Source organism: Astatotilapia calliptera, chromosome 19 (genome assembly GCF_900246225.1).
Source record: "Astatotilapia calliptera chromosome 19, fAstCal1.2, whole genome shotgun sequence".
In the NCBI taxonomy this organism is placed as follows: Eukaryota; Metazoa; Chordata; class Actinopteri; order Cichliformes; family Cichlidae; genus Astatotilapia; species Astatotilapia calliptera.
In genome coordinates, this window is record NC_039320.1 from 16,132,661 (window position 1) to 16,368,422 (window position 235,762).

The 235,762-nt window shown below is 40.2% G+C and overlaps 17 protein-coding genes, 1 long non-coding RNA gene and 1 other non-coding gene across 36 annotated transcripts; 8 read left to right on the forward strand and 11 right to left on the reverse strand.

The window, feature by feature from the left end:
* Positions 1 to 34,347: 34,347 nt before the first annotated feature.
* On the forward strand, positions 34,348 to 68,099 carry frmd6 (FERM domain containing 6). 2 transcript variants are annotated; one of them, XM_026151512.1, is made up of 14 exons: positions 34,348 to 34,366; positions 50,905 to 51,180; positions 52,624 to 52,714; positions 55,143 to 55,222; positions 57,161 to 57,237; positions 57,386 to 57,572; positions 58,722 to 58,877; positions 59,047 to 59,112; positions 59,805 to 59,873; positions 63,666 to 63,840; positions 64,052 to 64,360; positions 64,679 to 64,810; positions 64,935 to 65,026; positions 65,243 to 68,099. In XM_026151512.1, exons 2-14 carry the CDS (start codon positions 51,082 to 51,084, stop codon positions 65,543 to 65,545), a joined length of 1,836 nt encoding a protein of 611 aa, XP_026007297.1. In that variant the 5' UTR covers positions 34,348 to 34,366; positions 50,905 to 51,081; the 3' UTR covers positions 65,546 to 68,099. The 2 variants fall into 2 exon arrangements, with proteins under 2 accessions (XP_026007297.1, XP_026007296.1); XM_026151511.1 differs by lacking the exon at positions 34,348 to 34,366 and adding an exon at positions 35,387 to 35,913.
* Positions 68,100 to 79,189: 11,090 nt separating this feature from the next.
* On the forward strand, positions 79,190 to 97,069 carry gng2 (guanine nucleotide binding protein (G protein), gamma 2). Of its 2 annotated transcripts, none has more exons than XM_026151540.1 (5): positions 79,190 to 79,289; positions 79,413 to 79,506; positions 89,231 to 89,307; positions 94,174 to 94,296; positions 95,997 to 97,069. In XM_026151540.1, the coding sequence occupies exons 4-5, from the start codon at positions 94,210 to 94,212 to the stop codon at positions 96,123 to 96,125; spliced, it is 216 nt and encodes a 71-aa protein (XP_026007325.1). In that variant the 5' UTR covers positions 79,190 to 79,289; positions 79,413 to 79,506; positions 89,231 to 89,307; positions 94,174 to 94,209; the 3' UTR covers positions 96,126 to 97,069. The 2 variants fall into 2 exon arrangements, with proteins under 2 accessions (XP_026007325.1, XP_026007324.1); XM_026151539.1 differs by lacking the exon at positions 79,190 to 79,289 and adding an exon at positions 93,127 to 93,283 and having other exon boundaries at positions 79,296 to 79,506.
* A 475-nt stretch (positions 97,070 to 97,544) lies between these two features.
* On the forward strand, positions 97,545 to 99,849 carry dusp23b (dual specificity phosphatase 23b). Of its 4 annotated transcripts, none has more exons than XM_026151536.1 (3): positions 97,545 to 98,039; positions 99,019 to 99,298; positions 99,650 to 99,849. In XM_026151536.1, the coding sequence occupies exons 2-3, from the start codon at positions 99,029 to 99,031 to the stop codon at positions 99,833 to 99,835; spliced, it is 456 nt and encodes a 151-aa protein (XP_026007321.1). In that variant the 5' UTR covers positions 97,545 to 98,039; positions 99,019 to 99,028; the 3' UTR covers positions 99,836 to 99,849. The 4 variants fall into 4 exon arrangements, with proteins under 4 accessions (XP_026007321.1, XP_026007319.1, XP_026007320.1 ...); XM_026151534.1 differs by lacking the exon at positions 97,545 to 98,039 and adding an exon at positions 98,050 to 98,349; XM_026151535.1 differs by lacking the exon at positions 97,545 to 98,039 and adding an exon at positions 98,050 to 98,232.
* Positions 97,779 to 97,861, reverse strand: trnal-cag (transfer RNA leucine (anticodon CAG)). The gene has a single exon. It is a non-coding gene; the product is annotated as a tRNA-Leu (tRNA).
* A 64-nt stretch (positions 99,850 to 99,913) lies between the features above and the next one.
* afdnb (afadin, adherens junction formation factor b) lies at positions 99,914 to 114,117 on the reverse strand. 4 transcript variants are annotated; one of them, XM_026151485.1, is made up of 24 exons: positions 113,831 to 114,117; positions 110,940 to 111,132; positions 110,605 to 110,711; positions 110,393 to 110,517; positions 110,181 to 110,284; positions 110,043 to 110,084; positions 109,739 to 109,944; positions 109,407 to 109,552; positions 108,905 to 109,005; positions 108,526 to 108,797; positions 108,176 to 108,319; positions 105,799 to 105,997; positions 105,613 to 105,704; positions 105,434 to 105,520; positions 105,270 to 105,335; positions 105,089 to 105,162; positions 104,222 to 104,340; positions 103,970 to 104,128; positions 103,743 to 103,834; positions 103,473 to 103,616; positions 102,469 to 103,368; positions 100,868 to 100,955; positions 100,687 to 100,738; positions 99,914 to 100,188 (listed from the first exon to the last, which is right to left on the reverse strand). In XM_026151485.1, the coding sequence occupies exons 1-24, from the start codon at positions 113,924 to 113,926 to the stop codon at positions 100,095 to 100,097; spliced, it is 3,702 nt and encodes a 1,233-aa protein (XP_026007270.1). In that variant the 5' UTR covers positions 113,927 to 114,117; the 3' UTR covers positions 99,914 to 100,094. The 4 variants fall into 4 exon arrangements, with proteins under 4 accessions (XP_026007270.1, XP_026007269.1, XP_026007271.1 ...); XM_026151484.1 differs by having other exon boundaries at positions 110,605 to 110,714; XM_026151486.1 differs by having other exon boundaries at positions 108,911 to 109,005; positions 113,831 to 114,116.
* Positions 114,118 to 117,556: 3,439 nt separating this feature from the next.
* On the reverse strand, positions 117,557 to 121,546 carry LOC113012692 (solute carrier family 22 member 3). Its single transcript, XM_075410364.1, is given in 10 exon segments — positions 117,557 to 118,010; positions 118,232 to 118,343; positions 118,345 to 118,384; positions 118,546 to 118,591; positions 118,669 to 118,785; positions 118,874 to 118,957; positions 118,959 to 119,243; positions 119,700 to 119,876; positions 120,258 to 120,555; positions 120,557 to 121,546. Coding segments are annotated over 10 exon segments (1,494 nt in total). The 5' UTR covers positions 120,628 to 121,546; the 3' UTR covers positions 117,557 to 117,746.
* Positions 121,547 to 122,543: 997 nt separating this feature from the next.
* On the reverse strand, positions 122,544 to 125,503 carry LOC113012129 (uncharacterized). Of its 2 annotated transcripts, XM_026152137.1 has the most exons (9): positions 125,214 to 125,502; positions 124,961 to 125,054; positions 124,783 to 124,836; positions 124,543 to 124,588; positions 124,328 to 124,455; positions 124,071 to 124,185; positions 123,073 to 123,195; positions 122,858 to 122,995; positions 122,544 to 122,705 (listed from the first exon to the last, which is right to left on the reverse strand). In XM_026152137.1, the coding sequence occupies exons 1-9, from the start codon at positions 125,320 to 125,322 to the stop codon at positions 122,598 to 122,600; spliced, it is 915 nt and encodes a 304-aa protein (XP_026007922.1). In that variant the 5' UTR covers positions 125,323 to 125,502; the 3' UTR covers positions 122,544 to 122,597. The 2 variants fall into 2 exon arrangements, with proteins under 2 accessions (XP_026007922.1, XP_026007923.1); XM_026152138.1 differs by lacking the exon at positions 124,543 to 124,588 and having other exon boundaries at positions 124,328 to 124,474; positions 125,214 to 125,503.
* Positions 125,504 to 127,199: 1,696 nt separating this feature from the next.
* Positions 127,200 to 132,928, reverse strand: txlnbb (taxilin beta b). Its single transcript, XM_026151587.1, has 10 exons — positions 132,820 to 132,928; positions 130,556 to 130,826; positions 130,101 to 130,192; positions 129,800 to 129,970; positions 128,985 to 129,179; positions 128,585 to 128,704; positions 128,421 to 128,495; positions 128,239 to 128,331; positions 127,897 to 127,992; positions 127,200 to 127,756 (listed from the first exon to the last, which is right to left on the reverse strand). Exons 2-10 carry the CDS (start codon positions 130,788 to 130,790, stop codon positions 127,274 to 127,276), a joined length of 1,560 nt encoding a protein of 519 aa, XP_026007372.1. The 5' UTR covers positions 130,791 to 130,826; positions 132,820 to 132,928; the 3' UTR covers positions 127,200 to 127,273.
* Positions 132,929 to 133,667: 739 nt separating this feature from the next.
* On the reverse strand, positions 133,668 to 147,114 carry hivep2b (HIVEP zinc finger 2b). 2 transcript variants are annotated; one of them, XM_026151585.1, is made up of 7 exons: positions 146,144 to 147,114; positions 139,782 to 143,679; positions 139,024 to 139,181; positions 138,678 to 138,853; positions 138,423 to 138,521; positions 137,547 to 138,334; positions 133,668 to 136,222 (listed from the first exon to the last, which is right to left on the reverse strand). In XM_026151585.1, the coding sequence occupies exons 2-7, from the start codon at positions 143,577 to 143,579 to the stop codon at positions 135,803 to 135,805; spliced, it is 5,439 nt and encodes a 1,812-aa protein (XP_026007370.1). In that variant the 5' UTR covers positions 143,580 to 143,679; positions 146,144 to 147,114; the 3' UTR covers positions 133,668 to 135,802. The 2 variants fall into 2 exon arrangements, with proteins under 2 accessions (XP_026007370.1, XP_026007371.1); XM_026151586.1 differs by having other exon boundaries at positions 139,782 to 147,114.
* Positions 147,115 to 151,373: 4,259 nt separating this feature from the next.
* Positions 151,374 to 154,476, reverse strand: fuca2 (alpha-L-fucosidase 2). The gene is made up of 7 exons (XM_026152733.1): positions 154,135 to 154,476; positions 153,689 to 153,876; positions 153,190 to 153,529; positions 152,896 to 153,106; positions 151,983 to 152,173; positions 151,755 to 151,860; positions 151,374 to 151,612 (listed from the first exon to the last, which is right to left on the reverse strand). The coding sequence occupies exons 1-7, from the start codon at positions 154,323 to 154,325 to the stop codon at positions 151,475 to 151,477; spliced, it is 1,365 nt and encodes a 454-aa protein (XP_026008518.1). The 5' UTR covers positions 154,326 to 154,476; the 3' UTR covers positions 151,374 to 151,474.
* Positions 154,477 to 154,576: 100 nt separating this feature from the next.
* Positions 154,577 to 158,637, forward strand: LOC113012488 (putative deoxyribonuclease TATDN3). 2 transcript variants are annotated; one of them, XM_026152734.1, is made up of 10 exons: positions 154,577 to 154,699; positions 154,783 to 154,815; positions 154,902 to 154,975; positions 155,057 to 155,141; positions 156,738 to 156,800; positions 156,883 to 156,992; positions 157,541 to 157,596; positions 157,693 to 157,805; positions 158,011 to 158,091; positions 158,347 to 158,637. In XM_026152734.1, exons 1-10 carry the CDS (start codon positions 154,646 to 154,648, stop codon positions 158,488 to 158,490), a joined length of 813 nt encoding a protein of 270 aa, XP_026008519.1. In that variant the 5' UTR covers positions 154,577 to 154,645; the 3' UTR covers positions 158,491 to 158,637. The 2 variants fall into 2 exon arrangements, with proteins under 2 accessions (XP_026008519.1, XP_026008520.1); XM_026152735.1 differs by having other exon boundaries at positions 154,578 to 154,699; positions 158,014 to 158,091.
* Positions 158,638 to 160,882: 2,245 nt separating this feature from the next.
* On the forward strand, positions 160,883 to 174,694 carry coq8ab (coenzyme Q8A, genome duplicate b). The gene is made up of 15 exons (XM_026152360.1): positions 160,883 to 161,159; positions 161,460 to 161,612; positions 163,126 to 163,416; positions 163,531 to 163,597; positions 164,702 to 164,773; positions 165,784 to 165,909; positions 167,492 to 167,577; positions 167,659 to 167,799; positions 167,896 to 167,977; positions 168,087 to 168,180; positions 171,213 to 171,354; positions 171,554 to 171,661; positions 171,757 to 171,822; positions 172,982 to 173,068; positions 173,935 to 174,694. Exons 2-15 carry the CDS (start codon positions 161,478 to 161,480, stop codon positions 174,226 to 174,228), a joined length of 1,791 nt encoding a protein of 596 aa, XP_026008145.1. The 5' UTR covers positions 160,883 to 161,159; positions 161,460 to 161,477; the 3' UTR covers positions 174,229 to 174,694.
* A 2,358-nt stretch (positions 174,695 to 177,052) lies between these two features.
* On the reverse strand, positions 177,053 to 181,253 carry LOC113012312 (zinc transporter 2-like). The gene is made up of 8 exons (XM_026152419.1): positions 181,189 to 181,253; positions 180,869 to 181,071; positions 180,540 to 180,686; positions 179,764 to 179,917; positions 179,468 to 179,666; positions 179,230 to 179,335; positions 179,023 to 179,157; positions 177,053 to 177,295 (listed from the first exon to the last, which is right to left on the reverse strand). The coding sequence occupies exons 1-8, from the start codon at positions 181,251 to 181,253 to the stop codon at positions 177,168 to 177,170; spliced, it is 1,137 nt and encodes a 378-aa protein (XP_026008204.1). The 3' UTR covers positions 177,053 to 177,167.
* A 934-nt stretch (positions 181,254 to 182,187) lies between these two features.
* On the reverse strand, positions 182,188 to 189,487 carry dnajc5gb (DnaJ (Hsp40) homolog, subfamily C, member 5 gamma b). 2 transcript variants are annotated; one of them, XM_026152511.1, is made up of 7 exons: positions 189,285 to 189,487; positions 188,136 to 188,265; positions 187,484 to 187,697; positions 187,168 to 187,321; positions 185,429 to 185,485; positions 184,361 to 184,417; positions 182,188 to 183,568 (listed from the first exon to the last, which is right to left on the reverse strand). In XM_026152511.1, the coding sequence occupies exons 2-7, from the start codon at positions 188,246 to 188,248 to the stop codon at positions 183,504 to 183,506; spliced, it is 660 nt and encodes a 219-aa protein (XP_026008296.1). In that variant the 5' UTR covers positions 188,249 to 188,265; positions 189,285 to 189,487; the 3' UTR covers positions 182,188 to 183,503. The 2 variants fall into 2 exon arrangements, with proteins under 2 accessions (XP_026008296.1, XP_026008297.1); XM_026152512.1 differs by lacking the exon at positions 185,429 to 185,485.
* A 1,073-nt stretch (positions 189,488 to 190,560) lies between these two features.
* tp53i3 (tumor protein p53 inducible protein 3) lies at positions 190,561 to 194,577 on the reverse strand. Of its 2 annotated transcripts, none has more exons than XM_026152101.1 (7): positions 194,464 to 194,577; positions 193,384 to 193,462; positions 193,082 to 193,255; positions 192,657 to 192,924; positions 192,260 to 192,472; positions 191,085 to 191,281; positions 190,561 to 190,889 (listed from the first exon to the last, which is right to left on the reverse strand). In XM_026152101.1, exons 2-7 carry the CDS (start codon positions 193,435 to 193,437, stop codon positions 190,692 to 190,694), a joined length of 1,104 nt encoding a protein of 367 aa, XP_026007886.1. In that variant the 5' UTR covers positions 193,438 to 193,462; positions 194,464 to 194,577; the 3' UTR covers positions 190,561 to 190,691. The 2 variants fall into 2 exon arrangements, with proteins under 2 accessions (XP_026007886.1, XP_026007888.1); XM_026152103.1 differs by lacking the exon at positions 194,464 to 194,577 and adding an exon at positions 194,332 to 194,432.
* On the forward strand, positions 194,550 to 196,918 carry LOC113012114 (uncharacterized). The gene is made up of 3 exons (XR_003270647.1): positions 194,550 to 194,605; positions 195,847 to 195,913; positions 195,985 to 196,918. It is a non-coding gene; the product is annotated as an uncharacterized LOC113012114 (long non-coding RNA).
* Positions 196,919 to 197,115: 197 nt separating this feature from the next.
* cenpo (centromere protein O) lies at positions 197,116 to 200,405 on the reverse strand. 4 transcript variants are annotated; one of them, XM_026152104.1, is made up of 7 exons: positions 200,215 to 200,405; positions 199,819 to 199,950; positions 199,488 to 199,639; positions 198,857 to 199,007; positions 198,430 to 198,701; positions 197,813 to 197,972; positions 197,116 to 197,402 (listed from the first exon to the last, which is right to left on the reverse strand). In XM_026152104.1, the coding sequence occupies exons 1-7, from the start codon at positions 200,309 to 200,311 to the stop codon at positions 197,293 to 197,295; spliced, it is 1,074 nt and encodes a 357-aa protein (XP_026007889.1). In that variant the 5' UTR covers positions 200,312 to 200,405; the 3' UTR covers positions 197,116 to 197,292. The 4 variants fall into 4 exon arrangements, with proteins under 4 accessions (XP_026007889.1, XP_026007890.1, XP_026007892.1 ...); XM_026152105.1 differs by having other exon boundaries at positions 199,819 to 199,953; positions 200,269 to 200,404; XM_026152107.1 differs by lacking the exon at positions 200,215 to 200,405 and adding an exon at positions 200,141 to 200,207.
* slc5a6b (solute carrier family 5 member 6) lies at positions 199,960 to 210,762 on the forward strand. 2 transcript variants are annotated; one of them, XM_026152099.1, is made up of 17 exons: positions 199,960 to 200,022; positions 200,187 to 200,243; positions 201,588 to 202,047; positions 202,132 to 202,197; positions 203,123 to 203,174; positions 203,289 to 203,356; positions 203,634 to 203,788; positions 204,257 to 204,397; positions 204,736 to 204,865; positions 205,234 to 205,322; positions 206,677 to 206,789; positions 206,892 to 206,962; positions 207,041 to 207,127; positions 207,208 to 207,359; positions 207,434 to 207,540; positions 207,626 to 207,747; positions 209,764 to 210,762. In XM_026152099.1, the coding sequence occupies exons 3-17, from the start codon at positions 201,700 to 201,702 to the stop codon at positions 209,899 to 209,901; spliced, it is 1,839 nt and encodes a 612-aa protein (XP_026007884.1). In that variant the 5' UTR covers positions 199,960 to 200,022; positions 200,187 to 200,243; positions 201,588 to 201,699; the 3' UTR covers positions 209,902 to 210,762. The 2 variants fall into 2 exon arrangements, with proteins under 2 accessions (XP_026007884.1, XP_026007885.1); XM_026152100.1 differs by having other exon boundaries at positions 207,434 to 207,544; positions 209,764 to 209,826.
* Positions 210,763 to 215,026: 4,264 nt separating this feature from the next.
* On the forward strand, positions 215,027 to 225,193 carry LOC113012733 (adhesion G-protein coupled receptor F1-like). Its single transcript, XM_026153038.1, has 17 exons — positions 215,027 to 215,108; positions 215,722 to 215,770; positions 215,862 to 215,991; positions 216,091 to 216,243; positions 216,357 to 216,466; positions 216,570 to 216,628; positions 216,714 to 216,838; positions 217,810 to 218,034; positions 218,394 to 218,651; positions 218,787 to 218,927; positions 221,410 to 221,518; positions 221,740 to 221,815; positions 222,030 to 222,209; positions 222,751 to 224,067; positions 224,159 to 224,200; positions 224,476 to 224,511; positions 224,592 to 225,193. The coding sequence occupies exons 1-17, from the start codon at positions 215,080 to 215,082 to the stop codon at positions 224,649 to 224,651; spliced, it is 3,099 nt and encodes a 1,032-aa protein (XP_026008823.1). The 5' UTR covers positions 215,027 to 215,079; the 3' UTR covers positions 224,652 to 225,193.
* The last annotated feature ends 10,569 nt before the right edge of the window (positions 225,194 to 235,762 follow it).

A 235,762-nucleotide genomic window follows, 5' to 3' on the forward strand; every position in this document is an offset into this window, starting at 1 on the left:
TCTTAAACGTCTTATCATAGAATAAATGAAAAGTCACTTATCCAGCATGCGGAAAGAGGCATAAGAATTTTTTTGGTTTGAACATAAATAAATAAATCCTAGTGGACAGAAGAGGTTTTGGCTCAGACCACAAAAATCCATGAGAAAAGCAGGACAGTGTTATATGATCTTGCCGGTCCCTCTGGTCTACTGGATGCCAGCGAGGTAAGAGTGTGAGTGTCCAACAAGGCAGCGCTTGTTCTGTGAGCTTTGTCCCCTCAGTACCCTCCATGTGGTTGGACCATTACCACACATAAGGAAGATAAAAAGACTGAGATCTCTTTGTTATAATAGGAAAAATTTAAGATCATCCGAGTATTGGGTCACTGAGATTGGACATGTTTTTGTTTCTTTAGACTTCAAAACCCTCAAAAAGCAGTTTAAGATGAGGATAATTTTCTTCACAGTGGTGCTGAAAACCCACAAAATTTATCAGATCATTCAAAGAAAGAAAATTAGAATATGCTTGTGTGGCTACTGAGAAAATCTGTGAATCTAGCTGAAAATTAAGTATGTGTATGTGCTCATGTTTCTGTTTTATTTGTTTTTTTAATGCATTATTATTATTGTTTGCATTTCTTTGTCTTACCCTGCTTCACCATCATTTGTCTCACCTGTGTTTCATTCCCACCTGAGCCTGATCACAAATTCACCTGCAGCCCTGCCATTTGATGGCTTTGGACTTTGCATTCATTGCTTTTTTTTTTTTGGCATTGCCACCCAAATCCTTTTTTTTTTTTTTTTTTAACTTGGTTTGTCTGATCAGTCATAACATGAAACTATGGGAGAGATTTGTTGAAGCCAGACTAACTGATGTGAAGGTATAGAGGAGCACAGAAGGAGCTACAATGTGACTTTGTGGCTCTAGAGAAAGCAGAAACAGATATTGTGGTATTGCATGAACGTTAGGAGCGGCAGAGAAGTATGTGAGGGTGGTGTAGGACATGTATGAGGACAGTGAGACCTGCGGTAGGAGTGACAGATGGGTTTAAGGTGTGGCTGGGATTACATCAGGGATCGGCTCTGAGCCCCTTCTTGTTTGCTGGAGATGTAAGGAGCAGAGGTTGTGAAGGTTGTGAGTTTATTTCACTGGGAATGAGCAGGACGGACAAACCTAGAAATGAGCACATTAGCTTGAGCAGTTTGGTGACAACGTTAAAGAGTCGAGGCTGAGATGGTTTGAATATGTGCAGAGGGGGCATAGTGCACGTACTAGATAAAGGATGTTGAATATGGAGCTGCCAGGCAGGAGGAAAAGAGGAAGATCGCAGAGGAGCTTTATAGATGTGATGAAGGAGGACATGCAGAGGGTTGGTGTGACACAGGAGGACAGGGGGAGATGGAGGCAGATGATCCCATGTAAAGGGAGAAAGACGCGTCACCGGAACATTTGGGCAGACACGATTGAATTTTGTGAGTGTAAATCAGTGGAAAATGAGGATATCAACACACAGTAATGGTTTTGGACATGTTTGTGGTCCTGACTGACTAATCTCAACTACCACCATGTAATAGGTGGTAAATTGGAAAAAATGTCAGGATGGAAAAAACCTTTAAACATGTTAGCAGTGCTGTACCTAAACTGTTAGCACCTCTTCAAGACACCTTTTTTTTAATCTTAAATTATCATTTAATAACCATTTACTTTACATTTCTTTACTTTTTAGGGGGCGAATTAAGGATAAAAAGCTACTTTCCATGTTTCTGAGTTTTCTCGGAAGGTTTTAGGCTGGCGCGTGCTCACGATATTACTACTTGTAGCAGTAGCAGGGTCTTTGTCCAGCTCAGACTCAATATGTTCATTGTGTCGTTACACATTCATGACAAAGTCTGTCTGTTTAGTGGCTAATTGCGTCTCCACTGTAATTACAGTTGACCAAAATCTTTTCTTTCCTTCCACAAACACCCTCCTCTGTATCCACCCATATTTACATCTAGGAGCTCTGTCACTTCCCTCCAGACCAGATAATTACACGGAGGCTAAAACAAAAATAAAAATGAAACACAATGGTTTGTTGTTGTGTCTCCCATTCAGTCTACAGCAGGTACATTTTCAGGAAACCAATGCGGTTATGCCAGAGAGAAAACCCTGCCACGTTTCTTTGCCTGAATGCAAGGGCACTAAAATAGCAACATGGTATAAAGTATAAACACAGGATACACTGAGTGGATTTTCAGGGGTGAGGGGAGAGGGGGCGGAGAAGGAAAAAAAACACCACACGGTCCATTTAAAGAAATAATAAATGCTCACAGCCTGAGTAAAACAAGAAGGAAACTCCACAAAACTGCTACTTTTAAAGGGATTTTCCTCTAACCAGTAGAGTTAAATTTAAAAATACCACAAGAACAAAAGTATAAAGGTATAAAAGACTGTCACAGCTTTCTTTAACTTATAATGACAGAGACTTCTCAAAGGTTGCATATAGCGAACCTGTAAACACTACACTGACATACTGGCTCTTAATACTAGGGGTGTGGTTGTTGTCACTTTGCTTGCACCTGAGAGAAATATCTGGCTCTTCTCTGTCAGAGAGAAAATTGCTCAAAAAGAACATTATGTGCATGTTGACGCTCATAATGTGGTAAAATATAGTCTTGGACTGCAAAACCATGAGATGTGACTCTCTAAATCTCTAAATCAAGTCATTAGTTTCAATGTGACATCGTTTTACACAGCTGTTTAATCACGATCTAATGTTATAAGCATTTTCTCGTATCCATCCATTCGCGTCCGCTTATCCTGTTCAGGGTCGCGGGGGGCGCTGGAGCCTATCCCAGCTGTCATAGGGCGAAAGGCGGGGTACAATGCCAATGCATTTTCTCGTATGTCTTGCAAAATAATCTTGTGCAAATGTTTATCTCAGGGGTGCTGTTGATGCACTGCTTCATGAGTCTTTTAGTTTGCGCTGATGTTAAGACGCATATTTTCTAGTCAGAAGGAAGTCGATGTTTACTCCAGTCCCAAAGTTTTAAACCAAACTCAGCGAGCAGTGCGGCTGTTCCCATGGATATGATAGTTTGTTTTGGAGCACCTCAACCCATGTGAAACACACATCTGGTCCTCTTGAATTGTTTAAGTCCCCGAGCTGACACGTGAAAACACCCTCCAGTACAGTTTAAACATTATCACGGGTCAAAAGAACGAGTGAAATCTGGTCTTAGGTTTGGGCGTGGGAGAGTGTTTAGAATCCGCATTCCTTTGTGTGAAGAGAAAAAAAGAGAGCGAGTTTTCTTTGACATCTTAAATCTCTTAACAGCGGGGGAACAATGGCAAAAGGGCTCAAAAGTGACAGATTTTTGAGTCTTTTCTATTGACTATCCCTCTCCCAGTGCACAAGGTTTTTGTGTGTGTGTGTGTGTGTGTGTGTGTGTGTGTGTGTGCATTCTCCACCATCGTTTGTCTGCCAGAAAGGTCGAGGAGAAAAATTAAAAAGTGAAGAATGACGAGAAAACCCCTCTTTAATTAATTGGTGCAATTATTTCTGTGTAGTAGGTTTATACGACCAAGGTTTCCTTTGCACGCTTAAGACTCGCAATGCATCGTGAGATAATTAATGTCACGGGAAGAAGAAGAAAAATACTTCTGTTTCACTTTTCTTTTTCTTTTTTTTAATTCTCTTGGTGAAATACTGTTTAATTACACCTACAAATGGGTTTTTAAATGGAGCCAGACAAGAAGTTTAAAGGATAAGCTCTGCTTTGTCTGGCCTTGTGCAATGCCTAAAAATTTCTAGACATTTGAAATCCCCTAATTAGATACTTGAGTCACAAGTCAAATAGTTAGGAATTTCTAATGTCGAGCATTATATAATATTCCCGTATCTTGTTAAATCGGCATCTGAAAAATCGCTAATAGTTGGTATTAACTAAAAACTGTTCTCATAATGCATCTCAGTGCATTTAGGCATGTAGGCATGTAGGCATGGTCAAGGTGACCTGCTGAAGTTCAAACTGAGCATCAGAATGGTGAAGAAAGTTGATTGAAATGTCATTATGGAGCAAAATTCCTGAGGAGTGTTTTCAGCAGCTTGTTGAATCTATGCCACAAAGAATGATGGCAGCTCTGAAGGAAAAAGAGAGTCCAACCTACTACTAGTATTAACAATTTAGGGTTTTAATATTTGAGCTCTGTGTGGACAAACAGCAACACACATCACCAGTGAAGTTTTATTTCCATACCTCTCCAGCAGCTCCCTGAGGTCATGTAATCAGGGCCTGCTGGCTGTGAAGCGTACACAGAGCTTTTGCACCACTGGGCCCCAGACTCTGGGTCTCTCTCCACTGAGCCTGAGATTTCCTTTCAAGATAAATATCGCAACAAAATAATAAAAACATGAAAAAAACTACAAGTCCGCAGCTGGCACTATATCACTAAACTTTTGCTTTATTTACTTTACTAGTATTAATAAAGTGACCAGTGAGTGTATAGTGAAGTAAAAGTATACAGTAAAACCAAAAAACACTAAAGTACATGTAAATGAACCACTACTGTAGTTTAAATGCAGTAATCATAGTGTGAGGACACTATGCCACAATTTTCTCCATAATAACAGGACTCATTATGAAGAAGAGAGCATTACGATTGTTTTATATCTCTGAAATAAATATTAGTGCAATGATATAATTTGGTTGTAAAATATTAATTCAAGATTTTTTGTTTTAATTGTGGGATATAAAATACAGTATTTTCCATTTTTTATAGGTTCAAGTTCAAGTTAAAGTAGGTTAGAAGAATGCACATAAGTGAAAGGGATTGGTTATCTTTATTTGCTGGTGGTCCTCTCAGATCTCTGGTTGTTCTACACTCTGATTTAGAGGCTGACATCGCTCGGTTTGAAGTTGAGTGCTTCAACAGAAGCTGCTCATCTGGCTTATAAAAGCTCATATCTGAGGCTGTTGAAGAAAAGCAGCTCACAAAAAAGAGCCAGATAAGAGCCGGGTCAGAGCCGGGAGCAATAAACCTGGCATGTCTCTGTCAAGGTTAAGTCTCTGCTGTAGGTCAGGGTTAATATATTTCTCCTTGGATGAAGCTTGTCTGTTTAAGGCTGTGTGAGGCAGGCAACAGTATGGAAATCACAACAAACTGAGTTTCACTGCAGAAACGAAATGTCAGAATATGGATATGTGTTATTTGTTATGAGCACCAGTGAGAGAGCGTATCCTGACTCGGGCAGCATACTCACTTTACAATGCGGTTACATAACCAGGGAGCTGTTGATGCTTGGTGCTATGGCAGCACTGTTAGATGTGGGCTCACAGCAACACAATCCTGTAGCTTGAGAACTTACTTCACCTTTAACAAGGAAACCATTTACACATGTATTAAAGTGATCGTTTTTAACAAAAGGCCCTTGTGATGGCTACAGTTGGATGAGACCTGAATACATTTGCAACATGTTAGCTGCAAACCAACAAAAAAGCACATCCAAACATTGTGGGGGATATGAACTGTATTAGATTACTAAGACATCTAAAGCCAGATCGCACATGTTGAGACAAAACAGATATGCATCTGACAATTACATTAATGTAGAAAATGTCTGACTTAAAGCAAACCATCATTTCTTTTAAAATATTACAAACTTCTGATGAGGAGCAGGTGAACACTAGGTAACAAAATAGCTAGAAACGCACATGTACATGAATACCAATCTAAATGGAACGTACTGAATTCGTTTACAGAGGCCCTGTAGATTTATCACACAGATGCATTAGTTCATTGACTGCAACAGCTTACATACAGAGTTTGAAGCAAGGAGTGCGTGCACATGCGTCATCTTAGGCTGCAAAAACAAAAACATGCCCATCAGAGAGTTAACTACATAAGAGTTATGAGTGGACAAATCAACAGTTGGGCATTTTCTGAAGAAAAAACAGGGAGCAATCTGTTAAACACAACATAGGAAGCATAATTCATCAGACCATGTATGGTTTCTGATGGCAGTGGAATTTAGGGTGTGGCTGAGTACAGACTAAAACAGCAGCATGAATTTTTCCTCAGTGGTCGAGTCAATCACCTGATCTCAAGCTCAGTTAATCATGCATTTCCCTTGCTGAAGATAAAACTAAAAGACCAACAAACAATACAAACTAATGACAGCCTGGCACAAATGGGGGAAACTTCATTGTCTGGTGATGTCTATAACCATGAATTCCAGGTTTTGGAGTCATTGCTTGCAGGATTCTCACAGTGTTAGTATGCAAAATTTATTTATGGTTATGTTTATTTTTATTCACAGTTCTCTATTCTGTGCACTTTTATCTATTTTAAGTCCGCTAGAATCCCCAGTTAAGCTAACATATGTGTCTATGTGTGTCTATGACCACTGTGCTGTGCAATTACATGGTGACGAGGAAGAGTACAGGACAACTTTGTTACGCGGTGCGAGCAAAACCATCTACAGCTTCATTTGGCAAAGACTAAGCAACCGTTTGTGGACACGAGAAGGACAGCAACAACAGTGACTCCTGTTCCCATCCACGGGGTCTGTGTGGTATCAGAGGATTATAAATACCTTAGTGTGCATACTGACAATAAACTGGACTGTAATAAAAACACAGGAACCTGACTGAGGTCCTTCAACATCTGGTGGATGATGCTCGGGGTGTTTTATGAGTGTGTGGTGCTCAGGACCATCCTCGATGCTATGGTGTGCTGGGGCAGAAAACTGACAGTATCAGATAACAACAGACTCAATAAACTTCGACCATGTTACAGCACCGAATACCACAGGAGGCCATTCCTGCCTGTGGCCATCAAACTTTATAACTCTCCTTTAAGACACTTGGACTATTTTCACGTGTAATTTCTTGTCTATACTGTACATAGTCTTCATTTTCATTTCATGTGGATCACATATTTATAGTTTAAGTGAGCATCTGTAACAAAAGAGTTCCTCCCTGGGATTAATGAAGTATTCTATTCTGATTCTGATGACACCGCTTAGGGGACTGTGTATAAAAATGTCTCCGATTCCTCAGTTATTAATTCAGTATTTTTCCTCAACCCTTTAAATGAAAGCTAAAACATGCACTTCAAAATTGCATGTTGATTGTGTCATTAAATCTTTCCCAGAAGCATACAAAGCCAAAGCCATTTTTGTTACTGCTGAACAATTTGATGGCCTTAAAAAGAAGTGCAGAGCCTCAAAGCACAACAATGACTGTTGTTTCTCTGCAGGGCCGCAACAGTGGGGAGGAGAGATGGACTATTTCTGTACCATCCTAAAAGCCGGTCAGAGAGAAGATGCCTTGATCACCAAGAAGTAATTACATAGCTTATTTTACAGAGGAACAATTGCTGAACATTGTGTGCAGCAGTCACGTTGTCAAAGAGGCATAGGCCTTTAAATTGCAGGGCTCTGGTGTTTGTCAACATGTATTTTAAGAGGAAGGCTCAGGAATAATAGAAGGGCTCACGTGAGTCTATACAATATTTGAGAACCATATCATGTTGCACTGGAAAACAGCTCACTCTATTCAAAAAAGATTGTCGTTTCCATCTGTAATAATAAATATGTTCAGGGCCATCACTGCCCCTCATCACTCATGTGGAAATCGCTGGAAAGGCTGTTGAAGCACACCTCCCCACTGTGCAATGTGGCATGGAGAGCAGCAACAAGAGTCTAAACAGACAAAACATCAGTGGCAAAAGATTTTGATAAATGCAGCATTAAAATAGGAGCCAGGGTAAAGATGGGTTGCAAAGCAGCCTGCAGGTGTGAGGCTTAAACGGACAGCAGGATGTGAGAAGGTGAATCAGCCGAAGACTGACCTCATTTACCTCAACAAATTACCTTGCTGACATTTTTAAGGTGCATTTAGAGGAGCTGGACTCTGTCATATAAATCAATAACAGGACCTAATTGAAACTGACTGAGCTGGCACTGAGATCAACTTCACTTTATGGCCTGTCTGAACTAACGTTATGCTCAGGTTTGTTTCTTCTTCCATCCCTAGTGTCTTCACTGTGATTATTTACAATAGCACTGTCAGCAGATCTCAGGTCAGATAATTAACAGAAGGAGGTTTTCCCTTCTGGTCAGCTAATTTTATTTAAAGACCAAAACCAGCAGTTTCGTTCTCTTGCACTGCCTGTGCTCCTCCGCACCAAGCTCATTTACTTGAATGGGCACAAATATGTAAAAAGAGGTAATAAATACACAAAGTCCCAAAGCCATTTGAGCAGGGGGGAATTAGAAATACTCACTTCTCCAACTGCTGCTGCACAAAGTCTGTGTTTATTACCGTCCACTCATCATATGGCCATTTTAAGTCTTTTTTACTTGTCATCCAGTATGCTAGAACATGTAGGAGATTCACAGGAGATACAGAGCCAATAGCAGCAATAGTGGGTTACAATGTAACACAATACTGGAAATTGTAGGTAAGTCTCTGTGCAGCCATATGATTAATTTTAACACTACAGGGTGCTATACACAGTGAGCTGAGAAATGTCCCTGCAGCATAGATAGACAAACGCATGATAGATAATGACTCCTTCTAATAATATGTGAAGGTACATGTGAAAGAATAACAAGATTTGGGGATCTGAACAGCAGGCCACCTGAACAACTCCTTAGGGAGGGATTATGAGCTAACATGGAGGAGGGGGATGGGGTAAATTTAATCTCTTTCCTGGACTTTGATCATTTCAGATCCTTCCCAGAGGACCTGGGGAAAGCAGTTAAGGAGTGGGACACCTGGGGTACTTTGCTTAGCCTGCTACTTTGGATACTTCGACTTCAATGATCACATACAAAGCTCGTCACTGGATGTGGATGTAGTGACACGTACCTCACTTTTATATAAATGATACCTAGATGGCAATGACTCACACCCTAGTATCATTTTTAAATGTTACATATAAACAACTCCAGGGTTGTGTGCATGTGAACTCAACCAATTTTTAACTTTACATATTTAGTGGTTTAATGTGTTTTTTTGTGCTCTGATCGCGCTGCGGTACAACAAAAGTCAGCTAGCTGGAGCAATTTTCATGTACGTATCATCAAATAGTGCATTTCTTTCTTTCTTGTTATGTTGTGTGCATTTTGATATTCCATAATAACCCACGCTGTGAGCCAGGCCACCATTTCTTTTTTTTTTCTTTTTTTTTCTTTTTTTTTTGCCTGTCCCATTTGGTTCTTTAGCCATCAGAATTGTTGTCTGAAGACCAACAAGGATACCCAATGGATTTACTTTGCCAAATGGATCATCGTGGCATTGCCGTATTGGTCCATTTGGTTGATCTTTGTTTTTATTATTTATTATATTTTATTTTCAGATGTTACAGACGGGACAGACATGAGTGAGGGATAGGAAAGGGAGAAAGAAAGAGGAAGGAAAGGAAAAACAGAAGGGGAGAGGGACAGTGAGAAAGGGGGGGAGAAAAAAAAAATCTCCTGGATCACCTGTTGAGAGAAGAATAGAAAACAAGCAAAAAAAAAAACAAAGCAACATACTAAACACAACACCATCGCATTAATCTAGCTAAGTGTAAACAGCAGTAAATACTAAATATTCAATGTTGTTGTGCAGCACGCAGGACAGATGTGCTTCGAAGTAGCAGCCAAGAAAGGTGTAATTTGGGTCTACGAGCAGTGAACACCCGTGTGCATACCTGTGTGGATCAGCGCGCTTGTATTCCAAAGGTTTCTCCATGTAACGATCTGCTAGGGAGTATGGGGGGGCCACAGCCCCGGGTGTGAAGCGGGTATGGAGGAGATCAAAACTCCAGACATCCAGAGGCCCCCAGAACACAAGAGACCATGGAAGACCAACAGAGGGGCAGCCACGCCACTGTTCCAGTAAGAGCTGAGGAGAGTCCCAGATGAGGGCTCACTCAGCAGCCGCGGAGCAGAAGCCAGGGGGAGTTGCAGTGACGCGCCCATGAGCTCCGCCGGCCCCCAGCTGTGCCTGAGTGACCGAGCCCCAGGCCGAGAGGCCGGGGGCACCCCACCTCCGAAGGGGCCCAAGCGAGCCCCAGGCTCCAGGCCCCGATAAGCGGCCGCCAAGGAGTGAGCCGGTGTGTACCTGGACGCCCACCCCCAGACACAAAGAACCACCAACGCACCGACACCTGAGGGAGTCCGCCACTGGCAGGGGAAGTGGTGGTGGGTGGAGATAGGCCTCCAAACCTTGGAGGGCCTGAGGTGTCCCCAGAGAGGTGGCGTCTGATACCCAACCTGACATATAGACACAAACATCCATTCCCACCCTCATGCTCTCATATGCACTCACTCCACACTCAACCAACGTGGAGACAGACATAAAGAGACGCTGTACACACGATCACACTCCCCAAGCGTACTCTACAAACCGGGTCTAGGTACCCTTGCCCCTGGAGGGGGGAACTGCACCCAGACCCAGGTGGTGTTACCCTTTTCCCTGCGGTGGGGAGAGGCAGACCACCCCGACTCCGTAGCAGCAGGGAGGCCCCACACCCCAGACCGCAGTCGGACGGCCAACTCCTCCTAGCCCTCCCGCTCCAGCAGGCCGCAGAGAACGGGGGTGAGAGAAGACTCCAAACCTCCCTCCACCCGCTCATTGTAATGTTGATGCATGTGTGTTCTAAGGTGCAATTAAAACCAAGGAGGGCATGGAGCTACCTGCCAAGGAGCAGCAGGTAAGCGCATAGTCCCTCCTGCTAGCCCTCAATGTCTACGTGTATTTAAAATTGAGAGGTGGGCAACGACGCCAGGGGTGAGGTGTACACCCTGATGGTAATTTGGACTCCGTGATTGTGCCCACCCCCAAGATCCTATATGTATGTGTAATGAGAGTGTGAATAATGTGAATGTCTAAGTTGTGGGATAAAATTGAGGCAGAGGCAGCTAGAAGGGGACGGGGGGGGGGGGGGGGGGGGGGGGGTAGCCTCCTCTGCACCCTGGTGACATACCCCTACTCCAAGGCCCTGCATGTGTGGGTGGTTGTGGTGGAGCGGGAAGAGGGAGGCAGCTGGAGATGGGGAGGGAAGGAAGGGAGGGGCAGGCCACCATTTCAAACTTATTTAAACAGAAACATTTTCTCATTATAACTATAGGCAAGCGTGGCACTAAGTTACTACTCTGTAAGAAAATAAATCAAATTACACATTCTTGTTGTTTTTATGACTTACTGCAGGTTTGGTGTTGCCAGAGTTCAACTTGAGATAATCAGTGAAGTGTGTTTGAAACAGATTCTTCAGACTCTTTCTCCGTCTGAGTCGCCATTGATGAAATGCAGCCACACTGCTCCAAACATCGTGCCTGCAAAGATTATGAAATATGACGCCAGCACATTGTTTGGGCTACAGGCACCGCTCACACTGATCCGACTGTGTAGCACATCAAAAGGGTCCATTTCTGTCATCCTGTGATGTCCGCAGCCTTTAAAATCCAGCCAGTTTTCTGGAGAATGGAAAGAATGATTTATAAAGAAAGCTTCCAACTTTCCTCCTGCCATACACCTTCAAAAATTTACACTCAGAGACACTTTCTTTTGAAATCGGGAGACATGTGGTTTTTGGTTTTCTGTTTGTTCTTCAGGGTCGAGAAATTAACAACCACTGACCGCTGATCTTTTCCTGAGTTGCAATCAGATGTACTTTTTCCACTCTGCTCTATTTGACATCTCTGCAGACACACTCATGGAGGATCAATGCCCTCTCTGAAAAGAGTAAAGGGAATTTCACAGGTGCCTGAATTCCTGAGCTCCTGCTGGAAAACTCCAGATAGTCTGCACTATGGCATTCCTACTGCAGCATATGGCTGATTCATTTCCCCTGACTAAAGGTGTTCGCCTCAAGCCGTCAGATACCACCATCAGATTCACAGCAGCAAGCAAGGGTGAGCAGGTGAGAGGTCGAGCCTCAAGCAGCTGAGGTCGGGAAGGTTCACACCACAATGACTGCAGGTCGTCTCCACAATGAATTTCCCTCGTCTGAATTAAAGAGCCAATTGTCAGTTCATACAATGTTATTTAAAATGTCTCAGTGTGAAATCATTTCAAATTGTAGTACTGGATTTATTTGCTTGATTTATTTATTTTAAATAATTGACACAGACTTTTGAAGTAGATGTTTTCTCTTGTAATGCAACAGGCCATTAAAAGAGAGGCAAGGAGTAGACACCCTCACCCAGGTATCCCAGGGTGAGGGTGTCTGATGCTGAGAGACGCAAAACACAGCAGAAGTCATTTCAGTCTAGATCCAGCTTCTTGAATTCAGGACAGGTCGTAACCTGTTCACAGCTTTCCTGACATCCTGATCCCTCCCTCATAGCAATAGTAACACAATCATTCTCCTATGTGTGTGTGTGTGTGTGTGTGTGTGTGTGTGTGTGTGTGTGTGTGTGTGTGTGTGTAGGTTTTTTCTTTTTTTTGCTGGTCACACTGAACTTGCTTTGTTTCACACAGAAATTAAATGCAAATTCGAGTTCAAAGCTTTAATCGGTTACTTTAATCCTGACTTCCTCATAATTTCTTCCTTTCTTTTTCTTTCTACCGTAAAGAATCAAGTGGAAAAACTAAATTGTTTCCAAGAGCTTCACTTAGGTAAATCCCAAACGCAGCTTACAAAGTGGAGGGACACCCCACACAAATAAATCCTGCTTGTGGGCTCAACAGGGTGTCTGTGTTTCAGTCCTTCAGTAAAAGTCACCTGCACGTACGGACATGTTGAGCTAACATTGAAGGTAAACATTTTGAAGCTAAATTTGACAATGGAGGGGTGGATTGGTGATAAATAAATGTCACAATGTTTCTGTGCCTGTCTTGGTCTTTATTTGAACTTCACATGTCTTTGCAAAGGCATGTCTGCACATTGCCCTCCAAAAATAGCAGGTGGAGATAAGCAGGAGGGGAAGGTGTGAAGCAGAGGTTGGGGGGAGTATGGAGCACAACGCTGGAATCATGGAATTAATATATATTTGGCGCTTCCTATAACTACATTATTGACTTGCTTCTTCCATTTGAATTTTCTATTCAATTCAGTTCAGTTCAATTTATATATATATAGCACCACATCACAATAGTTGCCTCAAGGCACTTTATATTATAAGGTAAAGACCCCCAAATAATAAACAAAACAGAGAAAACCCCCAACAGTCATATGGAAAGTGCTTTGGTGTCATTGTAAAGGAAAAACCCCCTTTTAACAGGAAGAAACCTCCAGCAGACAGGTGGTATGTTTAATTATTATCTATGTTCCAAGAACAACAAAAACAAAAACTTTACAAGAAAACGTTTTCATGTAAACTTGGCCTTGGATCCAAAATGTTAATTTAATGATCTTCTAGGTACTTAATTATAAATTTCACTTTGATGTGCAGTGCTGGAAAATTCATCCTGGTTTTGTTTGGTCAGTCCTCAAAACTTTGGTCCGTCCCTTTGACCTTAAACGCATCCTTTCTTTTGATTTTTGTATTTTTTGTGTGTGTGTCTATCACAACATATTTGATGTAAATGTAGTTTCTAAGTTAATTAATTTGTATTAAAAATTTAAGTATTATATATTAAGAAGTATATATATTAAGAAATAGCTATTATTTCTTTGTATAGCAAACAATTCATATGCTAAAGACACAAATGTAAGGAGTCCCATTTTTAAAGGTAAAATCAAAATTAAAATGTCAGTTAACTGGTCAAAAATATTCATTAGTCTAATTAATAGTCATAAAAAATGAGGGGTTTTTTTGTATGTTTTTGTTTTCTTTAGTTGTTTTTGTTCCCATATGTTTATGTTCGGTTTCCTTAACATTCCCACAGTAAAGTGGGAAGTTCCCACTTATGCATCTCCCTAAAAGAGAGCAAAACACACCATCTACTTTAACAGCCAGCTATTTTGAGAAAAGGAATCTGGCTCTCTGTGTGGGCGATGCAGAAACTATCAAAGCCTCAGCATGCAAGACAGATGCATGATATGTTTGGGTGCCAAATGACTCTTGTTATTTGTGTTGCTCTGTGGTTCGTGCCAGTGCTGTGGAATGACAATGAGGATTGTTTGAAGATGCCAGCCAGTTTGGACATTTTGGCTGAATTCTGAGCTTTATCCATGTGCGTTTCATTTGTAGACAACAAATTTGGCTTGGCATTTGCATTTTGGCTATTTGACTTACAGTTCATGGGTATTTTGGCTATGGTTGGGAACTTTTGACCTCTTTTAGATGTGGGTTGATTCACAGAGTCAGGCCTGCAAACCTCCCAGCCACAGCATTATAAATTTACTTAAGCATTACTGTTGCTGGTTCTATCTCTAACCATGAGCAGAAAACACGATGAGGACAAATAGAGGACATGGTGAAAACTGAAGCTTTTCTTCTTTTTCTGTTCTTTCTATTTGACACAAGATACACCATCAAAAGCTCATTCCCCACAGTAACTACAACCAGACATTTTCCATCTATTTGACTTCTTTGGTGTCAAACTTCTGACAAATTTCACACTTCCTGTGAAGTTTTAAAGCTAGTAAACTGTCATATGTCACCCAGACAGTAAGTTCCACATAGACTTGCTGTAGATAATACAAAAAACCAGTGATGTCAGGTTAACACCCGATGGTTTGTGGGTCATTCCATTAAAGTAGACAATTTAAATGTTGGAATAAATAACACGGATAAATAAGTAACTCTAACTCTGAAAGATTACACATTATTACGGCATAATGTTGCATAGTTTCATTAAATATGCTTAAAAAAAATACTGCACTGGAGACCAAGTGAGACCTTTTCTCAGATTTAACTGATTTATATTTACTAACCTGTAAATGTGTTTAGTAAAGGCCTGATAGCTGTAAACATTATTACTGTGCAAAGTGAAACAAAAATACTTGAAGATAGCATAAATGACAATAAACTAATTAATGTGATCATAAATATATTTACGAATGGATGACTTATTGAGAGCAACATTGTACAAGTATTTGCTTTCTGTTTGAAAGCATTTCATGGTAATAATGTTACAAAGAGTAAAATTACTTGTGTTATTTTATTAATTAATTAATGGAAAATAAAAATCTTCAAAAGGGCTGTAATGATAGCAGCTTTGCATCTAATGTGTTTGTTTGCATTTGAATGTTATGTTTCATACACGAATAATTTTATTATGCACAGTCATGAGGAACAGAAAGTACACACATTTACTACAAAATACTATGCTGTGTTTGGTTTTGACCAAATGTGGTGCTAACCACACATCTCCACTTTGGTCTCGTCTATCCGAAGGACATTGTTCCAGAAGAGTTCAAGTTTGTTCAGATGCAATTTTGCAATCCTAGGCGGTACTGCCATGTTCTTTTTAGAGAAGAGGCTTTCTCTCAGCAGCCCTTCTAAACAAGCCTAGTGTATTTCTTTTTACCACCACTGCGAATGTGATGGTAAAAAGTGTATTTACCATAATGAAACCTGGTAACTTTAAACAACATAGTTCTGAGTAATCTGATGATGTTGGCCCTCTCTTCTATTTATAACATCACATCACTGTAGAATATACACAAAGTACACACTATGTATGTAATTTCCTGTTTTGTTTAAAACAGTTATGTATGTATAAGTGTATGTGTAAGTGCTGCCAGTAATATATGTGTCACAAGTTTTGGTCTTTACAGAGAACTTTGTCTTCTACTGTACCATGATGAAGCAAAAGGTTTTTTGTTTTTTTTTACTGTAACACAAATGGAATTTGTACCACAAGCACAAATGAACAGCTTCACTTTGAGTCTAATAGATAGTTAGTGGGTTTGGAGGCTGAGGTCTGACCCTCGGAAAGTGCTGCGTATGGAGTTAACATCATGTGAGAGGGCCTTCATCCAACCCAATGGTTGTGTAACAGCAGGTTTGGAGCCTTGGCAAGTCTCAATTTGGTGGGAATGGAAGTGGTTTCCTCCCAAAGAATGAGGGTGGATCCAGTCAAGTCCCTACAAATTGGATGCTCACTTTACTTCAAAACTTCACCCTGGGAACAGAAAAAACAAGCTAGATTCCACCCAGGAGGACATTTTTTTTGCATCATCTAATAATATGAGCTTGAAACCATAATGCATGTCAGATGAAGAAATGATGATGCAGAATGTGAAAATCTGTTGTTTTCCGTGAAAATATACATGGGCCAGGGAGACTATCCCACAAAGTTGTTGCCTCTCCAAACTTCCTTTGCCAAAGTTTTGAGTTACAACGAAAGCACGTTTCTCTGGCCAAATCAGCCATCATGGCTTTCAACTCAAAATTTATGAACTGTCATTAGTTCCTTGAAATATTAAGGGTTGTGTTTACTTCCCACACTGTATTCCTCCTGTAATATTAATTAAAATTATATGAAACCTGCTGGTTTTCTTGTTGCCTGTTATACATTTTAAGCCCAAAGAAGTTAAAAAAATGAAGGCAACCGATTCCCTTATGTTTTTTTTAAGTTGATGAACTTAAAAGTTGAAGCTTATCAGAGCTCCAATATTTTGATTACAATTGAAATGTACTGTCTGGCTAAAAAAACATTTAATATTTAAATTAGAAGTCTTTAGTAACTAGAACTTAAAGTTTTCATTAATGTCTCCTATGTGAATAAGTTGACATAACTTAAAAGGAATGAGTTGCTTTTATAGTTTAGCAAAACTCTATATTTACTGTTCATTTTTGTAATCATTTTTAGTTAAATAAAAGTCAAAGATCTCGATGTTAAAAGTTCAAAAACATGTCTCACAAAAAGTTTTAAAAAATTAAGGTATTTCAATTGCATTGAGTACTGCTAAATTTAAAAGCTTAAGTTCAACAATTTTTTCTTGGCCTCCACCAATAACACACTGAACTGTTAATATTAGAGAAATACAAAAATAAATCATCAGTTTTAAACAGTTGAAAAATTTAGCAGTCAACTTTGAGTTTATTCTATGTGTAATTGGTGTCAGCTGTGTCTCCCAGCTGTTTCTTCTTTGCCCTGTTCACCTCTTGTATTTAGTGTCTGCGTCTTCCCCTGCTCGTCGTTGCAGCGTTAACATACACTATGTCTTTGTGCTGTGTCTTCTGTGTCTCTTGCCAACTTGCTGTGTCCCTTCGTGTCCCGAGTATTTCCTAGCGTGAGTTTCTTAGTTTCTAAGTTCCTGTTCCCAGTTTAGGTTTTAGTTCTGCGTTTGAGGTTTTGGTTTGTTTTTGTAATGGTTATTTCTATGAAGAGTTTTCCAGCAATAAAGCTGCGCCCTAAATTTAACTCTCTGTTTCTGAGTCCTGCATTTGGGTCCTCCCTCCTGCCTGCCACACAGCAGACACCATGACAAACTGTTAGCTAATGGTACCACTGCTTTGTTTACATTTCACTAAAATGGCTTGGGGGAAAAAGAGAAAACTAAGGAAAATTAGAATACTTGCTGTGATGCAAACAATGCTGGTAACAGTCAACGGTGACTAATACAGAGCCACCACCTTTCTGGTTTTTCGAAGAGTCTTCAATCCTGCCCACTCACATTTCAAAATCTGCAGACAAGTGGGCAGACCTCCAAATTTGACAGGATATGACCTCACTACCTTTAGCTAAAAAACTTTTATGGAGACAAGGACATTTTACTTTTATTCCATTGTGAGCTGTTATATCAGACTAAAGACTAATATCTTTCAGGTTTGGGGTCACATTGACCCCAGGAGTCAAAACCTTCCAAAGATACCATATACAGCAATTTAAAGAAATTAGTAAAGTTATATTTTTAAGTAGCAAGTACTTTATTTGCAAAAAAGTAAAGTTGTTAAAAATAATAAGTTGAACTAACTCAAATGAAAGAAAATGTTAGATAAATTTAAGCTATTTGAGTTATTTTGTCAATTTTGTCCCCTTTTCATCAGTCTCTCTTTTCCATACAAACACTCGTAACGTGCCATCCCGATAACCCAGAAATCTGACAAGGATTATCATAGGATTATAGTATTACTAAAGGGTCATTTTTAACCCTTATCCAAACCGGGTAGTTTCTTCTTGTCATGCAGGAGTTGAACCCTAATCTCCTTGATCGAAGTCTCCCAACTTATCTGATTTTATGTGTCTTTAAACCTTGGCTCAAAACAAAATGAAGGATTTTATGGCAATATAATTTACAGAAAATTGGATTTGATTGTCACTTTAGCATTTAGTTTTAAAATTATGCTGTGCTTTTAGGCATGTGCATATCTGTAAACTTATTTTTTCAAATGGGATTTCACTCTGGACGTAGGTTGTAATCTGAGTTTGTTTCCCCCAAAATATGCAACGCCTAGTCCAAAAAATGCAAGAGGCCCCAGTTCGGGCCATATCGAGTCCAAAGAAAGCCTGATCCAACCTTTCTACTTTAGTAACAGCCCTCATAGTCAACATGTCACTTCACTGACATCGATTCAGTTGATTATGCAAGCTAATATTCCCATAATTAAATGTATACATTGCTGAATAAAGGGTCTCAGAACAGGAATAGTTACTCCGGTGAGGCACAGGAAGAGGGCTGTTTTGCTAAGGCCTAAAGCTGGAGCTGGTTTGCTCCAGTGACGCTTGGGATCAGCCCAACCCAGAGTGGGATCACAGCGCTCTCTGGTTCATAGCTGCAGGAACATCTGGTTCTGTTTAGGCACAGTGTTTATTCCATGCGCCGTTCCAGGGACTGTTTGTAATGCGTTCCTCTGTCGGTGCAGTCAATGAGGTCCCAAAGATGGGAATTCTGCTATGTGATAAAAAAAGGTTGATGCTCCCCCCTCTTCTTAAGACCTGTCCCTGATCCTTGGTTGAAATGAGTTTAATCTTCCTTATCCTTAACCTTCGGATAAGATCGTGTCCTCTGCAATCTGCAGGAGTTTTCATTATTATCTTGTGGCTTTGTAAAGACAGGTGGTTTAGTTCTGTATTCAGTCAGAAAGTTTCCTCATAAAGCAACTGTTTAAAAGAAGGCTTTTGTTTCAGCAGAAGAAAATTGCACAGTTAAGAACCTGGAATAGAAAAGTGGAGGCCATGACACATGTTCATTTCCTTGGCCCATTTTGCACTGCTCACAAAAAATACTATTCAAAAACTCAGAGCTGTAAATTTTATTTTAAGTCAAGTGTTATGACTGAAAATTGGATACAGAAAAACCAGAATCATTTCCACTGCTGGTCCCATTCCCACTGCCATGCCATTATGATTTCCAGCGATACCTCTAGCTCTAGCCATATTGCTGCTTCGCTTTGCCTCCAGTTCCCTTCAACACTCCCACTCAACCAGTTTCCTGGTCCAGTTTATCACAGCTAGCACACTGATCTCCCTCACAATCACGAGGAAGTAAATGACATCAGCAGCCTTCAGATCACGCCTTTTGACCTGCAGGATCAGCAGGGACACAATGAATGCTTTTTGCCGTAAACATATCAGCAGGCGAGGATTGTTTACAGAACTCAGCGGCCTGCAGATTTGCCGGATTGGCTGATGATTTTGAACAATGCTTGAGTACACACTGAGCTGTGGTGATGGAAATATACCATTACTGGCAACATGTTCTGGCCACAAACTGGTATTGACATGTTATTGCTTTAAACTTGATAAGAGAAACGTGAATACTCTAATTAATTTAATGTTGGAAACGCTTCGTGTTGTTAGAGCAACATTAACCAAATTTTTACAGGAAATTGTTTGAGCTTAGGAGCCCTATATCTCTCTCTTTCTCACTCTTCCTCTTTCTATCAGGAGTGTGAAGCAGGTGCCGTGGGATTTCAGGTTTGTGAGTCCAGCCAACACACCTGTTCCTAATCAATTCATCACCTCTTTGGGATTTTAGAAGCAACCCTAACCTCCATTCTCCACCAAACTGCGGTTTGTCCCAAGGTTGCAATTTGGCTCAGTAAACATTTACTTGCTTTCCTTAAAATCTGTCTGATTCTGGTTGCGGTCCCATTCTCTCGTCCTTCTTTTGCTCGTTTTGGCTCGACCTTCTTGAAGATTCAAGCTTGCGATCCCCGCCTACTAACCCAGAAACCACCCACTCGCCTGCCTGCCCACTCTCCTCCACTTTTTGACCTTGCACATTCCTGGACTGTAAAACCCCATTTTTGCAGTGTGAAGATAACCCCAAGTAGGGAATCCTCTCTGCAAATTAAATCTCCTCATCATAGGTGTTCCTGCACCTGCAGAGAAACAAGCCTCCCCCCATGACCCAGAAAAAGATACAGTGTAAAAATTTATTACAGGTCTATTAAGTAAATAATTATTTATCTGTTGCACATTTTGGAAATAAGCAATAAGCATCGAACTGCACACCCTCTGCTACTTTCTGTAATGCAGTAACTGGGGTAAAATATGAAACACGGATGCAGATTTTCAAAAAGAAACAAACATCATTACCGTTGTAGTAAGAGCTTTACACTTATAGTATATTTTTCCAGATATCAAACGTTTTCATTAATACACAGACTACAAATATTTTTTTCTTAAACAAGTGTATCAGTTTGTTTGTGTGGGGAGCGAGGAGCTGGTTTCCAGGTGCTTTGAAGCTGTACTTGCTGACAGTGGAGGGAGTTCAGGGTTTGATCATTGAAGTATTAAATTGGTGGAGGGGGTGGATAAGCTACTCTGAAGGCACAGTTGGGGATCACACGGTGAAAGTAGGAGGCAACATCATGATTTCCCTCTGAGTTTACAGAAGAGAAACAACAACACAGGATTTACTGAATATTTAAACTGCACAGTATCTTCCTATTGACACCATATTTTTGTGAGTTTCCTCCAGTTTTAAGATATGCTTTGTACTTTTTTTGCAAACATAAACGTAAGTGTAGCAAAAAAAAATGGCTAAGACGTTTTTCTCTATTTTTAAAAGGGGCAAAAGAAAAAGATGCAAACATAACACATCCCTAAGTGCACGTCATAATCAATAATATCTCCAATAAGTGGTGAAAAAGTGAATTTAAACACAACGAACATGTTTAGTGACAAACTTGCTGCAGCTGCCGCTTGTTAACAATTAACCTGTTCCCAGTAAGACGGCCTTTTTTCTTCTGACTTATAAGGAAACAAGACTCTTTGAAAATCACAGTTTGTTTCACACCATTAACATGGGGGAGGGAAAAAGCCTTCTTTAAACCAGACATCCTGATTTAGAGAACAGGTATGTTTCACAGCGAGGCGCACGCAAGGTGGGTGGTGGTGCTCCCACGGGTTACTGTTCTCCATAATTAGCCCATTACTGGATGACAGAGAAACAGACCGACCTGCAGGAGACTAATAGCCCACAAAATCCCCTTTGTTAATTTCTGTATCCCACCAGCAACCATCCTGCCAGATACTGTAAAGCACATTTACGATGGAGGGAAAAACTGTTTAAAAAAAAAAACCCTCAAAAAACAACACAGTTAAAAACAAATAAACCGTTACCATGTTGTAATTACGTGCTGTCACACATTTATACAGCAGTCTGTACTACACCACTGAAGTGTGACTATCAGCTGGCAAGCACAAACACCTCCCAAGCAGGTAAACATCCTTATGTAGGTGAACTTCATCATACTGCTTAATCATAACTTCCAGAACAATCCGGATATTACACAGAAATGACTGAAGCAAGAAAGGGTTGTTCATCGTGTCTTGTCCTGTCGATGTAAGTCAGAGTAAGGACATTCAATGCTGCGTAATGGAGGTAAAAAATATATGAGGAACCAATCAAAAGTCAGGATACCCAGCTTGATAATAAACACCTGACGAGCCTACGGGTCTGACTCAGCTCCAGGATGCTGTTTAATCACGTACGAGGAATGTACCCTCAGGTGTGTTTTTCTATTTTGAAACAGGAACTTTCCTGCTGCGATTTGCTTCATCATAACTCAGTCTTTACTCTTGATTTGTTTTTAATGGTAACATTGAGGAGCTATAGTTTGAAAAATCTCAAAGGTTCTCTGTAGCTGAGCAAAATTTGGTGTGGTCTTCTTAGGTGAAGGGTTCTGGATTCTTCCAAATGTAGAGAGAGATCTCTAACTTCTGCTGCATATCCAGTCATTCGTTACTGGACGCAGGCCTTGAATAGGGTAGAAACTGCTCAGTTTACAAAAGAGATACAAAGGTAACCCCTAGTAGGCGTCAAAGTGGGAAAGAGTCAATATCTAGCCTTCATTTCAAAGTGAATACATAAACTAAAAAGTACAAACAGTTTGGGGATGGAGGATGTGGAACATTGAAGCTAATCTGCAGGATGATGCTACGTCGTGATAGATTTAAAACCATAAGCCAGCTGAGGTTGAGATCCAGTGTATTATGGATGTTGTTTAGACAGAGAGACAAGCAACTGCTGTGTTGGCTGATCCTCCAGCTCAGCAGGAGTCACACAGCACTCATTTCATTCACTTTGAGACTCATAATTCTTCACTTCGCTCATTGCATCAGACTAGCAGCCAGGAAACTTCCACTCATGAGTTTTTTTAATCACACTCTGCTGCCACTTATCTCGTCTTCAAAAGCCTGTCGTTCATTTGCATGAATCACCAAACGTCTTAGATCAAGTCGATCAGTGTAAAGGTCATTCAGATGAGACGCTAACGTTCTTTCAAAACAGGCCTTTTGGGAAATTTACAAACACGAGGTGAAATGAGGGTAAGATCCCGAGCAATAGCATGGAGAATGAAGTCCAGTCAAAGCCGGATTGATTTCCGAGGCTCTTTAAACAAACATCAAAAAGTGTTTGACAAAGAACAAAGGCAGTGCGTGAAGATCAAAACCGGTGATAAAACCACAAGACAGGGCAGGCACATCACGAAGTCTCAAGCATGAAGAGCCAGACTGTGTGTGTGTGTGTGTGTGTGAGTGTGTCTAAATGAATAAAAAGCCAATCGTTTCCAATCATTAGCTTCAGTTTTCTAACAACAGAGGCACCCAGTGAAGGAAATGAAGATTAAACAGGGAGTTCTATTTGTGGGGGTAATGACAGGTGAAATTACCGATGCCAACACGATCCTATGATTAAACCATCTGGACCAAAGTAAAGTGAACTCTCTGTGTGTATGTAGCGTTTGTGTCCCCCTCCTATTTTATTTTTCCAAAGGCTAAAGAGGCTCCTCCATGCTGACCATGAATAATTAAAAAAGCCTAATTTTATCAGTAGGTGGCATTTACTGAACACAATTATCTGCATACCTTGAACCGTATGAAATGAATTAAACTAAACAGCAAGATAGATGGTTTCATTTAATAGCTTCTGAAAAACATCATCGTCAGCAGCATGATTGTGTAAGAAAAGTGCAACTCTCAAATCTCTCAAACTAAGCTGTCGAAGCAGTCTAAAATAACTTCTAATCTTATAGTAAGTGCAGTGACTGGCTGCTGTGGACAGTTGTCAATAGATGTGTGTATTTGCGGTTGTCATAATAGTAGAAAAGTCTCTAGTATCTCTAATAGAAACACTGATTATCCTCAAGTCGCACACATAAATCCTTCACATTTCCAGCCAAGAACTCATTTATGGGCACAGACCTAAAAGTGTAGAGTGTGCCACATGCCTAATGAATAATTCTGATTAAAGACTTAAAAATCAACACAGTGTAGCTGCCTCTTAGCAGTTGGGTCCAAAATATAGCTGTTTATTTTATTTCCTAAATCTGGAGGTTATAGTTTTTAGGACACATTACTCAAGCAGAACCCCTTTTTTCCCCTCAGAACTGCTGTATTTCTTCATGACATAAAGTCAACCGGTTGTTGAAAATATTCTTTGGCGATTCTTGTCCACATTGACATGATAGTATCACATAATTTCTGCATGTTTGAAAATTACAGACCCTTGATGAAAATTCCCCTTTTCGCAACATGGTGTGCTGTCCTGCTGGAAGTAGCCATCAGAAGATGGAAAACTGTAGTTATAAAGGGATAGCCATGGTCAGCAACAACACTGTGGCATTAAAATGATGCTCAGCTGCTACTAAAGTGCCTGATGTCTACCAAGAAAATCCTCCACAAATTTACAGCACCACCAGCCAACCTGAGCCTGATACAAATGAGGATGGATTCATGCTTTCATGTTGTTCACATCAAATTTTGATCCTATCATACGACTGTCCCAGGAGAAACTGAGACTTTTCGAGGATTTTTCAGGCCTCTGTTATCCAGTTTATCTCCAACCTGCACTTCACTGACAGCAGGGCCAACCAGTGAGGTCTTCTGCTCCAGATGTGATGTGTTGTGCATTCAGAGACGCTATTCTGCATACCTTGGTTTAAATTAGTGGCTCCTTGACTTCATATCAGCTCCAATAGTCTGGTCATTCTCCTCTGACCTCTGACATAAACAAGCAATTTTCACCCAGAGAGTGGCTGCTCAGGTATCCTTTGTCCAATAATTCTTCGTGAACCCTAGGTATGTTTGTGCAGGAAAACTCCAGCAGATCAGTGATTTCGGAAATACTTAGACCAGCCCATGTGATACAAACAACAATGGCACATTGACTTTAACCACTTTTCTTCCCCATTCATTCAGTTTGACTGAATGCATTGAATTGGCATTATGTGTTATATTAGATTGTGTTAATGAAGAATTAAAGCCCTGATAAAGGTACCCCTAATAAACTGGCAGGTGAGTTTATCACATTTGGTGCACTAGTGACTGCAGTAGAATTACAATGTCTACAGTAAATATGTCACCCATCGTAATATTGAGGCTGATTTATATGTCTTTAGCAAGATGGAGAAAGTCTAAAGATAGAAATGTTATTATGTCATTTGGCTGCTCTGTCACTTCTGGTGACACACATTCAATCCTGTATCTCACATTCCCGTGAGCAGTAGCAATCTCCCTGACACAAGTCAATATGCTGTTTTAATTGTAGTTATGACTCACTTAATTTTACCTTATCTAACTGATGTGTAAGCTCACTGCTAGCAAAATCTAATTATCTTGCTTTTCCATTTGGTGCAGGGTTATTGCTGCCACATAATGGATTTGATTAATACACGGTATCTCATTAAGCGAGAACAGGAAAGCAGAAATAAATCACTTGTCACAACAACACCACAAATCGAGGCATTCTAAACTAAAGTGTTCCTTTAGATATCAGGGAGGTCAGAACCAGTCGACTGCCATCACGCAGGGAGCAAGTCAATTCAACAGACCGCTGTGGCAGCCTGAATCCTCCCAGTTCTATTTGAACCAGTCAAGCCAACTAATGAGCAGAGTGAGAGTTTACACACATGATTGTATGGTTAGGCGCAAAAGTGTGGAGTGTTGTCCAGTCGCATGAGGTCAGAAACACTGAAACAATACTGATTTAGTACCAACAAAATGGGATTGTTTGGATCCTGAGATCCCCGTCCCATTACAAAATGAAACAACCATTTGGAGAACAGCCTCAGGTTACCTGCTTGCCAAAGGTTGGCACACCCTTCTAGTCCTAACATTCCTATCTGGCTTACATAAAGATAAACTATTTTTATTGCAGAATTGTTTTGTAGTATATAGTTAATTTAGTTTTAACGTAACACAAAATCTTCCTTCACAATGAAAAACGTTTGGGGGGCTCAGAAGACCTGCACATCCCAACTGCACAACAAACATTATTTGAGCTCGAATAACAGCCCACTTGAGCAAGTGAAACTCTACCTGAAGGGTAAAACAGGCTTAAAATGATGTGAAACACATGATCAAAGCTGAGCTACTTTGGCCACACTTGTCTTTTATTGTCTGAGTCAATCTTAAGATTACTGTCTGCTTTGAAGGCGGGGCAGGCAGCCACAGGGCAGGAGCTGTTAACTCTGACTCTCTCTGCAGTTTGCCTGAAATATAACAGGCAGACTGGCAAATTTCAAGGGACACAGAGACAAAAACAGAAGAAGACGCAGAGGGATGGCAGCTCATAGTGAGGTCTTTGGTCTGTCACAATAGCTCCACAGATCACATTTTACCTCCCAGCATCTTGAGCTTGGGTATGGCCACTACAGAGAGCCAATCAAAAGCCACGGGGATGCTGGGACGTCTCACTCATCCCAGTGGGAGATGATGTCATCAGATGGTGATGTAATTGATGGGCAGCATGTAAATGTTTACAGCCACACCACTCTCTGATGTCACATATGACCCTGTGCTCTCTCAGTTTCAGACCTCCCTACAATTACTGACAGTAACAAACCACCAACCTCACTCAGTGTCGAGTAGATGCACATTACTATCATCTTACCAGTGGTTATTGTGTCCCTTACATCAGACAGGAGAAGAAAAAAAGCACAGACCTTTAAACCTTTAACAGTGAACGCACAGCAGGACCAATGTTCCTCTCTCACACAGCCCCCCAGAGCTTTAAAACTTTTCATCCTGGCTTCTATTTTTAGTCTCTCCCTTGTCAGTGCCAAGCTTTTTTAGAAGGATGCATAAGATGCAAACATTGAGCCTTTGTACGGGTTCATGCTGCTCTTCTCTCTGGAAAACAGGACAGTACAGTCACGCACTATGTCGTCAACGTCTCAGCTTTAAATCAATGTCGATAGAGCACATGCACACAATGTTTCCCTTACACGTGAACTGAAAGAAAAAGAAGTCAGCTTGACACAGTCATCGCAAACATCACATTTGTTATGTTTCTCATAAAAAGGTTCTGACGTGATATATCTGTTAAGTTCAGATTTGCATTGTCTGACCTCACAACAACCGACTAATCGCTGGGTGAAAACATTAGCAAAGATTTAGATCTTATTTGTTCAGTAAGAGAGAACTGAAGTACATGTCTCAGTATATTAAGACCCAGTGTTGAAGATAAATGCTGTCAGTCAGTAAGCTTTTTGACTTACAGTCTGGGAGGCATGGGGCTTTGATCATTATCATTGTTGCCTCACATCAAAGCAGGTCCAGGGTTAGAATCCCCAGGGTGGGTCGCGGTCCTTCTATGTGCAGTTTGCATGCCCAGGTACTTTTGACTTCTTCTCATTGATGATCCTAAAAAAAGCAGTCTGTCTCTTTGTGTCGGCCCTGTTATCAACTGCAGACTTGACCAGTGTGTATCCACTCAGACCCTGAAGTGGATTGATGTGGAAGTGCTTAAGAAATTGGATGGATGGAATTATAGCTATTGGTTACTCGTGTTTGTAAAAAAATCCAAAACCAACAACTTCACACATAGTCAGGTAACAAATGCCAAAGCTCACAAACTATAACCATTTAAAAACTGCAGCAGTCCCTCATTTTACTATTGCAGAATAAGTTACCGTACCGTATTTCAGTTATGACTGAGGTACAGGTCTCTAGTTTAATGAGGCTAATAGAGATTAATATGAGATTGTTGATTATTCACTGACCAAATATAAAAACACTATAGCCTCAAATATATTAGACATGTTGTTTTTAAAGATCAGGGGATTTCTCCTGTCAACCCTTCAAAGTAAGCCATTCTAGATCAGTCTTTTTTTGTCTTTTTAAATTGTGCCGTCTTTACAAGTTTAAAAAAAACTTGCTATGTGAGGCCTATTGAGTCCAGGGTGTAGCTCTTGGGTTTTTTGGTCCAACCATGGTCCAAAAAAAAAAAAAAAAAAAGGTTCTTTTTGGAGGTGGTCACACTTGCTGACAATTTGATTAGCAGTACCTGGCTACTACTTACCACTTTAAATCCCACGGAAGCAATGAATGTGTACTTAAGTTTTCACAGGACTGCATCAAGTCCCGTGAACACATGACATGACCCGCAGCCAGTGCTAGCTCTGGATGTAGTTAGAGATCACAGCAAATAACAATGATTTATCTTTTACAATAAGGGAAACTGTTTTATCTTCTTTGCTAATGAGGGTTAATGAGATACTAAAATAAACCAGTGTAAATGAAATAATATGCCAGTGATTCATTCAGCAGGAAGACTATCCCAGATTTAAATCTTGTTAGGAAATGTGAAAAGTTCAAACTTAGAATAGGACACAATAGTCTCATTAAAGACATGCCAAGATTAAATAATTTCTCTTTTAGTAAAGACTTTAACGTGTTGGTACTATATAATATTAAAATGTGAAGTATGAATCTAGTATCTCTAGGATAGATGCTTAAAAGCATAAATATTTCTGTTTTAGGTGTCGTATAAGCACGTATGGTGGTATTAACATTAGGACTTAAGAGTTTTCTCTTATCAGTTCTGCTGATTCATTGTTAATCCCTCAAAACATCACACACCCACCACCTTCCAGTAAATTTAATCCGATGTCCTCCTCGTTCCCCTCCAGTCTCTGGCACGGCAGCTATCTCTGCTTGCAGAGACACAACACGCAGAGCGACAAACACGCGGGAGGACATTGAGTTCCATACTGTATGTTTCTGACAAGGGAATGGTGGGGAAGGTTTCTCAGCCTTGAGAACATGCGTCAACAAGATTTAGACTCCTTCGTGCCGACACTCAGAATATCATATCTTCCATTTATTCCGGCAACAAAAATGATAGCGTGTAGGAATTCACAGTCAAACAACACCTGTGGTTTTGAACCTCCGCTGTGTTTGAACTCATGGGTTTTGCCTGCTTTAGTTTTGACTGGCAAGCAGAGTTCAGAGAAGTAAAAGTCCAATTTTAGATTCTAGACTTTGGACTGGTTGAGGTGGCCGAAACCCAAACATGCTTCGAGCAAGGGCAAATATTTGCTCTCACCCCTTCTCGTTTCTCTGCACAACTCAGTAATTACTTTATGTCGCCTTTGTCCTCTATTTTATCCTGTTTTGTCTTGTATCAGATGTGTTTTAGTTTACAGGAAACAGCATCTGACTCAGATTTAGACTCAGCACAGATAATAAATGCAGTGTCGCTCAAGGATATCGTACCCTTTGTATCTCATTATCTCCTGTCTTTGTGACCCTTCTGTCTCGGTTCAGGCACAAATGAGTTATGATACGAAGGGAACATGAAAGGATTTTGTGCTTCTCATAACAGAACAGACATAAGCAAAGATTTAAACGGGAACTTAATGTGTCATATCTGATCTGATGGTTGATGTTTGATGTGAACAGAAAAACATGCAGTTTGCTCTTTATTTCTTAATCTCTGATCTGACCATATCCACACTTGATTCAGACGACTTAACTCTATTCTTTAACCAGTGAAAGATGAAGGAAGCTCTTTTAAAAAACAAAAAAAGGGTGAAAAACAACATCCGATAAAGAGGCAAATTTTAAATTCAGGATTTGAGATGAAGTGCCATTAGTTGCCAACCATCCTTTTGAGAATGTTTTTGTTGCAGTGAAAGGGAAGTGAGCTGCAGATACAGAGTTCAACATATGCTCACTGCTGTTCACAGCCTTAACTTGCATATGCTGATATTTACTCTGTGAGATGATAGATTAACAGTCGGGTGCAGATAGCAAAGTTAACTGTGGAGATGAGAGATAACAAACAGACACATTCCATGCAGTGGAGGTGGGGACGGGAGGTGTTGTTTAGTTGCTCCCAAGCCTCCGGCCTCTCGTGGCCTCTTCCGTGACCCTTGCGGCTGGGAAGTACCAGTGATTGCAATCAGTACTAATCCCAACAACAGATATTCTCATCCCTGCTGTGAAAATCCAGCGTAAAACTGGTTCGAGATGTTGGACAAGGTTAGCCCAGGTGATTTATGACTCAGGAACTACCAGTGACCTGTGGTGGGACAGACAATAACCCACTGATTGAGAGCTGCTGTTGAGTTTTCACCAAAAGGTAAACATCTTAATTCATGTTAATGGACTGCGGATGTGTTTCTCGGTTTAGGAAGTAACAATAAACCTAGGCTTTCAGGGTTGGGTAATGATGGCTATTCACCTGGGGGAAGAAGTGTTCTCAAGGTGTCCTGTGTGTGTGCAGACAACATCAGTCACAAGGCAACTGCTAGCTCAGGAGCTTTTCACTGACACATTTTAACCTTGACTTCCAGACAACACACTATATTAAAATACTGGAGTTATTAATAGCATAGACGGTGAACTCTCACACTTCAGCTGGGTGCTATTCATGATAAAATGTTCAGCACATATTTACAGTAAATGCTGGAAGCAGATTCTCACTGAAATCTAACTATTTATGGTAAAACTGATTATAAATTTGGCCCATTCTTCTCTCCAACCTTGCTCAAAGGCACAAATACCAGCTGTGACTGGCCAGAATCAAGTTAAAGTGAAGCCATGATCTTTGGTAAACCATCACTGCCAGAAAGAGAAAATCAATAATTCTTTATTACTGTTATAAAAAGCCATTAGCCATTTTCTTAATAGTCTCTTATGTAAGCATCTGTTGTGATCTGTTATTGGTCAGAAAGGCTATGCATGGTCAAAGCACAGATAGATTTTGCATCATCCAAAAGCATCCAATACTTTTAATGAATAATGCAAAACATGTCAACATCAGTAGTCTTTATGGTGGTAAGTGCTAAATGTGGTTCCAGTCAGTGTTTGATTGTGCTACAGAGGGATATTCACCATGTAAAGTGACACCTGCGGTGACTGAATTACAAGGACAAAGCAAATGGTTCAAAGGTCGCCAATTCCTGTCGCATTCCTGTCTGATATAAGACTCTAGCTGCCCTGAAAAAGACATTATCTGGACAAGAGCATATGTTGCTCTTATATCTTTCAGCACTGATGCCTTTACAGATGTGCAAGGTGCCAATTCCATAGATACTAATGCACCCATATACCACCAGAGATGCAGGTTTATGAACTGAGCACTGATAAGAAGATCATTGGAAGCGATTTCCATGCTTTCTAAAATGAAATTACATTCCTGTTTTAAACAGTTTTCCACTTTGACCCAGAAAGGACAGCAGCATTACTGGATCATGTTCACATATAACTTATTCTTTGCGCAACAGAACTTTAACCTGTATTTGTGGATGATACAGTGAACTGTAGTCAGAGACAATTAATTATAGGAGGGTTCCTGAGTTCACACAGTAATTTCCATGGCAGAATTATGCCTGTTTCTAATGCAGTGACGCCTGCATGCCACACAAGCATCCAATATTGACTTTCAGCCTTGTTTGCGCACAGAGATTTCTGTAGATTCAATCTTTTGATAATATAATGTACTTTAGATGAAGAGTATTTAAAGTATTTTTATGCTGAGGAACATTATTGAGTGCAGTTTTTTAAAATCTTGGTGAACCGCTGCTCTTTTTTACTTCTGTGAAACTCTGCCTAAGATGTTCTTTTTATACCCAAGGCAAATGCTTGTTTTCATCCATGGAAAAATATTACAGACATTCCTCTATGGCAGTAAAGGCACCTCCAGAAATGATGCTCCTTAAATGAAATGTGGTGCCTGTAATACTCATAATAATAGTTCTGAACAGACAAGTAATGCAGCAGAGCTGATAAAGCGCCAGCTGGCTGTGTGAATGGGGACATGGCCAGGTATGACAGCTGGTGCTCAGATCTGGCCCGTACTGATCGCACTAGCGTGACCCCATGTTGCTACATTAGCCACGTGGATGCCATACCAAAACAAAACAACAACCCACTGTGACGACACACACAGACACATACTGTATACTGTGGCTCATGTTTCCACAGAGCATCCCTGCACATTCATATGATCCTCAGTGAGAAAAATACATTAAATTTTATAAAAGTAACAATAATAAACTGTTGCTGAAAATCATGCTCAGTTCAATTTAAAACTTCAGTTTATGAATTTAAAGCAAAAAGCGCAACAATTCTGCCCTCAGAGGTTTTTGTAACAATATATTGTCTGTTTTGTCCTGTTAAATTCTGCTGTCTAATACAAATATAGACAAGATGTCAGCTCCTGATATGGGCGGCGTCATGTTCGAGCATTTCAGAAAGAGAAATGAAAAAAAAAAAAAAAACAACAACAACAAAAAAACAGCTCACTGCTCATGGACAAGAGGCTAGTCAGAGAGCTGTGTGTTTTATTTTATTACCAGTTACCAATGCCATACATTTATCTCCAGCCTTTTCTCCTTCCCAGACTTATTTTACATGTTACAAATTGGATCAATACAAACATTGTTTGTGTGTTATCACTGATAAAACTCTCTATAACATAAGGCTTCTTAGACTGGTGCTTTATTCATTCCTGTTCCACTAATGCCAACATTATGTTATAGTCGGCATGTGCATTGCATATAGTATTGCAGTTTGGGATTACAAGAGCACACTGAAAGAAAGCAGTGTTGTGTTACCATTGTGCATTCTTTTCACTGTACCATCTGGTGACCTCACTCTTCCACCCCCATCTACAGCTCTCTTTCTCTCACTTTGTTTCTTTGTTTATATGTTTTCCTCTGTCACTTTCTCTCCTGCTCTCTGAGCCGCAGCATTCAACGTCCAGTGAAAAGTGCATTGTGAGACGAGCCAGTGACTGTGAGCAATGTGAGAGTGACTTGAACCTTTTTTAGCGGGACATGCTTGTTGCTTTTGTTTCAACAATACAGCGGCGATTGTCTTGCTCGATGCTGGAGAATCACATTTTGAGAACAAACAGAGACAAGTCTTGGATGATTAGTGAGATTTGCTATCAAAACCTGCACCACGAGACAGCATAATAAACTTTTTATTTCAGCTTGCAGTGCCACTACTGATGCCACAGGGTTCTCAGACAGTATCTGAAGACGACCTTGGCACAATAATTCAGATCAATGACCTCTATTTTCTATGTGGCTGCAGGAAACTCAGCATGTTTCTTCAGAATTGCTCTTGGACTAACTTTATACTGCACCAGGGCTTTGGGATTACCACCCATCTTTTCTTCCAGTTTTGCAGGATGAGGAAGTTCGTTCTTAAAACTTTCAGTAATCTGTTTCATTATTGCACTTCGGTAAAATTACAGCACACCAGAGCATCTCGAAGCCTTCCTCTCCCCATAACACTTAAGTTATCTTCCATGCAGATACCCCACCCTATTTCCCTGAGATTTCCCCGGGGAGTGAGAATATTGAGTCCATAGCATCGTGTAACTGACCAGCCATCTGCCTTACTGCCTGAGAATGCATTCAAAGGACACTACAAAAGAGCAGCAATACTTGAAACAGAGATGTTTGTACTCCTCTTCTTTCCTCTTCTGATGCTGCTTAATACATTTGGTATGCACCCTTGCATAACAGATGAGCAAATGACCACAATTAGAGAACATCTGCTGAGCTCTGAATGCATGCTCAGCTTCTTAGAGTCCAGGCTGTTGTATTTAACAGAACAAGTACAAGCATTCTTTTGAAGGCAGAGACGGGGAAAAGATAACAAAAAGCCAATAGAGTTCAGCTCAAACGTAAATATCTGCTCAGCGAGAAGGCAAAATAAGGTTTCTGTTAAATGTTGGTAATGGATGGTTGGCAACATCAAAGCACTACTCAAATAAATGACAGATTATGATTTCTGACGATAAATTCCCCAACCTGTTTCTCATAATAACTGCACTGACAATGGTAACTTACCAAACATGTGTGTGAAATCCCCTATTTGCTTGTTTTCATCTATTTACATTGATATCTCAGGCAACAGTGCCCTCCCACCTTTGATTCTACAGGCTGTTTGTCCCTGTCCTGTTTCACTATAGCATCATTTCTGAGTGCAAAGCTGCACCCAGAAGAATAGCTTTGCAGAGCGCAGACTTACAGTGCATGCTGCAGAACTACTTTAGGTCCCCAGGGCACATTTCACAAAATGTGCAGCAAACAAGTTGCAACTTGTAACTTGTGACATGTCATTGTTTACTCTCGGGGTAATTTTGACACTATTATCTTATAAAAAGAACCATGCTGCTCTCCACAAGTATAAGATGGAAGTTAAATAAAGTGATCCCAGGTGTATTGTTTTTTTCTACATGACTCTCTGGTCCAAAATATTTTAAGAAAGTAAAAGCAATAAGAGCAGAGGATGGTATAACATATTAATGTCCTTAAGAAATAAAATTCATGCAGTCCAGTAATGACTGCATGCTCAAGTCATTTAGTTTTAGCTATCTAGACGGTGAAACCAGTCTGTGCATGCTCATCCGTAAGCTCTTTTGGAAAGTATGGAACATTTATAAGCTGATGATCCAGAGCATTCTTGCAGGGGTTATTTTTGTGTCCCTTCTTGTGCACCAAATAAATTCCAAATCACCACTGCAGATTATCACTCCACAGGAGAATATTATAATGTCTTTCTTTTTACCTTGCTTTGAGTATACAGAGTGGCTATGTGCGTCATATTAAGCCAAAGGAAGAGCTGATGGCAAGGACTCTCCACTGAGACTAAAGTCTGGTGGGGGAGCTGTTCATCTTCCCCTGGGGAGATAGAAAAGCAGAAAGAGTTATGTCAATTAGCCAGATACTGCCTCAACAAAAAGCTCCCCCTCCTTTGCACCTCCAGTCTGGCCAGACCCAGCTAATCAAATCAAGACAGGGAGACAAAGGCTGGAAGCACTCTGCGGTTTAAGAAGGAGGCAGACGGGGTGGAAATAAGCTGTGGAATATGTCAGGTATGTCACATTTGGAGTGGCATTTGTTCCACTGGTTTTGCATTTAGTGGGAAAATGGGAGAGGGCTGTGCAAAGTACTTGCACAACAAGAATTAATGATGTTGCAGAGGTGTCACCACCAACTTCTGAACTTATCTTCAAACACGACAGTAACCTGATCAGCGTTTCATCCTGGATTTGGGATTTGTGGCTTTTCCTCCTTTTCTTTTTTGAAGATAATGGCCTGTGGGTCGCTTTGTTGTTCACAGGTCCCTTTCTGATGTCACTTCAAAGCTAAGCTCTGCGCAGTCTGGACTAGATGGGGGTTTTAGCCTGGCTTGACCAGGCACACTTCCAAGCCCCTTTTCATGTTTGACACTCGTCTTTTTTCTCCCCTGACAAGCAATTGCAGCAGAGTGGGAGCCCCCACACACTAATTACAGGTCAGCATGTCACCTAAAAGGGGCTCTCCCTAATTTTTTGTTGTCTTTTAAGCAACCACTGCCTGACATCACAAAGGTGGAGCTGGGTTCCCCAAGCACACCCTTTGGTGAGGATGCAGTACACAAGTAACTGGAATGAATAAACATGAATATGAAGCATATGTACAGTTATTAAGTTATTACAATCATTCTTAGGGCTGGCTAACCTTTACTCTCATTATATGCATTTTGCCCAGGTTTAAAAATCAGTAAAATTAGCGTATATTATTCTTTATTTATTCTAAGCAATTTATGCTGTGCAATTTGTTTTCTTAACTGATAAAACTGACTTGCTATGTGCTAACATCCACATTTACAGTTCAAAATTAAGTGCGTTGAGCTCAAAGTCACCTTATGATAATTTTATGACCTATAATATCACATGATTGGACGTTTTATAAAATAGGTTTTTGTATCCTTCCTTTATCCGTGTGGAAAATACTGCCCGTTACTGCATGTTCAATAACAGTGCAAGAGGAGAAGAAGACCAAAACAGCTGGTGATCCTGAAATAAAACAAAGTGCCCTACATCTCAAACTTTTTGAGCTAGGCTTTTAATACATACGAACGACGCCGTTACTATTTTATCGCGATCTCCCTGCTGCGACTTCCAAATTTAATGCGGCAGAGTTGAGTCTTACACTGGGAGGAATGGAATGAGAGGCGGCCGTGGAAGATACCAAATCAGACCTCTATTAGGGGGGATGCACTATAAGCTCCACGGCAATTCTCCATATTAACAGGCATAAACTGTCCCCGGGCACATTACTGAGTATACTTTTGGGATATTGACATATGTTGCCAATAGTCGTTTGGCTTTATTTTGTTGGGTCATGTAAACAGAAAACCCACATCTGCATCCCGGTTCCCTCCTCTCACTCGTCCCTTCACCGCACATGTATTCCTATGTGGAGCTCCAGCGCGGACAGTGTGGCTCCAGCCGAAGGCGGCCGAACGACTACTCTTCCTAAAAACTTACTGAAGTCTTTCTAAACTGTGGATTTCTTTTTCTTTTTTTCTTTTCGGAAAAAAAACTCCTTTTGGATTAACCACTTCAAAGGGGAATAACTTGTTTTGTCATTAAAGGTGAGTTTTACATCGCCGGCCAAATGCTTTGAATACCTTTAGCCGTTTTTATGACTTAACGCGGGGGGATTACTAACGGTTAGGACTTTAGCTAGCGGGGCTGTGGCGTCTTTTCTCCGGGTCAAGATGTTCAAATTCGTTGCCGCAAAGTCTGGGCAGATTAGTTGCGTTGCTTCATCAACTGGGATGCTGCCAGGATATTTGACTGGGAATGTTGCCCTGAAATATGAGTATCGTGGACTTAGTCGCTGCTATTTACCTTTACTTACACGACGTGAAGACAGCTTGTTCAGGGTACATAACGAGTTATTTTATTTGCACGTCTTCACCCATCTTCTGTCATCATTACCAGAAACCTGGTCCCATCATTAAGAAGCGGATATCTCGTTTTGGGGGTTGTGTTTTTATCCAGTCCAGTTTAACAGTAAAATGACTAACATCCAGGATTTATTATTGTTGTATAAATACCGCACACGTGTGGCTGTGGGGACGTAAATGGCAAAAAGTATGCGTGTCCTATTGCAGTCCTATCCCGGTTGTTTGTTGCTTCAAATCCCCCTTTTGTTTTCTTTTAAGCAAATTGCAAAGTTGTTGTCTTAGCGCACAGGAATGCCAGCAATTTCCCCCTCTGTTTAATATTAGACCAAAGGGCAATCAAGACACAAAGGAGAATGGGAATCTATGGATTCTGTTTATGGAAAGGTGTTGCTTATTTAAAGCTAAAAATGTTGCATGGGTCCTTGGTTTATTGTCCATTTTCTGATTTAAATGACCTCATTTCAGAAGAAGCCAAAGCAGAAACGACGCTTTCTCAGCTGGACTGATGTTAACTAATTTGTCATTCGTTTTCTTTGCCAAGCTCTAATAGGGACATTAATGCAATGTAATAAACATTCTTGCACAATGCATAAACATTGCACAGTGATGATTACTGCACTTGTCACGCTGGCTGCCTCTGAAGACACCAGCATAGTCAGGCAAGGGGGATCCCCCTGATAACGTTAGGAAATCTCTCCACTACATATGGCAGCTTATTCAGATACTTTGCTTGGACCATTCCCCAAATACAACCTGCTATCCAGGTCTCTGGTCCAGCTGTAAGGGAGAACGGAAGAAAAACAAGCCATGTTTTTTGATATGGTGACACTATCTTGGCTCAGTGGTGTATAGTGTATATAGAGCAAAGTGAATGGGAGAGGGGGATAGTGCAGGTGCTGTCTGCACGGGAAGAGCAGTGCTGGTGTTAGAAACAAAAAGGAAATGACTGAACAAAGGTGGTTGGTTGGTGTGTGTGGGTGACTCATTCATGCAAGTCTGTAGGAATGTGTGACGGGATGGTCAATAATTTCACAAGGCAATCCCCCCTCTCTAACTGCACTAAAACTTTGTGAGTGTAATGTTTTCTGTTATGTTTTTTGAGCTCCTTCTAAAACTTTTACCCTTAGCTTTACCTTTCTGTTAAAAAACCATAAACAGCACTTGACATTACTTCACTGAATGTTTTACTGATTGTTTTTCTGAAGCTTTCAATGATCTCTGCAGTTTTACACTAAGCATCAGAAGCTCAACTGAATCCTTAGCCTTGGGGCTGGCTTTCTTTGATACTAAATCTCTGCAGTGAGTACAAAATGCCTACATATAGTAACAAAGCTGAAGAGGAAAACTCCTGTGGTGTTCTTTGTAGGTAACTGAAGATAACCAGTTACCTGTATTTTACATAACTCTCAACTTGCAATGCAAATTCTCCTAAAGAAGCATGACATAATGCAATGTGGGGATTATCATACCATTTAGGAAGCGTGTTTTAAAAAGGCTCTTCTCTTTATCTGCCCTTGGTTTTGTTGCTAGAAGATAAGGTGAAACTGTGTTTGAGTTTCAGGACCACATACACAAGAAAGAGTGAAATTACTGTTATTGCCATGAAGTATGAGAAACTTTATCTCTTGCCATCTTGCATGTATTATCTGCACAGTGTCTACAGTGTGAGGGTGTATACACCCTCAAATCTATTTTTCTGTTAGTTATACAGGTGCCCTCGGCTCTCTGCTGCCATCACTATCTAGCCCAGATAGCTGCTCCAGGTAGCTTGTATCTCAGGAAAGGCCAGTTTTAAACTAACCTAATTACCAGAGAAGCTGTTTATGTATCTTTGTAATTCTCACAATTGACAGGTTTTATTGCCTCAAGAGTCATGAACACACTTTGGCTCTGACAGGACAAAAACAGCAAAAATGTTAAGCAAAAACATCAGGGTGGTATACTTTTACCTCAGCTGAAAGGCTTAAGTGTGCTAAGGAGATAGAAGGGGAAAAAATGGGTCAGCTCTTCCTGCATTTGTCTTCCCATGTCCTTCTTCCTTGGATTGTGTTTTTCCTCTGCTAGCTGGGCTCTTTAGTGAAGCTCATGTCTTTTTGAGGAAGTGGACCTGAGAGATTTAACCTGCCGGCATCCCCTGAGGATATTATCGGCTTATTTCTCAATGCAGCTCTTGGTGTTTCCTGAAGGCTGGTTTGTTGGTTTTTGGTAGGACTGATTGTGAGATGAGTTACAGAGACATGGGACCACTGGTGGGTCAGTAACACCGGATAGTGAGAAACTAAAGAAAACCGTTAGGAAAAAGTGTATTTATTTCTCAGCATGCTATGATGTAATTCCAGCTGTAAGTGTTGTATGGGTTTGATGATGGCTGAACACACTGGCCCAATTATCTCTACTTTGTCTTTCCGTTGAGGTCATTTTCATGCTCCAGAGCCCTTCGTAGCTGGCATGCAACCAGGTAATCAGGTTAGAGCTCTTGTTTTCCTTTCTTTTTAAAAAAATTAAAATAAAAAATGGTGTCCAGGAGGTCTGTACAGTTCAAGCATTTTTCCAGAGAAAAAAACAAAACAAAAAAAAAGTGTGTTGTGGTTCTCCCCTAGTGTGACAGTGTAAGGAACTGGAAGACAATCCTTGTAGTTGCACACAGGAAACAGATTAGATCACCTGTGCAAACATTTTCATGCAGTTATAATGGGGCACTTTGCTTGAAACAAAACAACCGGTTCTGGTTGGGGTTTTGTTATAATTGCAGCTCATTTTTTAACCCTCTCCTTTAAGGCTATTTGTGCTATTTCAAGCATATGTAATGGTCGGGTTGATGTCTCTGTGGTGAATTGCACTGCGATTGCTAGGTTTGTGAGGTTACTCATGCAGAGTCCAAGATTAAATGCTGGGCGGGGAGGGAAGGGAGCGACTGCTGACTCTGTCTTAACATGTCTGGCAATGCCGGCAGTGTAAGATATGTGTGTGAGCTCTCAGTCCTTCCTCTGAGCCACATGGATGCCAGATGCTATGACTGTTAAAGCAGTTTTTCCATAAAAGTAGCCGAGCTTAAGGTGTTCACTGAGAACTCCCTGAATCTTTTCTCTTGGAGCTTTCTGTTACTACTTTTTGTTGTAGAGAAAGAAAGAAAAGTGGCATATTCAAACGGTGAGGGATGTGATCATTCTGAATCAATTTACAGATTACAAAAATATATTTAGTTTAAGCTAGGGGAAAAAGGCAAAACACAAGGAAACCTGGACATTCTTTTAACTTTAAGCATATTAATTTCCTTTATAAGATGAAAGAGAAGGTTTTGTATTGTGTGCTTTCACATGTTGCCACTTTGCAAACCTAGCCAACTCTAATCCAGTATATTTAAATTCAAAGGACCTGAAAATATATCGCATACTGGTATTGATGCAGAAAGATTTAACCTTGGCAACAACAATAGAATGATGACACAGGACTTATGAATTATAAATCCAGAGTCAGCAACGAGAGGTGATGGGTATCTTTGTGATTATTAAATTTTGTAAGCTAAAAATATAAATTAAATAGTTAATGTTATTAAATATTAACTGTTAACTGTTTTATTATATGAAATATGTTGTTTTTACTGCTGGTTTGTAGGATGCAATGTGCTACAACTTCCAAAGGTGGCAGTTATGCAACTTTTAACAGAGCTGAAGTAAAAGAAGATACTACATACCAGGTGTTGGACCAGTAAAGTGTGTGTGCGTGTGACACTTTGAAATGAGATGCCATTGAATAAACAGGAGAAACATGCAGAGCCAAAGGCAACAAACAGCCTATTGTGGAACTGCTTGGAAAAAATAAAACAGAAATGTGCTAACCCGTGCCAGGTTAAGCAATTACATCCTAAGTCTGACATAAATATGCACAGGCATTTGAGAGCAGTTTGAGAAGGGGTGCGTACTCCAGCCTAAATTTTAGATGCAAAATGATTTTAAAATTAAAATCCTAAAAATATATGTATATATATCACCATTGAAAATTCACCACCCCAGTGAATTCAAGTAATGGCTCCTATATACTGAAACTGCATTTTACTGGTTGAGTGGTAGTTTACCCTGAGGGCACCTATTCCTTGACTTTTCTCTGTGAATTATGTAACAGCAATACAGTGCTGTCCTGTATTCAGGTCTGACATTCAGCAATTACTGAACATGAGAATAGTCGAAGAGGACACCTAAAAATTTAGAGGTCACGTGATCATATCTTTTTTTTATTTTTTATGATCCATCTACTGGCATGGAGGGACAAAATATTTTCTAGAGCTGGGGCTGGATTTGTCTGCATTGTGAATACTTGCCTCGATTTTCATCAGACATTTCATCAACCTTTAATAAATCACCAAAATTAGGTTTTGGTTCTCAGAGCTAGTTTTGCTCAGAGCCAAAAGGTAGTTTATACTCTGCAAGCTGGGTGGTAGGAGACAAGGAATTCTGACAGTCTACACACAATATCTGCTAGATGTTTTTGTGGGCAAGGGCTCAAGAGAAAATAGTGCACTGCAGCATTTCAGCCAGTGCATTGTAGGTCTGACTGGCTCACTAGCCCTAGCATTGGAAAACTGTCTGTGTGTGTCTCTCATAGACAGGTGGGTGTAGCCACCGTCATGTTTCCCCATTGGTTTGTTAAGTCCTGCTCCCATTGGTTTGTTAAGTCCTGTTGTTACCCTACCAGGTGGGCAGGCAAGATGGACAACCAAATTTGTGAATGCAAAAACTCGAGGATGAAGCGACGTAGGAGTTTCAAAACGATACCATAGGTGTATCTACTAAAATTCAAGTTCACATCTCAGGTCAAGCTTTCTGAAAATCTCGTGAATGCAATAACTCAAGAAGGAAGTCATCTCATCTGAAATTGATAGCATAGATTTATCTACAAAAATTCTCAGAAGAGCGTGAATCTCAGTGATGTTGACCTTAAGGTTAGAGGTCAGAGATAATTTTTTCTGAAAGTTTTATGAATGCGATAACTTGAGAACAAGTTGACATAGGATTTTGAAATTCATACCATGGACAGTGAGTGGTACCACTGGCCACCACCAGCGTTTTTTTAATTTTTATTTTATTTTATTCTTCTTCTCATTTAGTCCATCAGCAAGTTAAACAGAAGAGATGGGAAGTCTTAGTCGGCAGGTTAATGCCATCCTGTGACTAATATGATTTAGAGTTACTTGTCAGCTCAGCAACATTTCCTATTAGCTGCATAAACTGATCTTTTGGCAGGGAACTGTGAGGGGAAAAAGGATCAGCTCCTACTCGAATTAAGTCATTGGAGCCATTTATAAAAATTGTGCCCTTTAAATATTTCAGCCAGGGCACCATCTGAAGCCCATGAAACATGTCTGTATAATATAAGGATTTGTCTTGTGTTTTTGTTCCTCACACATACCCCATTGTGGAGAATTTTTTGCTCTGACTAAAGTTCAATCCCAAGAAAAGAAATGTCGAGGATAGCATATTATGACCTTATGGTGCTTCAGTTTCTTAAAATTGAGGATTTTAGTTAATATTTGTGAAGTTCTTCTGAGTTATTGCAGTTTAAACGTTTTATGGTTCTTTTACAAATAAATAAATTACCTGTCAAAGGTGTCATTCGTAGATGTTTTGTTTTGTTTCACAACAGTCTGAAACCCAGGGATGCTTAGTTCACTGTCATATTGGACAAAGAATAGCACCTCATTTGTATTTGTTATATTTTCTGGGAATCTCTCTTAAAAGTAGCACCAAAAAGTTTTCACAGTAACTAGAAAGTAGGGCTGCACGATTAATCGTTAGAAAATCTCGATCTCGATTCATACTTATGTGCGATCTCATTTCCAAATGACAACGATAAAAAAAAAAATTAAAAAAAAGACGACAACGATTGTACCGCATTTTGATCCGGGACGTAACCTGCATGAAAACAAGCGCTCACTCTTCCTGCTCAACAAATGACAAGGGCGGAGCCTTATACCACGTGATACAGAAGCTGTGCCGTGTGATGCTAAAATTGGCAGGGAAAAAACAACGGAGAACACGTCAGGGATGACGAGAAAGTGACTGGAGAAAATCCGTCCCGGTCAACCACCCAAGCATCAATAATGGGAACCTTATACAGCGCTTCCCTATACACGTCGAACTCCCGCAGGCACAAAGAAATTACGGAGGCTATTACTTATCACCTGACCAAAGATATGGCTCCCATCAACACTGTGCAAAACGAGGGATTTAGGAAAATGATCAACACCCTAGACAAACGCTACACAGTGCCGTCCCGCAACTATTTTTCTAGTGTTGCACTGCAGTGTTGAGCAACGGTGGAGACGGAATTTCAAGCAGTACAACATTTTGCGGCAACCACAAAACGTGAGACATTTGTTGTTTTTATGTTTATTTATTGTTTTTATGTTCAGTCTCAACTGTTACGAAGTTGATGTGCAGTTAATAAGTGCAATAAATATTTATACTGGAAAAGAAAATCGTGAGAGAATCGTGATCTCAATTCTAAGCCAAAAAATCGTGATTCTCATTTTATGCAAAATCGTGCAGCCCTACTAGAAAGTATGAAAATCTTAGTTCACTTGGCTTGACAGTTTTTTTTTTGGTTAGCTCCACATGAGGGATTACAGTGCACGTGTGCCACTCCAGGTTTTCAGATGCTGTCAGAGGATTGTGGCGGTGCTGCTCGTTGTGTGCATCGGGAATCAAAGGCCACCATTGTTGGAATGAGAAGCAGATGTTCGTGAGGAATTCTCCTGACTACAGCAGTTTTTTTTCTTTTTTTCATGCCAAAGCTCTGAGCGCTGCCTTGTTCCAGCTCCCTCCCGCCTGCTCTCTCGTTCTTTGTTGTGTATATATATCCACTCTTCTTCTCTCCGTTTTCTTTAACTTTGACATATGCTGTACCTGAAGCTACACTTAAATCAGCACAGCACAGCCGCCTTCAGTGAGTGTGTTCTTCCTTTTCCAAGTAGAGGAAGTTTTCTTCTTCTTGTGTTCCTGGAGCTTTGTAAGACTTGGAAGTGTCCACTCCTCTAATGTCAATGGAGGGAAAGAATGAGAAAGTAAGAGCTGCATTCTTGACAGAAGGACTTGCTCTGTATCTCAGTGTGGGATTCGGTGTCATGCCTGGTCCTGCCACGTTGACAGGATCCCTGTTTTAGACTTAAAGGCAGGAGGAAGCGCAGTTGGCCGCTTTGTGTGCGGGTGTTGGCTTAGTTGGACTTGCAATCACACTTTGCAATCCAGTAGAAGGGGATTGAAAGCAGCATCCGATTCATTATCCAGCACTCTCTTTCCAGTAGGCCCCTACACACACACACACACACACACACACACACACACACACACACACACACACACACACACACACACACACACACACACACACTTATCCATTAATGTGACGCCATCTGAATGGTTTATGTCTAATGCAGCACCCTGATCACATTTCCATAAAACTTAGCATGGCGCTCTTACAAGACGTGATGTATCCCCTTGAACACACCACAGAGCTTAATCTACCTCAGCTTAGATTCAGTAAGTACTGTGCACGTATGGAGAAAAAAAAATAGCTGTCTTCATGACTGTTTAGGGGTGGGGGAAAAAAATCGATACTGTGTAGTAGTATCGTGATATTTTGTTTGCTAATAATGTATCGATACAGGGACAGCAGAAATCGATATTTTGTTACAAAAATGGTTTTTGTGCTCAGAGCATGTTGATCCTTTTTCTGAGCAAGAATCCTGACATTCCTTCACTGTCCAAATGTGTTTAACTTGTTTTTGGCAGCTGGCAGCAATAAATATGACAGTTTACTTATTTTAATTTAAGACATGTTTTATTTTAATTAAGTTTAAAACTTTTTTATTTAATGCAAAATTATGTTTTGTTTTGATTTACTTTCAAATTCTTCAGTTGCTGAATGGGCTGCATAGTTTTTATAAATTGCATAGTTCAGAATAGCTATAATTGTACCAGATGGTTGCATTCATTAAGTTGGACTAGACTGTGATACAAACCGTTCAGTTTGTCAACAATAAAGCTGACTGAAATGAGAGACTGAGTGTGAGACTTTGATATTAGATAAAATGAATATTGATAAAGTTTACCTTTATGTACAGAATCTGAATATCGCAAAATATTTTTAAAAATTGCAATAATATTGTATCGTGCGTTAAGTATTGTGATAATATCGTATCGTGGGATGTATGGTGATTCCCACCTCTATGACTGTTGTGTGGTTATATATGATTAAAGCCTTGAGGAACAATTTAGCAAATTGATAAATCCAGTAAATTTATGTATTGCATATATGAAAAGGACCAGTGCGTTGTCATGGTGGACAAGTCTGCAGTTATGTGTCACATGTACACCAGACATGACACAATAGCCCCAATCCCATCAGTAATGGCAAAATGCAGTCATGTCTGCATTACCGCTGTCTTTGATATTAGAGGCATTTGCTTTCACCATTCAAAAATGTAAAAGTGTAATGAATGGGTAGTATGAAAGATGTGACATTTGTTTTTTTCCTACCCCTGCTTTCCATCATCACTCACTGCACAACATGTCATATGGAGCCACCCTGAGGAGCTGCTTGATTTTTGCACCTTAACCAAAACATTTAAATACAAGACAGAGCTATGCTGAGTGCAGCTGCCATATGGATACTGCAAGACCTGTGGTTGGTCAACCAGTGAAGCTTGTTCTGTTACTAACCTTTCAATATCACTGATAATTAATATGTAATTCCTCTGCAAACCTTCTGGTCTCAGCAGCTGTTTATTTTCTGTGTCACAAACTGAATGATTATGTGCCATTTGACTTATTACTTTAAACTTCCCACTAGGGGTGGGCGATATAAACGATATACAATATAAACGATATAAATTTGGCCAACGATAGAGATTTTGACTATACCGCTCTACCGCGATAGCGCATGATGATGATGTCATCAAGAGATGAAGCACTTTTCAAATATAATAAAGTAATACTTTGACAATCCACCAAGCAGTGTGGCTTACCAAAGTTGTACTAAAACATTTTTTAACAGATTTCTGCACGCCAAAATCGGTTCAAGGTCAGTAAGCACAACCAGAATTCATACATAAGGCACACTCTCAATTTTTGAGAAAATTAAAGGATTTTAAGTGTGCCTTACAGTGTTGGTCAAGTTACTTGAAAAAGGTAATCAGTAACTATTACTGATTACTTCCCCCAAAAAGTAATCCCATTACTTTACTGATTACTTATTTTCAAAAGTAATTAATTACTTAGTTACTTTTTAAAAACCCTATTTACAACCTGAATAGGTGATAAAGTGATAGATCTTTCAGCCCAATTCTTTTTCTGCATAATCCACCATACAAAATGTAATCAAATGGAAAAGTCTTTTTTTAAACTTGTTTTATCAGTTTTAATCTTTTAACTTAATGCATCAAGCAAAAATTAAATTATATGCACCATTCTCTGACTGGAAGAAATTAGTTTAACATTTAAACCTATTTTCTGCACATCCCAGCGCATAAAATAACATATTTTTTGTGTTTACACTCAGTCTTTCAAATAGATGCAAGTAAAACACAGCAGAAAATAAATAAAATAAGAGTGGGTATAAAAGAGTATAAAATAGGAGTGGGGTAGGCGGAGGTTTTCCCTGGTGCAGGTGTGCTGCAAGTCAGTTGAAGAATCCGCGAGTCTCTGTGAATTTCCCATTACGTCGTTGCGCACTCGGTGCTTGTTTAGGGGTTTTTTTCGCTGTAAAAAGAAGTTTTCTTCCCATGCACAACAGACGCAAATGTTTTTGTCACTTTTTATGGAATCAAACTCAAAATAAGGTCAGTACTTCCATGCTTTAAACGCTGCACGCTCATACTCTTCTCCTGCACTCGATATATTATCCATTGTTGATCTGCACACAGCTGTTGTCACAAATATCGCACTCGCTTACGTCATTGTCATGAGACATTCTCGCTAAAAAAAAAAAAAAAAAAATCACGGTTTTAGTAACGCAGTGTTCCTACGGGAAAGTAACGGTAATCTAATTACCGTTTTTGCAATAGTAATCCCTTTACTCGTTACTTGAAAAAAGTAATCTGGTGCCTTATAGTGTGGAAAAGAATATATCGCGATATATATCGTTACTGCATGTGCTTCAAATTATACCGTGATATGGATTTTAGGCCATATCGCCCTGCCCTACTTCCCACATAACTTATATTTGCCGCTTACTGTATAAAGCCTTTGAGACATACAGCACAAGTGTGTTTTCATTGGCGTTTGTCTGTCTCCAGCAACATAAGGTGAAAATCAACCAGTCTTATCTCATGAAACTAAGTGGAGAGGTGAGGCACGGAGAGAGGAAGGAGTCATTCAGATTTTATGTGGATCTCAATTACTTTCTTTATTATGAAATGGAACATTGGTGTGAATGAGGGACTATGCTTTTCAAATGTTTTTGTAGTTAAGCATGCTTCTAGTATTACAGTACTGCTATGATTGGGAGAATTCTGAAGCTAACCTGTAATGTAAATTAAAACCTCCTGTATTTTTTATGTATGTACACATGCCTTGGCTTTATTTTCCATGCACTGCCATTCTGGCTAAGCACGGTATTGTCTGTAAACATTGTGTCTGTCCTGGGTCACTTGCATGACTCGTGCTCCAACGAGGAAACAATGATAGAGAGTAGTAATCCAGTTAGATTGGTCTAATGTCTAATTAACCCTGCTGCCTTCCCACTGCTCAGCTGCCCTGTAGTAACACCTGACATATGGTCATTGCAAGAGTCCAGGAACATACCCAGTGTGAGTGTGTGTCCTTATGAATGTTCTTACTGTAAATTTTGTCTCTAATTCTGTCTGCCCGTACACACACGTGTGTGCAGTGCAGTTGCAGGTTTAGTCAAGGTCAGCAGCAACGCAGGGACCTGCCCCAGTCATGGCTCATCAGCTGACTTTGCTGAGTGGCTGGTTGCCTGCTACACTACACACCCAATGACCAGCTTTAATGAGAACTGATGCTATATGTCAACAGTATGTGTATTTATGGGCGATTTACCCACAATGCCCCTTGTCTATGCAGGAACAAAGCAGTGTTATATGTCGACAGCAGGCGTACAAATGGTCGGTGACTTTGCTGCAGAAGTGCAGTCCTACAGTTAAGGATGTTGTTTATTGGTATGAGTTCAATAATTTCAGGGTTGTTTTCAGTAGTGCTTGCTTTGTTAAAGTTGGAATTTACAGATTTAAGACTGATTTTTTTTCCCCACTTAGTTTTTATAAGTGGTACTAAAATGCTGTATGGGGAGCTCATACTGCAGTGTTTATGGCATGCAGGTAGGGCTGCCACGATTTGTCGACTAGTCACGATTACGTCGACTATCAAAATCGTCGACGACTGATTTAATAGTCGACGTGTCGTTTGAAGCTTTGGAAGATCGCAAAAGACGCAGGAATAATTGCAGGATTTAAGAGTGTAATAACGGACTGAAACAGAAGATGGCAGCACTGCATGTACAAGGATTCCAGCTGCCGTTAAACCCCGAAGAAGAAGAAGTAGCTGTGTCCCAGAATTCATAGCGCGGCCCAGCTTAGTTTCCAACAATGGCGGTAGCTAGTTAGTTTTAATATTACTCTTATTATTCTTTCTGGGTCACAAAATAAACGTTTAACATATTTTCAGGCGAGAATGTAGCTGTGTAAACCTCAAATATCGGCTCAGTTTTCGGAGACGTCTGTTACCCACTAGCTCGATAGCTAGCCGGGGGCTAGGTCACCATCGCCGTGAGAACACCGGACTCCCAGCAAATTGTTTTCAAACCCACCGCCGTCTTTCGCGACTCAGGTTAAATATATATGAGTCACTTAGATAAATTAAAAATGTTGTTGTTTGGCCTTTTTTTTTTTTTTATTTTTTTTTTTTATTTAGTATTTTATTTGTTCCTGAGTAAATCGGTTTGGCTGAGATTAAAGTTATAGTTTTTACACAGCTGAATAAACGTCAAGCAGACAGCTGATTATCAGAAGTGTGAGATGCTGGAGAATATACCCCGGTGTCCTGTTATATTTTAGATAGCAAAGAGTTTATTAAACTTTACCGAAACAATCTGCAAATTTCATTAAAATTGAATAAACTATCATCTTGTCTTTATTTTTAGTTAGCACCTTAAAAGCTTAAAGCTGTAAGCTAATGATAGTTATATAAGCTGTAGTTTTACGTCCAGTGGATGATGATCTGATTAGTCGACTAATCGCAAAAATAATTGGTGACTAGTCGACTATCAAAATAATCGTTTGTGGCAGCCCTACATGCAGGTACTGCTTACTGAATCTTTAAGCTGAACTACCTGTCAGTGAATCTTGTATTATTTAACTGCATCCTTTTAAATGCTAATAGTTTCTCACATGGTAATGTGATCCTCTCTGTTACCCATCCTGCCTGTTTTTAATGACAACATGCCTTCAAGGTGAGTGACTTTAAACAGGAAGAAGTGATAATCTTTACTGATTGTTCTTAAACTTTCTTTGGTCTGGTCTGAGACTTTTCATACCCTCTGAAGGTCTCACACATCCTTAGGTGTAATTCAAGCTGTGAGCAGCTAGTAGCTCACAGCTTGAAGCTGTTAAAGCTGTTGGTGTGCCTATTGTGTGAGAGACTGCTATTTATAGTACTTAGTAAGAAACTAGGGAACACACTGCTGTTCAAAAAGATAAGATAAGATAAGATAACCTTTATTAGTCCCACACGTGGGAAATTTGTTTTGTCACAGCAGGAAGTGGACAGTGCAAAAGTTATGAGGCAAAAATTAGAATACAATAAGAATAAATACAGTACACAACTGTACAGAATAGAATAAAATAAAATACTATATACAGTAGAATAAAATAAAATAAATATACAATAAGATAAAAATAGAATACAAATACTATATACAACTGAGTAAAAATACAACGATGACAGAAAGGATTATTGCACTTAGTATTATTGCATATGTATGGATGTGTGTGCTTGATCAGTTAAAGTCTTTATTATGGAGTCTGACAGCAGTGGGGAGGAAAGACCTGCGAAATCTCTCCGTCCCACACCGTGGGTGCCGCAGTCTCCCACTGAAGGAGCTGCTCAGTGCTGTCACAGTCTGCTGCATGGGGTGGGAGATGTTGTCCATCAGGGATGACAGCTTAGCCGCCATTCTCCTGTCACTCACCACCTCCACTGGGTCCAGAGGGCATCCTAGAACAGAGCTGGCCCTGCGGATCACCCTGTTCAGTCTCTTCCTGTCCCCAGCAGAGATGCTGCCGCCCCAGCAGACCACACCATAAAAGATAGCAGAAGCCACCACAGAGTCATAGAAGGTCTTCAGGAGTGGGCCCTCCACTCCAAACGACCTGAGTCTCCGCAGCAGGTACAGCCTGCTCTGCCCTTTCCTGTAGAGGGCGTCTGAGTTATGAGTCCAGTCCAGTCTAGTGTTCAGATGAACACCAAGGTACCTGTAGCTGTCCACAGCCTCAATGTCCATACCTTGGATGTTCAGTGGTTGCAGTGGAGAATGCTTGTGCCTGCGGAAGTCTACCACCAGTTCCTTGGTTTTACTGGCGTTGATCTGGAGGTAGTTCAGCTGGCACCAGTCCACAAAGTCTTGGGTCAGACCTCTGTACTCCTTGTCGTCCCCATCAGTGATGAGGCCGACTATTGCAGAGTCATCAGAGAACTTCTGCAGGAAGCACTGGGTGGAATTGTGGGAGAAGTCTGCAGTGTAGATGGTGAAGAGGAACGGAGCCAGAACCGTTCCCTGTGGGGCGTATCAGAACTGTTTTCATATGACCTGACTTCAGGTTCATACACAGAATAAAGTTACAGTTGGCCTTTCATATGAAAATACTGCTGAAAATTAAAATGAGAGGGTTCAGGAATATTTTTATTTCCTGTTCAGCATCTTCAGACTTTAATTCTAGGAAACTGAGTAAGAAGGCATGGAGCAGACACTGCCACAGTCTGACTCTTGCATTTGGATTCCAGCAGACGGTGAAAAATTCAAGAAAGTCAGACAGCCAAAAGCTTTTAACAGAACTGAATGAGTTGACAAAAGTAATGCCAGGAGGGAAATGTGGAGCTGGTTGGCTCACAATCAGACACCCAGTCAGCATCCAGTGCCCTGTGTAGGTTTTTATAGACAGCTGTTCAAGCTGCAGTTTGTTACATTTGTCAAAGATGAGAATAGCAGCTAGATTGAGTTGTTGTTTTTTTTTTTTTTTAAAGAAAGGTGGTGACATAAACTGAAATTGGATAGGAGTGCGAGTGGCTTAGTCAGTATCTCCTTAACCCAGCATTACATGTCATCAGTTCCTCTCCAGACCCACCTCCACAGCTTCCATTTATCATTTATCGTCATTTATAGTCTTCTGAAATGGTGTCACATATACATGGAAATGAACAGGAGTGCTTCCCCTCCTTATTTGTCTTATATTTCTCATTCCTGTCAGACTTTATTAGTACAGTTTTGCTCTTTTTAAATAATAATTTAGATCTTCAGACAAATTTAGATTTATTTATTTATTTTAAATGTCAGCCATGCCTCCTCCGCACATTGCAGAGCACATCTTTATAGTTCATACATTTGCATAAATCAGACTGTACTAACATCAAGTGCTTTGTTCTCTATCATGTGTCTTCACAGTGGCTGACTGCAGCTCGGGTCCCCATGCCCTGTCTTGTGAGCACTGCTTGGCCCGCTGAGCCCATAGGTGCGTCTATACCGGGCTACAGCTGAAGCAGGTCTGGTCGGTGGTGGAGGTGGGTCCTCGGAGGGCCTGATAGCAGGCGAAGAGGCCTGTCCCGTTTCAGCCACACGAAGATGAACAAACTGAACTTCCACAACAACAAAACCATGCAGGACCGCCGCTGTGTCTGTGTCTTTTTGCCCAATGATGACACACTGAATGTCATAGTTAATGTGAGTAGATGCATAAAAACTTTTTAAGGTAAAGAAATACTTATGATTGAAATAATGTAGTGTACTTCAAATGCTTTAATTGACAAACAGGCAGCTTTATTTTCTAGATTAGATTTAGAAACATAAACAAAGATGATGCACATCTTTTATATACAGTCTGTGGGCGAGACTGTAGAAAGAAAGTCAATGACCAAGCTGCTCGGCTTTGTCTGAAGGTTCAACTATTTAGCGCTTTACCTCTCAGAGTACTATAGGTCATTGATTGTGCCAGGTGTTTTTTAGGTGAGCTACCTTTTGTTTTCTTATCTCGGAAAACAGGTGTTTGTTTTGTAGGTTCCTGATTGAAAGCTGCCTGGTTCGTTTTTCAGAGGTAGACATAACCGCATCTAAATGAAAAGCTTTAAAGCCCTTTAGGAGCAGGCATGAAGTCAAAATCATCTCTACTGTTACACATCATGTTGAGTTTACAATAAGTTTTAAAGAGCTGTTTGCTGATTGAGTTATACATTTACACTCAATGAGGAGCTATCAGCCAAGCAGCTGATTGATCTCAGTGCTTTCCATGCTATCTAAGCAAGGAAAAACAAGGTAGTTCTCTCCAAAAACAATAACTGTTACAGGATCTTTTTTTTTTTTTCCTTCAAAGAAATGTCTCTGGCCTGGTCAGTAGATCTTTCCGCGATCCAATGTGTTCTTTTGCAGACTGGATAATAATAAATAATAATGGATTGCATTTATATAGCGCTTTTCTAGAGCGTTTTACAATTCCACTATTCATTCACTCTCACATTCACACACTGGTGGAGGCAAACCACAGTTGTAGCCACAGCTGCCGTGGGGCAGACTGACAGAAACGAGGCTGCCATATCGTGCCATCGGCCCCTCTGGCCAACACCAGATAGCTAGATAGAATAGCTCTGTTTACATTCTTATTTCACCACTGGTGAAACTGCCTTATGAAAATGACAATAAATCAAGTTATACAAGCTCGGAGAGCATGTTAAGTCTGCTTGGTAGTACAGGCTTAGTAAAAACCAGTTGGTGCTACTGGCCACTGGCTTAAGGTTGGGATTAGGTTTAACTGTAAGTGTCAAAGTAAATAAGGTTTTTGAACTAAACCTAAAAGCACACAGGCTGAGAAGTTTTGATTTCATTGCAAATTCTAGTCAATATTTCAGAAAGTTCATGAATCTCTTCAAGTTAAAAGATCCAGAATTTAATTTCAATCTACAATCACCCATCTGCTTATAGTTTCCTGTGTTTGGTGGCTAACACCATGGTACCACAACATGTTTAAGCTTGCACAAGATGTCATAGGATGATAAACATGCATGCAGAGTGCTGCTCATGCATGCCCCAGGTCTTTGTAGTGGTTCATAACAGTGCAGAATAAATACAACACATTGCCGATCACTAATAATTGTCCTGACATCTCCTCCCCAGGTGAAGAGTTTGTGCCAGGAACTGTTGGTCCAGGTGTGTGACCTCCTCAGGCTGAAGGACTGTCATCTGTTTGGGCTCAGTGTTATTCAGAGTAAGACTACTTTTCATTTAGGGGTATGGGTAGAGCTGGGCGATATGAGATTTTTTCATATCAGGCGATAACGATATCTATCACGATATAAGCCAAATAACTATATTTGTAAGATTTAAATGTGCCGTTGCTCACAAGTAAAATGTGAAATAATCAGCAGCTTGTTTTTATTTTATATATTTATTTCCCATAATAAGTTCAACAGGGTAGATGTACTTAAGGAACATGAGACTTTTTCAGATAAATAAAGACAAATATTGCAAACTACACAAAAGGCAGCCGCTAAAGCGTTTAAGTTTCAAAATAGAACAAACAAAACAGACTACTAAATTGTCAGTTCCACTTAGAAACAAAATATTAATTCTAAAAATGAATCTTAGTTTGTTTTACAGAAGAACAGACAAAATTGACTAACTTTTGTCAATATCAAATAAACTGAGAACTAAAAGGAAATTCTCAATCTCTCCTTGTTGTATAGCTTAGCTTTTCAAACAGTTTTAACAGTTACTTTAGTCTGACAAAAGCCGAATGACGAATTAGCGCTTCCAGTCAGAGATTGAGCATGCACCGGTTTATTGTATTTCCAGACTTGCTTTCGGCACAATTTATAGTGCGCGCTACTCTGTTTTTTGTCAGACTTGAAATAGCCAAAATACCTTCACACTACGGAACTTCTATGGCTCTTCCGTTTGACAATCTCTTCGACATTGGAACCATCATCTGTTTTCTCTTTGGTCACGCTCGGTTGATTTTTCTCTAGTCGGCGCACTCATTTCCTCCATTACCCGGGCGGTACGGTGGCTGGCTGCTTCCCAAACAAATACACATGTGCGGCTTGGCACTTTAGTACTAAAAGTAGCATCTCTCACATATCTGTCATGGCGGTTGCCCAGGAACCAGGGCCTCCTGATCCTGACTGCCTCCCATTGTGTGGCAAAGTTAAAGTTGTTTTTACAGTGATGGGGCTCAGCGAGGGTCGTCCTATTGGAATGAGTCACTGTGTCTGTTTTATGGTGTGGCAGACAGCAGATGACAGTTGTAGGCAGCTGCATAGGGAAAGTAAATTGCAAAAGGCGGTGTTTTCAGACAGCTGCCCGCCAGATGAGCCAATGGCGGCACAGCAGGTCAGTTGAGCTGGAGCCAAAGGGTCTGATTGTAGGACATTCCTGAAGTGCTTGTCTGAACAGCGTGAAATGCCCAAGGCAAACAGAGGCCACCCACTCCCTGTGTGTCACCCACTGTCCCCCTGACAAGACGATCTTCACCAGACTCAGTTTTAGATAATATCTGTGGTTTAAAATAATAAAATTTGTGAATGTTTTCAGCAATAGGGAAAAGATTTCTGTGGTTCTAGCATCTGAAATGTTAGTTCCTAATTATGAGTTTTCAGAAAATATTTAGGCCATCCAGATATTTTTACTGTATGTTTGTAAATGTGCCAAACTGTAATTTAAGTATTCACACGGTGTGCCAGAAATGGCATCCTTCTCTATTTATATTGCCGTTATAGGCCACAAAATTACGTTTTACAGGTCAGTTCACACACACACACACACACACACACACACACACACACACACACACACACACACACACACACACACACACACACACACACACACATATTTTAAAAAAACAGTTTCCCACTAACCCCTGCTTCATTTCCACTTCTACTAATGTGCAACCACAAAAATACATCTGCAGATTATCCTTGGTAATAGGAATATTGTTTCTGGAAACAGATATTGCCTTTGGGTATTTCAGATATATTTTTTGGATTCTTCAAGTGCCACAAACCAAACATAAATTGGCTCAATAGCAATAGAATGGCGGCAGAAGTCTTAGCTGTGGAGATCTCAAATTGTCACCAAGTAAAACCAGCATTTTCTTGGAAAATGTTTGAAATCTAACAGTGTGGAAATAAAGAATTTTAATGGATCTTTGTATTCTGGTGATTATAATAAGGTGCTGCTGCTTAATGTGCTGACTTTATAAGTGCAAGTCATGTAAACGAACACTCAAGTTCCAGGTATATTTATAATGTTGATAAAAATAGGTGCTGGCATCCTGTCATAGAGGCTCTGCTCCTGCTCTTTATGTGGCTTTTAGCTTTTCAGCTGGTTTTAATTGTATAGAAGCCCAGAGTTGTCAGATCAGCAGGCTGCAGCTTATGAAGGGTGTCACTTTAGGAAAAGATTAAGACATGACAGCGTGATTTAAAGAGAATGAGAGGGAGGCTCAGAGTACAAAGGGAAGCTCAGAGGCTGTCTAATGTGACTGCTCTGAGGCAGTCTTTGAACTGGGCTCATTCAGTGGTGATTTTTCTGAGCAACACACACAAAGGCATATATGTATGTATCCAGGTGTGCACACACTGATGACACAGACAGTGAGTTCCTGGGCTAAAGCAGTTTCTCTCCCATTGCAGATAATGAGCACATCTATATGGAGCTGGATCAGAAATTGTCCAAGTACTGTCCCAAAGAATGGAAGAGAGAAGCAAGCAAGGTAAGAAAAGTTTTGCTGGGCTCCCAAATTTTAGTAGAAATTGGAAGAAGACAGTAAGATGTAAATCAAAAAGGATTTACCAAGAGTATTCTACCTGGACTTACATGATTTATACAATTAAAATTCCTTGTCAGATGGGTATAATTTACCATCTACTTGCTTACCTTCTAAAAACCGTGGTCATATTTGCATACAGTTCTGCTCAAAGCCCTGACCTTTTTTGGATCCAGAGGAGCTATATGCCTAACATACAAGTTCAAATCTGTAGGTATGGACATTAGGCTATGTTCACACTGCTGGTCTTGATGCTCAATTCCGATTTTTTGATCAAATCCGATTTTTTTGTCTGCTTGTTCACACTACAAATAAAATGCGACAGCAAACGCGCTCTAGTGTGAACCCTCAAAGCGGCCTGCATGCGCAAAAGAAGACGTCACACACAACGCGCTCTGTTTAGACCCAGAGCAACAGTATTGTTTGACTGATGGCCCTTAATATAAAGACTTCGGACTTTACTTTTCCCAATTTTTGCTTTAAGTCATTTTGTTATTTTTACATAATAATGTAAATAACCCAATAATTATCCTTATTGCTGTTTTAGAGGAGCAGTGCTTCAAAGGATAGCTGCAGATTTCTGTCAGCATCTGCAGATTATACAGTACAAATAAAATGTTCTCGTTTCTCCAACGTTGTCTTCCCAACAGTTTCACTGACATCTACACTGGATGGCCAGGAAGCGTTCGCGATGTCTTCTCGGGCGCTGATAATTGGCGTCTGTCTTGTGTCAGTGGCGTAAAAGACGGATTTAATGCGACATGACCGTTCAAGCAGCAGTCGCTTTCAAAAACATCGGATATGTATCGGATTCAGGACCACATACGAAAGTGACCCAGGTCGGATTTGTAAATATCGGATTTGTGCCGTTCACACTGTCATAGCATGATCAGATATGGGTCGCATAGGGTAAAAAAATAAATAAATAAATAAATCTGATTTGATGCGCTTTCGCCTGCAGTGTGAACAGAGCCTTAGATTGACTTTATCTTGTAATTGTCTGACCAAGCCTGTGAATAGAGAGGTTAACAGGGTAGATGCCTGGAAAATTCACAGGTGGGGAAATCCTTAACCAAAATCAAATGGATTATTTTCAGTAGATACAAAGCATCTGATGCAAAGAGTTTCCTTTTATCTCCTCCATATGTGAAAGAGCAACTCTGCACGGTATCAGGATTATATCCCAATTCCCCTTACATTATCTAGAGCTCATGTGTAAAATTGGCTCACCAAAGTCCTTCTCTGGATTTAGACAGTATTAATGTCTTTGCCCTGTTCATTGCAGAGTAACTGTGATGTTAAGTTCAGGGCTGTTGGGATCAGTCTGCTGTAAGACTCCTTGTTCGAGGCTGAAGATAGAGGAGTTCTTTATCAGTCTACTGGCTTTTCTTGACAGTTGTCATATTTCAGAATGAATTTGGATCACATGCCTGTCGGTGGTATTGCTCTAAACATATAAAGTGCTTAAAACATTTGCACAGTACTGCATGCACCTGGAGATTTGTGCAGAATCTCTGGCTGTAACACCAGATGCAGCTGTGTGCACTGGCAATAGTGTCTGTACATCCAAGATGGTACCACACCTGGAAACCTCAGTCTAACGATTAGACTTCAGGGAGTTGCTGTGTTAGGTTGTCAAACTAGCCAGGCTAGCTGTTTAATGCCAGTGTTAATGCCAAGTTGGTCAACATCTGGGCATGAGACGTGGTAATGAGCTTCCCTTCTCACTTCCAAGTATTACAAAAACTTAGTAATTACTTAAGTAATTACCTGTTGCTCCTTTACTATAGAGTTGATCCAGTTCATTTTTGTAGATTGATTATAATCGGTCAGTGATGCTGGTTGTAGTATATAAACACATTTTTCCACATGTGGCTTTTGCAGGGCATTGATCAGTTTGGGCCTCCAATGATCATTCACTTCAGAGCTCAGTATTATGTTGAGAATGGACGATTGATCAGGTCAGTAAAGCCTCTTGCTTGTTTATTTGCATGCTGAGTCAAGTAATATGTGTGAATAATGAGGATATTTGTATAGACTCACAAAGATCATTCCGTTTAGCCCCAGTTATCCTTAAAGCTGGCTGAATCTGCTCTTTCTGCCCTGCAGCGATCGGGTGGCCAGGTACTACTACTACTGGCACCTTAGGAAACAGGTGCTTCTCTCTCAGTGTATCCAAAGGGAGGAGGCCTACTTCCTCTTGGCAGCCTTCGCCCTGCAGGCTGACCTCGGCAATTTCAAACGAAACAAGCACTTTGGGAAATACTTTGAACCTGAAGCGTACTTCCCCCCATGGGTGAGTCTGTCTAACATGTACTGCATTTGGAACGTACTGTATGTCAAACCTAAGTTATGATTTAAGATAAATGACTATTATCCTGCACACTCACAGGCTGTTCTGAATTTATCACTGATAGTTAGTTGCCTTAGTATCACATACAGAAGTTGAAGTATAGTCTCTCTTACTTAAATGGATATCATTTGATTATTTTAAAATATTACTTTCATTACATATGAATGTTTTAGCTTTTGTTTGACTTCTGTGGTTCTAAGACCATATTTCTTATGCATTAGGTGATACTATGTTATGTGAGGAGTTATGTGTTTTGACTGGCAACATCCTAATTTAATTGCCATCTGGTGGAAAGCTTTGGCATATGCATAAAAATCTTAGAAGTGATGTTAGAAGTTGGAAACAAGCTGTCAGATGTGGATAGCCTGCCGGAAATAAGACTGAAAGAAGAACACAAACTGCTGTATCACTAGCTGAGAAGCTACAGGTACAGTGGGCATTATGTTAAAATGAGATTTTAGGCTGTCAAGCAGTGTTCCTGGCCTGCAGGGTGTAGAATATGTTTTAGCACCTTTCATTAGTCATGCTGACCAAACACTTAGCAACAGCTCCATAGCCTAGCATGGAAAATAATGAGAACTGGAACACTTCGGTTTATTTTTGTGCCAGAAAGTAGCACACGCACTTTTTTAAAAAACAAAATCTTTCGAAGCACGTAAGACGTGTCTATTCTGGCATCACTGCCTCCCCAACCACTACTACCATCCCTCTGAATATGGCAGCCACACCCATCTGATTGCCCCCACTTCCCGTCATTAGCCTCCTACCTCCTTATCACTACTCGGAGCCAGCAGTGACAGGAAATTGTTGGAAATGAACAGCGTACGCTCCCCTCTGTAAATCTTGCCCAGATTTAGGTGCTTAGAAAGCTTACTAAATCTTCAAAAAGGGGCTCACAAAGCTTAGCGCGTGTGTTTCCGGTTGCTGCCTCTGGCTCTCTCTCAGTCTCTTTAGGTTGACATCTGTTTGCCCTGCGGCAGGCAGCTTCATCACCCTCATCAACCTAAGCCGCCAGTCGGTTGTAATAACTCAGCACAACTTCAGGGCAGCCAAGCCTGACGACTATCCCCCTCTCTCCCTCTCCTTACTCAGGTGATAGCCAAGCGTGGCCGTGAGTACATTCTGAGGCATATCCCAAACATGCACAAAGACCAGTTTGCTCTCACGGCTTCAGAGGCACACCTCAAGTATATCAAGGAGTGCGCCCAGCTTGATGATGTCACAGTCCACTACTACAGACTCTATAAGGTGAAAAATGCCTCTAATCAATCTAGTTTCTGACCAAGATAGTGATATGTTGTATGTTATATTGCTATGTCATGGCTAGGCAAAGATTATATGCATGGACTGCTGGTTTGATTTCAGCCTTTTCTCCTTAATTTCCCCCTCTTATCGTGTAACTTAATATTTTCAACAGGACAAGAAAGAAGTCGAAGCATCTCTTACATTGGGCCTGACTTTACGTGGTATTCAAATATTCCAGGTATTGTTCCTTAATTAGAAATCAACATAGCTACTTTTTTTGTATTCTTGTATACATACAGTTAGGCTTTAACACAAAATAACATAACCAGACAAAATCATATCCAGAAATAATAAATATTTTTTTATTTTGTTTAATTTATGAAACCAAGTAATCCAAAAATATTGAACTTTATTAGTGTAATTTCTTTTCAGATTTCAGGTGGTTTTGCCTTCAGTGCCTTTCATAAGGTTTCATGCTTTACATTAACTTAATATGACTCATGTATGCTATCATCATGAATCGCACCTGGAAACCACTTGGTGACCATCTGGCAACCAGAGGCAGCAAGGAAAAAAGGTTTATTCCCTGACTGGTTGACAAGTGGTTGCTGGAAGTTGCTTGCCCTGCACCAATCACCTCTGTGTGATTGCTTTGGTTGCAAACAGATTGCTGTGGTTGAAAGAATCTTGCATTGAAGATGCAAACTTTGCTTTGAAGACTCTTATATCAGTTAAAGTGGCAGTGAAATTATGCAATCGTTAGTGACCAAAGCAAACATTTTTTGGTGCAGCACCCTGTTTACAACCAGTTTTACCTGGCAATAGCCAGCAGCCACTCACCAAATGGTCAGTGAATATACAATATACATTCTTTGTTTACTTTGATTTGTAATAAGTCGACATCCATGCATTTGTGTTTCTGTGTTGCAGAATGTCGGGTCTGTGAGGCAGCTGTTGTACGACTTCCCTTGGACCAATGTGGGAAAACTGGTATTTGTGGTGAGTCAGATATCTCATCAAAACACGTAGCCCAGAGAAATGTTCTTCACAGGTCCTGCAATTTACCTTTTTGGATTTAAAAAGAAAAATCATTTCAGTGATGATGAAACGCAAACATTCCCTTGCTTATGGCGATGTACGTGAAAGCCCAGCTCCTGCTTAGGGTCACAGAAATTTTTACGTGAAGATTTTTTCCTCTTTGCGGCTTTTTTTATCTTAGTCCTCTGGAACTAATCAGGGATTTAAAGAGACTTTCCTTGCACACGTACACATGCAGAGCCACATACTGTAAACTACAGGCCTTTTTTCATCTAATGAGCAGCAGGATTTTCTGTTTCATGATATACATGCCCCTCGATTCATCCATTTTGATCAGTTATCACTGTGGTCCCTGTGCTCTGTAAAGGAAATCCTGTTAAATCTCCTCATCTCTGCTCTGACTCAGCTTGCTGTTAAGCTGAGCGCTGCAGCAATTTACTTCCATAGGGTTTCTGTTATCACAGGAGAGCAGAGAAGCTTACTGTTTATCTGTTTCACTCTTGACAGCTTCATGTTTTCTGCCAGCCTGTTATTAATCACAATCCCAAGAGGTCTTTATTGCTCATCACAGCTGTTACACAAAAATGGGCTCCTTGTGACTCTAAATTTGGCTGTTTTGTTGTGTTGAGGCAGACTTTACAGGCTGTAAGGTCTCTGAGAAATGTGGTTTCTTTGTCCCAGAAAGTTGAAGGTCTTGGTCTCAGACTGGGTTTTAGTTTGGTCTAATTTCGGAGTAAGCAGCCGTCGTATCTGCTGCACAGTTCACGGTGGAGACTTCCTGTTTTCCACAGTCTTGTTTTTTTGGGTGGTTTTCTTGCGTCTGCCATCTACACCGTCGTGACAGTGAACAAGCCATGGCGTGGCTGTGGTTTGACTGAGACCCAAAAGGCCTCTGTAGGCCCTGTCCCACCCTTTTTCTGAATAACAGGCTTTCTCCTCTACCCCACCCGCAAGTCACGGCATCCTGCATTGCTGCCATCACCCGCTGCAGCTACAGGCAAGCCAGAGAAGGATGCAAGCAAAGGGGCGCATGGGTCAATAAGCACCAGATGTTGTGAGGATTTTAGGGGGATTTCCGATTCAGTATTTGGCTTTTGGAATTGCTAAAACTCCCCCTTTTTTGTATAAAAGTTTAACGCAGGAAGGGTAGAGTATGCTCTTGGTTCACTAATGCAACAGGGTGGAATTCTGGGTTTTTCTGAGGGAATAAGTTGCATTTAGATTTTTCTTGAGCCAGTGAGCATTTCATCTCCTCCCCTTGAAAGCTGAAATTAAGTAATTGCCTTTATGTCCTGTGCTCTTGGATCTCAGGCCAGCTTTTGCTTCGCTACTGCTCTGGTTGATGCTGGTCTGTATGAGGAGTTGTTGGTGTTGCTGGGAGATTTCGATGTGTGTGGCCTGCTCGGGAGGTCTTTTTTCATGTAACGATTCAGAAAGTTGTCCAGCAGCTTTAGATGACCCGATCATGTACAGTGCACAGATCAGGAAAAGCTGTGGCTTCTGAAAACCTCTTAACAGCCTGCCACTCGACACCAGTCTGCTCTTTGCTGTGTGTGTTTGTTCTTGAATAGAGTTACCGTCACACAAGCTGTTCATCCACTATACCTGCTGCTGGGTGTTGGATTATTTTTGCCTACTTAAAACCTGACTGAGATATTATTCTACTAAAGAAAAAAAAAGAAAGAAGAAGCACCCCTCACAGAGTCATAAATACTGATGCCATAATCAAAACCAAACATATCCCACACATCCCTCTTCATATTAATCATCCATAGACCTGCTGCACAGAGTTCAACTTAAAGATAAATGCCTGTTGAACAAACGATGCAGCATCAACACTCAAAGCATGTTTGAAGAGCGTGTCTCCCATCTCCTCTTTTCTTTTTACTAATTATCATTTTTCAGCTGTCAGTACTGATACTGGCCGATATATTCGCAGGGTGTTTGTATAGATGTCTATGGGAATACAAACCTGCTCTTTTGCCTCAATAAACTCTTTTCTGATGAGCTAATGGTCTCAATCTCTAGTTTTAAGTCTTATTATAAAGGGTGATGTTACTTTTCTAAAATATGGCTTCATTAGAATGAAAAAGGAAGAAAGAATTAGTGTGTGGTTTAGGGTTGGCCTACCGTGTGACATTACTACCCTAATAGCCATTTTCCATTAATACCTACTCGGGTTGGCTTGGAACAGCTCGAGATGATTTTTAGAGTTTTCCATTAGGCGATTGTACCTGGTACCAGGTAAATTTTTAGTACCTACTCGACTGGGGTTCCAAGCAATCCAAGTAACATCAACAGACTTCATGCCACCAAATGACTAGTCAGTGACGTTGTTCGATAAGTCACCTTCACGAAAATCAAAACAGCTATTTTTGAAACCCAGCAACAAAGGAAATGGTTACACAGAAACAATGCCATAGTCCCGGAGTCTGACCAAAGGCCACAGACCGAGCTGCAGGTATACCATCGCCTCGACGTCCACCTTTGTTGTAGTGTTCGAAACGCTTGGCTGCATTGCTATAATGACCCTTCGCACATTTAGGTGGTACTCGATTGCAATGGAAAATGAGTCAAGCCGAAGTGTCATCAAGCTGATCCGGTTATGTAGTAATGGAAAACGGGCTCAAGAGCGTGTACTCTTCATTGTCACATACGGACAGCTAAAATACTCCATTCAAGACTTCACACCTGAACCTCGCAAAACCAACAGCTGATGTGACAGCCACATAAAATCTTTTGTACGCAGTATGCGGTTGTTATCCATTATTCTCCCCTCTGCCTATAAATAAAAGGAGCTCGAACCAAACAAAACAGTGGATGGTTCAAAGGTTTAAGATAAAAGCATTGCCTGGGAAGAACAATTAAGAGTTCACAGAGAAGAGATTTAATGCTCAGCATCAGCTGCCTCCTCCTTGGACTCACCGAGTTCGCCTCGTTCACACCTGGCTGCTGCCCAGTACGACTTCACTGTTTTAGTGGTGGTTTCTTGGATCTGCAGAGTAGCATTTTGAGGTTAAAGATAAATACTCAGTTTGAAGGATGGCAGCAAATTTCTCTCGCACTTTCCCACCCAGACTTTCTCTCCTCTCCCACAGATTTAAAGAGGAAATCTTATTCACAGAAATCTTTTGTAGGAAAGCCACCGGTAAAGAACTCAGTTTATTTTATATGAGCTTATTTCTCGAAAGACAATAACCACTAAACATACTTCAGTTCAGCAGCTTTCTCTAAAAGTATTTGTCTAAATAAAGTAATGCTCTGTCCCGTAGTCCGAAAGCATAGCTATTTGCATTTTCTCGAGGTCAGAGGCTAAACACTTGCAGAAATGTTTATAGGTCTGTGTTGAAAACAACCCTGCTGACACTAAAGACAGCTGTTGTTGTGTCGAGCCTCTGCCAAAAGGCGCAGGAGAAAGCACAAACCCACCATTTTAGTTTTTCCGAGCATCCAGCTAATATGTCCTCTGACTGGAAAAACAACCAAACTGCTGAGAAATGCACAGTTTCAGTTTCTGGTTTGGGAAATGAAGAACAGATTCATGAAGTGATTGCAGCTTTGTGTTCAGCTACAAAATAGTTTTCAGGAACAGACTTTGTTCTTTGGCTAATGCTCGCCTTCAGGCCTCCCTGGCACTTAATCACAATTTCACATTCCAATTTCATAATCGTGTTTTGTTAACTGCTGTAAATCACCGAGTCCTGTAATCAACATTCATGTGTTTTCTTTTTCCCCCTCGCTCCTCACTCTCAGGGGAAGAAGTTTGAAATCCTTCCTGACGGTCTACCCTCGGCTCGTAAACTCATCTACTACACAGGATGTCCTATGCGGTCTCGCCACCTCCTGCAGCTGCTTAGCAACAGCCACCGGCTCTACATGAACCTGCAGCCGGTTCTCAAACAAGTCCGTCGACTGGAGGAGAACGAAGGTATTTGGCGCCACTTATTCTGTCAACATTAAACACCCTTTGATCACTTCTTCAGAAATATAAACAAAAGAGAGCTGATGCTTCCTGTTTTTTGGTTGCCTGCAGTACGTAAATCTGTGTTTTGAGATGGATACAGCATTTTGAACAGAAGTCTGTTTGGTTTAGATATTAAAAACTACCTGTTTTTTCTTTCTTTCTTTCCCCACTTCAGAGAAGAAGCAGTACCGGGAGTCATACATTAGCGATGCTCTTGAGCTAGACATGGATCATCTGGACAAGCGTTCCCGCGCTAGTGGCAGCAGCGCAGGCAGCACGTCTCATCACAAGCGTCTGTCTCGCCACTCCACTACCAGCCACGGCAGCTCGCACACCTCTGGCATTGAGGCGGACAGCTTCAGGGCCCCCGGCCAAGCTCCGCACAGACCCCTGCGCACCTGCAGCTCGTCCACAACCAGTCACGGGAGCTCGCACACCTCTGGCATCGAGAGCAGCGGCAAGGAACGCAACCTAGATGATGAAGGTATGAGTATTTACATTTATTTTTTTGTGCGTTTAGAGTCCAGGTAAGATTTCCCTTCAACAATTTAGGGGTAGATTCATTTCATAAAGTTTTTGCTTTTTTATATAAGAAACCACAGGAAAAGATTTCTCTTCAGTTTTCAAAATAAAATGCTGTAAGACCTGCCTGATCAGAGGTAACATGCTGATGGCTTGCTAGATTTCTGGGACTTGATATTACAAAAAAAAAGCAATGGTCATACTCCAGTAGTGCTGCTCCAGAGAAAGTGAGAAGACTTGTTTATCTCAGATAATAATTCAGAAACATTTTACTCTGCAGAAATTGAGATGCTGGTGGATGACCCCAAAGACTATGAGGAGCTTCATGAAATGGCCCTGGATCAGGAGATGTGCATTCACATTACCGAGGACATGCTGACGATGTCACCTGATCAGACCAATGGATATTCAGGTACAGTTTCTCTGCAGTCAGGGGAATTAGCCCCAAAGTGGAATGAGTTAATTCAATGAATGCCACCTGTCTGTTTTTAAGGAGGCGGTAGCAAAATGCATCTCAAAAGTTTGTGTTTTTGCAGGATTGATTGTAAAAGATGTTAGCTCCTCCACATCCAGCTCCTCTGAGACTGTCGTCAAAATGAGAGGACAGAGCATCGAGTCTTTGCCGCAGGTAGTTAAAGCCTTTTCTATCTGTGGATGTCCTGAGAGGCTGTTTTTTTGTTTTTATTTCTTATTTTTTCTAGAAAACCACTGCACATACAAGTCATAAGGAAGTAAAGCAGAGGGTTTAGAGTGACTATAAAGAAACACCTGGACAAACTTCATAACTTATCTGTGTTTGATTTTCTACGTTTTTATTCATAAATTTGACTTGTTTTCCATGCAGACGTCTGCCTGCAGGAAGCCTCAGTCTTCGACTGACCGCCACAGCCAATCACTAGACGACATCCGCCTCTATCAGAAGGACTGCCTGCAGTGGGCGGAGCTCTGCCAGGACACCGCCCACAGCTACACATTCGGTTGCGCTCAAGAGCTGAGTGACAGCAGCGGCGGAGGCGGCGGCTATCAAGGCCTTGCCGATCAGCGTGCCGGCATGCTTGGCGAGCAGCACCCGTTTCCCATCAAGAGAACCAACAAGTACTTCTCTCTGGACCTGACCAGCGAAGAGGTTCCCGAGTTTGTCGTGTGACAGAAGCACAAAGTAGGCAACCGCAGGGTGCCCTTTTCGCTCCTCCACGTCAGACGTGGAGATGTTTCAGGCCTCAGGGAACGAGATGAGAGGAGCGCTGCAGAGCTGGTTTCTATTCTTGGCAGCAAATAGTAGCGATGAGTAAACTGGCAACAAGTAAGCTGCCCCTTTTAAGCACCACTCGAGACGTTTCACATAACACATAATAAATCAATAGACATTGAGGTTTCTGTCAGAAAATCAGACTTTAAGAACAAACACTGGGCTCAAAAGAACTAAAAAACTGCACCCCCAGGTCAAAAGAAACAAAAGGGATTGTGTCATCTTTAAAAAAAAAAAAAAAAAAAAAAAAGATTTTATTTAATTCAGTCTTCTCCAAACTGATCCGCTTCTTTACAAAGTCATCAAAAGACTTGTGCATGTAGGTCTACAGCAGACAGATTAATGCACCTGACAAGCTTTTCAAAGATCTTCAGTGGAGGACACAAAGGACAGAAATCATGCTGAGCTACAAACCAAAGACAAGATGGAAATAAACTGAAACCACATCTGTCTCTACATCCAGTATGGTGGAACATTATATTTCAGTCATGCAGGGAGGGAACATGGACCTACGATCCTCTGTGTGAGAGCGGCCATGCCTCCTTCCTCCTCTCTTCTTCTTCTTCTTCTCCACCACTTCATTTTACCTCAACTGGAAGTGGAGTGTGCCAACACCCCCCCTCCTCACAGACTGGACTTTTTAATCATTTGAACACAAACCCGACGTGCCTTTATCACACTATGCAGGTGTCAGTCTCGCGCCTTGACAATCACACACCTTCACCCTTAGATCCAAGCCATCAGAACTCAAGCTCTGCTTTACTTTTTAAAAATTGCGCACGCACACACATAAACATAGAGCTAGTTTTTTGGCAATTAAATGTTAAAAATATCACGATTTCACAATGTTTTGTGTCCTGTCAAATTCAGCCGAGTTTCCCAGGAGGAATGAGGTCGAGCGAGTTCCTACGTGTTCTGACTCGCTCTGCGATTGCGGCCACAAAAGTTTCCCTGTAATCTAGCCTCAAAATGGAGCCGGGCTGGCTGTCAGCCAAAACAAACCACACTTTGACGCATACATATACATTCTCCTTTGACTCTTCTAATCCTTTTGTTTCAGCTATTGTTTTAAACTGGAATTTGTTACATTTTTCTCTTAAAAATCAATTTATATGTTGTATTTTTTATGAACTGTATATGTTACACACTTAATCTGTGTAAGGTTAAAGTCATTCAGTATTACAAGCCAGTGTAGGTGACAGTATTAAGGACATGTGGCTCTGAACAAGAAAGACAGGTTTTATTGTCGGTTTGATTCAAGAGATGTGACCGTTACTCAAGATTTCAATACTCTAGAAGTGGCACAGTTTCCACTGCGGTTTGTAAGGCAGTTGGTTGTGGAGATGACATCTTTTCACCAGAAATGGAGACTCTTTCCCTGAACCGATGTTTCCAAACTATTTTATTGGGTTAATTTTTCAGTTTTTCTTTGCCCCACTGAGCAGCATGAATAAGAGCAGGAGGAGGTCAGTTATTGGTTTTGATCAACAGCCTTCTTTTTTTTTTTAATCATGAGATTAGGAGAAATGGTGGAAATGTTCAGTTTTAGATATTGAGGCTCATGAATTTTAAAAAACACTGCTTTATAAGGATGTAGGATCATTTTGCTATAAAGCTACAGCTTAGCTTATCTAAAAGACACAAAGAACAACTATCCTGGCAGTCCATCCACCTGCCAGCTCACATTCATTCAGCATGAGGGTGTAGGAAGTGTTCATTACCATTTTAAGATTTAAAGTTGTAGGGTTGGCTAAATCAAACCCCTCAGTTTAACCCCACCTGCCCTCTTTCTTCTTTTTGTTGTTGTTGTTGTTGTTGCAGTCAGCAAACAAAAGCGAGGTGTTAATGTGGTGATACTCCAGCGACTTTTTGTGCCAACCTGTGACACGTGCAGTGTAAGAACCGTTAGCTGAGAGTTTAAAACTTATTTATCATGGTTTTAAGTGTCCTGCGCTTAAAAACGCTATTTTAACACAGTCTATCAGACAGCATCAATGAGAATTTTTATGCAATACATAACAAATACATGGATTTAATAAAGCTGTGTAATTAAATCAACTTCTATATTTCATACTTTGTTTTCTTTAACTGTTTATATAATTACTCATTAACTGAAAATGTCTATTTTGATGGACAGCAATGTTTCTTATATTAAAACAGCATGTGTTAAGGTACATAGCCATACATTCATAACCCATGTCCTTAAAGTCTTCCTGTCTTACTTCTTTGGCTCTGCTATATGGTCATACTTACACTTTGTAAGAGTCTGTATGTCTGTGCCCATAATCCTTTCTGTGAAAGGATCGCCCTGCAGGTAAAAATGTTTTTTGTCACCTTGTTGTTCAAAAAAAAAGAAGAAAAAAAAAGATTTGTTATAATGAAGTCTGGTCCGTGCCTTCTTGGTACTAATGCCCTCAATAGCCAATAAATAGGTACATTTATCTACCAATTATATGTTGTCAAGTCATTTCATTTTTTTGAGTATTGCCAGCTGGAAGCTAAAATCTCTAAAAACTCTTTAAGTATAAAACTTTACATGTGGAAGGTGGTGTACAAAATGTTCCCTTAGTTCATGCTGCCCTCTGGTGGTTTACACTCACTGGAATGCAAATCTCACTTTGGCCTGAGGGTGGCAGTATTTCATGATAAGTAAACAGCTCTGTTCCTTTTGTCCTCTGGCCTCACGCCTATTTTTTTTTGTATAACCATACATAAGCGTTATTTTAAAGTGTGCTATCTGAACATAAAAGGACACTATAACAACTTAATATTAACAAAACCATTAACATCAGAGCTTCAGCTGACCTTAGTTACCTGTCATCCTTACTTGTACCTCATAAATCTAGGTGACATAGTGATTGACTACATCAGGCGGAGTGATGTCCATTTTCTTAATCTGTCTGAATTTCAGTTTCTTTTCCCAGAGTTGGCAAGCCCAGAAATCTGATTTGATACCGTTCGTATTTTTATCTTACATGTTTTATTAAAAATACATTTCATTTCACAGAAAATGGTTATCCCAATAATTTATACTATGAATTGCAGTCAGTATTAATAGCAACGAAATAAGCAGATCAGCTGACAATCAGCGTTTAATTCTAAGCTACCCTTCTGTAAATATCTATCAGACAATCACAGAAACTGCTGATCTATTGGGATTTTCCCACACAACCATCTCTCCAGTTCACAGAGAAAGAAAAAATCCAGCGAGCAGAAGCTCTCTGGGTGAAAATACTTTGATGCCTGAGGTCACAGGAGAATGGCTAGACTTGCCCTGGGCTAATCGAATGGAGTAACCTCAATTAACAACTTGTCATCATCAAGGTATGTAGAAGAGCATCTCTGAATACACAACATCTCAAAGTGTGGAACAGATGGGCTACAAGAGCACACTGGATGCTACTCCTGTCACTAAACTGATGCTACAGGTCACAGATTAAACAAAATTGGACAACAGAATTGTAATTCTCCATTTCAGCTGCGATATTCATATGTTTACACTGCTTCCATCACAAGACTCACATCATCTCAAACTGGTTACTCAAACATGACGGTGATTTCACTGTACTCAACGGCCTCACAGTCACCAGATCTCATAATCAATATCAGCAGAAGCCCCCAAGAAGCAAGCAAGGCTACAAGACGTGAAATCTTTGAAGTAGGAGGAACTGTAACTGTGTTTTCTTTTGCGTTAAAATATGCAACATTGGGCTGAAAACACAAATCACCACAAAATCATTGATGCACAAATTAAGGGGAAACATGGAAGCCTTCCTCAGCGAGCTCCACCTCTTTCCCGCACTCTCCCCTCCGAGCTACACAGCTGTACAGGAAATCATTCATCCACCATCCACTGCCGTCACCATGGCAACACAGAGGGGGAAATCCATTCTCAGTCGCTTGTCAACCCCCCTCTCTCTCCTTCCTTTTGTCTTGTTGAATTAGGTGGAGCTCTTTTCTGACCACGTTGATGCATCATTTTTAAATTTTAAAACAGAGCAAAGGCTTCGTTCACTGATCCTAATAATGCTTGCAGAGCCTCATTTGTATCCTCTCTAATATTTCCATACATCTGTTCTCCCCATCAGTAAGCATGCATGTGTAGGTGATCATTGCTGCTGATTGTCTGAGAGTATTAGGTGGCAGTGTCTCTCCAGCAGCAGTGGTGACCTCTCCATAAATCCCGTGGGGCATTGGGAAAGGACAGGCGGGGCGGTTATGCTTGGATCGGGCCAGCAGCTGCCTGGAGGAGGCAGATGGTCGCAAATCAGAGATGAAATCCAGGCCCCTCCCCTGCCTGCATGATAACCTACCCCTCTCACGCACACAAAAATAGAACAGTTCAAACTATCGTCTTACTACACAAATTTTGGGCGAGTGGGGTGAATGAATGCTGATGACCAAAAGATTAAGAAAAATATAACCCATTCAAACAAAGGCAGGCCAATCAGTATCAAAGGTGGTGCTTTCCAATTCCTGAAAAACCAGCTGAATTTAAGCTCTGCCCTGATGCACGAACATCACTATTAATTGCAGCAGAAAAGTCTTTAGTCACCACATCTGTCCGTGTCCTCTTGGAAATGGATTAACAGCACTTAATAAAGCAGCCTATTAACCTAAACAGCTGCACTGACACCAAAAGGAGATGATCCCCAGAGCCGATAATAATGAAAAACAGTAATCTGATTACAAATAAACAAATCTCTGGAGTTATCTCTTCTCCAGTGGTGGAGGGAGGTGCCTGACACATTTAGCTTGAAACCAGTCGGTGGTATATGATATACAGCGCATCTGAAGTTGCTACTAGATAAGTGGAAAATTTAACCATCTCAGAAAAATAATTCTTACAAAGTTCTATAAAAGGGAAAAGAGGAGATATATTAAATATGTGGTTTTGACAGTCAATTGTCCAGAATATTCATTATATTAGGTAATATATATGTATGTGAACAATATGTGAAAAACTAAGTACACCCTGCTTCCACAGGACTTAACAGGGTACTTAGCAACCAGGTGCTGCAAATCAATTGCTTGTGATAAACTGATCATCAGTAACTATGAAAACCTCTATAAAAACAGGAATTTTGTACATCCAAGAGTGGGAATACCAGCAAATTGCCCACAAGGTCAGAAAATGGTCCGAAAAATTCCAAAAAGCTAAATCTATAAGCCTCTGGAAGTGGCTCGTTCATTGCAGATTGCTTTGATGCTGAGATCTGGTTGCTTGTGGACATTCAAGGCTCTGGGTGCTAAGGTCACCCTCTAACATATTTAATACCAACTCATAAGTCAATCAAGTTTATTCTTCTCTTTTACTTTTACTTCAGTTGCAAATGAGAAAGAGGAGAAAAAGTTTATTTCGGGTCCTGGCCGCTTCCTTTTCTTCACCATGGCACTGTGAATCACTTCCAGTGTTTGTAGCTTCAGTTCAGCTATGTTAAATCTGCTCACAGTGCAATTAGAAAAAGACTGATGCTGCAGGACCCGAGCACCTTGTGCAGCATCTGACGTTGTGTTTACCCAAAATTAATAATCTAGTATGGACAAGATGAATTCTCCATTACTCCTGATATGTAAAACCTAACTGAAAGAGGATGTGTTCTCTCTTTTTACCACACCGTTTCAAACACACGATTAAAATACCCAGGCGTCTGATCCATATTCCAAGCATCCATAGTTAAAACTGCTCTTATCTTAGACACAGAGTGAAACTTCTGATAAGAGTACACACTGCACTAATGTCTACTGAATGTGTTTTATATTATTGGAGACAGAAATCAAACATCTGACTTCCTACAAATGCAGTGAGACAGAGGGCATGCAGCGTTTATCTAATTAATGGCAAAAAGAGTCAAACAACAGCCATTATGAGTCTTAATGAGGGAGTACTGTTTCAAAGAGGGCAGAATAAGATGCACACACTGTTCATACTATGAATCTAATTATCTTAGTGTAATGAAACAGTCTCATCAATACTTTTATTCCAAACATCAATGACTGTACAATGTGCGGTGCATTAAAAGTGCCAAATTTTCACAAGTTATACTCGTGGCTCACTATTTAAACTATAGAACAGAATATTATTTTTATTTTAAAACGCTGTTTGTCTTAAAAGAAGGTAAGCGAAAGCACATATGATGGTAGCGTGGTCAGACAACGAGGACATGACCAGTTTCCTGCTTTTCAATATTGTGTCAGACTCACACCTCTATTTTTAGAGGACATAATCACACATATTGTTGTTACATTTTCAGCCACTGGTTGCTTGAAACCTTTCACACCTCATCTCATAAACCAGAGTGTCTATGATTGTTAAAACACTGTGGGTGGCTGCTGCTTCACTATCCCATGACACAACACAGAACTGCTTTCAGCATACAGTTTATTCATTTTGGGCTTTGCCTAATTCTAATAACAAAAAAAAAGGTTTCTAGCATCAATTAAAGCTTAATATGAATATAGACATGAATAATAGTACCAGGGGAGTAGCACAGAACTCTGGGCCCTATAATAAACAGTGTCTGTGGCCCCCTTCCTTTGGTGATGCACATCTCTGAAGAGTCTTTTGATCGGTCTGAAAAACTATTAACACTATTTTCAAGGCTTTGGGGTCAAGATATAGAGGTCAAGGCACACCATAATAACTGTAACTATTGTAATTATCTTGATAATCTTGTGCAGTAAAAATGCATTACATTAAATTAAGTTTATGATCTCAAACACAAAAATTAGACAGATAAAGTAACACGTGTATCTTAGTGTGCTGCCCGTGGGTGTTTAGAACTAGCAAAAGCTAAAAAAAAAAAAAAATCTATCCCCATTTAAATTAAGCAGCAGTGTCGTTGCGTTATTCTGAAGTACCATTTCATCAGCCTGAAACACATCGACTTCCTCAGAACAGCTTATTTATCTCACGGCACAATGCTTGAAAACCACCGGGCCCACAATAAATAAAGCTCAACAGTACAGCAGATGACTTAAGATGATGGTGGGGCTACACAGTGATGCAATGGTTAGCAGTGGTGCCTCACGGCATGGAGGTTCTGTGTTTGAATGCAATCTGGGGCCTTTCTGTGGGGACTTTGCATGTTTACTGGATACTCAAGCTTCCTCCCACAGTCCATAGACATGCAGACGGTTAGGTTTATTAGTAATTCCAAACTGAGCAAGAGTGCTAGTCTGTGTGTTGGCTCTGTGATAAATTTCCAAACCTGTCCAGGATGTACCCTTCCTCTTAACCCGTGACAGCTGGGACAGACTCCATCCTCCTCCCACAGCCCAGAATTTGATAAGTGGAGAAAGACGCATGGATGAATTGTAGTTCCTTATGTTTTTGTTATTTCAATCTTTCAGTTCTGGGCTTCTGTTGCGGAGGTACTTAGGTTAATACAGCTAAAACTGCGAGAGGGTTGTTAGATTATTTACACAAGTTAGCCAATAGAACCTGCTCAGCGCTATGTTTGAAACTGTCCAAAGATATACTCGCTAGGTTAACGGATAATTCTAAAGTGCCTGCTGGTGTGATGGTAAATGGTTTTATTTATATATATATATATCTTAGTCTTTTAATAATAACAATAATAATATTAAAAATTAATTATAGAGTATGCAAGCATGAGAAAGCTGAGCCAAGGGTAAAGGAGACTTCATGCATTGAATACATAAACTTCACTGACTTGAAATAAAGAAGAAGTTTTTAATTTATGAGAGGAAAAAACTCTACGAGAAGGATCCAGCGGTTGAATTTCTGCAGTAAAACGCTTGTTTCCCGAGATGGAAAATGATGGCCTAGTTGGAAAACTGTGAAAATTCCAGTTGCTAAGAGGGACAAACATTAAAATTTTGGCGCTTGGATCCACTTCATCTTTAAAAGCTTATTTGAGTTGTTTACTTCACTATAATGCTGGATCATGGTGTTTCATTAGAACTAGCAAAAGCAGCATAAGTGCCGTAAGCGTCCACCTATTTTTATTTTAATTAATAAGACGTGTCATTGTGGTATTTTAATGTCCGTTTCATCAGTCTGAAACAGCACATTAAAGCTTACTGCTAAAGTTTCACCTGTTTCTCACTGTCTCTACCAACTCATGTCAACTTTGGGGAGTGCTCTGCTTACCTTTTTCTTTTCCTCAGTTTTCCTCCTTCTCTCCTTCTTTCCTTTCGTTAATGGGTGGGCTAAACCATTCGGCTTCATTTGTAAGGGGTGGAGTGGCGTCAGAGAGGCTCCGTTAGTTTTTGGAATCAAGCTCAGTCACCAGAGTTATTCGAAAAAGTTAATTATGACACTAATTACTTAGGAATACAAAAATTGCAAATAAATATACAGCTTTTATTCGACGCTGTCCAGGATCCATGCCACCACTGGGGCCCTAAGTTGTCTGCTTGTGACCCCAAAAGCTAGGCTAGGTTAAGTGCCAAGACATCAAAGGTGATAATGCGCATGTGCAGCTAGCAAGAAAGGCACTTGTGGATGTGTACAGAATATTGAATCATGATTTTCAGTCAGGTAAAGACCTTCTTTGTACCTGACAAAGGGCTTAAGAGATAAATACTTAAATCAATAAAACAGTTTTTATAAAAATCACAGATGCCCTTCAAAAACGTCAAGTTAAAATCGCGTAATTGTTTGTGTTTGTTTGTTTTGTTTTAATAATTAGCTCAAATGCAATTCAGTGCAAAAGTCTCTTATTTCTCTAGGAAAAGGGGAAGTAGATACTACCGTAGATGGAAATAGAGTATATAAGGCAAATATTTGATGTGCTGCATTGTTTTTTTATTAGAACTTCAGTAAAAACCTTTATTCTTCAACCCATCCTGAGCTCTCTTAGACAGTTGTCTAGTAATTTCTTGAAGTAGTCTTCAGGAATAGTTCTGCAGGCTTCCTAAAGCACATTCAAAGCTCTTCCATTGTGTGTTTTTCTATCTAGGTATGCTTTGAATGCATTGCCAGTGTGCTTGGGATAATTGTAATAGTGAAATGAAGCTGCTGTCAATCAGATGCTTTCCAGATGGTACTGCACAGTGTTCACACTATTCTGTGTTTATAATTAAATCTTGACCCGATCTCCAACACCACTGGCTGAAATGCAGACCCAAACCGTGACAGCACCTCCACCGTGTTTTACAGATGACTATAGACACTCACTGTTGTACCTCTCACCTCTGACGTCCTCTGATTTCAAAATTATTTGTAAAACTGAATACCGTTCAGTCCTGTTTGTTAATGTGTACTGAGCATAGCCGTTTGCTATACACTTCCAGCTGGAATTCTTGCATTTACTGAACTGGATGTGGAGACGTTAACAATGTAATCATCAGCAATTAAACTGCATGACAACATTTTTCAAAGATTTTATAGTAAAACAAAACAAATCTAGATGTTTATAATATCAGGACAGACGGTGATATCAGTGATTCTTGAGTTCAGAAACAAAAGGACTCTGGAGGATATGTGGGGGGGAAAAAAGAGATGTGTGGAAACCATTAATTTACTGGACCCACGAAGGGCTATCCCAGATCATGGTGGTATCCTGGCGACAGAGGCTTCCTACAGTCGCCTTCGCAGGAACCATGACTCACTGATTCTACATCTTCCTCTCCGCCCTCTCTCTGTCTCTCTCTATGGACATGAGCTGCTACTGTAAGTCACAGAAAATAACATCTGCATGAATGGAGCCAGGGAAAATGTGACTCACAGAAAACGTGACGCTCAGACAGTAGGAGGAACACAAATACCGTTTGCTGAGTTTACCTGGAGGCGAAAAACTTGATATGCATGAGAGCAGATGTACAGTATTCTCATAGAGGCATCGTCTGAATGAGCTCAGAATTAGAAGCCAGACAGCTCTTAAATGCTGCCTTAATAATTTATATGAATCACAGGATCAGCACAGTTTTTTGTTGTTGTGGCAGGATGTAATGTCCTCCTGGGGGAAGCATCTGCCATCAGGGAGAGTGGCTTTGGCAGTCTCAGTCGATTTGTTTTTACAAACTACATCTGCCTGCTGTTATAGATGTACAGAAGAAACACTCCACTACAGCTGTTTGATATAGGACTTTTAAGACTGATACCAATACCGATATTTGTGGTTTACAAATCCAAAATTCTGATATATCGTCTAATTTTTTTTAGGAAAACTAACTAACTACTTTTTTACACTCTGCTAGGGCCCAGTTGATGTACCAGGGGAGCCGATATATATCGGTTGAAATGAGCTATTTGCTCATATACAGTGGGGCAAAAAAGTATTTAGTCAGCCACCGATTGTGCAAGTTCCCCCACCTAAAATGATGACAGAGGTCAGTAATTTGCACCAGAGGTACACTTCAACTGTGAGAGACAGAATGTGAAAAAAAAAATCCATGAATCCACATGGTAGGATTGGTAAAGAATTTATTCGTAAATTAGGGTGGAAAATAAGTATTTGGTCAATAACAAAAATACAACTCAATACTTTGTAACATAACCTTTGTTGGCAATAACAGAGGTCAAACGTTTACTATAGGTCTTTACCAGGTTTGCACACACAGTAGCTGGTATTTTGGCCCATTCCTCCATGCAGATCTTCTCGAGAGCAGTGATGTTTTGGGGCTGTCGCCGAGCAACACGGACTTTCAACTCCCGCCACAGATTTTCTATGGGGTTGAGGTCTGGAGACTGGCTAGGCCACTCCAGGACTTTCAAATGCTTCTTATGGAGCCACTCCTTTGTTGCCCGGGCGGTGTGTTTTGGATCATTGTCATGTTGGAAGACCCAGCCTCGTTTCATCTTCAAAGTTCTCACTGATGGAAGGAGGTTTTGGCTCAAAATCTCACGATACATGGCCCCATTCATTCTGTCCTTAACACGGATCAGTCGTCCTGTCCCCTTGGCAGAAAAACAGCCCCATAGCATGATGTTTCCACCCCCATGCTTCACAGTAGGTATGGTGTTCTTGGGATGCAACTCAGTATTCTTCTTCCTCCAAACACGACGAGTTGAGTTTATACCAAAAAGTTCTACTTTGGTTTCATCTGACCACATGACATTCTCCCAATCCTCTGCTGTATCATCCATGTGCTCTCTGGCAAACTTCAGACGGGCCTGGACATGCACTGGCTTCAGCAGCGGAACACGTCTGGCACTGCGGGATTTGATTCCCTGCCGTTGTAGTGTGTTACTGATGGTGACCTTTGTTACTTTGGTCCCAGCTCTCTGCAGGTCATTCACCAGGTCCCCCCGTGTGGTTCTGGGATCTTTGCTCACCGTTCTCATGATCATTTTGACCCCACGGGATGAGATCTTGCGTGGAGCCCCAGATCGAGGGAGATTATCAGTGGTCTTGTATGTCTTCCATTTTCTGATGATTGCTCCCACAGTTGATTTTTTCACACCAAGCTGCTTGCCTATTGTAGATTCACTCTTCCCAGTCTGGTGCAGGTCTACAATACTTTTCCTGGTGTCCTTCGAAAGCTCTTTGGTCTTGGCCATGGCGGAGTTTGGAGTCTGACTGTTTGAGGCTGTGGACAGGTGTCTTTTATACAGATGATGAGTTCAAACAGGTGCCATTCATACAGGTAACGAGTGGGGGACAGAAAAGCTTCTTACAGAAGACGTTACAGGTCTGTGAGAGCCAGAGATTTTCCTTGTTTGAGGTGACCAAATACTTATTTTCCACCCTAATTTACGAATAAATTCTTTACAAATCCTACCATGTGAATTCATGGATTTTTTTTTTCCACATTCTGTCTCTCACAGTTGAAGTGTACCTCTGGTGCAAATTACTGACCTCTGTCATCATTTTAGGTGGGGGAACTTGCACAATCGGTGGCTGACTAAATACTTTTTTGCCCCACTGTATCAGTATCAGCATTTATAACAGCAGAGAAATGAAAATTTAAAGAGTAAAGAAGAGATGGGAGAAACACTTTTAATCATGCTATGAATGTTGATCTTGTATACTTTGCCCAGCTGAGGGGACTTTGCAACTTCCCTGTCAGCAACACATGCTTGGAGCCAGTTGAGTAATCCACGAGTTACTGTGGCAATAAAACAAGGTTATTTTTAAGCTGCATTACATTGTCCTCCCCACCCAAGTACACACAAATACATTTTAGGGAAGCTGTTTATGTTTCTTCCATCTGAAAGAAAAAAAAAACCAAACTACTGGTCAGTTTGATTTTTAAAATCATAAAATGTTAGTGTTGTTATCAGCCTTAAAAATCTTGTATTGGTCGCGGACTCGGCTCGGATGGCCAGTTTTTATGTTTTTAAGACTGGCAAACAGATGTTGCCAACATGGTGCCTCTGCTCAAAACTCATATCATGATTAAAGGGTTTTTTCCTGTCTCTTCTTTACTCTGTAAATTTTGATTTATCAGCTGTTGAAAGATGTTTTTGTTGTTGTTGGGGTTTATTTGTTTGTTTGTTGGAATAAGTGGTTCAATATATATGAAAAGAGATACCGAGTGTTGCAACTGGCACCAAAACAAGCCAGATCAATTAATGGCTCAACAGAACAGAGGAAACTGGCCTAAATTTAAATTTTTGGATGAGTAAAGATTGTAATCACCTTAATTCCCTGTTGTCTCTGAATGCACTGAAGTAATTACATGGCACAAAAACTTAATGTATTATATTTACTAGTTAAAAAGCCAGACATTCCCTTTGTTGTTTTTCAGAAACTTAGGATGGGTTGTTATGCTGTTAAATGCAGGATTGGCAAAGAAAGGCATAAAAATAACAACACTAACCAATTACAAGGAAAAACAAGCTTAAACGAAATCAGATAAATGCAAGCGTATAGTAATCGAAAGATTAATGCCGATTTTAACATGCTTGTTTATTGCCGGTTGCGTAGTTGAGTTAAGAATCTGGCTTTCGCATCAGGCAGTTGTTTGCTAAGTGCCTTTGCAGCACAAATAGCAGAAAAGAAAAGAGAAAAAAGTCCCAATCCCACAATAATATGGAACATGGCGCCATCAAGATAATGTGACAAGATATGGTGCAAAGTGCAGCATATTTAAACCAGTTGTTGGGGCCTGTTGCGTTTGCAAGATAACATCAGTTAGGTTTGCCAGTATTAAGGGTAAGAACCAGTTTTTGACTTTTTTTCTTCTAGTACACTCGCCCAAATTGAGTGTATCCAGCACATGCAGAAAACCTCTGTACTCCCAAATGTACCGCACACTTTTTGTGTTTTTTGCTCCACATCTGGTGTATGTTTTTTTTTATAATCTTTTGATCTTTGGCTTTGCTGTGATATGCAAGTAGACTGATGATTAAACATTTCCGCTGTGGCAAGAAGGCGTGTGTCGTGCATGCAATACAGGATGTGATGTTGTTAGATTTTGTTGTTGTTGTTGTTGTTTTTTTTTTTTATTTATGTAGCCCTCATCAGTAAGGATGTTTTTTTTAAAAGTGCCACTAAAATTTCTCAAGATTTAAATCCAGACTGTCGGCTGTCCTGGTATGCATCTGTTTATTGCAGCTGTTTAGAGAGACACTCGAGGCTTTTCCTGTGGACCTCTGAGAGGCGGAGGAAGTGTGTCCTAATAGCAGAAAAGAAAAGACACAAAGAGGGAGGGAGGATGAAGAGGAGGGTAGATTCTTGGAGCCCGAGCGTTTCGCTGAAGGGTGGAGACTCGGAGCAGCAGTGAGGAGGTAGGATCTCAGCGGGAGTAGACACACAGAGAGAGAGGGAGAGAGCGAAAGCCATACAGATAGAGGAGTGTATGTTGTGAGCGTGGATGTAATCGGCTGCCTCTGTGTGTGTGTGTGTGACAGAAAGAGATCAGCAGAAGGCAGAACGCGTGGATACTACTCCACATGACTGGCTGCATTTGGATTCACAGAAGGAGAGCACACAACCACAGTAAAGGTTGGTTGAATTTTTATTTACATTTTTGCTTCTTGACATTTAGTTATTTTTTGTAATTTGGTGGCATGTGGGTTAATCGCATCTGAAACAGGGTGTGTTCCAGAGGAGGGGGGGGGGGGGGGGGTTACATATCCATGATGTCTTTTTTGTCAGCGCTCGAGGGGTGAGATTGATGCTGCTGGCTGGTTTACGTCATGGAATCCCCTCCTCCCTCTAAAATCACTAAAAAGCTCCTTCCTCAGAGGTGAGCCGCTGTTTAATACCCCCCTCCCCGTCCATTATCTCCTCCTATATATGTGTGTGAAAAGAAAACAGGAGAGTGGGCTTTCTTCCTTGCTTTTCTTATTCCTCACTCCTCCTTCTTGCCTCAGGATTGGGCAGATCTTATGATGTGGGGCCAGAGGAATTAAGGGCATCTGTTTCAGGGGATATTTGCCTGAGCAGAAGGGATGGAAAAGGCAAAGAAAGAGGTGGATGAAAAGCAGGGTGGGGGTGGTTGGCAGGAAGAGATGCAAAAGACGGAAGCAGCCGAAAGTTATCCAGAAGCTTTTCGTGAGGCTTCCTAGCCCTCCATTGAGGAAAGGAAAAAGCAGTTGACAACACACAAGCTGGATGTAGTGGTTGTATCAGGCAGATGGCTGAGGGAGAAGGAGGGAGGGAGGAGGTGGAGAGGGGGGTGGTGGATGTTTTTTTTTTATGGAGCTTAAAGACTATATAGATGCTGACAGCGGCACACATTCAAAAGAAATGCAAGAAAACAAACACAGATGCGCTGTTTTTCCCCGGTCTTAGCCCGTCACACAAAGGCATCGTCATGCACAGCTCACGTTAAATCACCCAATCATGTGCATGCAATTGTGTTACATATCCAGGCCTATTACAAATGCGAGCTGGAATTACGCAAGAGCTCGCGTCCAGGCAGGTCGTACTGTATCTCAAAGAGGAACTGCTCCGAGGCCACATCAGCTGCATCGATGTTGAGACTAAAAGAGCGGCTCACAATGCCTCACAAAACCTTGAGTGTTTTCCAGAACCCCAGTGCCGAGTCTGTAAATAGAAAGCAAAGGCAGTAAGGGAGGAACGACTGAAAAAGAGTAAGGGGAACCGAGCGGTGCACGACTTGCTGAGCATGGTGACCTCTCCCTGCTCCTTTCAGAACCTCCGCCCAAAAATGATTCTGTTTCAGGGTAAAGTGAGAAACTACAGTTAGCCTTGTCATCTGTGTGTCAGTTTCCTTATTTAAGATGTGAGCAGAAGTGACTTCATAGGAAAAGCAAACATGAGGTGGGAATTATGTTGAATTAAAGGCTTTGACCTTTGTACTCAAAGCGCTTGTTTGCTTCTAACAGTGTTGATTTTGGTTTTTAAGCTCATTCGACTGTGCTGTGTTCTCAGCTGTCGTTTAGGTAAAGAGGAAATCAAGTCATGAGTCTTCGAAACAAAGCTCAAGCCAAGTCACTAGACTTTAAATGTTTTTTTACAGTCTAAACTCAAGACCTAATTTTTACAATCTGCATATAAAGAGAAATGTCCACCATGCGTAGCTGTGCAGCGGGCACCCGGTTGATACGGTCGACTAACTGCCTGAAAACAGAGTAGTTTGAGTTGTTATGTCTTCATTGTCCACTGGCGTGTGGCTGTGACGATATAACTTTAACCCTCTTAAAGTACGCATCTAGACAATAAGTTGTGGGGAAAGTATTCGGAGTCAAGTCACATAGCTGTCACACACTTTTGTGGCATTGTTGTACCGCTGCTGCCATTGGGGAGCGCTATTTCTATAGATTTGTGGTTGGGTGGGTGGTAGATGTCACATATCCACCCTAGCGCAGGATACGGCTTGAGTTTTCCCAGCAGACCACTGATTCCAATGAAAAAAACATTGTTATTTACATTTTTATTTTTGTGAATTAAGTGTGAGCCGGATCTACCAGATGCAAGTCTTATCCAATCCAACTCAAATCCTCGAGTTTCAAGTTCGCAGGAGCAGTTTTTAGGTCTCCTGGAGCAAATCCAGCAAAGGCTAAAGCCACGGCAGAGGTCACTGCAGGAGGAAAAGTCTCAGGCCTGTCACCTCTCATAGCTGTCATATAAGTTTAAAGTCTCTCTTAACTGATTAATCTCACAGAGATGTGTTTAAATAAAATTTACAGCAAGTCTGACTCGAGTCCAAATCAATCAGAAGTGTTTAGTTTCCAGGCTTTTAGTTTGTAAAAGCTGATCAGAAAGACCAGAAGCCCAGTGAGCGTCTGTGATGGTCCCTCAGCAGAATCCACACAAGCCCGGATGTTTGTGATATTGTTAACAGCCCAGGAATCTGGCTGTGTTATTCTCTTGCATGCTGATTAATTTCAGAGGAAAAATGTGTTTGTGCTGCCATGAGCGAGGACAAAACTCCTTCAGATTCCCGTCAATGAAATCACGGAGAACAGAAACTGACGTACACAAAAGATGCGACCACACTGTCTCATTCCAAGTATCATTTAGAGTGGGTAAAAGACGTGATTACCCCCCGAAAACCTTCACAAAAATCAGCAGCATTATTTGGCTGATGACCCCCCAAAGAAAAAAGAATTGGGTTTTTTTCTTTGTGTTTGCTCCTGAAGCTCAGAGGCTGTTCCCGTGAGCGCCAGTGCATTGTTTCTATCCCACTAACTGCACTGCTGTTATGTAACACGCAAATCAAAGGTTTAAAATGCTTTACGTTTGAGGAAAAGCCAAACCACTTGGTCACTGTTTCAATCTGACAATGCAAAAACACACAGGACCTTGGCTGTTTGATTTAATAAACATAAAAGACCATATTTGCACTCCCTGGAGCAAAAGAAGCCTCCTCCCTGCTGCCTCCTTGACTCCCAGCGGATGCGTCATTTCCTGGGCCACTGCTTTCTCCCCTCCCCCCTCAGGGACCTAGATTACCCCCACTACACATGTATACAGTATATGTACACACACAGCCTCTGAGATGGTAAGATGGGCAGGGCGTCCTGGGGGTGGCACAGATGTCCAGGCTCATTGAATGATCGTGGGTGGTGGTGGTGGTCTGACTGGGAGGAAGTGGCACGAGGAGGGAGCACGAAGCAGCTAATACGTGCCAAAATTAAAACAATGCTGGGGGAAAAATTAGCCTGATGATCATCATCATCATCGTCATCATGAATATTTATTTCACTTGACACAGATTCTAAAAACGTTTTTTGTGACTGAATCAATAAAACAGATTTACAGCTGCGTGCTTGCTAGCCCTTTAAATGGTTCAATGATTAAATTAGCAGCTAAAATGTTTTAATCTTACATGTTTTTGTTTTTTAAATGATGGAGATTTGAAAGAAACATTTAGATCCTTTTCTATTTCTTAGTGAATTCGCTTTACAGTGCTATATTAAAAAGCAATGGCTTTAGAGATATTGAATGGGGATTGTGTATTTTTCATAAATCATGAATGAAACGCAACCACAAGCCTCCCTCCCACACACAATATAGATCCACAGCACTGAGGCGCTCTTTTAGTGCTAAATACGCAACTCTGGTGGCTGACATGAGATTTTCCCGCGATGTTTTCACACGTTTTTCAGTCAGTGCATGTTCAGTTAGCTAGTACAGATATTAACTTGCACTATGTTTTCATTTCTTTGTGTTTTCAGGCTTATCAGTGAGGGATAGGCCTCTTGAATGGGCCGGTTTGTGATCAAACCTCCAAATGTTCTTTATTTCTTCTACTAATATGATGCCGCTCAGAGCCCAGTATAACTGAAGACTGTGATGGAGAAGGGCATTCAGCTGTCGCACTCAGCATCATCTCCACAGACAGTTATGACCTGACAGTTCAGCTCTCTGTGTCTCATCGCTTCGTCTTTGCGTGCAGAGGGAGGGGCGTCCTTTCTCCTGTTCAAGGGCAGGGATCCGTGCTAAATTACAGTCAACAGTCAATATCTTCCTGATTGTGTTCATTAATAACTCCGGAGGTCAGTTTTATGTTTCTGTACTTCTCCTTGCTGCGGTCAAAGCCACTCTGGAAGAAGGTATTGCTACCACATCCTCTCTTTCATTTTTCCAACAAACTTTATTTCCAGCTTTTATTTGCTTTTCTCTCTCTTTCTTGGTGTCCTCTAGTATCCGTTTACACTTTTGCAAATCTTTCTTTAGCTGAGTGTGCCCTTTGCTGTCTTTAGTTCCCCAGTGACATCGCAGCTCAGTGTCCTATGACGCATTGAGGATGGTACAGTTACTCTGTCATACTATGAGAGTCAGATGACTGAAGTTTTTGCACACTTTTTCTTCTGCACACTCACACAAGGCTACAGAAATAAATGGAAAAACTACATTGTTAAAAAATCCGCAGCCAGGTTTAGGATTGGTTTTGTTTGGTAGGAAAGCATGAAATACTGACTCAATGGGAAGGATTGCAAATACTTCTCTCAGGATGCTATAAGCTCAGCTTGATTAATATGAAAAGAAATAACATTTTATTGCATACCGTCATTAGTAGCGAGGTATACAGATAGTTTTTTGTAGGATGCAATATGCCAGGGAGGATAGGGTGGATTTCAGCCCTCTAGCTGGCACATAGTTATCCAGGACTGCACAGAAAACCCTGTGTGACTTCTGGGTTGCTAGTTGCCATCGAAGTTTGTATGGATGACACCAACTTGTCTGCAAACACTAGCAAAATACAGTGTTTACAGACAAGTCTGATCTTTCATGCAGACAAGTGCGGCAATCTGCTAATGACCAGAGCAATCAGAAGGAGGTTTTTAATGCAGAACCCTCTTTTCACTTGGCAACAGCCAACAAAGTCCAGCAATCACTCATGAACTCGTTGGGGAATCTACATTTTTCACCCCAAATCTGTCAGTTTGAAAAAGGCAAAATTAAATGCCAATTTGTCTACTAGGGAAGAGAAACTTTTACTTTTTTTAAAAGAAAAACTACAAAAAAATAACTTTTCTTTGGAAATAACCAAGAATTTGTAGTAAATCTGCTGGGTTTATGAGTGTAACTTAAATGTAACAGCAACAATAAGTAAGGGGGCTTTGAGGAAGGTGTGCTGTTTGCATTCTTGTAAAGACAGGCCTTAAGAGACCTTCAAATGAGCTCTGAGCAGGGGTTACTTCCTGCCTTCTTGCTGTCCCTGCAGACCCTTGCAGGTTAATCACTGACTCTCCAGGGTCCAGATGGCTGAGCCAGGGACACATTTTTAATTACCACGCTCTGATTTCACACCCTAGGCATCACAGAGGACAGAACACTCCCTGCGTCGCTGCTTCAATTTCTCTTTGGATGGTGTAGGGAATAAAAGACAGGATAAATAAGGTGTGCACTACAGAAGTGAAAGGAGTTGGAAAAAGGGAAGGAGAACTGAGCCGAGAGCCAGCCTGCGTGGGAGTACGTAAGAGATCGTCACTCTCGACAGGCCAGGAATTATATTTTCCTCACCAGGATGTTTCCTGTGGTGCTTAATCACCCTTTAAGTCAGCGACACCCAGAGTCGAGCAGCAGCTATAATCACATCTATGGAGGGCCTCGCCACAAACACAGACCCCCCGAAAGCCTGTAGGAAGAGGTTCAAAAAAGCTCCAAATGTCAGGGGAAGGATGGCAGAAGGGGTTAGATTGATTCTGTGGTGTTAGAAGCAGGACAGAGCATGCTGGGGGTGGTTCTGTCATATCGGTGAACACCTGTCTGCCATACAGGGAGGGACGGGAAGCAGAAGGCTGGAACAAAGGAGAGAAATGGATCACCACTCACATGTTGCATTTGTTTTTTCCCGCTCACCACAGTTTAGCTAGAAATTCTTTACTGGTCTAAAAGTAAGGAACGATATTTCCAAGTATTTAGATAAAAAAACGAATTCCTTGGACTTAAGTATTTTAACACCCTTTGTCTTTCATCCACTGATCTCGCTGCTGCTTTGCAACATTAATATGACGACATAATCTGTTCACCAGGAAATCAAATTCAGCAACTTTTTTCTTTTCTTTTTTAAGAATGGCTGGCTTTCCTGACTTTCCCACAGCATAAAGTGAATTAAAATAAGCAGGAAATTACCAAAGTTAGTGCAGCCATTACTATAAAAAAGACACTTTGTCTCTTTTCTATAGTAAATGAGATGAGTGTTTATTTTCACACTCACAAGAAGTGTTTGTTTCCCCACAGAATGTGTTTTATTTCCTGATGTCCGACCTGGGTGGGATCAAACTAGCTACCTTTCAGTTACCATGCAACATTGGAGGCACTTGATTAAAATGGCAACATTATATGGCTGGAAAAGTTGTCTAAAATACACGGTAATGTTGTTTGAAGCGTAATTTATGTCCCACACTTTTAAAAGTTTATCGTCACCTCCAGGCCCGACAGGTGAAGTACATTCAGAAGTGCCTCATTCTCTTAATGGGCAACAGGGGGCGACTCTTCTGGCTGCAATAATAAGTCTTATTGTAGAGAAGATCACACACAAATACAGCTATGTTTTAAAAACTGTTATAATTGGCCTAGTTGGGAAAAAAACATTGGTCTGGGGTTTTTTTTTAACGTTAATCACAAACTTTGTTTGGAGGGTAGCAGACTGCTAAACTAGCTGTTTAATTTCTTGCAAATTCAGTGTTTATAAAACTTTACTTTCATATTGCTCTCGATCCCAGCAGCAGCCGACAGAAGATGATTGCTGGAAAGTTCCCGGATGTAAAAGCAATTCTTTTGATTGACAAGCCGGATGTTTCTGTGAGCAAACATGTGTTCTATATAAATAAAACTTATGATGACACAGTCGCATGTTACTAGTCATGTGACTCTGCCACTGTGTAATGTCAATAACAGTTATTAGTTAGAATAACTGGGTGATACACACAGCAAATAAACTCACAGGCCAGTTCATTGGGTACACCTGTTCAACTGCTCCATAATGCAAACATCTAATCAGCCAATCACATGGCAGCAACTTAATGCATTGAGGCGTGTAGACATGGTCGAGATGATGAAGTTTAAGCTGAGCATCAGAACGAGGAAGAAAGATGATTTTTGTACCTTTGAACATGAGCTGGTCTGAGTGTTTTAGAAACTGCTGCTCTACTGGGATTTTCCCACACAACCATCTCTGAGTTCACACAAAGTGATCCAAAAAAAGAAAAGATTCTGTGAGCAGAAGTTAACTGGGCAAAAATGCCTTGTTGGTCTCAGAGGTCAGAGGAGAATGGCCAGACTACTTTGAGCTTATATCAAGGCAACAGGTCCTGTTTGCATCTCTGAATGCAAAACACATGAACGTTGAAGCAGATGTACTACAGCAGAGCACACTAAGTGCCGCTCCTGTCAGCTAAGAATAGAAAAATAAGGCTACAGTTTGCACAGGCTCACTAAAATTGGATGATGGACGACTGGAAAATATCGCCTGGTCTGAAGAGTCTTCATTTCTGCTACGATATTCAGATGGCAGAATTTGGCATAAACAAGATGAAAACATGGATTCATTCTGCTTTATATCAGCGGCTGAGGCTGTTGGTAATGGCCCCGGGAGCCTGAAACATGGGGAACATTTTCTTGGCACACTTTGGACCTCTTCGTACCAACTGAGCATCATTTAAATGCTGCCGCCTGCCGCTGACCAGGCCGTTTATCCCCATCTTCTGGTGGCTTCTTTCAGCAAAATAATACACTGTCACAAAGCTCAAATCAAACTGGCTTCTTAAACATCACTGTTCTTCGACTGCTGCTCTGAAAGTGCAGCAGCATTTGACTTTTTTAGTGGAGTATCAAAAAAACTTTTTCTTTGCCATCAAGAACTAAATAAAATTTCCCGTTAAGAGATTTTACAAGACCATCCCGTTACACACTTCACACCTGCTACAGCTCTCCTGCTGCTAGTTTAAGAATCACTGCGCAGATGAGATTATTATAGACGCTTGCATAACACAGTGTAACAATGTAGATTAATGGCACCACCAGTGAATCTGGAGGGGCTACAGTGAACTCCAAGACTGCAAGAGTCCTCTTTCTTTTTGCTTGTTATTTAAACTCCAAGCAGCTTCAGCATTGCTAAAATACTTTGGCTCAGGGGTCCTGCAGCTGTTGGCAAGGTTTTGTTAATGGATTCCTCATTGTAACGTTGCTTTAATGTTGCGCGCTGTGTGCTACCATGATTTATGATGGCAGGAATTCCCATCCTCTGCAGATCTGCTCATGCGGGATAATTGGCCCATTTATCAGAACTGAGATGCAGAGTCACAGATGCATTAAAGAATGAATCTGAATGGCCAGAAGAAGAAAGGACAGGCTGATAGAGAGAAAGTTAGGGTCAGCACCCACTGAAGACTTAAAGGAAGAGTTGGACATTTTTACAAGTGTCACTATTTGTGGTTTTGCTGAGAGTTAGATGGGAGGACCGCTAGCACTGTTGCTTTGTTTAGTGTAAAGACTGCAAATGAGGACAAATAACTAGGCTACTTCTGTTCTACCAGCACATCTAAATCTCACTACACAGCACTTTATATTCCATATGTCTTCCTGAAAGCCTGTAAAACCTCTTTATGCTAAGCTAGGGTAAACAGCTGATCTCTGTTGTACATATTTATTGCATAGACAGAAGAACGATCAGCCTTCTTATCGTGATGAAAACATTTTAAGTTTAGTCTGAGGATTAGTATGTTTGCAACAGAGGTAGCTGTTTCCAAGTTAAGGGACCAGCATAGTTCATGGAACAACTGGTCTGGGGAAAAGCAAAGTTATAACATACAAAAGGCTAAAGTGAAACCAAGTGTTTAAAACAATAAAAACTGTCCACTGTAGCTATTTTCTTTTCTTCTTTAAGGTTTTTTTCCACCCTGCTCCCTCTGTGTTGTGGACTCCACTGCAATTCCTTTCCTGTTCTGGGCAACTTTACAAAATCCGCACTTGAGTTACGCACAGCGTCATCTCAGTCAGGCTACCCAGTGTTGGTTTTTATGGAGGACCACATGCAAGCATGTCATGCATAGGTTGTGTACCCATAAACCTTCACTCTGCAGAGCAAATCACCTATGCAAATGACACAAATGCAATATCACAAATTCCAAATTATCCACATTATACTATGGAATACCTTGAAGGAATTTCTTCAGCTTTGGCACACACTGTCATCGTTTGAATCCATCAGACATTAGTGTGAAAGGGCGACATATTTTTGAGTAAATTCACCTTAAATCAATGACAAAGTCCCATATCTCTCAGGACATTGGTGACATCCTTCGTGGCATGCATTTTTATGAGCCTGGACAGACTCGTAAAAGTTTGACTTGTGCTTATAATTAAGGATCTGGCTACAAAATAGTCACACATTTAACCCCTTCAACACTAAACTTTGTATGGCATCAACAAATGGGATCAAACATTAACTGATGAGTTTTGGTGGTGCTACAGGCAGATTATGTTACCTTGTCCCTGCCCTATCTTTGAGATAGCCTAACTAGCTGTTGAAAAATCATCCTCTCATCTTTCTCTCAAGCATATTTCCTTTAAAAGTATAAATGACTTTGCCTTGTCACTTGTGCTGTGGTGCGCTGTTTCTCCATCAGTTATTTGTCTTTAGCTCAGTTTGTAGGAGCTATCTGTGACATTCTGACACACACTGATCAGAGGACAGAGGCTGCACAGACATGCCTTGGCGTAATTTATCTGGAATGTGGGATTGAAAGCATGCAGAGCTCTGATTCCGATTCTCACTCCCCTTCTCTTTCCTTCTCCTTGTTTGCAGAGAGTGTGGCAGACACAAACTGCTGACTGAACTGCAGACGCGCACCAGGGCAGAGCGCGGAGGAGTAAGTAGACAAGGTACGTCCAGGCAAGAGGAAGAAGGTTGACGAGAAAAGACGCATGGCGACATCTTTCTCAATCTTGTGGCATGAGGGCTGTGAGGGACCAAGCAGCCAAAGCAAAGAGGACACAGGCAAAAAAGTATCTTCAAAAAGGGTTTTCTTTATTTTAACCCTCAAAAAGTCCAAAATTAACAAAATTCAAAAGCATACTTAGCAGGCCCATAAAAGAGGTCAGCTAAATATAAACATCCACCGCCCAAACCCAGGTAACTCAAAGAAAGAGAAACATAATTAATATAACAAAACATTTTAGAAAAACCAAACAATGCTACTATGTGCGCGCCTCATCATATCAGTGTTAGGTTTAACCAAATGATTAATAAATTATATTAATGAAGAAAACTGCAAAGCAAACGAATAAAGTGAAAAAATGGACTGATTTACCCCTGTGTGGCTGATGCCATCACAAGGGCACGGTGATGACACAGCCCTCTTGCTGCTGCTGCAAAGAGTTTGTGAACTAATCGTGACAGCTGCCATAAAGTTGTCGACAGCTTACACGGTTAAGGCCTCTGTCCATCTGAATGCATTATTTATCAGTGTCACACTTATCGGGATGATGACACCAGACGCAACATCTCAGAATGGTATTTTAAGCAGCTAGCAGAAAGGAAAGGAAATTAGGTTGGAAGGAAGGAAGGAAAAGTGTGCATCTGCTACATGTCACCATCACCCCGCCCTCCTTTAGCAGATATGAAAATGTCAGGGTGGCATTTTTGCACGCTCCAACAGTAATGAACAGGAAAGTGACCTTGCAGCCTCAGTGAAAGCTCTGCCCAGTTGCTTCTTACTTTTTTGTTTTTCTCTTTATTCTCTTTTTTCCACATTCATGCTTTAACTTTAGTGTCATTTGGAGACGTTTTTGCCATTTTTAACCAAGCGAGCAATGTAGCTTTTTTGTTTCATCCCTTAGCAATGTGTTAAATTAACTTTGATGAGATGAAATATAGCCCTTTGATTAATTAACTACACCCTTACTGCTTCCATATGAATAAAGAGCACTTACTTATTAACTAATTCAATCTTTTTGATAGTTTGCTAGTCTTGAGCATTTAGGTGCATGTTAATATGATACTACAATCTTCCCAGGAGTCAACATTCCTGCAAAGGTCAGGCTGTGCAATCCTCGGAAAAACTCAGACTCTACAGGCCTCAGTTAACATGTTAAATGTTGAAGTTCATGCAAGTGCAATTAGAAAAAGACAAGTATGTCTATAAAAAGACAACAACCAAGGTGCTTGCAGTGGACCAGTCAAAGCTCAGACCACAAGCCAGTTGAAATGCTGAGAGCTGTGCATCAGCGAGTGCCCACAAACCTCAAAGGACTGAAGCAATACTGTGAAGAAGAGTGAGCCAAATATTAAAAGACTTTTAAGAAGATGTTTACTTCCCGCTAAAGGCGAGTTTACAAGCTTAGTTTCTCACATGACTATATAAAATGTAGTAAAGAATTATTTTCCACATGACTGTATACTTTATTTAGCTCTAAAGCGGGGAAATTCCTGCCTTACATCTGCCAAAACTGTAAATAACCAGAGTGGCAGTTAATTTACGTGTGGCCTCCATTTCTTTTATTATCATAGAGCTTAGTGGGTAAAATAAAAAGTGAAACTTTTTACATTTCTCAGATTTCTGCCTCTGTCCTCCTCCCTGTGACCTGGAAATTAAACTCGGAGTGCCATTTAAAGGATGTCCCAGCTATTAAAATGTATCTGGAGGACAAGAGAAGGCCACCTCTGCACTAGTGTTTTTAGCCTGTATTTATAAAGTAAGCGTGGCACACAGATGGAATACACAAAATACAGAGGGACTCCGGGGACTCTAGGTACGATATCTCGTCACAATGCGGCATGTGGTGAATTTAATTAAACGCAGACCTAATTATAAAAGCTGGCGTGAACACTGTTACGCTCATCAGTAGTTGGGCTGTAACGAAACAATTTATGATGTATCTGTGCCAAACATCATATTTAGTTGACACGAAGCGCTGAAGCCTCATCGTGTTAAACGCCTGATACCTGCAGTCCTCTCGCCTCGCGTCTCTCCCTCATCTTCTCACATCTCTTCACGTGAACTAAGACACAAGGGGAGGATGCAAGGACAGGAGGAAGATGTAAAAACTGAGAAATTACAAAAGGGGACTTGACTTTGATCATTTAGCTTCTTCCATATTTAATACAGCGTTTATTCAAAACATCAACTCTCCTTGACAATTTTCTTAAAATAGGCTATTGTGCCTCTTTTTTTTTTTTTTTGGGCATGTGTTAAAATGGAAGACCTACTTTTCTTCACGTATCCCAGAAACCTTACAGAGTGACATTTATCCCTATCAATAGTCTGATGATACGGTGGCCTGTTTTGACGTCTCCCAGGGGTGTTGAAACAATATTGTGGCCTTGATATAAACGACACTAAAGACTAATTTCTGTTCAGCGATCATAACTCTCTGTCCTATTTTTATTTTGGTGAGGGACGAAAACGAAGTTTGCTTTAAGGGCTTTTAAAACGCTAACAGAGTTGATTAGCAACCTCATAATGGATGTTGGGCGTTTTTTGGCACACCATGACCCTACAAGGTGACGTTCTCCTCAAACTAAGAACATCCAGGATCCCTCAGCTGCAGTGGCTATAAACCATCGTGTTTATGTTCCACTCCTCGCGCTTTGAGCCTGCTGCGGGCTGTTCTCATGGATCCTCTACACGTTGTCATTTGGTTTGCGCTGACATCGTGCAGAGATGTTCCAGCTTAGGTTAGAGGAGGGGGAAAATGGAAAATGAAAAAATACTCTTCCTGTCCTCAAAATGTTTAACCTTTGTGTTGATAATTAATCTTCTACTTTGTATTGGTTTCAATTTTATTGTTTCAGCTTATGCAAAAATTACAAAAACAAGCCAGTTGGAGCTTCTTGTGCATGATGCTTTACAGTTTTTATCCCATTTATTTTAGGGTTACTCCAAAGATTAAATAGATTAAATGGAGCACTGTAACGAAAAATAATTTCCCCTAGGGATTAATAAAGTATTCTGATTCTGAGATCACTGTAGTACTTTTTAATCATGGTATTTCTTTTTATCTGTAAACCATTTAAGAACGCTTTAAAGTTAAATTCTCTGCTTCATTTGAGTACAATCGATCTTTAAAGCATTGCAAATATAACATGGAATCAACCCGTGAACCTGTGCTGAGGCGCAGATGTGCCACCGCAGAGCGTTAATGTTTATGCTTTGCTCCAGCACCCCACTGAGATGAGTGCTGAACCCACGCTGAGTCGTACCACAGCGTGCACAGACGAATAACGAAGGGGGGCTCCAGCGATGATTGATCGCACACCGAGGATGAAGCCGTTTTGGAGGGCTTGATCCATTTAATCAAAGCAGCTGGAGAACTCAGGGGAGGCCCTCAGGACACGGTGACAAATGTAAAGAATAAATAGTTGGAGAAACGTAATGAAGACGCTGAACAGTTTCATCGCATGTAAAGACCTGTGAGCACGTTGGGAAGTATTTTCCACCAATATTTAATCACCTAGAGTGGCAAGAAATGTGCACCTTCAAAGGCGTTCCAGAGAGAACTTGAGGAGCATTGAAGCTTCTCCAAGGAGGCAGTTGTTATTTGTTTGATCTGCAAGAAGCCCATTAAGCATTTGAACAGTTTTAATAACTCAATACAGTGGCTACAGTTGAGAGAAAAAATATGTGTATTAAAAATTGCTATCTTCTTAAAGATATTTGAATAAGTAGATATTTTATGAGCCTCTGTCCATCCATTCTTTAGGTATACCTGCTTTACCCTTCAGTACACCTGGTCTACTGGCTGCCATAGGGCTGTCAAAGGAGGAAAAAAAACCACCACTCACACTTGTAGCCAATTTAGAATCGCCAGCCAACTTTCTATGCACTGTGAGAGTAAGCAAGACTACCTGCAGATAGAGGTAATATACTCAAACAAAGGGCATGTAAAAAAGTTTGCATTTAATTTAACATCTTGCAACTTTTATATGGAGGAAAAGTCCAGTTTCAGCAAGCGTATGTCTGCTTAAACGGGGCAATAATAGCTTCTGAGGCCAGGTTGCTTCCTTTTTCACAGAATAAATATCCTGTTATGTTGAAAACAATCAAAACCTCAAATGAAATGTAGTTAATTTTCATGGCTGCACACCATGTTTTTCATGAATTGTCCTACATATAAGGCAGAGACAGACGCTGTGCTCTTGTGTGACACTGTGACTGAGTATCACCACATATGTTTAAAAAAAACAAAAGATATTGTGCATAATGAGAGCTTTTCCTTTCTGAAACCTCTAATGTTTCTTATCCGTTTATCTTTTTTGAAATTTAGTACCGGACAAAGCGCCACCCCCACACTCCCCTCCCACCTCCCCCGCCTCCCTCTCTTACTGTCAGGGGCTGCCTAGCAACTGACACCATAAATAATATGCTTGTGTCTGTGGTTTGTGTGTCTGTAGGCATGTGATAATAAACAGGGTATCTGTTACTAGCACTCCTCTCTGCATGCCTGTTACACTATATCCGGGGTAGGCAACTCCAGGCCTCGAGTGCCGGTGTCCTGCAGGTTTTAGCTCTTACCCTGGGTCAACACAACTGGATCAAATGATTAGTTCGTTACCAGTCCTCTGGAGAACTTCAAGACATGTTGAGGAGGTAATTTAGCTATTTGAATCAGCTGTGTTGGATCAAGAACACTTTTAAAACCTGCAGGACACCGGCACTCGCGGCCTGGAGTCGCCTACTCCTGCACTATATTATAGTGCTCGTCTCTGAGCTGAAATGGTTGGGATGTTTAAATCTCTTTCTGCTACAGGCAGACAGAGCACGCGAGGCCTGACTGATAGCGCCCATGGCGAGCAATAACACAGCCAGCATCGCACAAGCCAGGAAGCTGGTGGAACAGCTGAAGATGGAAGCCAACATCGACAGGATAAAGGTGCGCTGGCACCTCGTGGTTTATGTTTTTAATTAGGTTTCCGTCCGTTAACTTACATTTATTTGTTTACAATTGGGCTTAAAAGTTTACAGAGCTAATGGAGGTAAACAATAGCAATGAATACTTCATTTACTTTTAATTTTTGCTAATGTATCCAAGTAAAAATGGTAAATGGTAAATGGCCTACATTTGTATAGTGCTTTACTCAGTCCCTAAGGACTCCAAAGCGCTTTACACTACATTCAGTCATTCACCCATTCACACACACACATTCACACACTGGCAATGGCAAGCCTATTAAGAACAAACTGTACTTACAAAGAGAGCAGCAATCACTGTTACGGTCATAAAAACAGACAAACGCAGCTGTCGCACATGACTTTATTATTACTTTTCTGATTTACAGTACTGTGCAAAAGTCTTCAGTCAACTCCCATGTCTTTATATTTTGGTGAATGAGCTGGACTTTCACCAACAAGGTGATCCCCAAACAGCTATTAGCTGAAAACGTGGCGTTTCTCAGCATGGTGTGCAGTGTGTCCTTAAAAATGTGAGAAAACGGGATAAGTGGAGGACAAAAAAAGAGGTGGCCTAAAAAACTAGCTACAGCAAATGAGGAGTATATGAAAGTCATGTCCCTAAGAAATAGAGGAAAAAATCACCAAAGTTCTGGAACAGGACCTGAGAGATGTATGAGGAGCTTCCATTTAATAGTCCCTGAAGCCTCATTGGAAATGGCCTCAATTGGAAGGGTGGAATCAAGAAGCCCCAAACACACTGTCAGTAAAAGCATACCTGGATAGAAGAACACACAGTGGAACACTATGAGTCATGGGCAGACCTCCCCACAGCCCAGACCTAGAGCTAGATGTGAGATCATCTTGACAGACAATGGAACAAAAAGCCAGCCAACATCCAAAGAAGAGCTTTGAGTGTCCTTCAAGAAACCTGGAGACTATTCCTGAACACCTTAAAGACTAGAAAGCTCACCTAAGAGAGTTCAGGCTGTACTGTAGCATAAAGGTGGTCGGATCAAATAGTGACAGGTTTTGGATTTATATACTCTACATATACTGTTTCCCATTTTTATTTGAAAACATGAAGAAGTGGGGGGCCAGCTTGAAACTTTTGCACAGTACTATATGTACAGATGTGTATGGAAGCCTGTTTCTGCCACTTAAAAAAAGTATCGTTCTTGACATTTTGACTTATTAACTCGAAATTACGAGTTATTTTCTCAAAATTTGGAGTTAATAAGTCCAAATTTCGAGAAAATAAGTCCAAATTTCAAGAACGAGTTATGGATACTTTTTTTTTTTTTTTGTAGTGGCAGAAACGGGCTTCCATAGATGTGTAAGATCAGACTGATTAGATGATTTATTTGGTTAACTTAACGAAATTTAACATTAGGCATTGCCAGAGCAAGTCACATGATGAGGGTGGTAGTTTGTGAGAATTATTGATGAAATATTGTGAGTTTTAAAGTAGTGCTAAGAGGTGAGACTTACTTCTAGGGGTACTTTGGTAAAGCTAAGCTAACCAGGATCTAGCTCCTGCATGCTGCTATGCGTTTGAAATCCAGATAAAAGACAAGCATCCGCCTTCTGATTTAACTCTTTGAATTAAATTGGACTGGTGTTTTTCCACACTGTGCACGCCAACTTGAACTGATACACTTGTGTGTGTGTTTGTAACTGCAGGTGTCTAAAGCTGCAGCAGACTTGATGTCATACTGCGAAGCTCATGCCAAAGAGGACCCTTTATTGTCGCCGGTGCCAGCGTCGGAGAACCCGTTCAGGGAGAAGAAGTTCTTCTGTGCCATCTTGTAAACTCGGCACGTCCCTGCAGCAGTCTGCTAAGTGTGGGGACTTTGAACATGGACGTTCAAAACACATAGAAATCTTCTAGTAGGAGGGCACGTCGATCATTGCCCCCTTTTCTCGAACGGCACCTAAAGAGTGCAAAAATTAAAGTGTAACCATTAAAGCGGTGCAATTGTTTTTGAGGGGCTGTGCGGCATATTGAAGGGTTCTGCGCTTTTAGATGACACAAAAGGGATGATGACGACGATGAGGAGGAGGAGTGTGATGATAACCACCTAGAGACATGATGGACAAGCAGTCAACCTACCATGTCGTCGGGTTGTGATGTGTAACAACAAAAAATAGATAAAATGAGAAAAATATGGATGTGGTTCTTTTGGGACTTCCAGATGTTTTGTTCAGTGGTTTAAGGGTTGGTTGAGCTCTGTAGGAAAGCAAAAAAAAACAAAAAAACTACGCCTACCACTAGACGCCACCTGTATATTGGAATGTTTTTTTTAAGTTGTTTATTTTGTGTTTATTCCAATTTTACCTAAATATCTTTCTATAACTATGTGATTACTGAAGTCTTTTTTTTTCTTTTTCTTTTTTAACACCAACAGGTTAGTGAAAACTTTTTTTAATGGGATGTCTGACACATTCAACTCTGTGACTATTTACACCTTTACCTTTCTGAAAATCAGTCTCTGTGTATCAACATCTAGCCTGTCTGGCACATGTGATGCAGTTTGTCTCCTTCAGATACAAACCCTCTTTCTACTATTTGTATGAAATGACTAGCAAGTAAACTGTGCCGTGCTGTGAGTTCTGAATGTTTGTGTTTGTATCATTAACTATTGCATGAAACAGTCAAATGATCTTCTCACTTTCCTTTCATGTGGAGGTTGTATAAAATAGGCACTCTCATTCTGGAGGTGACAAAAGTAAATATTAAAACAAGAATGATTCAATGCAGACTCAACGAGCACATCTCTCGATTATACATGATACTGCTAAAAGCAGTAGGCAGCGGATCTGTGAGATTATTTTTTCCACATTGCTTGTAATCATATATATAAACTAAGAACCTCTGGAAACATCATCACATCTGCAAGCTGACACCGGTTTCATAAGAGAACATTTACTCTCATGAAAAAACGACTTTAGAAATATTTCTTTGTAATATTTGGCATCCCAAACTTTGACATCTCCACCACAGTTTAAAATAAAGTTTGAGAAGTGCAACACAAGTTCATTAAAATGGCTCCAGCAGTGTGTTTGGCAACTTTAAAGGACATTTACTTTTTAAAAATGGTAACAGTGTAGCTATTTTGCTGCCCTCTGCAGGTACTGAAAATGCAACTGCACGAATTACATTTAGGTTTTCCTAATTTTCATTTTAAATCATTATTATTTGCATTTAAAATGTAAAATAAAAAGTTGTAGACTAGCTAGATTTAACATAAAAAATCCATGTCTCTTAACACTACATAACAGTCATTAAGGTCACTGAATCAAAACCAGAACTTTAGCTTGTCAGTGTGGGTTGATTCTATGGGCCACAAACAAGGAGTCAGTCAGCATTAATGACTGAGAACCTTCACAGTCAGTCAGCATTAATCATAAACAAAACGGTGAAATAAAACCAGATTCTTGTATCAAAAAATGTAAAAAGGTTATTGTCAGAAGTGGGATTCGAACCCACGCCTCCAGGGGAGACTGCGACCTGAACGCAGCGCCTTAGACCGCTCGGCCATCCTGACTTTCAAACAGAAACGGCTAGACCATCTTTTAAAGTCGATCATAGCAATCTGCACACTTATAATTGTGTTATTGTATATTGTGCTACTAAAACAACAATTCATCCCACTGTGAAGGCGCTGAACTGAAATCAGAAATCCTCTCTGTCATTAGCAGGCAGCTAAATATCCATTACAACAAGTAAGATGATTTTCATTGAAGAACTTGACAGCCGCTTCCCTCACCGATTGATTGATTGCCTGGCGCGTCATACCTAGCATTGCAACAGACACAATCTAGCCTTGGTTAGATACGTGTCTTTCCAGTTTTACTCTTGTAGAATCGTAGTAGTTATCAGCGAAATTGTGAAGTAGCTGCTATTAAGTTGTCTACGGTACGTGCTAACGGCGAACGTAGTAACTAGCTTGACAGACAGGGTGAGGCGGTTTGAACAAGTCCCTAGAGTGCATTCATCAGTAAACCGTGAGTAATTCTCAGGACTTTTTGACAGGTAATAGACATTCATTGTCTATAGGGAAGCTAATTGCTATAGGGTGAATTCCTCGCCCGAGTTGTCTTTACAAATCTGCGAGGTGCTTAGTTTCATCATACCATTGCTAAAGTTTAGCTAGGGGTTACCTTTTGTCACTTGCTTTTCTAATCTCTGAAAACAAACAGGTAAAGTCTGGTAAGGCCTGAAGTGTATTTCCGTACCAGACCTGTGCCGTATAATGCTACATTTGTAACCCTATTAAACTAATCCCTCAATGAGTCACTGGACTGTCTAGCCTAGTCAATAGCATTATGCTAACGTAAAGTAGACAGCTGCACAGTGTCACTCTTGGCATCTTATTTTAGCGCTCTTTCCCGACTGTTTACTGATATATTTAAGATGTAAAAGTCGTTGTTGCTTTGTCTGTATCTATGTGAAGTTTACATGTTATCCTCAGAAAGATCAAATCAGTTTTTAGTGTCCCGATTGAGACACTTTGAGGCGGGTTGTGACACGATAAAAAAAAAATACATAAATTAAAAACACTTTCCTGGAAGTGAGGGTTCGAATCCCACTTGTGACATCAACAGTTTCAGACTAAGATTATGGTTTTATTTTACTGTTTCGTATATTGTTAATATAGACTGAATGTTTATAAAGTAAACCTATGCTCTGCCCTCTCCTCAGTTGAATAGTTATGGCCTCCTTTGCTCCACACAACTTCTCCTGGGTGGAGCCAGGCAAACTGGCTGGACTGGCGATGCCCAGGATGCCATGTGAATACCGGTATATGGTGGACAATGGCATCAAGCACCTGGTTTGCCTCTGTGAGAGGAAACCACCCAACCATGACTCATGCCCAGAGTTACAGCTTCACCACATCAAGATAGTTGACTTTACTCCTCCTTCACCCAATCAGATTGATAGATTCCTCTCTATTGTGGAAGAGGGCAACTCCAAGGGTGAGGTAAGATCTCAGATGCTGACAGGCTGTGCATGATGGATGGTTATGCATTTAACAGTTGTATGCTACCTCAGTACTGTAACTTAAAACATTTGACATTAAGTTTCATTCCTGTAAACAAACGTCTTCTTTTGCAGGTTTTCCCCTAACATAGCTAAGTGCTACACTCTGCCAAGAGCCCAAAGGGGGGGGGGGGATAATAGATTATTTTTAAAATGTATTACATAGCATTAGTAATATAATTTATCCATTCTGGGAACAGCAAGCCTAGAAGAAATACTCCATAACCCCCAAAATATTCAGGGATACTTTATAGATAACTGACTCAAATAGTGATTGTATTGTTTTCTACAGGGTGTGGCAGTTCACTGCATGCATGGTCATGGGAGAACAGGGACAATGCTGGCCTGCTACCTGGTGAAGACCAGGAAGATTTCTGGGATTGACGCGATCAACGAGATCCGTAGACTGCGGCAAGGTTCAATTGAAACTCACGAACAAGAGAAGGCAGTGGTGCAGTTTTATCAGCGCATTAAGTAACATTGATTAACTGCTTCCACTAAAAGAAGCAGCAAATAGTTACTGTTAATAAGAAAATGATGTAAGAAGTGCCTTAACTACTCCTAAATGAACATTTTATTACCTATTAAGAAAATACAAGAAGGAACAACAGTGCTGAACAATATTATGTTAAAATTACCCATTTTTTGCCCTTGGGACATTTGATTAATAGATGCTGTCATGATGCTAGGAAAAAACTTTTTTTAATTTAAACATTTTTGTCTTCTGAGCTTTCTGTTTATGAACTGGACGCCAAGGAAAAAAGACGCTGGCGCTCCTTGAATGTTAGCTTCTCAGGAGCCGACGCTCTCTTTATTTTCTCCTCCTGGTTTCTGCAAATACAACCATCACATGAGAGATACCTGAATTATATCACATACGGGTGAAACAAACATCCTGTGCTGTTTTAGAATGTATTTATAAAGGGGACTTTACTTTATAGATTTATTTTACTCAGGGATATTATTCCGTTCTATTTTGCACCACTGTGTGCAGATGTATCATTAAGTCTTCTTGAGAAGAAATGTGGCATTAGTAGCTGCCTGTTAAATTAGATCAGGGATGGGGAATTCCAGGCCTCAAGGGCCAGTATCCAGCAGGTTTTAGATATCACCTGGGTCAACACACCTGAATCAAATGATTAGTTCATTACCAGGCCTCTGGAGAACTTCATGACATGTTGAGGAGGTAATTTAGCCATTTAAATCAGCTGTGTTGGATCAAGGACATACCTTAAACCTGCAGGAAACCGGCCCTTGAGGCCTGGAGTTCCCCCACCCCGGAATTAGATTAATGTTCCGCTTTGTGTGCCAAAAAAAGTGTAAACTCACTCTTTTGATGCTGCTTGATGAACATCATGAGCTAATCCACTTAATCGCTGAGCTGCCAAAAACATGGACATTTTCCCAGTTAGAATCAAATGACATAGCTGATATGCACACATACTTTTCTGAATAAACAAAACTGACACAACAACATTCACTTTTCTTTAATGTGTGAATTAAGGATCACCTCTCTTTTCTTCATCTTCCTTTTTGGAGAGGTGAGTTCCCGTCTGCTTTTCCGTTTTGTCCTTCCCACTAGAGCTTCTTGTGTTGTTCTGAACCAGGAAATAAAAGACAATAATGCAAATTATTGGGTGTTTTTTAGTTGTATCCACAAATAAATTTGTCATTACAGAAGTATGCATGTACAGCTATGGTTAGATATGTTAGTTATGGTTAGATTCATTATGGACATGAACTTCTTGGTAATTTTGACCTTTTAATGTTTTCTTTAATAATTTCCTTTTCTTTGGAATGTTCTTTTTCCAAGGGTAGAATGATTGTACAGCAAACGTCTTTATTGACTTAAAACATCAAGAATTGGGTGCATAAGATTGAATTTGAATTGAAATTTCCAGTAGCAAGTTGCACCTTGACCATACACATTCAGTCAATACGTTTCTGGCATGAATCTGGCTGCATATCTGACCTCTCTTCTTGGCAGAATAGGTAGAGTTCATTGAAACTGGCTGGCTTCCTGGCATAAACCTGGCTTTTACGCCTAATCCACAGATTTTCAATGGGGTTGAGGTCAAGGAATGGGAAGGCCATTGCAGAAGCTTAATGTTAGCCTGAGTTATCCTTTCCAAAACCATTTTTATGTGTATATGGGATCATTGTCCTGTTGGAGCACCCAGTTTTGTTCAAACTTCAAACATCTAGCTGTTGATTTGAGGTGAAATTTACATCCATAGGGATGTAAAATTGGCTTCACTGTGGACAGTGACGCTGGTGTTCCAGCAGTTTCCAGTTCATGGCAGGGTTGAGCCTTGGTGGTTTCTTAACCAGTTTCCTTTCATCCAAATATGACAATTTGGGTCTTCTTCCAGACCAAAATGGTGACACATCTTTCTTTTACTCATTAACATTTGTTTGAACTGATGATCTCGGTCTCTATAGTTGCTTAGAAATGGCTCCAAAAGACCTGCCAACATGTGTAAAGCTACAGTTCTCCTTAAATCTTCACTGAGTTCTTTAGACTTTCGCGTTGATCAATCCAACGAGTGCCGTCAATCAAATCCCTTTTATGCTGACAAAGAGAAAATTCTAGTTATAGTCAACCATGATGACGAATGAGAAGTTAATAGGCCTTGGAACCATCAACAAAACTTAAGAGTCTATGTATACTCGAGGCTGTATTTAAACTTCGGTATATAAACCGTGTGGTTTAGAGAAACTCAAAATAAAGTCCATCGAATTCTTGTATTTTGAATCATTCCACCCTGGAAAAAGAACCAATCAAAGAAATCATTAAAAGCCCCATTTTGCTATGATATTTAGGTACATGAAGAGTGTATATAAACAAATAATTTAAAGCTGACTTTTTTTCTTAACACTCTCTACTAAAGTCCTAGAATAAATTACCATACTAGGCTCCCTTTAATACACTTTACTTAATACCACAAAAACTTTTGGGCGTCTCTGTGTTCAGCTTTAAATTAGACGAGCTGTGTGACCTAAATAGGAATCGGAAGAGGTTCCAACAGTGTTGTGTATTAACAGTGTCTGAACAGCATACACAAAAAACAGGCTCAGAAAGTAAAGTTTTCAGTGTGTTTTCTCTTTAACCTTGGCCTGTGACATGCTGTTCTCTAGCTGCTGTATCATCACCATCATGTCCAAATCGTTATCTTCATCCTCATCATCTCCTCTCTGCTGAATTTCCTGCAGCCTCTTCTGAAACTGCCACTCCAGGTTGAGCTTTCGGAGTCGGTCGTTCTCCTCCGCCGTGCGCTTAGCTTTAGCCTGAAGCTCTTGCATCTCCTGCTGCAGGAACTCCACCGCTTCAAGCCTCTGCTGCTTCTCCAGCTTCTCCTGGGCTTCCCTCTTCCAAGGATCAGACATATCCAGAGGGTCTTTCTGTTTCATTGGACCTGTGCTCTTTTTCTGTGAACAGGGAGGTTCTTGGAAGGAAACATGCTTTGTTGGAGTGATACTCACTTGAGGTTTTGCTACTTGATCTCTGTGCGTGTTGAGTTTTTGTGATGAAAGTGAGGGCTGAAGTAGCTTCTTAGTTGGAGATACTGGACATGCAGAAGTACTACTAGCTTGGCTTTGAGGATTCTGCTTGTGTCCATTGATTTGAAGAGTTCGGCTCATCTTCACTGCCAGCGACGAAGAACTCTGCTGGAAAGTAGTGAGTGGAGGATTTGACTGGTGGCTTGCTGCTCTTGTTAGGGGGATGTCGATGCGTATCGGCTGGATTGAAGGTGTGGATGTTGAGTGTTGTGAAAAAGGGGTTCTCCAGACACCGGCACAGCTTACACGGCTGACCTGCTGCTGATTTGTGGGGGAGCTGTTATCAGAGAGGATGTCATGAGTAGAAAGACAAGAGCGGATAGGGAAAGACGTGCAGTAGTTCTCAGTTTGCTTTGCACCCTGATCCTTCTGTGTCCACTTGCTCTGACTTTTGTCCAGCAGGGGGCGTCCACTGTCTGTACACAAGTTCTCCTGAGAGAGGGCTTGGCGCTAGAGGGGGATAAATAAAGAGATTTTAATGTAATTCTTTCTAGCTGTACTATTATGACTTTGCTTATGTATTTCTTTTAATGTCTTGGTACACCAAAACTTACCATGACGTTTAGAGATCTATTGGAGCTCTGTCCAGCTAAAGGTTTCAAAGACACTTGGAAAGTTTGCTGTGGTTTGCTAGGTTCAGATACATTCCTGTCCTGGGATCTAGGGTTCGGTAGTGTCAAGTATTCCCAGTGGAATTTCTGACCACAAGAAAGGAAAAAGTGTTACGCTGAATCCTTAAATATTTAAATGTATATGGCCTGACAAGTCACTGAAAATGTGTTAAAAACATTGGTCAACAACGATAATATTAATAATAATCTCACATCAGAGCAAAGATTTTTAGTGGACACAGAAGCGGTGCTGTTTCCTGTGAAAGGGTCAACAAGTTTATCGCCATCCTCCAGGCAAAAGTCTGCTGTAATAAGAAGAAAATAAAAGTACTGCAGTTGTTATTATGACTCGCTCTCCAATGTTATGCATATTTAACAGTAAGAAATATGTGCGGTTAGCGCTCAGCAACAAAAAGTGACAACAGGAGAAGAGCGCCCACCGGCCATGTTGGGGTTGGAGCGATAAAATTGTCTGTTCCTCTGCATTATCTGCTGTTTCTTCCTTCGATTGCCTCCATGGAGCTGCTCTGAGGGACTGTGGTCCTCTGTGCTGTACTTTATGCAGGCTTTATTGTTTGGCTTAGCGTGGTCTCTCTCCCCTTATGAGGCAAGAAAAGGTCTTTGTCAGGTAAAAGAAGGTAGAAAGTAATGGAAAAAAAGCTGAGGTTTGATTTGAGTGTACTGGTGCTTGCCTGTAGTCTTCTCTGGGGTGGATTCTCTCAGCAGGGCTTCTAGGCCGTGGTAACTCGCTGCAAATTTTGCAACCTGTAAGGTCACAATGGGGCCAGTTTGCATCATGATCGCTGCTGCCCTAAACCAGTGTAAGATTAATAAGGTTACTTTTCATTAATGTCACAGTTTAGAGATTGTTTCGGAATTACTAAATACTTAAACTTGGCTAAAACATTCTTAAATTTTGGCATTTGTAAAGTTAAAAACATGCTACTCTCAACCAGCTAACCTGTGCTGTGCGTCTAATATTTACATTGCAGTTTTGGGGGGGAAAAGAAGACAAATAGTTCATGAAATTCAGTATAATGTATCATATTAAAGGGAACAGAAAGAGCAACACACTTTATTATTTATGTTTTCAAGACTACGCCCTACACTGTCACAGTGACGCAATAAAAAGTTTTGGAAAATCACACACTGCATGAAGCATGAGTTTTTACAGACTGCAGAGGCCAAAGATTTCAGTCTATTCTGCTCTATTAATATGGGAAAACATGAGAAAATACACAATTTTGGAATGTAATGCTTCAAGGTCAGAAGTCAGGATCACTCAAATTGGGGAAAAAGCTTTAGTTTTCTTTATCTCAAGATTTTAAAGCAATATATTAATCACTGGAGGCCAAACCGTTATTTCAATATGACATTATATGATGGGAATATCAGTGTCTGTACAAGTTTCACTAATTGTAAAAGAGAATAAGTCAGGGTTATTCTTATTCACTTATGATCTCTCCTGCAGTTTTCAGCTTAGACTAACCACCGTCCTGCTTTCAAAAAGAAAAAATAAGAATAGCTAAACATTTCCCTGGCTGGTGTGCAGTAGCTACCTTTCTTGGCTGAGACCAACCAGGCTTTGACCATCCACACTGAGCAGCTGATCTCCAGCAGTTAACTGGCCATTCTAGACAGAGTAAAGAGACACAGTTTGATTAAGTGCGTACTTCCGCAGTTCATTGAAAATTCTGCTCCTCTTTTTCAAAGATGGACCTAAACTGTGTTTATTCTCACCATTTCAGCCGGTCCTCCCTTGACGATGGATTTAATATAGATCCCGAGGGTACACTGCCCAGCTCCCTGCAGCAAAATAAGAGGCAGGCTGTTTTTGACATCTGTAGTAGTGAATACTAAAATGCTAAAAACTAAGAAATAGTCAGGAATAAACGAACGGTCACCTTGGCAGCTACAATGCTGACCCCCATCCCACTGTTCAAGGGTTTGTTCAGTGTGATCGTCATAATCTCTGGCTGCCTATGTGCTGCCTGTCAAAGAAGAAATTATGCACCCTTAAGTCAAAGTAAAATCATATTTCAACACATCTTGGGCCATGTGTTTCTTTTTTGTTTTCGTTTACCAAATATGTACTCTCTACAGAAGGGTCAGATTCGCTGAAATAAATGGTCCAGTCCCCTTTGGAGTTTGGCTGGGGTGTTAAAGAGCAGAGACCTGTAAGAGAAGGATGTAATATGGTGAAGCAAAGATCCCATTTTAGGTTTAAGTACAGTCGCTTACCGTAATCTGAATTTTTAAAAATCCATACCTTTTTGGCACATTGGCTCCAAAAACTCTCTAAACCCCTGAGGGATTCCTCTCACAGTCTCACAGGAGTATCCTCCCTCCGGCAGCAGGAAGGGCAGGTGGAGGTCGAGGCTCTCCTGCAGCTGGATGTCCTGTCCTTCGCTCCGAATCAGGTTATCTGCTGAGGCCTCGGCAGCTGTCACTACAGCATTGATCAAATCCTGCAGTGAGGACAGGCAGCGGATCACGCAGCTGAAATATTTCAGGAAAAGGTCGATGTGCTGTATAGAGTAGATTGCTATTAGTCATTATGTGGCAAGGCTTCAGGAAACGGATATCCAATCGGCTGGGACTCAAAATCTGGAAAAGGACCCTGATCTCGGACCTCAGTTGCAAATGAGTGCTGTTACCTTCAGGCAACTATAGTAATGGAGCAGGTATTGGTGCTAGTTATAAAGAACAGCAGCAATAATATAAGTTAAAGATTTATCAGTTACAGTTAATATAGTTAAAATACTGTATATTCAGTATTGCTTAGTTAAAATTAGTTTTTGGACAGATGTAATGCTTTGTTTTATATGCACTGTAAAAAAAAAATTATTTCTAATAATCTTGTAAGTCTTAGCTAAAACTATTCCTCTGTTCTGCTGCATGTCCGCCTCACGATGCTCAGTTCTTCTTCTCATGTACTGCCTACACCCAGACATTCTCAAGCCAACCAAGAGGCAAAACCTCTCTCGCACATCGCGAATCTGCTGCTCAGTCTCCTCCCAGTCAAACATGCTCAAAATACCTCACACATGAGGTGTTCAGTCTTTCCTAAGGAACCACTAACACAATCTAATATTAGATGCAGTAAATCATACCCTAGTTAACGTTACCATGGGGCGGTTTTTAGAGTGAACGTTTTAGAGGTGTTGATATAACTGTTGGACTTTTCGATGACTTAGTTTATACAAATGGAACAACGACACCACTGTGGAAGGACAAAAAAAAAACCTGCAGTTCCTCAAATGTCCACTTGAGGCTGGCTTCCAAAAGCGAGTCCATTTTCATAGATTTCAGAAGCATTAAAAAGTTTGAATATATTCTGTTAGAAGAGTTTTCAGCTAATTCCCCAGTTTATGTTGTAAATCTTTGCCTCATTCAAAAGCACTTCTTTTTTATTTAATTGTTTTCTTTCTAATATTTACATTCCAGTTATTATTATTAACCTTTATTTAACCAGGAAAAGTCCCATTGAGATTAAAAACCTCTTTTGCAAGGGAGTCCTGGCCAAGAGGCGACAACACGTTGAAATTACAAAGTTACATACATATTATAAATAACAATTACATTTTAAAAACATTTTTCTCTGGCTCTCTCAATCTGGACTTAAAAGCATTTAATGAAATAAGATCTGCTATCTTCCAGTCTTTTTGCATCATGTTCCATGTGAAAGGGGCAGCATAAGTAAAAGCCCTCTTTCCCAGTTCAGTTCTGGCAAATGGAACATTGAGCAATAAAAGATCGCTTGAACGCAGGCTGTAAGAAACAGTACTTCTCTGTGTGAGCAGATCGCAAATGTAGGTGGGCATTTGTCCAAGCAGGGCCTTATAAATAAAGATGCACCAGTGAGCAAACCTCCTGGAGGACAACGAAGGCCATCCCACTCGAGCGTACAGATCACAACAATGGGTCAAGGCCAGTTAAGACAACTTGAGGTTCAGTACTTCCCCAAGGATAATTTAGGATGCAAACTATCAACCTTCCCATTGGCAGATGACCTTCTCTACCTCCTGAGCTACAGCCGCCACACATTTTCAACTCACAGATTTTACTAAAGCTTTAAGTTGTGGATTATTAGGGGTGTGGTGGGTGCTTCCTGAGACTGCAAGGGGTTACTTCAGCCAATTCAAGACATTAAACTGGACTTTGCTGTGTTTGCACTGTTGGTGGCTTTTGACTTTTTGATTTAGGCGTACAACAAAAGCTATAGCCCTGTCCTCTGCCTTTGTTGTATGTTACTTAGCATTAATAAGCATTAATTGGTATCTCTCTGAGCTGTTACCTGATCGAGCATGATGGGACATGATGGATAGTCGGCGTAAACATTTGTTCTCAAACTCCCGAATAAAGTAATATGACAGCTCAATTTACTATTTCTTATATATTATTCATTATCATATTATTCACCATTAATTATTCACACAGATCTATACAGCGGCACTCCTTTTCTATGGTGAAGCTTTTAATTCAGCAAGGCACACTAACCCTACGTTTATGCCAGCGTACTGTTTTCTCTGTCACGTGAAAATGTGTTTCACATAATTTGACTAACTGATCTTTAGAGTTGGACCTTTTCTTTCAAGGATTTACAAGCATGAGTGGAAGTGGAAGAGCAGACTGAAGGTACTCACAGGGGGGATGTGTGGCTCATTGGTTGCATAGAGGTAGCCAGCCAGCAGCATGTGCAGCTGCAGTGAGTTCAGCTTGAAACAGGTTGTCTGGATGTCCTTCGCATCCTGCATTGAGTACTTGTTCATGGTCAGGAGGGTGGTTGCCTAGAAACAGCCAGGCAATGCTATTTTAACGGCTTTAACCAAATGAAACGCGCCGTAAATTAAAGCCAATAATACATCTGTCGAAAGCTCTTCGTATTAGAAAAAATAAAACCTGGTTCAGGTTTAAATCATTTTTGAGGTAGAAATTTTTAGTTTTGGTAAAAAGTGCTACTGTTTTAACAGTATTCAAACAGAGAGTTGCATACCTGGATGATGTGGCCCAGGTGGCAGTCAGCTGCCAGCTCCAGGCCCTGTCTCTCTGCCCAGGCTTCGATGGTTGTGAGCCTCTGACGGAGAGCAGCTCCCCAGTAGTGGGAGCGCAGGCCTGGGGTGCTGGCTTCAGGGCTCATGAGCTGATTGAAAAGCCAGACGCTGATGTAGTGAAAGAGCTGAGAGAAGAGCTGGATGGTTAGGGCAGGGTTGACCTGACAACGGCGCAACAGAGACATGGTGTTCATCAAAGTGTTAAGCACCATTTCTGCAACAGGAAGACAGAAAATAGACCGTTTAGTAAAGTCAAGGATCCAAAAACAGTTCACTTAGTAAAATAAGTGAATTAAATATATGCTAATTTAATAACCAAACCTGCACCTATACCAGCTGGCAGGGAACCATATTGCTCAGGATCAATCAGAAAGGTTGGCAAATGTTTCCTCAGCTCATTCTGCAGACACTGTAGCAGACAACTGGAGTAAAAAGTATAACAATTAGACTTTGGGTGACACTATGCATAAGATTAGATCAAATCAGAGTAACATACATAAGATACAAAAATATAATGTAGTTGCGCATAAACATGCAAACAAGATTTTAAAGTTTTAAACAGCAGGTGGGCAGGGGCTATATTCCCTCTCACTGACATCATACAGAGCCAGGAGAAGAAAAAACTTTCAGAAACGTGTCCTTATACTTGTGTAACAGCAGATATAATGAAAAACACAGTAAGTCCTCTCTAAAGTTCTTGTTTTTACTTGTTTCACCACATATAAAAACACATCTTTAGATCATATTAAACAAAGTGAAAAAATTAAGAAAATGACATGTTCAAGTCAAACAGAAGGCTATGGCCTGATTGTGTCGTGTCTACCTGTAGGCTTTGTGCACCAGGTGGGACAGGTCCAGCTGGCTCTGCTGTGTCAGTGGGCTGAGGTCTTGGTCATGCTTGAGGAAGTTTAGCAGCTCAGAGGAGTTGGCCATCCAGAAGGCGAGAGCCCCTCCAATGGTCTGCTGCCTCTGGAAAGGTAAATGTAGCCCACATATGAGCATCGTGCAAACTTAAAGAACACCTGCAAACATAATTCTGAAGTGTCAGCGTCTGAAAGTCCACCTTGACTGTAGACATAATTTAAATTAAACAATAAAGTGACATTTCCATGAAGTTAATATTTGCAAATGTCACAGAATCTGTCATACACTTGCCTGGATGACCTTCCCTGTCATCGACACCATTTTGTTACTGATCGAGGTTACACTGTCTGCGTGCTCTGAGGTTCGAGAGTCTTGACCGTACCGGCGTTGTAGAGCAAACCGGCACGCGGCGTAGAGGACGTATGCAGGCGAGAGCTTGAAGTGAACGGTGGAGCTGTTGGTGTAATTTATAACTGCACACAGGAAGGGCTCTGCAACTAAATGTGTAAAAGACACCAGCAGGGGGCAGGAGGACATTATGAGAGAGTCTGCAAATGCCTTGTATCAAACTATAAAATGCTTATTTCATACTCACAGTTATCAGAGAACTGAACGCCAATCGGTAATCCAGCTTGATCTGAAAGTTCACAATTAGATTTGGATTTAGAATTTAAATATGCCAGACAGTGTCCAAGACATTTATGATCCACTCTGTAGTGTTAAGGTTACTCACCTGCAGCAGCCTGCCTCTGTGGTCTTTTCTTTTCTGTGCAAAATTTCTGTGCATCAATGTTAGACAAGCAAATGCTGTCATTGTTGAGTGAACTTTCAGCTGGCCTGGATAATAATTTAAAAGGAGAGGATGTTATTCTGATGGTTCGGTAGGTGTGACACTGGTAGTCTGGCAAATAAGAAGTAAAAACTGCGAACAATGAAACGTTTTACCCATTCTCATCCTCTGAAGCTTTGTCATCTGTGTTGCTGTTCCTCTCTTTCTTCTTTCCTTTTCTTGACAGCGTCCTCTTAAAGTTTTGTATGAAGCCTCCTTTCTCTTTCTCCTCGAACTTTTCCTTTATTGTTAAACACATAAAACGATGGCGCGGGTGTCAGACAGTACGTTACAGTTATAATTCAGGTTCGATGGGTGTTAGAGTTACCTCCACACTGTCCTTGTCTTTCTTGAGCACAAAGCGTCCTTCTCTGTTGGCTGAGTTCCAGTTTAATTGCACAACTAAAGGTCTCTCATTCAGATCCAGCTTGCGTTCTTCTTCCATACAAAACATAGAAAGCAGGAAGAGCTTAGTTACTGAATCATATAAGCGACTAGAGCACGTGGCTGTGCTTGATTACTCCTTTATATCTTGTTTTAAAAATATTAACATAATGATAAAACTGACATTTCAGTATTACCCACACATGCCACTATAAAAGCAAATAAGCAGCCAGAAACATGCAGTGTCGTCACCTGTTTTCTCTTGAGTTAATTGCTTACCCCTGTTGTTGTGGATTTCATACAGGGCATAACTAGTAGTCAGCATTTTCATGTCGGGCCTGAATTTCTCTGACAGCATGTCAATGATCTCACGAGTCACTGAGTTGCTGCAGACGCGCAGACACTTCGTGGCCACGTTGCCTTCAGCAGGGTCCTCGAAGTAGAAGCGCATCACGCCATGAAATTCCAGATTCTGCCAAGAAACGTGACGTTTTTAGAGTGTTTTGCGTGTTTGCCTTTCATATTACTGCAGTCGTGAAAGAACTAAGACAAAGTTTGAACCAGCAGCTTGAGTATATGCAGGGTAACCAGTCATACATGACAGCTTTGAACTGTGTCCTGTGTTTTCTGTTCATTAAATTTACCTTTTTTATTGCATTAAAAAAAACACGCTTTTCTATCCTTCTGTGTCCTTCCTTAACTGTGAAGGTGAATAGACTTTGAAAAGGAATGGACCAATTTAGTCTTTATAAAGAGCTGTTTTCTATTTAGGAATTTAAAAAGTTTTCAGAATGTCCCTGAGAACCGTTCCTGCTGCTCCTCATGTCTAAAACAAAACAAACGACCCCTTAAATCTGAAGCTAAAAACAGGATTCCAACTGAGAAAAAGTCTGTTTTCTAAGACTTGGAGCTTGGAGTTAAGAGAACATTTGAATTGTGATCAGCTGGTTATAGCCCCGCAGAGAGAAACAGGCAGTACAGCTTACGCTAAATGTAAGTTAAATGAGCAGAGCAAGATTTACAGTTTCTGCTGTCCTCTATACAGTTGTGCTCTGAAGTTTATGTACAATTAGTTTTATGGTAATTTTAGGCTTTTAATGATTTTACTGAGCTGTTGTTTTTTCAGGGCGGAATAATTATACAGTATACATCTTTAATGACCTTAAAAAACAAGAATTGGGTGCAAAGTTTTAATTTATTTTGGATTTTCTTTATACACTCACAAAAAATATTTTAATAAGTGATGCTGGAGTTTCCACAATGTCTTTTAAGTTGGCAAGGCCAAGGCCTGTTAACTTCTCATTAGTAATCATGATCAAGTACGACTGGTAGTTTTTCTTCGAAAAGCATTTGTTTGACAGCACTCAGTGGATTGACCAATTCTCAGAACGATGGAAAAGTAGATATACACACCCTGTGAAGGTCTGTTAGAGCCTTTTTTAAAACAACTGCAGATTCCAAGATCATCATTTCAAGCAATTGTGTATATAAATACATGTTGTTAAGATGGAAGAAGACCCACGTATCCTGTGACTCCAGCCAACTGTAATTTCCATCACCAGTTAAACTTAATCAGATAAAAATAGACATTATAATTTCCCTAAGTGGTGTCTTCTGTTGTTTTCTAACCTCATAACAAACAAATATGTGACATTTATTTGGGGGGAAAAGAAAATTATCATTTTACTGAAATTATGAAATTACTGTTACTAACAGCCTGAGGCCTTTCTTTGTGGAGTTTGCATGTTATTTTTGTGCCTGTGTAGGCTGGATACTCCAGTTTCCCTGGGGTACACCCTTTCTAGGGTGTACCCCACCTGCACCTGCCCAGTGACAGCTGGGATATGCTCCAGCCATGCCCCTCTGTGACCTCAAACTAAGTGATAATGAAAGTGAATAGAGGCTTCTGTATTTTTATATACTTTTGGGGTTTAGCCTTTAATTGATAGGACAGTGGAGAGAAGACAGGAAATTTGGGAGCAAGAGCAAGGAGAAGACACGCAATAAATGGCCCCAGGGCAGAGTCAGACCCAGGCTTCTACAGTAACTTTATGCAATATGATTAAAAGCAGAGACTCAACCCAGTGAGCTAAACAGGCCCTCGGAAGCTTCTGTATTTAAATGTTGGGGCTATTTTCAAACACAGACTTTCTGTGTGTTCTGCAATTTTGGCTACAGTAGCTCTTTTGCAGGATTAAACAACATCAGCCTACTTTTGCAGAGCTTTGGATCTGTTCACCCATCTCTTATTCCTTTACCCAGTTGGTAGGCACTAAGCACTACCAACAAGACCCGTTGTTTTGGAGATGCAATTCTCTTGCCTTCACAGATTGTCTTATCAAAGTCCATCCTCACAGAGCCACTGGCTGCTAAAGTCTGGTCACCGCTCAGACATAGTGAAGCTCAGTGGGATGTTGCACACAAGTTCACTGGCTCAACCAGTAATTTATCAGTGAGAACCTTTTTTTGCAGAACCTCTACTATTCATTACATTTGTATTTATCTTCAGAGCTTCAACAGATAAAACTAAAAAATCAGTTAAGAGCACTTCCAATTAAAATTTCTGTAACCCTCCAGTGCAAGGAAAAGTCTCAGCCTGGCCACCTCAGTAAAAAGAATAACTACATACTAACTAAATAACTTCATATTTCAGTGGTTTGAAAACTGTGGCTGGTGGGTGAATATAATATAGCACACATATAAATAAACATTTTCCCTATTAACCACGAATATTTCAGTTATTTTACAACAGATAATTTTCCTGTTTTGGAACATAAAAAGTGAAACAGCAACAAGAATGTGCTAGTGGCAAAACATCTGATCAGACCAGAAATGTAAAGGCCAAAAGTACGCAGCTGATTCTTCTGTAATAATAACCAGTAAATCCAGAAATTTAAGAAGCTTTAAATTTAAGAGTAAATGCCAGAATTTGATATAAATAAATTTGAAAAACTGAATATCTAAATACTTTCTATTGATCGGCTAACTGAATTGTTCATTAATCATTTTTAAATGAGCTTTTAAAGTAACATGTCTGTGTCTTATAATATCAAATAGCACCAATAATTAAAAGTAGAAAAAAATTTTTATCTTTGAAACTACATCTAAAACTGTGGCACTGACAGAAAATACAGAAACCTTCACAAACACAGATATTTTGTGTTCCTCACCTCGTCGGGTTGGCTAATTTCAAACAAGTCCAGTCTGTTATTGTTCCACTGTCTGATGACTTTCCCTAACTTATCTTGTTCGTCCTCTTCGGGCATTTTTAACAACCAACCTCAAAGTTGTTTTCTAAATAACAGCAAAGCTCCTTCCTACAAAAACAGGCTGTTTCAGTAGGACTGCAGCTCTCATCGAATCTATTCCCCACTTACATTGTTCTCTGCAGTGAATTCTTAAACATAGTTGCCTACTTAATACTCGCATACTCATCCCCTCTTCAAGCCCCCTCACCGCTCTGCCCTCATTTAACAGGTCAGTGGATCTTTGTTATGTGAGAGACACAGTTTCCTAATCACACATTTGATACAAGAAAATAATTCCCACGTTTATCGGGCAGCACAGATTTAATCTATCATCTTCTCTTTTCATTATTTTCACCACTTTCAAACATAATTGTCTTTAAAGATTGTGTTTTGCTGAGAAAACATTTTTTCTCAGTCACCTCTTTTTTTTCTTTTTTTCTTTTTTCACAGCATTGTTTATGCTTGAGGGAATCCCATTTCTCACGCATGCCATTGATTTTCAGCACAATTTATAGTTACATGTCTTCCCATGTATGTGGGGCAGCTTTTGTTGGCTGCTCCAAAGCTTTCTGGGTAAACCTTCGGTGGAACAAAAGGCGTAACAAAACCATCCTCAATTATACATACAGTATTGATTTTTCTTTTTTTAAATGAACAATCAAGCGTATTGTTGTCTGGATGATGGAATGTGCAGATTTCTCAGAGAAGCAGAAAAACAAAAAACTACATTAAAGTTTCTTCCATTATTGTCTGTTTGATGAACACATCGAAGCTCCAGCCCAGGAGAATAACTATATATATATATATATATATATATATATATATATATATATATATTAGGGGTGCAACGATATTCGTATCGATATTGAACCGTTCGATACAGTGCTTTCGGTTCGGTACGCATATGTATCGAACAATACAACATTTGTAATTTATTTTATCAACTTTCCTTCTGACGATGCTGTCTGTGTTGAGCGCTCAGTGAATCTGCGTTCGACTACTCCGCCTAGGCTGCACTGTCGAGCGCAGATCCACTGAGCGCTCAACACAGACAGCATAGTCAGGAGGAAGAGCGCAGGGCAAGCTAGCAAGACAGAAGTTAAGCTCTCCTTGCAACATGGACCTCCCCCACTCTCATTCAGATCTGGCGTTTGGAATTATTTTGGTTTTCATGTGACGTATGACCCTGAAGGTAAGCGAGTCATGGACTAAAGTAAAACAGTATGTTGGATGTGCCATGCAATGCTCACTTACATGGGTGGGAACTAGTGTGTTAGCGCAGTTAGCTTGTTAACGTGTTGGCCGTCTAGCCCCATGCACTGGGCGATCGGCGGTAGCTCGTTAACGGAGATTTGCCGTGTTGTGGCGTTAAGGTCATTTCAACGAGATTAACCTGAAAGCACTAGTGGGAACACAACGAATATGACTGCACATTTACGCCGACATCATCCTAGTGCAAAGACAAAAACAACAAGCATGCTACTAACTTTAGCAGAGTCATTTAGACAGCTGTTAGCACATGATTCTCCTTATGCTGCTGAGAATATAGCCCAGAAGAAGCGGATAGTATAGCTTTTATTTTGGAAAGAGACATTTCTCTGTAATAAACTCTCTTTTCCAAAGATGAGTGATTCCTCAATCAGATACAGGGCTCGCAATATCGCCAGCCCGACGTCCTGGGGCTAGCGATTTTTTTCAGACAGGCTACCCTGCCCATCGGGCTATTGTAGGAAGGAAAAATATATGTCAATGCTTTTGCATTCTTTCAGAAATGTAGCTGGGTAATTATGTCATTGGCATCGGTGAGCCACTGTCAATATGTGACATATTGAAATCGCGTTTGAATTTGCGCTTGTTTTTTTGCTTTCACTTTATAATCGTGCAACTGTGTATAGAGAGCGACAGCACTGATCTGTGAGTGATGATAATTTGTGCACCAATTCCTCTGACATCGTCTTATTAATCGTTAGCTTACTATGCAAACATGACAAGTGAAATCTCCGCAGCAAGCTTAAACATGTGACAGGTTGATCGCGCAGAGAATCGGTGAGCTTATGTGAGTGCCTGTGTAAAAGCAGCAGGATATATATTTTAGTTCTGCTGAGCCAAATAAGAGAGGTCAGGGTGAAGAAGTGACAGCCAAAGAAAAGCTTACCACAAAACGGAGAAGTTATGACAAATGAGACTATAAGGCAAAAAGAAAGTGCAGCTTTATGGTTTCATGGACAAAATAATTTCTGTGGCTGCAATATGACGAGCTAAATAACCAGGGCTGCACATAAGTGGTCCGCAGGTGCGCATTAGCTGTCAAAATAAAAAACGCGCACAAGGGTTAGGGTTAAATTTAAAAACTGTACTTTTGAGTTAAAATATATATTTATAATTTTAATAAATGACAAATTAAAAAGGCATGAACATTTTTTTTGTATCGAAAAAACATCAAACCGTGACACCAAAGTATCGAACCGAACCGAACCGTGAATTTTGTGTATCGTTGCACCCCTAATATATATATATATATATATATATATATATATATATATATATATATATATATATATATATATATATATATTTATTTCATTTAAAAGCTTAGTTTATACAGTGTTTTATATATAAGGTTATATAAACATATAATGGTGTAATGGTGTGGAGAATGTTTTCTTGGCACACTTTGGTACCAACTGACCACGTTTAAATGCCATAGCCTTGGTATTGTTGCTGAACATGTCGATCCCTATATTACTACATTATACCAATCTTCTGATGACTAATTTGAACAGGATAACACTATCTCACAAAGCTCAATGCAGCTATATGTAGCTCTAATGACCAATCACATTGGAACAGGGTTACAGGCGGGTAAACAGTGCATGTGAAAGTAACAAAAGAAAGCTATTGCATCTGCATTTCAGAACCAGGTTCACTGAGTTGTGGTAGTGGGATGGATGTATAGATAAACCAATATAGAGCTGAATTGATGAAAGAGGTGTTTATTAAACACAATCAATAAAAGGAACAAAAATGATAGTACAACATAAGGGTCTTGTAGGGGCCAAAGTGTTTTATAAATGGCTACATGCTGGCAAAATTGCGTATTTGGTGTTTGGGTCTGTAACTCAAATACCTGAGGGTTTTTTTTTTTAGTTTTAACACCCCTTTTATCTCAAGGAGACATAAAGGTGCTGATCCCTTATTCATTTGACTGTCAATAACACCTTGTGTGTTTCATCACTTCACAGTGTCTATATTTCTAGTTAACACTTCATATGAATGTAACACAAGTCTGCACAACCACGGCAGTTTTAAATAACTTTTCACTGGCTGTGAAGCTACTGTTCAGTGTATTGTAAACACAGGACATCTGCAGAAAAAAATCCACTAATGTTTTTCTCTGTGAAGCGTTAGACTTTCATCAAGCTGTTTCCCTCTGCATATTTCGATTTCTCTTTCTTCCTGTCAGAAAGCGCACACAAACAAAAATGAAGGACTTCGAACATGAATCTCTCTGCGGCAAATGCCTAATTGGAAAACTGGGCTTTTTAAGCACACTCTTGTCTCTTAGACATCAAACACTGATTTTCTTTCTGCTGTCTTCCTCCCTCCTCCAGTGTTTTTTTCAGCACATTTCTATTTCATGTTTTGAAATTTATTTTTCATTATCCTGAAACATTTCTGCAAATCAATTCTATGATCTCTGGCAGGGCAACTATAGACATCTCCTGTACACTGTACCACATCAACATCACACCTGAAACAAAGATAACATATGTAATATGCTAAATACTGTAAATTTTACTATATACAAAATAGTCGCAGGTAGATCAAAAACTTTAAATTAACTGTAAAGAACCAGAGGCAGCTCCAGCCACATACTGGCCAGTCTGTATAGCAGGAATGGGGCTACAATGGCTCCAGTGCCACTAGCTGATGAACACACTGACACACCCAGATTTCTGTGAGAAATTAAAACTGACAACAGGAAGTTAGAGCCACATTGGTCTGAAAAGTGAAGCCAATATAGAAGTGTTTTAAACCTGCTCTTTTTGTAATGGGCACCAGAGGGCGATATCAGTGGTTGAAAGGACTGGTAGACTTTTGCCTACAGAGATTTCACACATGATGCAAGTGCACATTGCTTTTGAGATGTCTCCAATAATGTGAATGTGATACAACCACTGGTTGGCGAGTGGTTCCTAGCAGTTGTTCACTGGGTGAAATCAGTTCAGCTCTAAAAGCTCCTATACTCCTATACTCTTTGTCTGTAAACTGTTAGCCGATAAACGTCTAGCTGCACAGTCAGATCCATCCTTCACTTGTCACCTTCAATTTCAAAACCAAAATGGCCATGGTGAAAGTGAGTATCTGAGGGAGCATCAAACCCTTGTTGACCAGCAGATAAAATATGAGCCCAATGGGAAGCTCCACCACAGCACAGAAAAAAATCCAAGAAGACATTGTTACGTGCTTGTAAACCTGGATCAAAGAATTATAGTATGGTACCATTGTGATGTATAAAAACATAAAATCCTTAATTGTAGTTTCAGACTGATTTACCAAGTATACATTAAAATTAGAGTGTTTTTTCTTATATTTGGTGTCCTGAACAAGTCCATAATTGACATAATTGGGTGTACTTCCTTCTTTTACTCCTAATGAATGATCTAAAAGCATTTTAATAGACTGTTAAAATATTCCATTTGTAAATTGCATCTCCTATGTTAATAAGATTATACAGTTGTTCAAAAATGTTGTCATACCTCTGGTAGATCATGTGGTAAACATTTCCCATTGCATTTAGCATTGTTTGCAGCAACTTTCATGGCCTCCGTAGTTCTTTGTTGTGAAAACAACCAGTGTGGATCCTTTTAACAAACATAACACAACTTACTATTGGACTCAGCGTGAATATGAAGTGAAGATTAAGCATTGAATGTGTCACATTGAAGGAAAATTATATTCATACCAATGGTTTGAGATAAACAGGATGCAAAGAAGACTCATGGCCAGCTGCAGAGTCTTCCAGGAGGACAGGAAGTAAGCCAGACCAGCCAGGCAGGATAACCATGCCAATAGAGTAGGAAGTTCAAATCACCATGGCCACAAATTTCCTGTTGTTGGACCCAAAGAACTCAATCACTACGTAAAGAAAATAACATGTTTTAGCAGAACATTGAAAGCGGATCAGTCTAACACAACAAAGGAGACAATATGTGACAAAATATGCTAAATTAATCATCAAAGGGTAGATTTGATCTTTCGCAGCCAACAACCTAGTGTAAAAGATGGATAGATAGCTGCTAAGTCTAAGAATAGGGCTCCTTAAACCTCCATTCTATCTAGTGGCCAACAGGGGGTTCTCTAGTTAAAAAATAAAAGTATAAAAATGTAAAAGAAATCATTGTGTAGTTTTCACTTGATTTGATATGTCACTATTCATTTTGATTATGAGATTATAGTTGGAATCGCTAGTTTTAAGCCCTACTTAGTACAAAATCATGATCATTTTATAAATTATTTTCCAATTTAAAGTAAATCAGATGACAATCCAAGGAAAGATTTAGGCATTGCTACCCTGTAAGTTGCTACTTTATATCCTCAGTGATTTGATATCTTGTTTTAAAAGAGTGATGAAATGACTAAAATGCTAAACGAGCAATCAAAAAGGTCCATAAATCAGTCGGTGACGTCATCTAGGGTCAATGAGTTAGAGGGGTATGCCTAAATTGATTTGTTGGTGAAAAGAAAAAAATGTGTTGTCATTGGTGCACCTATTGTCATAGGTTTATTATAACCTGACAGCTGGGTAACCTGTCACAAAAGTTCCAATGAAAAATCCACATGCCAGGGAAACTTGATTCATGTCGGCGAGCCAGGATCTAAAAACTAGGTGGGAAGGAATTCCAAGAAACACAAAGATTAACACTGTTTTCCTTTGTGATTTCATGACTATAACAGTAAAATAAACCTAGTAAAAACCAAAGAACACAAACGAATGTGTGTGATGAGAATAGCAAGGGGGGCAATATTTGAAAGTTTAGATCCAGGAAAAGACTTCTTTTCACAACTGAAAATGGATTTCTTTAAAACTCTCATGGTAACATGGCTCACTTGTTTTATTTTTAGCTGCAGGACAGATTAGGTCATGTTCCAGAGTTACACAACATCACATGAATATTACATGTGATGCAATGAGTTTCTTCTCAAGTAGTCAAAACATGAATCAGTCTAATGCAAACGCAACCCATGAGCTCAATTACAACAGCTGTAAAATCAATTTAAAGATATATGGCATCATACTATAACATCATTGGAGAAATAGGAAAAAAATGACCATTTACCTTTAAAACAATAGTAGTGCGGTTAACACCCATCTGCTTTCGCACGCCACCGTCTGGGTTGCATTAGCAATCCGCTGCCAGTCAAGTTCATCATATTTCTTTTGGCTTTCGCTCCAGTCCACTGCAAATCTCTCACAACGGCTGAAAGATCCAGACTGTTCTGAGTGGGGAATGGTCACGTCCCGCACCTTGACATCACTCCATCCACATTCCTCCCAGAGGCCCTCAGATCCATGACTCCAACACCAGTGATCCAGAGTGTGGCCTAAGAAAACAACTCCAACAAGTACAAAAGCGAAAACTATCAAGTGTGGCAATCTTCCTCTGGAATGGCCCAAAGTCTCATATCTGCATGATGAGTTTGTCCACGTTTGCCATCTCTGGTGATTAAGGACTGTCTTAAAATGATGGGTCTCTTAAGCAGTTCTAGTCTGAAGATGTCTAAGAAGAGTCTTGATCAAAGGCCTGCTTTTTTTTATAACTCTTGAGTTTACTGCTCATCATTTCAAGGGTTTTGCGCAGGCTTATGTCATTAAACATGCAGCATTATGAAGCTTGATCCTGTGATTTATGTCTGCAGAGGTGCATTTTCTGCCTTCAGCCTTCATCTTGATTTTTATCGTTAAGATATATTTTTGAACTGCTCTTCTTCTGCTATTGCAAATTTGGCGAGAATTTTTCTTGCATCATTTTCTAATCATTGATTGAAACTCAGATATGAGAAGTAGCAGTTTTAACATCAGATTTTAAAGTTGAAAACAGTTATTGTTTCTGCAAAATGTATGCTTTTTAAGGTAAAATGCCATGTTTAAATGGACTTCATTTATACACCAGGTTTTATCACTTATCAAAGGACAAAAGAGGCTTCAGACCTTAGAATAGAGGCTGTGCTGCATCACCTCATTTTCGCAATGCTGTGTAAGCAATTGCAAACTGTGGAAACCCAACCATAAGTTGTAGTTTGTTATTATTACCTGATGTTGGACTTCAACCACTCAGCAGTTTGCACTTTTTGTTTCATGTGACAATGCATTACATGCAGTCAGTGGGTGACAGATGTGCACTTCGGACATGTTTAGGATGCATACTCTTACTGTGGAGCTGTAATTTAAAAGGGCTGTGTGTCGTTAAACACTTAGATGCCTTGACATATGTGCAAGTTACCCGTAGTGTTAATGCAATCCAAGAGTTCCAAGTGGAAAACTGGGACAGTGCAGTGATATTGTGTCTGTCATACGTTTTCATATTTAATCCATCCATCCATCCATTCGCTTCCGCTTATCCTTTTTCAGGGTCGCGGGGGGCGCTGGAGCCTATCCCAGCTGTCATAGGGCGAGAGGCGGGGTACACCCTGGACAGGTCACCAGTCTGTCGCAGGGCCAACACACAGGGACAGACAACCATTCACACTCACATTCACACCTAGTGGCAATTTGGATTATCCAATTAACCTATCCCCACAAGCTGCATGTCTTTGGACGGTGGGAGGAAGCCGGAGTACCCGGAGGGAACCCACGCAAACATTTAATGTACTTCCTATTTCATCATCTTATCTTTAAACTTTTAATCTGAATCTGGTCTCTTTGGCTGGTTTGCTGCTTGTGCCTCCATTACGTTTTGTAATTGATTGTGAATTCTGCTCTCTACCAGAAGGTCCTGAATGTCCAGTCATCAGTTTATACACTGAAGTTCAAGCTCACTTGATTCACTTAATACAGCAGGATATCTGAATGGCTAAAAAATACCAAAACTAAAATAAAGGCTTGGAGTGACCTTATCAAAATCCAAACTTAAATCTGATTAAGATGCTGTGGCATAACCTCAAAGAGGCCGTACATGCTTGAAAATCCTACAATGTGGCTGAATTAAAACAATTCTTCAAAGAGCAGCAGCCAAGATTCCTCCACAGCGATGTGAGAGACTCATTGCCAGTTCTTGCTAACGCTTGATTGCTGCCAAGGGTGGCACAATCAGTTATTAGGTTTAAGGGCAATTACTTTTTCACATGTAGATTTGGATAACTTTTTTCCCTTAATAAATAAAATAATTTTATTTGGGGTTATCTTTGGGTTATCTTTGTCCAGTACTGACATTTTTTTCATGATCTGAAAGATATACATATGACAAATAAGGAAAAAATGAAGAAATCTAAAAGGTGGAAAATACTTTTTCACAGCACTGTATAAAAAAAAAGTAATACCTTTAAAGCAGTTCTCACAAAATTATCGTTTCAAAGGTGGCTTAATAATCACATTTATCTTAACTTGATACAAAGAATGAATCAGCTGACATCATCTGTTTCTTTTTTCCTTTAATTAAGTCATGCCGTGCATGAAGGATTTTAATATTCACTGTGCAGATAAAATGTCCTCCACTGAGGGTCGGTCTATTGGACTCTGGCAGCGGTGAGAGAACAACACCCTTCCATGTTCGTCCAAAACAAAGTTGCCTCCCAGCTGGAACAAATGACAGTAACGAGAAATTATTCATAAATCTTAAAAGTCTTTCTTTGTGGTGAAAATTTAGTGAATTTCTCTATCACCTCTTAGAATTCATTAATACATAGATAGATGTGTTGCACAAAATAGTCATATTGAATTCTGATGACCTGAAACATGTCGTCTTGAATCCACGGAAGCTCTCGTGGAAACTCCATGTCGTTCGCTACATATTCAGAGTAGATCAGCATGTTACCGAAGTTTAACACTTTCTGCAGAGATGCTCCCAGACCAAATGCACTATACATCTGCAATACCAAACAATGAGTTAATTTATTTATTCATCAAAGACTGAAATGTGTATTGTCTGATGTTGACCCCTGACCTTTCTACTGGGATTCAGCAGCATGTCGTACTGACAGCCTGTTTGCTCTACCCAGTGTGATGCTCCCTCCTGACAGCCAAACGAAATGACCACCACTTGTACTGAGTGTGCATCCAGAGAACTCTGCAAAGTAACATTAGAGATAAAAGTATATGTAAGTTTTATATACTGTACTGGGGGATTTTAGAGATCAGCTGATTGTAGATATTTATGAGAATATCACACTGCATATACACCATGGTGCAGAAGTCTTGAGCCAACAGTTTACTGAAAAAAAGAAAATAGGAACACAGTGTATGGGGCAAAAACAGCATGTGTACTTTGAACTTAGGGCATTCAAAACTCTTCTTTGGATGTTGCTGCCTTTTGTTCCGTTCTCTGGTATCTTAACAGAGAATGGGGGGGGGGGGAAGCCTGATAGCCTTGAGGCTATTGTTGGGATTTTGGTGCTATATAAATAAAACTATTGAATTTGATTAAACTGAATGATCAAACACTGCTTCAATAATGAGTCCAGGATGTGGGGAGGCCAGTGTATGCCTAATTATGTTTCATTGTGTCTTTTTCTATCTATCAATGTTTACTTTTACTGCATTAGCAGTGTTTTTGGGATCACTGTCAATCGGACGACTTTCAGATGGTATTATTGTGTGGTGTATCAACATCTGATGATACTTTTCTACATTCATAATACCATTTATTGACAAGAACCCCAACACCACTGATTGAAATGCAGCCCCATATCATGATAGAGTCATGTATTACGGATGACTGTAGATACTCACTACTTCCTCTTTAATGGTTTCCTCTACACACACTAATTACATTTAGACCCAAAACTTTTAAATTTGGGCTCAAGACCTGTTACCACTTTCTCCCTGTTTCCCTCCCTTAAAGACACACTGCACAGCATGTTGAGATATGCAAAGTTTTCACCTTATAACTCTTTGGTAATCATTTTTTTGGTTAAGCATTGTTATTAGGTGTGTGATGTTTACTTGATTCTTCTGCAGATCTTGAACGTGTAGACGGCAGAGCAGACAGGAGAACTGACGGATTAACACCAGCAATATCTTCTTACCTCTCCCAAGATATTTCTGCAGCGTTACTGTTCTGTCAAACACAAAGCCTCAGTAAAATATAAAGGTGCAAAGCAGACAGCACCAATGACGCATAAAAACTGGCAGATATATGAGGTTCATTGTTACGCTTTTTTAATAAGTGTGGAAGCATTAAAGACTTTCATCAAACCCACTCTCCAGTTCTGGCATCGATGAGCGGCGTATCTGGTGAAATGCATTTTGATTGATGATCGACATTGTGTATTTTAGGACTCAGTTGTAGCTCATCATCCAAACGCTGTAGAAAGGCATCCCACTGCACCTGCGGTACATTGGCTGCACTACGTAAAACGACCGTGGTGAGTATGCTTTTTAAAAATATTTTACATTTTGTATTAAAAGAACTCACTTCGAGCTCTTTAAAGTCCTGAAGAGCTTCTCTCAAAGCAGCACAGCTGGGAACATCATGCAGAATAGTTTTCAGGGGTCATGTCAGTTTATTAAGGCTGTGACTTACTGTACTATGTGAATCAGTGAGTGGATGCACAGCAATTGTGACAGCACAGGCTACAGCTGATTTGGCCTTTGTCATGTAATCTAGATGATAATACCTCGATACATTGTACAAGTTGAATTTTTGTGCTCTTACTTTGTATTTTTGCTCCAGAGATCCTCTGCATCCTTTTTTTGTTTAACAGACAGGCTGTGAAGCAGAAAAAATGGGCCTGAAATATAACACTTCATTACATATTTTAGCTAAAAATATTAAATATAATAAGGTTTAACAGAAGAGGCTGCTTAGTTAAACTGAAGGTGGGACTTTAGACCTGTTGTACAGAGTTGCACCGGCTTCAATCAGACCCAGCAGTGACTGTTTACGCTCTATGCGGATTTTCTGCCTGACGAATTCTTGGCACGAGCCTGTGCGTCACAAAGTGCATGAAGTTAGCAGCTAACCATCTGTTTCAGAGGATTCTTTATGTATAATGATTGATAGGACTTCTGCAACCCCTGCTCATGCTACGTCCATAAATTGTTTGACGACTGGTGTCTATTTTTATGTACACTTGTGTGACCTACCTTCCCTGCTTTCCTTCTCAGCAAGGTCCAGCAGAGCTTTTCCTTTTTCGACAAAAGATGAGAGAGCTTTTGCACAAGAAATTGCAGTTGAATCCGGTTGTTCTGCCATTTTTCTTTTAAACTCTCCAGCCTCTTATCGGGGACCGCAGTAACAACTGCCTCTGCTTTCTCTCAAAGTCCAGTCTGGCCAAGTTTAGAGCCAAAAGATTTTTGACTGAAGCTCAGTTTAAAGGGGAACGTCACTGATTTGTGACACAAGTGTTTGTTTGCAGGTTTTAAATGACTTATAACAAAACTGAAATAAAAGCCAAAAAAACAGAAAGGTGAAAGAAAGGAAATAAAATTCTAAAATAAAATACATTCTTTGACATCAAGCCCATTTTATCGTTTAGTTATGCTATAACTGTTCACTGATTTGGTACAGTATCACATTAGGATACTAATAATTGTGTTCACGGGTAATTGGACACTTTTTTTAATGAGCAGGTGAGATCCATTGTTCCATTATTCCATGACAAACTAAGCAGCTAAACGATCTGAAATTGAAGTGCTGAACATTTAGTAGACGTCTCAATATCCATAGTGATGTCAATTGAAGTGAAGGAGACAACATTAGCTGAAAACCAAAATAAACATTTCAGGGACAGAGAGAGAAAACGTAGGAGTGCCCAAATCAACAATCTGGTACAGAGAAGGAATGCAGTGACCAGCTCAGCAACACGAAAAGGTGTGAAAGACTATAAATGACAACTAAAAGTGATGATCACAGAATTATTTCCATGGTCACGAGTGTTCATGCCATCTAACCAAGTCATGTACACTCTCAAAGAGGTAGGTGTTTCATTTTAAAAGTCCACATTTAAGAGAAAGATTGTGTAGAGCAAGGTGCAAACCCAAGACCAGGAAGGACAGATTAAACTCGTGAGGAGCCTGAACAGTTCTGAAAAAAAAATATATATATTTGGGCAGATGAAACTAATATTACCTTTTCACAAAAAGATGGGAAGAGAAAAGTGTGAAGAAGGACAAAAACAGCTCATGATCCAAAGAATATCACATTATCTGTCAAACATGGTAGAGTCAGTATTATGGTATGGTTCCCAATGGAACTAGCCACCTCTGTTTATTAACGATGTGACTGCTAATAGAAATAGTAGATAAATTATAAAGTGTAAAGGGCTGTCCAGACAGATTTTGCTAAACTAATCAGATACTGTTTCACAGGGCAAATGGATAATGACCCAAGAGAAACCCAAGAGTTTATCATGGCAAAGAAATGGGATGTTCTTCAATGCCCAGGCCAGTCATTTGATGTTGGCCCAATAGACCATGCTTTTTAATTACTGAAGACAAAAATGAAGCCAGAAACAAAATGCATCTGAATGTGTATGAAACAAAGGCCAGAAAAACTGATTATTTTGCTTACGTAATCAGTAATTAGTGAATTTGTAGTTAAATTCATTCAACTTTGGACTCAGTTTTTGTTTTCTTGTGAATTTCTGTTGTCTCTTAGCCCTTAGCTAGCCACCTTAATACTGAAAAAATACAATCTTGTTTGCTTATGTAACAGTTTCCATGCTCACTAGATCCTATCAGGTCCTAGACTGGGTAAAGTGCAGCGATATTGCAACACAAGTAATTAAAGCCAAGACTCTCTACAGAGTGATTCCACAACCAGTTTGTATTTGGATTTGTACTTTTAATATTGGACTTAAAACTTTCCTTTTTGATATACGATTAAAGTTACAGCTACTTTAGATGTGCCTGAACATTCGTTTAGATATGCTGCTATAGGCTGAGGCTGCTGGGAGGGGTCTCGTGGTATCGAACTGAGTCTTACAAAACTGTTACTGGAGAAAAAAATGGGTAGTTGGAAAAGCTCTGGTTTGTTAAACAAGTTCTTAATCTGTGTAGTTATAGGTGGAGATTTGCATACTAAAATAAACCCACTTTTAAATGTCTTTACACTAGGATCAGACACTCAACACAGATGTAGCATTTTTATTTTTATTGCTAAGAATCTCACATGATCATGGTTTCTTTTCACAGTGATTTCAACATTAATCAACTGACTCCATTTCCAAATCTCTCTGTTGTTGGTATCCATCTTCGTGGACTTCCTGGTGTTCGCTCTGCTCTATGTGGTTCTCCTCTGGCTCCTTGGTGGGTTCATGTGATTGACTTGTGCCTGTTTCTGTAGGGGCAATGTGAGAGATTGTGAAAGAACTGGCGACCTCTTTCAGAAGGGCTTGTTCAGCCTTCAGTGTAGCCAGTTCCTCGGTGAGCGGACTTGTGAGCGTTGGTGTCCCGGTAGGGGCAGGTGCTGCAGTATTCTGGATGGGCTGATTCTCATTTGGGTCTTCAGGTGTCTTCTCAGAGCCCCCCTTCTCTGATGGATCAGCAGACTTGTCCTCTGGTTGACTGCCAGCTCCATGCACCTTTGCATATAGACTCTTCCTTTCTTCCTGCAAAGCCCTGCACAGATTCTCAAGCTTCTGGTTTTTGATGGTGAGAAGCTCAAACTCCTTTTCCTTGATTGCTTTCTGTAAAAAATATTTTTAACATATTGTATAAAATTTCCTATGGTAAACTGAATTTTTTCCCTGGTGGGTCATATTTTTTTTTTAAATCTATCTATGTATGAGGGTATTAATGAATTAAAACAACAACAAAAAATTCTTACATCTGCCACCATGTCAATAAGATTCTTATTGCAGCCATCAAAGCGAGTCTTCCATGACTGGCACTCTTTCTCCAGCTTTTTCATTTTCTTGGCCATCTGCACAACAACAACAAAAAAAATCATGTTATGCTGCAGACAATCAAAGTATCTTCTAAAAATAGCTGCAACTGAGCAAGTGTAGGATTATAAGGTTTGTCAGTTTTTGAAGTGTTACTGAAAGGCTCATGGGATTCTTTCCTCTCATTTGTATTTTTGTCATCTTTGTCATCATCTTTTTGCAGAAAAACTCAATAATTTAATCTCCTGAAGCAGACTTCAAATATTCTGTAAAACCAAACTTACTTTGTCCATGTCCTGTTTGAAGCTGCTGTAGACACTGGTACTCTTTGTTACCGTGCCCTGGAATTCATCAAACTTCTTGGAGTACATATCAAGCTGAGGAAGAATGGTAACAAAACATTATACTTTTCTCCAGGGAGGTAGAAAAATGATCCAATTTTGCCCATGATGCCCTGATACCATACCTGGGCCTTCATATCGATCTCTTGCTCCTTCATGACCTTCACTTGCAGTTTATATTCTGCTGCCTGTTTCAGCAGCTGTGTGATTTTGAAATGGTAAAGAAAAATGAGCATTAGGGGATTATTACAACAAATCTTTTATTAAAATGCACAACGAAAAAACGTACATGGTCTTTTTCCAGCTTATGCTTCTCCTCTGCTTCCTTCAGCAGCATGTTTGCCTGCGCGAGTTTGGTTTCCAGCAGCTTTTCTTTCAGGTCTCTGTGCTTGAAAACCTTTTCCAGGTTCTGGAAGACATTCAGGTGGATTTATGAGTCGTTTTCACAGAGAAAGCTGTTTCATTTCTCGCTCTGGGAGCCTTTGGCTACATAAAACTGAAATAGTGTATCTAATAAATGTAAGACCTGGGAGAAATCTGCAAATAATTCATGGGCACAGATGTGAGAAGGTTTACACAAGTACAGTTTATCCAGTTTTAATAATGCATGTAGACTGGGAGTACAAATTGGCTTTGCTGTTATGTTATGCGAGTGTCCGTGTGTGTTCACAGTGTAGCAGGATCCATACCGCCTCTCGCTGGTCGTATTGTGAAATGAGTCCCTTCAGTTTTTCTGCAAGAGCGCCGTTCTCCTGACACAGTTTGGTGTTGCGGCTACTGTGTTCCTCAATTTGAGCCTGAATCTCACTGAGCGTGCCCTGGAAATGGGTGGTGATCTCTTTCCTCTTTAGGTCATCCTCTCTGCACCTCTGCAGGGTCTCCTCCTGCGATTCAAGCATGGGTGTTAGCTTTAAAACCTGCACTGCAAGATGGATATAAATGCTCAACCGTTTTGTTTGTCTTGTGCACCACCACTGACTTATATAATTTGCTATTGCTCCAGCTAGCAGCCATGCAGGAAGCTCATGAAGGAACTGTATCACTGTACAAGAGGAAGCATCCATGATGTTAAACTTATAAAACAGAGAATGCAAACCCTTTAAACTGAACTGCAGTGTTGTCTGCACAGTTCTTATGATTGTTATAAAGGTGATAGTTGCTAAAGCATCAAAAAGCTCTGAAACTGAGCAGCTCACACCAAAACAATCTTGACTAAAACGTGCTACACTGCAAGCAAAAACATGCATATTTGATCAGGGATCATCGCTAAAGTTCTGCTGTTTTGAACAACACTTGGCTTCACAACAGGAGTTGTGAGGGTGGCAGTGGAATAGGTCAAACTTTGAGCTTTGACATGGCAGCAGATTTTCAGTGCCAGTGATGTCATATCCTGTAGAGCACAAAATATGCTGGGACCACCTGGCACCATAGCTCAACAGCAAATGGCGATTTCGGCATCTCTGATTAGACACTGTTCAAGCAGTGATGTCTGGAGTTGAGCTACCTTTAAAGTCTTGTTATGTCTTTGCAGCTCTCTGCAGAGCCCCTCCAGTTTGCTGCGAGCCAGCACTGCACGGCTGTGCTCGCCCTGCAGCTGGTCCTTCTCCTTCATCACTTGGAGAAGCTTCTTCTGGAGAACTTTCATCTGCTTCTGATCACTGCGATGCTCCTCCAGCTGCAAAAGCACACACACAGTGCCCCATAATAGTGATTATATCTTTTCTCTAGAAACAAACCATAGCTTTGATGAGAGCTACTATATATTTTCTTTTTTTGCTCTCTTCGCCTTTGTTTTATCCACTCACCAGCTCGGCATGCTTCTTGATGATGGCCTGCAGTTTCTCTTCCGGAGAATCGAGTTTGTTCAGACTTTGCATCAACAGCATAGCTTCCTTCCCTGAGCAGCCATACAGAATTTAACCTTAAAAATCAATCATTGCCATAAAGCCAGTTTTAAACAGACTGATACAGAAATTATTGTTGGATGATTTTCTGGGACTTCAAGAACTCTGCTGGTCCATCTTGTGAAAAATCATCTTGGCAGCTGAATGACACAAACTATAAAAGGCATTTGGAAATACTATTTTACCTCCCTGTCTGTTGCAGATGGATGCATTTACACGCGTTACGGCTCTGCTATCACACACCAATCACTTTCAGTACAACCTGGACTTTTGCTGACTTCACTGAATCAAACCCACCTCAGATAAAATCACTAAAACTGTTTTTTTGTTTGTTTTTTCAAAACCACACACAGCACCTAGATTTTTCAGCATCTTCTTCTCCATTTTCTGGTCCTTGCGGGTCTCTGTCTCTTTGACGGCTGTGACCTCCTCCGTGTCCTCTGGCTCAGCTGGAATCTCGGCAGCCTGGTAGGTGCTAATGATGTCCTCCAGCTGTTGGCCCAGGTCCTCTGTCAGGTCAATGTGGTGATCCTCGGCTGGCGATGCTTCAGGACTCGTGGGTGAGCGTTTACTCTCCTGACAAGCCTCCATTTTTCTGAGGTAGTTCCAAAAGGGAGATGGTTGGTTCTGTAATGGAATCCGTACATGTGTAAGAGGCTAAGGATTAGGTTTAAGATAGACTCATGTTTTCCTGTTTAGTGAAGTAGTAAACATGGAGAAAACCAAAGTCACGCTGAGTGTCCATTTTGGTCCTAGTTATTCCAGCTTTGCTATTTGAAGCTTAATTTTACTGATTAATCAATCAGAAATCTGATGAACTCAAATCAGATTTGAGAATTTCCAGCACAGACCTTCATCTCTGCAGAACTTTTTGTCATAGTAGAAAAAGCACAGGTCTTTACAATGATGTCATAATTGACTTTTTCATTCATGTTCTCCAGTACAGCAACACAGCGTTATGGTTAACCACTAAGAAAAGGAGAAGCAAGATAAATAATCACACCTGATTTTCATACAGAGACAGTAAGTAAATGTCTTTCAGTGAATTGGCTGACCCAACACATCAACAGATATTATTATTTTTTGTAAATAGACACACATAATTCTTTGGTAAAAGACTGTAAAAACTCTGTAACCCTGCTGTAAAGGCTCGGCAGAAAAATGGACTCAAACTTCAACACTACCATCAAGTTCTTTGGACATTGGCTGCTTTTTCGTTCATTGGGTTGTTTGTTAAGCAATTTAAAACTGACCCAAGAATCATTTAAGTATAAGAAAGACTCAAGGGGTGAACAAATGTGTTTACATATACTGTAATAAACAACTTTGAACAGATCGATTTTAATTTGTATCTTCAGGCCCTTTGTTACTAGCACCCTGTCACAAAAACACATAATTTGTTCTCATTTCTTACGTCAAATCAATTTTTTTTAAAAAAGCCAAAGATAACACAATAATTTGACAATAAACTTTACACCAATAAGGTGATTGACAAAGAGCTGTTAGCTGAAAACATATCTCAGCATGCCGAGTAGTTTTTACTTAAAATTCTGAGTAAACTGGACAGGTGGAGGACAAAAGAAGTGCTAGGCCTACAAAAATATCTCCAGGAGAGTAATTTTCTTAGAAATAGGAAAACGTCCGGCAAAGACCTGACACAGGACCTGAGAGATGTATGTAGACCTTCATTTGATGCATTTGCATCCTTCAATGAGGATGGAGAAAAATTCCAGAGGAGTAGTTAAAGAAACTAAGAGTTCAGACTCCTGCTGAAGAATAATGGTACAAACGTTGTTTTTAATTCTTTGTTTCCGTGTATCTTGACACGTTTCAGTAAATCAACGCACTCGTTTTTTCCATTTTTTGCAAAACAAAGAAATGAATGGTGGCCCGAGTTTTTCTTGGTTTTGAGACCATCTTATATTTACTGTTAAGACAGGCAGCCATTTTTACGACAAAAACAATAATCACTTAAAGTAATACTAAAGCTCATTAGTGAATAATAAATATAATCCCCTATCGAGTCCTTGCGTTTCTCTTGCGTTGTACGGGCTTGCAGCCAGAGCCTGTTTATGTGCATAAAAATTAGTGCAGCCTTCACGCTGCCTGTGCTTTCACAAGCTGAGCACATGGCACCTGTTCCAGATCCACAGGCTATTTTAAGAACTTCTTAATATGGGCACGTTATTTATTTATTTCTTATCCACTCTTATTGATGTCAGTGGTTGTGCGCAGTAAAGTCTTGTTTTTCAACTATTAATATTCAATAAAAACACAAATGTTACATAAGCAACCCCCGTCGGCACGCAGTATATTTCTAGGAGGTTAAAGTTACCTTTAACACAGTGTATGTAACACTGTGGCTTTAGTGAGCCATTACTTTACTTTAACATAAATATTACTAAACGCATTCACAGACTAGACTAGCCTCACTGCCATCAAGAGCTTCTCGCCTCTAACAAACTTGGCGAAGATTGCATCCATCAAATTCAGAGAGGCACTCATTAGTACGTTAAAGAAGACGTTTTGAAACACATCCCAAGCACAAGAGTTAACCTTTTAAACTATTAAAGCCTAAATATCCCTGAAGAAGCAGGGCAAGGAGCAAACAGGGTCTTACCAGGACCAAGGGCCAGAGGGAGAAAAGGAAGAGTGTCGAGGGGCTTGGACAGGCTGCCACCAGCTACAACAGCTGTGATAAGACCACCTCAAAATAAACCAGAGGAGCACAGCTCACTCTGAACAGAGAGAGGGAGTACAGAGATACTCCACAGCACACCTCTATTAAAAACAACCCACGGGCCTCCTCTGATTGTAATCTTAACGGGAATTTACCCCAAGAAGCACCTGTGTTCACGCTAACAATGTATGAATGCAATAAATCTTCTGGTAAAATCTTTAGCAGCCATTTTATGTGGTGTCTTTGAACCAATGCAGCACTCGTTTTATTTTAGGCAAGGTTGCTGTTAACAGCCATATAATTATTCTAACAAATGGGCCTGACAAGCCTGGTGACTGAGCAGGAGACAGGGGGGGAAAAAACCTTATGCGTCTCTGTGATTGGCCAGAATTAGAACAGACCTCCTCCCCCGACCCAGAGAAGAGTGGCCGAAAAAATGTGATTTTCTCATTTCCTTGCTTATACATGCTTCACACATGCAGTAAAGTGCACCGCAAATGCTGCTGATACACAACAAAGTGTGTGCGAATGTGGTTCAATATTAGTCACAAGGTGAGAGCTATTTTTGGAAGCGTTCATTTATTTTTCCTCTCCCGTGTTATGACTGCAGTAATAATTCTTCACCAGAGGATGTCACTGGTTGGAGATTCTCCAATTTTTCACTGTACCCTGAAGATAAAATGTGAGCGATTTCATCTGAAAACCTTCTCGTGCGAGCTCTAATTTAAACAGCGGTGAATAATGCAGGAGGAAAGGTACGGAAGCCGTGAAATAAGCTGCGACACACATTTTTGGGTTAGAATTATATTCTTTTAAAACAATTTTGAATTTAATCTGAAAAAGTAGAGCACCAAACAATAAATTCCTCATAGCATAAAAGAGGCACTCCGTCCTGACTAGCCAGATTTGATGCAAATAGCTAAACAACAGATTGGCTACTGAGGTTGTTTTTTCCCTCCTCGAAAAAATCTTAGCTTAGAGGTAAAATGATTTGTCCTCTGTGTGTTTTACAGGATTTCCATAGACATGAGAGGCACAATGCAGTTCAGTATATATGAATACACAATTTAAAAAAAAAAACACAAAACACAATCTGAATACATAATGTATGCTAAAGCAAATAAAAGGCTTCACTTTCCCTTCACATTTTATGAGCTATGTGCACAACAAATGAAAATACACAACCGTGAAATCAAAGCTACATACACCTTCAGAAAGGAAAACACAAAATTAAAGCAGTGCACCTATAAATCTTTTATGTAAACATGAGTGAACAAAGTGTTGTTGTGTTTTTAAATTTTGAAGTCTCAAAAACGGATAATCACTTAAAGATGTGAGTACATTTTTTTTTAAAAAGATGAGACACGCTGTGTTAGCAATCAGCCTCATTAAACCTCTGCCATTACATCAGCTGCAGACATTTTACCTCTTAAAGAGATATAAACAATCCACATAAAAAGTTTTCAGAATTCAACACTGCAAAAATAGTTTAAATCATAAAAATACACATATATATATATACAGAGAAGAAGTAATGCATTTGGTGAATGATTACTTACATTGTGAGCTGAAGCACAGTAATAGTCATGCTTATAACGTCATTACTTATATTGATTCATCCAGTTACACTTGAAATGCAAGAAAATGTACTATTGACTGATCATTGTAGCCCCTTGGATTTGTGTGCAACGTGTTTTACACAATGAGAAAAGAAAAAAAACAACTGGAATGTGTCAAAAATCACAAGAGAACAAACTGTGTTTTACTCCCCCATTTCCTCCACTGACCGAGTCAGTTAAAACATCAAAGGTAAAAGGATGAAAGTGCATCTTTAAAACTCATAAAATGCTCATGGTCATCTGTATAAGCAAGAAAAAAAACTGTAGAGACGACATGAGATCAAAAGCAATGCCAGCGTAGCTCACTGCATAACTGCATCACTGCTGCATAAGTACAGATATACCATATAAATAGTAGTCAAATATTTACCAGTATCAATAAGTGCTTACGTTCTAATATATAAATACATCTTACAGTATTCATAATTACATAATTACCTCCTCTATTGTTGTGCAATAGCAAATCCCATGCATTTTTACCAAGATAAAAACCACAACATTAAGAAAATTTGCAACATAGGAAACTTTTTTTTGTTTCTTTTAAGCTTGTTTCACATAAATAAAGCCGACGGGGCGAGAAAGAAAAAGCTGTCCTCTGAGCAAAATAAAGAGTACCTCGACTGCTTTCCGTAGTTCTCGCTCTGATAAAGAAATGAAGAAACGCAAAATAAAGGCACAGACCCTCGCTGCTTGATCAGAAGCACCAAACTGCACAAGAAGCGTCTACTTAAAATTTGGTCAGACTGTTTCATAATACACATACTTTTCCCCTTATAAATAGTCTTTATTTACTGCACTACTGCATCACACCTTGATATGATTACATAAACAACAGTCTATTTTCAAAGTACACACAGTAAAATACACTGTTTGTATGTATCTAAGAAGGAGTATATGTTAAGGACATTTGTACAGAATTCATAAATATAATTTATGTGCAATTGTACGCAAACTACTATGTCAGACAAAGGCATATTAGCAGAATATCTTTCCGTATTGCACCTGAACCCATTAACGCAAAAAACACCCTGCTGCTCGTCCAAGTTTTCCAAAAAGCCTCTGAAGAGAAGAGCTCATCAGATGCGGTGGCCTTCTTCTTCACTGAAAAGATATGACCTCCACTCATATTATCCACTTAAGAAGATGTCTCGGGTATGTGCAAGACCAGAGGAAGTGTTATTATATTGCCTCTAATGGGATAAAGATGAGGTCATGTGCCTAAAGGGCAGAAGGTGACAAGGTCGCAGGTGTAGCAGGGAGGTGTCTTTTCCTTGATCAACCCGAGAAAACAGACAATGACGGTTCTAATGAGGGTCTTCTGTGGTAATCTTCAGTGAGGCGATGGCTTTCAAGCAGGTCTGTACATTCTCCTCTTGTCCGCTGTCTCCGACTTCGGGGTCGAGGCTTTTCTCCTGAGCGGCCTCGTGGCAGGACAGCTGGCCGTGGCCTCTGATGTCCTCTCCTTCTGTCTCAGGACTGAGGACAGATCCCTCCCTGCTGCTGCAACACTGGCCTTCGCTGCTTTGGGGGCTTGGCGCCACAGAGGGGCTGACATCAGTGCTGGAGGAAGGCGGGGAGTGTAATATCTGGAGCCCGCCAACAGGAACAACGGGGAGCAAACTGTGGGCCTGCTGCTGGGAGTGAAGAGGGAGGTGGCTGAGGATGTTCTGATGATGAGAACTGGCAGCACCAGGCAGACTGGAAGCCAAGCTGCTCCTTTGGTCCTGGAACGACACATTGGCAGAATTAGCGGCAATTTCAGCATCGCCAAGATAATTTCTCATGTGAAAATATCTTAGTTAGAAATCATGAAGTAATGTGAATGTTGAAAAATGAAAGCACTCAGAGAAGAAAAAACTTCTCTGCCAACAGAATATTCTACTACTTGTTCTTTCAGTGCAAGAAAAAGAAAATGTATGTGTGCTTTTCTTTTAACTAGTGAAACACAAATAGCTAATTCCATGCTGAAATATACACTGGTTGCTAGGGAAAAATGTGTAATCTTTTTGAGTCTTGGTGAGTGGTTGCTGGCTGTCGCTAGGTGAAAACAGTCGCAAAAAAGGTGATGCACCAAAAACCTCCCTCCACTAGCAGATTGCTTTGGCAAAAGTTTGTATTTACAGTTTGAGTCACATTCTTCGCTGCTTCACTGCTTCTTGACAAGTTTTTTGAGAGTTTTGCACCTAAGTTGGCATCTTCCATGCTAATTATGCACAACCTGCTAACGCTAAAAGCAATCACAAGAAAGTTTGTGGCATAGCATCATAAGTTTCACACTAGCAACTGCCAGCAACCAGTCGCCAACCATTTGTGGGGTACACAGTTTTCTGAGGCAACTGGTCATTACCATTGGGTAATTGACTACCCTCTTGGCCTGGTTGAATCAGACTTTTGTAATCAACTTAAAAGCAACTGCCAGCAACGTTCAGCAACAGTTGGGGGATAGCCTGTGTGACTAGGGCATTAGGGGAGAATAGTCTTCACTATTGGTAACAAATGCTAAAGATCAGGGTGCGCTAACTGTAGCAAGTGTCTAATCTGCTGAAACACTAGTATCGACCATACAATGCCAGGTCATGATGGCACAACATTAGCTAGACAACAGTTGTGCTTTACAAGCTAAGTATTTACTGACTTGAAAATGACTAAATTAAGGCAAAAAAAAACAAACTGTCCCAAAAGAAAAAATGGCGATGGACTCGACACGCCACCTGCTAGCAAGAGTTAGCATGCTTGTTTGCTAAGCTATAATTTTAAACATAGTTACCATTTTAACTGTGCCTAGATTAATATCTTATGTTGTTTGAGTTAGATACACTAGTAGACAAGAATATAACATTTCTGAAAAATTTCTTAAATACAGTGTATGAAAATATTTTTGTTTTTACACCACACACGGTCCATCTACATGTACCCAGATTCATCAAAATTTAACAAAATAATTTTTAGATGCTGTTCTATACACTTGAACAGATTAACAATAAGTCCTTAAAAGCTCTTTGTTTGTGTTACACTTGAACTGGCTGCAGAACACGCTGTGCTACTTACCATCTCCATTTCAAAGGCTCCTTGGTACTGAGCCATCTCCATCTTTGCTTGGTGTCTGGTTTTGTCACCGCTGCCTTTATGTTGGTGTGAACCTCTGCGTGGTGAAACGGCTCTTAACACAACCCTCTGCCTGCCTCTGACTGAGGATTCCCGCTTTCCAGCAAGCTCTATGCCGGGAGACATGGGCCGTTCAATTGAGACCGGGGAGGGATGCTGGATGGGTGTGAAGCTAGGTGAACTGGGCCTCAATGAAGAGGTATCCCATCTGGGAGAGGAGCGACCACGTGGCGAAAGCTCCCTCCTTGGGGACGGGTAACGTAAACGTGAAGGGGAGGGCTCCCTGATGGGAGACTCCCAGCCAGGAGAGAGTAGACAAGATGAATAAGGGTCAAAAAGGAAGCTGCTGTGATCTGGAGACAGCATGGTCAGAGAGTCTTCATCCACGGATTTCTCTCTCTGGTCGTTTGCAAGAACAGGACGATGATCCAAGCTCGTACGTCTGCCGGAGGGTTGCTGACTGACATCAACTCCGGGCAGAGATGTGAGGGAGCAGCCGTGGATGGCAGCAGTGGCTGTAACTGACAGAGAGGTAACTCCACACGGCTGAGGACTCGTGCTTCTTGAATGTAACTTCGGAGTGGAATCACCCTCGTATTCATCGTCCTCATCGTCATCTTCATCGATTTCATCAGCTTCTTCATCCATGCCGTCGGAGTCCTCGGCGTCTGAGAACTGATGTTTGGTCGTCGCAGCCACCTCTGTCTTGGACTTTTGTTGCATGTCGTCCACTTGAAATGAGAAACACATTAGTTTATCTGGATTTGTTGCAGTGACAGCTGGGCATATCTACAACACTTACATACATCCCAGTCTTACCATGTTCCTGTATCTCTGTCTCATCCATCGTCACTGACACTCCCAGTTCAAGACACTTCTTCATGTGCGCTTTTGACTTCATGTGTTTAGTTAGGTTTCCTGCAGAAATAAGGCAAATTTGTTGAAATTAAACACAACAGAAACTGAACTTTCGTACATTTCAGATGCTTAAAAAAAAAGTTAATCTAACAGCTTTTTTTTTATCACTGCTACAGCTACGATAACTCACTACTCTGTAAGAAAAAAAATGCTTACCTTTAGTTTTAAAAGCAAAGTTGCAAACCCTGCAGATATACGGCCGCACATCCGTATGGGTCCTGATATGTTTTTTCAGCATGCTTGGCTTCTTACAGCGAATACCACACTCCTCACATATGTATTTACCCCGGCCTCGACCTCTAACATATACATAGTCTTCATTGGATTTGTACCTGAAAGAGAGAGATTCATTTCTAATAAAGAAATGCAAAAAAAGCACAGTCGTAAACTGCAAAAAGAGCGTGGGCCAACAGATACTTCACATACTAGCACTCTAATATATCCGCTGCATATGCAGTCAGCAGAAGTGACGAGTGTAATGGTAAATAATATCTCGACTGACCCTCCTTCAAAGATCTTAATTCGTGTTGGCATAGTCTGGGTTGTGGCAGCCTCCCTCTCTTTCCACTCTTCCTTGGCAGTTTTCACTCTGCAGCTGATGTCTTTCACCTTCTTCCCGTAGGTGACGTCCACCTCTTTGGGCTCCGGTTTCCTCTGCAGCTGAATCAGATGAACAAACATTGTGTTAACATCCTTTTTAAGTGGACACCATATCGACAGTGCAACGCGATCCCACCAATATCGTATGTCACACATGGCATTGCACAGCATGTTTTGCAAACATGAACTATGCCACTGCTGGGGAAAATCCCAGCACAGGTAACTCTGATCTTAATGTTAAATTTATGCTTTTTATCCACTGAGCACAGTGGAGAAAAGTACCAAGATTTGGACTTAATAATGACCTTAATATAATTATAATATCTGGTATTTTTATCTTCAAGACATATTTTTTAAAATCAAGACCATTTGGTGATTCATAGTTAAATATCATTATCAGCACCAAGCAAATGCTCGTTCCAGGATCTTTCCAAGGAAACCTTCTGTCAGTTGATTAAAGTGTGCAGTTTGCCAAATTCTGGGTATTAAGGTCCTTAAAACTTTCTGCATTTTAAACAGTTATCTTCTCATAATTATTTCTGATTATATCAGTGATTACTGATATAAGAGGTACAATAAATAAGGCTTTAATTCAATATCTCAACAGGTGTTTAAAACACCAGTACGCCTTTGATAGAAAAGACAGGATTATTTTCTTACCTGTTCCATGGTCTGCCTCCACAGGATGAGTGATGAGACCAGTTTCCCAGTACCAGGCTGGCACATGGCAGCCATGGTGTATATAACCTTGTCTCCCCTCTGTCTGGACTGCAGCAAAGCCAGAGCAGAGTTGGTGCTCACTTCAAGAGGGTTCGGGTTATGGGAACTCACACGCCAGGTGGCGTACACAGATGAGAAAGGGGCGGTGCTGTGAGAGCAGCTCGGCGTGGTGTAATTGAGATAACACCAGCTCACACCTGTCGTCGTGCGAAGACTTGGAAACTGAGATAACAGTCCTGAATGCTCAGAGTCTGACATCAGGATGTCTTGACTGGTTACCAGCTGTGCCACTATATCCATCTGCACTCGTTTCTCCGTGCCAGCTTCTTTCACTTCACTGACTGATATCATGGCGTAAGGAGGCGAGCTTGCATCCAGGGAGCTGCTTTCCATAACTGACTCCGCGCCGTGGTCCGTGGCCTCGGCCTCTTTTTGCTGAAGTGTGATAAATTTACTCCTGCGTGAGTCATTCTGAGCATGAAGTGTTGGTGCACCCTGCATCCCTGACCTGTGCCCCTTCTCTTCACTCAAATTACATTTTCCCAACTCCACCGCACTCAGTTCCTCTACAATCTGCCCAAACATTCTCTCCTCTTTCACACGTTTTTGCTGCTTGACCTCCATGAATAGGTCCAGGCTGCTGGCAGGGGATAGCATCCGTTTGTTTGCGCCACCACTGGAGGCATTAGTGGTTGAGATAGTTCTGGAGGTCAGAGAGAGAGGGATGCCTGTCTTGAGCTTGGCTGAGGACAAATCAAGGGCCTCAACATTGAGGGTGTGTGTTGTAGGTGGTTTTGTATGAGCCGATATGTTATGAGAATCGAGATTCCCAGAAATTCTTGAAATCTGACTCTGAAGGGTGGACGTAGTGGAGCTAACACTGTCATAGTGATTGTCAAAAATCTGTGACACTGAGGTGTATGTGATACTACCGTAGGATGGAACATGAGTCTGAATTCTTACGGGAACCATCAGGCTCGGATGTGCAAGCTGAGGAAATGTACTCCCAGCTGAGAATATTGGCAAAGTCTGCGGCAGGATAGTGGCGGCAGTGAATGAAGGGGAGATGCTGCTGAGATACTGTGGAAACACTTGTGATGTTACTTCACTATCCATATTCAGTGACTCCTGTCGCACTAAGTTTCCCCTCCTTCTCTCCTTCACAGAGTTTATGTCCACGTGTCTAACTTTGGATGTTGGAGAAAGACTGCCATAGTCAAATGATATGCTGCGCAACTCTGGGAACTCCTTGCGCAAGTTACACGGCGCCTGCTCTGAGGAGGAGCGTCTCATTTCATGTTGTTGACGCTGGTTGAGCACTGAGAGGGAGTGCCCACTCCCTGGCACAGCTAACAACTCTAATGGTTTGCCAAATTCATCCTGCCTGGCGGGAGAGACTGACTTCAAGCTCTCTTCCCTGTCAAACGATAAGGTGGAGCTGTAAGATAAGTTGCTGTCTTGACTGGGGCTGCGGGACAGGCTAGTGCAGGCCGACTCAAAGCTAGATTCACCAGAGGAGTGCTCAATATCAGCTAAGCGTAGCCTTTTTTTCTTTGGAGGGAGTTTTTCTGGAGGGAATTGTGCTAAAGTTTCACTCCTTTGAGGCCACTGAAACTCCTCCACGTGCTTCTCTGGCTCCTTCACCTGCACCTCAGGAGCTTTTTCTGGACTATCAGGCTCTACTGTGACTCTAATTTCTGGGACTTGTATGTTAGACTGCCGCACGAGCTTGGGACCTAATTGAACCGACGCCCTTAATCTACTGTCACTTCGCTCCATCTCATATGATTCAGAGGCCTCCATAGCTTGATATTTGTAAGATTCTGAATGTTCAGAGTAAGGCCTGTTTATTGAGTTTGTGTGCTGGATAACTGAAATTACATTCCCTAAGTTTTTTCGAGCAGACACTTCAGGGCACACCGATATGTCCATGTCACACCTGTCCATCTGTGAATGGCCTTTCTGTAAAGCCATAATGCCCAGTGCGCCTTGTTTTACATCATAGTCCTTGCTTGAATCAAACATCTCCTCACACGGTTCATGATGGCCTTCATATTGACCCGACAAATCCTCCTCTTCCCTTTTTTCCTTCCGACGCTTGCGCGTTGCCAGTTCCATCGCATGCCTCTGATGGCTCATACTAGGCACCACAGAAGGGTAGCTTTCCATTTCCAGTCCTGAGGGTGAAATGCCACTCTCACTAATCTTTCCATGACTGTCAGTGTCAGTATGGCCATCTTGTGCGGATAGTTCGAAAGCGGCTTGCCGCCTGAGTCTCCTCATGCCGCCGGTGCTTGTTCTTTCATCAAACGAGTGACTGCCTCTGAGTGCTTGAGGCATAGTCAGACAGACTGCTGAGGATGTTGGCATTGAGTTGCTTCTAATCAGAGGCCCCACATCAGAGCTAGCATCTAATAGGGGTTCTTTTACCTCTTCCCTTGTGAACGATTTTGTGTTTATTTTGATTGACTCAACTGTGTCTTTTTCTTGCGTGAAAACACGGGAGACGCCTTTCTCTGAGCGTTTGCTGGTATATTCACTCGTGTCTGTGCTACAAACCGCAAAAGCTGTAGCCTGCTTAGGGCTTGGCCGATAACACTTTCCAAACATAATTTCTTGGTAGGACTTTGCGTTAGTGTTCGGAGGGCCAGTCTGGTGCTCAGCACTCTCAGAGCGAGAGAAGTACCCGGAGTCCGTGCTGCCCTTGCTAGACTGACTTGGGAGGGACAGATTGTGGTCAGAGTCACTGCTTCTTTTTTCAGACAGCCGGAGTGCCAGCCTCTGTTTGATTGTGCAAGATTGAATTGCACGACTAGCCTCGGCAGCAGCAGAAGGTGCATTGATTTCTTGGTGTTGGGATGAACCATCCTGAGCTGACATTGACGTGGCTCCCTTTTTCTGAGCAATGAGATTTAGTACTTTTACAGCAGTGTTATCTGATCCCTCCATTGGAGAGTCCAGCAGCAGCAGCGGGTCATTAAGAGTGTCCTCGTCCGTGTCTGTGCTTTGCTCAGCATCAGAGAATAGCTCTCCTTCCCCTTCAAAAGACCCTTGGTCTGTATTGGCATTGTACGAACCGAGTTCTGAGAATGGCACCGTTCCAGCTTTGACTGAGTGAGCATGAGACTTTCTGTGTTTGTACAAATTACTCTTGGTTTTGAAGGAGAACCCACAGGGAACACATGGGTAGGGTCGTTCCCCTGTGTGCGAGCGAATATGTTTCTTAAGCACGCTGGGTTTGGCACATGCCCTTCCGCAGTAATCGCAAACATACTTCCCAGGCTTTTGTGGTTTCTGTTCCACCTTGCACACCGTTTCTGTAAGTGGATCCATCCCTGAATTTGAACATTGTTGTTGGACTTCAGGTGAGCTGGGGGACTTCCTGTGAGATGTGGGTGCTGGGGACTGTGTAGAAGCTTTCTGTCTGCCACTAGAAAACTGCTTTGTGGACTGTAGTGGGTATGAGGATACCTCATAATCTGGATGGCTTGTGGACTGAGCTTGAGGGTGCTGATCTTCTAATTGCAGTGATTTCCCTGAGTCAGACATTTCTTTGAAACCACATGTATCTTTGCTCTGAGCTTCTTCTAGTTTTTGGTGCCACCCTTTGGCTTCCAATTCGACTGGTGGTCTCCGCCTACTCTGTGCAACCTCCGATGAGCATTTTTTCTGTGCAGCGTTTCTGTCCTGACCCTCAGTGGAGCTTTTTACCCCTGCAGTAGTTTCAAGTGACTCCATGAATCCAGTGTCACTTCCTTTGCGATCGATTTTCAAGGACAATAACTGTTATGTAACTTTAGTAATATTAACATACATGTGAATTGCAGGGAAGGGTCATCTGAAAGAAATAAGAAAGAGTCGTTAGGATGCAATAACATGAACTAGGACCACATAAATATGCACGAAGATTATCGTGACAAAATAAATGAGGCAGGAAAGTCTGTGTGTGTGTGTGTCTGCGCTTGAAATTGAGAGCTATTCAAGGCTGTTTCCCAAAAGTCCTCCTAATAAAACTGGAGTATAAAATTCATAATGAGCTCCATCACAGCAGGAATGGAAAAGCTGGGTCTCTTTACCAAGGTAAACCCTGGCACCTAATTTTCTGAAGCTCTGTGAATGTGCATATGAAGAGGTATTTAACTCTTTGCACCTTGAAAGCCTACTAGGAGTAACCCTCGAAGGTCCCTTCAGACCTGAGTGGTTTCTGTCATATTTCAGGCCTGGAACAAAATCACTGGGTGAGTGAAAGTGGTCTCTGCCCATGTATCTACCAAACCACATATTTACTATTATATACTGAAGTGTCAAAACTGATCATTAAGGGCACAGGTGAGGTTGTCAAATGATGTCCTCATGGGGAAACAAGCCAGTACCGTAATGTGGAATGTCACTTTTATTCAAACATTTGTGCACCGGGTCACCATCACCCCATCCCGAGTTAGAGGTAGTGTTCAGCTTTTGATCAAATTTGAATCTTTTTGGAAAAATTTAAAAAATAACTGCAATGTATTAAAATTAATCTGAAAGGTAACATGATCTAGTTTGTAAAAATTAATCGATTTGTATGGCTCATAACACAAAGCTACATTGTATAGGTTGCCACTGGGTGTTACAACAGGTCAAAGGGAATTAATAAATTCAGTTTTAAACTCACTTGTTCAGCCGTGGTCGACATTATTGGCAACTATGGGAATAAAAACTAGACTGAACCGAAGAACAGAAGACAAGACTGTTATTGGAAGTAAGCATTTTTTGAAGTCTGGTATGTGTGCTGAAGCATGCCAGTCGATAGTCTTAAATCAATGGCAATGAAGTGTAATGAGTCCGCCCGCACCTTTAAAGCCTTTTATCTAAATCCAGTATCATTTCATATCACCTCCAGTGGGATTCAAGGCTTCCAACCTATCTGAGTCACTAGTGTCCGTCTCCACAGTGAGCCGCACAGGACCACACTCTTCACTGTAGGTAAACATGCAGGACTCAAGCGAGAAACATCATGATGCCTGTGGCTGAAGTGAACTGGTTACACTTTCACTTCATACCATGGGGATGGATGGCCATCTGAGGGCACGTCAGTTTCATCTTCTCAGTATCAAATGCTGTGTCCTCCCTAACGACGTTATGTAATTTTATCTGGTACAAACCCTCTGAGTTCCCTTTAATTAGGACATTCTTCGACTCTCACTCTCTTTCTCTCACTCCCTTTCTTTCTTTGTTAGCACACCACCACGCTGCTCAAGCATAAAAACCAGAGGATATGAATCCAAGGTGACTCTTGAGATGCCGAGAGACGCTCGAAAGCAGCGGTAAAGATGATAATCTACCTTTTGTGTTCTTATCCAAACGCCCATTCCCCTCTTTGAGCTCATCTTTGGGGTCTCTGCTGTCAGACAGATTTGAACGCTTCCTCCACATACAGGAAAAATAATGAAGGCATATGAAGGATGGTGAGGAGGGGAGGAGGTGGAGGGGCAGCTTTGGATTGGAATGATCCACGTTTCAACGGGGAGGTTTAGAGAGGTAAACTAAGCTGGAGGGTGCCTGGGGGTAACAAAAATTCAGAGGCCTGGTAGGGAGCTCCCTTTCAAGGTCGATCTGACCTCATTGCTTAGTTTCCATCCTCTGTGAGCCACCAGAGGAGGGAAGAGGGGAATATAGGTGCAGAGTGACAATGAGATAAGACCCTCAGAAACAATGCATACCTTTGAACTGAGCACGACAGGGAGGAAACAGAGCCATCACATTCAGAGTCTCATTGACAAGTCTCTGAGCGCATTCAGACTTTTCCAAAAAAAGAGTGGGCCAGCGCACCTTTGAAAGCCAAATTCCTCTCACTCCTGGCAACAAGCGCTAACCTAAACGAAAATATGTGACACAGCAGCAATGACGTGCAACAACAGGAGGCAGGTGGGTGGCAGTAGGTGTGCTTCGGGATGACTGTGGGCTGACTGTGGTACAGTATGTCCGCATGGATGGAGAAACGTCTCTGTGGAGACATTTATCTGAACCGCACATTCGCTGGGCACATCCCTTCACACACAAGGGAGCACGGTGAGCTACGGGAGAGCATCGTTATGCCGCTGCATTACATCATTAGGGGCTAAGTTGGCCATTAAAGGGAACGGGGCTTGAAGTCTCACGCTGACAACAAATCCATAAATATCATAAGGAGACGGTTGGCTTTAAAGTCCTCTACGACAGCATGCAGAATGAACCAGCAGCTCTCTCACTGTGATCGGAGTGACACACAGCACACACACAGCAGCTGGCATTCACATATCAAATATAATCCTCATACAAACCTGACATTTGAATAGTCCCCTGTCCCATATCGGCAGTCACATGTGACATTCCTCATACTGCATAGTCCGTCTCTCCATTCTCCTCATGTCCGGGTGGCGAAATATGAAAGAAACGAGCGAGGTAAAAGTCCCATCAGTCGCGAAGCTGCTGGCCGACTGGATGTACATTAGAAGATCTATTGATGCGAGCTAGTCACCAGAGAAAATACCCAAGCGTGACGTGCGGACCCAGGCACAAAAATAGCAAAGGGGCCCAGAGAGGGATACACAACAGCCCACGTTTAAGGGCGCTTTTCCTCTCCCTCTCGTCTCTCCGTGCGCTTCGCACACTCCGCACACAAAGTGGGGAGCGAGGCTGTCATGATCCAAAGAGCTAAAGCATCACCCATCCCTCACAGCTCAAATTCATTCAGGTACACATATTCATTAACTATTATTATCTATGTAAAATGCGTCGGACAGTCGGTAGGAAGAAATGCAAAAGCGCTCGGCTGAAAGACTCTAATCATATGGTGCAGCGAGCTCTGAATGTACATCTCCTACAGCGTGATCCTATTCAGCGTGTGCATACGGAGAGGAACTCAATGAATGTGGCTGGCTGCGAGGCTGCTGCAAAAATTAGACATGTTCTCTGAATTCTGAGACACCCACAAGCCCCGTTCAGAGCCAGTTCTTCCCGTCACGACAGGATTTGCTTTGTGAATGGAGAGAGTCGTGATGAGGGGTGTCATTAACGCGGCAAAAAAGGAAAAAAAAACTAGGACAATACTGCAGATTATGTGCAGCTGCGAACCTCATCTTGTGAATCACATGTGCGAGTTTAGTTGGTGCCATTTGGAGCCTTTGCATTAATGCATCAACTCTGCAGTGAATCTTAAAGACTTCCTCTGAGCAAGATTCAGTAAGAATTAGTGTCTCTTGGGCTGCATTGTTATAGTCTGAGCTTTAATTTTGCAAAACAAGAGAAGAAAGACTAATTGCTTAATTCTATTAACGTAGCAGTTACAACTACAGTTTAATGTATTTACTGTTTGCATGTAACCCTGTTACACATAAGCCTGTTGCTTATAATTAAATAATTGCCTGTGATGTTTCCTGATCAGGTTAGTCCACAAATTCCTGTAAACAAAGGGTTAAAGATTTGAAAATGACTCCAGTATTGGCATATAATGTTACTAGTCACCTTTTACATCCTTTTTTGCCTTATTGTTAGATAACAAAATGTGGCACATTGTACCCAGGTAACTACTGCTGTGTTACTTTGCACTTTCTCGTCTATTTTTAACATGTCTGATTGACTTTTGGAATCAAAATCATACATGAATATAGATTAAAACAGTGTCCTTTAAAACACATGACAAACATTTGAATTCGACTTGAATTTTACTGTGAAATTACCTTTGCATAGAGGCCGAGCCATCTGATAAAATGTGTCATAACATTCGTTTGAAGCTGCAGGTTTTGCCATCAAGCACATCAAACGAGGTCTTTCCGTGCTTTTGAACTGATTTATGATCACCCCGCCTCAGCCATTTGTGTGAAAAATTTGGCCTTTCGACACAATATAATTTACAGAACTTCAGATACTACACCCCGCTTTGACCCACCTCCTCCTCCTCGTCCTCCTCGGTTTCACTCTTTGCTCTTGGGTGAGAACAACTGGAGGCTTCTATGAATAGGAGTCCTTGGCTTTGGGCTTGCACCAGCTGTGCTTGCTGTGGCTAAGACATGTTTCACAGAGGTCCTCCCCTTAATGCAAAGCTTACACAACAGAGCAATTTATGTAATGACTCGCTGTTGAATTTCACCTCACAGTTCAAAATCTTATCCAAATGGCAAGCATTTTATTTCTCTGCAAAACTGTAATGTCACAGAGCATTTCCTTCAGAAAAGCAGCAACTCGCTGTGCGCTAGAAAAGCAGTGAATGCAGAGTCTGTGTATTGACAGAGTCCCTCCACAGTATGGAATTGCAGAGAGCTATTATTAGATATAGCCTCTAACAAGCCAAAGATGAAGTTGAAGCTAACTAACTGCAGTGCAGCTGAGATCCATTATGCTGTATTCAGTATCTACAGGAGCGGCACTAAAATGGCTGATACTCAATGTGCAGTGAAGGTCAAGTCGTGAGCCTCTATAAATATAATGGTCTGTCCCTCAGGATGTTCCACACACTGCTTGGCATTTCCATCATCTAAAGCTACGCCGTGGCTCTACTGACCAGCTCAAATCTGCCACAAATCTGCATGTGATTGAATGCCACACATGCACCTGACTACTAGCGGGCCTTTAATTATATTAGTCCTAAATTAGAAGGGCAGGGAGGGGGGTTTATGAATGGAAGGAATGAGGTTTTCCTCTTGGCTCACTGTAGTGGCAGTCATATGGCAGCCTGAGATAAGGGGGGGGACTGAACCCAGCAGGTTGAACAAACACAACAACATTAAACTAAAAACCTTCTCACAGAAGCCATTCAGAAAACTTCAACCGATTCACTTTTTTCATCGGCCGTCGACCGCTCCTTTGTCCGTCTCTTCAAGTCAGCCTCTCGAGCAGGCATGCTTATGCCATTATCACAGCAGTACCTGAAAATAATCTAACATGATTGTGTGTTTCCATGGCAACCATGCCAACGTCTGTAACAGTTTCCCAGTTCCTGTCTACATATATAATTACTGCCTGCAGATTACAGAAGCAAGACTGCAGAAATGAGCCGGCAGTGTGTCGACCGCACAGCGAATCACGCAGTTTTCTGTGCTGATTGATAATAAAATGTACACGCAGTCCCAGTGAACATGAAAAATAATAGTTTGAGAAACGGCAAAGATTTGGCTTTGTTGAAGTCTTGCCTTTACTTCAAAGTAATATGCAAATTCATTGCTGCCGGAAATGGAAAACAAGTGGGAGAAAGTCAAGATGGCAAAGTACAGTAACACGTCTGTTTTCAGTTAACTGAGTGTCATTATTCAGTATTACAAGAAAAGTCCTTTTAATGTCTCTGACACCACTAACAACAAATAAGTCACATAAACCTAATGTACTATGCTCAAGTCAGTGCTCTACATCATTTTATTGCTGCTTTGCCTGGGATCATTGTTGAGTTTTTAGGACATGTGGCCTCACACTGGACTCCAGAATCCTTTGGGAGGAATTCAAGATCCACTAAATGACCACACAGTCTCAGAACCTGGGCTGCAAAACAAGCTCAAATCATCTCCTGTCACCACCATTTGTGCTTATATATTGTGTTTGATTTTCTCCAAACATGGCACCATGTGCATGCATTACAGCCAAACATCTCCACTTTGGTCTTGTATTTCCAAAGAAAACTGTTCAGGAGGTCTTGTGGTTTGTTCGTATCCAGTGTTGCAATCCTAAGGTGTGCTGCTTTGTTCTTTTTAGAGAGTAGAGGCTTTTTCTAACTGTGATGGCCTTTAACATGCTAACTGAGGCCTGTGGACTCTTTCTTTGTCACACTACTGTATAGGCAAATAAACTCTACAATATGCAGTCAAACAGAACAAATACATCATTTTAAACAAGTAAGTTCTGTTCCAACTGACCAAACCGAGAAAATAATCTGCACTGCAGTCCTGCCTTTAAATGTCTAAGTTAATTTTTTTGACATCTCAACATTTTTGCTACAAACTTTAAAGGTTTAAAGCCCGGGTTCTCCCAGAATGCAGAATATGTGTATTTCACTATTATTGAGCGTCTATCTGTGCACGCGTTTTGCATCCTTACATCTCTGTTTGTTGTGTTTAGGTGATCAGCTGCGATGTGCGTGTACCAGGCTGGGGATAGCCTGCTGAAATTAGGGTATGTGTGTGGGGTGGGGGGGTTGCACAGACGTGAGAAGAACCCCTTGCAAACCCCCCATCAGCACGTCATGGAACATTTGCAGAACAGGAACCTCCCACCTTAAAGGCGTGCAACAGAGAGCAGACACAACAGTGAGATCTGCCCTGCACCGGACTCTCTATCTCAGTTGACAAATACTCCTGCAGCTGCTGTGGTTTCAGTGCAGAAAAAGAGCAAAGACCAGCTTTGAAAGAAATTCTGCAGAGGCTTACCGGTCAGTGTGCAACATGAAAATAACTTCACCGCTGCTGCATTTTTCAGAGCCAGAAGAGGATGTGTTGTTTTCCCGGTTCATCTGTGCACAGCGGGGGTGCATAGATCTGTTTTGCACCGTCAGACTGCTTAAAATGTCCCAGGCGGCTAGGGCGTTACCCATGTTGACACAAGGGGGCGCCAAAGGGAGGCAACAAATGAGAACAAGTCAGTGTAATAAAGGTTGATTTTATTGAAACATTTATTAAAAATGAATCAAACCGATCAGTGCAACAGGCTTATCAAACTTCCCACAAAGCACATCTCAAAGAAAAGGTGCAATTCACAGTGTTTAATGTCACTGCTCCCAAAATTACAGAAAGTGGCCTGGGTTTCTGGGTGAGAAACTAAAGGAAAACCACGGTGTTCTGTGTAAAAATGTCAAGTAGGCCCAGCTGAAACTCTATCAAGATAGCAAGAAAAAAAAAGGCGTTACAAGTGAAAAGGGATTCATTAGGAACAATGAGTAAAGCAATATTGGCATTTACAGATAGGGAAAAGTTTACTAAATGGAATTGGAAACTGTGGTCAACACCGCACATTTGTTGACTCTGATGCTTGTGCATTAGTGCGATTTGTACGGCATAAACAGAGGAGGAACTCTTCCTCGGGCTACTGAGGATGTCAGTGCAGGGCATCGTCTCACCCCGCAGCAACAGTCGGTCAGCAATTACATGAAGAGGGATGTTACACTAGAGCTGCAGGGCATAGCCCCAGTATTACAAAGATGATTGCACATTTCAGAGCAAGGGGTGTTTCGAGACAATCTGTGGCAAGCTCTGAAAACTGCTGTTCACAAACGCTGTCCATCTAATCTGACCGAGCTGGAGCTGTTTGCAAATAAGAATGGGCAAGGATTTCAGTCTCTAGATGTGCAAAGCTGGTAGAGACATACCCTAAAAGACTGGCAGCTGGAATTGCAGCAAAAAGTGGTTCTACAAAGTATTGACTCAGGGGGCTGAATAATTACGCACACCCCACTTTGCAGTTATTTATTTGTAAAAAATGTTTGGAATCATGTATGATTTTCGTTCCACTTCTCACGTGTACACCACTTTGTATTAATCTTTCACGTGGAATTCCAATAAAATTGATTCACGTTTGTGGCTGTAATGTGACAAAATGTGGAAAAGTTCAAGGGGGCCGAATACTTTTGCAAGCCACTGTATAATCCTTCCTTTCTGCTCCATCAGTTCCTCTTCAAGTGATGTGATTTTCCTTTAAGTGGCACCAGTCAGCTTCAGTGTCCAGGCCCACTGGCATGGCATCTGGCTAAAGGAGAGCTGGGGCAGGTAAACCTGCAGCCCACTGGGCTTTACAGGCTCCCACTTCAGAGGGCCATAACCAAGAAGCACCACCTTTTTTGTTAAACAAAAGGAAGTTATAAAATAAAGTTCAGATCTCACACAAGGTTCTGCATTTTATTGCCATGTACACTAATATCAGTTTAAATATAAGAAGCTGGCATCGCAACATTATTAGGTATTGAGTCAGTCTTACCTGAGTTTGCCCAGTAACCACTGGCTCATTCAGAATCACTGATCCATTATTTGGCCACTTGAGTAAGATGGAAAATATGTTTTTTTCCTGGGGTCTGAACGTGTACCTGTTGAAGATCAGACCCATTAATTACCTCTGATTTTATCAATCTATATATTTTTTTTCTATAACTTTCTATAGATAAATATCAATGTAGCCTTATAAAAAAAAAAAAAGTTGTGGACCCACCACAGATCTGGAGTGAGGCTGTCATTCTGAGCTCGCCACGCTGTCGTGTTATAGATGGCCTCCCCATTGACCTTCAGCCACTGACCAATCTGCCTCAGACGCTCCTCAAAGATCGGAGCGATTCTTCCATCGTGTGTGGGGCCGATATTCATCAGCAGGTTTCCTCCACAGGACACAGTCTCCACCAGTGTCTGAAACACACACACACGGACACACATTAAAGTGGACATGACTGGAAATTATTACAAGCGATTTTTGACACATAAACATGAACAAACAAAGCCACAAGAAGGGCTCCAGATCAGCGTTGACCCTCGAGCCAAACGAACTTCAATCTAACGTGACTGCTCCCTTGTCTGGGTCTGGAGGCGTGTTTTAAAGTAAAACAAGGGGGGACTCCTAACATTTTAACCACAGAATGGCATCACTGCTCAGCTGGCTCACCTTGGCTTGCAGAGCGACCCTCGGGCTATAGTTTCTAACTTAATTCTCTAGTGCCGCTGACTCAGGTTGAACTCCCATATATTTATCTCTATCCCATTTTCTTTCCTCTTTAATGACACTCACTCATGTGATGATATTTTGTCATTCTTCTTGTTGATTTTTTTTATTGATTTTACTGTTTTAATTATTTTATCTTTTTGTAAATTACACAGACAAGTCTTGCATTTTTGCATCTTTTTAACTTGTTGATTTAACTCTCGTGGGTTTACATTTTTAAGTGTAGTCATGGTATGTTTTTTGTAAGTGATGGCTGCTAGTAACAAAATGCCTAAAGATACAATTTAAAATTGCAGAGTCATAGGAAATGTGTTGAAAAGAGTAAAGAAGCATTAGGTAAATTTCCCAATGACTCATTTAATCACAGTGAATCTGTTTTAGTTTAGAGGCAAATACGATTTTCAGCTCTCACCGACACAAGCTGATCGACGGTGAGGTAATCGCTGAGAGGAGCGTTACGTCTGTAACCCCAGGACTTTTTGTCAATGGTCATGCAGTTTTCCCATTTGTGCTTGAGCAGGTGTCCTGGCTGGTAGCGATCAGAACAGGTGTAATATCCACCGTGTGTGCAGATGGAGCCATAGCCCCACCGATCATTCGTTACCACCGTGTCACGTACTGGACTGTTGAGAAGATTTCAGTCAGCTCAGTTTTTATATCCATGATGGGAAAAAAGCTAAAAATAATGCACATTTTGCAAGTTTACCTGTCATTATAGAGCCAAGCTAAGAAACCAGTGCTGTTCCAGTACTTGTCAGGCGCGTCTCCATCTCCATCAGACCACAGCACCTCTGGTTTGTACTTGACAACAAGCTCGTAAAGCTCAGGCAGAGTTTTACTGGTAGGAAAGTAGTTTGTAGTGAAGACATTGGCAGCGTCCAGCTCAAAGAGCGGGTTAAACCATTCGAAGAGGGAGTGATACAACCCTACACGAATATCCCCGTTATTGCGAAGAGCTGTCACCACTTCATCCACCAGGTCTCTCTTTGGTCCAATATCCACCGCATTCCAGTTCCAGGAGTTCTTTGAGCCCCAGAGTGTGAAACCTGAGAAATACACCAACAAAACAGAACATCTCTTGTGTGGTTGAAGGACAGTCATACATCGCTGACACCAATACTGACATCAGACTACTTCTTCAGAAAAAAAAAAGAACACTGTAGCTGGCATATATAAACACAGCGATGCACAAAAATGTGGTGTACCTTCATGGTGTTTTGTGGTCAGAACGATGTACTTTGCTCCCGATGAGGCGAAGATGTCGGTCCATTCTTTGGCATCAAAGAACTCAGCAGTGAACAGCGGTGCAAAGTCCTGATACTTGAAGTCTGGAGGATAATTCCTCTGCATGAAGTCCACATATGGCTTTTGCTTTTGGTTTTGCCAGTACCACCTGTGTAACAAATAAAATGTAAAATGTGTCATCACTGTAAAAACTTGTAAAACTGTAAAACTTTTAAGCTGTACTGCCACTGTTGCCATGATGTAAAATATATGGGATCTCCGACAGGATAGATGGTGGGTTCCTGGATAAGTCCGAAGTCGGAATTTCCAATGAATGAGTTGTTCCCTAGATTTCACAGACCCTCTTGCCCTCACTGATTGTCTGCAAAAGTTTAAATGATCTGGTAATGTCAAAAGAAGAACTCACCAGAACCATTCGCTGCCAAAGCTCGGGACAGAAAAGACACCCCAGTGTATGAAGATGCCGAACTTTGCCTGGTCATACCATTCTGGCAGCGGTCTGGAGTCGATGGACTTCCAGTTGGGTTCGTATTTGGCATTATTGGCCCCGATCTGCAGGATCAATAAAAGCAAAGGAAAGACTGCTAAAGCTCCCATTTCAGTGTCGCACACAGATCCGACTTCACTCTTTAGACGTCATATGACTGTGAGTAAAGTTGCGGAACTGACACTGGCAGGAGAAAAACAAACAAGGAAGTGAAAACGGCTGGTTTAACCTGAAGAACCAGGTACGTTTGATTTCTTTCCGTTTACTTCCCGCCATAGTTCAACCAATAATTTCTAAGAGAGCACCGCCCTCTCGAGCTGCGCAGTGTCATCGATCTCGCGCACTGACGAGCCCACACGTGCACATGCGCAGTCGGATTTTATTGGAGGAAGCGGGTTTGTTTTGATTTTGAGGGCTAAACAACGTCCACATGCACGGCTACGTTGACTGCCACTGTCACATCTCTGCGGGGGATTTTGACAAGGTATTAACGCTTGTTTACGGACTGAAAATTAATTTTTTATCTTTAGCAACCTTAATTTAACCTTTCCACGTTTTTTTGGCCAGGATGTAGAAGAGGTGATCGAAAATTCAAAAAAGGTGAGATCCTCGTGAGTAAAAGCTGTAAGTTAGTCAGATATTTGTTGTTTTAAAGATAATTTCTGGTTGTTTTTACTCTTGTCCAGGCTGGCTTGTTGGCGTTATTAGCTGTGGCCGAGCATTCAAGGGAATTTGAGAAGATTATAGAGTTGTCACAGAGGTACCCAGCACTGTTTAAATGATGATGTATCTGTACTGTGTAGGTCGCGGTTTTGTAATTTCCTGCTGTAATTTTCTCCAGGTTTCCAGGTTTCATTTTCCCCTGCTTAGGAGTTCACCCTGTTCAAGAAGTATCCCCCGAGCAGCAGAGGGGTGCTTGCCTTCAGGTAGGATTGCTGCAGTTTAAAATCTTTTTCCACCCATGCTGTTAACATAAGCTAGTGGTGTCACAACTACCTCCGGAAAACAGAAATCTCCTTGGATTTGAGAATTTATAGTGCATCATATCATAGAAACGACACCAGTGAAGGTTACGAATGACCTTCTCATGGCCTCTGAGAGTGGACCCAGTCCTTGTGCTTGTCCTGGTACTCAGTGCAGCATTCAGTACCACTGATCGAAACATTTTACTTCAGAGATAAGAATACAGCTGTGGTCATTAAAGGAAATACACTGCCCAAGTTTAAATTGTATCTGTTTGTTCATGTAAACAGGGAGTCTTTACACGCAAACGTTAGTCATGGAGTTCCACAGAGTTCTGTGCTGGGACCAATACTTTTTACATTGTAAATGCTTCGCTTAGGCAGTTATATTAAAAAACGCTGCATGCATTTTCATTATTTTGTAGCTGATACCCTGCTATATTTATCTATGAAGCCAGATGACAAAAATTAATTAGTTAAACTACAGGAATGATTTCAAGACATAAAGGCCTGAATGAGCTCTAATATCCTGCTTCTAAATTCAGATAAAACTGAGGTTATTATATTCAGCTGTAAAAATCAGAGAAACATGGGGTCTAACCAAATTCCTAGTATGGATAGAATTACTTTGGCCTCCAGTAGCACTACGAGGAATCTTGAAGTGCCTTACAAATATGTAAGATTGTTTCCTTTTATCTGTGTAGTGTCTAAAAGTAGGAACATCCTGTCTCAGAGTGATGCTGAAAAAATAGTTCATGACTTTATTACTGCAAGGGTGAACTATTGTAAGTTATTATCAGGCTGTTCTTGAACTTCCCTGAAAAGCCTTCATTTGATACAAAACACTGCAGCAAGAGTACTAATGGGGGATGAGAAAGATGGCTCATATTTCTTTATTCACCAGAAGGCCACAAACCCAACAGCCAGCTGATCCGAACAGCCATGTAGAGCGTAAACAAGTATTGTTGTATTGTGGCTTTATGAAAATATAACATCCATCTAGCCACCCATCTTCATCTGCTTATCAAATTGAGGGTCACGATGTGCTGGACTGTATTCCAGCTATTTTAGGGTGAAAGGGGTGGATGGGGTACACTCTGACAGGTCACCAGTGTGTCTCATTATTAGTGTTTCAGTCTGATCTTAAAAAAATCAATTGTGGTACTCAGTGGTGGAAAAAAACAGCAGCGCTTCTTTCCTGAAATAGTGTGGATGATTCATTCTTTCTGCAATTTTGCAGTAAAATGGTAAATAGCCTGTATTTGTATAGCGCTTTACTAGTCCCTAATCCACCCATTCACACACACTGGTGATGGCAAGCTACATTGTAGCCACAGCCACCCTGGGGCGCACTGACAGAGGTGAGGCTGCCAGACACTGGCACCACCGGGCCCTCTGACAGTTAATTTTCCTGTGTTTCTCTTCCTCCACCACAGCTGTAGTTTTCTCAGGAAACAGTAAAAACATTGTAATTTTGACTGCTTGTAAATTTAAAAAATTGGATGAGTTATTTCTGGTTTATGCAGTTAGATTCAGGAGTGTGTTCTGTGTGTTTTGCAGGATCTGGATGCTGCTTTGCCTATCATAGAGAAATACAAAGACCAACTTGTTGCCATTGGGGAGGTAAAGATTGAGCATCTTTGATTCACCTTCGTTGGTTTTCTTTATTAACTACAATGATATTACAGCTTGTTTGCCGTTGTAGGTTGGTTTGGATTTTACACCCCGATATGTCAGAAGCGACACCGATAAGGAGAATCAAAGGCTGGTCCTGATTCGTCAAGCACAGATAGCCAAGGAGCTGGACCTCCCGCTGTGAGTCTTGAGATATTTATTATTAAAGCTATTCTCTGAAATTCATGTGGTACATTTATTAGCATTTTTTTAAGCAAAGACTAATTAAGAGCTTTCCTGGGAGGTGTAGCAATATATACAGTACAAATATTAATGTGTATTGTTTTTGGGTTGGGGTTTTTTTTTGTTTTGTTTTTAATAGAAGAAGAGTCTTTCAGCCACTCCCTTATTCAGAAGGGGTCTGCACAGTAGATAGCTTTGCATATTTGATTTGGTAGATATTAATGCCAGATTCCCTTCGCAACACAACCCTAAAGGGATCTGTGTCACCTCTTGGTATCAAACCAGGGACGATCCATACATTCGGCAAATGTGTAAACTACAATTAAAGTGTAAAAACCTAAATAAGACAGAGAAGAACTCCATAAGAAAACAAACATTTACATTTGCAGAAATTAAAGCGATCAAAATCTAAGGTTTATGAGACAATGACCGACACAGTATATTACAGAATCCTTCTATAATACATTGTGTTTGTTTATTTGTTTTCTTTTTTTTTTTGGCTTTAGAAATGTTCATTCAAGGTCTGCAGGAAGACCCACCATTCAGCTCCTGAAGGAGCAAGGTGAACACCTAAGTTTATTCTGTCTGTTTGCATGTGAGTGAACAGTTTTCTTGAGTGTATGAGAAATAAACTGCAGTTCCTCTGTATTGCCACTAGGTGTCAGAAAAGTCCTTCTTCATGCTTTTGATGGGAAACCGTCTGTTGCTATGGAGGGAGTGAAGGCCGGCTATTTCTTTTCTATCCCTCCATCCATAATAAGGAGTGAGCAGGTACAGCCGAGCATGCAGTCAGCTTATCTGTCATTCGTGTGTAAACAGACCAAACTAGTTTATTTAATTGACACAGGTAACAGTTGTATGTGAGTATTTACACTCCCCACACAGCACTGGCATGTTGACTTTGTTTTCATTGGTTGACTTTATCACATTGAGCATTAATGATTTATGGTGATCTGTGTGTGTATTTTCCACTAAGAAGCAGAAACTTGTGAAACAGCTGCCGTTAGAGAACATCTGTCTAGAAACTGATTCTCCAGCTCTCGGCCCAGAAAAACAGGTTGAGTATTTAAAAATGTCTTATATTATCTTTGTTTGGGAGGAGTAATTTAATATTTTCTTTATGTATTACAAAGAAAATTGTATAATAAATGTTCTAGTTTCTAGATAAGATAGATACGATACCTTTATTAGTCCCACAAGGGGAAATTTCATGAAATTTCCCCTTAATTACAACTAGTTTGTTTTAATTAATAGTTGATAATATGATAACTATAAGAATCGATACAACAATTGTCCCTTGTCCTGACTGCAGGTGAGAAATGAGCCAAAAAACATTTGTGTCTCTGCCGAGTACATCAGTAAGATCAAAGGGGTGTCGCTGGAGAAGGTGATGGAGGTGACGACACAAAACGCTCTCCAACTCTTTCCGAAGCTGAAGGCTGCCATCAGACCTTGACGGAGAGCACAAAGAATATTTTATCTATCAAAAAATGCCTTGAAGGATTTGCCAAGGAAAAATTATATATATGATGGAAACAAAATGCCCTACGGTGTAAAAAGCAAAACAAAAACATGAGAAAATAAAGACAAGTTTACAAACTCGCATCCAAGTTGTGCTTTTTTTGTGCATTTGACACATCTGAAATTCCTGCCACTGACATCCTGCATGCCAGTTTTATATCCTAGCGTAAGCAGAGCAGTAGCAGTTATTTCCTTGATCACTTTTTCAAATTAAAAGGCAATTCATTGTAACTTCATGACAGCTGATGCTACCACACTCTGATGGCAAACTTCACAGCTGCATGGGGGTAGTGTTGCCTTCACGTGCACCTCATAATTTTCTGCATTTTCACTTTTGAGCTCTGAAGTTGCTTTTTTTTAAAACCAATTATGAAACTAAATTTCATTCTTGGTTTTTTTTTTTTTTTTTTTACAAAAGAACAAATTGAACTCAGTGGTCAGTTTACACTAGTGGTACACTAAGCTAGTTTAATACCACAAGACTGTAATCAATTCTGCTTTCAGACTAAATAATAGAATTATGTCTGCTGCTTTTGTGTTTGCACATCTTAGATTTAGAAAATCAGTGAATTGATTTGATTTGTTTGAGTTGTGAGATAGATAAGATTCAGCTGAGTTGTACTGACATGCCATCTGGAGAAACTAGTTCAGGGCCATCTCTAGCAGATTAGACCTCTGTAATGGACTTTTGTCCAGTCTTTCTAAGACAGTGATAAAAAAAGCTTCAACTTATCCAGAACGCAGCTGCTAGAGTCTTAAAGACTAAAAGAGCTGAATGTAATCCAGCCAAGCAGTTCTCAGATTACTGCACAGGTTCATTTTGTCTGCCAGAGAATACATTCTAAAAATATTATTGCTTATTCATAAACTTTTACCCACAGTATATTGTAGATATGCTGATCTCAGACTGGCAGATTCTGAGTTACTCTAAAATGAAACTGAATACCTTTTAAGTAAAGTTTCTTTACCTTCTATCAAACTTTAAGAAAACATTGCATTGCATCATGATTAAATGATATAAAAAAAACATCCCTTTTGTCTATGTAGATATTAGAGGCATTTCCAGATTTTTTTTAAAAAGGGGGCGTGGTCACGGGGGACCACGAAGTGCAGAGGCAGATGTGCATTGTGTTCCCCTGTGTTCTGAAATACAATTTCAGGCTCATGTGCATATCATGTGTCCTATCACAGATTTTTTTGGGTAAAAAGTGGTGTTGGACAAGAATTTCGAGACACTTATTTTGGGAAAGTAGAAAAGGCATTTATACCTTTTCTACTTAAGCAGCTTAACTGCTGACAGGTTGTATATTTAAAATATATTTAAAGCATCTACAGTAAATGTACACATCATGTGGGATGAAACTTTTCAGAATCATATAACCAAGCATGATGTTATTGTATCATAATTATTGACTTGTTTATATGTATATCTCTTTAATGTCAGGGGTGCTCCTACTTTTAATTGCTTATCTAATTCTCAGTAGCTCGATTAATAATAAAAGCTGCTTTCAGCTACTCCCTTTTTCCCAAGTGGCGCCACAACGGATTGCTCTGCATGTTTGATCTAGCTGTATTTCCCGCTGCATCCTCTTCCTATAGCAACTCCAAAGTGAATTATGCGTATTCTTGTTATTGAACTGGAAGTATTTCACTTGTTAGACGAATGTGTAAACCGCTAAGTGATCTACAATCCCCCCCCCCCCCCCCCCCCCCCACCTTCTAGACACACCCCTGCTTGTAAGCAAGGTTATCAGAGTTAACTAAAACTAAACAAAAAAATAAACCTAGACCTGGAAAACAAGTGTCAGCTGGCTAATTAAAAAAATTGACCTTTAAAAAAAAGAAAACTAACTGAAACAATTTTGTGAACTTTAAAAAGAAAGAAAGAAATTTATAAATATATCTAGTATTACAGTAGTACATTGTCTATTATTTTTCTCTGTTGTACTACTACTACTACTATTGTTGTTGTTGTTGTTGTTGTTGTTGTTGTTGTTGTTGTTCTTGTAAATTGTGGAAATTTCTGAGTAGCCTCTGGTACACCTTTGGGGCAAATACGGATCTACCTTATCTAAATAAATAAATAAATAACCATTTACTTTGAGCGTTGTACTACTTCTCGTGGCCACAGTAACCTTACATCGAACGTTAGAGAGCGCATGTCCAGCACATGGTCTAGCAGAAAGCCTTTTCCTCCATATGTGTCCTATTTTTTCTTTCTTGCTAGTTGCTCTTGAACGCCTCACATGTTCGCATCTCGCACCGCCCCATTGGAGGACACGTCAATCGGTCGCGTGCTGACGTGTGAGGGGCGACTGACAGTTTGTCCAGCCAGTAAGGGTGTATGTTGATGTCTGGACCCCGCGGCTGAAGTTGCCTCATTGGCCCGTGTTTGTTAAACTTCCTCCGAGGGAGCCTCGGCCAGAATCGGCACGTACTCCAGCGCGTCGCCCGCCTTTTTCCTTCGTCCCGCTGGAGGTTTTTTAAGGGAATTGTGTCGAGTTAAATCAAGGTGAACGTGGCTCATGCTACAGTAGCACAATGCTTGCTGGTGTGCACGCTCACTGAGCGGGGAGGACGTGTGTTGCGAAGTTTTTATTAGTGGTGAGTGGAAGTTGTTTCTTTGTCCATGCCTTTTGTCTCGGGTTTGTTTTGAAAGCTTCTCTTTGTGTTGTTGTTGTTGTTTTTGAGGGTTTTTTTTTATTATTTTCCTTTCTTGTCCAGGCTGTTAGCAACGTCAATATCACACTTTTGCGTTGTTTTGCTTAAGCGTGCTATACGTGGTCTTGTTGTACTCTTCAAGTGTGAGAACATAAACGGATATTCACCCAGAAGAGCTACACCACTTCACACATCTCTGCATGACACCCCAGCACCTGTTTCAAAGACCTTACTCCCCTGCAGGTTTCTAACAGTTGCAGCATGGCAGGCGACACCGTGGTCTGGAGGAGTCTTAAGTGGGTAAAGCAGGCGGCCCACAGAGCCCCACCAGGCGGCCTAACTGTCACCGGGAACCAGAGGCTGGTAAACTTTCATCACACCACTGGAACGGCAAGGGTGAGCAGTCAGCTGTGATTTGGGTGTTGTGCAGTTGTAGACTAGGATCAAGTTTCACATTGCATGCAGCGCAGATATCTTCTGTTTTTGCTTTTTGGTCACGATGACCTCATCAGCAGCAGTAGATCGAGGCTTCTGGAGGCAGGTAGTACAGAAGCAGAAGTGAGAGGGGATGGTTTGTGAAGCAGGCTGTGAAGGATACACATTTCCTAAAGCCTGATAGGGGTATTTAAAAAAGAAAAAGAAAAAAAAATAGTAGCCTGCCAAGTGTACTGCACTGCTTCTGTTATTTATTCGCTGTTGGGAATAAAGGTTCATAGTTAAAATTAAAGGATTTGTACTTTGGATATTTAATAATTAATCAATAATAGTCTCTTGGGACTAAAATAACAGCCTCTGAACTAAGCAGGTAGAAGCTGGATTTGTATACACCTGGTTTTAGTATTTATAACGCCTTACACCAGGGGTTCTCTTTTGCACCAAGCTGAAGGATCTGAAGGCGACTGCATGAACTTGTACTGTATTTTTGTAACCTGTTAATTGAGACCAAACACTGATGTTGTATCTAATAGCAGTTTACAGTGTATTTATTATAATACACTTTCATTAGTATAACGCCTCTGCATGGGCCAATTTCTGTAAATGCCAGCCCATCTTCGGTTCCACTTTAATAGGAGTTTCATACAGAGCTCTGTGCATCAGGAGGAATACAGCTGTAATGTTTATTTTCTACTTTAACAGAACTAATTTGTTAGCAGGTTTTCCTGTAAGGGTTTTATGTGCTGTAGATACTACAAACCTGCAAACCTCACGGGTGGGAACAGCTCACATTACTCCAAAAGTAATGTTTTACACGTTATGAGTTATTGTTTCTTTTCTTATTTACTTGATGTAATGAGTAACATGTTATCCCACTCTTTGTATTGCTTTTTCCACATGCATGTGCCCATTAAACACATCATCAACAACTTATATTGTATTGCATTGCATTGAACACTATTCATGATTAGAGATGCCCCGACTGCAGTTTGTCGGCTGGTCCCAGCATCTCTACTCATGATACAGTACTCTCACAATACCTTTACCTCGATAATAACAATATCATGATACAGCAATCCTGCTGAACTGATAAATGTGTATATTGCAAGGTGGTCACCTACAACACATCACTGCAACATCATATCACCATAGTATAATACCACTTAAAAGGGTAAAAACAGGAACTATGCTTTTATAAACAGCATTGCTGTGCCTGTGTGTGTTATCATTATTATTTAAGAATATTATAATATTTAAATTCACATTTGTTAGCTTTCTTGCCATTTTTCTGCTGCAAGATTCTTCTCTTCTTCCCTGAAGTTTAGTTATCATCTTTGTTTTAATAAAAATATTGATATTTGGCGCCAGCGTTTCGGTAACATATCACAAGAGAAAGCGAAAAAACATTTTGTCCCATCCTTACTTAACAGCCGCATAAATAAATGTTGCTGAATGTCATGTTTTGTTCTTTTAGGAGAACCAGAAAGATGTCTGCGTATACAGAGGCACAACATTTCACAGATACTCCACTATGGCTGCTTGCTTCAGTACAAGCTTAACAGGAAGTGCAAATGGGCATCAGAGGACCTGCAGTGGAAGATGTGATAAAGGTCTTAGGTACTACAAAGACTGGTCAAGTCGGCTGTTCTCTGGACATACGAGGCTCTTTAACCAGGACAACACCACAGTGGGGCGGCTGACATCGGAGGATATCGATAAAGCAAGGAGTAACAAGAAAAGGGACTTTAAGCAGCATACGCAAGTGGTATCTACTCTCTCTCTTTTTTCTGTAAATGAGTGTTTTAATGATAATGATAAATGCAAGTGTGTATTTCACAGCTGCAGTGAAGTGTTTACATTTTATTTCCTTTGATTTCAGCTTAGTGAAAAAGCTCGAGAGAAGAAGGTACCCGTCACACGGATAGGAAGGCTGGTAAACTTTGGAGGTAGGTGATTTCTTTACCATGGTATTTGTCACATTAAAACCTGAATTAAAAAATGTCTGTAAATCTCAAAACAAAGTGTGACTCTCAGTAAGGCATTTGACCCTGAGTTGCTCCACTGGGCAAGTACTGGACAACGCCAGCTTGTGTGGGAATACTGGGCTGCTGCCAGGTGCTGTCAAAGTGTGATCTGCATGAATGTGAAGCAGCAGCAGTGTTGAAAACCTATCACACTCCCCCCAAAATTGTGTTTTAAAATAATCAGTTGCAGCTCTTTAAACTGAGAGAACATCTGCAAAAATCGTTAACCAATTTAATGTTGAGCTCACTTTAATTTTTATATATTAAATGAGAATCTGACCTTTTTAAAAATCATGATCCTGGATGGAGTCTGTAACTAACGACTTTTTGCGATAGAAGTTCTGCAAACTAGTTCTGCAATTTGTGTTTGGCAGTGCTGGCACTTCCTCCAAGTCTAACTCAGCGAGACGTCAAAATGCACTTGAGTAGAAACTCCCTCACAAAGCCTGAACATGCCATTTATACAGACATCTGTTTTTTGTAAGTGGAATAGCCACTGTTGCTTGTATTCCTCATATTGTAAAGTGTTTGGGTATCAAAGTTTAATTTTGGATTTAGTGGAAAGAGTCTGACCTCATGACCTTGGTCAGCAGTTTTCAAGAGGTGGGGCGAGATTGTGGAAAATGCTGACGTGCTCCCTCACAAGACTTAAATTACAGAGTATCAGTAGCAGAAAAAACGTTACTGGAACATGCCTGAGAATCCAGCTAATAGGAAAACGTGCAATCAACCATCAGCTGCCTTCTCGTGGAAGTATCAAATGTTTCTCTCACTAATTCTTGGCCTCCATTTGTCCCTGAGCCTCCCTTGGTGCTGCTTTAAGAAATTATACCCAAGTCTGGTTGCTGATTGTTGTTATCACGTTCTTTTTTTTATGCAGTAGTTATCATATGCAGGTAGGTTGTTTGTAAGGGCAACACTGCTCTTGCAAGCAGTTACCAACACTGGTAATGTTAACTTCATCTTTGCAGCAGTTTATTCAGTGAATTGTTTGGTTTAAAAAAAAAAAATCACTTCCTTTTGCAGGTCTGGCAGTTGGACTTGGCATCGGAGCAATCGCAGAAGTGGTCAAGAAGAGTTTAAAACCCAAAGAACGAGGTGACAGCAGGAGACTTTTGCTTTACGAGTCTGCTGAGATTGATCCTCATGTTTGGGCTTTGCTAATGATGCCAGGAAAGCTATAGCTGCTCCTCTAAACCTGCACAGCTGACCTGTCATTTAACTGAGACTGTTAAGATAAGCAATCGTGAGTAAACTACATACCTGCCGGTTTATCGTCAGAATGTCCAGGTAGTCTAATTTTGGATATTGGAGTTCAATATTTTTTTATGTGGAAGCAGAAAGCTTACGCAAGCACAGAATATCAGTGACTAGTTTAATGTTCGGGGAAATGCAGGACACTATTGTAATGTTTTGTTTGTAAATAAGGGGCTCTGAGATTTTGTACAGAAGAAACAATCAGCTATGTAACATCCCGCTAAAAACGCTGGCATCAAAAAGCCTGATCCTACCAAAAAAAACTTCTGCATTTCACAAAAACATGGAAATAAAAATGGAAAGTCTGTGGATTTAAATTGATGTTAAAAAAATGTGTAATGTTGTGACTAAAAGTTAGAAAGCGATATTGTAGATGCTTCATTGGCTCTAGGTCAGGAGTCGAACTTAAGCAGATTAGTGGTATTGATTATGTTGCTTGCTTTGAGCAGCAGGTCACATTTCCTCTGGATGTAACCTTCCACTGAAGCTTGTGTTCAGTCGATCCACTCATCAGAATCTTGTTCAAGAAAATCATCTTGGAGACATTTTTCACCTCTTATAAATATAGCTGGGCCTCAGTGAGCTGTACACACAAAGCACGATCAAGCAGATTATCTTAAAGCTTTTAGTCTTTCCTCCCCACTCACCTGACCTGAACCCCACTAAACATCTAGGAAGTGGGGACACTTTAAGACAGAGAAAGCAAAATGTGCTGGGATAAAAAGGATTTGCACATTTTGGAATATAAGAAAAATGGTGGGATTTGTTGTGGATTGATGCATTTTTCAAAGACACGTGTTCCGTTGCGAGTTGTCTTGGCACATGTTATAAACAGTTTTTGTGTTTTCTAGGTAACAAAAAGGCCATAATGGATTCGAATGCTTTCCTCTCTGAAGCCAACGCTCAAAGAATTGTCCGGACGCTTTGCAAAGTTCGAGGTGCTGCTCTAAAAATTGGACAGATGCTCAGTATTCAAGGTGAGGTACAGATACACATACACCTGAGTGATGCACCTTAATGGATCTTAGCTGTTTTAATCACTGTAAACACAAGCAGAAGCTAATCTTTAGTGATACCGTATTAACTGATCTCGCGTGATACAAGGACATGAGGATCTGGACAAACTGCTGAGGCATATTATAAGCAGGAAACCCACATGTGTCTGTGTACAAATAAAGGTTCAACTTCCATCACAGACTAAACATGCCTACTGTCTGCTGAGATCACTTCACCAACTTTAAAATGTCATCCCCAAAAATAAACACTGGGCCAGCTGTACACAATACGTGCAATTCCCGTGGAGTTATTGTAGGTGGCAGAGTCTAGCCTGACTGTTGGCTTTAAAAAGCATGTTTACAGCGCAGACGTGTTTTTCAGCTCTGGCCTGTGCAGTCATGTATGATCCCTGCGATAAAATCCTTCAGCCAAGCATTTTTTGAAACATTAATCCTTGGCAAACTTTTAAAAGAAATCACAAGATTGTTCAACAACACTTGTTTTAAAGATGTTTGTAGAAGCTTTATTTTCCCTTATCCAAACTGACATGGTAGCCAGCCATGACACAGTTTCAGCGTTATCATCAGCTAACTTCGTTAACTTTATCTTAATACTGACCTTGAGGGGAAAAAGAAGCTGTTGACAAAACGGTGTCACTTCAAGGTCCGTTTAGTATCTCTTCAGCTTTCAAACGATCCTTATCTGCAAGGAGAGTAGAAGTGAAACCGTTTGTGATTATTAGCGTTATTAGTTTTCACGTTAAAAATACAGAACAACTATTTCCAGTTTTTCAGCAAGAGGATCTGTTGTTTTTCTTCCCATATGACAGTAAACTTATTTACATTTTGAATATATTATTAGATAATAAAATAATTTATAGGGAAACGCTTGTCTCTACTACAGTAAAGCTGCATTAAATGGTTATATTTATATTTTAAATGTATGTATTTTACAGCTTAATTTATGTGAAAGAGATTGATCTTAGTGATGGACCTATAGTGTTAAACCTAACTCGGCTATGGTCTGGACCCTGTTTTGGTTCATTCTCATCTCTCCTTTAAGGCACCATTTAAGCTGTAGTCTAACTTACTTCATGATACCAGCTAGCCAAATTTAAGCTTTGAGGTATTTTTTCATTTAAAAGCAAGGATTTAATTAAGACTATCGGTTTTGCACACTTGAAAACGTACAGTACCAGAAGATTGTTTTTACTACTTCTTCATCATTTACCTGCTCCCATTAGGGGTCACCTCACTCTATCCCTGTCATCCTCCTTTGTGACACCAACTCTCTGCATGTCCCCCTTCACAACATCGATGAATCATCTGTGATCTTCCTCTTTTCCCCCTCCTGGCAGCTCCATCCTTTATCCAGCATATCCACATCCTCTGCACATCTGCAAGTCTCACCCTGAGCATTTTCAATTCATTTTTAATCCTAAATTTCAGCTCTGCCTCCTGTCTTTTCAATAACACCTGGATTATTATTTTTTTAAACGGTTCTTACCCTATAGGCATCATCATGTGTTTCATTCGCTCTGTACTTTTCGTTTTTGTTTGTCAGATGACGCCTTTATCAACCCTCAGCTGGCTAAAATCTTTGAGCGTGTTCGACAGAGTGCAGACTTCATGCCTACTAAGCAGATGATGGTACAGTATGGAGAACGCTGGCAAACTATACAAATAAAGTTACATTTCTCCAGTTAATTTTTTTCCTTTTTCTCTCTACAGAAAGTCATTTACAATGATCTCGGCCCAAACTGGAGGGACAAACTGGAATACTTCGAGGAGAGGCCATTCGCAGCCGCGTCCATTGGTCAAGTCCATTTAGCAAAAATGAAGGATGGCCGGGAGGTAGCCATGAAGATTCAGGTGAGAGAAGTGTTTGTGCTGAGATAAATGCAGATGTTAAGTGGGTCATAAGTCAGCAAATAGAATAAAATAACTCAATCAAATCTTTCCCTTCAGTACCCTGGAATAGCAAAGAGTATCGAGAGTGACGTGAATAATATCATGACTGCCCTGAGGTTAAGCAACGCACTGCCTGAAGGTATTTTTCTTATCATTTAGGGATAACAGCTGCTATTGTCTGATCTTTGTAAACCTGCAGCTCGACCGCAATGATTTTCAACCCCCCTCCATTTGACCTCTTTTTCCAGGTTTATTTCCTGAGCATCTCATTGAGGTCATGAGTCGAGAGCTGGCGCTGGAATGTGATTATATAAGGGAAGCAAATTGTGCCAGAAAATTTCAGTGAGTTGTTTGCATTTATTCTTACTAAATTGACTAAGCTTGGGTAGAGATGGACCGATCCGATATTACGTATCGGTATCGGTCCGATACTGACCTAAATTACTGGATCGGATATCGGAGAAAAATAAAAAATGTAATCCGATCCATTAAATATCACGAAAGCACCTCACAAAACTTGCAACACGCCGTAACTCACCTCAGAACGTTAGCACGTCGGAGCAGTATGCATCACGTGATAGAGCAGCTGTGGCATGCGGGACCTGTCGGTGGTCTGGATAGCATTTGGAGCTTCGCTAGCAACCCGGCATTTCATCTCCGACAAAGTTATCCCCGAGAGAAGTAAAGCAAGTGTGTAAGTCCATCTCTGAATGTTTGTAAAGCATTCCTGCGTTAAGCTTAACCGACTGCCTCTCGCTCTCCGGCTGCTACTTCAATCATGAAACTGCTTAAATGATCAGCTGATCGGCTTTTCTGTCGCGAGTCCGTGTCTCTTGTTTGCTTTTGGCCCACTTTGCACCAGAAAGAGGAAACCAGTGGATAAACAACAGCAGCACGTTTAAGCTCTATAAGCTGTTGTTAGAATGTATTTAATATTACTTTCTACTCGAGGATCTTTTTCTACGTAGCTGACGGCTGGTAACTGTGCAGGGGCGGATCTAGGAAAGTTTAGCCAGGGGGGCCGATAGGGCATTAACAGGGAAAAGGGGGCACAAAGACATACTTTTCTTTCTTATTCTCATTTAAAATGTCGAGCTTTTAATTATTTAATATTTATCTGAATCTTACACCCAAAGTTTTAATCTGATGTAAAATGTATAGAAGTCCATTACTGTATATAGTAACTGTTAAGTCTAATATATATACCCTAGTAAGCTATAGTACTTTTTCCTTTGGGAAGGTACCATCTGTGCAGTCTGCAATTTTGTTGAAGAAAGATGTTGAATCTATTTAATATTTCTTGAAAAAGAATTGATTTCTGTGTATTTTTTTTTTCACACTGCATCAAATTAAGGTTGATTACGTCGATTAAGCATCATGAGGTGGAGCGTGAGGGGTGGTTCCCTATTTTTTATTTATTTATTTTTGTTGTTGCTGGGAGTTGGAACCCTATTAGTTAGGTTGCTTAATATTTATGCTAAGTACTCTTTAAAATACCAGAATAGGGAGGATGGTGTAGGTCTAAGTTTATTAGATTGATCAGTATTGCTGAACTATGAAATATTTTTTTTTTGCATACAGGTATAACAGAATAGCTTTAGTGTAGTTGTTGTTTTAAACTTGAGTATGAACTTATACAAAATGCAGAAAGATATTTTAAAAACAGTTTTGTTGATTAAAAAACACTATATCGGATTCATATCGGTATCGGCAGATATCCAAATTTATGATATCGGTATCGGACATAAAAAAGTGGTATCGTGCCATCTCTAAGCTTGGGTAATATTTTATTTGTCTTTGCTAGAAGCGTGCTTTGCACCAGAACTTCCATCTAGCTACAGTTAGCCACAATCGCTACTTCTCACACAATACTGTTCAGATTTCAGTAAAACACAGTGATCACCTACTTGGTCTTCACTAAAACTGCTCAAGGTCACGATCACGTTTGTTGTTTTACGAGCAGTCACCTGTGAATTGTGATGACATGGTGAGACAGATGAGCTGCTGCATCATTGACAGTCTGGCTTGTGGCCTTTATCTGTTATTTTTTAATATTTTTGTATTATTTAGCAGTTTGTGTATAAATGCATTGTTAGGTTTTAGATTTTGAGTTTTAAAAAATATTCCTCATATAGTCTGTGGCTTTTGCGTCAACTTCCCAGAATTCAGTTGTGTTCCCGCCTCCTTAGACATTCAGGTTGTTTCACCGTTGGTGCCTCTATTTTTGGTATTTTTGGCTATTTTAGCTACTGTACTGTATTTCTTATCCACAAGAAAATACTTTGTAGTGTTTTGAACCTTCTGATTTTGTTTAACGACATACAAACTTATTTTAACCTTTGGTCTCTGCCAGTTTTTCCTGGAAAGTCCTACCAGGCAACAACTTACAATAATAGCTGCTGCATAATGAATGATATACAGTATACACAAACATTACTGTTCCCATATAGTTCCCATAGTAACACCTTCACAGCTCTTGTTGTGTCACAATGAGTCCTAAAGATATTTTTGATTTGGGTTCATGCCCTTGACATTTTCAGCAGCAGGCGGCTTTGACAAAGGAGCCATTTGGCAACAAACAGCAACTAGTACTGTGCAAAAGCCTTGAGCCCCACCCCTCATTTCTTTCCATTTTGCTCACGAAATGAGTGCAGTATTTATTGAAACACGTTCCAACATAAATGGAAATGCATAAAAATAAAAAAATCTAACAAGCTTGAAATTCCATATTTGTTATGGCCATCATTATTCTTCAATACAGCCTGAACTCTCTTAGGCAAGCTTTCATATTATGTGTGTGTGTCTAGGTGTGCTTTTACTGTACCGACAGTGTGTTTGCCGTCATTATCATGCTGAAAAATGAAGCAACTGCCAATCAGATGTTTTTTCAGACGGTCTTGCATGGTGGCTCACATTCAGATAACTTTATTTATCCCACATTGGGCAATCCAGTTTGACAGTCCGCCATTGCAACAATACGGCAAAAATTAAAATCAACATCCAACAGTACTTTTCTGAATTTCCACTGGCTAAAATGCAGCACTCAATGAGATCTGTCGCCAGCAATTTTCAATCCAGTTCTTGTATAACTGTGTGTACCTCAGCCTGTCCTTAAAAACGGTTTCTTGACAGCCACCCTTCTGTTGGGATCGTTTCAGTTCTCCAGGTTTTCCAAAGAAAAAACTTTGAAAGCCCTTCAGAAAGGTTGGAGAATTATTGCTCAAGACCAGACAAAAACATCTGGCCCCTTGGAAGCAAAATGTAAAGAAATAGGTGGCTCAAGACATTTGCACTGTGCTGTAACAGAGCACCTGAAGGGCCAGATAAGGGTTATCTGCACGCTTCTTCTGACTTTGTTGCTGTGTGTTTGGTAGCGAGCTGCTGGAGGATCACCCCTTCTTCTGTGTGCCTGATGTGATAGACGAGCTAAGCAATAAGCAGGTTCTCACCACAACACTGGTGCCTGGTTTCCCGCTGGACAAGGCCACACATCTCCCTCAGGAACTCAGGAATGAGGTATGCCTTTAAGAGCTTCACTCTGCTCTGAACTCTACACTATTTACAGTATAGTTAACACCTGTGCTCTGCCAAGATGAGGTACATGCCACCTTAAAATAAAATAAAAAACCCTGAGACATGGCAGCATGTAGCAGAGATAACTATTTAAGTATCAGCACCCACTCATGTCACTTCCAGTTGTCTCTCCTTCTGCCAGATTTGTGAGCAGATCCTTATTTTATGCCTGAGGGAGCTTTTTGAGTTCAGATACATGCAAACCGATCCGAACTGGTCCAACTTCTTCTTTGATCCACAAACTCATAAGGTCAGTTTGCCCAAGTTATACCAGCGACACACGTGGATTTAATCTTTCTCCTTTTCACTGATGCGTGTTTTCTGTTTTTTATGACTTCACGTCAGGTTGCGCTGCTGGATTTTGGAGCTACTCGAGGATTTAACAAGCATTTTACTGATACCTACATTGAGGTGAGAAGTGTTCTCATTGTTGTTGTACACTGTGTTGCCCCCACTGGCTATTATGCTACATGAATTTAAAAACAAAAAGATGCATACACCTGCCTGAGAATTTAGTTTATCTAGTTCTCAAACAGTGATGTGCAAATGTTATGTCATTTCTTTATAAATATTCTTCTAATGTTTCTTGAACATTGGCTGCTCCTTAACCCATTCTAGGTCCAGATAATTCTGGTCACATGAAGTACACTTAGATTATTACTTGTAATTACAACATTTTGTTTTGTATTTGGAAAATAGTGTTCATGAAGACTATCAAGAAACTAAACACACATACAAATATGAAAAAAGGATGTGAAAAACTTAGCACACTGCTTCGATTGACAGAATTAAGCAGGCAAGACTGCTAATGAAATGTGCTTGATTGAATGAACATCGGCAAGTGTGAGCACCTCTATAGAGAACAGAGGTTTTTGGAGTTTTCTGGTCTGGAGCATTTAGGCGTTTCCCTGTAAAGTCACCCAAAAAAACCCAATAGCTACATCTCACACTCTGCAGACCTCAGTTAACATGTTAAAGTCATTTTGACCGATGAGACGAAAGCACAGCTCCATGTTTGGAGAAAACCAAACACAGCATATCAGCACAAACACCTCGTATCAGCTGTGAAACACCGTGGTGGTGTAGGGGTGATGATTTGGTTTGGTTTGCAGCTAAATGCAATAGTACGATGATCCAAAGCACAGCAGCCAGTCTAGAACAAAATGGCTGAAAAAAGAGAAGAATCGAGGTGCAGCAAAAGCCCAATGTCCAGATCTCAAGCTGATTGAAATGCTGTGGTCCCAGAAACTGAATTGAAGCAACACTATAAAGAAGAGTGGGCCAAAGTCCTCCACAATGTTGTGAGAGACTCATAAAGCCGTGCAGAAAACGAGTTCTTCAGGTTAATGCTGCTAAAGGTGGTTCTACAAGCTGTTGAATCGTGGGACAGGACTGCAGTCCTTTTCAAGTTACTCTGTTTTTGTCATTTTGCTGTGAGAATATCTGTTAACCACACAGGTTAAGACAGATGATGTGCTTTATTGTTGTGCAGACAAGAATTTCAATAAGTTTCAGTTGAGAAATATCTTTTCGTCATGTGAAACCGTCTGGTGCGATTTCTCTCACTCAGATTATAAAAGCAGCTGCAGATCAGGACAGAGAAGGCGTCCTACTGAAATCCAGAGAAATGAAGTTCCTCACAGGATACGAGTCAAAGGTGAGAAACGGACATTGTAAATTTTACTAATGAACCGCACCACACTGTGATTCAGTTCAACAGTAGCTGTGAGTTTATGTTTATGATTTGTCTGTTGTTGTATTTTTGAATGTAGCGTGAAAGACATGAAAGGTTCATGCAGTCAAACAGCAATTTTACTGTGTTCAAAGTAAGATTGAGAGGAGCTTCTGAAATGCACCATATTTTTATTGAAAATGTTTTGAAATATTCAGTCACTCAAAGTATTTACTAGGTGTTCTTTAGCGACCTCTAGTGGCACCCAACAGGAACTACAACAGCACTCATATTTTGTGAACAGTCTCGCTATCTTGGTTTTTATTATACAGGAACTGTTATGAGATGATAGTAAAAATGACTTAGAGTATATACTGTGGACAATTTTTTTTTTTTTTTTGTTCTCTTTATTATATGGTGCCTGAAGATCACATTGCTCTCTCGTCTTACTACAGTTCTTGTGTGGGTTTAGTGTGTTCCAGTGTTGTTCAGTCTGTCTCTTCACATAACTCCACAGTTATTCCCTGAGGCTGAGAGCAGGCCTGTGTGTCTTTAATCACATTTGCAGCTCTTGTGGTAGAGGAAATATTTATTGAGTCTGGCTGCATGTCCTCCTGCAAAATAAATATGGGACCAACGATGAATGAAGTGTTAGCTTTAGAAGTGCTGATGGAGGGGATTATTTCAGCTTGTTTCCAGTCTCTGTTGCAAGATGCTGGGTGCAGCGTCCTATTCAACACAAATAAAATTAATATTGATCTCTTCGTCTAAAAGCAGAGGAGCAGGTTTCTGTACATGCTGAACTTTTACTTGAAAGCCTCTTGATCATTTTTCTTGTCTTCTGCATTAAGGCGATGGAGAACGCCCACGTGGATGCGGTGATGATCCTCGGAGAGGCCTTCAACTCAGAAAAGCCCTTTGACTTTGGAATGCAGAGCACAACTGAGCGCATCCACAACCTCATCCCAGTGATGCTGAAAGAGCGTCTCACGCCACCGCCAGAGGAAACCTACTCCCTCCACAGAAAAATGGGCGGCTCCTTTCTCATTTGCTCGAAACTCAAAGCTAAAATCGCATGCAAGGACATGTTCCAGGAGGCCCACAGAAACTACTGGAAAGATGGAGACCCCAAGTCCGCACATTGAAGACTGCTTTTCCAGAAAGTGTGTTGAAACCAGGAATTTTTGTCATGCTGAACAATTCTTATCTGCAAATTTTTGGGCTCATCACGCCAGAAAGTGTTTTGTTACGTGATATACTAATAACTACCTAGATTTGTTGGGTTTTTTTTTACTGTTTGTTAAACTAAACTGTTACAGTACATCCCAAAAAAAAAAAAAGAAAAACCTTAAAAAATGCATATCGGAATAATCTCTACCTATTAGGAATTTCATATCTATGTTTAACATTTCATTGCTTGCTTTGACCTGGTTTCAATCCAGACTAACTCTTACTATACCGTCCTTAATAATGTGCTAAGACTCTTTTGTATGTATTGTTTGAAAAACTTTGTACCTCATAATTATGTGCCTGTATGATCTGAGGGAGCGTCCTTCATTTGACCTGGATTGTCAGTTGAAATAAATTGAAACTGATGCTGCAAAAAACAAACCAAATCTGTTCTAGCGAGCACTGGAGAGCTATTGAGTGAAGCAAGGTGCAGACAGAAGTAAAGAAAAGGGTGGGGAAAAAAAGAAGGTTCATATGAAAAAATATTTTAATTCACGAGAAAAAAATTCAAGTTTAGAATTTTATAACTGCAAAATGTCTTAGTGACAGACGTGTGTGTGATGAAAGGCGATTCAAACGTCACACAGCGGTGGTGTTGATACTGCAAATGTTACAAATCTGAAAGGGTGTTACTTCAAAAGCCAATTATTGTGCCAAGTGAATCCATTATGGTCTTATAGCTGAGGCAGGTGAGCAGTTTTTTAGTTGGCATAGAGAGTACACCATGTCTGTTCCGTTAATGTATCAGTGACCTTTAGTGTTGTGGGGAATATGGCCACTTTAGTTGGATCACTTGTGAGTGTTGTTGGCCAGGTGATGGCAATAACACTGCGGGGTGCTGAGCCACCCTTGATGTGATCGTTGTGTGGCTATAGCTCTCCATTTTGTGGTTGTTCACTAGTATGCTTGCTTTACTGAATTTTGTATATTACAGTAACTTTTTGTGGTATGAGGCCACTTGTAAGTGACCGTTTGTGTGGTGGAGACCACAGATCACTTGTGAATGTGATTATTCGTGGCTGCTCTCATTTTGTGTTGTAGTAGGTTGAATAATCCTTTTGGGTTTGACTGCTGTACTCATGTTGGTCACATGTTACTCTGTGCATTCAGTGTGGCAACTTTAAATCCTCATGCAGGGGCATCCATGCTTAAAGATACCAACTAAAGAAATGCGAGTATTTAGTTTTGTGTCAGGAGAGCAGGTGATAAAGTGCTCAAGTTTTGGCTTTGGCTTAATAAATTTAGGGGTTCTAGAGGAACCCTTTTGAGGGAGGTGGTGTTACGCTCCTCTGCAGCCCCTAATCTCAGTGTGTTCAGCTGTTGCTAATTGGCCACACCAATAAGGTGTAAATAAAAGCATACCTGAGGCAGGCTTTTCAGGAAGCTCACCAGTCTTTGCCTTTGTGGCACCAGCCATTTGAGCCAACCTGCGATGCTATTTTAAGCTAAAACCTCTTCTCACTTACACTCTGATATTCGCCTCCTTTTTTATGTTGCGGCCTCGAGCCGGGTCGTAACACCTCTTAAGTTTTCCAAAAAAAACCCCGTCTTGATGATCCCCAAGACCTTAGGGAAAATATTCTGTGGAGTCATGAGACAGTTTGTGGATAGTTGGATTTCTGTTATTTTTGGTAGTGAAATCATAAAGCTAACATAGTATTCCATAAAATGAACATCAAATTAAATTAATTCGATTTATGCTGTGTTATCAGTGTTTGCAATGATAGCATGGCTGTGGTGTCATATCAATGTATGCTCTCGGTGTTTGCTGATATCAAACTGTGGTATGAGGACCACTGTTTGTAATCTTTGTAGTGATACTCAGAAGGTCTGGCTTATAAAGTCCTTATTTGTTTTATTTAGACCTGGTTTAATTCTGGCCGTTGCAAGGCCTGGGTCATGTGGCAGCCAACAACTTCTCCAGAGAGGCTGTCCTGGTGAGGGAGAAGTTCATGGCCCACTTCTCGGTGGAGGGAGCAGTGTCTTGACAACCAAAAGAATAGCCTATTTGAAGTCCCAGTGACTTCCCCACAACGGCTCTTTTAAGAGCCACCCACAAATCTCTAAATAGCGTTCCTGCCTTTTTAAAATTTTCTTAATAAACGGAGCTTGTCTCCAAAATAAACTAACCTCTCTTTATTCTCTTAAATAATTAGTCTTCACTATGTTCCTATATAGTAGTATATTTTTTATTGGCCAATATTAAAGTTATAATATTTATCATTATTAGTTATTAGCAGTGGACTTGAACTCTGTGTCAAATACTGAGCTTCAGTAAAGATTCAAGTTGCAGTTATTTGTATTACCTATCACCTTATATCTTCACTCAAAAACAAGTATCTGCTGCTCTATTCCCATGTTGTTGCAGTATGTAGTGATGGGCAGATGAAGCTTCATGAAGCACTGAAGCTTTTCATCCAGTTGGTTCACCCCAGCGCAAAGCGTCTTGAAGCTTCATTTGCTCTAGTAGGACACCTACTGGACGTAAAAATATTAGTTGGCATGAATTTGAAGAGTGTGGCATTTTGCACACAGCCTGTAAATGTCAACAACAAAAGGAGTGTGTAAAACATGTATATTGTAGTGATGGCATTATACTGTGCATATTTATAAGCTTTACAAGCTGCATGTCTTCGGACAGTGTGAGGAAGCTGGAGTACCCGGAGGGAACCCACGCAAACACGGGGAGAACATGCAAACTCCACACAGAAAGACCCCAATGGTGGAATTGAACTCAGGACCTTCTTGCTGTGCGGCAACAGTGCTAACCACCGTGCCGCCTCAGTCCCAAATATGAAGCTGTTAAATGGGAGCACCCAGTGCCTTTACTTTTGCAGTCACAGTTCAGTCAACTTTAAACCTCTACACTGCTGCCCGAAATCCTGCAGCTCTCCACTTGAATTGTGATGCTGGAAAAACCAAACTTGGAGCACAGGACCCTTGTTGCCTTCCTGAGGATGATCTGCGAATCAGCATCTTCCTCTGGAAAAAACAAACAAACAAATAAATACAGACAATGACATGATTTAATCATCAGTGCTCTTCTTCTACAACTTTGGCTCAACTCTTCCTCTTCATTTTATTGTGGATGCTAGAATTTTGCTTGTACTCAGAAGTTCATGGAAGTAAATAAAACTTCAGCCCAAAATGACAATATTTTACCTGTTTATCGTGTATGCTGAACTTGTGGGTTTTTTGTGTTCTATATAAATCAGATTATATTCATAGAGAGTTGGGGAATGGCTGCCGTGATTTCAACATCAGGGAAACCAAACAACCTCTGGTGAAGTGGATTGCGCAACACAGAAGAGCTAACTCGCCAGGCCAGGACTCTGCAGACTCTTTACACCTACAGGCCAGTGGACACTCTTTGATGATGAGGATGTACACATCCTGGATGGGGAGAAACGCTGGTTGCAGCGCAGAGTCAAGGAGGCCACTTACGTGAAAAGGGAAAGACCATCTCTGAATCAAGGAGGGGGCCTAAGGGGCCATCTTTCGCCATCTTACAATGCTGTGATTGCAGCCATTCCCCAACTCTCTATGAATGGTACTCATGGCCATGGATCAGTGGTTGTTGATCAATGGTCATGAGAATTTGCATATTAATGATCAATGAACTGACCTCACAGCCCATTGTTCATTCAGTGGTGCTAGTTTCAGTCATTGGGCAAATGTACTGTTTATAAGATTGGGGAAACCTGCAGTCAGCTGAGACTGAAGAAGTCACTTGGATGAGCGACGAAACGTTTCTCCCACTGAAAACGCTACGTCCAGATGAACACAATCAACCTTTTGGGGGTTGTTTTGAGGTGTTTGTGTCCATATTCTTCATTACTTCCTGTGTTGTGGTTTGTTCAGATGCAACTTTGCAAACCTGTGCCGCCATGTTATGTTTGCAGAGAAGTCATACTTAGTCTTTTTTTTAAACGTGCTACCAATGGACTTGAATATTTCACATGTTAACTAAGGCCTGTAGAATTTGAGAGTTAGATCTTGGGGGTTCTTTAGTTTAGTTTAGTTTTTAGTTTTTTTTAGTTTTCTGGGACCTTCCCTCCTAGAAAGAACTAGAATGCTCCAGAAAATTGCCAAAAACCTTTACTTCTATAGAGTTCATCAATGAATTAATCATTTGCTGATGATCATTTAATCACGTGCATCTGATTAGCAGCACCTGGCTGCTTCTTACCCTCCTAATTCTTGTGGAAGCAATAAGAACTTTCTTTTTCAGTTGACTGGCACCTTACATTACTGCTGTAATAGATCAATATTTGCCAAAGGGTTTTCCATCCTATTTACTTAGAATACAAACACTCTGATCAAACAATAAACAAATGTTTACAGGACCAGGATAAAAGGCGCAGGATGGGCGTGTGGTGTTTCATTTCTAATTAAACCTCCATAGTTTTAGCAGGGGCACCACCAAGGGAGGGGCAAGGGGGCAGTGGGCACTCCCAAAAATCTGCAGACAGATTTGCAATAGACTATTATGGATTTCCAAGTCTTATTTGATTTTTATATGTATCTATTTTCAGTGATATCAACTTCAAAAGCAGAAAATAACTAAAAAAAAATTCTGTTTTTTGCCATATTTTTCAAGTAACTTATATTTGGCAACAGCATAATAAAACTGGAAATTCTGTTTTTTACTGGGCTTTAGCGCAGGTTCTGCTTCCTCTCCACATAACAGTACCGTCTTCGCCTCTTACCTGTGGCAAGGTGCACGGAAAGCAGAGAATGAGTCGTGTTGAGGCTCCACATGTGTAAACTGTGAATGGCGGTGACTCCTCCTACAGACAGCAGCAGCTCTCTCACGGCGCCGAAACTCACGTCCCGAGGAGCGCCTTCAGAAAATACACACGTTAAACTGTCGCTAAAATCTGAACGTCACCACAGGCGGAGGGAAGTGTGTTTACCTTCCAGCAGTATCCTGAAAACATCCTTTGTGACAGGAAGCGTTGTCCCAATAACGAGAAGAGAGAACAGGAAGGTGCAAATTGGATCTGCTACTTTATATTCAGGCTGTGAAGAAGACAGAAATATGATCAGAAACAATTGATGGAGTGATATTGAGTACTTGGAGAGTACAGTGCTGTATCAAGCCCATCCTGATTATTTTTGTTATTTAACTGTTATTTTTAATCTTACACTGACCCAGAAGTGGATGATGGTGGCAGCCAGCACGACACCGACACTCTGCACCAGATCTCCCACCACATGAACGAAAGCTGCCTTCACACTTGCATTACCGTGGCCGTTCCTCTGCCCATGCTTGTCCCTCTGGGTCAGGTTGGTGGCAAACCCATGGCTGTGGCCATGTGAGTTGCCAGGCTGATGCAAGATCAGGATCATCCTGGGTAAAACAAAGCATAGACGTCATCACTCATCGCTGCTGACTGCCCCCCTAAACCAAGCAGAAATAATCCATAAAGTAAGCTCGGCACACTTACAGGACATTGACCCCCACAGCACAGCCTGATGTTATGAGCATGATCTCACTGTCAATCTCGTATTCCCCGTCGGAGATCCTCTGCACGGCTGATAAGACGAGCACTACTGTCACGGCCCAGATCGACACGACTGATAGAAACATGGCCAGAATCTCTGCGTGAAACAGTAACAGAGTCAGAAATGGCCCCGAAAATATGAAGGATATGAGTACGTGCAACTCATATGGACTAATGTGCACATAAATTCAATGGGCAGTTTGCTAGTATCGGGTTGGACGCCCTTTTGCTTTCAGAACTGCCTGAATTCTTCATGGTACAAATTTAACAATGAGCTGAAAGCTTTTGGTCCATATTCACATGATTATGGCACACAGTCCACATGCACCACATCCCTGCTCTACTGGATTGAGATCTATTTACTGTGGAGGACATTTGAGTACAGTCCACATGCTGTCATGTTCGAGAAACCAGCTTGACATGATGTGAGCTTTGTTTGTTCTCCTGCAGGATGCTGCCATCAAAAGTGACATTTAAATGATGCTCAGTTAAGGGATCCAAAGTGTGCCAAGAAAATATCCCACCATAACATCAGCACCTCCACCAGCCTAAACTGTCGATACAAGGCAGGACAGATTCATTCTTTTGACTTGTTTATTCCAAATTCTGACCCTTCTATGTTGTACTGCTACTTCGGTTAATGAATCTTAACCTGTGTACCTAACAAAGTGGCTGGTGAGTGTATTCTTGAGAGCTACTCGTGAGAACCTTGTTCCTACCAGCTCGATACCATCCAAAAGTCATGGTTCCTGTCTGAGGCCTTGATGCGATCCACAGAGAGAAGATGCTGATTACAATGCTGACAAAATCAGTCAGAAGGTGAGCTGCGTCCGTCATGATGGCCAGACTGCCGGCGGCGTATCCACCTGCAGAGGAAACCGTATGTGTGTTTGGGCAGAGGAAGCCTGAGTGTGTCACTTTAAGATCAAGTTTGTATGGAGCGATTCAAACTCAGCAAGCTTTACATATTTATGCATGACACAGTAAAAAACGAATATAGGTAAACTTCATTTTGGCATGGAAATTTGTGATGAGTCTTTTGTCTCACCAATGGCCTCTCCTGTCATGAACACAAGGCTGACGGCACATGCAGTGAAAAGCTTCTTTCTGGCCAAACATCTCGAGTCCCTTTCAGTCACCGACCTCCAATTGGCCTCTTGGCAGAGCCATTCGTGCTGCCACAGCCCCTCCACACTGAGGGTGTCTTCACTGAATTCTGAGTCTGAGCACTTTTTCTCTGGACCGCTCACCCTGACACAAGACGGAAGATCTACACTTAGGCTGGCTCAATGTGGAAGTCAACAGTTTTAAAGCCATCTGTGTTGAACTTTGGTGTTTCAGGAGGTCAAATGAAAAATGAAGACGTACCACACAAGAGGCTCCGAATGAGTCTCAATCAAATGTTGCTTCTCTGGATCTGTTGATGACTCCATATCCTCATGTTATTGACAGCTGAGACACTCCCGTATTTAAGGTTGACCTGGAGCTAGAGGGAAGCCTGGCAACTTACCACCTGCTCTAACCTACGCTATCTCTCAGGGGTGGAGCACTGCAGGAGCCAATGGCAGGTTACTGCGCCAACTCCAGTGAAATTATAAGACAACCGCATGACATTTTCTGAATTATTCAACTTTATTTCATGAAATGCTTTAGAAGAAACTCAAATTTACACCAACAGTTGGAAATCTGTCAAAGTGGACAGAACAAACTCAGCATGGAAATGTTTAGATAATGACATAAAATACACTTCTGTAAAATTATTCAAAAACTGCATTCAGGCACTTTTGCGTCAAGTATAATCATTGGCATACAAAAGTATACAAGCAGGCTTTTAAATACACCGCAGTCAAGGATCGTCAGAAAATCAGCATCCAAATTATTATTATTATAGCCAGATTTGTATAAAATGAAATCAAAATGAAGCACAACCTCAACATTTTTACCCCGAGAGAAGATAGAAAAATATCATTTAAACAAAAGAATCTTTACCTTAATACTCAATTTGTAATAAATCCTCTAATCATAAATATACATCTCTGACTTTACAAGACAATCACGACATACACAAAAAAGTCAAAAATGGCAATAAATCAGAAAGCTGCGATCTTATTTTCTAAAGAAACAAACGATGGTTTTAGTGTCAAGTGTAGAAAAATTCACACAACTCTATTCACCTCCCTGCATATTTTTTTACTTATGTGCAATGACAAAAATGACCAACTGTACCTCTTCTGAAACACTGGCTCACTTTCCAGGAGTTAAAACAGATTATTGTCACTGTGCCTGTGTGTATAATTAAGTAAGCTTGAGCAGGAGCCAAAGGGACTTAAGCATAAAGGTTGAAAACATCACAAGTGGAAACATCAATCAACATGTCCAAAACATGTCTTTTGTTTAATCTTTGCACAAACAGAATAAAACAGTGGTCCACTGGTCCAGCCGGTTCTTTGCTTCAGGTAGTGAGGGAGGAGGCGGCTTGGAAAAAGGTGTGCTCCCCCAGCTGGTCGGCGAGTGGTTCCTGGGGCTTGCTGGTTGTTGTTAGGTGAAATCGCACACAAAGAGGGCGCTACAGCAGAAGCCTCCGTGTGATTTCTTTGGTTTCTACACATTGCTGCACTCGCCCTAAAGGGGTGTGCCAAATGTAACTCAATGGTGCGTTTAGACTAATTTCTAAACGTACCATTGAAGTAAATCCAATCTTTTTGTGTTAATTAAAAGCAGGTATATAAATCTGGTTTTACAATTATGGCATTTATAGGAAGACTCAAATCATTTTGGGGGGTATTTGATCCATTTACAGATTTCAAGTGGACAAACACAAATGTGATCAACAGTCTTCATCCAACTCTCAGAATTAGGCGATTTAGTAATTCCTTAAAATCTCTGCAAGCATCACAGGACTAAACTTCAAAGAGTCATTTACAAGCTGGCAACTGAATGTGTCACATAAGGCAGCGCTAAAATTTTAAAACTAAACCTTTGTTTGATAAATCTGTGTGTGATCTGTGGCCACATCAGTAAACCGTTTAACATAGAGTCTGTTTCTATGTGCAGTGCGACCGAACAAGCGTTTTTTGTTTTGTTTTGTTTTTTTAAACTGCGAGGCAAAGTTAAGTCAAAATTTCAAGTCACCATCTCAAAATTTCCACTTGCCGGCTCACACGTCTGATTAGGTGAAACTTTAAGTGAGACTCGACTTGAGATCCTGAGTCATTGAGTCGAAATTTTGAGATCTGACACCAAAATTCTGATTTACGCTTGGCTTTTTTTTTTTTTTCCCCCTTTCCAGTGCTGGAAGCAAGCTTCCACAGAAACCCCTGAATCGGCATATTAAAAATAAAAATCTGAAAATTTCTGAATCTTGGGCCAAAACGTGCTCTGATCATGGCAGCTTCAGAATATTCCAAACATTCAATATGAATGTGTGAGTTTAAAGTGCGCAGGAAAAAAATAATTATCCCCGAGCTCAGAGGCTTTGATCTGCATGGCTTTGTTATTAGTCTCCGCCCCAAATTCAGAAATTTAACATTTTAAAAGAATAAATACAAGACTGGATCAAAGAAAAAGCACATTTTAAAAAAAATAACTATGGCACAATCAAATAAATTGCAGTTTGACTCATGTAAACAAACAAATCTCTGAGATGAAAACATTTTCTGCACTTCAGTGTTTGATACAGTCGTTCATTCTCCAGGTCCTGAGCCCCCCTTGGCTGCGTGAGTCTGAATCACAATCGGTGTGTTCTCCCCTGCAGAAGGTAACGAGAACAGGTGATGAACAGGTGTGTGGTGTGGGAGTGTTCTTAAATCAGACAAGCTATCAAAACCACTTACGTCTCACAGAAAATGAAACATGAAGGAAAGTACGTCTCGTCATTTAAAAATAAATACATAAATAATATTACTGCCTGGGTTCACTGCCTTAGTTTAGCATGTTAGCGCACAAAAGCAAGGTATTTGACCAGATGATGGCCCCAGAAAACAAGTTAAGTGAACACTATCGGTACCAAATTTCATGTCACTCCATATTTGTACAAATCTTTCAGCCAAAACTCCAGAACTATAAATCTGTACGAATTATTATGTGTCAAGATCAATCTGTGCAATCTGCTCATACATGCAAAAGGAGACTTTGATGACTCTGTTCTGTGTCCTTTTTTTTTTTTTAATATAATGTGGGAAATGGACAACACTTACAGTCTAAATTTCTATAACCATTATTAAATAAAACCCAAAGAGCTTAAAAAGAAAACCGCTACTATTACAGTTTGAGCCATGATCTTTTATAGCAGGGAATAAACCATATAAATAGTATAACGCCATAAAAACAAAACAAACATCCTTCCAAAATCCTTTAAGATAGAAACACTGAAAAACACTTAATGAAGCTTTTCTCATTAACAACAACAACAGAAAACATAAGCAGCACAAAAACCTTTAAATCAATTCTTTGCTGCAAGATCTAGCAGCAAGTTAAGCAGCACAGAGCAGCAGGAAGCCGGCAACAGGTGAATGTATTTGGAGGAGGAATAACACCTTACCTGAATGCATAGCGGCATTGCTAGAGTTCGGCTGAATAACTATTACGGGATGGTCTGCTGTAAAACAAAATTCAACACTGGGTAAATCAACACGGCTTCTTAACAACATCTCCTCGCTTGCTTTTGTCTCGGCTTGAAATGTACAAAGACGAGAGAATACAGAGATCAAGATCAGCGCAGAATTTAAAGGATTAGCATGACATTTTATTAGGCAACAGCACCAGCGAATTTAATAACTGCCACTCTACATGCAAGTCTCATGTATTAGAATAACAGTAATCTGACCTTCAGCACGTCTTAAAATGACAGAAATATAACTTCACTTGACCTATGACATGTGTCATTATTTATTTAACAGAAATAAGCCAGAATGCAGAAGCAGTGTTTAAAGTATACGAACAAACTTACAGCTTCGATTGCAATTAACAGCGTAACAAGCATTCAGGGGTTTGGGGGGGGGGGGGTGTCAAAGGATCATCAATTACAGAGATCAAGATCAGGGCAGAATTTAAAGGATTAGAGTGACATTTTGTTAGGCAACAGAATCAGCATTAGTGATTTTCATTAATACGACTCTACATGCAGGTTTTGTCAGAGTAAAACAAAAACGATCTCCCCTTTAGCACGTCTGAAAATTAGACTGGGGGGGGGGGGGCTATTGGGTTTGCAAAATCGCATCTGAACAAACCACAAAACATCTGGAACAATGTCCACTAGACAGATGAGACCAAAGTGGAGACATCTGTCCACAATCCGCAGGACCACGTTTGGAGAAAAACCAAACACAGCACATCATCAAAAAGTCCTCGGTATGTGATAAGGGACATAAATCACTTAAAAAAAAAAAAAAAAAAACAACAACAACAACAAAAAAACAACAACAAAAAAACAACAACAAAAGCTTTGGATTTCCCATGCGTCCTTCACATTAAGGATTTAATACATGGACAAAAAAAAATCTTCCACAGTGAATCACTGCTGTAAAATCTAGCAGGCGAGTCAAGCAGCGCAGAGCAGCAGGAAGCTGACAACAGGTGAACGTTACCTGAAGACGGAATAACACCTTACCTGAATGGCTAGCAGCATCGCTAGAGTTCGGCTGAATAACTATTACGGGATGGTCTGCTGTAAAACAAAATTCAACACACAGCTTCTTAACGACATCTCTTCACCTGCTTTGGTCTCGGCTTGAAATGTACAAAGACGACAGAGTTTAGAGGTGAAGTATCACCAGTTACACGGATCAAGATCAGGGCAAGATGTAATGGATTAGAGTGACATTTCATTAATTTCCACTCGACGCGCAGGTTTCATGAGGATAAAAGTAAAAAATATTTTGCCATTTAGCACGTCTTAAAATTAGATGGAGGTGGGGGGGATATTAAGGCTATTTCGATAAAAATGTAAAGTCCATCATTCTGCAATGAGAAAGATTATTCACAAGTCGAAAGCATTCAAGACAGCTGCCAATCTTCCTAGCAAATTTACCCAGAGATCAGAAAAACGAAAAAAAACTCCAAGAGGTCTGTATCTGAGATTCTTTAGGCTACAGTTATCATGTTATATGTTAAAGTTCGAGAGAAAACAATTAAAAACAGACCAAACAAGTATGGCTTGTTTAATAAAGAAAAAAAAATTAAAAGTGACAGTATGGTTTAGGTTTGGAAAGTTGCATCTGAACAAAACCTTGAAGGGGTGATGATCTAGGCTCGTTTTGCAGCCATTGAGTCAAACATGAACTCCTTTGTATAGCAAATTATTCTAGAGTCAACTGTTAGGCCATGTGTCTGACAGCTAAAAGTTTGGCCCAAATTAGGTAATGAAATTGGACAATGATCGCAAGCACAGCAGCAAATACACACCAGCTAAAAAAAAAAAAAAAAAAAAAAAGAGAGAAAAAGTGCTGCAGAGGCCCAGTAAAAGTTCAGACCACAACCCAGTTAACATGCTCAGAGCTGTGCTTTGGTAAATACCCCCACACACCCCACTGAAAAGAAACAAATCAACGAGTTGCAATGGGACACCCAAAGTCACGATTAAAATGCTGCGGTGGGACCTTAAGAGAGCTGTGCATAAACAAATGCCTCCACTTCAATGAACCAAAGCAACGTTATAAAGAAGAGTGGGCCAAAGTCCCTGCATCCCTGTGAAACACTGATGAAGTCATCCATCCATCCGTGGTTCTTCAAGCTACTGAGTCATGGGGTGTACTTCGTTTACCCACACACTGCTTCTGCATTTTAGCTTAGTGTATATTAAAGAAACAATGGCAGTGTAATATGTCATCAGCTGTTGTTCATCTGAGATGTTTACTTCATTTTTATAGACTATTTTCTAAACATGCCCTATACTGAATGAAGATGTACCCCCCTTCTTGGCAAAGTTAACTTCCTGCTGGATTTACTGCACATGCACAGTTAAGATCAAGATTACCGGCAGGGTTACAACTGCTCAGCATAAAGTAACACCCGTGTTATCAGTACAGCAAAACTGGGCAGTAAACACTTCAAGAGGCTGTCGACTGTATCTAAGAGAACCCAGTTAACGCCTTCCTGTGCAGACTTTCCACAGGAAAACACATAATTAACTATATCTGTGAAAAAAAGGCAGATTAAGCTGTGAAAACTAATATTTCCATATCATTAATCCTAGATTTCTAGAGGAAACATTTTCATCTTAAAAATGCTGACAATCAGAAACTGGACACTACACCATTTGGGTTTCCAACTCCAGCTCTTTGTTTCTATGCAAGCTGCTGCCTTGCTCAACTGTATACATTCTTAAGTGAATATAAAACAGTTCCTCACCTGCATCTTGTTCTCTAATCTGAGCCTCCAGGTCCTCAGGGTCCATGTAGACAAAATTGTCCTCTTCATCTTGTGGTTTGCACTTTCCGCAGCAGCAACAGCAGCAGAGGCAACAGCAGCAGCAGGTGAAAATAGTGCAGCACACAAACAGGGTCTAAAAGAAAACCAATGTGAGTATTAGGAGAGTTTTTGGACACTTTGCAGCATGCTCTGGTCACATTTTGGCATTTAAATTTCTGCATAATTCACCTACTACCAGAACAAACAACTTCATGTTCTGTTTTCACCTTTAAAACTACATCCCCTTGCCTCTCACCTTGAACCAGCACTTGGACATGAGAAAGTAATATTTGACTCCCTCCTCCCCAAACTGCTCGGCCACCGAGAGGCCCATGGATCCATATTGGTCGTAGATACCACGCTTGTCCAGATCAGTGAGGATGGAGTGGGCATTATTGATCTCCTTGAACTTCTCAGCTGCTTCGGGGTTGTCTGGGTTCTTATCAGGGTGATACCTTAATGCCATTTTCCTGGTCAAAAGAGAAATTAAAACATATACAAACAAGTGAGGGTTTAAAAAAGTCGGTGCTTTTCTTTGAAATTTTGCTGCGACGTTTCAAAGCGGCAGAAAGAAATGAGGCAGGTCAAATCTTCTTGCGTTTCACGCATGCACAGTACTGGAACGTAAGCGTTTTCGGCCGTTTCAATGTGGATGCACAACTCTGTGAAAATTACTAAATATGCTAGAAGAGACACGGAGCGTTTTCAAACGAAAATGCAGTTTTCAAATCTATCCGGTCTAGTGTGGATGTAGCCTAAGATTTCACTAATGTCGCCATAAATCTCTGAAACAATGATGTTACTCTCACTAGTTAATTGTGCTATTGTAAGAACAGCACAATTAACAAGCGAGAGTAACATTTTATTTATTAGTTCTTGTAGCTCAGAACTGAAAGAGATAGTCACACCTGTAGGCTCTTTTCAATTCGTCAGGAGACGCTCCCTTCTCCACTCCCAGCAACTTGTACAAACTCTCTCCTGCTGTTGACATTTTCCTCTGTGGTCTGTTTGGATCCTCCATGTTTCAGGATGTGTTTTCTGTGACATAAAAAATGTAAACAATTCCACCCTTTTCTGACAGGCACAATGCAGACAGATCAGGAAAGTAACTTCAAGGGCTCAAAAGTTTAGTTGAAATAAAGAAGTTTGAGGGGAAAAAAGAACATATCTGGAAGTTCTGATGGACAGCACGCTCACCAAGGACATCATTCAGTATATCATTAATCTGCATTGAAGTAGGCGCATTACTTGCACACATTTGTACAATTAACCTAATTTAGCCTAACCTGCACGTCTTTGGACTGTGGGTGAAAGCTGGGGTTCTCTGGGATAATCCTACATGCAAATCCCACATACAGTCATATATCCAAATAAAGCTCAAAACAGAAAGTAGGATCAAGTTTAAATACAAAAGTTCCTCATACCAGCAGTTAGATAAAGTGCTTTAACACGTGTAATTACACTGGTTTACAACTCTTGTTTATTGCTAATAAACCTAAATAGGCCTATTTGCTGGGGATGTTTGTTTTCCTTAAAAGGACATCATACTCCTTCACATTTACCTTTTCACTTAAAAAGGTCAGCCAGTCTCTTTCAAGAACAACAAATGCATTTCAGCACTCCTTAACTTACATGTTGTAGAGCTGTTATGTTATAGTTGTGGCAAATTCTGCTACCCTACTGGCTAAATTTGTCTTGAATTTGACATTTGTAACGTCAACAAAACTTGTTACCTTGATAAATAAAGGACATAGGCGGCACTTTACCCAAACACTGACTGCAGCTTCTAACTTGTGACAGAAATGTTACTTCTGGTTCAAAATGGCTTGATATTCATGAGAGATGTTTGACCGATTATAAGTCAACAATTCATTCACATGAATCAGCTTTTAACACGACTGGCTGCATAACTACAGCTCACTCATAAAAACATTAGTTTAGCTCTTACATTCAACTTGTTTTGCTTTATTTCACGTGAACACCTGCGGGTTCAGACTGCTAGCTGACGCAGATACGTTTAGCAGGGCGGCTTGAGGAACATGCTCACTCTTACTTACCAGATAAATAAAGATATTCTCTGTTTTCCGTCGAATCATAGAGTCCGAATGTTGTCCGTTGACTAATTTAATATTTATTCATTAAAATAACTCAGTTACACGACCTTTTTATGTTAACTTTGCCTCCTCGGGACCTGGAGGGAAGTTGTGAAAGGAGCCGCAACACAGAAGCCGGAAGTTTGAGAACATTTTTTTTTTTCAATTTAAAGAACTTTATTTAAACAAGTACACAACCAATCTGCATCGTCTAGAGAGTCGTCTCTAAATCCTTTCCGATTTTTTTTTTAAAATTTATTAATATAAGATTCAGCTCACATAAAATTTGAAGACCTTGACAGTTATTATAGTTTGCTATTTTCTATTTATTTTTATTTATTTATTTATTATTTATTCGATTTTTTTCTTTCCAATACAGTTTCAAATGACGTTTTATTCTTATAATTATAGCGAGGTAGAGAAGTGTGTGAGGGTGGTGCACGGAATGTATGATAACACTGAGGTAGTAGTGATAGATGTGTTGAAAGTGGGCGTGGGATTGCATCAAGAAACATCTCACCCCTTCTAGTTTGGATCTGTGATCTGATGAGGTCAGCCAGGAATCTTCATGGAGTATATAATGTTTGCAAACAACATTGTGATCTTTAGTGAAAGTAGGGAGCAGATGAAGAAGAGTTAAGAAAGGTGGCGATATGCCCTGGAGAGACGAGGATTAAAAAGGAGAAAAAGTGGAAGACCACAGAGGAGGTACGTGGATGTACTGTGGGAGGATATGCAGAGGGTTGGTGTGGCAGATGAGAATAGATAGGGTGAGATGAAGGGAGATGATCTGCTGTGGTGACCTCTGAGGATTATTATCAGGGGCGAAATTTAGGAAAATCAAAACAGGTATTGTTACAGTACAAATGTCAGCTGACTCACAATCATGTAGACAGACATCCCAAGTCTCAATAAGCAAATGCAACAAAATTTAATCAGGCAGGCTGTGATAAAAAAAAAAAAAGTATCTAAACTGCCAAAGATTAAAACTTATAACATTTACTATCTATGTATTTCTAGTTTTGTGAGTTAGTTTTCCTTTTTTCCCAAATTAGCTTTTTAGTTAACTATTGTAAACATTGATCATGCATTGAAATGCACATTTCTGTCATTTCTATGCTGCTAGTAGAAAATTGTGAGTAAGACCACCACAGGAGAAAACTCACCTCAATGAATAGGGGATAGAAAAAGAACAGTAACACGGGACGTAATCGTAACAATACTAGAACAGAAAATGAAAAACAGTGATTTGGTCTATTTTATTAGTAAATTATGAATATTCCTAACAAAAGAAAAGTTTTACAATGACAGTGGGTTTCAGTATTTTGGGAAATTTCAAAGCCAGTGCGTTTCTATTACAGTATGAATTCATCACTGTGTTTGCTCAATCTGTGGAATCACATTGATGACAATCTTCCCCATGTTTCTGTTAGCTTCCATGTGCTTATGAGCCTCTGCAATGTCATCCAGGCTAAATGTGCGGTCAATCACTGGCCTCAGGGTGGCAGGCTGGTCTGAGAAATATGGCAACACCCTGCCTGTAAAAGCTTTCACCAGGTCAGCTTTGTACTGTGAAAGGAAAATGCAAAGTACATATCAGGTCCAGTTGCAAACATATATATTACAAGAGATGTCTGAAAAGTAACCCAAGCAAGTTGCCTCATTTTGGCAAACCAGACCCAGGAGAGGAAAGCGACACTGACATGAGTCAGCGCAGAGATGACGAAACACAGCTGTTGTGTCACTTCTGTTTTCAATTCTTACCTGCAGGCTGCGAGAGCGGAGGAGACTAGTGAGCAAGTGGCCTCGCTTGGACAGCAGTTTGCCCAGCAGATCTCCCTCTACCGCCCTCCCTCCCATGGTGCCGTACAGCACCCACCTGCCATCGATGGCCAAAGAGCTCACATTTGACTCCCAGTTGCGCCCACCAATGCAATCAAGGATCACATTTGCTCCCTTGCCTGTGAAATTAGAGATTTTACAATTACAGGTAACTGCCCTTCTCCAATACAATCACGTTCTTGATTCAAAATAGCTCCAAACCAGAGATGCTAATCTTATTTTACATCATGGCCCACCACAGCCCACTTTGACTGCATGTTTAGTGTGAAAGTTTAGGAGTAAACTAATGCTGTGGTCTATACTGAATAAAGCCTTTAACTCAGTTTATTTGCATATCATATCCTCTTATGCAGATTTATTATTTCGGTGACCTTTTCCACCCATTGTGTTCAAATATATTCAAAATTATTTCAGTGTTTTGTGGTGTAGGTTAGCTAGGCTAAACAAGATCAATGAAGACTACATTTCTGCAGTGGAGAGTGAAAATACAGGAACTATTCTATCCTTCCGCTGTTTTTAATGCTACTTTACTACATTAGTGCAGTATGAATGACCATGTGGGAGGTTTGTATCAGTAGGAAAAGTTGTAAATGTAATCAAAATACACCGAGAACTCCAATCTTTATGCCCTCCTTTACATTTTCCAGTGGGCCTGATTGGACTCTTTGGCAGGCCAATTCTCCCCCCCGGTCTTATGCTTGACCCCTCTTCTAAACAAATACACTGCGACAGATTGAATAAAAAAATTTTTTGAACTAAAATGACAAAACAACTAATTTTTCTTTTATCCTTGAAAATGAAATCATGTGTTTTGACTTGGTTCTTAAGTATTGACGGAGGATTTTTTTGGAGTTGGTTACCAAAGCTCTTTGATGTGCATTTATTAGAAAGCTACAGAAGAGCTATGTAGCATTAAGCTCTGATTGCTACAGTGGTTGGAAACATTTAACTCTAATATAATGCCTGTGAAACAAAGACAAAACATTTGATAGCAATCTGAAGTATGCAAAAACAATGCTATCATTAGGAATTATCAGCAGAGACACTGCACCGTCGCCTGCAGCAAAATTAAATGCACGTTGATTTCCATAATTCACCTCCAGTGAAGTCATGCACTCCCTGTGCAAAGCTCTCCTCTTTGTAGTTGAATCCAACTACAGCGCCCAGTTTCTCAGCCAGCTTCAATTTTTCTGGGCTCCCGGCAGTGACAACCGGCACACCCCGAAACAGACGAACAAGCTGAACGGCCGCTGTTCCGACTCCGCTGCCTCCAGCGTGAACCAGCACCACCTCACCCTCTTTCACCTGAGCTGGAGCAGAGAAGACCGATGGCAAGTATAGAATTTGAACCAAATCTGACTTTGGCCTCTTGTTAATTAAAAAAAGTCAAATAGAAATAAATGTGACTCATTTAATAACTCAGTTGTCTAATCTTTATCCAAAAAACATATGAATATGAAGAAAAACAAAGAGACACAGAAATGTTTGCTATACCAACAAAATCCAGCAGTTGGAAAGCAGTGAGCCAGGCCTCTGGGATTGCAGCAGCCTGACACATTGTGAGATTAGAGGGAACGGGCATGAGAAGCTCCTCGGGCACAGAAACATATTCTGCATATCCTCCTCCACAGAGCAAAGCCATGACCCGGTCATCTGGTTTCCATTGCTTTTTCACCCCTGGACCCAGGGTGTGGATAGTACCAGCTACCTCCAGGCCTATGATGTCACTCTCACCAGCAGGAGGAGGGTACAGGCCTCGTCTCTGTGGAAAACACAAGATAATTATTTTCAGGCCTGTTTTATGCAAATTTAGATATAATTCAGAATACAGTGAGTCAAAGAAGACTGAAAGCAGGTTATGAGATTTACAGGAGATAATAGCACTGTGTTATGCTCTTTTGGCTACAATAATAATCTACCTGTAACAGGTCTGCTCTGTTGAGGGCAGCTGCATGAACTTTAATCAGGACTTCTCCTGCTTTGGGATTAGGTCTGGGAACAGACTGCAGCAGCAAATTCTCCGGTCCTCCGGGTACATCAACACACACTGCCCGCATCATCTTGGCAACACTAACGTAATGCTTGGACCACACCTTGAAAACAAAAGTAGAGTAGGCCTACATTTTTCTTTCTGACCTGCAAGTAGTGCAACAAGAAAAACTGCAGCATGTAAAACTGAAGCAACTTTATGTAGGCTTTAATTTAGTGCTTAAACACTTACCGTGTGGCACGTATTTCTGAGTAAAAATCTTCCAGGTTGCAGGATTGGATGCATTAGATAACCTCTGCAGGGGCAATTGCTATTTGAGTGGAAAACAAAAGAGGAAATTAAGCTGTTAAAGCACAAGTTACAAGTTACAGAACATAAAGTATGTCATAATTTCTAATAATAACAACAAAGCAGAATTTTACAAAATGAGTGTTATTTGTTGATATCTGCATTTCCATAGATTTGTTTAGGTGCTCCATATTTAAAACAGCAATGTGCTTCAGCTCCTGTCTGGTGTAAAACCTTAAGAGTAAATTAATGTTGTGGTTTATACTAAATAAAGCCTCCAACTTGGTTTATTTGCATATAATATCTTTTGCGGATTGATTATCTCAGTGATCTTCTCCACCCAGTGTGCCCAAATGTATTAAAAAATGCCTCAGTGTTTAGTGGTTTAGGTTATCTGGCTATGGATTGTTGCCGTTAATTGTTTTAAATAATATCCAAGCATAAACCTCTGTGAGATCAAAATTAACTGTTCGTATTTGGTAACAGCCAACTCATCTGCAGTTATTTATGCCAAAGTCAGCACCTGAAGTAGCAGAAACAGTTAGACTCTCCGGTTAACACAGTTTTACATCTCTAAACAATTACATGGGACCAAAACCGTTTAAACCGCAAAGTTTGAAAATGCTGAATACAAGCCAGGAACTCAAGGGTTGAAGACATATCAGAACTATTTAGCAGAACAAAGGGAAAAAACATGGAGAAGAGACCGTGAAAAAGCGGAAAAGAGAAACCCCTTATTGTAAACGTATGCGTTTTTCTGCTTTTACATTATACTGTAATCTCCCCTTTCCGTAATGCGCATGCGCAACATTCTCTCGCGCTTTAGACGGCTGTATTTTACATTATGTCCGAATCATTATCTGTTTCATTAAATAATGTAAATCGACAAACCTGATTGATTACGCTGTTTGACCTGAGCGACTAAAACCAGCGAAGCAGCAGTGAAGATAAGCAGCTGAAAACGAGCGAACAGCTCTCCTGCAAATGTAAATGAAGCCAAATCACTGCAGAGAATAAACTTACCAAGCAGCGATGTCAACAGCTGATCAACTTTGGAGTAACTGTGTGACATTTTGGGAAGTTTTGTTGTGCCATCTTCAAGCCTGGTTTTCAGTTTTGGCGCAGGAGGGCCAAACTCCAGAGGGGCTGGCTTTGCTTGTTAAAGGTATACTGCAATTTTACACCATTTTTTGTAAATATGATCAGGACGCTTCGTATTATTTTCATTTATATAATAACTTAATATATGCAGTTAATATTTTATGGGGAACAGAGACAAATAAAAGTAAACTGAGAAATCTAACAAACTAGAGTCATGTTTTTGTAATATTTATTCAACTTTTTCGTTTTCTGCCTGCTGTAGCACAGCGATTTTCTCGTAAGCATAGTTTGCCTTATGTTCATGTTAATGTGGATCTGATGATATAAATGAGTCTACTAAAAAGTAGATTGAAAACACCCACAAGAAGATGACAAATCCCAAATCAATCAATCAAAGGAAAAAACCCCTCTAAAGACTCAGAGTTTACTGTGAAATAAGATGCTAAAAAACTTAAAGTAATGATAAAAAAAATGTTTTTGCTTAAAATGGCTGAAGGAGTTAATAGATGATCAAAATATTAGGAAAACCCAATCAATAAATATAGAAAGCTAGTGGAGATCATGACCAATATATATTTATTTTATGGCTCAACCCAGAGTACTCCTAGTGTCAGTCCCAAGCCCAGTTAAATAGTGAGGGTTTCACCGGGAAGCGAATTCAGCATTAAATCTTTGCCAAATGAATAACTGGCAGGAGGGTTAGTGGATACATCCGGCCGAAGATAACATTGAGCTGCCAGGCAGGAGGGTCAGAGGAAGACCAGGTAAGATTCACAGATATAGTGAAAGAGGAGATGAGAAAGAAGGTTGGAGAAGGATGACACGTTTGCAGATGATCCAATGGCTAAAGTAACAACTGAAGACTTGTGTCAAAGCAAATCTTTCTCAGTCAGAATAGCGAGGATTCATGAGCTCAGTGTTTCTAAAACCACCACATCTTTAATTACCAATATTTATATAAAAGCAACAGTTTAGGATATTCGAATAACAGTCTCTGATTGTATTTATTTGCACAGCATTTACAGTAAAACAAATGGTTACTCATAATGTAATTTTCTCCCAAAATGTACATTTACAATTCATTTTTTTATCATAACCCCAAATAGTGAATTATATGAAGCAGGAGGGCGAAAACTGCACAAAATCAAAGTATTTTTCACAGTCACAGTGTAACGTGCAAGAAGCCCTGCTACTGTGCTGAAACTGAATCTCTAAGGAATGCGCTGATGAACAATTACTGCACACTTGCAAATCACTAACAAAACCTCCATTAGACATGCTTTACAATAGGCTATTATATTACAGATGGTGAGACTGCCATGAGACCAAACACACCTGTACGACTGCGCTCAGAGTAGTGCACAAAAATCAGGTAATAAAACTGATATTTTTGGTTTTAATCTAAAAAACAAAAAAGCTCAGAAAATGCTTTCCTCCCCCTAGTTCTTGGACATAATGGATCACATCTACAGAAGACCTGAACTACAAAGAGTGTTAAGAGTGCTAAACCAAAAGGAGGACCGAGATCTGCAACGTAAGCTAATCATGTTGGATAAACAGCACCGATACACCCAGAAAATGCTTCAACAGCGAAGGGACAAACTGATAAATGAAGCAAGACGGATGGTGATGGTACAAGTCTGTGAACCAAAAGCTACAGTCAGCATCGCTATGAAAGAAATCGCCGAGTATGAAAGAAATGCAGACGCAAACTTCTCCAGGGCTCCAGGGATATACACATCTGCTGGACGATTGCGTCCTAGCAAATCCAGCTATGAAGGATCTAAACTCGTGGAACAGGGTCGATCCATATCAGCACCACCACCATCGACTAAATCTACAAGCTCTGTGAGACACAAAGGGAAAGTCCAGAGCAACTTGTCACTTATGCAGATGAAACAGATTGCAACGATTGACTCAATATCAGAAAAAGAGCTGGCCAGGCAACAGCAGAAAGCCCAAGAGGAAATGGAAAGGCTGAGACTGCTTCAGAGAGAAATGTTACACAAGAAGGTGATGGAATTTATAGAGAAGCTGAAAGATAAAAAAGACGTGGAGGTTATTACGAAACTTTCGTAGAGGAATTTGAAAGTTTGGGCACTTTTACTTTTACACAACTCAATATCTTAAAAACAAAACTATTTCTTATTAGTTGTTTGATGTGAAACAAACTCCTTGATTATGCTGAAACTGAATCTCTAAGGAATGTGCTGCTGAAAAATTACTGCACTTACCGACAACCGCTTGCACTAGACACGCTTTACAATGGGCTATTGTATTACATGTGCTGAGACTGCCATGGCAACAAGCATACCTGTATGACTGTACTCAGCGCAACAGTGTGCAAAATAATAAAAAAATAAATAAATAAAATTGATGTTTTTCCCTTTCTTTATTAGAAAGAGGGACAATACATATTATTGAACATTTTAACAAATGTAACTATGCCAGATTATAGCCTAATTTCCATCTGTAGACCCTCTGGCAGGTTGACGTTACACACAAGTTAATAGCAACATCAGAGACAGTATTTACAGACCATGTATATAGAGACAGGGACAAAAAAAACAGCGATCGCATCACAAATATGACTTTTATTGCCTGAATTTTAAGACTTTTTGCTTGAACATTTGGAAACTTCACTTTCTTACAATTTAATACCTTAAAAACAAAAATGAAAAATGAGTAAGTACATTACTCTTTTAGCAAAATGCAACAGCAAAACTCATTTAATACATATTAGTGAATAAATTAAGCAATGCTTCCCATTTTCTTCATGGTTATTAAAGCTTTGTGCACAGGAGTCTCCATAAGTAAGGTGCAGTTTTTCTTCCACTGTGGAGAATCGGGAAGCTGTTTGTCTGCAACAAACAAAAGGAAATCAACATTAAACAACATTACCAAATTTAAGTTTTATGGGTGTCTTTAACAACAACATCACATGTTTGTAAACAGACTTTCTACATCTATTAAATGGACAAAAGTATCGGGTCGCATTACAGCAAAAGTCTGCTCAGCCACTGAAACAGTCCTGTCACTTCATGAACCGTTTGTGGCTGACCTCTTGTGGCTCCTGAACACTTCCACTTTTAATATACTTGAAGCTGATGGTTGAATATCTAGGATTTCACAAGCTTCCTTTTTGCAATTCAGTGACCGCTTTACAATGACCATTACTTCCACAAATGTTCGTAAAAGCATGTTGCATCATACGCCTGTGGGAATGGGACTGAGTTTGCATTTAAAACAAAAATGAATGTGAAACTCCTACCTTCACTTTCCAGATGGACTCGTGTGGGGAGACATCTGGTGTGGTCCGTGTAGTCCAGTGTGCAGAGCACAGCTGTCTTTTCTCTCGGCACAGTGAATAACAGCACCAGTAGTGAACATAAAACATTACTCTCCATCACCTCAACAGACTTATGTTTCTCCTATAAACAAAAAGCAAAACAGGGTCAATTTGATATTGTTTTAAAACAAATAGCAATGAATACAAAACGGTTTTGTGCTTTAAAGGCCATAAATAGTTTGTGCTTAACATTAATGGGTTCTTGGCTTTCAAAATTTACGAATGGAACAAAACTCCACGGTTTCTACTGTTCACCAACAAAACTACAGGTTTCATAAAAAGAACTGTGCAACTGTTTAGGGTACTTTTGATTGTTATATTCTTATTCATAATTTAATCAAAGTGTAAATTAATTCTGTAGTAGAACAAGCCCAAACGTCCAGCCAGAGATATGTTTAAAAAAAAAAAAATCTTCAGCCACCTAAACATGGAGTCCTGCAACAGATGGCTTTGCCCTCCCAGAATGCTGACATGATGGAGTCAACATCAGCTACTGAGGGATATGGTGAAATATAATTTAAAAAAGTGAAATCTGGCACCTTAACAAGCTTCAGCTGCTGCTTGCGACCAGCAAAGGCGTTGAGATGTTTGCTGAGGGTGTCCAGAAACACCCTCAGGTCTGTCTGCATGTTGTTCTGCTCAGCAAGGTTGTTTAGGGGAATAAAGGGAGGGATGTTGTGGCGACTAATCTTTACAGTTGGCTTCAGATCAATCTCCAGGTTAAAGGTGTCTAAGAAGACGTCCTCATAGGCCGTTGCGATAGATACGCACGCTCCTTTCCCCTTGCGAGTCTTTATGATGTCATACCCACCTGATGATATCAGCAAATAAAACAGAGCAGGAAAAAAGAGAGGATTAAAACAGACCAATAAAGATCTGAAATATGAGACACACTGGAAAAAGTCAGTGAAAACATCTCCAGGTGACACTGAACCAGAGGAAATAATACTGCAGTTAGGCTGATACCAATGAGGTGATGAGCATGTAGAAGATCTTTCAGCTGAGTGTGTCTGGCCATGAGCCGCAAAAGTTTTGAGTTCTCCGACTCTTCCTCCATGTTCTCCTCTTCTTCATCTGCACACTGTTTGTCCATAGCCAACCTCAGTTTCTGGAGGTCCTGTAACAGGGAAGTGCAACCAGCATGTGAAAGTGATGTAACGTTTCAGACCCAGTTCAAATGTGAGCATCATATTAACATGAAATCAGTTGGTTTATCACTGCTTTCTCACACCTAAGTAAACAATCAGGATCGGAATCCCAATCAAAAATACTATTATATGCCTGTCAAACAGTGGTTCATCTCTCGAGTTGTGTACCTTCTTTATGCTTGAATGATTTATAGATCGGTGTTAAATGGCTTAACAAAGAAATACAATATTCTTCTGAAAATGGTCAGGTAAGGATGAGTACTCTACTGTAGTATATAAGTAAAACACTAACATAAACTACTATATCTTGATAAATATTTCAATGTAATCGTACTATAAACTGTATATTTTATGAATATAAATACGGCTTATAATTTTATAAATTTATCACGTGTTTTGCGTAAATATTTGTCCGCTAAGTTAGCTTCTACCATCATGAGCCCCCAAACCTGGTGCGTCTGTATCTGTGCCTTCAGCTGCTCTCTCTGGGTCTTCAGTGCTTCAACTTTAGCCTTCAGCTCCATCACACGACTGTGCTGCTGAAGCTGAGTTTTACGACTCCTGGCTTTAACTTCCAGCAGACTCAGGTGACTCAAAACACCTGAGGATAAAGCACACATTTACTAACTTCTAAAGGACACAAACGAATGTTTTACTGTTGGGCTAATAGACATTAGCTCATAGCATTAGCAGGCTAACGAACTTTGCATCACAACAATGTTCTTTATAAGCTAGCTTGCGGTGTCGCTAAGCTAGTTAAAAGCTCTCGCTCCGAGGTACCTTTCGCAGGTGCTCCCTCCATGTTTCCCGAGTCTTTTTCTTTATTTTTCTGTACGTACTTGATCCGATGTAAACATCCACTCCTCTTGCAAGTTTTTGATTTTGGCGGCTGTTGCGTCACCACACCGCCCACTTCTCCAACCCCGGAAGAAAATTAAAAACAGTTTGCGATCACATGGAGCAATGGAGCGACAGATTAGCATGGTAAGTGTGTTCAAGTCCTTTTTTCAACATAGCATAAGTTTAAACACACAAGACACACGTTTATTTGAAAATACAACCCTTGATTTTCATAAAGTCGTGATTTCATTCATGGAAATACCTTCCTCATCAAGCTTTAACTAACGCAGTGCTCTTGAACGTCTCAGTGAAAGGCATGGTGACGGTTACACTCACCCGGATACCCACAGTGCTGCCCTGTAAAGGTAACCCTGCTCAATGCTGTTGTACCATTTCTGTCTCCGCTAGCACACTGTTTCCTCTCACACACCATGCTGTCTTGATTAGGGCCATTTCCTTCATACCCAGTCAAGTTATGCAGATAACGTTACAGACGGTCACGGGACAGTTATTTATAACTAAAATATCAAAGCTACAGCAACAGTGTCTCCAAGTCAAATTAAAGTCACTTTTAAAATCCTGCATCATGCTTTGCTATAGTACAACGAGGCTTTTGTGACCTTGTATTTTGTGCACCTCCTTTGTGGGGTTTGAGGCAAAATGATCAATTAATTGATCAGCAGAGATTTTTACAGTATATTAATACCTAATCTGGCTCCCGGCCAGATGAAAGGATTTCAACCTTCAGTCTGTTTTAATGTGGAAGGAAATCAAAACAAGATACATGAGGATGCCACCCTGGACTCTTGAGTGACACCTATTTGTAATGCAAAAAACCCCAAAATGTTTTGAAAACAATCTTCTAGGTAATTTTTCTTGATGTAGTTAAGCAGTCAATTTAAAAATACTGCAATTTATAGTACATTCCACTGAAATATTTTTTATTGGCTGTATATTCTGATAGGAAAACACGTTTTAAAATGACCTTTTAACCCCTCTTCGCCACAGCTGGAAGCGCTTGTTTAAACGTTTGATGTCATTGACCTTGAAAACTCACAGTGACTGGTTCCTGCTGTAGCTCAGGAGCAAGGAACCTCCCCCTTTCCAAAACAGCTGACATTATTTTTGGATCAGCACAAGCAGGGAAAAGTTGACATAGTGAGAGGTTACGTGACTTCAGTTTGTCTGCTTTACATTGCACAGATTGGTGATATTCTCATGTAGCAGTGGTGCTTTGATGCAAGCATTACAGTTTAGTGACAGCAGACTCAGTGCTGAATCTGTTTGTCTGAGCAGGAGCACAAATGTCTAAGAAAAGCACAAGGAAATCAGCTGTGTGCAGATGTGTTTCTTCTCCAACTTTTGCAAAGTTGTTGTTGTTTTTTTAAATTTTATAAGCAGAAAAGGGCTGAATAGAATAATATTACATAATATAAATAATAACTCTGGATATCTGAGCAGATCACCTCACATGCAAATGATAAATAGACAGGTTCTTAAATAGCACTTTTCTAATCTGAGCACTCACTCATTCACACCCTTTCATACAAGCACTTTTTAATGCTTAAATGCTTTCTGTCTGACATTTATACTCGAATGGATGTATCAGAGAGCAACTTGAGTTTAGTATCTTGCCCAGGATTCAAAGCACCAACCTTTAACAGCCAGCCCACATGCATATTTATTCAGCTTTTTTTGTTTCCTTCAAGGTTTTTGGACTGTTATGACTGATGGGTGTGAACAAGGACGTTTCCTATTTTTCTGACCGTGTGTGTGAAGAAGCACACAATCTTCTCAAACTGCAGCCAGGAGACAATCAAGATGGACCCGTCCGACCAGAAGTTCTTCACGGTTATAGACTATGTGATATTTGCCGTCTTACTCGCTGCCTCTATGGGCATCGGGCTGTACTACGCTCTGTCTGGTGGGCGTCAGCGCACGACTCAAGAGTTCTTAATGGCAGACAGAAGCATGGGCTGCCTCCCCGTTTCCCTCTCGCTCATTGCCTCGTTCCAGTCGGCCGTGGCTATCATTGGCGTACCAGCAGAGATCTACACGCACGGCACTCAGTACTGGTTCATCGGCTGCGCCTACATCCTGGGCCTCTTCATTCCAGCTCACATTTTCATTCCAGTGTTTTACAGACTGCGCGTCTCAAGCGCTTACCAGGTTTGCCGAAGCATTTTCATTTTTCACCAGTACTCATTTAAAGCAAGCTTATCTTTAGATTTCTTATGCTGCTTTGTTTCACAGTATCTTGAGCTGCGCTTCAGCAAAGCAGTACGCATATGTGGAACTTTCACCTTCATCTTTCAAATGGTGAGTGCAGCACTGCAGTGCAATAACACAGGATGTGCTGATGCAAGGTTTTTTCCCAATATTTGATATTCAAATACCACAGCTACAAATATAACATAACTGCTGTCTTTCTCACAGGAGTAAAATATAAATAACCTCCCTTGTGTAACCTATTAAGAATTTTTTTTAAATGTAACATAACATTTTATAATAATCGGATTCTGTAGGGATGGTGCCAAAAAATAAGTTTAGGCTTACAGTTTTTTTTTTTAAAAAATTTTTTAAATTTACAACTGGTAAAAATAAAGACAGAATAAGTGTAAATGACAGGGTTAGAGAAGGTGGACAAGTTTAATGGAGCTGGAGATGGTAGAGTTGAAGATGTTAATATTTTCACTGAGAGGGGCCAAAATTGGCAAGATTAGAAATAACTACATCAGAGGGACAGGTTAGATTGAGCAGTTTGGAGACAAAGTTAAGATAAGGCTGAGATGGTTTGGACGTGTGCAGAGAAACGATATATGCTGGACAAAAGATGTTGATGGTGGAGCTGCCAGGCAGGAAGAAAGGAGGAAGACCACAGAAAAGATTATGGATGTACTGAAGGAGGACATACACAGGGTTGGTGTGACAGAGGAGGATGTTAGAGAAAGTGTGAGATGGAGGCAGATGATCCACTGTGGCGACCTTTAAAGAGAGCAGGCAGGAGAAGAGGAAGACTGATACCCAGTAGCTATGTCATGTTGTACCAGCTCTAGTTTTATTTTAAGCAGATATAATAAAGCGGTGTAAATATTCTTTTTTTTTTACTCTCAGCTATAAGGATAATAAACTTAATGTCACTTTGCACATTTAGTGGACCGCTTTAGTGCATTCAATAATATAAAGGCCTTAAAGTTCAAAGGTTTTTCTATGAAGCTGACATTTTCTTTTTGCCCGACTGCAGGTTATCTATATGGGAGTTTGTGTGTATACTCCTGCCTTTGCACTAAATGCAGGTAAGAAGAGGTCATTTATTTATTTATTTATTTATTTATTTTTTACTTTCTCATTGAACTTAACTAAATAATTCTTGTAGTTCAGTGGGTTGCTCTCTGTCTCTGTTTTTGCAGTCACTGGGTTTGAACTATGGGGAACAGTGCTGGCCACTGGACTCGTGTGCACATTGTACACAACACTGGTGAGTTACATCACAGGCTCAGTTTGAATCAGCCATCTACAAGGGCTTTGAATAAATTGAGAGTGATTTTATTGAGCTTAACCTGATAGGAATGACTTGCTCTTCTGTCAACACTGCCTTTGCTACTCTATAAAAATAACTTGCAAGAACTGACAAAAAACCTGCAAAAAATACCCATAAATATTTTTTAGTAGGGTCTTTATTTTTGAGTAGCAGTTGAATACTTCTTGATTCACATATGTAGCCTTTTAATGCTTTCGGTGCCTTTTTGTCTCAGGGTGGTTTGAAGGCCGTCATCTGGACAGACGTCTTTCAGACTGTTGTGATGTTTGCAGGGCAGCTGGCTGTCATTGTGGTGGGAGTGCAGAAGACTGGAGGAGTGGCTGATGTTTGGAGGAAAGTCTGGGAGGGAAACCGCATCTCTGGCCTCGAGTGCGTTTGAAGTTTGCTTAATGGAAACGACTCTATATGAATATGTGAAATATGCAGGCAAGGGGCATGATATTTGATACTGAAAGCTTTCTGGGGTGTACAACACTGAGCACACATTAGTTGCATGCAGATGAAGATGGGGGGGGGAGAAATAAAATACATGGCATATATATCCAGATGATAGTCAAATACATCGCACACTCCAATAAAGCTGTCATTATTTTTCGTACCGGCAACCACACGAAACTTCCTTCTTTCTAACAGTCTTTCAAACAGCTGCAGAATTAAAGCACTCTGAAATCTAATGCTTTGTTTTGTTGTAGCTCGTACATTTAAAAACCACAGTGCGGTTTTTCTGGTGAGAAATTAGGTTTGCATTTGGTTATTAAAATTTACCATGCATTTGATTTCATAAGATATAGTCTTTAAACCGCATCTCTCTCTCTCTTTCTCTCGCCTGTGATACAGTCTAAACCCAGATCCGACAGAGAGACACACCTTCTGGACTCTTGGGGTCGGTGGGGTCTTCCTCATGCTGTCCCTGTATGGTGTGAACCAGGCTCAGGTCCAAAGATACCTCAGCTCACGCACAGAGAAAGAGGCTGTCAGGTAAGCAGTGGCTTTGATATTAAAGCAAAGATTCTTGTGAATTCATACTGATAATATGTTCTACAGTTATTCATGACACAACAGAGATGGAAGGAGACGGTAGATGAGCCTCTCAATATTTTATTTCAAGCTAGCTTGTATGTATTCATGTGCTTTATTAAATCCCGTGGCTGTTAGATTAGCTATATGTGTTAGCCACTCTGCTCTGCAAGTTTAAAGGAGAGTGCTCCAAAAAAACATGAAAAAAACATCTGCAAAAAGGATGAGTGAAATAAAAAGAAAATGACAAGAAGCTGACTTCAAAGTTAGCACCTTATTATGTTCCCAACCTCCTGCAGGTCTTGCTACATGGTTTTTCCCTCCCTGCAGCTGGCTCTGGCTCTAAGTTGTGTGATGGGGCTGGTCATGTTTGCACGTTACTGTGGAGAGGACCACTCTGACAAGCTGGCCAGTTCTTCACGGGATGCAGTGAGTTGCACTGTGCTGTGTAATGTTTTTAGTGTTCCCATCCATCCATCCATCCATCCATCCAGGATGAATATTGCATAACTGTCATACTCTTCTCTGGAGTAAACAAAATCTGAAGTGAAATATGAAGGATGATCAAAAATATTCGTGCCGAATTAAACAAAGTACCCCTGAGAGCACAAAAAAACCCAGCATTGGTATTTGCATATTTTATAGTGATACCTTTCATTACATTCGACTCATGTCTCTCTAGTGTGTTTTGGACATCAGAGATGATACAATATGTGTTTTGTTCCTGGCAAATTGTACATTTATGCAAATCGAACTGAAGGTACCAGGAAGATATGTTTATAGTTTGTTTCCCACAGATGGTGATATATTTTGTGATGGATATGCTGCACGGTCTGCCTGGGCTGCCTGGACTCTTCATTGCTTGTTTATTCAGTGCAGCCCTCAGGTACGGGACTTTCCACAGTTTCTGCAGAGACAGAATAATTTTTACTACCAATCCTCTTTCCACAGTATTTCATCCCTCAGCTTTAGGCTTGTCATGATACCTGCATTATCTACTCATCGTCACGTATGGACACATTTTCAATAATTGTCCATGACCCCAACGTTGCATGATGTTTACATGCATCTTTGTTAAAATAGGAAACATTTTAACTCACATTTCCAAAAGGAAAACAGGTTTTTCACTCTCATTAAAAGTGAAGAGACAAAAAAAAAAAATTTTTTTTTGCTGTAATTTGTGGCTGTGCTGATCTTTGTGATGCAGTTTCACTGTCAGTGGGGCACAGGTACTGCTCCTACACACACACAGAGTGAACCTGAGGGGTGTACTACGAACCAAGATTAATGGATTAGTGTGCTATGCTGAGTCTAAAGTCATACATTACAGTGTGAATAACCTGCTGCATTTGTAGGCTATTTGTCATGAAGAATACCATAAAGGTGGCCCTCTTTTCAGGTTAGATCACCATAGCAACTTCTGCTGAACAGCTAACCTGGGCTGGAACAGGTTATGTTCACAATTGGAAGTGACTCATTTTCACTATTTCTATTATTTACAGAATCTTTAAGTGTTGTATAGATTCACTGCTTAAGGAACCAGTTTTACCTGTAGAGATGTAGCTTAGTAACGCCACCAGTTTAAGCCCAGCTATAAAGTTACAGCAGCACAAACCGTTGCTATAATTTTACAGCTGCTAGTCTCATTGCCACTGGAATTTACATTTATGAAGTTGGTGATACAGAAAATATGTAAATGTTTGTGTTTCATTTGTAGGTCATTTTATCTACAGATGTGACTTTTAGTGACTTTTACTTTGATCTTGTGACAAACTCTCCTGGTGTCCATTTTACTGACTCAGAACTGAACACACTGCATAATTTTGATCTTTTAAATGCAAGTTTGAAAGTTTCAGAGCTCTAACGCGCAGATGTCACATATTTGTGTCTATCTCTGATAGGAATTGTAGGTTTTCTCAAGCGAGTAAACATAAAGAGAACCTGACTGTTTATGTGGAGCTTGCTTTATAGCTCTGTTGTGGAGTTGAAACACTGTTCCATTCTCTTTATCTCTTGAAGATAATTAATAGGAGAATTTCCTCAAATTTGTTACCAAAGTTCACCTGGACTCAAAGATAAGACTTGGTACAGACCTATAATACAAGGTGGTAACTGCGGTTGTTTATCTTTTACATCAACTCTTATTGCTGTAATGATTTAGTAACTAGAATCCAAGCGGTGAAACATGCCTTTAATTTGCATTTTAAAGTTACACGCCCTTTTTCCCTTTTCTTGTTTAGCACCATATCGTCGGCCTTCAACTCATTAGCTACTGTAACAATGGAAGACCTCATCAAACCGCAATATCCTGCCATGACTGAGGCGAGAGCAACCCTGCTGTCCAAAGTTTTAGGTCTGCTCTCTGAAGCTTTAAATGTTGCAATTTGTGAATTAAAGCAGTGAATTGAAAATGATGCTTTGACCCTAAAGTTTATACTTGTGTCTCCTTAATAAGCTATGTCCTATGGACTGCTCTGCCTGGCCATGGCATATCTCACTCACCTCATGGGTGATTCGGTTTTACAGGTAAGCTCGCACCGGTTATAACTTTATAATCAACATACTTCTATGTTTGGACCGATTGTTTATCATATTTAACGTTAGGTGGCTTTGAAAATCTTCGGCATGGTTGGTGGTCCTATTCTTGGTCTGTTTTGTCTCGGGATGTTCTTCCCGTGGGCCAACTCCATCGTAAGTTGACTTCTAACGTAAATTCACAATAATGCTGTTTATTTATTTATTTATTAACTTATTTTGGTAATTGTTTCCAGGGAGCTCTGGTAGGTCTGTGTGCAGGACTGGTTGTGGCTTTCTGGCTCGGCATTGGAAGCATCCTCAATCGTAGCACAAGACCACTACCACTCGAATGCGGCACCAATGCGACTATTGCTATTCAGACAGCGTTCAACAATACCACTCTGAGGTACAGATCACTCCGGCTGCACACTGTGACCTCTCCTCATTGATCATCTCCTTAAGCATCTCTTTGTTCTTCAGCCAACCGTCTGGACTCAAGAGATTTTACTCCCTGTCCTACATGTGGTACAGTGGCTTTAACTGCACTACAGTCATTTTAATAGGCCTGATTATCAGCTTTCTCACAGGTAGGTGAGTTCTTATGCATATCTTTATTGTCCATAACTTTTCTTTATAAAATTTTTATTAGAAATTCTTAATTATGTTTCTTAGGCCCAACAAAGGAAGAAGATGTGATGCCAGGAACACTCTATCCCCTGTTAGGAAAACTTTTTTGTTTTCTACCTGAACACCTGAAGAAGAAGCTCTGCTGTGTGACTCCACTGGGACAAACGGTGAGTGAAAGGATCGATTTAATAGCAAAGAACCTTGCAACATTTATATATGATGTATTTGCAGTAGAATAATAGTAAAGCATTAAGTAAAGATGGTGGTACAACCGTGTAACCCCGGTGAGACAGAGATGATGTTTTGAAATGTTTACTAGAATTTGGAAGCGCGGGACTTTTTTCAAGAGCCTCTTTTCAGGATCATGATTTGCAGGCGGCTAAAGTGGGATTTGGCAGCTTGGGCGTAGTGGTGCAGCATGGGAAACTAAATCACTTTAAATAAATCAGAATAATTTGTTTTGCTCTTTCTGCCCTTTTTAGCCAACCGAATTCTGCATGATATTAGTAACTGTTACACAAGCTTTATAACTAATTTCCAACACCTAAACCTTTCCAATAAGAAAGGTACAATTCAGTGAATCTAATCAGCATCGTCACTTTGAATATACATTCGTGTCAGCTACCTAGATGTAAACAGTCCAGCACTGTAAACTTTAACACATTACTCCAAACTAACCAGTTTAGCCTGTCCTAAATTTCCTGATATTTTCATCCAGTCTTTGTATAACACAGAATTAGTGTACTTCAGTTCATTGTGCAAGAAATTGTAATTCAGCAACACATCATTTATTTATAAATATCTGACTCAAATTTTTTTAAAGTTAATTACAACATTATATATATACACTTTAAAATTCCAAGCATGTAAATTTCACTTTCTAAGCAGTGCTCGCCTTTGAAAATAATCATCCTTCCTTTCTTGTCCTGTCTTTCTTGCATCTTTTTCCATCTCTGATAGTGCCACATATTAACATTTTATTCTAACCCTGTAAAATACAGAAAGTGTCCACATACAAACTTCACATCTGCATCATGAACCCATTGCAGAGTTGAAAGCGAAAAAGGATGAGTTTGCAGTGCTTGCAGGCCATGGATGTAATTATTTTCTTATTATTGAGCAAATATCTATATGCCGTCACTAGAAGCAATGCCAGGCTGCAGTACATGAAAAATTAACTCATCCAGTAGTGATATGTATGAACCTGTGGATTAGATTTATTTATTAACTGACTGCTAATCACCAGGATTAACACTGCAAATTGCAGATTGTTCAGTCGTGCAAATTTAAAAGTAATTTTTATTGAGCTGACCTGACAGGTTGATGAAGGCTATTGCAAAATGTAGGTGCTACAACCTGAAAAGCCTCTGGTTTTAAAGTAAGAATTGGAACAGTTAGACTAATCAGATAATCAGAGAGACTCTAATGAAGAATATTTCAGTCTTGTGTAAGGAATCCTCATATCAGTCAGGGCTATGAGAGAAACTCATAGTTCTTTTTAGACTAAAACTGAAAGAGGTGCATTCACCTATTTCCAAGGACTTAAAGGATTCAGGACTGGGTGACTTCCTTCATCTTTATTATAAGTAATTTATCCTAACTGATTCGTCAAAGGTTGTATTCTTGCAGGAGTAAAAATCTGGTCTCAGAGACATTTTTTTATTATGTTGGAGATGGTGGGAGGGATTATCTGTAAACATCTTCAGGCACCACTGAATATAATGCTGCTTCCCCTTTTTTTTCCTCAAAATTAGACTAAATATTATGTATGCTTGCTTGCATTTCGTTCGTATTTACTCTGCATCATTTGGAGTCAAAATTCAGAAGTTGGCAGCAGTCAGTCATTCTAACAGTTTATGGAAATGTGTAGCACAAAATACAGCAGTAGCAGTATGTGAAGCATCCCTGGTTTGATCCCCTTTGGGGCTTTATCAGAAAGGATCTCTGGCATAAAATACCAAATTGAACATGTAAAGCTACCTTCTGTGGAGACCCCTTGTGAATAAGAGAGTGTCTACCAGTAGCATTTAGCATAATGTCAGCATGCTAACTAACATGGTTTTTATAATCAAAATGATCACTGTTAAATATTTGCTGCTTTTTCACAGGTATGAATATTTGATAAAATCAGTTTCCTTATGTGTGTTTTTATCTTTTTAAATTAAAAAAATATCTACATATAGCTTGCAGCACCGCAGAGGCAACCTTCACAACACAAAGAAGGTAATGGACTGGCATTCCCACAAGAAGATAGATCATCACTGGAAGAGAGGGAAAATTTTCTTCCCGAGACTTTCGTAGAGTATGAAACCGCAGTGTGACGTCGACGTCTGTCACAAGAGGCTCTATTCAGCTCCCTCTAAAAATTTACATGTAGAAGTTGTGAATATCGTCCACATTAGATTGATGCCTGCAGCATTCAAAGCTACAAATTTTTCAACATTTAACATCAGAATTTTTTGTTTGTTTGCTTTTCTATTTATGTCAAAAGACTCAGCTGAACCTGTCAGTGTCTGAGTCAGTTATGTCTTACTTACATACTCTACTCTACTCAGCTTTATGTGAATGCAGCTGACAAATTGACCTTGTACTAGGCCCTGAGGCAGCTCCTCGGTTAAACATCCGTTTTAGCTTTTCTTCCATTAAGCAGGTTTATTCGGATTGAGGGCCCCTCGCAAACAGCAGAGCCAAAGCTGAGTCCCTGAGATGATTATCTTAGGAATATCCACTCTCACCTTGACATAAATGAGCAAAGACTATAGAGGCAACTTTCACACCTAAACTTTGCACATATGCCAACCTCATTATATTTTGGCCATGTTAAATTTGAGCATCTCCTATTGAAACAGTATAAAAAACTGCAGCAAGTAGGGTGAAGAATAACAGACTCACTTCAGATTGTTAGCTGCTTTCTGGAAGGTTTTTCCTGAGTACATGTTAAAAAGCTGAACTATGCTGATATATGTCAAAATTGATACGTTGGGAGCTTGACATAAGAGGAAAAGAAGTAAACATATTTTATGGTGATATTTTCTTTGTACTTGATGACTGTTTAGCATTACTGTGGCTGTTTTAAAAATGGTCCTGTGAAAAGATACAGCCTTGTCTGTTAAGAATGTTTGATTATTACTTGACCGAAAAAGTACAAAACTTTCTAAAGAGAATTAAAGATTTTATAGTTACGTTGTTGTCTTTTGTGTTGTTTTCATTAGTTTTTGTAGTTTTATGTTTTGACTTTTTTATTCATTTTTTTTGTCTGTAGTTTTGAATAGATTTGTTTCTGTAAGTTTTAAGAAAATGTTTAAAGTTTAGTTTTTTATATTATTGAAATTGTTTATTTGATTTTTATCCTCTAATACTGGGGTAATTTCACATCTTTAAGAAGTTTAGAGTAAATATTAAAGTAAACACAACACTTTGTAAAAGGAATTGACCCAGAGCTACACAATCATCTCAGTCTCAGTGTTAGGAAGCGCAAATGATTCCTTATGTTTGACATGTTCAAAAAGTCAGTGAAACTGGTCGATATGACTGAAACTAGCACCACTGAATGAACAATGTCATCCCACTGTTCATTCAGTGGTGCTAGTTTCAGTCGTTATGCAACGTACTGTTTATAAGATTGGGGAAACCTGCAGTCAGCTGAGGCTGAAGAAGTCATTTGGATGAGTGACGAAACGTTTCTCCCACTGAAAACGCTACGACATCCAGATGAACAGAATCAACCTTTTGGGTTTTGTTTTGTTTTCCTAAGTTTTTATTTTATTTTTGCAGTTGCAAATTTCAGCGGGCCCTGTACAAGTTTCACACATGAAGATCAGTATAATGTAGCTGGAGGACTGTTTTTAAATTGTATTTAATTCGAAAACAGTTGATTACTTTTGTTAAACTTCCTGAATTAAAGTTGGAAGTCGACACTTCAATTGCATATTGATTGTTTGATTTAAAATCCACTGGGGTGGTGTATAGAGGCAAAATGACAAAAATTGAGTCCCTGTCCAAATTTACAACTAGTGCTATTTATAATTAGCTTGCATTAAAAATACAGGCTTGGTGTTTAAATGATTAGACATTTTTCAAACTTACTCAAACATCGTACTGAGTTAGTTGTATTAATATAATATCGTACTTTCCTTAAAGCAATTTGATTTTTTTCTTAACTTGCCTGTACCGTACAATGTATATAATAAGTAACTGGACAGAAAAACACCAACAGTATTAGGATTTAAATATATGAGCTATTTTCCAGCTAGTTACATCATTAAAATGTTGTTAATATAAAGATCTACATTCCAATCATGTATTCAAGTCACAAAATATTATCATTTATGCTTTTAGACACTTTTTACTCTTGTACATTTTGAATGCGCTATTTTTTTTTTTTCAACTTAGTCTCCCTTCATGCACATGTTTTCGGTTGTGGCTGGTTAGATTTAGACTTCTCTGCAACATTCAAACTAAAAGAAATGTTTTGCATGTTCACATCAAGTTTGGGAGAAAGCAGCTTTTATTCTGGATGTCCTTTTTTTTTTTTTTTTTAAGATAAACAAGGAAGTTTGCCAATACTATCTTTTTTCTTTTAACCAACTGATAAGTCATCGGTTTAAATAATATCCAGATTGTTAAGATGATGAATGAAAATATTATTTTAGAAATATATTATTACACTACTACTACAGTGTTATCAGAATAGGAACGACTGAAAGCTAAAAGTAATTTTTTTTTTCATTCATTCTGTTTAATAAGTAATTTTCATCAAACATGAGTTATTTGTATGTAACACATTCATCCACTTTTCAGGGTCGTGGGGAGCACTGCAGCCTATCCCAGCTGTATTAGGGGGAGAGGCAGGGTACACCCTGGACAGGTCGCCAGTCTGTTGCAGGGCTAACACATAGACAGAGACAACCAATCTCACTCACATTCACTCCTGTATTCACACCTATGGGCAATTTAGTGTTTCCAATTAAACTAACCCCACCTGCATGTCTTTGGGAGGAAGCCGAAGTACCGCGGAGAACCCACTCAAACACCACACAGAAAGACCCCGGCCTGATGGTGGAATTGAACTCAGTTGAACTCCTCTATATTAAATCACCTGTGAAAATATAATTGAATGCGATGTCAAGTCACTGCATATGTTTAATCTAAAAATCAAATTTGAGGCTAATTATTTAAAAACAAATAATAAGAGTTAGATACCATAACTCTCCAAATAGATTTTGTGTAATATGTGTTTAGCGGTGAACTCTTTATCAGTTCACCCTGCCTAGAAAGAGTTGTCAGTTGCTCCTAAATCTCATTTGACTAAACATTTGTATTCGTAATATACTTAGAGCAAATGAGTTCTTTATTTTAAGGTCAGACCACTAATGATTATCCAAAAGGGACCCATAAAAGTTCTGCATTACAGAGCTTCTCTATACACTCGGTCTGTATTATAAGGTCTGTTAGCACATAAAGGCTATGTAAAAACTGTAAAGGGTAAATATAGATACTTGGTATAGAGGTGATTTGCCATTGCAGTCATGTGAAAAGAGTTTGCTTTAAGATATATGCAGTACTCACTGGTCTTCAATGATAAGGTGGTGTACAACAAATTCAGAAGGAAAATTAACAATTCAATCAATTATTCAACACATAATACATGCAATAATACATTAAGAAGGGATTGGACCGTTAATTTACTAAAATGTACTTAAGATCATCAGTTTACGCTCAAAGATGTTTTTACTTTGAGAGTTGAGATTTGTGTCAAATAAGGACATATCACTGGTAAACAGGAGATGGCAACCAACCTGATATTGACATATAAGGACCTGTGGAGGAGTTCAAAGTTCAAACAAAAAGAATTTAAGGGGAAAAATCATTAGGGTGAAACATTAATGTATGCTGAACTGCTAAAAGCTGAAGGTTACACAGAAGAAGGAGTTGGAAAAAAACTGAAAATGTTTTAAATGTAAATTAGAAAACCCTAAGAAATGAGAAAAGAACATTTAGAGTCAGAAAACATCTGAATGAATATTAAAAGGTCATATTCTTTGAATCACTGAATGACTCAAATGTGATCCCTCCACTTTGATCCACACAGTTTAAAAAGTTTAAATGCCTGAGCTTTGAAAGACACGGTGTTGGAAAGAGAACAATAATGGCGACAATTTGAGGGTAAAATGATGGCTGTAACACTGTGGACACAGCAGCAGTTGAAAGAGAAGTGCTTAAGATGGATCTTGGTACAGTGGCAGGCAGAGCTCGTTAAGCAGGCAGGTGTGAGCCTGGTTGCTATAGTGACCGCACCCAATGGCTCCATACACACGTACACAGACATGCGCCTCACTTTTGCTGCTTAAAATGAACAGAAAAGTCAGGCCGAAACAAATCGCTCCCAAATGAAAAGTAAAAGTCGTATTGACAAAATTCTTTCACCGTGAGCGACAGCAATGTCTAGTCTACCTAATTCTCAGTTTTCATGCCTGTGGAGCTTATTATATGGACGTGGTGACAGTGGAAAGACACCATGCTCTTCTGATTTTCAAACGAACCTTCTGAGCCGTTTTAACATTAGAGTCTATGGAAGAGTTGGAGGGAGGAGGCTGTGCATTGGTGACATTTACGAAAGAACCATAACACATATTACAATAGTAAACACATTGGATGAAAGAGGACAACGATGGCTACGTTTTGAGGGTAAAATGATGGCTGTAGAGCAAACGCTGTGGACACAGCAGCAGTTTTAAAAAAGATTTTAAGATTAATTTTTTTGCTCCTCTCACTCTAGCAGTTGAGCTGTCTCACTCTAGCCCCAACATTCCGTCCCATACACACCCATTATAAACTCTGAAACGGGTGAAAAAACATCATGAAACTTAAACTGGAACTGAAGAAAAAGTAATAAAATGAATGGCTATCTACTGGCTAGTTGCTACATGCAACTAAGTAAATGCAACAGTTTATCTCCTATAAATCCAGCTTTTATCCTTTGTGTATTTTCCCAGTCCAAGACGAAATACTCCAAGAAACCCAAACAAATTCCCACTTATAGTCAAAAGCATGTATATAAACCTCACATTAACACATGCTTAAGTTACTCTGAAGCACCAAGTTGAACACTGAATAAACAATATAATACTGTTTGAAGGCAAACATCAGTGATATAAAAACTCTCCTTTTCATATATGACATCATAAAAACTATGCCTCATATCTAATAAATAAACTTCACTTTTGCTGTAGTGTGGAGTTATTCAGGTGACACTGCACTTTCTGTACACATAGTTTCAAAAATGAAAACCATATTACACACAAACACCATTCAGTCTCTGTTTTTGATAGTCAAATTAGTGGTACATGACAGCCTTTTTACTTTGCATGTCTATCTGCAGTAACCTCTACAGGTCATCTACTGCTGTCACGTTAAAAAATACTTCAGTCTTCTGTTGACCATTTCCTTGTGAGCAGCAGTAGGGATACCTGGTGCACCTTCATCATTTTGGGGCTCTAATGGGTCCTTCTACCATCCTGTACACCAGGTTAGTAAAAATTTAAGTATTTATGATTTTCCTCAATGTGACCATTTAAAAATAATTTGGCTGAAAATAGTGTTTTTAAGAAACTTGGAATTTCTTAAATATGTATTTGAAATTTGATCCTGAATTGTGGATGGCTATGGCTCAAGAGGTATTAGAATTTTGGAAGTATGAACCCTGGCAGTCAGTATAAGACGGGCACCTCAATTTCAACTTATTTTATATTTCTTTTGTGTAATACATCAGGATTTTTATATGTTAGAGTAATTTGTATTAGAGCTAGCTTTTAATATATTGTATTTTTTAATGTTGGTAATTTTCACTACTGTCCTTGCTGTCTTGGAGCAATTGTGACCACATAGTTTCCTCTGGGATAAGTTAAGTATTCTGATTCTGACTCTGCTTCACTCTGCATGCAAAAATGGCCTCTCTCTTTCCTTTATTAATGAGCTCTATCATCTCTTTAATCATATCGCCATTTTAAGCTTTGCAAAGGCAGATTTTTTTTGCTGGTGTTGCATGGAAGTGCAACATTTTAATTATAGTATTTATAATTAATAAATGCTATTGTTTGCCAAATGCTTTTTAAAAATATCATTTATTTTTCCAAAAACAGGATGTGGACCTTTTTATTTCTTTACATCTTGGGCATAAATTTCTGCCAGGTTTGTTGATTACATCAATTAAACATTTTGATCTTAAATATCAACTGTATCATGAAATAAAAAAAAAAATTGAAACACTTTTCTTTCACAGGCTGATAACTCAACCCAAATGCTTTATGCCAAACTGATAATAGACAAAAGTGCAATTGCAAATATCACGAGCATACTGAAGAATTTTACGTATAAGAATACATTTGTTGAAGCACCTGTAATGACAACAGGTAAACTAATTTCCAATCTTCCACATCATGCTGTGATTTCTGAAGAAAATACTTTTATAACCTCTAACTCTAACCCTGCATAACTCTTGTCCTTATAAGTGTGCACAAATGGTACCGGCAGCAAAGAATGTGAATGCAAACCAGACCACAGATGGAACGATACTTTCTGTCAGTCTAATCGAAAATGTTGCAGCAATAAAACATGCACTTTGGATAAAAGTGCAGACGCAAAGTGTGTCCTAAGCACCACAGGTATTTATATATATTTATTATATATATATATATATATATATATATATACATATATATATATATATATATATATACACACACATATATATATACTGACATTTTCTTGCTCACAGTTACCATTACAGGATCTTTGAAAATTGCACAGGCAAACAAATATGAAAAGTGTCTGAAAGGCACAGAAACCACGGACTATAAAGACTGCAGAAATGACTTGATGAAACAGGTAATAAACAGTCATTTAAAAAATATATAATGTCTTTATCACCGCAATAATAAATAAAGAATACTATTATTAACTCTTTTTTCCATCCTTTGTTACCTCTTAGATGAAAACAGCGTACAGCACTCTGAGGGGATTTGACTTTTTAAACATTACAGGATTCAGGTATATTCGTGCAATCACAAATTAAATGTTTTATTAAATTTATTTTAGATATGTGACTAAAATCTGTCTTTGTTTTTTATTGAAGGCTCGGAAGCCTCTTCATAGATTTTACAATGAGCGTCGCTTCCACTGTCAATTCACAAACTCTGATTAACATTTCAGAAGCCATCAGCCGAAATCTGTCAGCCTCGCTTGATATGGAGACTGCAGGTAATGTAAACTACCTGTGGAGGGCGCAGTTAATTCCAACCTGGACGGAAGGGTTTTTTTTTTCTTAAATTTTATATAAATTCTGTTAGATTGTGTTTTAGATATCATTTTAGCGCTCCTTGAGTATCATTCTCCACCAACATATCAGACTGAAATATCTCGACAGCTACTGGAGGGACTACCATGAAATTTTATGCATATTATAAATACGTTTTTCACTGTGTAAATTGTTATTAACGCTCTTATTTAAAGGAACAGTTCAGCTAAATAACCTTTCAATCGTTGACAAATTGCTGCCCGCTAAAATCCCAATTTTATTTCTTTGTTTCTATTATAAAATGATAACCTGAGGTCAACAATGCTTTGGATGCAGTCATATTACTCTGATAAAGATCAAGAAAATATGAGTGAGAGACAAAAATCTCTCTGAACCTCATGCATCTTGTTTTAGTTTATAATAATGTGCTCTAAAGGTGGTGTTGTAAAGGCTCTTTTAGCACATTCACTTCACCGGATGCACCTTTCTTCTTTTCCTCACCTTTGATTGGGTGTGGCGCTTTCCATTAATTGCACTCACTTGTCACCCGTTATATAAGGACTGCACTCACCTACAGCTCACTCTTTCTTCACTCCCACATGGGGCGGCAGCTGAGAGATAGCAGTCCATGTGTGTCTTTCCTTTGCTCATTATTCAATAAAACAAAAAACCTGCAAGTGAGTACTGACTGTTCAGTCTCATCCTGGCCGGATGAGCCCGTGATGGTAACTATCTCCAACCTCCTCTGGACCTTCCTCTAAAACAGATGGTTTATCTGCAGCTGCAGTGCTATTCAACCTATGGTGTTCATGGAACTGTAAAGGTTTTCAAGTTTCAATGACTGGCCGCAAGGTGGCAGTATTTCCATATGCCATACCATCTAGATGTATGTGGTTTCCATGGCAACTGATTATCATTTGTTTGTTCTCTGTAGGTGTTGTCCGCTTAATAATGCCAAACTACATGCCGGTCTCTTATGGGGACACTGACAAAATCATCACTTGCATAGCAACGGAGGACCTTGGAACTACACCACAGTGGAGTATAACAAACATCAATGGGCAATATGACATAACTAATGGAACAGTTTCAACTGTCACAACATTATCAAAAACAGAGAGTCAAATCCAGCTTAATGAAGTGACAGAACTCTGGAAAGGTATGTTTGTTTGTATGTATGTGAGACTTTTATATAATTAGTGTAAACCCAGAAAAAAACTAAATAAATTGTACAATACATGTTTAAGCAATTAAAAAATAAAGAAATAAAGATTTTTCTTTACATCTCGACTGTGATACAAATTAAAACTTGTATATGCAATTTGATATTTCTTTCTTTCTTTTTTTTCTTTATGTCAGAATGTTAAATAAATATTTCATTCACTTTTTTTCTGGGAATGTTTCAGGCTTTAAATGGTTAACTAGTTTGGCACTATGAGCTGAAAAACTCAGTATCACTATCTGGATTAAATCTAATTCCTACTTGTACCAGCTTTAACCACGTTTTTTTTTTTCTAGGAACATACTTGTGTCTCTACCAACAAACCAAAAAGTTTGGCAATGACAGTACAATCAACATATTACACAAAGGCAGTGATGTACTGGATGTAGCTCTATTGCCAGACATTGCTGTTTTCACTGTGCCATCATTTCCACGCTGCAAAACTAAAACTGATGTTCTCCAAGTAGCAGCCCAGTGTGAGATAAATAATAGCACTGAACCTTATGCTGTCTCATGGAATGGTGACGGCCTCAAAGATTATTCAGAAACTTCGGGTATGGATATTTCCTTTTCTTTTCTTTTCTTTTCTTTTCTTTTCTTTTCTTATTTGCCAAATAATTTTATTTCAAAATAGTTATTTTGCAAGAACTGTTATGAAAATCCATGACATGAATGTATCATTCTTGCAGCTGACAAAACACAAATTTATTCGGCTCAAAAAATTATCGACTGTGGTGTAAACAACAACAATCAAACTACAGCATCGTGTATATTTAAAAACAGAAAAAATCAAAATAAAAGTGCTTCGGTGCCCTTCAACATCATTGCCGGTAAGTTATTGCATTTTGTAATAAAAATTAAACACATAGCTTAAAAAAAAAAATCTTACTTGTCTTTGGCAGAAATAAATGAATTTTTTTTTAATCTGATTTAGTTTTATTCAAAAAGTGCCACTTCACTAAAGTTGTCTGAAGTTGCTGATATTTTAAGATAAACCAACTAAAATATTTATAAATAATTACTTACCTTAATAAGGACAGTCAAAAGATTTGCCATTTTAAATGCCCAAAAATGTATTCATAATTAATTACAATTAAATTAAAAAAAATAGAAATAAAAAGAAGTGATATTTGTAGCTGTAAGACACACATATTTTATTATGGGTTTTGTTTATACTTTTCTTTTTTTTTTATCCCGCTTTAGAGTATGTAATTAATTAATATTTTGCAGGTCTAAAGGTTTGGTAAATACAGCCTCAGATAAACTACAAAACATGGAATATTACACTGTGTCATTATTTATTTAACAAAAAACTAAGCAAAAATACAGAAGCAGTGTGTGAAAAACTAAATACACACTTCCTGCTGATTAACTGACCGTCAGTGTCATGGTCCTGGGTCGTGTGGCTCAGTGTTTTGAGTTTTTTGGTATTTTGATATTCATTGTTTATGTTTGGCTGTCATTTATTTGTCCAAAGCTCATTTTAGGTTGCCATGTTAGTTATTTTGTTGATTAAGTTCCCCTTGTGTTTTAACCCCTGTGTTAAGTGTCACTCGTCGCCCTTCAGGTGCTTACTTATGTCCTTGCCTCATCTCCAGTATCCCTTTTCCCTCTGTATGTTTCTACAGTGTTCATTCTCCACGTCAGTCCACCATGTCCACGTCGTTGTCTGTCTTGTGTTTCATGTTGTTTAGCTCATGTCAGGTCTGCGTCTTATTATGTTTCCTGTTTTACTTTGAAGGGTACTTTTGTTCATTGTTTTAGTTTTACTTCCACTGTGGCGTCATTATGTTCATTCTAGTCAGCTGTTCCCTCATATTTTTCCACTCCTGATCACCCGTTGAGTGTATTTAGTCCGTGTGTTTCCGTTTAGTCATCGTCAGGTCATCTGTTATACTTCCCCCATGTCATGTCAGGGTTTCTGGTGTTTTGCATGATTGTGTTCAGGGCATGTTCATTGTTTTAACTCTTGGTTTTTCCTCACAGTTTCTATCATGCTCACTATCATGTTCAGGTCTGGTATCACAGTTTTGTCATAGTGTCATAGTTCATTCATAGTTGGCAGTCTCGCCCAGTTTAGGTTTAGTTTTAGTTCTTGCCACTGTTGATAATGTCTTGTTGTATGTTCCTGGTTTTCATCAGCCACAATAAACAGCTCGCTTATAGTTTACCACAGTTTTGTCCTCCTCCGTGTCCTGCTTTTGGGTCTACTTCCTAATCACCGGCGTACCCTGCCATGAGTATGTTTGGGAGTAAGTCAGTAAGTTTGAGCACCTCTGTAAAAGCAGATCAGTTTGCTGATCTGGAGCATTCAGTAGTGTGTTAACACATAAGAAAGACACCAACAATGATCTTAAAGGAACAACTGTTACTCACCATCCTGGGTGGGGTTTTAAGACCAAACAAGTGAACGTCCATCATTCAGCAATACGAAATATTACTCACAAGTGGAAGATGTTCAAGACAGCCGTAAATCTTCTCAGGAGTGCACATCCTAGCAACCCAAGGTCAGACTGTGCAGACAAATTACATAAAAACCCAAGAGCTACATCTCAGACGCAGTTAGCATGTTAAATGTTAATGTTAAACACAATATAATTACAAAAAGGCAGAATGAGTGTTACTTGTTTGGAAGGGCTGTCAGGAGTCAACTCTTCTCTTTAAAAACAAATTGACAGCATGGCTTAGGTTTGCAAAGTTGCATCTGAACAAACCACAGGACTTCTGGAACACTGTCCTTTGAAAAGACAGGACCAACGTGGAGAGGTTTGTCCACAATAAAGGTTGTTCTACAAGCTACTGAATCATGGGGTGTACTTAATGAGGGTGGACACAGTGCTTCTGCATGTAACTTGACACAGAATATAAATGTATTAAAAATGTTGTGTATCTGAGGTTGTAGTTAAATAGTTTGTGAATCTGTTAAGGTCCAGAGGATTTATTTTATATTGTTGTGATATATAAAACCTTTGAAGTGAAAGAGGGTGCACTTTCTTTTTACCATGACAGTAGTAGTTTGTAATAATAGATATAGTAATAGTGATATGTACAGTGTAAAATAAAATGGGGTAAAGTATTAAATTGCTTCTTATACTTATTATATAAAAAATAGGAGAGTGTTTTAGAATCATGAATGAATGCAGGCTATATTGATTACTTCAAAGATGAGAGAGTGTTTCTGGAGAGACCAAATTTTTATGAGACATTATAGGATATAATTTCTGCAACAGAAATTGATTTGAACTCACCATTCTCTAAATTAACTTTTGATATTGTCTTAGTTAATGTATGAAAGTTTCTTCGCCAAAACAGAAGGTGACCTGTACTGTCGGGCTCAAGGTGTATGGGGAGACACCAAAGCTGGTTTCACTTCAGTCTTAAAATGCACAAACTCTGCTGGGCAAAGAACAAGGAAATGCAAGTAAGAATCCAACTGCTGATCATATTTATTATGTAATAATGTATCAGTTATTTGTTTGACTATTTTTATTTATTTATTTGTATTGAAATGGCTCCAAGAGTCCACCAACAATGATTGTTTGCATTTGTGACTGGGGACATCATTTGACCAGTTCATAAGTGAACATTTATTTGTGACACTTAAGATATTAAGATATTCAATATTAAAATTCATATTTTCAGCTTAAATGAACAATGGGAAGATGAGGTGTCAGGATGTGTGAACTCAGACCTCTACAACGTACTGCAAAATGCAAAAGTAAGTAAGCTTACGTTTCATAATTGATGTTAAGAAATTGTTTCCATATGATGGGAAAGTAACTTAATAATCTCAAACTTAATATAGCAACAAATTCTCCAACTGTAACAAGATTTTTACGCAACAGAAAAATGGAAAGTTGTTCATCTTTTTGTCAAACTCACTGTAGCTGATACAATTAGGCTTGACTAATTCATATGTGCTCTTGTTACAGATTTCTGACACTGGACTTGGGGCATTAGATAAAAATGCAGAAACAATATTTTCTAACCTTAACAATGTCACTCAAAATTCAGGGCGTATTAACACTTTTGCTAATGTGAACGCATCAGTTGATGTACTCAGCACCATGAGTAACAAACTGAAAGTAGTAGACAATGTAACCACAACTAAAGTAAGTATCAAAGAAGCTTTATTTTTATTATTATTTAAATTCTTTAACAAATATTAAAATGAGTAAGTATAAATACTTGTACGTAAAGTTGGAATCTTTAAGAGTTACAAGGAAACAAATTTCCAATCTATTTATTCACTTTTTTGAATACATTAACAGTTTTACTATTTACAATTAGTTCATTGCTAATGCAAATCAAGAATTTCCTGCTGCTGTTACTTCATATTAAAAGAGTTCAAGTGCTGAATAACCCTGTTCCTTTTATTGTGAAGAAGCCACAGGAAGCCACACGTCACCACCTTAGCCATTGTTCAATTCAATTCAAATCAGTTATATTAATATAGCGCCAAATCACAACAACAGTCACCTCAAGTTATTCGTTTTGACAGTGGTTTACTCAAAGAAATCGAGGGTCAATTAATGACCAACTAGGGAAGCAGTTAAGAAGCTGCATGTGTTAAACTTTGACTAGTTCAGTCTTTTGTGATTCATTTTAAGCATCGTAGTTATACCACCCTCAAAACTTTGTTGTTCTTTTCAGAATTTCCTGGCCTCATCTAGTAATCTGCTGGATGGGTCTCTTGAAAACTCATGGAACAAACCAGATCCTGAAAGCAACAAGAGCCTGGCTGAGAAATATCTGCAGTCAGTTGAGTATTTAATTAAGATATCAAACATAAGTAATGATTCTGATCAAAAAAATATACATATAGACACATGCAGCGGAGATGAATGCACCAATACGGTGTTCAATGCCACAGTCACTGTTAGAAGCTCAGGAAATGGCACTGTAAAAACAGCTGGATTCAAATACCTGCAGGACTATTTGCCCAATACAACACAAACATTTAACATCAACAGCATTGTTGTGTCAACAACCACTCAACGGGGAAAAGACCTTGAGATTACACTAAAGTTCCCATTGCTCAAACCAAGGCCTCGCCATGTTGAACTGCAATGTGTCTCATGGAACTACAACCAGAGCAATTGGACAGATGGAGGATGTGTATGGGGGGGCGCTTCTAAACCTGACGAGTGCACTTGCAATCATCTGACTTCATTTGCCATTCTGATGTCTCGGTGTCCCATTGAAATCCCTTACATGAGCGAGATAACGTACGCTGGACTTTCTGCATCAGTGGTGTCACTCGTTATCAGCCTCCTGATAGAACTGATCGTCTGGAGCAAAGTAGTCAAGACAAATACTCTACACTTGCGCCACACCGCCCACGTGAACATTTCTCTTTGTTTGCTGGTGGCAGATTGCTGTTTTCTGGCATCTTCTCAACCAGAGATCATTTCAGAAATCTGGTGTAGAATTGCAGCTCTTCTGAAGCATTTCTGCTACCTGGCCATGTTCTTTTGGATGTTGAGCCTGAGCACCATGCTCCTTCATCAGGCAGTTTTCCTGTTTCACAAAGTGGGCAAGAAAACCTATCTGAGGTTCTCGTTGATCCTGGGCTACATTTGTCCTTTTCTCATTGTTTTCATCACATTTCTCACCAACAACGGCGGCGCTCAAGACGCGTATTTCAGTTTGGAAACATGTTGGCTGGTTTATTCTGGACTTCTGAAAGGAACCATCTATACATTCATTCTCCCAGTTGGTATAATTGTTTTCATCAACTTGTTTGCCATGATAGTGGTAATCATGAAGCTTCTGGACCATAAGATCACAGAAAAGTCTCATGAGAAAGAAATACAGGCTGCCAAAACTGTCCTGAGATCAGTTATTCTTCTGACTCCAATCTTTGGTTTGCCATGGATTTTTGGATTTGCAACATTTATTATGGACCTCACAGCTGGAGCTGTGACTTTAGCTGTGAACTACGCTTTTGTTGTGCTCAATGCATTCCAGGTATGGTCACAATTATTAAACTGATCAGACTCAATATCTGTTCTGCTAAAAGCATTACTTTTTTTAAAAAATGCTTGTTTTTCATTTCTAGGGTTTGTTTATTTTGTTGACCACGTGCCTGGGGGACAGAATGGTAAAGTCATTTACTTCTAGAGATAAGAGGCCTACCTAGTTTAGTTAGGATTAGTTAGATGCTGCTGTATCACTGTGATAATATTCGAATATATTTAAAGTTTGAAGCCAATGGCATGATCTAAAATCCACAGCTGAATCGATGTCATTATTGTTGTAGTTGTTCTCAGGTTTATTCTGTGTTATTTCAATTATTGTAATGAAATTATTATCAACAGTCATCAAAAATATCCTTGGAAATCTTTTCATCAAATGTTTTTATTCTGATTTTCACAGACCCGTGAAGCACTGCTGAATTCTTTCAGGAAAAAAGTAAGTGAACCACAGCTTGTTTGTAAATAACCGTGGTAACTCATAATGAATGACACACATCTGTTTCCTCTGTTCTGCAGGCTCCACCAACCATCAGCGAAAGCTCCACAAAGTTGGAAACAACAACTAAAAAGTCCTAAACAACACCTGCACACATGTATACTCACAAAACACTACATTTAAATCAAATATATTCGATTCATGAGCTACATTTACTCTTTGATGTGACTGTTTCTTTGTTGTTTATTTTGAGTAATACAAGTCAGAAATTGTCATAATTGTTATATGCATATCTGTGTTTCTTTGTTCAATATACATATTCATATGAAATGTGATTTAATAATACTGTACATTGCATGTTTTAAATATGTTTTAAATAGCACTTAGCAGTAAAGAGCTGAAGAAAAACTCTCAGCTGAAAGGATAGAAGAAAACCTGCGTGAGGATTTTATTTCTGTAAATGGGATTTGGGCTCACATCTTGCTTCAGTTTTTAAGTTTTCTTTGTCCCGTTCTGCCCACTCCTCATCTGTGTCATCCACTGAAACCCCTTCACGGGCTGCTTGTGTACAATAAACATGTCACCCTGTCTCTTCTCTGTAACACACAAAAACAAGAATGTATACTCGTCATGTATAAAGATTATACTCTTGGTTATTGTTAATAAAATTACAAGAATCTGAGGTGTGAACTGGGCTTTATGTCATACTGCTCCAACTGCTTTGTAGTCCTTGCCATGCCGATCCTGCGCCCTCTGACGGCGTCCTTGCTTGTGTGGCCTTGCAGATGAAATACAAACCTCGGCCATATCGTTAGCAGCAGTTCTCCACTGTAATCAGTGCACTTGGTAACTAACTGTGTTAAAATTTAGTAGCCTGAAAAATAGGCTCTGGATCTTTCACTTTTCCAGGATAGAGTAACCTGTAATAACCCTTTGAGAGATTTTATAATAATACACAGGCTTTTACCTTGTTTACTCATCCAATTAATCTACTGCGAGCTAATGATGATTTCTAATACTGAACTTGTGACTAAGAGGAGGATGGGCACATTCAGGGTGGAAGAAGCACACTGAAAAAAGGGATTGGCCATCTCTTGGGTTTATGTAAGCATCTTGCATGTATTCAACACAACTGCTTCATGCTTTAAAGTTAAGTGTAACTATATAGTGTAGAAACTACATGATATGCAGAGAGGGTATATTAAGTTGTTCATATCATGTTCGAGTGAAGTAAGTCAATAATATAGCAATGTTAAATCTCGCAACACTGCATGTGATTTCATCTCGACGGCTTCGGATCATGGTTTGAGGAAGGCATCCATCTCAGTCAAGTCGAGCAGCCGCCTGTCCTTCTTTCGGTGTATATGTACCCTGCCTCTTAAATCTATCACTTCAGGGTTATGCCCCAGCACCCCTGCAACTCTGATAAAGATAGGAGGATGGCTTCATTTAATGATCACTGATGGGCAGTTCCAGCTCAATGTCATTATATTATTCAATTATAATAGAACTCGATTCACATTTTAAAATAAACCTTACTTACTAGGCCTCTTCAGTTAATCCTCAGTTTGGGTGTTTACTGCTTTAAGCAAGTTTTCTTCTGACTGGAGACCCCCCCCCCCCCCCCCAAACAGCAGGTGAGTGAGTCAACTGCATATAGTTAGAGCTGAGTCCTTGAGTGATTATTTTATTAATATCTGCCTTCACCTTGACACCACAGAGCAAATAGAAGGACAAAAGCACCCTCCCAAAAACAAACTCATGAACTGGTTGTTTTCAAGCTGTCTGACACTTAAGCATTTGGATCATAAAAATTACCTGCACATTTGCTGACCTCATTATTTTAAACTTTGGCCATGTTAAATAGAGCAACATGTATTCTAACATTATAAAACACCTAATTTAAATGGTTAGTTCCTTCCTTGAAGGTTTCTCCAGGTGAACTATGCTAATATAAAAGTGATATTCAGGAGCTTTGACATTGGAAGAAAAGTAATAATATTTTATGGTGATATTTTCTCTGTACTTGATGATTTTTTTAGTACTAGTTTGGTTGTAAAAAATGTCCTTTGAGAAGATATTGCCTTGACTTTTAAGAATGTATGTTTATTACTTCACTGATAATGTCAGGTTTGTCCCTTGGATGTTTGTCCTGAGTTCCTAAAGGCTCTGGATGTTGGTGGGCTGTCTTGGTTGACACACCTCTGCAACATGGTGTGGAGATGATACAGGGCGGCAAGGCTGGGAATCAGTTTGGCTCAGTGAAATGAGTAACTGCCTTTAGAACAGAAGGGCCAGGTTCGAATCCTGCTCAAGGCAAGGCTGGACTGGGACAAAAAATCGGCCCGGGCATTTTGACTAGAGACCGGCCCACCAGGATAAAGATTGAAAATGTGACGTCATTCAGGGGTAAGACCGCAAAGGATTCTGGGAACTTGTGGCAAGAGGTACTAGCGCACGCAGGCTTTCAATTGAACTCAGTTACACAGCGATAAAAAGAAACCCAAAAAATGGCAAGAAGCTGTTGTATTATTAACTGCAATAGCCGGTTGCATGACAGCCACGGGAAGCCGACGGGTAAAGAGATCGTTTTTTTTTTTATCGGATTAAGTCGTTGAGGAGAAATTTTTTAAGCCATGTTTCCGAAGTAAGAGCCGACGGATGGTCTGGATATACCAAATATAACGTCTCAGAACACTCCAGCTCACAGGTTAGTCTGCTCCAAGCATTCCCACAAAGGTCAGAGTTTTGTAGTAGTTAATACGTCATTTTTCTTAACATAATTGGTGATATAGGTTACAAGCAAGTCTGGCGCCGAACAGAAATTGTTGCGCTATGCTCCTTTGTTTATTGTGTTTATTGTGCATAAATAGTGAATTGTCCTGACACAATATTGCGTTTCGCTTCTGTTATTATGGTACATTGACAAAAACATATACTTTTATTCACAGGATAAAACAGTTGTTTTGTATCACTAATTGTCCAGTACGATTACAGCATACAATATTATTGTCACTGCTACATTTCTGTGATGCTACCAGAAATTATTTCCACTACTAATTAATTACCGTTGAGCTCAAAGGTTATATTAATAAACGGTTAACGAATGTGTATCTATGACGACGATTTGTGAGACTGGTAAACTTACCTTTGTTCGTACGATGGTCTTTCGTTCTACACGGTGCGTTTCAAGGTCCTGTACCCATCCGTCGGTAAACTGTACCTGGGCTTGTTGCAGTGACCTGAAGTTACTAAACTTCATGAGTGTATGCACTCACTCCAAGAACCGTATAATTATAAATATGAGCGTGGTGAAAGTTGGGCAGCACGCTAACGTCTTTTGTCCACTCTGTGTACTCGTAAGGGTCTAACCCTTTCACTCCTTTGATTTTTTCCTCGTATCTTTTCTTTGTCTTTTCGTCGAGTCTGTCTTTGTACGGACCGGCATTGTTCTCCTTTTGTTTTTGTACATTCCTTTTTGTGCGTCAAAGAAAAAACAAGAAGGCATTGGAACCGGAGAATGAACGTTTTGCAGTGCTGCAAATGCTTGCATTTGATGCGGTACTTGGATTGTTTTGCCACGAGTTCCCGGCATGCAATGCGCGAAAATCACGTGATTGCTAAACAAGGGAGAGGGTGCATCCGGCCTCCTCGGCTGTAATTAGTCCAGCCCAGAGTCGATCATGACCAATTGGCCAATCCAACACCTTTCATTATACATACCCTTCCTAAAAAAAAAAAAAAATCCATCGGCCCATAAAAACAAAAAATCGCCAGCGGCCCACCGGGCAATTGCCCGGTATGCCCGATGGCCAGTCCAGCTATGCCCGGTCTCATGGCACCAATCAAAGTGGCAGAAGTTGCATTTAAGCAATCCAAGAGTGTTTGTGCATGATTATGTTGGCATTTAGGGTTTAAGGGTTGCTGGCTTTAACAACGGAAAATGTGAAGCATGAGAGGGCTGAGGACAACAAGCTTGCTCAGCACAATTGCCACAATTAGGCTACGTCCCTTTCCACACACACACACACACACACACACACACACACACACACACACACACACACACACACACACACACACACACACACAAATAAAACACACACCCTTGGGTGGCTGCTGAAACAACTAGACAAGGCTATTCATACATGCAGTAAAAAGGCCTGACACACCTGGAGCCAGTGATGTGAGAACTGAGTGGAATTATGAAAATTAAATTGTTATATAAACATGTTTTTTTTCCGCTTGGCATATACACATGAGGCCTGGTAACACTATTTGTGCAAGACATCCAGGGAAACTTGTTTTCATACTCCAGGGCCAGCATTGCTTGCGAGTTTGATTTATTCCCATCTACTTGGTTGGTTTAACATTTATTTAATCACCATAGTAATGATCCTGAAATAATTTCCCCAAACACACACACACACACAAAGCACAACATACTCTTCAAGTTTGAAATTCCTAGCATCGAGCTAAGACCAGACATCCCAACAGAGCAAAGCAGAGTGAACAGGTCAAGCATGTCGAGGCTAAACAATGAGCTTAAGTGGTGTGTGTTTGTGTTAAGAGACAGAAAGAGGAGGAATGAAAGGGGTAATAGTAACGATTTCAGTGCAGGTCCTGATTTAGAAAACTCAATGAGTAACTTGCCAAGATTAAACATGTCAAGAAGTTAAGAAACTGATTTAATTTCTTTACCTTGCAATTTCAGAAACCAGTTTCTCAGCGTTTCACTGACTTCTACTGAAATCCATTTGCATCATTGTGAAATTTGGACCAAAATATTCATTCTAAGGGCAGAAAAAGAAAGCAGCGAGGGAAGATAATAAACATAAAATCAATACACAGGATACATTTGTTGTATCAGAAATGTGACAAAAGCTCCTGGAAAAACACAATTGACTATAGAAGGCTTAATAGGGCTTTGGAGTTGACGTCACGCCGCAATGCATTATGGGAGCGCAGCGCCATTTTCGGGGTCTACGAATCAAACCAAACACACTGTGTTGGAACGACGACTACAAGAAAGATGCTTAAAAGCAGCTCAAAAGAGAATGAACTGTATAGAGACCGATTTCATTCAAAGGCGAAGCAGCGGTACTTGCAGAAAATAGCGTGCATTGGAAATGTGGACCCGTATGAAATACGGCCGTGGAGTAGAAACCCTGAAGACCAACCGCTACTGACACCGCGGTAAAGTGAGCCGTCATTTGTGAGCCGCGGTCAAGCCAGCCGCCTCCTATCCGCCGCATAAATTTCCTTGCGGTTTTACACCAGTCTTTACGGTAGCGCCTTTTCGCTTTACGTACCGATTGAAAGCCTATACCCGCGCACACGTGCACGCGCGCGAACAGTCGCACGCGCATGCGCGAGCACAAATTACAATGTAACAGCCCGATACAGTCAATACAATTATGGAAATGTCAGAAATTCATTAAAAATCATCCTGAGTAGTTGAGGTCCAACTTTCAACACATCCCCCCTCTGGGACACCTACTGTACCTGTGTGCCAAGTTTCAGCCAGATTTACTGTAGAATTCCTCAGAAATTAATGGAAACATTTATTCAATCTAATACAGTCAGTACAATAGAATTATGTCAATTTTCAAAAATTCATTAAAAATCATCCTGAGTAGTTGATGTCCAACTTTCAACAGATTCCTTCTCTGGGACACCTACTGTACCTGTGTACCAGGTTTCATCCAGATTTACTGTAGAATTCCTCAGAAATTAAAGGAAACTTGTGTTCAATGCAATACAGCCAATACACTACAATTATGTCAATTTTCAAAAATTCATGAAAAATCATCCTGAGTAGTTGATGTCCAACTTTCAACAGATTCCTTCTCTAGGACACCTACTGTACCTGTGTGCCAAGTTTCATCCAGATTTACTGTAGAATTCCTCAGAAATTAAAGTGTACTTGTATTCAATGCAATACAGCCAATACACTACAATTATGTCAATTTTCAAAAATTCATTAAAAATCATCCTGAGTAGTTGATGTCCAACTTTCAACAGATTCCCCCTCTGGGACACCTACTGTACCTGTGTGCCAAGTTTCAGCCAGATTTACTGTAGAATTCCTCTGAAATTAATGGAAACATTTATTCAATCTAATACAGTCAGTACAATAGAATTATGTCAATTTTCAAAAATTCATTAAAAATCATACATAATAGTTGATGTCCAACTTTCAACACTTTCTTACTCTGGGCGTCCTACCGTACCTCTGGGCCAAGTTACATCTCAATTCACTGTAATCTTTATCAAAAATTGAAAGAACAATTATATGTCAATGCTGGATGTGTGTCCTTTCAAAGTGACACTAAATAACAGAACTCAGGCACTTAGTGCAGCTGCCGTACCCTACTGTGATGCAGCAAGTTAGTAGGCTCTCAATGGGCGAGTGAGCTGTAGTCCACAAAGAGCATTCTGGCGTAGCTCTGCCGCTGTTCTAGGTGACTCAGCACCGAGTGGAGGGTGATGGCATCTTCTGTGAATCTGTTTGCACGGTATGCAAACTGGTGGTGGTCGAATTCTGGGGGGAGGTAATCCTTGGTGGTGCTGAAGGACTAGTCTCTCAAAGCATTTCATGATTACCGGTGTGAGGGCCACAGGGCAATAATAGTTCAGGCTGGTGATGGGAGACTTCTTTGGCACTGGGATGATTGTGGCTGATTTTAGACAGGATGGGATGGCTGCTTCATCTAGTGAGAGGTTGAAGATTCTGGTGGAGATGAGGGTGAGCTGGTGGGCACATGGTCTTAGCACTTTACCACGTATTCCGTCTGGACGCCTTCCTGGGGTTCACTGCTAGGAACACACATCTGACATCGTGCTCCGTTACAGTGAATGGAGCGGTGCAGGAACCAGGTGAGGATGAGGATGGGAGCAGGGCTGAGGCAGATGAATGCTGCTGTTGTGGTGTTTCAAAGCGGGCGAAGAAGCTGTTTATTTCCTCTGCTATCTGCACACTCATGTTTTCTGTTTTCACAGTTCTGCCTCTGTGGTTTATGATGTCTATTATTCCATGCCACACCTCTTGTGTGTTGTTGGTGGACAGGTGGGACCCCTTTTCAGGTCAGCTCGAGCAGACCTGTACAGAGATCTGTCAACAGACCTACAGGGAGTGCAGAATTATTAGGCAAGTTGTATTTTTGAGGAATAATTTTATTATTGAACAACAACCATGTTCTCAATGAACCCAAAAAACTCATTAATATCAAAGCTGAATGTTTTTGGAAGTAGTTTTTAGTTTGTTTTTAGTTTTAGCTATTTTAGGGGGATATCTGTGTGTGCAGGTGACTATTACTGTGCATAATTATTAGGCAACTTAACAAAAAACAGATATATACCCATTTCAATTATTTTTTTTACCAGTGACACCAATATAACATCTCCACATTCACAAATATACATTTCTGACATTCAAAAACAAATCAGCGACCAATATAGCCACCTTTCTTTGCAAGGACACTCAAAAGCCTGCCATCCATGGATTCTGTCAGTGTTTTGATCTGTTCACCATCAACATTGTGTGCAGCAGCAACCACAGCCTCCCAGACACTGTTCAGAGAGGTGTACTGTTTTGTCTCCTTGTAAATCTCACATTTGATGATGGACCACAGGTTTTCAATGGGGTTCAGATCAGGTGAACAAGGAGGCCATGTCATTAGTTTTTCTTCTTTTATACCCTTTCTTGCCACCCACGCTGTGGAGTACTTGGACGTGTGTGATGGAGCATTGTCCTGCATGAAAATCATGTTTTTCTTGAAGGATGCAGACTTCTTCCTGTACCACTGCTTGAAGAAGGTGTCTTCCAGAAACTGGCAGTAGGACTGGGAGTTGAGCTTGACTCCATCCTCAACCCGAAAAGGCCCCACAAGCTCATCTTTGATGATACCAGCCCAAACCAGTACTCCACCTCCACCTTTCCGGCGTCTGAGTGGGACTGGAGCTCTCTGCCCTTTACCAATCCAGCCACGGGCCCATCCATCTGGCCCATCAAGACTCACTCTCATTACATCAGTCCATAAAACCTTAGAAAAATCAGTCTTGAGATATTTCTTGGCCCGGTCTTGACGTTTCAGCTTGTGTGTCTTGTTCAGTGGTGGTCGTCTTTCAGCCTTTCTTACCTTGGCCATGTCTCTGAGTATTGCACACCTTGTGCTTTTGGGCACTCCAGTGATGTTGCAGCTCTGAAATATGGCCAAACTGGTGGCAAGTGGCATCTTGGCAGCTGCACGCTTGACTTTTCTCAGTTCATGGGCAGTTATTTTGTGCCTTGGTTTTTCCACACGCTTCTTGCAACCCTGTTGACTATTTTGAATGAAACGCTTGATTGTTCGATGATCACGCTTCAGAAGCTTTGCAATTTTGAGACTGCTGCATCCCTCTGCAAGATATCTCACTATTTTTGACTTTTCTGAGCCTGTCAAGTCCTTCTTTTGGCCCATTTTGCCAAAGGAAAGGACGTTGCCTAATAATTATGCACACCTGATATAGGGTGTTGATGTCATTAGACCACACCCCTTCTCATTTTTTGAGATGCACATCACCTAATATGCTTAATTGGTAGTAGGCTTTTGAGCCTATACAGCTTGGAGTAAGACACCATGCATGAAGAGGATGATGTGGACAAAATACTCATTTGCCTAATAATTCTGCACTCCCTGTAAAGTCAGCATTGTGGGGTTTGAGGAGTGTGCAGACGTCGCTGGTCATCCGGTGTTTTTGGTTTGGGAAAACCCGAATGCTTTTGTCCACAGTCACATTTGCAATACAGAACTTGATATAGTCCAGTACTGATCCTGTGAAAGTTTATAATGCAATATATTATACTTTACCAATGTAATGCTGCATGCCAAATCAATTTTGAAAATATCTGTGAATTTTGTATTGAAAAATGCAGGTATCTTTCAGGTTTATTTTTATGGTAAATGGCCTGTATTTATATAGCGCTTTACTAGTCCCTAAGGACCCCAAAGCGCTTTACACGTCCAGTCATCCACCCATTCACACACAGGTGATGGCAGCTACATTGTAGCCACAGCCACCCTGGGGCGCACTGACAGAGGCGAGGCTGCCGGACACTGGCGCCACCGGGCCCTCTGACCACCACCAGTAGGCAACGGGTGAAGTGTCTTGCCCAACGACACAACTACCGAGACTGTCCGAGGCGGGGCTCGAACCGGCAACCTTCCAATTACAAGGCGAACTCCCAACTCTTGAGCCACAATCGCCCCGTTTATGTTATCAAAAATGTATTAAAAGTATAAGCATGAAAAATTACAAGAGTGCAATAAAAAATATAACCAAACAAGCTTAATTTACAGTTTGAAATACAGAAGATAATGAAAATATATAAATAACTACCTATTAATCCCCATATCCAAGTATCTTGACGTGTAAAAACAAATTACATTCTTTCCTCAGTTTCTATTAATAAGACTTAAATTTACATGAAATTATTCAAAATTATATACATTATTCATAATGTGACAAAGAATTCAGAAACAACATGGAGAATGTCTTGATGCATGCTCAATCATCCAGGTAATTAAATCCCTAAAGGTTGATTCTGTTCATCTGGACGTAGCGTTTTCAATGGGAGAAAAGTTTTGTCACTCATCCAAGTGACTTCTGCAGTCTCAGCTGACTGCAGGTTTCCCTAATCTTATAATAATAATAATAATAATAATAATGGATTCCATTTATATAGTGCTTTTCGAGACCCTCAGAGCGCTTTACAAATCCACTATTCATTTACACACGGGTGGAGGCAGCTACAGTTGTAGCCACAGCTGCCCTGGGGCAGACTGACAGAAGTGAGGCTGCCATATCGCGCCATCGGCCCCTGTGGCCAACACCAGTAGGTTTTAGATGAAGTGTCTTGCCCAAGGACACAACGACCGAGACTGTGGGAGCCGGGGCTCAAACCGGCAACCTTCCAATTACAAGACGAATTGCCAACTCTCATTATGCAATATACTGTTTAAAAGAAAAAACTTTTTTTTTGCCTTGACAACATACATTCATCTTCATTTCAAATAAGTAGTTATTTTTCACACAGAGAGCAATACCATTCTCCAGCCTCTGCTGTCCAAAACTACTCTGTATTCATCTGGAGGCACTGTGTGTGAAACCACTTTAAATAGCTCTCATGCAGGAACAAAGCAATTGTATAAAATGAAGTGAGGGAATGGAGCTATAAATAGATTAATATAGATATATGAAAATAAACTTATATATAGACATAGGAGCACAAGTTTTAACATTAATGTTTCTGGGATATAATAAACAATATAAGCATACAGGTGTCTAAGCAAACATTGTGGCATACAAAGTGATAGTGCAGTGAGTCATGTTTATTCCTGTTCAGTATGTGTCTGACACAAGTGGATGAATTTAAAAGTCTGACAGCAGCAGCAACAACAGACTATGCCTTCCTAATGACTTTCTATCTGTTTACATCTTTTTCTTTGATGCCTGTATCCCAGCTTGAAGAGTCTTGGACCCTTTTTCTAGTCAGTGGGTGTGTGGGCAGACAACTCTGGCTTGTCACCGAGTTGGATTTCCTGGTATTTGTAAGATGGCACTATCTACAAATCAGGACACATTAACTATGATATTAAAAAATGACATGATGACATAGTTCTTGGTCAGTTTAACAAGCATTTCTCAGTTTTGTTCTTTATAGTTCTGTTCATCATATCATTGCTTGTGAGTCCTGGATTATTTGATGATATGTTTACATTATGTATTCTTTTGTTTTCAGTTCCATGTTGCTTTTAAGTGTAGTTCTTCTTCAGCGTTCCACAAGCGGATGGAACACTTGTGAAAACACTCTAGTGTTAAAGCCAGTCTTGTCTTCATGTCTGTTTATGCTTTTGTCTGTGTCAAGCTCGTGTGTCTTAGTCTGTGTTTTAGTTTGGTGGCCTCTTGTCTCTTTCTTGTGTTGAGTCTTACTTCCACTGTCTTCTTATTCCCAATGTATCCCTGCTGTGTTACACAGCCGTCTCCAATTCCCCTAATCGCCATCCTATTTATACATTTTGCCAATCTCCCGGTCTGAAGTACATTATTCTATTCTATTCTATTCTATTCTATTCTATTCTATTCTATTCTATTTATACAGCACCAAATCGCAACAACAGTCACCTAAAGACACTTTATGTTGCTGGGTAAAAACGCAACAATAATACAAAGAAAACCCCAACAATTTAAGTACCCCATATGAGCTAAC

What these genes read in the sequence shown, in the direction of transcription:
- frmd6 (XM_026151512.1), top strand. Translation starts at nt 51,082, where the DNA reads ATGAACAAACTGAACTTCCACAACAACAAAACCATGCAGGACCGCCGC. An exon ending in GGAAGAGAGAAGCAAGCAAG is followed by an intron (nt 55,223 to 57,160) that starts GTAAGAAAAGTT and finishes TGGCTTTTGCAG; the next exon opens with GGCATTGATCAGTTTGGGCC. An exon ending in ACGCAACCTAGATGATGAAG is followed by an intron (nt 64,361 to 64,678) that starts GTATGAGTATTT and finishes TTTACTCTGCAG; the next exon opens with AAATTGAGATGCTGGTGGAT.
- gng2 (XM_026151540.1), top strand. Translation starts at nt 94,210, where the DNA reads ATGGCGAGCAATAACACAGCCAGCATCGCACAAGCCAGGAAGCTGGTG. An exon ending in CCAACATCGACAGGATAAAG is followed by an intron (nt 94,297 to 95,996) that starts GTGCGCTGGCAC and finishes TTGTAACTGCAG; the next exon opens with GTGTCTAAAGCTGCAGCAGA.
- dusp23b (XM_026151536.1), top strand. Translation starts at nt 99,029, where the DNA reads ATGGCCTCCTTTGCTCCACACAACTTCTCCTGGGTGGAGCCAGGCAAA. An exon ending in AGGGCAACTCCAAGGGTGAG is followed by an intron (nt 99,299 to 99,649) that starts GTAAGATCTCAG and finishes TGTTTTCTACAG; the next exon opens with GGTGTGGCAGTTCACTGCAT.
- afdnb (XM_026151484.1), bottom strand. Translation starts at nt 113,926, where the DNA reads ATGCCCGAAGAGGACGAACAAGATAAGTTAGGGAAAGTCATCAGACAG. An exon ending in AGGGAGGACCGGCTGAAATG is followed by an intron (nt 105,163 to 105,269) that starts GTGAGAATAAAC and finishes TACTCTGTCTAG; the next exon opens with AATGGCCAGTTAACTGCTGG. An exon ending in CTCCAACCCCAACATGGCCG is followed by an intron (nt 103,835 to 103,969) that starts GTGGGCGCTCTT and finishes TTCTTATTACAG; the next exon opens with CAGACTTTTGCCTGGAGGAT.
- LOC113012129 (XM_026152137.1), bottom strand. Translation starts at nt 125,322, where the DNA reads ATGGCAGAACAACCGGATTCAACTGCAATTTCTTGTGCAAAAGCTCTC. An exon ending in GGTGCAACTCTGTACAACAG is followed by an intron (nt 124,837 to 124,960) that starts GTCTAAAGTCCC and finishes TCTGCTTCACAG; the next exon opens with CCTGTCTGTTAAACAAAAAA. An exon ending in AGGACTTTAAAGAGCTCGAA is followed by an intron (nt 124,456 to 124,542) that starts GTGAGTTCTTTT and finishes AATGTACCGCAG; the next exon opens with GTGCAGTGGGATGCCTTTCT.
- txlnbb (XM_026151587.1), bottom strand. Translation starts at nt 130,790, where the DNA reads ATGGAGGCTTGTCAGGAGAGTAAACGCTCACCCACGAGTCCTGAAGCA. An exon ending in TCAAGAAGCATGCCGAGCTG is followed by an intron (nt 129,971 to 130,100) that starts GTGAGTGGATAA and finishes GTGCTTTTGCAG; the next exon opens with CTGGAGGAGCATCGCAGTGA. An exon ending in TCAAACAGGACATGGACAAA is followed by an intron (nt 127,993 to 128,238) that starts GTAAGTTTGGTT and finishes GTTGTTGTGCAG; the next exon opens with ATGGCCAAGAAAATGAAAAA.
- hivep2b (XM_026151585.1), bottom strand. Translation starts at nt 143,579, where the DNA reads ATGGAGTCACTTGAAACTACTGCAGGGGTAAAAAGCTCCACTGAGGGT. An exon ending in ATTAAGATCTTTGAAGGAGG is followed by an intron (nt 138,854 to 139,023) that starts GTCAGTCGAGAT and finishes TCTCTCTTTCAG; the next exon opens with GTACAAATCCAATGAAGACT. An exon ending in GACAGAGATACAGGAACATG is followed by an intron (nt 138,335 to 138,422) that starts GTAAGACTGGGA and finishes TCTCATTTCAAG; the next exon opens with TGGACGACATGCAACAAAAG.
- fuca2 (XM_026152733.1), bottom strand. Translation starts at nt 154,325, where the DNA reads ATGGGAGCTTTAGCAGTCTTTCCTTTGCTTTTATTGATCCTGCAGATC. An exon ending in GCTTGGCTCTATAATGACAG is followed by an intron (nt 153,107 to 153,189) that starts GTAAACTTGCAA and finishes TCTTCTCAACAG; the next exon opens with TCCAGTACGTGACACGGTGG. An exon ending in CCGTCGATCAGCTTGTGTCG is followed by an intron (nt 152,174 to 152,895) that starts GTGAGAGCTGAA and finishes TGTGTGTTTCAG; the next exon opens with ACACTGGTGGAGACTGTGTC.
- LOC113012488 (XM_026152734.1), top strand. Translation starts at nt 154,646, where the DNA reads ATGCACGGCTACGTTGACTGCCACTGTCACATCTCTGCGGGGGATTTT. An exon ending in ATTATAGAGTTGTCACAGAG is followed by an intron (nt 154,976 to 155,056) that starts GTACCCAGCACT and finishes AATTTTCTCCAG; the next exon opens with GTTTCCAGGTTTCATTTTCC. An exon ending in AGAGGGGTGCTTGCCTTCAG is followed by an intron (nt 155,142 to 156,737) that starts GTAGGATTGCTG and finishes TGTGTTTTGCAG; the next exon opens with GATCTGGATGCTGCTTTGCC.
- coq8ab (XM_026152360.1), top strand. Translation starts at nt 161,478, where the DNA reads ATGGCAGGCGACACCGTGGTCTGGAGGAGTCTTAAGTGGGTAAAGCAG. An exon ending in TTAAGCAGCATACGCAAGTG is followed by an intron (nt 163,417 to 163,530) that starts GTATCTACTCTC and finishes CTTTGATTTCAG; the next exon opens with CTTAGTGAAAAAGCTCGAGA. An exon ending in TTGATCCACAAACTCATAAG is followed by an intron (nt 171,662 to 171,756) that starts GTCAGTTTGCCC and finishes ACTTCACGTCAG; the next exon opens with GTTGCGCTGCTGGATTTTGG.
- LOC113012312 (XM_026152419.1), bottom strand. Translation starts at nt 181,253, where the DNA reads ATGGAGTCATCAACAGATCCAGAGAAGCAACATTTGATTGAGACTCAT. An exon ending in GCTGTGGGGGTCAATGTCCT is followed by an intron (nt 179,667 to 179,763) that starts GTAAGTGTGCCG and finishes TGTTTTACCCAG; the next exon opens with GATGATCCTGATCTTGCATC. An exon ending in CCACCATCATCCACTTCTGG is followed by an intron (nt 179,336 to 179,467) that starts GTCAGTGTAAGA and finishes TCTTCTTCACAG; the next exon opens with CCTGAATATAAAGTAGCAGA.
- dnajc5gb (XM_026152511.1), bottom strand. Translation starts at nt 188,248, where the DNA reads ATGGAGGATCCAAACAGACCACAGAGGAAAATGTCAACAGCAGGAGAG. An exon ending in GATTAGAGAACAAGATGCAG is followed by an intron (nt 185,486 to 187,167) that starts GTGAGGAACTGT and finishes TTTGTTTTACAG; the next exon opens with CAGACCATCCCGTAATAGTT. An exon ending in CAATGCCGCTATGCATTCAG is followed by an intron (nt 183,569 to 184,360) that starts GTAAGGTGTTAT and finishes TACCTTCTGCAG; the next exon opens with GGGAGAACACACCGATTGTG.
- tp53i3 (XM_026152101.1), bottom strand. Translation starts at nt 193,437, where the DNA reads ATGCATCCAATCCTGCAACCTGGAAGATTTTTACTCAGAAATACGTGC. An exon ending in ACAGAGCAGACCTGTTACAG is followed by an intron (nt 192,925 to 193,081) that starts GTAGATTATTAT and finishes TGTTTTCCACAG; the next exon opens with AGACGAGGCCTGTACCCTCC. An exon ending in AGTGCATGACTTCACTGGAG is followed by an intron (nt 191,282 to 192,259) that starts GTGAATTATGGA and finishes CTAATTTCACAG; the next exon opens with GCAAGGGAGCAAATGTGATC.
- cenpo (XM_026152104.1), bottom strand. Translation starts at nt 200,311, where the DNA reads ATGGTGTGTGAGAGGAAACAGTGTGCTAGCGGAGACAGAAATGGTACA. An exon ending in CACAGATACAGACGCACCAG is followed by an intron (nt 199,008 to 199,487) that starts GTTTGGGGGCTC and finishes TCCCTGTTACAG; the next exon opens with GACCTCCAGAAACTGAGGTT. An exon ending in ACATGCTCATCACCTCATTG is followed by an intron (nt 198,702 to 198,856) that starts GTATCAGCCTAA and finishes TGATATCATCAG; the next exon opens with GTGGGTATGACATCATAAAG.
- slc5a6b (XM_026152099.1), top strand. Translation starts at nt 201,700, where the DNA reads ATGGACCCGTCCGACCAGAAGTTCTTCACGGTTATAGACTATGTGATA. An exon ending in GCACATTGTACACAACACTG is followed by an intron (nt 203,357 to 203,633) that starts GTGAGTTACATC and finishes TTTTTGTCTCAG; the next exon opens with GGTGGTTTGAAGGCCGTCAT. An exon ending in CCAGTTCTTCACGGGATGCA is followed by an intron (nt 204,866 to 205,233) that starts GTGAGTTGCACT and finishes TGTTTCCCACAG; the next exon opens with ATGGTGATATATTTTGTGAT.
- LOC113012733 (XM_026153038.1), top strand. Translation starts at nt 215,080, where the DNA reads ATGGGTCCTTCTACCATCCTGTACACCAG. An exon ending in CAAAGAACAAGGAAATGCAA is followed by an intron (nt 221,519 to 221,739) that starts GTAAGAATCCAA and finishes TCATATTTTCAG; the next exon opens with CTTAAATGAACAATGGGAAG. An exon ending in TGAATTCTTTCAGGAAAAAA is followed by an intron (nt 224,512 to 224,591) that starts GTAAGTGAACCA and finishes TCTGTTCTGCAG; the next exon opens with GCTCCACCAACCATCAGCGA.